At 39.8% G+C, this 243,793-nt stretch overlaps 1 protein-coding gene and 1 long non-coding RNA gene across 16 annotated transcripts; both read left to right on the plus strand.

Moving 5' to 3' along the window:
* Window positions 1–59,753: 59,753 nt before the first annotated feature.
* On the plus strand, window positions 59,754–205,157 carry DYRK1A (dual specificity tyrosine phosphorylation regulated kinase 1A). Of its 15 annotated transcripts, none has more exons than XM_049710611.1 (15): window positions 61,388–61,521; window positions 88,167–88,587; window positions 111,411–111,496; window positions 149,409–149,574; window positions 150,375–150,506; window positions 164,044–164,240; window positions 170,385–170,504; window positions 173,262–173,450; window positions 176,854–177,001; window positions 180,956–181,242; window positions 183,795–183,941; window positions 185,811–185,951; window positions 194,296–194,602; window positions 195,086–195,210; window positions 201,885–205,157. In XM_049710611.1, the coding sequence occupies exons 3-15, from the start codon at window positions 111,467–111,469 to the stop codon at window positions 202,503–202,505; spliced, it is 2,610 nt and encodes an 869-aa protein (XP_049566568.1). In that variant the 5' UTR covers window positions 61,388–61,521; window positions 88,167–88,587; window positions 111,411–111,466; the 3' UTR covers window positions 202,506–205,157. The 15 variants fall into 15 exon arrangements, with proteins under 15 accessions (XP_033274184.2, XP_033274189.2, XP_033274183.2 ...); XM_049710612.1 differs by lacking the exons at window positions 61,388–61,521; window positions 88,167–88,587 and adding exons at window positions 112,895–112,987; window positions 113,685–113,810; XM_033418293.2 differs by lacking the exons at window positions 61,388–61,521; window positions 88,167–88,587 and adding an exon at window positions 59,754–60,090.
* A 3,414-nt stretch (window positions 205,158–208,571) lies between these two features.
* Window positions 208,572–232,264, plus strand: LOC125964556 (uncharacterized). Its single transcript, XR_007477684.1, has 2 exons — window positions 208,572–225,304; window positions 228,427–232,264. It is a non-coding gene; the product is annotated as an uncharacterized LOC125964556 (long non-coding RNA).
* The last annotated feature ends 11,529 nt before the right edge of the window (window positions 232,265–243,793 follow it).

Consider the following 243,793-nt stretch of genomic DNA (forward strand, 5'->3'; position numbering starts at 1 on the left):
AAACATATCAGAAGCCTACTAAATGTGTGAGGGTATTCATTGTATTGTTAAGGAAACCGGAAACTGTCTTGCAAACGCAGGTGACTCAGCAATCCGTAAAGCAACTCCTAGGACCCCATATCTGTTCAGCTCCTGAGAAGTGTATTCCCTCTAATGCTTACTTCCAATGTGGTTTTTGAAGATAAGGGACAGGGAAGTCCTCCTGCCGGGCAGGGCCAGAAGGATAACAAGAAGAGACTTTGGTCCAGAGCAGAGGGTATTCAGATGCGCTGACCAAGGAATCTACTCTGCTGGCAGAGAAGGGGTTCTCACCACTCCTGCTCCCACAGGATTTGATCACTGCTATGGGCCAAGGATTTCCAGGTGTTCCCATGAACCCCTTTTCCAAATGGGAGGTTTTATTGTAACTAGCTTTTCCTACTGCACGACCGTATGTTGCTCATTTTGAAGCAGATAACTTTTCTTTTAGTTTGTGGGTCTCCAGACCACAAAGAGTCCCTTTGGACCAATGGAGAGCTCCGTATACCACCCACAGTGCAGGTCTCTGAGCTGGAGGGACTTTGGAATCGCTGCTCTTGGGAAAGGTATACATCTGTATACGTGTGGGAAGAAAGAAGTGTATAGATATATGGGCAAAAGGGCAAGTTTGCTTTTTTGGCAGCTTTCCTTCCTCTTCCAACATCCTCCCTTCTTCTGGAGCAGAATATCTTTTTGTGCAGCATGCTGGGATGTCACAACTAAGTTACAAGCTTATTCAGATATTGGTACCCTCACTTTCAGGGCGGATGAGTGAGTCTTGGAGCACATACAGCCTTTGGCCACAAACAGCCTGTCCTTTTGCTCCACTGGGCCGTCATCAGGAAATGGTTGGGATGCTATGAAATTAGAGATGGCATAGTCCACATAAAACCACTCTCACTTCTGAGACCAATTACAAGTTTGGGGGAGTCTCAAAAGCACCCTCAGATTCAATAATTCATTGGAAAGTCTCACAGAACTCGCTGAAAACTGTTCTACCCATGGCTATCGTCTTTTACAGCAAAAGGATACAGTTTAAAACCAGCCAAGGGAAGCAGCGCACAGGGCTGGGTCCAGGAAAGCACCCAACATGCAGCTTCCACTGTCCTCTCCCTGTGTAGTCATGGATAGTGTTACTCTCCGGGCATCAATGTGTGACAACACATAAGGAACATTGCCACCCAGGAAAGCCCACCCAAATTTTGAGTCCAGGGTTTTTATTGGGGCTTCTTCATGTAGTAATGCTGACTTATCAGATAGCTGATCTCAGTCCCAAGCCCCTCTTGAAGTTGAACTAATACCCAAAGCTCCCTCCCTAAATCACCCTGAGTTACATAGACTTTCTGCCATGGCCAGCCCCCAACCTAAACAAAGACACATCTATTGAGCATGGCGACCTATTAGAAGCGGAAGGCAAAGGTCAGACCTCTCTGTGGGCAAGGTTAAATTCTTTACTACACAGATACACTCTTCTACAATAATAGAACCCCAATTCTTTTTCTTCCTTTTCTTTTTCAGCCGCACCACGCGGCATGTGAGTTCTTAGTACCTGCAGTGGAAGTGTGAAGCCTTAATCACTGGACTGCCAGGGAAGTCCCAGAACCCCAATTCTTAACTGAGCACAAGGCACCCAGAATCCGGAATCCCAACCTCGACCAGAATCCCAACCTCGACCAGAATCCCAACCTCCTGTGTGTCTAGTTGTGACGATGTGACTAAATTCTAGGCAATGGGATATAAGTGGAGGTGGTATTTGTCACTTCTGAAAAGTGTCCTTAAATGGAGACCATTTCTCCGCCCCTCTCTTTCTTCTTGCTGCCTAGATGGGGCTTCAGGAGCTGTCTTGGCCCATAAGGTAAAGCCTCATGTTGAGGATGGTGAGCAACAAGGTGGAAGGAACCTGGGTTCCTGTTGACTGAGGCACCCTTCATACGGCTGTTAAGAGAAAACATTAAATCATGTTTAAGCCAGTGTTACTTTAGATTTTCTGTCATTTGCAGCAGGATCTAATTTCAACATTTACTTGAAACTTACTTTCATATCGCTTACATCCAGTTTTGCAAAACTCTTTGCTCATCACTCACTGGATTCCATCTTTAACCCAACTCACCCACAGGCTGTCAGATCCTCCCCGGTCATTTCCTCTCTGTGGTAACTCTTGCCTGTCTAGGACACTGGCCTTTATCCCAAGCCTTTATCACATCCAGGCATTTCACTTTCCATTTTCAGCTGAGGCATGAGGAAAGGAAAGGGATGTTTTCTGATTATATGATCATATTTTCCATGGCTAATTGATTGGTGACTGACTGACTTAACACCTAAACTTTATAGTTAAACTTACAGGTCAATTTTCTTGATACACCTCTTAAAAATTGAATAACAGATATTTGCTTAATCAGAATGAAGATTTATAAACCTTTCTAAAACTTAATATTTGAATTTTATCCACATTTTATCAAAATGTAGCAGTGTTCCCTATGCCCAGTTGCTTTGCATCATGTACACAGAAGGATACAGGAATATACAAGGATACAGCAGGATAAACACTAAGTTTTTAATTTTTATGATTTGGTGTTTTGTCATCCAAAACTTGTCCATCCATCCTTGTTCTTCATAAAGACTTCGTCCCAGCTTTTACAGGCATCTAAGAAGTTAATCATTGAAACATAAAGGATGGGAGTTCCCTAGTGGTTAGGATTCCAGGCTTTCACTGCTGTGGCCCGGGTTCAATCTCTCGTCGGGGAACTGAGATCCCAAAAGCTGTGTGGCGCGGCCAAAAGACAAACAAACCAACAGAACCAACCAAATAAAAGAAAATAAAGGATGCACTAATACTACTTCTTAGATTATGAAGACAGGGATTTTATCCTTCCCTTATTTAAGAACAGCAGGACACTGGGACATCGTGCAATCTCTGTCACCTTCTTCATGGTCTACCAGTCTTGAAACTGGAGGCGGGCAGAGGGTGGAAGAAATGACAGAAACCCAAAAGTCTCACTTCTCATTTGCCTACATTAATGACCTGACTTTCGCATTTTCATGGTAGAAAGAGATATGTGTATATCTGAAATATAAAAGTTAATTTTCTCATTACTGCCCAGTCAAAATCAATATTTAAAACTTCAATATGTATCAGTGATGTGATTCTTACTTTGCTCCATTACAAACTCAAGGAAAGAAAAGATGTATAACACCTGAAGAATGGAAAAGTCATAAAGCCTTAGGAAGGTTACCAAATAACTTCAGGAAGGTTGTCTAATCATAATTATTAGACAAGGACTTGACAGGGATTTGTTCCCTCAGTGAAAAAGGCCTCATGGAATCTTCTTGCTGAAAGGAACCTAAGGACTTAATGACATGAGTTTCCTCCAGATGAAATAACCAAGGCCCCAGCGAGATCAAAGTAGATGCCAAAGGTCACCTTGCTAATTAGCAGCAAAGCTGGAAGCAGCATCCGAGTTGTTCTCGACATCCCATGTGTCCTCTGTGATGGTTACAGAAGTTTCATATCATCAAGGTTAAGATGAAAGAGCTTCTCCTAAGCTGCAGACGTGTTTAGATGCAACCTCAGCAAACAATTGGATCCACTTCACCTGTGTTCTTCTGATTGGAAAGAAACTTGTATTCTGGTGAAGTAAAAGATTTCTGTCTCCAGAATAATACAAAAACTATTTTCCTGCCGAACCAAATCAAACCAAACCAAAGAGAGAACGTGTTGCTGTCCAAAGGTCCTCAGCAACACAGATCAGCTAAGGAATAACACTAACGTCATAGCTCCTCTTGTAACTTGTTCATTCCTTGAGGATGAGACTCACTCAGCTTTGTATCTCCTACCCCACTTAGCACATCGTTGGTGCTGAAATTTCTTTTTAATGAATGAAGTATATAAATCATTGCTTTGTTGCCCTAGCATTGTACCCCTTTCAAAAGAAGCACTCAGTAAATATGTGTCTAATTTCCTGTGCTGTCAGAAATATTGTTTAATCATACTGTTAAAAATAAAGACCTCCAGGGCCGACTGAACTAAATTCTCCAAACCACTAGATGCTCTTTCCTCTTTGGGCCACTCAGCTGTGCAGCCGGAAATGGATCATGGTGAGAGAGCTGCAGCTCTTCCTCAAATACCCCGGAATGTTGGCTATGTCAGAAAGTGTTTGGAGAATGCCTCGGAAGCTGAGAGAATATTTCCAAAGCAATATACACACAAAGATATTTGAACCAGAGAATATGCACTCGAAAATAGATGCATGGAGGGCGTCCATAGAATACCAAGTTTTTACCAGGTTTAGGAGCTGCAGCCCATTACCGTGAACCCAATAATTAAGGTAACTATAAAACATGCGTTTGCACTCAGGCATGTAGTTTTACATTGATCTTCTTACAGTAAAATATGTATAAAATTGTGATCAAACTCATAGGCATATTATAAGTGATAAGACCTGATAAAGGACACTAGCATGTTTCAGGAAAAAAACCTGTAGAAACAATTATATCTTTTTAAAAAGACATACAATGATTTTTCACTGAAAACTAGGTATCTTTAGTTGAAATCTGGGAATACAGCTAAGTGTTGGGCCCATACTAGGATAAACAACCTCTCATATTCTCTGCCAATTCACACAGTCAAAAGGATGTGCACGTTTCCTCAACTGACAACACAGACACAGGTAGGAATTGTCTAGGTTTGCAGTTTCTAGTCCTGAGAAGATTCCCACCATATCAATGTGAAAACGTGCTGCTTCAGAGAGTTGAGAGCAAATCAAGACATCGAAAGGATCGACCCAGTGGAATACTACTCAGCAATAAAAAGGAACAAACTACCCACACAACAGCCTGGATGGATCTCAGAAACTTTCCACTAAGTGAAAGTTCTCAGACACAAAGACTGCATACTTAAAGATTCCACTTATGTGAAATTTCTAGCAAACACAAAATTATAGAGACAGTGTAGAACGGCAGTTGCCCAAGGCTACGGGTGGCAGCAGGGAGCAGACAGGCAAAGGTAGCTTTCCAGATGGATGGAAGTGCTAGAAAAACTGGATTGCAGTGATGGTTCGTAAATGTATACATTCACTAAAACTCACCAACCATACCCTTATAAGAGTGATGTTTAAATTATACTTCAATAAAGCTGTTCTTGTAAAAAGGAGAAATTAAGAGATGATTCTTTCAGGGCCAGCCTGTTGCACAAACAGGTTGCCTCACCTGTAATATTCATGGTAGCCATTGTACTTTCCAAATGTGAGAGGATCTCTCCACAAGGGGTGCTTTGACATACACATCTAGATACTGTTATATCAAATCAGGTTTCCAAAATTAGAAGGTACAATTTCTAAGCATAATTTTTATTCTATTAGTGTACTCACAGTACCAATGCCGTGTTCAAGAATGTCAGTACGTTGAATTGAGGGAAACAAACAAAAAGCTTCCCTGATTTGGGGGAACGGTGGTGTGACTGGGAGCCCAGCTTCACGGGCTTTTCTTGAACCAGGCAGCTGTTTAGGGCAGCTCCCAGGGCAGGAGGAAAGGTATTTAGGGTGTAGACTTAAATGCCTTCACTAACAACTGTGGTATGCTGGCTACACTCATCCCTACCACCACAGAAATGTGGGGCAATTATATCAGGAAAATTCATCCTGTTCAAAGGGCAAAGAATGAATGGAACATTCTGGGGTCAACTTGACTGGTGTTTCTGTCCACAGCAAGTGGTTCTCATACTTGGGTGTGCATCAAAAATCTCCGGACTTGGGCTTCCCTGGTGGTGCAGTCGTTGAGAGTCTGCCTGCCGATGCAGGGGACACGGGTTCGAGCTCTGGTCCAGGAAGATCCCACATGCCACAGAGCAACTAGGCCCATGAGCCACAACTACTGAGCCTGCGCGTCTGGAGCCTGTGCTCCGCAACAAGAGAGGCCGCGACAGTGAGAGGCCCGCGAACCGCGATGAAGAGTGGCCCCCACTTGCTGCAACTAGAGAAAGCCCTCGCGCAGAAACGAAGACCCAACACAGCCAAAAATAAATTAAAAAAAAAAAAAAAAGATCTCCTGACTTGTTAAAAAGTCAGGTTCCCGGGCTGGGGCCTAAGGCTGACAAACTGGGTGTCTGGGAAGCAAGGCCAGAGTCTGAATCTTTAATGAGCCCCCGGGTGATTTTTATGCTGATGGTCTTCAAAACACAGGTTAAGGAACACTGAAGAAAGAGAAGAAAAGCAAAGAAAAAGAAGAGAAGAGAAGAGAAAAGAAAAGAAAAGAAAGGAGAAGAGAAGGGAAGAGAAGAGAAAAGGAAGGGAGGAAGGAAGGAAGGAAGGGAAAGGAAGAAAGAAGGAAAGAAAGAAAGGAAGGAAGGAAGGAGGGAGGGAGGGAAGGAGGAAAGAAAGAAGGGAGGGAGGGAGGGAGGGAAAAAGAAAGGAAAGAAGGAAGGCAGGAAGGAGGGAGGGAGGGGAATAAGGAGTGCCCCATGAAGGAGGTGAAGATGAAGATGAAGAAGGTAAAGGCCTTGCTGCCTGGTTACCTTCGCTGAGTTTAGCTTTAATCCCTTCTAAGCCACCAGCTGTGTTTCATCTCCACATCTTACACTGTGTCCTCTTTACCTGTCTCTTAGCCCTGCTTTCAGGCCGAGGAGTCTCACCTGTGTTGGACTGGAGACAAATAGTAGTTAAAGCATTTTCTCTTTCATGCCCCCCACCGACCCCCATGGGCCAAGACTGAGCTAGAGACAGATTAAGCCTTTGCTCACTGACCGGTAGGGTGGTCTTCACCTTGGGATCCCTGGAGAGGAACCTGCAGGGGATTCTTTGCTCTGAAACGTTGCTGAGGGGGAGGGAAGCAAGAGTCGACTGGATCTGACGGCCCAGCCCGGAACAGAATGCTTCCCCTGCTGGGGACACCTGTTGTCACGTGGGGAGAGAGGAACGCCCTCCTGCCTGCACACAGTGGTCCACGTGGATGCCTTAGCTCTAGAGATGCTTCTGCTTTCCATCCTCCTTGGCAACAACCCAGCCGGTGGATAGTGGCCCTTGGCTATCTCTGGGAGATTCTGCCCACCCACCAGATCACATGGGTACGCCATGTTTACAAACATGATAGCCATGTTTGTAACACACATGTGACCCACTGCCTCAGTCACTGGTGATTGGACCAAGAATGGACACTTTACCCAAACTGGCCCAATCGGAGCCCCTTTTCCTGGAAACTTGCAATTATAACTAAGATATTCCCATCTCATTGTGGACTGGTTTCTCATACAGAGAAGGAGGAAAACTCAAGAACTTTAGCATTGCTTTTTTCTACTCATGAGGAAGGAGCAGCCTAGAAATCTAGGAAGGAGAAAGGAGAGTTGTGTGATGAAGAGGACGCCCCTGGGGTGACTGCATTTATTTGCCAGTTCAGTCCCTTCTGGGGCCCAGCTGACCTCCCGAGCTGCATTCAGTCCCCTGAGACGCTCCAGTACTATTGGAATAAAGGGTCCTTCTATGGTTCTTTAATCCAGCTCTGCCCTGCATTCAGAGTCCTCACGAGTCCAGGTGCGATCATATTTCCCTTTGGCCATCCCTGTCTTTGTTTTAACTCTCATCCCTTCCTTCTGCAGACAGGAAGGCAGACCACATTGTCTTCCTGATGGTGCGAAATGAGAGCTTTCCTCAAAAACTGATTTGGTTTTAATTACTGACTATAATATAATATGCTGACTGTATTTGAAATTATGAAATAATAATTAATTTTTAGGTGCAAAAATGGAACTATGAATATGTTTCACTTAAAAAAGCATCCTTGTCTTTAGAGTTACATATTGAAATATTGATGCTTGAAACGATATGATGTCAGGATTTGCTTCTAAACAACCCCACAGGGCAGGAAGTGGGTGAGGCATAGATGAAACAAAGTTGACCTTGAGCTGATAATTGTTGAATCTGGGTGACTGGGGTTTATTGTACGAGTCTGTCTACTTTTCTATATGTTTAAAATTTTCCATTAAAAGAAATTCTAAAAACACCAATGGGAAGTTTTTCAGGGGATTACCTCTGAAATGACACGAAACTATCAACGTTCAAAAGTAGGAAGAAGCTTTTTAAATTAGAGATCTAAACGTGTCACTCCAAAGGCAGTCACCCCTAATGGGAGTGGGTCTCAAGCACCGTTCAGCTAGTGTGTGAATAAAAACACACGAGGTGTGTGTGTCCCCCCTTCCCTTGAATGGAAATAGCAACTTTGAGTTTGTGTTCAATTCATCTCTGATGATGCAATCCAAGATAAAATATCCAAAGATCTATAGATTTTTTATATTAAGAAAACTACACACTTGACTATATACTTAGTGGTTTTTATTTTATTAAAAATTATTTGGTAGATTTAAAAGAAACATTATCTCAAAGTAGAATATTTTCCAAATAGGTTGAAAGCATGTGTGCAAGAAAAGAAAGCATCTTGGATGTTCTCCAATAGCTCCAAAAGGCTTCATGTATCTATGCACACCTTCTTATTTAGAGCAGTGAGTAGGAGGTGGAGGTGGAGAATGCTTGTTGAGTATTCCAGAGCATCTGATTTCATTCTTTACATATTCACTATGGTTCAGAGTGGTCTTTTCTGGGGGTGTGGGTTTGCGGAGAAGTATTTAAAGTTTAAGTTGTGATTGTCCATTTCACCTCCATCCCTACTCATTTTCAAGGTGGCCAAAGTCAGTTCTCTGTAGGAAAACCCAAGGGGACCATCTGTTCCTTGTATGACCCATTGCTGTCCTGATTATATGGATGCTCTCACACTGTAGACACATTTTGGGGTGTCTTCCTGAGGCCAGGAGCCCCAACTGCCCTTTTAGTATCTGAATGTCCATTTCTTTTCATCGGTCCTTTCCTCCATCAGCTTTATTTGCTCCTTCTATCCATTCAGGTTTACTTTGATTGGACTTTGCAACACTCCACTCCTGACTGGTTTTTCTACTGTAGGCTTTTGCTCTTGTAACCCACGTGTACTCAAAGCAATTCATCCTGCTGCCTTAGTTATGGCTCCTTTGGTTCCAAGCACTGAAGACCCACTCTACTTCATGGAAATAGGAGTTCATTGCAAGGACAGTTTTGATCAAAACATACTGGGATCAAAAAAAGGAAAGAAAACCAACAAAAACCCCAACCAAACCCATTTCTACACTCAAGAGCGTGATGACTGCCTTCACTGCATCTCCAGGTGTTCATGAATTGAATGAGACTAAAGGTTTAGAATCACAAAGATAGCACCTAAAGATCTCCTTGTTAATATGAAATATTTATACCAAAAAAATAAAGCTAATAATAGAGCTGAGTCAATGAACCAATTAATAGCTGACATCAGTTTTCCATGGAGCCGGATTCGTTCACAGTGAGGGTGCTATTAACAGGAAATAAAAACATAGACGAGGCCTCACATCAATGCATCCCCAACCCAGGCTAAATTTTCATTACATTCCAAACTTCAGACCTTAAAATAATATTTAATTTAAAATATTTTAAAGAAAAATGCAAAGGTCTCTTAAACTACAATTTCTTCTATGGATTGTACCTCTATAGATGTGACTGACTATGAAATAAAGTATCCTATCATATCACATGATTGTTTAAGACTAACACGGTAAAATTGCTTACGCTTACGGTCAGACATAAGAAGAATTTTGTTCAACCTATTTAGTATGTTTGGACTATAACTTCGTATATTATATAAAGGACTTTTGAATATTTTTGTCCAGTACCCTTTTTCACCTTTTAGCTATTATGCATAATGCTGCTATCAATATCTGTGTAGAAGTCTTTATGTAGACATATTGTTTTCATTTCTCTTGGCTGCCTGCCTAGCAATACAGTAAACCCTGAATTCAAAGTTATCCAAAACAATATTTAACTTTTTCCCTAAATATTCTGATATTTTCTATCATGTTCTCTCTCTCTCTCTGTTTTGTTTCGTTTTGGCTGTACCTCATGGCACGTGGAACTTCCCCAACCGGCCTAGACCACCAGGGAAGTCCTCTCTCTTTTTTTGAAAAGGCGTTGTTATGAGTCACAAAGCTGATGTCACAAACTACTTATGCAAAGTGACCTGAAGTTTGGAAAACATCGCTTTATTAACAAATAATGACAAAGAGTATTTAGTGATAACAAACATCCAGGTAGTCATTGCATGGATTTGAAAAATCCTAACGTTTTCCTGTATCCACTTTAGATTATTTTTTAAATTAAAATATTGTAGCTGGAATCAAAGACCTCTTTGTACCCCTCTCGGGTCCAGTGCATCTTCTGCCTTCCCAGGAGCAAGAACTATTCTGAATTTGGTGGCTATTGTCCCCAGGACAGGTTTTCACGTAACTACTACCAATGTACGGATTCATAGCAATACATAATATCGATTCCCATGTTCATGAATTTAAAACAAATGTTATATTATGCTGCAACTTATTTTCTTTCCTATCATTGTTTTTAGGTTTTATCCATACTGATGGATTCCTTTCATTCATTCATTCATTCATTTCATTCATTCTAGTTCATTTAACTGTTATTATATTCTACTGTATGAATATCCTTCTGCCCTTTTGTCCCTCCCACCCTCCCAAAACTTTTTGAGACATTGATGAAGAGAGTGTAATTATCAAAGTAGAATCTGATTTACATAAACAGGTCAGAGAAACCACCTGCTTTTCCAAACCCCTGTCTCATATGTGTGAGGATCACCATCAGGGACACAGAATTACCAGGACTATATTTTCTTTTTTAAAAAATGTATTGACTGGGCTTCCCTGGTGGCGCAGTGGTTGGGAGTCCGCCTGCCGATGCGGGGGACACGGGTTCATGCCCCGGTCTGGGAAGATCCCACATGCCGCGGAGCGGCTGGGCCCAGGAGCCATGGCCGCTGAGCCTGCACGTCTGGAGCCTGTGCTCCGCAACGGGAGAGGCCACAACAGTGAGAGGCCCGCGTACCACAAAAAAAAAAAAAAAAAAGTATTGACATAACTCACATGCCATAAAATTCACCCTTTTAAAGTAAAAATAAAACAAAACAAAATAACATAAAATTTACTGTATGTTCATAAAGTTGTGTAAATGTTGCAACTATCAAATTCCAGAACATTTTTGTCATCCCCAAAGGGAAACTCTGCGTCCAATAGCTGTCAGCCCCAATCCATTCTCCTTCCAGCCCCTGGCAACCACAGATTGCTTTCTGTTTCTGTGGATTTGCCTATTCTGAACATTTCATATAAAAGGAATCATACAAATATGGCCTTTTTGACTGACCAGCTTTTCTCACTTAACCATAATGTTTTCAAGGTTCATCCATGCTGTAGCTTGTATTGGTACTCATTCCTTTTTATGGCTAATTAATATTCCACTGTATGGATATACCACATTTTGTTTATCCACTCATCAGGTGATGACATTTGGATTGTTTTCACCTTTTAGCTATTATGCATAATGCTGCTATCAATATTTGTGTAGAAGTCTTTATGTGGACATATTGTTTTCATTTCTCTTGGCTGCCTGCCTAGGAATGGAATTGCTAGGTCATACGGCAACTCTATGTTTGACTTTTTGAAGAAATGCCAGACTGTTTTACAAAGCAACTGCTGCATTTTACACTCCCAAGAGCAAAGTATGAGGGTTACAATTTCTCCAGACCCTTGCCAACACTTGTCATTACCTGCCTTTTTCTTATAACCATCCCAATGATGTATTTCATTGTGGTTGTGGTTTTGATTTGTATTGACCTAGTGACTAATGATACCATGCATCTTTTCATATGTTTACTGTGTATCTTCTTTGGAGAATGTCTATTCAAGTCCTTTTCTCATTTAAAAAAAGTGGATTATTTAATTTTTTATTATTGAGTTGTAAGATTTCTTTACATGTTCTATATACAAGTCACCTACTGGATATATGATTTGCAGGTATTTTTTTCCCATCCTGTGGGCTGTCTTTTGACTTTCTTGATAATGTTCTTGGAAGCACAAAAGTTTTTAATTTTGATGAAGTCCAATTTCTGTATTTTTTCTTCTGTTGCTGGTGCTCTTGGTATGGTATGTAAGAATCCATTGTCAAATCTAAGATCATAAATATTTACTCCTATGGTTTCTTCTAAATGTTTTATAATTTAGCTCTTACATTCAGGTCTTTGACCCATTTTGAGTTAATTTTTGTCTGTGGTGTGAGGTAGGGCTCTAACTTCATTCTTTTGCACGTGGCTACCTAGAGTACCAGCACTATTTGTTGAAAAGATTATTCTTTTCTCATGAAATTGTCTTGGCACTTTTCTCAAAAATCAATTGACTTTAAATGTATGCTCTATTTCCAAACCCACTATAGCCTACAGTTGTACCTTGGTATCTGCGGGAGATTGGTTCCGGGACTCCCCTGCAGATACCAAAGGCCAAGGATGTTCACAGCCCTTAGTGGGCCCTCCATATCCTCAGTTTCCAAAGTCGAGGATTCAACCAATCAGAGATCCTGCACTAAGCTTATGATCCTCAGGTTGGTTGAATTGGTGAATGTGGAACCCACGTATATGAAGGGTGGTCTGTATTTCAATGAGACTTGGGCCTCCTCTGGCTAATAAACCAGCTTATTAGGGGGAAGAGAAGACAATCAAAACCAGAGGCAACACACACTGCCCTGTGAACCACTAGGAGAAAAGTGCTATCAGTAAGACCATTTCACAGGGCGAATAAACAGTAGCTGTCGAGGGAGCGGCGCTTTGCACCCAGTGCTGCCTTCTTGCAAAGCTGGGGTTTGTGACTCCTTTCCCAGGCTGCTTTCCCTCTCGAGGTCTATTAAGGAGGACAGTAATAGAGAAAGCAGCTCACCTGGGTTGAACACTTTGTGCGCGCCATTCCTCACTTTGGGAGGCCCGTTGATTGGTAGGAAATGTTTCCGTACCCACTGTGCGAAGGAGGAAAACAGGCTCACAGCGCTGAGAGTTCTCCATCCCCAGCCCCTCGCCAGCCTCCACGCTCCATCTCTTTCTCCTCGCGCGCCCACACTCACCTTCTTGAGCGTTTGCTGCTGCACGATGTGGGCCTTCTTGGGTGCGATAAGGCGACCACCCTTCCTTAAGCTCAGTTCCCCCACCGCCAAGGTCCTGCTGTTTGTCTGCCTCTGTGCCTGGAATTTGCGCCGCCCCTGCGCCGAGTCCAGGCAGGCACCAGAAGAGGCGGGGCCGTTGATTTTTATTTGTCTTTTAAAGTCATACTTGGCAAAGCCAAAAAGATTCTTATTTTTTTATTGAACTATAGTTGATTTACAGTGTTGTGTAAATTTCTGCTGTACAGCAAAGTGATTCAGTTATACATATATACATTCCTTTTTTAATATTCTTTTCCATTATGGTTTATCATAGGATACTGAATATAGCTCTCTGTGCTATACAGTAGGACCTTGTTGTTTATCCATTCCACATACAATAGCTTCCATCTGCTAATCCCAGCCTCCCACTCCATCCCTCCCTCAACACCCTCCCCCTTGGCAATCGCAAGTCTGTTCTCTATGTCCATGAGTCTGTTTCTGCTTCCTAGATAGGTTCATTTGTGTCATAGTTTAGATTCCATATGTAAGTGATAGGCAAAGTAAAAACTTAATAGCCATATACCAATCCACACAATTTTGTCAGTATATTTTACTGGTCTCTGAAGCAAAAAAGTTTGGAAAATGCTAGTTTAATATCTCATGGTTATATGGGGTTTCTTATCGTGATGTTAGATATTACTTATCTGTTGCTTATATTTAATTTCAAAACTTAATGAACAGTCAGAAAAAAAGTGTGGATAGGTATCATGTACACATATAGATGAAAAATCTGAAACTACCACCAAATAGAATTCAGGACCACAATGACTACTTTACCTCGGAATGTGGTATGGTAAACTCCCACTTCCTCCATCCTTTGTGCTATTAGTGTTGTATATTTTACTTCCACATATATATATATATATTTTTTTTTTTTTTTCTTTTTTTTTTGCGGTATGCGGGCCTCTCACTGCTGTGGCCTCTCCCATTGCGGAGCACAGGCTCCAGACGCGCAGGCTCAGCGGCCATGGCTCACAGGCCCAGCCGCTCCGCGGCATGTGGGATCTTCCTGGACCGGGGCACGAACCCATGTCCCCTGCATCGGCAGGCGGACTCTCAACCACTGCGTCTACATATATTTTTAATTCCACACTACATTATTATTATTATTATTGTGCTACAGCATACATTCTTGTCATGTGGGGTAATTAGATAAAAATGCCTAAAAATGTTGCTTAGGAGGGTTATAATGAAAACCTTGAGAATCACTGCTCTCGGCAGTCAATTATCTTTTAATAAAAATTTAATTATAGAGGAAAATCATATTTAACACATAAACGCATATTTACCATTTCCAGTGCTTTTTATTCTTTTGTGTGGACCCAAGTTTCCATCTGGTATCATTTACCTTCAGCCTGAAGAACTTTCTTTCTTCAATATTTTAGTGCAGGTCTGCTGGTGACAAATTTGGTCAGCTTTTATTTATCTGAAAAAGTTTTATTTCACCCTCATGGGGGGGTGTGTGTATTTTTGCTGGACGTAGAATTCTGAGTTGACAGTTTCTTTTTATATTTAAAGATGTCTTCCAATTGCCTCTGGCTTTTCTAGTTTCTGACAAGAAGTCTACTGTAGTATTATCTTCTGACTTTTTCTTTTTTCCTCTGGCTACATTTAAGATATTCCCTCTATCAGCCAAGATATGGAAGTAATCTAAGTATCCATCAACAGATACATGAATAAAGAAGATATGTACAAACACACACACACACAGACACACACACACACAGACACACACACACACAATGGAATACTACTCAGCCATAAAAAAGTATGAAATAATGCCATTTGCAGCAACATGGATGGACTTAGAGATGATCATTATTAAGTGAAGTAAATCAGACAGAAAAAAACAAATATCACATGATATCACTTATAGGTGGAATCTAAAAAAAATGATACAAATGAACTTATTTACAGAACAGAAACAGACTCACAGACATAGAAAACAAACTTATGGTTACCAGGGGGGAAGGTGAGGGGGAAGGATAAATTAGGAATTTGGGAGTAACATATACACACTACCATATATAAAATAGATAAACAACAAGGACCTACTGTATAGCACAGGGAACTATACTTAATATTTTGTAAGACCTATATGGGAAAAGAATCTGCAAAAGAATATGTATATTCAGATACATATATATATTCAGATATACGTATATCTGAATCACTTTGCTGTACACCTGAAACTAACAAAACATTGTAAATCAACTATACTTCAATTAAAAAATAAAGATATTCCCTCTATCATTTATTTTTAGTTATTAGATTTTGATACATTTGAATTGGTTTGTGTGTGGGGGTGTGTGTGGGGGGGTGTGCATGTGTGTGTAAGTGAATTCTGTTTAGAGGTCATTGAACTTTTGTGGTCTATGTGTTTATAGTTTTCAAATTTGGAAAAATTTTCAGCCATTATCTTTTCAAATGTATTTTCTGCTTCCTACACACTCCTTGCTTTTTGGGTCTCCAATTAGATGTGTGTTAAATCAGTCTATATTTCCTGTAGATTATAAAACCTCTTTATTTTCCCCGCTTTTCTCTCTATGTATTTTATTTTAGAGGGATTCTATTTCTATGCCTTCAAGTTCTCTGATATTTTCTTATGCAGTGTCTAATTTTGTGTTAGTCCAAGCCAGTGAAAAGTTAATTTCATATATTGCATTTCCATCTCTAGAAGTTTCATTTGTTTCTTTTTTATTTCTCACTTCATTATACACATTTATTCATTAAATTCTTAAATATAGTTCTATTACTTGTTTTAATGTCCTTGTCTACTAGTTCCTTCATATCCCTCATTACTGAGTGCCTCCCACTGCCTGATTTTTCTCCTGGTTATAGTCACCCCTCCCTTGCATATCTGGCATTTTTCAGTTGAATGGTGGACATTGTGTGTGTTACAAAGCAGAGTGTCTGGATTGAGTTTTCATCTTTTAAAGACTGTTTCAGCTGGCAGCTAGTTTACTTGAGGCTCTCAGTTCGATACCTTCAAGGCCTGTCTTTAAATTTTGCTTGACCCACTAAGAGTAGCCTCATTCCAGGACTCCTTCAGACCCTACACTGACCATTACTCCTCTTGGGTCTCCACTGAATGTCACCCATATTTCTACTCTGGCTGGACAGATGGAAAGGTCTTCCTGCTGTGTGTGTGTTCTGGGTGTTACTTAGATTACAATTCTCCGGTCACTCTTCATGGAGCTTCATGGGGATTCGCTCTCCCCATGTGCAGACTCAGTGGCGCCTCCACACAGGTTGCAGGAGTTCTTTCCCTGCACAGTGCCTTCCTTTCCAGAACCCTTTCCTGGCTTCAGCCTTCCTGAACTATAATCTCTGTTTCCTTCAACTCAGCAAGGCTATCCTAACTTGCTCCCCACTTCTCTGCACCACAGTTCAGAACAAGTTTGTCTTCTTTCTCCAAGGGCTCACAGTTCTGCACTGTCTGTTGTGCGATATCTGACAGCATTTGGTTTATATATGTTTTAAAGTTTTCTAGTCATTTATGGGGGAATGGGAAAGCTAAACTGGCACCATTTACTCCATCATGACGGAAAGCAGAAGTCTTATAGATTTTGATATACCATTTAAAAAAATTGTAATTTATACAGCACAGGGGATAAATCCAATATTTTATAATAATTTTTATTTTATTTTTTGGCCACACCACCCAGCTTGTGGGATCTTAGTTCCCTGACCAGGGATTGAACCCGGGGCCCTCAGCAGTGAACGTGGACCCCCAGGGATTTCCCTACAATAACTTTAAATAGAGTATAATCTGTAAAATTTTGAATCACTATGTTGTAAACCGGAAACTAATATTTTATAAATCAACTATACTTCAATTAAAAAAATAAAAATAGTAATAAAATAAGAAGCATGATTTAAATAATCATTCAGGGACTTCCCTGGTGGCACACTGGTTAAGAATTCGCCTGCCAATGCAGAGGACATGGGTTCGAGCCCTGGTCTGGGAAGATCCCACATGCCACAGAGCAACTAAGCCCGTGTGCCACAACTACTGAGACTGCATACCACAACTACTGAAGCCCGTGCGCCTAGGGCCCGTGCTCCGCAACAAGAAGCCACTGCAATGAGAAGCCCGTGCACTGCAAAGAAGAGTAGCCCCTGTTCGCTGCAACTAGAGAAAGTCCACGTGCAGCAATGAAGACTCACACAGCCAAAAATAAATAAATAAATAAATTTTAAAAAATCATTCTGTTTACAAGATTCTCTAATTTCCCTTGGAATTTCTTTTTTGATCTATGAAATGTGTTGCTTAATTTCCAAAATATGGGGATGCTCTGTTTATCTTTTTGTTACTGATGTCTAGGTAAGTTTCACTAGGGCCAGGGCACATTCTCTTTATAATTACTATCCTTTGAAATTTGTTGAGATTTGCTTTATGCTCAGCATAGCGTCATTTTTGGTAAAGATATTGTGAACACTTCAGAAGAATGGATATTTTGTACTTAGTGTTATATATATATATATATGTATATATATATACACACACACATACGTGTATACGAATATATATGTATATACAAATCATGCAGATAAACTGATGTAATTAACTTATGTAGATCACTGTATATATATTTGCATCATTTGCATTGTTCAAATCATCTATATTGTCACTAATTTCTTATTTATGTCACACATTGTATTTTCCAAAGATAGCTACAAAAATATCTTCCATCCCACAAGGTTTTCAACAATATGTCCTGGCTACTCTTCCCATCCAGAGATGAGGTCTATCACTCCCTTTGAATCTAGTGGGTTTGGCATGACTTCAACAATAGAGTATGGGAAAAATTTAACTGTATGACTTCCAAGGCTAGGCCATAAGTGGTGATGTAGTTTCTATCTTGTTTGCTGGCACACTCATGCTAAGAGCCCTGAGCTGCTACTGAAGAAGGGCTGCGTCCCAGGCCACTGTGCCATGGGGACATCAAGCCAAGGGGAAAGACAACATGCAGATGTTCTGGTCAGCAGTCCTAGTCTTCTGAGCTTTACCAGATTTATAAGTGAGTGGGTCTTCAGATGACTCCAGCTCTCAGTCGCTGAATCCCTCTAGCCTTAACATCTTACCAGCAGAGGCCTCAGACATCATGAGGAAGACCCACAGCCATCGTTACTGTGCCCCATCTGAATTTCTGGCCCACAAAATCTATTAGCATAACAAGATTGTTGTTTTAAGCTGCCAAGTTTTGGGCTCATTTGTTAGGCAGCAACAGTAACTGGGATAGAAATGTAGGGTCTGGAATTGGGGTGTATCCACAACAAAAAAACCTAAAAAGCCAGCATGGGCCTTAGGACCAGCACTGGGCAGAAGCTGGAAAGGCCCACGAGGAGACCATTAGTATAAACTTGAAGTCCCTTGAGGAGATATTGTTGTAGGTGGGAGACCAGGGAGGACATTATTAGTGGAGGATTAAAAAAAGCAACCCTTTTTATGTTGCTATGCTGCAACCCTTTTTTTTTTGTTTTTTGCAGTATGCAGGCCTCTCACTGTTGTGGCCTCTCCCATTGCGGAGCACAGGCTCCGGACGCGCAGGCTCAGTGGCCATGGCTCACGGGCCCAGCTGCTCCGCGGCATGTGGGATCTTCCCGGACCGGGGCACGAACCTGTGTCCCCTGCATCAGCAGGCAGACTCTCAACCACTGCGCCACGAGGGAAGCCCTCAAGAAAATTTTTAAAAACTATAAAGGAGCAAGGATTATCAGAGCTTAAGAATAAAACTGTTTCTTATTCCAGTCTGAGCAAAAGATTCTCAAAGGCAGAAAGATAATTTAAAAAAGCACATACACCCTTATGTTCATAGCAGCACTAGTCATAATAGCCAAGACATGGAAACAACCATCGACAGATGAATGGATAAAGAAGATGTGGTACATATATGCAATGGAGTACTACTCAGCCATAAAACAGTACGAAATAATGTCATCTGTAGCAACATGAATGCAACTAGAGATTATCATACTAAGTGAAATAAGTCAGAAAGAGAAAGACAAATACCCTATGATATCACTTATATGTGGAATCTAAAATAGGACAGAAATGAACCTATCTAGGAAACAGAAACAGACTCACGGACATAGAGAACAGACTTGTGGTTGCCAAGGGGGAGGGGGGTGGGGGAGGGATGGACTGGGAGTTTGGGATGAGCAGACGCAAACTATTATATATAAAATGGATAAACAAGGTCCTACTGTATAGCACAGGGAACCACATTCAATATCCTGTGATAAACCATATGGAAAAAAATATGAAAAAGAATGTATATAGATGCATAACTGAGTCACTTTGCTGTACAGCAGTAATTAACACAACATTGTAATTCAACTATACTTCAATAAAAATAAATTTTAAAAAGAATGTATATACATAAAAAATTTTAAATTGAAATAAATTAAGAAAGAAAGAATCTCAGGGCAGGTATTAAATATACGATTTTGTCAGGAAAACATCTTAAAGTTTAGCAGTGATTTTATTAAATTCCCAATTGACCAGACTGCCTAAGGATTTAATCTTATGCCTAAATCAGTGTTTGTTTACAAATTAAAGCTCAATTTTAAAAATTAATGTTTTTTAAATCTAAGTTGTTAAATGTTTCCAAATTATGTTACTCATTTTTGTATATATATGCATAAAAAATTTCTAGAGGCATACACACTGACATGTAAACAAAGGATGCCTCTGGGATATAGGATGAAGAATATAGGAAGGGGAAATTTTCTTTTTATATTTCTGTATTTAAAAATTTTTTTCAGTGAGAATGCATTAATTTTATAAAGGTTAATTTAAAATCCTTAATGAATGTAGTAACATGTGTGGTTTTCTGTTCCTGCCTCACCTGAATCTACCAAGTATAGTTTAACCTTTATTTCATGAATTGCCACCTTATGCTCTTTATAGTTTCATTATTTGCTCAATAAATATATAGATATGTGACTGGACTGAATCTATTCTGATGTGGAACATAATTTCAGAGTATTTTTTGCAACCAAACCCTTTATATAATGTTTATTGATTTCCTATTTGTTTCTCTTCTAAACGTAGCATGAGTTGCTTTTTAAAAGAGAATGTAGGGACTTCCTTGGTGGCGCAGTGGTTAAGAATCCTCCTGCCAATGCAGAGGACACAGGTTCCAGCACTGGTCCTGGAAGATCCCACATGCCGTGGAGCAGCTAAGCCCATGTACCACAACTACTGAGCCTGCACTCTAGGGCCGGCATGCTGCAACTACTGAGCCCACATGCCACAACTACTGAAGCCCGAGCGCCTAGAGCCTGTGCTCTGCAAGAGAAGCCACTGCAATGAGAAGCCTGCACACCGCCTCGAAGAGTAGCCCCCGCTCGCAGCAACGAAGTCCCAATGCAGCCAAAAATAATAATAATAAATAAAATGAATAAATAGTAAGTTTAAAAAAAAATAAAAGAGAATGTAAAAATTTCCCAATAAAGTCATGAGAACATAAAGATGTCCCCTACTATGGGCATTATTTGAAATCATTTTGAAAGTTCCAACCAATGCAAAAGGAGAAAATATATAAGAGGAGAAAACAAATGGTTATTTGTGGGTCATAGTGTTATCTACTCAGAAAATTTGAAAGAATCAACTAAAAATCTATTGGAACCAGCAGTAGAGGTCATTAAGGTAACCAATCCCTAGATAAATACATCCCCATACCAACTACTAAGAGAAAAAAATGCTTTACTTCTTTAAAGATGTTTGTCTATACTAGCAGTAACTAACTAGAAAATATTATTAAAAGGAAAGAAAAAAATCCATTCTCAACAGCATCAAAAAGCTAAAATATAGTAAAAGTTCAACAACAAATGTTTGCAACCTCTATGAAGAAAACTGAACATTACCAAAAGACATTCAGAATATATAACCAAGGTATTTCTGTGCTTGAATACGAGGGTTACATTTATTGAACACTTATTATGTGGCAGGCACTGTGCTACTCACTTTATATGCGTTATCACATTTAATTCTCATAATAGCCCTATGACATGGGTACTATTATCATCTCTGCTTAAAAGATAAAGAAACTGAAGATTCACGAGATGAACTGACTTGCCAAAGCAGGAAAGCTGTCTTTGTCTAGTGCCTGTTTAACAATCGTTGCCTCATGTTCCCGTGTCATTTCTACCCAAATGGTCATAGAGTCAATGCAATTCCAAGCAAAATCTTAAGAAGTGTTTTTTTTTTTTTTTTTTTTTTTGGCTGCACTGTGCAGCTTGTGGGGTCTTAGCTCCCCAACCAGGGACTGAACCTGGGCCCTCCGCAGTGAGAGTGCAGAGCCCTAACCACTGGACTGCCAGGTAATTCCCAAGGGGAAGTTTTTTGAAACTTAAAACTTCATCTATAGGGAGGGTGGGAGGGAGGGAGACGCAAGAGGGAAGAGATATGGGAACATATGTATATGTATAACTGAGTCACTTTGTTATAAAGCAGAAACCAACACACCATTGTAAAGCAATTATACTTCAATAAAGATGTAAAAAAAACAAAACTTCATCTGGAAGAGTAAATGTTAAAAACTGCTAAGATGTCTTTGAAAAGAATACTAATGAGGAAGAAATTGCTCTAGTACTTCTCAAAATGGACTACCAAAATAATGTCATTAAAATAGTGTAAGAGAGGCAGAGAAACAAACTTATGTATTGACTTGACAATGTTGGTATTTCAACTTTGGGGTAAAGTAAATTCAATAAGTGGTATGGGGATAATTGGATATCCAGCTGGGAACTGTGTAGAATAGACAACTTCTTCAAAAATAATAAATAAAATGAAATTAAAATGAATTAAAATTCTAAACAAAGTAATAAGAGTACCAACAGAAAATATAGGAGAATACACATAGGGATAGTCTTTTTAAGTGAGACATTAAACCCAGAAACAAGAAAGAAAAGAATGTGACTGACTGGATTACATTATCATTTCTGGCTAAGAAAAAAAGCTCAACTTCCCTTCTGAACAGGAAAATGCAAATAAAAACAAGATACCACTTTCTCTCTTGTCAGGCTAACAATTTTTTTAATGGTACTATTTAGTATTAGAGATGGCATGGAGAAAACCCCTCTTTGTTGGTAGAAATGTTAACTGGCACAGCGCTTTTCGAGGACAAACTGACATTTCTATCCAAAAATTTTTTTATTTTTAATTTTTTTATCGACATATATTTGATGGACAATATTGCATTAGTTTCTGCTGTACAGCAAAGTGATTTGGTTATACATATGTATACATTCTTTTTCTATATTCTTTTCCATTATGATTTATCACAGGATATTAAATATGGTTCCCTGTGCTTATACAGTAAGACCTTGTTGTTTATTCAAATTTTAATACTCATTCCCTTTCACCAAACGAGCACACATTTAGGATGGTAGATTGACTATAGATATGAATATAATACTGATGTATAGGGCAAAAAGAGAAAACTCTCTCTTACCTCATTCCAGAAGAGTTTTAAAATAGATATATTTTGATAAGATGTGATAAGACTCACATCTATCACACCTTTGTGAGAGACTGACTCTTATCAATGTACAATATTCATTTATCTCTTTGTCTTAATGTGCTTTGCCATCAAATTATATTTTATCTTTTATTAATATTGCCACCTATATTTCTTTTTAGTTTGCATTTGCCTTTGATCACCCCTTATTTTCAATTTTTTTTGTAAGTATGTGTCTTATGAATATGATATTACTGCATTAAAAAAGTTTTTAATAGACTTTATTTTTTAGAACAGCAAAATTTAGCAGGAAGTAGAGAGAATTCCCACATACGTCCTGCCTCTGCACGTGCTTAGCCTCCCAGCCATCAACAACCTGCACCAGAGGGCTACATTTGTTACAACATGATGAACTTATACATGTTAATATCACTCACAGTCCAGAGTTTACCATAGGGTTCACTCTTGTGTTGCACATTCTGTGGGTTTTGACAAAAGTGTAATGCCATATACCATCATTACAGTAGCATACAGAAGAGTTTCACTGCCCTGAAAATCCTCTGTTCTCCATCTGTTTATCTTTCCCTCTCTCCTAACCCCTGAAAATCACGGAGTTTTTCTTTTTTAATGTCTCCATGGTTTTACCTTTTCCAGAATGTCATGTAGTTGGAATCATACAGTAAATAGCCTTTTCAGATTGGTTACTTTCATTTGGTCACTCAGTTTGAGAATACTCTTTTTTAAAAAAAATTTTAATTGTGGTAAAATACGCATAATGTAGAATCTACCATCATAACCATTTTTAATTGTACAATTCAGTAGTGTCAAGTACATTCACATTATATATATATATATATATATATATATTTTTTTTTTTTTTTGGCTGCATTGGGTCTTCATTGCTGCGCATGGGCTTTTCTCTAGTTGCAGTGTGTGGGCTTTCTCATTGTGGTGGCTTCTCTTGTTGCGGAGCACAGGCTCTAGGCACGTGGGCTTCAGTAGTTGCAGCATGCAGGCTCAGTAGTTGTGGCTCTCGGGCTTTAGAATGCAGGCTCAGTAGTTGTGGCACACGGGCCTAGTTGCTCCGTGGCATGTGGGATCTTCCCGCACCAGGGCTCGAACCCGTGTCCCCTGCATTGGCAGGCAGATTCTTAACCACTGTGCCACCAGGGAAGTCCCACATTCACATTATTGTACAAGCAATCTCCAGAACTTTATCATCCTACAAAACTGAAACTCTATATCCATGAAACAAGAATTCTTCATTTTCCCCTCCCCCCAGCTCCTGGCAGCCACCGCTCTACTCTCTGCTTCTATAAGTTTGACTTCTCTGGACACCTCATATGAGTGGAATCCTACAGTATCTTTTTTAAATGTCTGGATTATTTCACTTAGCATAGTATGTTTGAGGTTCATCCATGTCGTAGCCTGTGTCAGAATTTCTTTTTAAGGCTGAGTTATATTCCATTGTACATATAGACCATATTTTGCTTATCCATTCATCCACTGATGGACACTTGAGTTGCTTCCATCTTTTTGTTATTGTGAATAGTGCTGCTATGAACATGGGTGTGCAAATAACTCTTTGAGACCCTGTTTTCAATTCTTTAGGATATATATGTGAAATAAAATTCATATTTTATGGCACGACAAGAAAAATTTAAACAGGAAAAAAATTTCTCTGCCCTTTGGCCTCCTCTCTCCCCTCTACTGTGAATTGTGTATCTGCATCATGCTTTGACCCAACCTCCCTATCAGCAGAAATAGCTGCTCGGCCATAAAGAGCAACGTTCTCTTAGTACCAACAAGACAACACCTTAAAGGATAACGTTCCTTCTTAATCTTGTAAGGGGCCACTATGATCCATGACGGACTACTCGCTAGATTGTGTAAACTGTCAATAATATGTCATTTAATGTACAGCTGTCTGTCTCAGAAAACTTACGTAACTGTACATTGGCCCCTAACCGACAGAAAAGTTCTCAGAGCTTTCTGAGAGGCTGTTTCCAGGTTATAACCCTCAATTTGGCTCAAATAAAAATTTCCACTTCTTTCTTAGATCAACTGATTGATTTTTTTGTCAACAATACCCAGAAGTGGAATTGCTGGATCATATGATAATTCCATTTTTCATTTTTTAAGGAACCTCCATAATGTTTTACGTACTTGCTGCACCATTTTACATTCCCAGTAACACTGCACAAGTGTTCTAATTTCTCCACATCTTCACTGTGACATCGTAATTTATAAGAAATATATATTTGGTATTCGTCCACCTTTTCTGGCACAGAACGAAAATCTTTAGAACTTCCTAAGTGATGACAGCAGTAGAGGGGTCTTTTGTTAAGCTAATGAGGTGACATTTGGACTCCACCAAAGGATGGGGGCTGGTTGCCAGTGGAGTCAACCGGGTGATTAGAGGGTTGGAACTTTCAGTTTCACTGCCCCTAACCTCATCTCCACTGGGGAAGGGAGAAGGCCTGGAGGTTGGATAGATTGCCTATGGCCAATGATTCAATCAATCATGCTTGTATAATGAAGCTTCCATAAAAACCCAAATGGATGGAGTTTGGAGAGCTTCCAGGTTGGTGAACATGTGGAGATTTGGGGAGAGTGGCATACTCAGAGGGAACATGAATGCTCCGAGCCCTTTCCCCATATTTTGCCCTAAGCAACTCTCTTTCTTCTGGCTGTTCCCAAGTTATATCCTTTTACAATAAACAAGTGATCAAGTAAGTAAAATGTTTCTCTGAGTTCTGTGAGCTACTTTAGCAAATTAATGGAACCCAAGGAGGGGGGTGTTGGAACCTCCCATCTATAGCCGGGGGTCAGAAACAGAAGTGACAACCTGGACTTGCAATTGGTGTCTGAACTGGGGTGGCAATCAATCTTGTGAGACTGAACCCTTAACCTGTGGGAGTAATGCTGTCTCTGGGTAAATACTGTCAGAACTGAGTTAATTGCTTTGTGGTCATGGTGGAACCAAGTCCTCCCCTCCCCTGTTGGAATTGGATGCAGATCATTTCACTCACCAACACTTGTTATTTTCTTTTTCTTTCTTTTTTTTCTTAAATTTTAATGTGTGTGGAATCTTTCCCTTAGATAGTGAGTTTAACTCATTTGCATTTAATATAGTTAATGATTCCTTATATCTCATTTTATGTTTTTATGTAAATACATTTTAATGCTTTCTTTAACTTTTCTATTTTTTATTGGATAAATTAAATTAAAAAATATTTTAAAAACACATTTATTTATTTATTTATTTTTAGCTGCATTGGGTCTTCGTTGCTGCGCACAGGCTTTCTCTAGTTGCGGCGAGTGGGGGCTACTGTTTGTTGTGGTACGTGGGCTTCTCACTGCGGCGCCTTCTCTTGTTGCGGAGCACAGGCTCTCGGCGCGCGGGCTTCAGTAGTTGTGGCGCGCGGGCTTAGTTGCTCCATGGCATGTGGAGTTTTCCCAGACCAGGGCTCGAACTCGTGTCCCCTGCATTAGCAGGCGGATTCCTAACCACTGCGCCACCAGGGAAGTCCGGATAAATTAAATTTTCTTTTTTTATCTCTCCCCTCCCACCACCCATGGTTTGGGAAGTTATGCATGCTATCCCTATTCCTCTGTTGACAGCCCTTAATTTTTAAATCCTTATTAAAAGCTCATATTTACTGAATGCTTACTATATTCCAGTCCCTCCACAGATCTTTTTATATTGATTATTTCATTTAATTCTTATAATAACTCTATGAGGTTGTTTCTAAGTTTTAAACAAATTTTTTTATTTTAGAGTAATTTTGGATTTATAGAAAACTGGCAAAGGCAGTACAGAGAATTCCTGTATACTCCATACTCAGTTTCCCTTATTATTAATATTTTCCATTAATGTAGTACATTTGTCAAAATTAATGATCTAATATTGATACATTTTATTAAATTAAGTTCATAATTTTATTCATATTGTAAGCAGATAGAGTAGGGGGTCCCGGGGAAAGAGACCCAGGCAGGCATGGCTTTCATGACAGAAGAGAAGCCATTTTTGGCCTAAGCCATTTCGTGATCTAAGCCTGGCCACAGTGCTTTCCCTTGAACAGGATCAGTAATGAATGATCTTAAGACAAATGAGAGAAGGCAGGAACTATGGAAAAGCAGTCAATAAACCATAGTTCAGGGACTTCCCTGGTGGCCCAGTGGCTCAGACTCCATGGCGTGCTCCCAATGCAGGGGGCCCAGGTTCGATCCCTGGTCAGGGAACTGGATCCCACATGCCGCAACTAAAGATCCCGCACGTCGCAATGAAGATCCCGCGTGCCGCAACTAAGACCGGTGCAGCCAAATAAATAAATTTTTAAAAAACCAATAGTTCAGTGATTAGAACAGAGTCGTATTTCCTCCCCAAGGGATATACGTAACAATCTGACACATACCTTTGAGTTCTGTAGGAGCTCAGGCCTGCATCCAGGTGGAGGATGGAAGGTTGACGTTGACCTTTTCTGACTTCAAACTACTAAAACTTGGACTCTGTGGTCCTTTGCCCCAATTCTATGCTGGAGTCTCATCTGCTCAAGCGCCTTCATGAATATGCATGTGCCCTTAGCTTAAATCTTCCCCAACTCTGCTGTTTAGGGAGACACTGCTTTGGGGAAGATCCCCGGTGTGCTCCTTACTTGCTGCAAATAATAATAAATCCCTCCTTTTCCTGATCTTTGCCTTGGTTGTGTCTTTTGGCCCAACACCCACCAAGAGGCAAACCCAGGTTCTGGGTAACAATATTTCTTTAATTTTTGTCAAATGTCCTTTAACTGGTCCAGGATACATTATGTTTAGTTGTCATGTCTTCTTAGTCTCCTCTTGGCTGTGACAGTTTCTCAGCCTTTCCTTGTTTTTGATGACCTTGACCATTTTGAGGAGATGGCCCTTAAATTTAATAAAACCTTTTAAACATGCCTTTCTATAAGCATTTTGAATGAATCAGTATAACTTTTTCCTCTGGAGCAAGGTAAGACCTTAAGCATCTCATGTTTGTAGCAATACTATGAAATTTTAGTTCTAGTTTATCATTAACTTTCTTTTTACATTTTTCTGTTTTATTTCTTAAAAATCCCTTCTTAAATGTCTTAACATTAAGATTTAAGTATAAATTTTACTAGCATTTTTTTTCTACCACTTTTATATGTTTTGAATTTCCTTCTCTTTCTCGGACTCCTTGTTTTTGCCTGAAGGAAAATTTTTCAGGAAAAATGGATGGGTGATAAACTTGCTGAGTCCTACATATTCATGTTTTTTTAATCTGCAAAATGAAGATAATAATACCTGTCCTGTAAATTGTTGAAGATTAGGTGAGGCAAGAGTTAAGCTTTTAGCAACATGTCTGGCACCTTAGAAGCAAACAATTAATGTTAGCTTTTGCTACTATTACAGTGAGCATGGATTATTTTGTATTATAAAGAAAAATATACACAGACATATGCAAATGAGGAAGTTAGTGGCAAGGAAGGTTATAATAAAGAAAGAGATTTGATAGAGCAATAGAGTAGGTGACGCAACCCCTGTGATAAGCATGATAAGTATGGAAAAAGCCTGATCATTTTTGCCAACCACTTTAACCTGGGTTATGCTGTCAACTATAGTCCAGAAAGCCACGTGGGTGTTCAAAGCCACACAGCCCATCTGTCCCCTCAGAGGTCACTGGAGTTTATCAGCTGTCGTGTACCCTTAGCATAAGTCAGGAGGGTTCCAGGGAAATGTCTTTCTAGTTACAAGGACTGACAATTTAGTTCAAAGATTAATAAACACAAAATAACACTTGAGAAGCATGTGTCATGTCAAATGCAGAATGTGTCTTCCAGAGGGAGGAAAAAAGCATCAGAGTATTCTTTATACAAACCAAAATTTCTTCAATTGATTTTTTGTTATTCATGAGCAAGGAGAGGGAACAAATTGTTATGCCTGACACCAGATTTCAGGACTGGAATTTTGTAGTGAGATTCATGTAGCTATATTTAATATTTGCAGAGTCACAGAGTAACTTCTGTTGGAGCCCAGGGACGCCTTCACCCTGGGGATCCCTTCTCTTCCAGGGCTCTGCTTAGAGACCCTTATAGGATGGTCTTGGTACAGCATAGAAATTCATTGCCCCCTTCAGTGGCTGTCCAGTGATTCCATCAAGATCAATGCTTGTAAAACACATCTAGGTCTTTCGTTTTAACTTAAGAATGTGTTGCCCTTATAAAGATAAAGTGTTTACCTCTCTTGATCTTGTTAAAGGTCTGTGACCAGTCCGGAATTTTTAATACCAGGGCCTCTGGTAGTTTCCTGTGCTCAGTGGGTGGAATCCTGGAACGGGAGGTATACATAGAAAAAGAGAAAAGAAGTCAGATTTTTAAAAATGTGTGGGTTTGTGATCATTAGGGTAGGATATTGTGCTTAAATCTTCTTATGATGTACTTGTAAATGTTGATGGAATAATATTTAAATAACAAAAGACATGGCCTCATCAATTGGTACTTTAAAAGCTTTCACAGGAAAGAGATAAAGGATAATGTGACTAATAAAGGAAATGCTGATAAAGTATTAAAAATAACAGAACACTTTTGATGGCTTCACACTCCAAGTGGAAGCCTGGGAAATAAGTGAACACAAAATAAAACAGCTGGGTGGACTCAAAGAAAAAAAGAAAGTTTCCCCCCCACCACCACCACTCCATACGTTCCTCCAAATAGAAACTAAGAGGAAAAATAAAATTGCTCCAAATCATTACAGGGGAACATTTAAGAATTCTAATATTGTAAATAGACATTCAGGCTGAGTTTTCCATGCAAAGCTAGAACAAGAAATAAATCCTTAGGTATCAGCTAAGAGACTAATACAGCAATATTTTCACAGGTTTAAAGTAAATCACTAAAAAATAATTGCAAAAACAACGTAATGAAGACATTTTGTCAGATGTCACATATGACAACACATACACATACCTGGCATTTTCTGAGATTGAATGAGATATAAAGTACTTTGAAACTGTAAAACGTTATTCAAATGTATGGCAATATTAGGGTTATGTGGGAAAATAAAAGCATCAGAACTCTTCTTCCTGCTCCCATTTCCCATTCCTTACATTTACCTTAAAATGCAAGAGTTTATTTCTACCCGAGCAACTTGACGGGCTGCCTAATGTAAAATGGGACACACAAAAGCTGGCTTTTCCTTATTCTCTTATCGTTCAGTTGTGAAAAGATTTGTTTTCCCGGTTGTCATTTAAAAATTGTTTTGGACAAGTTCAAACAGATATAAAGTTAGAAAGAATCCTATCACGAAGCCCATGTACTCATCCATCAGCTTCAACGTTTATTAGCTTTTGCCCAGTCTTATTCTATATATAACCCCCCCAACTCCCACAACTCAAGACTATTTTGAAGCAAACACCAGACAGCGTTATCATTTCAGTCAGAATTCCTAAAAGATTAAAAACCTTTCAAAGAAAACGTGAACCTTAACATCATGATGGAGGCTTAAAATAAAAGCAATTCTTTAATTTCATCCCAAACCAGTCATTTCCTTCATTATCCTGTAATTTTTTTTTAACAAATTGTTTGGGTCAGGATCCAGAAAAGGCCCATTCCTTGTGGTTGATTGATGTATTTCTTAAGACTTAAAATCTATGGGTGCTACACAACATTGTAAATCAACTCTACCCCAATAAAAATGTTTTTTAAAAAATCTATGAGTGCTGCAATGATCTCCCCTGCCCCGCTTCCTATAGGTCTGACCTAGGACTCAGCATTCCACCCTCTGCCTGAAAAAAGCCTCTACCTCTGAGTACCATCCTCTTCCCTTCTCTCCAGAATCCAAAGACGTTGATGATCTAGCAAAGATGTTAGGATCTAGGAGTGGATGAGAAAACTGTTTCAAAAAACCCCTCCAACATTTACTTGTCCTTACTCCTTAACGAGAGCCTGTACTGATCACTGGTATAAGAAACGTGGGAGACATTCTAGGAGAAATTTCTGTGTAAATGTAAAGTGGTATTGTTGGTAATGTTATCATTGCAGAGTGTTTTAGAGAGGAGAGCTTTACACAGGAAGTACAAGCAAAATTGAACCATGAGCAAAGTATGTTATTACCTTCAGGGCATCCTTAACTTAAACCAGATAATTATTCACAGGCTCAGAAACCTCTGGGACAAGAAGCCATGGCTATAAGCCAAGAGAGAAAAAATTGGATATTTCCTTAATACCCACTGAAGAGAGGGAAACAATTAGAGAGTAGATCATTTAAGTAAAGGAAGGTGGGGAAACACCATCAAGTCGGTATCCAGCCAGTTATTCAATAGGATGATGGTACAAATCATCATGCAAAAAATATCTCTTGCTTACCCCAAAGGTTAAGGAATTGGCTCACTGTGTTTTTAGCAGTAATGAATTGGAGAGGCGAGTCAATCTACACCTCCCACCTCCGTCCTTCTCACAGATGAGAAAATGGCAGCCTAGGGGGGCTATGAGATTTGCCCCAAGTTGACCCACTTAACTGCAGAGTCGGAGGGAGAGACAGGCCACCTGATGCCTAGTCCAGGGCTCTCTCCATCTCTGCTGCCTTCCTTCCATCAGGTTTTGAGAGAGAATTTACAAAGTGTTTGCAGCAATTTGAAGGAAATAACACCAGCACTGTTGGCCTGAATCACCAACAGTCTTGAACCTGGAGGCTCCCCTGTAGGGGAGGAAGGACTTTCCCCCCACCTTCCTAGGTTCGATAGCTGGGTCTGTGAAATAAACAGATAGCAGGTAGACTGTAAGCAGCAAAGGTGTACACACGTTTATTTTTAATAGTATGTGCATGGGGCATCACAAGAAAAAAAGTGAATACTCAGTAAATTGGTGTGATTTGAGAGCTTAAATACCATCAACAGGAGAAGGGGAGGGAGGATGTAGCCAACTTAGGGAGAGCAAATGATTTTCAGGAGAGAGGAAGGGGCCCTTAGAGGAACAGATGGGAGATACGATAGTTTGTGAGGACGTTTGGGTGTGGTGTGGACTTCTGGTCTCTTCTCCTGGGATAACGGTCAGTCTTCTCTGCTGCTGACACTTCTGGGGGGGGGCACTTATGACATTTGAGTTTCTTTTGGAGAATCTGAGTTTAGGCAGGTAAGGGGAGTTCAGAGAAATCTTCTCACTGCTTGTGCTGTCTTTACAGTAGTTTCAGCTCAAAATAATCAATATCCCAAAGCAACATATTTTGGGGTGGCGTGTCCTGAACTTCACTATTTAGTAAATATTTGTTGAGTACTTCTATGTCACAAGGATACTTGGGAGTTTCTTCTGCTTTTAACATCAGGTTTGTTTCTCAAAGTTCATGCCCCACACCTTATCATCAGGTAGATTACTCTGGAAGGCAGGGGATTTCTGTCATCCACTTTAGCACTGGTATTTCTATCATTGCCCCTTATTTGCTCTTCTCTGCACCGTCCCCTACTGCCTCTTCTCCCCGTCACAACCAAGGACCAACTTGTTTTGTTTGTTTGTTTTGGTTTGGTTTTGCCTGAGCTACAGGCAGCATGCAGTATCTTAGTTCCCTGACCAGGGATGGAACCCATGCCCCTGCAGTGGAAGCGCAGAGTCCTAACCACTGGACTGCCGGGGAAGTCCCCAGGATCAACTTGTTTTGTACAGAGGATGGTCACGTCTGGCTGGCAGGAAGGTAAAAAGAGACACCCACTGGGTGTGCAGACAGCTATCTGCCCGTGAACTCTTTCTTTTCTGCTCACTTCAGAATCGTTGTTTGAAAGGTACCTTTCATTATCAACTTGGTCCAACCCCTTCTTTTTATAGATAAGAACACTGGAGCCTAGAGAGGCGGCCGTCTGGCTCAAGGTCACCTGAAGTGTCAATGGCAGATCCGGGCCCAGAAGCCAGGCCTCCGCATTTCTCTGTCTTTGCATCTTGCTTTATCACACAGGAGAATCAAATCTATTCAGCTACTAAGGGATTTGTGCAGAAACAACTTCCATTTGTGGTTGAGATAACCGACACAAGAATTTTCAGTAACAGAATTTCTTGGGTAGATGAGGGAAAAAATCCCCACTGGGACAAGTTTAAAATGAAAAGCTGTGAAAACGTATGCCTCTCTGAGAAAAGGTGTTTAACCTGCTTCCTGGAGTGACTTGTGTTGGGAACACTTAGTAAAGCACATGCTGACCCAATTAACACAGGGAAGGCATCAAACTCCAGCTGAAGGAGACCTAAGAGAGAAGGAGTTGTCTTTGTCGGAAAGGTACACAAGTACCATCTTCATTTTTTCCGTTTTACTTTGTATATTAAAGTAATATATGCCCATAGGAACAGTTTCAATAGGAACCTTAATCTAATCATGAGGAAACACCTAGATGTGAGCCATTTTATAAGACAACTAGAGTCCTATCTTCAAAAAAGACAGGAGCTTCCCTGGTGGCGCAGTGGTTGAGAGTCCGCCTGCCGATGCAGGGGACGCGGGTTCGTGCCCCAGTCCGGGAAGATCCCACATGCCGTGGAGCGCCTGGGCCCGTGAGCCATGGCCGCTGAGCCTGCGCGTCTGGAGCCTGTGCTCCGCAACGGGAGAGGCCACAACAGTCAGAGGCCCGCGTACCGCACAAAAAAAAAAAAGACAGTGTCATAAAGAACAGAAAAGTCCTAGTGGGGCAGGGATTATTCTATCATTTAAAAGTCCAAAGAGATAAACCATCCAAATGCAAACTCTGCAATCTGATTAAATCCTGGCTGGAAAAAAAAGATATACAAACAACACTTGGGGGACTATTGAGGAAATTTGACTGTGGCTTGTCTATCAATCCACAGAGGGGATCATTGTTAATTTCCTTAGATGTGATGATATTCTGTGTATGGAGGAGAATGTCCTTGTTCTCAAGAGACACCAGCTGGAGTATTTATGAATGAAGCTTTGTGATGTTTTCAACTCACTTCAAGTGGTACAGAAAAAAATGAGGGAGAGATAAAGTGAACGTGGAATCCAGGTTAAGAGTATATGGTTGCTACTTATTGTAGTATTCTTTAACTTTTATATAGATTTGAAAAATTTCAAGATAAAAGTCAGAGATAAAATTCTAGTGGGAAAAATCTCACTACAAAAAATGTGGTCTCCTGTTTCTGCCCACTTCCTGTTTCCCAGGATATCTGCTTTCAACATATTTAGTTGCTTATTCTGGTATGTACCTCCAAATGTAAAAATAAATGCAGATACTGCTATTTCTAAAATTGCTATACAATTTTAGATCTATCTAATAACTTTCTAGTGTAGTAGGTGACACTTTTAGCTCTTTTGTGGTGAGATCCATATTTGACCTTTTCACTCATGACTAAACGACATAAGGCCATATACTGATTAACAAGCGAGTATATAATGATGACAGTTCCTGATTTGTAAAAATGACCTTTTTTTAATTTGACTTAATCGCTTTATTTCTTCAGTTGCTTTGCTTTTTATGAACTATTGTTAAGTGTTTTCTCACCTAAAGGTAACAGCTCTGTAAGATCCCACTCAAAGCCATTTCCCCACAAATCGTCTGTATTAGTTCCATTTTCTTTCTGAGGACACTTGATGTGGAACTCTCCGAGCACCTGTTTGGCTCTGAACTGTGTGCTCTGCAGGTTTGCTGCTCTGCAGTTAAATGGGACTTTCCTTCACCACCACCCTGCGAATTCCCACAGCATCTCTCTTGCGTTGCCTCCCAGATTCCTGGATCCCATGTTTTCTTTGCTTCCTTATCTTATAGATATCTGTGTTTTGTTGAGAAGTTGAATTCCATTCCAACTCCTGACCCTTTGTAACCTTTTTCTCTCTAAAAATTCTTGGGATGTCTCCTTCCATCTGATGTCCTGACATTGCAGCATGGTGTTCTTTGATGTTAGTCTTTTTCTATTCATCATGCCGGACACTCAGTGGAATTTTTCATTTGGAGACTTGCGTTCTTCACCTCTGGGAAAATTTATTGAACTATTTATTTACTAATTTCCTTCCTTTCATTTTCTCTAGCCTATCTTTCTGGGACTCCTGTCAGCCAGATTGGAGCTTCCACATTGAGCTTCTAATTTTCTTACTTTTTTTCTCCTGTGGAACATATTCTTTTCCTTCTACTTTCAGAGAGATATCTTTCTGCTCTTTTACTATTTTTTCTTTTTTGCTATCATATGTGTTTATATCTATCGTATTTTCAGTTTTCAAGGACTTATTCTTTTTCTCCAATTAGTTCCCTTTTAAGCATCCTATTCTTAATTCATGGCTACAATATTTCTCTTATTTTTCTGATATATATTATTATTATTTTATTTTATTTATTTATTTTTTTTGCGGTATGTGGGCCTCTCACTGTTGTGGCCTCTCCCGTTGCGGAGCACAGGCTCTAGATGCGCAGGCTCAGCGGCCATGGCTCACGGGCCCAGCCGCTCCGCGGCATGCGGGATCTTCCCGGACCGGGGCACGAACCCGTGTCCCCTGCATCGGCAGGCAGACTCTCAACCACTGCGCCACCAGGGAAGCCTCTGATATATATTATTATTATATTGTTTTGGCTGCACCACATGGCCTGTGGGATCTTAGTTCCCTGACCAAGGATTGAACCTGGGCCTTCAGCAGTTAGAGCTCGGAGTCCTAACCTCTGGACTGCCAGGGAATTCCCCATCTGATGATAGATTTTAATTAAGATTTAAAAATTTTTTAAATTTTAATTTTTTATTGAAGCATGGTTGATTTGCAATATATAGCATTTCCCATCTTATACGATATATCCTTTTTGCTTATTTATTTTACACAGAGTAGTTTGTATATCTTAATGCCCTACTCTTGCTTTACCCCTCCCTCTTTCCCTCTCCCCACTGGTAACCACTAATTTGTTCTCTGTATCTGTGAGTCTGTTTCTGTTCTGTTATATTCAATTGTTTGTTGTATTTTTTAGGTTCCACATATAAGTGACACCATAGAGTATTTGTTGTTCTCTATCTGACTTATTTCACTTAGCACAATACCCTCCAGGTCCATCCACATTGTTGCAAATGGCAGAATTTCATTCTTCTTTATGGCTCAGATATATTTCACTGTATATATATGTACCACATCTTTATCCATCATCAACTGATGGACACTTAGGTTGATTCCATATCTTGGCTATTATAAATAAAGCTGCTATGAACACTGGGGTGCATGTATCTTCTCAAATTAATGTTTTCATTTTCTTCAGATATATACCCAGGAGTAGGATTGCTGGGGCGTATGGTAGTTCTATTTTTAGTTTTCTTGCAGAAACTCTATACTGTTTTCCATAGTGGCTGCTTCAGTTTACATTCCCACCAACAGTGTACTAGGCTTCCCTCTTCTACACATCCTCACCAACATTTGTTATTTGCAGATGTTTTGGTGACAGCCATTTTGACAGGTGTGACTGATAGCTCATTGTGGTTTTGATTTTCATTTCTCTGACGATTAGCAATGTCGATCATCTTCTCATGTGCCTGTTGGCCATCTGTATATCTGCTTTGGAAAATGTCCATTCATGTCTTCTGCCCATTTTTTAATTGAGCTGTTTGTTTGGTTTTTGATATTGAGTTGTATGAGCTGTTTATATATTTTGGATATTAACTCCTTAGCGGTCACATCATTTGCAAATATTTTCTCCCTTTCATTAATTTGTCTTTTTGTTTTGTCAGTGGTTTCCTTTGCTGTGCAAAAGCTTTTAAGTTAAATGAAGTCTCATATGTTTATTTTTGCTTTTGTTTCTTTTGCCTTAGGGGACAGATCCAAAAAATATTACTGTGATTTATGCCAAAGAGTGTTCTATGTTCTCTTCTAGGAATTTTATGATTTTAGGGCTTATATTTAGGTCTTTAATTCATTTTGAGTTTACTTTTGTATCTGGTGTGAGAAAATGTTCTCATTTCATTCATTCTTTTACATGTAGCTGTACAGTTTTCCCAGCCCCACTTATTGAAGAGGCTGTCTTTTCTCCATTGTATAGTCCTGCCTCCTTTGTTGTATTTTAACTGACCATTAGTGGGTTTATTTATGGACTGTCTACCCTGTTGCATTGATCTATGTGTTTGTTTTTGTGCCAGTATCATACTGTGTTTTTTTTGTTTTTTTTTTTGGCTGCGTTGGGTCTTCATTGCTGCATGTGGGCTTCCTCTAGTTGCGGTGAGCAGGGGCTACTCTTCGTCACAGTGCACAGGCTTCTCAATGCGGTGGCTTCTCTTGTTGCGGAGCACGGGCTCTAGGCACACGGGCTTCAGTAGCTGTGGCACACGGGCTCAGTAGTTGTGGCTCATGGGCTTGGTTGCTCCGCAGCATGTGGGGTCTTCCCAGACCAGGGCTCCAACCCGTGTCCCCTGAAATGGCAAACGGATTCTTTTTTTATAAATTTATTTATTTTATTTATTTCATTTATGGCTGTGTTGAGTCTTCACTGCTGCGTGCGGGCTTTCCCTAGTTGCTGTGAGTGGTGGCTACTTTTTGTTGCAGTGCATGGGCTTCTCACTGTAGTGGCTTCTCTTGTTGCAGAGCATGGGCTCTAGGTGCACAGGCTTCAGTAGCTGTGGCTCTTGGGTTCTAGAGTGCAGGCTCAGAAGTTGTGGCGCATGGGCTTAGTTGCTCCGTGGCATGTGGGATCTTCCTGGACCAGGGCTGGAACCCATGTCCCCTGCATTGGCAGGCGGATTCTTAACCACTGCAACACCAGGAAGCACCCATACTATTTTGATTACTGTTGTTTTGCAGTATAGTCTGAAGTCAGGGAGGGTGATACTCCCAGCTTCGTTCTTTTTTCTCAAGATTGCTTTGGCAGGGTGGGGAGGGATAAATTAGGAGTTTGGGATTAATAGACACACACTACTATATATAAAATAGATAACCAACAAGGATCTACTGTATAGCACAGGGGACCATACTCAATATTTTCAAATAACCTATAAGGGGAAAGAATCTGAAAAAAATAGATATAAATGTATGTATAATTGAATAACTTTGCTGTACATCTGAAACTAACACAACATTGTAAATCAGCTATACTTCTATAAAAATAAATTAATTAGTTAAAAAAAATTGATCTGGCAATTTGGGGTCATTTGTGGCACCATTGTTCTAGTTATGTAAAAAAATGTCACAGGTATTTTGACAGGGATTGCATTAAATCTGTAGATTGCTTTGCATATTATGGACATTTTAACAATATAAATTATTCCAATCCATGATCTTGGAATATCTTTCCAGTTCTTTGTATCATCTTCAGTTGTTTTCATCATTGTTTTATAGTTTTCAGAGTATAGGTCCTTCTCCTCCTTGTTACATTTATTCCTAGGTATTTTAGTCTTTTTAGTGTAATTTTAAACAGGATTGCTTTATTGCTTTCTCTTTCTTTTTTCTTTTTAAAAAATATTTATTTATTTGGCTGCACCTGGTCCTGGTGGCTGCAGGTGGGCTCCTTAGTTGCTGCTCCAGGGCTCCTTAGCTGTGACATGTTAGCTCCTTAGTTGCGGCATGCATGCGGGATCTAGTTCCCTGACCAGGGATCTAATCTGGGCCCCCTGCATTGGGAACACAGAGTCTTATCCACTATGCCACCAGGGAAGTCCTTGCTTTCTCTTTCTGATAGTTCATTATTAGTGTTTAGAAAAGCAACAGATTTATGTTTATTGATAAAGTACCCTGCAATCTTACTGAATTCATTTATTAGATCTAATAGTTTTTTGGTGGAGACTTTGGGATTTTCTATATACCGTATCACGTCGAGTCTTCTCTTGCGGCGCAGTGGTAAGAATCCGCCTGCCAATGCAGGCGACACGTGTTCAAGCCCTTGTCCAGGAAGATCCCACATGCCATGGAGCAACTAAACTTGTGCGCCACCACTACTGAGGCTGTGTTCTAGAGCCTGCAAGCCACAACTACTGAAGTCTGTGCTCCTAGAGCCCATGCTCTGCAACAAGAGAAGCCACCACAATGAGAAGCCTGCACAACACAACGAAGAGTAGCCCCCACTCACCACAACCAGAGAAAAGCCCATGTGCAGCAACAAAGACCCAACACAGCCAAAAATAAAATAAATAAATACATTATCATGTCATCTGCAAATAGTGACAATTTTACTTCTTCCCTTCCAATTTGGATGCTTTTATTTCGTTTTCTTTTCTGATTGCTGTGACTAGGACTTCCAATACTATGTTGAATAAAAGTGGCAAGAGTGGGCATCCTTGTCCTGTTCCTCATTTTAAAGGAAAGGCATTCAGATTTTCACCATTGAGTATCATGTTAGCTATGGGTTTGTTACAAATGGCCTTTATTATATTGAAATATATTCTTTCTATACCTCCTTTGATGAGAGTTCTTTATTATGAATGCATGTTGAATTTTGTCAAATGCCTTTTCTGCATCTATTAAGTTGATGGTTTGATTTTTATCCTTCCTTTTGTTAATGTGGTGTATCACATTGATTGATTTGAGTATGTTGAACCATCCTTGTGATGCTAGAATAAATTCAACTTAATCATGGTGTATGATCCTTTTTTTGTATATTGTTGAATTTGGTTTCCTAGTATTTTGTTGAGGATTTTTGCATCTATATTCATCAGAGATACTGGCTTGTAATTTTCCTTTTCTTGTAGTCTTTGTCTGGTTTTGGTATCAGGGTAATGGTGGCCGCATAGAATGAATTTGGGATTGTTCTCTCTTCTTCAATTTATTGGAATAGTTTGAGAAGGTTAGGTATTAGCTCTTCTTTATATGTTTAGTGGAATTCCCCTGTGAAGCCATCCAGTATTGGACTTTCGTTTGCTGAAAGTTTTTTTATTATTATTATTTTAAATTGCAAGTTCAATTTCAGTACAACTGATTGGTCTGTTCAGATTGTGTATTTCTTCCTCATTCAGCCTTGGAAAGTTACATGTTTCTAGAAATTCATCCATTTCTTTTAGCTTGTCCAATTTGTTGGCATATAACTGTTTGTAATATTCTTACGATCTTTTGTGTCTTTGTGATATCATTTGTTATTTCTCCTCTTTTATTTCTTATTTTGTTTACTTGGGTTCTCTCTCTTTTTTTCTTGATGAGTCTAGCTAAGGATTTATCAATTTTATTTATCTTTTCACAAAACTAGTTCTTGGTTTCATTGATTTTTTTCTTGGTTTCTTTTTTATTTATTTTCTCTCTGATCTTTATTATTTCTTTCTGCTGATTTTGGGCTTTGTTTTCCTTTTACTAATTCCTTTAGAGGATAGATTATGTTGTTTGTTTGAGATAGTTCTTATTTCTTGAGGTAGGCTTCTATTGCTATAAACTTCTCTCTTAGAACTGCTTTTGCTGAATCTCATAGATTATGAAAAGTTGTGTTTCCATTTTCATTTGCGTTGAGGTATTTTCTGATTTCCTCTTTGATTTCTTTATTAAACCATTGGGCTTTTAGTAACATGTTAATTAGTCTCCATATGTTTCAGTCTTTCCCATTTTTTAATAATTGACTTCTAGTTTCATACCACTGTGGTCAGAAAAATGCTTGATGTACTTTCTATCCTGTCTAAATTTGTTGAGACTTGTTTTGCAGCCTAGCATGTGATCTTTCCTGGAGAATGTTCCATGTGCACTTGAAAAGAATGTGTAGGACTTCCCTGGTGGTGCAGTGGTTAAGAATCTGCCTGCCAATGCAGGGGACATGGGTTCGCTCCCTGGTCCGGAAAGATCCCACATGCTGTGGAGCAATGAAGCCTGTGCACCACAACTACTGTGCCTGTCCTCTAGAGCCCATAAGCCACAACTACTGAGCCTGTGCACCCAGAGCCCATGCTCCACAACAAGAGAAGCTACCACAATGAGAAGCCTGCACAATGCAACAAAGAGTAGCCCCTGCTTGCCGCAACTAGAGAAAGCCCGTGCACAGCAACAAAGACCCAACACAGCCAAAAATAAATAAAATTAAATCTTAAAAAAAAAAAAAAGCTTAAAGTTAAAAAAAAATAAAAAAGAATGTGTATTCTTCTGTTTTGGGATGAAATGACCTGTAGTTATCTATTAAGTTCTTCTGGTCTAATGTGTCATTTAAGACTGCTATTTCCTTATTCATTTTCTGTCTGGCTGATCTGTCCACTGCTATAAGTGGGTGTTAAAGTCCCCTACTATTATTGTATTATTGTCAATTTCTCCTTTTATGTCTGTTAATATTTGCTTTATATATTTAGGTGCTCCTGTATTAGGTCCATATATGTTAATGAGTGTTATATTCTCTTGTATTGATCCCTTTATCATTATCTAATGCTCTTCTTTGTCTTATATTATAGACTTTGTTTTAAAGTCTATTTTGTCTGATATGAGTATTGCTACCCCCACTTTCTTATCATTTCCATTGGCATGAAATATCTTTTTCCATCCCCTCACTTTCACTCTGTGTGCGTCTTTAGCTCTGAAGTGAGTCTGTTGTTAGCAGTAAATAGATGGGTCTTATTTTTTTTATTCCATCAGCCATTCTATATCTTTTGATTGGAGCATTTAGTCCATTGACATTTAAAGTGATTATTGACAGGTATGTACTTATTGCCATATAGTTACTTGTTTTCTGGTTGTTTTTTGTAGTTTTCTCTGTTTTTTTCCTTCTTCTTTTAGTTTAGTCCCTTGTGGTTTGATGATTTTCTTTAGTGGTATACTTGTGTTCCTTTGTCTCTTGTTTTTATGTATCTACTGTAGATTTTTGTTTTGTGGTTACCATGGGGTTCATATATGTTGACCAAAAACTATATCAATTTGTTTTAAATCAGTAGTCATTTAAGATCAAACACATTCTAAAAAATATACATTTTTACCTGCTCCTCTACTTTTTGTGTTTTTGATGTCATATTTTACATCTTCATGTTTATCCCTTTATTAGTTATTGTAGTTATAGTTGATTTTACAGTTTTTTGTCTTTTAATTTTTGTCCTAGAATATTTAAGTGGTTAATCCTCTGCCTTTACTATATATTTGCCACTTTGATTTTTTAAAAAATACTCAATAAAAGTAGTAGATGGGTACTTCCACAACATGATGAACTTAAATCTCTACCTATATGCAGCATGAAGCTTATTGCCATCCAAATTGGGGCAAGATAAAGATGTCCTGTATCATAACTATTACTTGACAGTTTTCTGAGCGTTCTATTTATGCAAATTTTATTTGCAGATTATATGATTGTTTACAGAGGAAGCCCAAGAGAATCAAAAGAAAAAGTATCATGAAGAGTAAAAGAATTCTGTGAGGGCTTCCCTGGTGGCGCAGTGGTTGAGAGTCCGCCTGCCGATCCAGGGGACACGGGTTCATGCCCCGGGCTGGGAAGATCCCACGTGCCATGGAAAAGCTGGGCCATGAGCCATGGCCACTAAGCCTGCGCGTCCGGAGCCTGTGCTGTGCAATGGGAGAGGCCACAACAGTGAGAGGCCCGTGAACCACAAAAAAAAAAAAAAGCTAAGTTAGCTCAAAGTGGTTGCTATCAAATGCTTTTTCAAAAATCTATAGATATGGTCCATTATTTTTCTCTTTTAATATTTTAATACTGTGAATTATTTTAATAGATTTTAAAATGTTGACACACCATTTAATTCCTTGGTCATTGTAATAGTCATACAAGGTTTTATTTAGAATTCTTGTGTTGTCAGTCTAAGGTATTTCTTTGTAGTTTTCTTGTTTATGCTATCATAGTTGGGTTTTTGTTGTACATTAAGCTAATATCACACACACAAAAAAGGACTTGAGATTTCCTTCACTTTATAATCTAACAATTTGGATAGAATTGCAATTATCCATTCCTTTAGGGTTTATTTGATTGAATCTCATGGTTAAACCTCTTGGCATTTTTCCTGAGAGGATTTGTCTGTTTTGGTTTCCTGTCTCTTATTAATTAACAAATAAGCCTTTCTGAGTCACTGAGTTTTAGGTATGTCTCCTGTAGACAGTTTGGCTTAGTGATCCAAACAGAGAATACTTTTCCCGTAGATACCACATTGTTGACTCCATACTAAAAGCATACTATAAGAAATTAGTATATTTTCACTTCATTCATCTTCCCTGTCCCTTCCACCATGTAATTCTACTTAAGTACAAGATTTTTAAAACATGTTTACCTTTATATATTTAAATATGCTTATACCTCATTTAATAGCTTTAAATGATGTTATCTTTTTTGGGGGGGGTGGGGTGGGGAGCTTGTATCTTTACATTATCGAGTTGTCCCATCTAGCAATAGGTATTTCTCTACATTTACCATCTTTTTTTTAATGCCCCACAGTGGAATATTAGCATTTTCTTCAAAGAGATCCTGCACATTTCCTGTTCAGTTTACGACTATGTGTTTTATATTTTCTGTAGCTATCTTTTTTTTGCAGTACGCGGGCCTCTTACTGTTGTGGCCTCTCCCATTGCGGAGCACAGGCTCTGGACGCGCAGGCTCAGCAGCCGTGGCTCACGGGCCCAGCCGCTCCATGGCATGTGGAATCTTCCCGGACCGGGGCACGAACCCGTGTCCCCTGCATCGGCAGGCGGACTCTCAACCACTGCGCCACCAGGGAAGCCCAAATGATGTTATCTTTTTATCTCTGGTTATAAAAAAAAATTTTAAAACCTGTTTTCCATCTTCTTTCCACATTACCCACACTTAGTTTCTAAGTTATTTCACTTCTATAGTCTTAAGATTTTTAGTGTTATTATTCAGTTTGGTATATACAATCTCTCTGTTATATTCTTAAATGGATTTATGCTCATTAATGCTTTGTATGTCGTTCTGCTATCTCTTGGTTGGCTGAAGTTCATTCTGTGTAATTTCTTTAAACAGCATTCATGGAAACTACAGATCTAGATGTAAAATTCTTAGGTTATGCATACTTTCCTTGAGAATGCTAGGAATGTTCATGGAATGTTACCATGGAAAAGTCTGAGGTTAGGTAGATACAGATATATATATATATTTCCCCCCTGAGGACAACTCCAGTTTATGCTGTTGTACCAATATAATGATGAATAATGCCCACCCACTTTCACTCACAAGTGTCCCAGTTAGGACAACAAATTATATGGTCACTCTACATATAGATAACGTGATATTTTTACAGGATGTCTAAAGAATTATTTATCTTTGAAGACCAGCAACCTTAGACAATATGTCTTCATGATTATCTTTTTTTGTGAGATTTTTTCTGGAACAAGGTATTTCCTTATAACCTGCAGGTTGAAATTCTCTTTTATTTTTGGAAAGTTGTCTTGAATTATATCTTTAAATATTTTTCTACACTCCTTCCTCCCTTGCTTTTTTGTTTTTTCTAATGGTATGAAGGCTATGCAGGTTAGATCTTCTTTGTCTTCCATATGTAAAACATATTCTCTCTAATCCTTTTAAAATACTTATTCATTTTTTCTTGCTTTTCTCTTTCCTATTCTCTATATGCTTTATTATGTTTTTCATAGTGTTCATTCTCTTTTGTGTTGCTTTTAAGTGGACCTTCATTACTAGGATTACTTTTTCAATTTCTTTTCTAAGCTTTCCTTTCTTTGGCTTGTATGGACATTTCCCTGAGCTCTTACATGTCTATTTGTGCTTTTGTATTACAGAGGAAACAGCCTAACTAGGCTTTTGTAATTCAGTTTTATCTCTTCAGAACCAATTTCACCTACTCTGCCACAATTTTCACCTGCTCTATGGCAATATTTTTCTATTTAATATTTCTTATTTGCCTTTTTTTTCTTTTCATCATGTACTTATGGCACTCTAATTACATAGATTCTATTTTAATTCAGTTTTAAATTATGAATTTTGCTTAAATAAACAGAAGTTTTTATGGACAACAAATTTCAGAAGGTTTAGATGGAGAGGAGCCAGAGTTATGTTCCTGAATATTAGACAAAGTGCTGTGTGCCTGAGTGTACTCTTTCAGCCTTTACTTCTCCAAACCAAATCAAAGATCAGCTCTGCATTGCTGTTCACAATGCTGAGTGTCTCTGCTACACCATCTTCACCAACAAGATGGCTCCTACAAATTATATGACTTTTCCATGTGATTCTTTATTCAGTACCACACTCCTTGCTTATCAAGAATCTGTGTCCATTTAAACTATTAAAGTCACAAAATGATGACACTGGAAAAAAAATCGAGGAAATACAATGGAGTTATACATTTCTTTGGTTTACCCAAAAGAAATTAGTAAAAGGAAAAAGAGAAAAAGAAACAAAGGGACAAGGAACAGACTGCATAAGTAGCAAACAAATAGCAAGATGGAGGCATAAATTCAGTCATATCAGACATTAAATTAAAATGGATCAAATTATAATTCAAAGGCAAAGATCATCAGGCTCAATAAGAAAAGATCCAATTATATACTATTTCACAGAGTTACACTTTAAATATAAAGGCAGAGTTAGGCTGAAAGTGTAAAGATGGAAAATTACATACTCTGTAAACATTAGCTAAGTAAGGTTGGTCTGGCAAATTAACATCACAAAAAAAGATGGAAAGGCAAGAAGTTCTGGTGGTGATAAGAGGGACATTTCACAATATAAAAGGTGAATTCAGTAGGAAGACATAAGAATCATAAATGTATGTGTATCTAATAACATAGCTTCTAGATATAAAAAGCAAAATTTGACAGAAATTAAAGGGAGATAAACAAATCCACAATCACAGTAAAGACAAATCTACAATCACCTCTCTCAGTAACTAATAGAACAGGCAAAACAATCAGTAGGAACACAGATTTCAATGGCATTAATAGTCAAGGTGACCCAGTTGATGCTTATAAAACACTTCACCCAACAATTGCAGAATACACACTATTTTCAAGTGCACATGAAATATTCACCAAAATAGACTATACATTGAGTGACAAAGCAAGTCTTAAAAAATTTCAAAAGATTGAAATCACGCTGAGAATATTCCCTTACTATAGTGGAATTAAAGTTGAAATCAATAACAAAAACTACTAGTTATCTGTAAATATTAAGCCACACATTCTTAAATAACCCATGTGTTAAAGAAAAAGCACAATGGATTAGAAATATTTTGACTTGAAATGATAATTAAAATATAATCCATAAACATGTGTGGGGTATAGCCAAAGCAGGTCTTGACAGGGGAATATATTGTTCTAATGTGCAAACTAGAAGACAAGGTGAAAGCTAATTACCTAAACTTCAATCTGAAAAGGCTTAGAAAAATAAGAGCAAATTTAATCGAAAGTAAGTACCAGGAAATAAATACTTTTAAAAAGGCCCTAGGGCTTCCCTGGTGGCGCAGTGGTTGAGAGTCTGCCTGCCGATGCAGGGGACATGGGTTCGTGCCCCAGTCCAGGAAGATCCCACATGCTGCAGAACGGCTGGGCCCGTAAGCCGTGGCCGCTGAGCCTGCGCGTCCGGAGCCTGTGCTCTGCAACGGGAGAGGCCACAGCAGTGAGAGGCCCGCATACCGCAAAAAAAAAAAAAAAAGGCCCTAAATCAATGAAATGGAAAAACAGAACTGCAATAGACAAGAATCAACATGACCACAAATCAACATGACCAATCTTTTTTAAAAGATTAAAAAAATATATAATGTTTAGAAGACTGATGAATAAAAATGAGTGAAAACACAAGTTATCAATACCAGTCATGAAAACTTAGATTTCACCACAGATCCTACAGATAAGAAAAGGATAATAAGAGGAAATTAAGAGCAACTTTATATCAATAAATTCAACAGGTTAGATAAAATGGAGAAATTATTTGAAAAAATCAATTTATCAAAAACTGATACAAGAAGGAGTATAATATCTGAGTATTCTCATATTGTTTAATGAAATGGAATCTGTTATTAAAAACAGTCCCTCTACAAAAACTTCAGTCCCAACTGACTTCACTGTTAAATTTTTTTGAAAATTTAATGAAGAAATGATACTAATCTTATATAACTCTTTCACAGGAAGGAGAAAAGGGGAATATTTCCTCGCTCATTTTATGAGGCCAGCATAACGTTGAGAACAGAACCTGATGAGAACATTGTAAGAGAGTTGCAGACTGATATCTCTGATGAACACAGAAATCTTAAACAAAAAATTAGCTATTATTAACAAAAAATCACTGGCAAAATAAAGGAGGAAAGCCATATGATTCTCTCAATAGATTCAGAGAGTCACTCAGTGAAATTCAACACCTGTTCATCACAAAAACACTCAGTAAAGTAGAAATAGAAGGAAACTTCCTGCATTTGATAAAAGTATCTGAAAAGCTTATGGCTAATATATGAAATTCTGAATCATGAAATACTGAATGCTTTTCCCTCTAGGATCAGGCGAGACAAAAACGTTTGCTATCACCACTTATATTCAACATTATACTGAGGTTCAAGTATGTACAATCATGGGAAAAAAGAAATAAAAGCACACAGTTTGAAAATGAAGAAGTGAAATATTATTTACAGATAAGAAGTTGTGTACACAGAAGATCTAAAGGAATTTACAATCTATTAAAACTAATTAATGAATTAAGCAAAACTCTGGGATACATGGTCAATATACAAACATCAGTTCTTTCCATATGTTTGCCACAAATTAATTGGAAAATGAAATGGTAGGGTTAGAAAACTGTTTTAAGGAGCCACTCAAACATAACTGAGGACACTTACTTGACACTTACTTATTCCTTGCTAAAGCCTGTATTGATCACTGGTATAAGAAACATGAAAGATACTCTAGCAAAAATTTCTGTATAAATGTAAAGTGGTATTGTTGGTAATGTTATCATTGCAGATTGTTTTTGAGGGGAGAACTTTACACGGGAAGTACAAGCAAAATTGAACCATGAGCAAAGTATGTTATTACCTTCAGGGCATCCTTAACTTAAACCAGATAATTATTCACAGGCTCAGAAACCTCTGGGACAAGAAGCCATGGCTATAAGCCAAGAGAGAAAAAATTGGAAATTTCCTTAATACCCATTGAAGAGAGGAAAAGCAATTAGAGAGTAGATCATTTAAGTAAAGGAAGATGGGGAAACACCAAGTCGGTATCCAGCCAATTATTCAATCAGATGATAGTATAAATCATGCAACAAATATTCTCTTGCTTACCCCAAAGTTTCAGGAATTGGCTCCTTGAGTTTTTAGCAGTAGCGGATTGGAGAGGTGAGTCAATCTACGCCTCCCACCTCTGTTCTTCTCACAGATGAGAAAGTGGCAGCCTAGGGGGGCTATGAGATTTGCCCCAAATGACCCACTTAACTGCAGAGTTGGGGGAGAGACAGGTCACCACCCGATGCCTAGCCCAGGGCTCTCTCCATCTCTTCTGCCTTCCTTCCATCAGGTTTGAGAGAGAATTTACAAAGTGCTTGCAGCAATTTGAAGGAAATAACACCAGCACTAAAGGCGGCCCGAGATCACCAACAGTCTTGAACCTGGAGGCTCCTCTGTAGGGGTGGAAGGACTTTCCCCCCACCTTCCTAGGTTCCAGGTTCAAGACTGTTGGTGATTCAGGCCAACAGTGCTGGTGTTATTTCCTTCAAATTGCTGCAAACACTTTGTAAATTCTCTCTTAAAACCTGATGGAAGGAAGGCAGCAGAGATGGAGAGAGCCCTGGACTAGGCATCGGGTGGCCTGTCTCTCCCTCCGACTCTGCAGTTAAGTGGGTCAACTTGGGGCAAATCTCATAGCCCCCCTAGGCTGCCATTTTCTCATCTGTGAGAAGGACGGAGGTAGGAGGTGTAGATTGACTCGCCTCTCCAATTCGTTACTGCTAAAAACACAGTGAGCCAATTCCTTAACCTTTGGGGTAAGCAAGAGATGATATTTGTTGCATGATGATTTGTACCATCATCCTATTGAATAACTGGCTGGATACCGACTTGATGGTGTTTCCCCATCTTCCTTTACTTAAATGATCTACTCTCTAATTGCTTTCCCGCTCTTAAATGGGTATTAAAGAAATGTCCAATTGCTTCTTTCTTGTTGTTGGAGCTGGTGTCTTTCAGAGCCCCCTCCCCTGCCTGCCCCGCCACAAATCAATTGCTTGGACAGAGCTGGAGGTACGGAGAATGTCTTTTGTAACATGGAATCGAAATCCAGGCATAGGAAGCAGATGAAGGAAATTTTAATGAGAAGGGAGGATATGAGAATAGTTCTCAAGAACTTAGTGAAGTAAAGAAGGAAACAAATACTTGTTGGATGCCTGCTAGGCTCCTGGTATTCTGGGCTTACTGCCACATGTTTATTTCTGAAATGAGACGTGGGAAGAGGCCTATTTTATGATATTCCCAAGATTTAGAACCTGATTCATTAGGTTAAAAAATATAGGGACATAGGGTCTATTTTTTTCTCCTAATCGCCAGTAATTCATTGTAGAAAATTTGAAAAAAGGCACAAAAAAGGGAAATATCACCTATAATTGTACCACCCTGTGGTAAATATTACAAAAATTTATTTTAATATATATAATTTTCATTACAAAATTGAAGTCATACCAAATCTACTACTTTATTTATTCTTTTATTATGTGTTCTATTTTGACATGATTTAAAAAAAATATATCTATTTATTGGCTGCGCAGGATCTTTGTTGCGGCGTGTGGGCTCCTTTAGTTGCGGCGTGCGGGCTCATTTAGTTGCAGCATGTGGGCTCATTTAGTTGTGGCATGAGGGATCTAGTTCTCTGACCAGGAATCGAACCCGGGCTCCCTGCACTGGGAGTACAGAGTCTTAACCACTGGGCCACCAGGGAAGTCCCTATTTTGACATGATTTGCCACATTTTTTTTTTTTTTTTTTTTTTTTTTTTTTTTGCGATACGTGGGCCTCTCACTGTTGTGGCCTCTCCCGTTGCGGAGCACAGGCTCCAGATGCGCAGGCTCAGCGGCCATGGCTCACGGGCCCAGCGGCTCCGCGGCATGTGGGATCTTCCCAGACCGGGGCACGAACCCGTGTCCCCGCATCGGCAGGCGGACTCCCAATCACTACGCCACCAGGGAAGCCCGATTTGCCACATTTTTTAGTCAAGCCCCCACTGCTGGACATTTAGGTTGTTTCCAATGTTTCAACTTAAGGATGTCCTCGAGGGGAGTTGCTTGAAGGGTGGTGGGTTGGCCAGGGCAAGTGTTGAAAGAAAAGGAGACGTTTAGCCTGAGAAAAACTAGATTCAGGTGGGAAAATCACAGCTTTCTTCCAATATTTGAAGGTTGGTATTTGGAGGAGGAGTGACACTTGGTCTTTGTGGTCCCAAAAGAGTGGATGGAAAGTGTGAGGCGGTCAGTTCATGGTGTATACAGTTAAGGGCAGCTTCAGGAGGTAGTGAGTTTCCAGCTCATGAAGATGTTTATACGCAGACTAAAAATCACTTACGCTTACAGTAGAAAGACCGGAGAGTTTTGAAAACACAGAAGAAGTGATTTATTCATTATTTTTTGAAGGGGAAGATGTCATGGAAAAGACTTCAAAAGCAAAAATTTGGAGGCAAATCTCTTATTATTTATTATTATTTGTATCAGGGCCCAATATTTATATAATAATTTACAGTTCACAAAGTATTAGAAAGAATCCCCCTTTTAAAATGAGAGAACAAAGTTAGGGATGCAGGCTTTTTTGGGGGTATTAGTAGCTTTATTGAAGTATAAATGCATACAATAAACTACACATACCTAAAAATAAATAAATAAAATTAAATAAAATGAGAGAACAGATTCAGAGAGGTTACGTAAACCACCCAAGTTCCTACAGCTGGGAGGTAGTGGAGCTGGACCAGAGGCTCACGTTCACAGTCCCTACAACCACTCACTTTTCCAGTTGCTATTATTACTCTGTTAAGGTCAGCAGTCCCTTCTTGAAAGTCCAGACTCACAGGACTTTGCCTGTGCCCTGCTTCACTGCAAGGCAATGAAAATGTCCCCAATGACTAATGTGAACAGAATGTCGCAGTACAGCTAACAGGTAAGGTCTCCTGTGTGTCCTTTCTACGCCATAGCAGCGACTTCACGATTAGGGGTCTGACAGGTGAGGGCGGGGCTCCTTCCCACTCTAACATCCTAGGATTCCATGATGTCTCAGGTGCCTACTGCTCAGGACAGGGCCCCCGTCCCTGGCGGTCTGAATGACTATACCTGCCACATTATCCCTCTGTCTCATATATACCTTCGACCCTGTCAACTCAGACCCCCAGAACACTGGGTTTTGAGCTTCCGCTCTGTCTAGCTGGAAAGCACATAGCCCAGGAAATTATTCCTGTTTCTGGCATCCACCCTGAATCCTTGCCTAGTCTGTTTGGGCTTGGCGCACTGAAATGAAATGTCAGGTTCCCTTTTGGCTCCAAGAAGTTGCCCAGCATCATATTCCAGTGAGCGACTCCCAGCTGCACTCCTGGGGGACCCTCCCCACCTGGACTTTCTAGCAAAGCAAGTAAGCGGGTCCCATATATTGACCCACCTCCCTGAAAACACCTTTGGGTTTATAACTCTCCCACGCAGGCTCCCTCCCAATCTGCAGGAAGCCTGCATCCACCGTGGGACAGAGAGGAAGGCCGGAAGCAGATGGCCACCCCCTTTCAAGCCCAGAGTGAAGTGGGCTTCTCTTGTTTTTAACCATTTCCTGGTTTCAGCTGTTTTGCAATTCGATGGTGACTCCATTCTTACAAAAACATCTACTTGGTTGCCAGTATATTTCAAGCACTGGGGGTTAAAAAAAAGCCAAGTGAGCTAGGTCTCTGCCCTTGAAGAGCTTCCTTTCCTCCTGGCAGACGGAAAAGGAAACCTATAATGAAGATGCAGGAAGAGAAATGCTTTGATGAGGGAATGAGACCTTCCAAAAGAGAGAACAGTGTTATGGGGGCCTCAGTTGGGGGTGCCTCTACCAAGGAGGCCTGAGGGTCAGATCGTGAGAGGACTGGGTGACAAACTGAGGCGTAGGAGTGTTATCCCCAAAGCAATGAGAGCCCTTTAGGTGTTTACAGGTGATATTATACTGAATTTGAGAAAGAGTCCTCTGCAGCCCTGAGGAGGAGGGGGAAGGAGGAACAAGCTAAGAGGCTGGGACGGGGCTTTTACTCTTTATGTCATTCTTTTCTGTTCTGTTTGGGTTTTCAAACCATAAGCTTGCATTGTTTTTATTTTTAAAATAAACAGTCATTATAATGGGATTAGTGGTTCCTTTGGTCTTAGTCTTTATACTCTTCATGTTATAGATTTAAAAAGGAAACATAATAAATAATTTTTGCTTTTAAAATTCTGGAATTGGGCTCCTCTGGTGGCGCAGTGGTTGAGAGTCCACCTGCCGATGCAGGGGACACGGGTTCGTGCCCCGGTCCGGGAAGATCCCACATGCCACGGAGCGGCTAGGCCCGTGAGCCATGGCCGCTGAGCCTGCGCGTCCGGAGCCTGTGCTCCGCAACGGGAGAGGCCACAACAGTGAGAGGCCCGCGTACCGCAAAAAAAAAAAAAAAAAAAAAATTCTGGAATTGCTTTCAGACATAGGAAAGGACAGGCGTTTTTGCTGACCTTCACAAATGGTTTGGCTATTTGATTCTGCCCTTAAGCTGCTAATAGTACAAGCAGACAGAAGGCTGTTATTTTTGTGTTTGGGATATAGAAGCTAAAAGACTCAGCCACACAGAATCCTGCCTAAACCTCTGTCCAATGAGAATGCCCTAATCTATGGTTTCTCAGACTGGAGGTACTTGGGGTGAGCTGTGGACTGTGCAGGAACACTGGTTTGAGAAACACTGATGAAATAGAACTAGCTCCATGGTAATCGCTAACATTACTGTATCTCTTCAGTGGAATCTTCTTCTTCCAGCTTTGCCCTGCAACAATCTTTCCTCTGGCACTAGAGAAATTCTATCCATTTTAAGATCAGAAGAGAACGTTTCCCACTTCTATACAAATCAATGGACAGTTTCTCATAAAGTTTTACAATTGCCAAAAACCTCACGTAGGGAAATAGGAAGGAAATAGCAGTAGATCATCATTCATTTAACAATACAAAGCAAAACAGCATTTATGGTATGCCAGATATGGTATGCCAGATATGGTGATATAATGATGAAAATATAGGAACCTTGCCCTAAAAGCACTTATAGTTTAGACATGCAAATACAATGTAATAAAGTAATACCACTTCTATACCCACATAAATATCTTTTGCACTGAATTGAAGCAAACACTGGAAAATAGCAGGAAATGGACATACCAAAAAACACTGTAGGAATATTAAATGATGTCCACTAACACACCTACATTAAAGCGCCAAGAAAATAGCCAAACTTCTCCAAAACTGTTGAGCTAATGAACCATTGAAGTAGTGGCCTTTGTAGATTTCTGTGCCTCCTACTTAATTTTTAATTCCATGAACTTAATTGTTCTTCACGGTTTCACTAGGGTATTTTTCCTCAACCTGTTAATTTCAAGGAAGGTATTATATATATATATATATATATATATATATATATATATATATATATGAATCAATATATTAAATTGTAGTTCTTTTCAAGTCTTGCCAAAATGTTGCAAAATACTGTTTCAAGGTATTTCCAAACAGTGCAAATATCCAGTTTAATCCACAATTTCACATTTTCTATTCAACCTTTATCTTGATGTCACAGAAAAAGAAAATGTTAATGATAATTCATGAAATAATACTGGTAAACATTCTTACAGGTTAGGAAAGTAATGAATATTGTATTGTCCTCCTTCTAAAAAATGACAGCATTAGAACCCCACCTTGGGATAAAACAACCTTGTAGGCAACCTTATTGATGCTAGGATAATGGCAGCAGAGCACTTGGTCCCAGTGCCTGTTCAAGAGGAGGCAGGGATGCTGAGGGCAGTGAGGCTGAGAGCAGGAAAGAAGTCTGGGCTAGATCCAAGGAGAGATGGCCACAGGTAAATTGTGGTGATGAATGTCTGGTGTTGATATCATACACTAGCCTAACAACAGCATACGGCCTGCCAGTTTTCTTTTCTTCCTTTCTCCTCCCCCCTTTCTTCCCTCTCTCCTCTACCTGCTCCTTCATCCCCTCCTCCCTTCCTTCTTTCTTTTTCTCCTCCTCCTTATTCTTTGCAGTACCTAAAAAAAAAAGAAATCGATAAAAAATAAAATCAATATATATGACATTATATATTTCCTTTTCCCCCAAATAGGCATAGGATATACACAAGCAGTGCACAAATAGCTAATAAACATATATATACATATATACAAAGAAGATACTAAATGGTCAAAGAAATGCAAATTGGAAGTTTTAGCCACAGCAATCAGAGAAGAAAAGGAAATAAAAGGAATCCAAATCGGAAAAGAAGAAGTAAAACTGTCACTGTTTGCAGATGACGTGATACTATACATAGAGAATCCTAAAGATGCTACCAGAAAACTACTAGAGCTAATCAATGAATTTGGTAAAGTAGCAGGATACAAAATTAATGCACAGAAATCTCTGGCATTCCTATACACTAAGGATGAAAAATCTGAAAGTGAAATCAAGAAAACACTCCAATTTACCACTGCAACAAAAAGAATAAAATATCTAGGAATAAACCTACCTAAGGAGACAAAAGACCTGTATGCAGAAGATTATAAGACACTGATGAAAGAAATTAAAGATGATACAAATAGATGGAGAGATATACCATGTTCTTGGATTGGAAGAATCAACATTGTGAAAATGGCTCTACTACCCAATGCAATCCCTATCAAACTACCACTGGCATTTTTCACAGAACTAGAACAAAAAATTTCACAATTTGTATGGAAACACAAAAGACCCCGAACAGCCAAAGCAATCTTGAGAACGAAAAACGGAGCTGGAGGAAGCAGGCTCCCTGACTTCAGACTATACTACAAAGCTACAGAAATCAAGACAGTATGGTACTGGCACAAAAACAGAAATATAGATCAATGGAACAGGATAGAAAGCCCAGAGGTAAACCCACACACATATGGTCACCTTATCTTTGATAAAGGAGGCAGGAATGTACAGTGGAGAAAGGACAGCCTCTTCAATAAGTGGTGCTGGGAAAACTGTACAGCTACATGTAAAAGTATGAGATTGGGTCACTCCCTAACACCATGCACAAAGATAAGCTCAAGGTGGATTAAAGACCTAACTGTGAGGCCAGAAACTATCAAACTCTTAGAGGAAAACATAGGCAGGACACTCTATGACATAAATCACAGCAAGGTCCTTTTTGACCCACCTCCTAGAGAAATGGAAATAAAAACAAAAATAAACAAATGGGACCTAATGAAACTTAAAAGCTTTTGCGCAGCAAAGGAAACCATAAACAAGACCAAAAGACAACGCTCAGAATGGAAGAAAATATTTGCAAATGAAGCAACTGACAAAGGATTAATCTCCAAAATTTATAAGCAGCTCATGCAGCTTAATAACAAAAAAACAAACAACCCAATCCAAAAATGGGCAGAAGACCTAAATAGACATTTCTCCAAAGAAGATATACAGACTGCCAACAAACACATGAAAGAATGCTCAACATCACTAATCATTAGAGAAATGCAAATCAAAACTACAATGAGATATCATCTCACACCAGTCAGAATGGCCATCATCAAAAAATCTACAAACAATAAATGCTGGAGAGGGTGTGGAGAAAAGGGAACCCTCTTACACTGTTGGTGGGAATGTAAATTGATACAGCCACTGTGGAGAACAGTATGGAGGTTCCTTAAAAAACTACAAATAGAACTACCATATGACCCAGCAATCCCACTATTGGGTATGTACCCTGAGAAGACCATAATTCAAAAAGAGTCATGTACCAAAATGTTCATTGCAGCTCTATTTACAATAGCCCGGAGATGGAAACAACCTGAGTGTCCATCATCGGATGAATGCATAAAGAAGATGTGGCACATATATACAATGGAATATTACTCAGCCATAAAAAGAAACGAAATTGAGCTATTTTTAATGAGGTGGATAGACCTAGAGTCTGTCATACAGAGTGAAGTAAGTCAGAAAGAGAGAGACAAATACCGTATGCTAACACATATATACAGAATTTAAGAAAAAAAAGTGTCATGAAGAACCTAGGGGTGAAACAGGAATAAAGACACAGACTTACTAGAGAATGGACTTGAGGATATGGGGAGGGGGAAGGGTAAACTGTGACAAAGCGAGAGAGAGGCATGGACATATATACACTACCAAACGTAAGGTAGATAGCTAGTGGGAAGCAGCCGCATAGCACAGGGAGATCAGCTCGGTGCTTTGTGACCGCCTGGAGGGGTGGGATAGGGAGGGTGGGAGGGAGGGAGACACAAGCGGGAAGAGATATGGGAACATATGTATATATATAACTGATTCATTTTGTTGTGAAGCTGAAACTAACATACCGTTGTAAAGCAATTATACTCCAATAAAGATGTTAAAATGAAAAATAAATAAATAAATAAATAAATAAAACAAGAGGGTGTGGTAGAGTGTGGGAAAAAGCCATTCTCACATACTACTTTTAGGAGTGAAATCGGTGAAATCATTTCTGTGGGATATGTTCACAACATGAATCAAGCCTTTTAAGGATACATGCCCTTATACTAAGGAAATAAATGTAAAATGTATATATGGGCTGTTTATGCAGCTTTATTTGTAATAACAAACAAAGAAGAAAACTTCCTTAAAAAAAAACTAGAGGAGCAATTAAATTAATTATGGTTCGTTCACCTGATGGAATACTTGTAGCTTTTAAAATAATTATCTAAATTTCAATTGATTAACACAAAAATTTGGTCACAACATAACTAAGTAAAAAAGGCAAAAGGCATAAAAGGTACCTCTGTATGTTGTATATGTGTGTGTGAGCTCATGTCTCCCTAAGAAAATCTGGGAGGACTTATTCCAGTATGAAGCTAATAACAAGGTTTACCTCTGGGTGGTATCTATGAATAACCTTTACCTCTATTTTTTTCCATATTGTAAAACTGTCTGTAATGACCATATATTATTTTTATTTTTTGGCTTTGGACCTCCACTGTAGAGAACTGAGTGTTAACTTTTCGGTCCATTCAGCATACTACATTTGTCAGCTTAAATAAGGCCCCTCTCTTGTTTTATTTTTTTGCGGTACGCGGGCCTCTCACTGTTGTGGCCTCTCCCGTTGCGGAGCACAGGCTCCGGACGCGCAGGCTCAGCGGCCATGGCTTACGGGCCCAGCTGCTCCGCGGCATGTGGGATCTTCCCGGACCGGGGCACGAACCCATGTCCCCTGCATCGGCAGGCGGACTCTCAACTACTGCACCACCAGGGAAGCCCCCTCTCTTGTTTTAATTTATTTTGTTTTTTTAAAATCTGTTTGATATACACGAATTACTTATAAAATCAGAACAAACAATAAAGCTTGTATGAGGGAACAATCAAGAACTTTCACTCAGAAGTCTGTGAGAAGAGCAAGGGTGTCCTCACCACTGTCCAGGCATGAATTGTAAATTGTGCACCTTGTCACCTGGTATGAGGCGCAAAGATAGGATTTTTGGTTAGCTTGTTTATCCTTGGAATGTTTGGGTTATAACTCCCAGTGGGGTTCCAACTGCTGAACTTTTGGGCTTAGTATGGTACACCACCAAGAGTGGTCATGAGCAGATTCGGAAACCAGCAAGAAAACCCCCGGCATCTTGACTTAGATCGGTGAATCAGTCTGCCGGGACTGCCATAACAAAGTACCACCAACCAGGTGGCTTTGACAACAGAAATGTATTGTCTCACAGTTCTGGAGGCTAGAACTCCAAAACGGAATCTTGTTCCAAGCCTTTCTACCAGTTTCTCGCAGCCTCAGGTGTACGTGGAGTTCTCCCTGTGTCTTCACATCATCTTCCCTGTGTGTGTCTGTGTGTTCAAATTTTACCTTTTTATAAGGACATCAGTCATTGGATTAGGGCTCACTCCAATGACCTTATCTTGATTACCTCTGTAAAAACCCACTCTCCAAATAATCTTGCATCATTTTGGTGTGGTGGAAAGAACATAGGCTTTGCAATTACACGAGTTTAAATCTTGGCTTTACCACTTACTGGTGGTATGACCTTGGGAAAGTTATTTAATTATTTAGGACTTGATTTCTCACTGGTATAATGGGGAGGTAATGTTGCTGAGGTTTAGAGATACCCTAGAATGTGCTGGGTATGTGCAGGCTGTAACCATCTGTGATTTGGGGGTCTTTGCTTGTAGATGTTAATTTCTATGACTAGATATATTTGTAATACATCTGTCTGTGGACCTGATGGGAAGATTCTCAGATGAGAGCAAGGATTTAATCACTGAACCTGGTCAAGACTAAACTGGCATCTGTACCAGGGTCCTTCCTGCCTACATGTGTTCACGTGTTTGGGATCAGCATAATTCACAGGTTACTTTTTAGGTGAAGCCTGTATAAAACCATTTTACGGCATTCCAACCTGGACATGACAGCTTATTGATCAACGTTGTTTAAGGCTGTCATACTGGGAGGAGGGATGGTGGTGGCGGTGGGGTGGAGGGGAGAAAGGGTGCAGCCTTCTTGATATGAAGACCAGCAATGCCTGCTATTACTGCATGATTATAAGCTCAAGATTCTGCTTCACCCTGATAACCTTCTAGGTGGACTTGACTGAAGACAAGGGCACATTTCTTGAGACACTGTCATATTCTTTTCAGGTTATCTAGAAGACTACTTATGCAAGTTTCCTTCATTACCAGCAATAAATATTTTTTAAAAATAAATTTATTTGTTTTTATTTTTGGCTGCGTTGGGTCTTCATTGCTGCACAAAGGCTTTCTCTGGTTGCGGTGAGCGGGGGCTACTCTTCATTGCGGTGCACGGGCTTCTCATTGCGGTGGCTTCTCTTGTTGCAGAGCACGAGCTTCAGCAGTTGTGGCTCATGGGCTCAGTAGTTGTGGCTCATAGGCTTAGTTGCTCTGCAGCATGTGGGATCTTCCCGGATCAGGGCTCAAACCCATGTTCTCTGCATTGGCAGGCGGATTCTTAACCACTGTGCCACCAGGGAAGTCCCACCAGCAATAAAAAATGGAGTCAAATTTAATTTAGTGTTAAAGGTTGCAGATGCTTAAGTGTCCTGATAGAAGTGAAACTGTGGTGGATGGGGGTGGGTTTGGCGGTGGGAGCAGGGAGAAGAGAAGCAGGAGGGAGGAAGGAGTTGGTTGTATAGGTGGAAGTGTAAGTTTGGGCAGAGTCAAGATTGCAATCTCTCACCCTCAATAGGGACACTCTTCACCACTTCCTTCAAAACAATCAAGTTGAATGTGGACTTTAACTGCATTACTAATTTTGAAAAAGTCGGCACTCTAAAAGAACTTTTGATAGTCATGGCAACTTTTGATACCATGAGAATCAGTCTGAAGTAAGTTATTTGCCTACTTTTTGCCTAACTTATCTTAAGTTTAGTCTGGTTTCTTTCATGGCCGGTGCTAATTTGAATGGTTGCCTTAGTATATCAAGGTTCTGATAACTGTAGGAGGGAAACATTTGTTGGAAAAACTCAAGTGTCTTTTCTCCAGTCACACAGGATAGAGACCAGTATTTATAACGGGTTGTTTTTCCTTCTGATTTGTACTAAAAGATTAAAAACATTTTATTTACTGGAGTATAGTTGATTTACAATGTTGTGTTAGTTTCAGGTGTACAGCAAAGTGAATCGGTTAGATATACACATACATCCGCTCTTTTTTTAGATTGTTCTCCCATACAGGCCATGGGGTTGTTTTTCTTTACACCTGTAAGATTGTATCTGCAGCCACTGTACTTATGAACGGTTTAAGCTTCAGAAAAAATTGATACGAACATTATCATAAGATTGCAAAAACAAGCTTAGAAATAAATCCATAAACTGAATCTTATTCAACTGGTGAATAAGAGTAAAATAATATCTATAATATCCTTTTTACCATAATATTAAATGCCATTTTACTAGACTGGTACAAAATATAATTTCAGACAGTGGCTGTCTACTAATTACACAGTAGCCAGCACAGCAGGGCTACTAGCATGCCTAGGTTTTAATGCCTGGGGAGCACACCTCGCAATATTTAGTCAGGCAGAAGGTCTAGATAAAACAAAGATAAACCAAGGCCAGAATATTAATAAATTGTGGGCGGATCTAGAATCTGGAAACTGAGACGATACATGAAAAAGGAAATCAGGGAGTTGGACAAAGATACAGTAACAGCTTAAGACGATTAATTTTCGGGGAATTCCGACGGGGAAGGAAGGCTGTGCCCGGAAAGGCGGGAGGGGGGGTTGAAATCCGTGGGAATGCCTGGGAGAGCCTGCACAGCCTAAAGTTTTTATGATGGCTCCGTCCATAATTTCTGTACGCTTGCATTGGCCGCCTCAAAGACCGAGCGACAGGATTTAATCAAGGTGTCAGCCGCAGGGGCATCGTGAATACGGGCGAAGCGTCCGGAATTCCTGAGATGTCTGAAACGCGGAGGCGGCCTCTTCCCCACCCCCCGCCGCAGCCTCCGTGGGCATTTTCCGGCGAGGGGGGCACGCGAGCCCTTCGAAGAACAGCTTAAACCCGCGGACGTGCGCGGCTGGCGCGCTCCCCGGGGATGAAGGTGAGAACCCCCGGCCCGGGCGCGCGAGGGGTGGGTTCCCCGGGTCCCCGCGTGGCCTCAGAGTCCAGCCCCCCTCCCCCCGGAGCGGGCGGGGCTGCGGGCGCACGACGCGGAAGCGCTAGGCTGCGAGGGCGGTGGCGCAGGGCCCGCGCGCGCTCTGCGGGCCGCAGTCGGCGCGGGCGCGGCGGGCGCGGCGGGAGCGGGGCGGGGCGCGGCTGGGCGGCCGGGGAAGAGGCGGGCGCTCGCGCACAGGCCGGGCCGCCGCCTCGCCCCCCTTCCTCTTCCCCTTCCCTACCTCGGCCCGGCCATCCCCCTCTTCTCCCCTCCCCCGAGCGAATCACGCGCCCTCCTCTGACACTCGTAGCGGGCCCGAACTCCGAATTTATCCTTCACGTGACCTGAGGGGGTTGGGTGGTTGGTTGGGGACGGAGGGGGAGAGGGAAAGGAGGGAACGGAATCTGCCGTTGCCCGAGCAACAGGCCCCGCCCGCCGGCTTGGGGCCGGGGGGCGGGAGGAGGACGTCAGCACGTCAGCCGGGGTTTTGCGTTTTGATTGACAGTTGCTATAGCGACCGGGTCGGTCCGTCGCCATTTTGTTGGTTGGTTTTTTTTTAAACCCTTTCGCTTCCCGCCCGAATAATAATAAAAAGCCCCATTGGAGTGAGGCGGGGGTGGCGGCGGCAAGAGCGGCGGGGGGATCCGGGGAGACTGCAGCCGTCGCTGCTGCTGATCGCGGCCCGGGACGGGCTCAGGGAGCGGACACCCCGAGCGGGGGGTGCGGGCGCCGCCGCCGCCGCCGCTTCTGCTGCTGTTCCTGCTGCTGCTGTTGGTGCCGCTGCCGCCGCCGGCGAGCGGGCGGGACCGGTGTGAGTGTGAGAGAGTGTGTATGTGAGTGAGCGTGTGCGAGGACGAGTGTGCGTGCGTGTGTGTGTGAGTGTGTGTGAGTGTCTGTCTGTGCGGGGACTCGGGGGCGGGCGGTTCGGGCTCTCCTGGCGGAGGAGCCGCCGCCGCCGCTCGGGCCCCGGCGCTTCTCGCTGCGCAGGTTTGGAGCGCGCGCCATTTTGTGAGATTTACAAAATCCTCCTCGGGAAGAAGCCACCGGCAGCGGCCGCGACTCGGCGCCCGGCCTCGCCGCCGCCGCCCTCCGCGCCGGGCCGGGCCTCGCGGCCCCGCCGCCGGGAGTCGGGGTCCGGGGACTGCGGTATTTGCCGGGGAGGGTGCTGTCGCCTCCCCGGCCCCGGGCGCCGCTGGAACCGCGAGCCGGAGAGAGACTGAGGAGGCTGCGGCTCGGCCGCGGAGCCGGGAGCGCCGGGGGCGGAGAGAGGAGGCTGGGGCGGCGCTGGCTGCGGAGGCCGCGGCGAGAGCGCAGCGGCGAGAGCCCGAGGCAGAGACTCACCGGAGGGAACGGCGCGAGCGCCCCGCCATCGTCCCGGTGAGTGTCCGGCCCGGCCCGGCCGCGGCCCCGCCCGGCCCGGCGCCCGGCTCCCCCCGCGGCCTGCAACCGGGCCCGTGCCGAGGCCGGCCGGGCGGAGGGAGGGACCTGCCATTTTAGGAGGAGGCGCCGCGGCCCGGGGCCGGCCGCCGGGGGAGGGAGCCCGACAGGCCCGGTCCCGGAGGAGAGGCGGGTGCGAGCGGAGGGAAAGTTGCGGAGGGTGGGAGATGGGGCCGCGGCCTCCCGGGAGCTCCCGGGAGCCGGGGCCTGGGGGCCGGAGAAAGCGCCAGACCTTCACTGGTCGCCCGAGCGAAGGGGAGGAGGTTGTCTTCCTCCTCCTCCTCTTCCTCCTCATCCTCTTCCCCCAGCTCCTCCCTCGTCCCTCCTCTTGGTCCCCACCAGTGTGGGAACAGCCGGGGTTCTCCGCAAGGACAATGCGCGGGTTAAGAAAATGGGGCTGGCTGCCGGGCTAGGCGCCGGGGAAGGTCGCGAGTCCGGTCCCCGCGCGGCCCTTTTGGGGTGTGTGCTGGAGCCAGGGCACTCGGCATGCTCCGAAGTTGTGCAGTGAGTGCAAGTGAGCCCGGCCACTCGAGGTGGATTGATGACTTGTTTAGCAGCGGGAGGAATTGGTGGCTGAGGATGCGTAAATTATAATTGATACCTGGGTATTGCAACGGAACTTCACAAGTCTGTTAATAGGCACAGACCCACTCTGTTTAGAGACACTGGAGCTGCTGAATAGCTTCACACTTAGCGAAAGGCCCCTCCCGGGTCCGAAATAGTTAAAAAATGGCAGAATTAGTGAGTGAGTGACTCTGACCACTTCTCTGTGCCTGTCGTCCAACCCTTGGATGATGTGAATCTTGTAATCGAGGTGCAGTACTTGAATGCCAGCACCATTTGGTTCTTGAATTCCGCCCAAGTTGTTAGAAAATACATCTTATAACATTGTTTTCACACTGATTTAAAGATTAGGACGAATAGTGCCAGGCACTTTTCTTCAGGGCCTTATGTGTATTAAGTCGCTTATCCTCCCGGTAGGAACTGTTACCCATTTCACAGATGAGGAAACTGAGCGATGACTCATCCAAGGTCATACAGCTGGGACCAGGAGTCTGTAGCCAGCCTGGGCTCTTAATCACTAGGGTATAACTCATTATTGTAAATACTGGCAAATTTTGGAGCGATCTGTGTGTAATGACTCAGGATTCTAACCTAGAGCTTCTGTCCACGTATAGTGTTTTGCATGGAATTAACTTTGTGGTTTGCGGAAGCGGAAAGGAAAGGTTGAGGTGAGGGCCTCTGAATGAAACTAACTAGTCAGCTTCTGCCCCCCCGGCCCCCCCCACCGCTCCCAGTCAAACTACGTAGACAATTTTTGAATGGAAGGAATTAAAAAATATTCTTCAGTGCGTTTTGTTCACACTTAAATTTAATTATAGTCATGTAAGTATTGATGAGTCATAAGAAAGTTTTGTGCAAAGTTATTTTTAGTTACTTTTTATCTTTGAACACTTAAGATTTTCTCTGTGATCCCTTACACTTTACATATACAAAGTATTTAAGAATGGATATATTTAATATTTTGGGGGCGTTTTCATAATTCAGTGGAATTACCTTTAGCTTTTGTTTTGTAAACTTCTTATATCTTGATAAGTTACGAGAATTTTTTTTCAGCTAGAGTATAAATGTGGAAAGAGAATTAAAATTTCAGGTGCTAAGATTTTAAACGGAAGATCATTTCAAAGAGACTGCAGTTATGAAAAAAGTTCACTCCGTTAGATTAAGATTTTTAGTATACATATGACTTAGACTTAAAGTGTACACCCAGCGCTTTTGGAGGATTTGCCTTGGAGTAGCAGTGATGTTTATGGTGGCTGTCCAAATTCATTTAGACTTCAGACCTTGCCAAAAAGTTGAGTCCTGTCAATGTCTACAGCAAGTTGTAATGTAAAACTGAGTATAAAAAGTTCATAAGAAGCGTGAGCTCAGAAGTTAATTATCCTGAAAGGAAGGGTCACTCCTGTGTCTGTAAGGTGAAGACTCACTCCTTTGAAATATAAAAAAGATTATGGATTTGAATAGAATTAAGTGAGTGGATGGTCCTTATTGGTAGGGGTGGGAGATGGACTAAGTGATCTAGTGAGATCTTGTTTTTGTTTGGAATATGGAATTTAGGTTTAAGATCGTTTCTTACATTTCTTTTAAAGACTTTTTGGTGGAATTCAATGGAAACTTACAAACATACATAGTTACTGTGTCCTGGGGATTCAAAAATTGAGTTAATCCAGCCTCTTTTAAGGGCACTAACATTCAAAACAAATGAAGATGTTCCATTGTAATGCAGTGTCTTGTTTGGGAATGTAGATGTTAAAAAAACCCCTGCCTTAGAATTTTTTTTCTCTAGAATATTGTCTGATGTCTGCCCCTTAGTTTCATTTATGGAGATTTTTTTGTGTGTATGACTTAGAGATGTTGTGGTGGGGAGTGTGGTAAGTGCAACAACTGGTATTTAAAGAATTTACATAGGTTTTTGTAGAGCTACAAATCCCCATGAAACCAAATTTAAGATAACTTGTTATAATACGTGGTGAGAGTGACCTTTGGCATATGTTTTGTTTTGAAACTATGTAAAGAAAGAAGATGCTAATTTGTATTGAATCTTGGGTACTACTTGAAAACGAAACAAAAAAAAGGTTAGAAGTTTAGAATGCCCAGGGATGTTTTCACATGCATGTTTATGCTTGGCAACTATCTAGTCATGGGGAGAAAACTTGAATAGAAGTAACTTTATTATGAGTGAGAAGGGAATTAATTGCCTTCTACGTGATCTTAAAAATAAGCTTAATAGAAGAGGGGGCTTCATTTGTGACTTTATTTGTGGTAAGGTGTGTGCCAAATTTTCTTTTCTTTAACATTCACTTTTCCCTTGTCTCAAAGAACTTTCACATTTCCTACACACCCACCCCCACCCACAAGCAGTTTCTCTTTTTATCCCCCCCCAGAAAAACTTTATCTCAACCCAGCAGAACCCCAAAACTTCCAGAGTCTTTATAAAGAACTTGATTTTTCTCTCCCAAAATTTTAGTAGTCTTAGAATTTTGTTGTATTACTATCAGTAAATTTAAACTGTGAGTTAAGAATCACTATTTTCTGTTGAGTTTTTGGGTGGTTTTACCTCCAGATACTTCTGTGTATTTTCTGTTTAGAAGTAAAGATATTACTTGAAGCTATCAAACATGATCACCTGAAACTTGACACTATCATACTTTGCCCTGTAAGGTGAAATGCATGACTTTATTACTTTCGTGTGAGCACCTTACATGTATATATAGTGGTTATGCTTTTGGAAGGACTTCTTACCATATATCATTTTGACAATGGGCAACGTTTTGATGGCTAGAGAAATTATAGTAATTCATAACCCAAGGCGTGCACAGTTTTGGTTTAAAAATTTTGGGGGAAGGGGTTAAAATTTGTGGTTAATTACTTGGAAAAATCATCAAATTATTTTAAATTACTTAAAATTTCTCCCCAGTTGCCTCTAAATAAAGAAATCATTTGAAATCTTGCCTTATGTCAATGCTATAATGTTAAGCTAGAGCTGTAAAGTTTACCATTGGTTATGTGAAAGTGAAATGTTGACTTCACATGACTAAAGTAATTAATTTAAGGCTCTTATTAGGCAAGAGACAAGTCTTGTTTCCTAACGTAGTGGCTACAGGCAGCCTTAGTTTCATTTTTTGGTATATGAAAACAAAATGACTTGGAAATATTGCATTGTATAAACCAGCTAAATGTTTTTAAAAAGTTTTGGTTTTGCTTTGAAATCCTACTTCCAGAGTTGTATAACAATTTAAAATTCTTTATTGGAGATAACTTATGGTACATTGAACATCTAAGATAATGTGGTTCCTTGTAGGCATACTTTTTGCTAATACAGAACCATTTTGGCTTTTCAGCAATTGATTCTTCTCCCAGAGCTATGTATCCTCTCTTCTAGAAGGTGACTTTTAAAAGTTTGTAATACTGTTAAAGTTTTGTTTGTTTGATGGACGTGTGCCCATATCTGATACATAGTGCATAATAGTTTAAAATGTATCTTTACTCTTGATGAATTATTTTCAGTTTTATCTCCCCATAATTGGATTGCTTGTTCAAATTGATTTTGTGGAGAGGGGCTTAGTGAACTGGTTTAACATGGAATGAAACTGGTTTCAGCATCACCTCTATTTTAAGTAACATACCTGTTCATTAAATAATCCCCTTATTTCTCTAAGTATATAAAATTTCGACTGGAAAGAGTTTATTATTTTTTTAAGTTTTATGGGTATTTGTGGTTAAGGTTGGCAGTTTAGCACATGCATTTGGGTAAGAAGATGCTCAAATTGTGACATCTATCCAAAATCTGCTTGATAGCAAGTTAGAGATAGCAGCTGAGGAAGCATGATAACTGTGGAGAGAGTATTGGCCTGTGAGATGGTGCCAGGCAGAGCCTCCTGAGTCAGGCAGGTCTGGAATCTCAACAGGTCCTGCCACTCACTGGCAGTGAGGACTTAAGGCACAGTGATTTTGCTAAGTATCAGTTTTTTCATCTGTAAAATGGGGTTGATGATACTTACCATGGGGTTCTTGTGAAGACTGAGATAAAACACATACATTTCTTAATAGCTTTCTCCCTCTTTCCTCTTCTTCATTGATACTCATCTTTATGGTCTCAGCATAAATTCTACTTCTTCAGAGGCCTTCCCCCAAACTCCAGTCTAAGTGAGATTCCTTGGCCATGCATTCTTACAGACTCTGCTTTTTTTGACAGCCATCACTAAATGTTGCTATACAGTTATTCATATGTACGCGTAAGTACACGTACTCATTTATTGTATGTCTCTCCCTCTCTCCACTAAACTGTAAGGTCCATCTGGACAGGAATAATTCTGTAACCCCAATGCCTGGCACATAACAGGTGTAGCTAAATGTACATGTACATGGAATGATGGAATGAGGAACCTGTGTGCCACATTCTGCCTGAGCACCATTCCTTAGTTCTGCAACCTTGGGCAAAGTAGCTTCTGAGCTTTAGTGTCCTGTATCCAGATGTGCAGAGCACCCGCTGCCTTGCCCAGGATTTTGAGAATGTGAAATGAGATACTGTAATGAGGTGTTCCGCAAAAAGCGTAAAATGTAAGTTGGTACAGTAGCAATAATTTCAGTAGTGAGATTACCCAAGAATTTATAATTAGAGTTTCAGCTTTACTGAGCTGGTAAGTAGCTGTTATGTAATATTTATTAGTAACTTAATCTTTCTATATGCATTAGTTGGAACACAAGATTGGACCTATGTTCTGACTAAATACAGTGGCTTAAACAAGGAGTTTACTTCTCTCTCATATAAGTAGCCTAAGGCTGATTGTGGTGGCTCCAAGATACAGGGGACCTTGGTTCCTTCTGTCTTGTTTTTCTATGCTTAAGGGGACACCATTTCCTATATAGTTCAAGGCAGCTGCTCACCACATTCAGAGTCCAGGAACAGGATGTGGGGAGAGGACATCCCCTCTTTAAAGACAAACCTGGAAGTTGCATATGTGACTTTTGTTCACACCCATTGGTCAGAACTTAGGTGGCCACATGTAGCTGCAAAGGAGGCTGGGATATGTGGTCTTCAGTAGGTAGCTGTTTGGCTGAAAATCTGTTTCCACTGAAAGAAGAGAATCGGGGGGTGGGGGGATTATGAAACATTGCCTGTCACACTTTCAAATGTTTTGGAAGAAACTTACAGAAATGAACTTTGAAAAGACAACTTATTGCACTAATTAATAAGTTTATATTCCATATTTGCTCTTTTGAGCAAATTACTCTTTTGAACTATGGTGTACAAATTGAAATAGACTATCAGTACATAGTATATAGAGTATATACATATGTAGTCAGATTAGAAAAAATGTAACTAAACTTCTAGTAGTGAAGGAATTTTGGGTCACATTATTTTACTATGGTGTTTTCTGATAGAAACATGATTCTTGATTGCTTTGACTATTATATGTAAGCAGTATTTGAAATCTAAGCTCTTGGATTTAGTTTTAGCAGTCCCCTTGACCGTTTTGTATGTATTTGTGCGCATATCCTCAGCAAGCAATACTAGGATATTGTGATTCAGTATCGCAATATCTTGTTAGGTTTTCAGTAAATGTTTGAATCACTGAAGTTGCAAGGAGGATGATAGCAGTGATATTTAAACATTTACTGTCCAGTATCTTCCTCTTTATTTCATGGGTTTGACAAAAGAGGAAGGTCTAGGATTCTTTGAACTAGCGTATAATTAGGTCAAGTAGAGACCTGAGGAACTAATGGGTCTCAAACAGTTTTCAGGAGAACTTGTCAAAGTTGTGGGATTCCCAAGCTCCGATACTTCTCTTTCTGTAGGTATGGGTGACACTCTAGAATCCCCTTTCTTAATTTGGACTCCAGGTAATCCTGATGCAGTAGAAACATTTTGAGAAACATAGACGTAGTTCATTTCTCATTTTAGAGAAGGAAAGGGATGCAGAGAAAATAAATGACTTAACCAGTGCCTCAGAATAAGCAGGTCTGGGGGTTCTTTGTTCTTTCTACAGAAGAGGGGACAGAGAATAGAGTACAACTGCATTTTTTTTTTTTTTGGCGGTACGCGGGCCTCTCACTGTTGTGGCCTCTCCCGTTGCGGAGCACAGGCTCCGGACGCGCAGGCTCAGCGGCCATGGCTCACGGGCCCAGCTGCTCTGCGACATGTGGGATCTTCCAGGACCGGGGCACGAACCTATGTCCCCTACATCGGCAGGCGGACTCTCAACCACTGCGCCACCAGGGAAGCCCTGCATTTTTGATTTTATAGGAAGATCTGTTGTTTTCAAATATGTTGCTATTTATGTGTGAGCTCATTGGTAGTGAATGGTTGGCTCACTTACCTGTCTTCTTAGCCTCTTAGAAGAATAGCCTGAGTTGGTCAAATAGTATTTAAAGGTGGGAAACTGAGGTTTTAATTCAGGTGTAGTTAGTGTCGGTGCTGTAGTGAGTAGGGTAGTGTATCTCCAGCGTTAGGGTAGATGACAGGTAGGTTTTGACCTGGCATGTTTAGAAGGAACAAAGGGAGGTCATGTCCTCAAATTATTACTTTCCTTTTCTTCTGGTTTGCTTGCAGTTCTCACTGTTGAATTCATTCCTTTAGATTAAGGTAAGAGCTGGATTCCCTAATTTAAAGTGGAAATATTCCCAGAGGAATATCCTTTATCTGTTATCAGGCTAACACTTTATTTTTATCATTTAGCTGGCTGTCATTTTAAACATTGGAGAGTAGCACCTGCACTAATAAGAGAGCTTTTTGGGACGGGGAGGGAAGGATAGGGCACATGTGCCCTTGCCCAAGGAAACCAAAGGCATGTTTGAGAAATGTCTGCTTGTGGTGCAGTCCTGGAAGGGTTCACGGAGGCTTCTCTGGTGGCCGGAGGTTGGTAGCATTAGACTGGCACTTGCTGGCCTTCTGTTGCTAAGAGTGTCCGTAATGGGACTGTGGGTAATTTTGCTGAGGACCACTGGGCTTGATGGAATACGGAGTCATTGGAGTAGGAGTGTTCTCTTTTTCTTAGTGTTTTTTCATCGTTTTAGGGCTCCTATTTGAGCAGTCTTATATCAGACATAAAAGGTATCATTTTGATCTAGAGAATTTTAGTTCTTAACAATCAACAAGTTATGTATTCTCACGATTAAAAAAAAAAAAAGATCCAGCCCGGTAGAATGGTGTTACCTCCCCACCCCCTGTGCTCCATAAGTAATAGCTATTTAGTTTTTCCTACTAGAAATGTTCTATACATATAAATGTACAACTGTATATGTAAACATTTAGTATATACACGTCTGTTACAAAGCTGTATATTTAGTGCGATCCTGATTTTTTTTTAGTGTGACATTGTGTGTGTGTGTGTATCCACTCTGTGTACTTAAAATCAAAAGCAAATGGGATCATGCTGAACACACAGTTTTGCAACTTAAGCTTCTTGATCATCTTAGAACTATTCCCATATCAGGTGGTAGAGTTTCCCTGTTTTTTTAACGGATGGGAAGTATTCTATGTTATGGATGCAGCACAATTGAGTCAGTCTCCATTAAAAAGCATTTAAATTATTTTCCCCTATCTTTGCTATTTTTAAACAATGCTGCAGTGTACATCCTTGTACATGTAACTTTTCTGTGAGCATTAGCCAGAGAGTATATATTTATAAGGGAAATTGCTGGTTCACCAGGTATGTGCACATTTGAATATGTATTACCAAATTGTCTTCCAGAAAGTAGCACCAATTCGTACTTCATCAGCAGTGTCTGAGAGTGTATAGTTTCCCAAATCTCACCAACACTGGTGTTATCAAAGCTTTAAATCTTTGTCAATTTAATAGGTGAATAGTGAAGTCTAATTGTTTGAATTTGCATTTCTTTATGAGTGAATTTGAGCATCTTAGTTGTACTGTAAGTCTTGTACATTAAATAACAAAGTATTCATTCTTTGTTGTTTAGTTAAAATTGTTCTGTGATTTTCCTGTATTTATTCTGTTGAATGAAAAACTGTTTTGATAAATTGTAAATGCTTATAATTGTACCTGCTTTGATAAATTGTAAAAGGGGCTTCTTGTTCCTCTTCAGCTGAGGAAACATTTGCCTGTCCTCTGTATAAGATATGTGAATTACGGCGGTAGAAACTTTGACTACAAAAGTAAATAAGGTTTGGTGACCTGTGCTGTTAGTGTTGAGACAGTTGTGTGTATACAGGCAAAATTAGCACAGGTAAGACCATGGCTGCTAACAATTAGAGCTATTGCCATACAAAGAACTAATTAGAAGAACGTGGGGAAGGCAGACAGATTGGGCATCTGAGCAGGCCTTGTGGAGGAGGAGGGATGGGAGCTTGGTCTCGAAGAATGGATGGGCTTTTTACAGTAGAACCTGGGGAAGTGACAGTCGGCTGGAAGAAGTCATATGGGCACCTGTGGTGGTGTGCCTGGAGTTTAAGAGCGTGTGTGTGTGTTTATGTGTGTGTGTGTGTTATGTTGGGGGAGGGATAGGAACAATTGCAGTGAGAAATGAGAGTTATGGGTCTTAAAAGGAATTTGAATTTGGGGCAATTGAAGGTTTTTCAGCAGGGCGATGATGGCAGATCCATGGGTTAGGGAGATGACAGCCTAAGAAGGAAGGTTTTGAAAGGCTCATTCTAGGTGTACAGGCATGAGGAATAGGAGAGGGAAAAACAAGACAGAGGGAGAGCCAAGTTTGGAACATGTTGAGTTCCTAATTATTTAATTTTCAACAGAACAAAGTGAATATTTCTGGATTCAAATAGCAACGTGACCCAGGTTTTGGAGATAGAGAGGAGAGAATTCAGCTTTGGTGGCAGTATAGTAAAGGCCATGACGAGTTGAATGACTGGCTGCATGGGACAGTTGAGAATATTTCCTGGTAAGGTCCTGAAGGAACTGTGGAAGAACAGAAGATAGAATTATTATTGTAGCTCAAACCTTACATTAGTGACAGGTGGAAGTAATTTGTGGCACCATTAAAAATGAGCTAAAAAATGGGGCAGTGGGAGAAGGCAGTGTTAGAAGCTGTGATTCTGGAAAGGAACAGGTTGTATCATAGTTCACGGTTTGAAAAGTATAGAGTAGTTAAACATGTGAGAGTTTAATTTATTCTGAGTGTCTTAGGATTTTCCTGAAAAATACCATATTCTGTTTATTTTCACATATGTCGTTATTGGGAGACCAATCATCTAAAAAGCATTTATCTTGTGAGGCAGATAGAGCTATTTATTGAGTACCTACTAGTGCCAAACATGGCACTAGGGCCTGGGAATCAATGCTGAAATAAAGCCCTCGCCGTGTGTGCCATCACGGAAGTTAGTTGTAGCGGGGGATCTTTAATAGCCTGCTCCTAATCCAGAGTAGGCTTAAGGACTCAGTCTAGAGTATACATGAATTTTCATTAAAGGGAACACAGGCTATGAAATTGAGTAATGTTTGATGTTGCTTTTGAAGGTCAAAATTTTTGTCTCCTTTTAAGAGTCCCTTTGACAGTTAATTTTAGGTTAAAGTTTATTTGGATATAAGTAGGACTGCTGTCTTTAAGACAGATACTGTCTGCTGAAAAATTTGTTCTGATTTGATCGTTTCTCCTTGAAAAAGAACAGCTGTCATCACAGTGGTGTGTTTTACTTCACCTTTACATCAAACACATTTTATTTATTTATTTATTTATTTATTTATTTATTTATTTATTTATTTATGGCTGTGTTGCATCTTCGTTTCTGAGCGAGGGCTTTCTGTAGTTGCGGCGAGTGGGGGCCACTGTTCATCGCGGTGCGCGGGCCTCTCACTGTTGCGGCCTCTCTTGTTGCGGAGCACAAGCCAAACACATTTATTTTTGAGAGACCTTACTGTGGTACAAAAGACTGTTTCATTAAAGTTTTCCAAAAGAGCAATGGTGAGAAAATTATTAGGATCTCAACATATTTTGCAATCTAATTTCAATTTTTGAATTTCCTTATAGTGGTTCTGTGGTGCAGTTCAAAATGTCAGTAATGCTAGGTAAATTTACCTAAGAATTGGCCTGAAGGCCCACAGCTACTCAGCAGTACTGGAGTCAGCTATGCAAAGGGAAGAAATTGAAGACAGAAGTCTTAGGATTCATGGGAGATGTTTGGAAGAAGGCTGTTTGCTGAATAAGATAAAGATACAGACATCTGAAGTAAAGGATGTGGGCATATAGGGAAGGTCAAGGAATAAAATTCAATAGAATGGATAGAAATGGAGGAGAGATTTGAACAAATGGATGAACAAGAATTCTCAGTTCTTTAAAAAAAAAAAAAAACTCTTTAATGATTTATTGTGACTTCTAGGGGAAAGACTAGACTAGTCATAGGACCCCCTACCTGGATGATCTGGCTCCAGCTGACTTAAGCCGTCCTGCCTCCCATGTCTTTGCATGTCTGCTTCCTGGGCCAGCCATCATCCCTTCTTTGTTTTAGTTAACTTCTTTTCCTCCTTCATTTTCAGTTCAGATATTACTTTGTCAGGGAAAGCAGAGTCCTGTCCTAGTCACCTCTTCTTTTTTAATATCTCATGTCTCCCTGTACTTTTCTTTCACAGTGCTTATCACAGTTGGTAATTTTTTTAGTGCTTGTTTTATTAATACCCTCCAGAGAGCAGGCGCAGTGGTGTCTTGCTTCCCCTTGCATTCTAAGAGATTGGCAAGTGTTTGGCGTATGGTGAGTACCAAATAAACATTTGTTGAATGAATCAGTGAACTACGTTTTGGTCTTTACTAGTTGGTCTCAAGGACCAAATGATTACATAAGGGGAATGTACATTTGGAGTAAGAGTTGGACAGGGAGTATGGGAGCCTTGAAGAAGAAGAAGAAAGGTGAATCCTGTCTTTTTAAAAATAAGCTTGGAAAACTATGTAGCCAGTAAAAAGACCAAGTTATTTACTCATGGATTAATTTAATCAGTGCATATTGAAATACCTACTAGTTGTTAGAAGTTCAGTGTTGGTATTAACAGAGTTGAAAGATTGTGCCTTCTCTATTAAAGGAGTACATAATTTTACTAGTTTATTGAAATAGATACAGTTTTTAGTTTCATTTGGAATGGTTTTAAATTGTGGAGGGAATCAGGCTGGATGTTCTTTATGATTCTTAGCCAGCAAAGTGAGGTTCATTCAGCAATTATATCTGGAATGTCAATCCAGCATTTGCAGTAGCTCTCGGGTTCACATTTAAAATAAGCTCTAGCTTTGACGTCATTTAAAAAGTGATAGAAGGGACTTCCCTGGTGGTGCAGTGGTTAAGAATCCACCTGCCAGTGCAGGGGACATGGGTTTGATCCTTGATCCGGGAAGGTCCCTCTTGCCGCAGAGCACCTAAGCCTGTGCACCACAACTACTGAGCCTGTGCTCTAGAGCCCGCGAGCCACAACTGCTGAGCCCACGTGCCACAACTACTGAGGCTGCATGCTCCACAACAAGAGAAGCCGCCGCAATGAGAAGCCCGTGCGCCTCAATGAAGAGTAGCCCCCACTCGCCACAAGTAGAGAAAGCCCTTGCACAGCAACGAAGACCCAATGCAGCCAAAAAAAAAGTGATAGAAAAGTGAAGAAAGTGGTTTGGATGCGTTTTGGCTTTACTTTTTCTTCACATTTGGACAACAGAACAGGAAGAATGATTGAGGGAAAGTTCGTTGATGGATTTTCAAAAGAATTGAGTCTTGTAGTTAGAAAATTACTGAAGCTTTTGATCTTGTCAGGTGAATGATCTTTTTAAAAGCTTAAAAGGGACTTGTTTTAAAGTAGTTCTGAAACCTTTCTCGGGGACTAGTTTCTGTAGTAAATATTTAGAAAAGCAAATATTCAGATTTTATGTTTTGGCTCTTTGCCTGGCCCCTTGCCAGGCCCTTGGGACGTAGTTGTGAGTTAGATGGACATACATGGTCCCATTCATGGTCATGAAGCTCTTCAGTATGGTTAGAGTTCACTGTAGAGAACTCTAAAGGAAACTTGGCTTGATGCTTCCATCATCCAGCTATCCATTTGTCCATCTATTTATGTATTCCTTGAACTTAGTTCTGGTGGCAACATGTTAGACCATATTGTTGCTTCATTTCTGATAACAAAGGGGCTAAGGGGGATAACGTTTATAATACCAATGTAAAGTAGAAACTTGGATCTTCAGCTTGTTGGCACTGGCAGATTTTTTTTAAAAAAAGATGTTCATGTAAATCAGTGAGTTTCTCTTATTAAAAAATAAACTATTTAATAATGGTAACATTATTAAATAATGCTAGTATTGATTGCCTGCTATGGGCCAGACTCTACATATTCATTATTAGTTATTTTAATATTATCAGCAGCCCTAGAAGGTGGTGGATAGTATCTGTTTATAAGTTAGAAAACTGAGATGCAGGGAAGTAAATTTGCTTAAGGTTAATCATAGTAGATTGCTTATGCTGCTTCCAGGTAATAAAAAACCCAGTGAACAGTTATGGGCCCTAAAGTTAAACATTGAGATAGAAAAGAAAAAGGAGCATAGAGCTTCTATAACCCATTAATTGAAGAAATAGATAAAAGTTCTGGTATGCTGGGATTGATGCTTTGTGCTACTGGTTCATTAGTCTTTCAGATAATTAACCAGAACATCTAATCGCTTTCTATGTTTGGGGAATTCTTTCCCTTAAGAATCTTGGTGGGTGGTAGACGTCTTCCATTACGAAAGCCAGTTGCTCACTTTCTTTGCATTTTTGGGGGGTTAGGATGCAATCATATGACCTGGGACCTCCATTCCACTACCTCAGAAGCCAGTGATTTGCAGAAGCAGGCACTTTGCAGAGTCTGTGTTCTGCAGTGCAAGGGGGATGGCAGCTGCGGCTCTTCTGGAGGCAGTCAGTGACAGATCCAGTTGTAGCATTTAGTTCCGGGGTCAGTGGTATCTCTACAAATCACAGGGACCGAATCCTGTGTTGTCTCCACCGGACCAGATCTGTGGTTTGAATTTTCGGTGTTCTTGGTTATGTAGCCTTCCAGCCTGGCCCTCCTGGGGTTTTCTGTGAGTTGCCTAATACACTTTAATCACTTCCTTTACAGTTTCAACAAAGGTAGAGTTAGTTTCTTTTGTTTGCAACCAAGAACCTTTACTCAGATGATACTAATTATGACAATAGACAATTCTAAGGAACTCTGTGGTCAGGGTTACCTGTATCTAGATTAGAATTTACTAAGTAGAAGAGTTCACAATATATATTAAGTGAAATACTCGTAAAACAACTTTGCTTATTGATTTAATGAATTTGCTGAATTTGAGTGCCTGTTCTAGTCCAGGATATGTTCTAGGTGTTGGAGATACAGGAGTGACAATGCAGGTAAGATCCCTGTACTCACAGAGCTTACGTTCTATTGTGAAATGTAGAATAAGCAAGAAAGCAAATAACATAATTGACCAAGAGTGATACATATCATGATAAAAATAAAGACAGGATAATGTGATAATGATGTGTGTGTGTATGTTTAGGAGTTGTAGCTTATAAAAAAAAAAACATTTACTTTAAAATTGTTGTCAGGAGTCATGACTTCTGTTTTTGACTATGGGGCAGTAACATTCTGAATTTACCCTCCAGCTAGGAAACTGGACAAAATACATGGAACAACTGTTTTCAGATATTAAACAATAGGCAGTGCAGAACCAGGATCCCTAACAGATGGGAAACAAACGAGGAGGTCCTGTGATGGTGCACCTTTCTGCCTGGAGGCAGATCTCAGTGCAGGGAAGGAGATCCCCAAAAAAGCCAGTGAGTTGAGGAAAGAAAGATTGGAGTTGGGGGAGGCCAAAATGGTTCTGATTTGAGGAGCAGAGTTCTGGAAAGAAGGGAGTTATGCAGAGAAAGAGTTCCATAAATCTTCTTAGTGGTCCCCTTAAATGTTGACTGAATGCCAATGTGTGGTGCATGTGTAGGGTACAGTTTTATGAAGGAAACATTTCTGGGGAAGGAATCCACTGGGAAGCTGTAAGCAGAACAATTTTCTGAGCTCACCCAGGGCTGGAAAATATTTGAGTACTTGATAGCCAAAGTAGAAAGATCTCATTATATGCTGCGTTGATTGAGAATCCAAAAGGGTCATGTCTTAATGGGGCTAAACTAGTCCTAGAATAAAGGTTACTCTAGATCCGTTTGAAAAAAATCTTAGAAACAAGCCTTAAAAGGGGCAAACTACAATTGACCCTTGAACAACATGGCTTGAGCTGTGCAGGTCCACTTAACACGTGGATCTTTTCCAGTACTGCAGTACTACATGATTTGCAGTTGGCTGAGTCCATGGATGCAGAACTGCAGATATGGATGACTGGCTGTGAATTTATACTTGGAGATTTGACTGTGTGGGGCGGTCAGCATCTCTAACCCCTCTGTTGTTCAAGGGTCACCTGTAATTTGAAAGTAATGTAATTGCGAGTCATTGCAAAGACCAATACTCTTTAAAGAAACGTAAAGAAACCCAACACTCAACAGTGTAAAATGTCCAGCATCCAATCAAAAATTACTAGATGTGTGAAGACGTAGGTTAATGTGACTTACGATTAGAATATCAGTAAATTGAAACCAACCTAGAACTGACATGTTAGAACTAACAGGCAAGGACATGAAAGCAGTTACTGTATTCCATATGTTCAAAAAGTTAGAAATTATGAAAGGTATAAAAAGATCCAAATAAAACTTTTAGAGGTGAAAACTAATGTGTGGAATGAAAAATATATAGGATGGCATTAATGGCAGATTAGACATGGCAGAAGAGAAGATTAGTGAGCTTGAAGACAGAAGAGAAAACTCAGGAGAAACAGAAATGATAGAGAAAATGGAATTAGCAGACAAGGTTATTAAAAAATGGCTACAATATGCAGGGTCAAATGTCAGATCACTGTGTTGTACATCTAAAACTAATATTTTATGTCAAATGTATCTCAATAAAAAATACAAATAAAACACAGGGTCAGATTGTGGTTAATGTTGACATCTTGGTACATGAGTTTTGCTTAAAAAGAGCAATTGTGACTGCTACCTGAAGTTGGCTTGATGTGTAGTTAAGAGTAGTTGCAAATCATTATTTCAGCAAAGCACCAGGATATGGCGGAAGAACTTTATTGTGTAACAGGGTGTTATTTCTTGATATGTAACAATATTACCATAAAGTTAGAAACTTAAAAACAAGTACATTTATGGCCTCACAGTTTCTGTAGGTCAGATGTCTGAGCACAGCTTAGCTTAGCTGGGTCTCAGAGGGCTCTGGTCAAGTTATTGATGGGGCTTTGGTCTCATCTAAGGTGTAACTGGGGAAGAAGGTCTCCCCTAAGCTCATATGATTGTTGGTAGAATTCGGTACCCTGTGCAGTGTTGGATTGAGGGCCTCAGTTTCTTGCTACCTATTGGCAGACATCTGCCCTCAGTTCATTGCTGTGTGGTCCTTTCCAGCATGGCCACTACTTTCTCAAAGACAGTGAAGGAGCGAGTCTACGCACTAGACAGATACACAGTCTCATGTATCATAACCGCAGAAGTGACATCCCTTCATATTTCCTGTAGTCTCTTGGTTAAAAGCAAGTCATAGGTCTTGGTTCAAGGGAAGGGTCTGTGGAAGGGCATGAACAGCAGGAGGCTGTGTCGTGGGAGCCATCTTAGAGTCTGTCCATTACAGACAGTATAGTGGTAAAGAAGTGCTGTACATTTGATTGGATGCTGTACATTTTTGTACATTCCCTGGAGTCTGATCTAGATATCTGGCTTTGAATCCTAGCCCTGCCTTTTCCCAGCCATGAAAACTTCTCTGAGCCTCAGTTTCCCCGTGGGGATAATATATGCCTACTGTTCATAGCATTGTGAAGAGTAATAGAATGCTTGTAAAGCACTTAGGACTCCATCCTGCTAACTCCTAGTCATCTTCCCCATCTCAGTTTAGATGTCTGTGTTCAGGGAAACCTTCCCTGAGTCCTTCCAGTCTAGGTTAGGTTTCACAACACCTTGAACTTTTCCTTACCACGCCACCTGAATTTTATACCAGTTAGGTTTATTTATTTTTGTATCTGTTTTCTTTAGACTGAGCTGCTTAAGAGCAGGAGTTGCATCTGCTTTGTTCACTGCTGTCTCTTCAGGGCCTAGCATAGAATCATAGAAGGGCCTGTTGTATAGAAAACTCCACAAATGCTGAATAATTGAAAGAATGAGGTTAAACTGCATGCACTGTTTCTTTGAAATGGCATTTTTAGTGTTACCATACTGTGTTTTTTCCAAGTACTGGAGCAGTTAGTCTAAAAGATACTCCCTCTGTTTCTAGGATGGTCAGGATCTAGCATGGGAGACTGAGGCATAATAGTCTTAGAACTGTGATTAAAGACGTTTGCAGAGTGGATGCTAAAAAGTGGTAAAAAAGAAAAAAAAGAGGCTGACCGTATTGAGGATACAGTAGTAAAAATCAGTCCTATTGGATTAGAAGTAGGGTACACAGTAGAGAGTTTCTCTTGGCAGTAAATGTGCTCTGCAGATCACTCCATGGTGTGGTATGAAGGAAATAAGCTTGGAGAAAATTACCTTCTTGGAGATTCACAGTACACATTAGCATATTATAGGAAACCTGTTAACATGGTAAGGGCAATCTTTATTAAGCTTGCTCTGAATAGTTTATAAACACACACATATCACAACCTAGTAAGGTATTATTTTCAAATAACTGATGATAAAAATTAGGTTTAGAGGTGAAGTAATTTTCCCTAGTGGTTGGTGAGATAGAATTCAAACCAGGTTCAGCCCTCACTCTTAGTTATTATTTGTATTGCTTCTGTGGAATATGTTTTAGCAAATATTAATTTCATGAAAGCAGGAATCTTGCACCTTTTTGAAAAAAATTATTTTTTGGCTGCATTGGTCTTCGTTGCTGCGTGCGGGCTTTCTCTAGTTGTGGCGAGCAGGGGCTACTCTTCCTTGCAGTGCACGGGCTTCTCTTTGTTGTGGCTTCTCTTGTTGCGGAGCACGGGCTCTAGGCGTGTGGGCTTCAGTAGTTGTGGCACGCGGGCTCAGTAGTTGTGGCTCTCAGGCTCTAGAGCGCAGGCTCAGTAGTTGTGGCGCACGGGCTTAGGTGCTCTGCGGCACGTGGGATCTTCGCGGAACAGGGATTGAACTCGTGTCCCCTGCATTGGCAGGCGGATTGTTAACCACTGCACCACCAGGGAAGTCTGAGAACCTTGTACATTTTGTTCGTCATGTATCTAGGGCTAGAATCTTGCTTATCCCTTAATACATGGCTGAATGACGGGTTTCTGGTATTATTTTAAACTGTATCGGCTTCCCAAGTTGAATTCCATGTAAAACTTGAAGAGAGTTTTGTAGATAGCAGCTAGTATAATCCAATCAGTGGATTACAACAGAAAGTAATTTTGTGTTTTCACTTTGCAGTGATTGAGTAGTTATGTCCCTAAAGAAGAAACATCTATGTAGTCTCTGACTCCTTGTAACTTCCTCTCAGTTACTTCTGAATTTACTCTTTTACCCAGCTCTCTTGAGTTTTGTTTCTGAAATAGTCTTCAATTAAGTTCTCTCTTTACATTATTGTTAATGACCTCTCTACAGATCAGATCTTTAGTTTCTTTTTGCTTACTGCAATAATTTTTTTAAGAATTACTTTTTAGTTTTAATATGCATATAATCAAAATTGAATACTACTGAAAGGCTTGTGATGAAAACAGCCTGTCCCCAGGCACCCCCTTCATTACTCCAGCCGTGCTCTGTAGAGCAGTGCTTCCCGAACTTTTCCACCTCAGTTTCTGTGTGGACAAAATAGAAGAGGCTGTTTGGGTGTCCTGAGGTCTTTAGGGGATCTTGGCACTTCTGGAACGTTAGTGGCACTGTGTGCCATGCACACTAGCTGGCAAGCTCTGCCCCGTAGGTGGTCACTTTTTCCTCAACTCTTAGCTGTTTCTTCTGCTGTTTATCTATTTCTAAATAATTTGCTTATCAGTTAGGATGCTTTTGGATGGTAGTACTGAGACCAAGACCCAAACTGGCTTCAGTGTAAATCCCAGTTGGAAGTCCAGAGGTAGGGTGGGCTCTAGGGCTAATTGGTTTTGTGGCACAATAATGTCTTCAGGGCCCCAGTTTTCTGTCTCCCCTTTAGTCATTGGCCGGCTACATCCTCAGATTAATAAGATGGCTGCAGCAGTTTCAGGAGTTGTACCCAGATCCAGCAGTGTCCAGAGAAAGAAAATTATTTTTCTTGTAGCTGTATAAGAATATGGAAACTTTGCCTAGAAACTCCAGCAGACTTACCTCCTGGGTTGTATGCCTTTTTTTGAAAGACTCACTAGGAAGGGAAATGGAATTACACTTAGACCAATTAAGCACACGCCTGGAACTGAGCGCTTTCCCTGAGAACATGCCTAAAGGGATGGGTGTGCAAAGCGGTTCTGGACAAAATTAGCTTCTGTTAGAAAGGAAGAAGGGGAGAGTGGAGGCTGGGTAGGTAACTCTGACCCTAATTTGGTATTTGACTTAAAATTTAAGATATTATCTATTGACTTTCTGTTAAGGTAGATGAATATTTAACTTTAAACCACCTGTTTTACACTTCTTCTCCCATCTGTTCATTATAGTTTTATATATATATATTTTTTCTTTAAATGTATTATGTTTAATGATGATTATGTAAGTCTTGTTCACCATGGAGGAAAATTGTATACTATGATTACATTTCCCTCCTTGTATAATTTTGTTTTTCCTGTTTTGTTTTCCTCGTATAATTCTGTTGTGTTTTGTTTTCTAGGTACTAGTGACTGAGTTTTCCTGTACCTTCTAATAGCCTCTCCATATAGTTTTGCACAAATATCAGATAATTAGTTGTCCTGTTCCTCATTCTCACTCACCCCCACCCCCTCCCTTAAGAATGTTCTCAAGGGGCCGTCCATCAAACTACTCCTGTATGGAATTCTTTTTTTTTTTTTTAATTTTTATTGGAGTATAGTTGAGTTACAATGTTGTATTAGTTTCTGCTGTACAGCATAGTGAATCAGTTATACATATACACACATCTACTCTTTTAGATTCTTTTCCCATGTAGGTCATTACAGAGTATTGAGAAAAGTTCCCTGTGGTATACAGTTGGTCCTTATTAGTCTGTATGGAATTCTTGCTCTCTAGGTCTAATAGGGTTCCTTTGTGTATTTCCAACAGGTTTGGGTCTCCTGTTTCCTAGTTCTCTGAACTTTATCTTTCCTGCCTTTATCTTTCTTTTTGCCAGAGCACAACTTTCAGTACTTCCTGAGAAAGGGTGCAAGAGAGGTTAATTTTCTGAGACATCATCTGAAAATACCTTTAATCTGCTTTCTCTCACGAGTAAAAGTTTTGACTGGGTACAGAATTGCAGTTGGAATATAATTTTTACTGAGAACTCTGAATGGATTTCTTCATGGTTTTTTAGCTTCTATAGCAGATATAATTTGTATTCTGGGTTCCATTGGAAAAGTTAGAGAACATAATGCACTCCCATGTATCCATCACCCAACTTCAACATTGATCAACTCATGGCCATTTTTTAATTTATTTATTTTTGGCTGTGTTGGGTCTTTGTTGCTGTGCATGGGCTTTCTCTAGTTGCGGTGAGTGGGGGCTTCTCTTCATTGAGGTGCGCGGGCTTCTCATTGCAGGGGCTTCTCTTGTTGCAGAGCACGGGCTCTAGGCGCACGGGCTTCAGTAGTTGTGGCACGTGGGCTCAGTAGTTGTGGCACGTGGGCTCTAAAGTGCAGACTCAGTAGTTGTGGCACAAGGGCTTAGTTGCTCTGTGGCAAGAGGGATCTTCCCGGACCAGGGCTCTAACCTGTGTCCCCTGCATTGGCAGGCAGATTCTTAACCACTGCGCCATCAGGGAAGCCCTCATGGCCACTTTAAAAAAATTCATAATCCTATCTACCCCTCTTCCCTTTGATTTTATACAAGCAAACCCAGATATATAATTTCACTCTTGAATATTTCAGTATGTATCTCTAAAAGATAAGGACTAGTTTCTAAACCATAACCCCAGTAGCATTATCGTACCTTTAAAAGATTAACAGTAATTCTTCAAATATCCAGTTAAAGTTCAAGTTACCTCGATTGTCTCATAATTATATTTTTAAACAGTTCATTCAAATGAGGATGTAGGTAAGGTCCATAAATTGTCATTGATTGACAAATCTCTTAAGTCTCTTAATCTATTGGTGGTTTTTTTCCCCCTGAGTTTTATTTGTTAAAGAAAGTGTATCATCTGTCTTGTAGTGTTCTACAGCTTGGATGTTGTTGAATGAAACCCTGTGGTGTCATTGATGTGTTCCCCGTCCCTTGTAATGTATTTCCTGTACTTGGCAGTAAGATCTTGATAAAATTTTGGTTTTTTCTTCTTTTTCTCTGTTTTTTTTTTTTTTGAGAGGTGGTGAGTGGGGAGAATACTGCATGGGTGGTATGTGATCTTTAGGAGGCACAAAAATATCTGACTTTCTGTGATGTTAGTGGCTACTAAATATTAATATAGATCCATGAGTTTATTAGAAAATTTGATCCTTTTTATATGAACCCTCCCACTTCCTGGAAGTTTTAAGGATCTGATCTTCATCTGTGGTGTTCTGAAGTTTTGTAGTGTTACCTTGTCTATTTTCTATTTGTTTACTTTTTACGCTTATGGGGAGATATTTTTCAACTTTTACTTTCCATCAAGGTATTTTTTATGTTCTCTGCTCCTCCCCCCCCACTAGCATTTTGTTTTTACTTCATGGTTACATATATTCTTTTGCCTCTTCAAGCACGTTCATATTATGGTTAATTGCCTTTTTCCCCCTTTCATGGCACTGTCTCAGTTTCCTCTGTATTCCTGTTTTTCTGCTTGTTTTGATTTCTGCCTTTGAGTTTTGGCAGCTTTCCTCAAATACCTGGCCATCCCTGGGCTGGTGGCTTATATTTAGGAGTAAGTTACAGTAAAGCCGAAGGAAGCTCTTTGTGAGGTTGAGGCTTGTTCACTGAAGGCTTAGTGTGATGCTCGAGGGACCCATGAATATGAGTAACCCTAGGGCTTTTACTCCAGGGCTCTTGGTGTCTCCTGATTGAAACTGTAAATCGCATGCCTGGGGGAGAGGGGACGTGTATTCCTGTTGCTGATGTTCTGCAAGCAGAACTGGAGAAGGGGACTAGAGTCCACAGTTCCGTGTAGAGACTCTTACCCAGTTCTGTTTTTCGTCTTCTGCCTCAAACCAGTTCTCTGTTGTGCTTGATCTTTCAACGTGTGGAGCCTCTTTGCATTTCCCCAGAGAGCGTGCATGCCTCTGGTCTATTTGGGGACATGATAGTTGCCAGCCTGTATAGGGTTTGGGCTGCAATTTGGGGTTTTACTACATTTACTTTATATACTTAATTGTTAAAACGAACTTAGGAAAGTTGCTGGTAAAATACAGATAACTTTTATTTCCTGAATCTTTTGAGAGAGAGTTGTTGACATGATGTCTCTTTGTTGAATATTGTAGTGCATGTTTCCTACAAAGAGACATTCTCTTGCCTGACAACAATACAACCATCAAAGGCAAGAATGTAACATTGATATATTACAGCTGTCTGATCCTTAAGCCTCCATTCAGGTTTCAGCAGTTGCCCCAGTGGTGTTCTTTATAGGAGAAGGATACAGTCAATCTAGGATCACTTAACACATTTTGTTGTCACGTCTCTTCAACTCTTGATCTAGAATAGTCCCTCAGCTGTTTTTTTCTTTTATGATATTGATATTTTTGAAGAATACAGGCCAGTTATTTTATAGAATCACTCTCAATGTGAGTTTGTCTGATGTTTCTTTGTATTAGATGTAGGTTAAGTATCTTTGCCAGGAGTATCATAGAAGTGATGCTATATTAATTTCAGTGCATTTTGTTAGATGGTGTATTATTGTTTTTCTGTTTGTGCTGTAAAAAAATTACCACAAATTTAGTGGTTTAAAAAACATACATTTATTATTTTATAGTTCTGGAGTTCAGAAGTCCAAAATGCATCTCAACTGGGCTCAAATCAAGGTGTCAGTAGGGCTGCATTCCTTTTGGAGACTCTACAAAATAATGTTTTTCCTTGCCCTTTCCAGCTACTGGAGGCTGCCTGCATTTCTTGGCTTATGGCCCCCTTCTTCTCTTTTCAAAGCCAGCAGGTTTGGACCTCGTCCATCTCGTGCTGCCATCTCTCTCTCTCTCTTCTTCCCCCCCACCCTTTCACTCTTAAGGACCTTTGTGATTACATCGGGCCCACTGGGATAATTGAAGATAATCTCAATTTTAAAGTCATCTGATTGGCAACTTTAATTTCTTGTGCAAACATAATTCTCCTTTGCCATGTGTAAAGTAACACGTTCACAGGTTCTGAGGTTGAGGGTGTGGACCAGTCTTGGGGCAGGGGCATCGTTGTGCCTGTACTACAGGTGGCATATGATTTCAGTTTGTTCCTTATTGATGACGTTTACTTTGATCACTTGATTATGGTGGTGCCTTAAGGCTTCTCCATTTTAAAGTTACTTTTCCTCCCTCTTTGTAATAAATATTTTGTGTAGAGATACTTGGAGACTGTGTAAATATTCCATCAGTAATCAGGCTTCTAATTTATTCACTTGTTTTATATCACTATGAGTACCTGATTTTCTGTTTTATGCAGTGGGTTGTAATCCATTACTGTAATTATTTATTTTGATGCCTCACTTGTCCCAGATTTTGCTAGTAGAAGCCCCTTCAAGTTTGCTTCTATGTCCTTTTAGCATATCTCCATCATTTTTTGGAGCACTTTCCAGGCTCATCTTGAACTATTGTCTCAGTCTTGGAATTGGAATTGGCTATTTTTCCAAGGACCCCCACCCCCTTAAAAAATCCTTTATTTTGAAATAATTGTAGACTCACAGGAAGTTGCAAAAATAATATAAAGTCCCATGTACGCCCTTCATCCAGCTTCCTTCAGTGGAGTTTTGTGTAGCCCTACTACAGTATCAAAATCGGGAAATTTGATATATCTGGTACATTTCTGTTAACTGCACTACAGAACTACTCACTTCTCATTATTTTTTAAGCTTGCATTTGCGTGTGTGTATAGTCTTTTGTAACTTATCTATTCCATGTATAGAGTTGTGTAGGTAGCCCCACAATCAAGATAACAGAGCTGTTCCATCACTTTAGAAGAACTCTTTTGCTACCTCTTTGTATTCCCAACACCCCCCTCCACCATTCTGTTTATTCTCCATGTCTGTAGTTTTGTCACTTCAATATGAATGGAATTACACAGTATTAACCTTTTGAGATCAATCTTTTTCACAAAGCATAACGCCTTGAGGACCATTTGGTGTTGTGTATATCAATAGTTAATTCCTTCTTATTGCTGGGTAGTGTTCTATTGTATGGATGTACCAAGTTTGTTCAACCATTCACCTACTGAAGGACATTGGGATTGTTTCCAATATTTTGTATAATATTATGAATAAAACTGCTTTGAATGTTTGAGAACAGATTTTCATGTAAACATTGTTTTCTGTTTTTTTGGGGTAGAAGTTTAAGAGTGTGATTGCTGGGTCATGTGGTGAACATGTCTTTAGTTTTGTAAGCAATCACTGGACTATTTTCCATAGTGTCTGTACCACTTTATTGTTCTCACCAGCACTATGTGAGGGATCCACTTTCTCAGCATCCTCCCCACCATTTAGTGCTATCACTGTTTTTTATTTATAGCTGTTCTAATAGGTGTGGTGATACCCTGTTATGGTTTTAATTTGCATTTCTTTAATGACTAATGATGTTGAACATTTTTTCATTTGCTTGTTTGCCATCTGTATCTCCTCTTTGGTGATATATTTGTTCATGTCTTGCCCATTTTCTGATTGGATTTTTAAAGAAAAGTTTAACTGCTGAGTTTTGAGAGTTCTTTATGTATTCTAGATACAAGGTCTTTGTTGGATATGGTTCGAAAATACTTTCTCCCTGTCCATAGCTTGTTTTTTCATCCTCTTAAAAGAGTCTTTCAGAGCAAAAGGTTTGAATTTTGATGAAGTCCAGTTTGTTAAATCTTTCCTTTATGGATCATGCATATGGTGTCAAGTGTGAGAACTCTTTGCCTAGAGCTCTGGTTCTTTTTCATGGAGAATGGTATTAGAAACCAAAGCCTGAGCATTAGGTGTGCTTGTTGCTCTTAGGGTGTGGATCTTCTCCCGGTCTCAGTGGACATAGAGAATATGTGTGTGTCCTAAGCCTTTCCAGATTTCGGGGTACATTAACTATTTTCTTTGGTATCTCCAAGTGTAGACACTTATTCTGTGCCTTCCTTCATTCTCCTAAGTCTACTACCACTGTCTGTGTTTTATTTCATTATCTAAACATTGGTCCATTCTTTCTTTTATTATTATTATTTTTTGACTTCTATACTGATTTTATTTTCAGTGGAGCTTTGTGAGAGAATAATTGTAAATGCATGGACTATCCACTGTGTTGAATGTGTACTTGGTGAAGCTGTAGTGTTCCCTTTTCAGATCTTTTTTGTTGTCATTATTTTTCTTTTACACTTGTCAGCCTTACCTCCCTCCTACTATAGCTGCTTTCACCCTGATTGTGCTGTTTTGCCACAGCCTGTAATCATCCGTGATTCTCGTTTCCATGTAATGAAGACCAAGTTTATTAAAATATTCAGGTTCTCTTTATAGTTGGACCTCAGCTTACTTTTCCAGTCTTTTTATCTGCAACCCTACCGTATTTGCTCCACTCCAGAGCTATTCTAAGTAGCTTTCATTTCCCCACATGTGTTATGCTTTCTGCTCCTTTCCTCTCAGTTTTCCTTTGAGGCACATTGTCTGTGCTAGTTTTATAACATTTTCTATAGAGCACAGAGCTTGGCATATAGTGGGCACTTGATGCATTAAATACATAAACAAATGCTGCTTCCTCTAAAATAATAATACCACCCAAACATTTTATTGACCTATTATCATTTTCCAAATACTACCATACAGTATCTCATTTAATTCTCAAAGCAACTCTGTAAGCCATTATTCATCTTTTATAAATGATGCTGAGTGAAATGTCCAAGGTCATAACTGTAGGAGTTAAATTGCATTTAACAAATGTTTGTGTACGTATTTTGTGGCAGGCCCTGATTTAGATGCTCGAGACACTTGGGGAACAAAGCAGACAAATGTGCCCTTAATAGAACCAATATTAGAATGTTTTCCTTGTGGGGTGGGTTTTGGGTAAAGTCTTCCATAACCTTAGTTACTCATCTCAGATGTCATCTCTTTTAGTTTCTCCTAGCTCTTCTGGAAGGAGGCAGGAATTGGGTAGAAAGAATAGCTGTGTCTTCTGTGTTCTTGTTAGTTCCTTTTTGTGCACAGTTTTATTCTAAGTAGCATTTATAAAATCATTATTTGTATTTGGGGCCTTTGCTAGATTGAGCAGCTATGGGCAGGGATTGTTTTTTTTCTGGTATCCGGGATGCCTGGCCCATAGTATATCTAATATTCTCAATAAGTGTTTGAACCCATTAATATAAAGACTTATCCATGGTTGTCATTTACTGATAGCAGGTAACAATACTCTTCAGTACTCATTGATGCCTCTGTGTAAGGATACAAACCAGTTTAAAAAACTCCACTCTGTATCTTAGCCAGTAGGACATATTCTCAAAGAGATTATCTATAGGCAAGTTTTTTACTGAAGTTTAATAAACTATTTTGTTTGTGGTGGGTATGTATATGTCTCTAGTCTGGAGATGGAGTCTTGACCCCCTTTTCTCCTCAGTTTTGAGCATCTCATAGGAGTCCTGAGTTGTTTGTTAAAGAAGTGTGCTGATACAATATAAGGTGTCAGAATTTACCAGCCTTTTTCCAGTTCAAGAAGATAAATGATTTCAGATGTAGAGTGTTTACTTTCATTTTCCAAACACATACATTGTAACTTTTCTTCCATGTTTGCTTACATACAAAATGTTGAGGTTATCTATATTTATTTAATGAACCATGTCAAATCTCAGTGGCTTAAAACAACCAATACTCTTTTCTTCGCTCACAATTCTCCAATTTGGGCAGGCCTTGCCTCCATTGCACATGGTGTCTCCTGGGACTGGAAAGTCTGAGATGTTAGATTCCAGCACATGTGTGGTCTCTGAGACATCTTCTTCCTTGTGACTTTTTCATCTGGTTACTGTGGGCTTTCTCACAGCATCGTCTTGGGGTAGTTGAACTTCGTACGTGGTGGTGGATTCCAGAGGTGGTGACTGGATTCTGGAGGTGCCAACAGCGGAAGCCACTGGGCCATCTTAAGACTTATGCCTGGAACTGGCATAATGTCATCTTCACCAGATTCTTTAGGCCAAAAGCAAGTCACAGGCCTGTCCAGATTCAAGCAGAGGAGACTGTACAAGGTGTGGACACTGGCAAGAGTGGTTTATTGGGACCACCAAGGAACATCCCACTACATGAACGAAGTATTTTTCTGAAGGGGAAAAAGGTGACTTTTCTGTTTTGTTTTTTTATTATCTAATCTGACCAGTTTATGCATTTTATAATGCACTGATGTGATTGTATTCCTTTTTGCTGTAACTACATTCAGATAGCTGTATAATATTAACATAATTTGTCTTATTCAGTTAAACTGTGGTTTGATAATTTTGGTAGGGTTTATAAATATAGATTTGGAGATTGGGTAGAAGAGATAATGAGTACTTTATGGCCTTCTCAGCTCCAAATTACACCTAAGTTAAAGTACCAAAGTACTAGATAAAAACCCTGAATATGTACTTTGTGAAATAAGTGATGTAAACCTCCTTTTGGGTCACATGTTACAGTCCATAAAATATCTCAAGTATTTCTCCAGTAATCCTGTGATTGTCCTTTGTACAGGAGAAAGAAGAAATAGATAATCATATCTCCTGTAATTGTAGCTCAAGACTTTTCTTTTTTGCCCCTGAACAGATCTCCTTAATGCTGGGAATGTGACAGTGTTCAGTGTTTCATTTCATTTAAATAGTTCTCATATTGAGGTCATCCTGTTACTGGGCTTGGGTGTAACAATGGAAATTTGTCAGAAACATTGTGGCTCATTGACCATATACATTGGAGTCCTCTGGAAAGCTTAAAAGAAATGCAGATTTTTGGGTCTACCCCCAGACTTAGCATATCCAAATGTCTGAGAAGGGGTCTGGGTGACGTGTAAAGTTTGAGGATCACATTTTTAGGTCCTGTGACACGCATTCTCCATGGGGGAGGTGATATCACTCCCCAAGGGGGAGAACTTGTTCCTGGGCGTGGAGGAGTGAAAAAAATCTTAGATATTACAGTAAGTCAGCCTTACCTGACAGAATCTTATTCCATAATATTTAATTTCACTCATTAAGGAGAAATTTAATTTAACTAAAGTTTTCTTCCTGGTGATGGGAACGAAGGAGAAAAGGTTGAGAAACATTGTTCTGTAAGGATTACTCCTGCACAGTGCCTGCGCCACAGGACTTGAGCCACCTCCCCCATCCTGGAAAACCTTGGTATGTGATCTGGGTAATTTTTTTAATACTGAGGTTTTACCTGCACTAATAGATTTTCTTCTAAAAATCCATAGGGGGAAAGCATTTTACTCTATGGAGTTTTGCATCCAGGCAGATCGATCTTATCCTTATGGACAAAGCACTGTTAGAATGGACTCTGTTCTGGGATTTGGAAACCTTTTAGCTTTCTAGAAAAAGCTCTTCCTGTTCTTTAGCTTATTATCACATAGCTCACCAGGATCTCTTGTATGCCAGAGGAAAGGAGGCGTTCCTGTCTCTCCTGGGAGTGAGGCCTGTTCCCATGCCTCTGTCTCCTGTATGGTGCAGGCCCTGGGGGGGTCAGGGTGGGTGAGAAGGCAGGACCCCAGTGCCCCTGTTCTCTGGGAAGGAGTGTAGGCCGAATACTGTCACTTGGGTTTACTGACTTCTTTCTTTGCTTTGGACTGGGTACAAATGAAAATACTTTTTTGGGATGGGGGCTATTACAGGGCAGTAGCAGAAGTAGAAGAGATGTTTCTAATATATTACTTTCTATAAGGAAAAACTTCAGATTTTGATTTGAGTATTTCTGGGTCCTTCAGGGTAGTGTTAACGTCTTTGTACTTGTTTTCTGTGTAATTTATCCAGGCTCAGGAGGGTTAAAGGCATAGTACAGCCAGGAAACGAAAGGCCTCTGTAAATCTGCATTCACCTGAAAACACATTGCTTGGCAACTGGCAGATGCTGGGGTAGATTATTTGTTGAATCAATGAATAAAATTAATCCAAAGGTTATTTTAAAAAATGCGGTTCTTTTTTCTATGATTTTAGAATCCAGGCTTAACATAATGTTAAAGGGAGAGTGACCTGGGAAGTTAGGAGTCCCAGGGTCCAGTGTTCTTCCTGCCATGTCTTTTAATCTCTAGACTTTCATAGATGATCTTTTAAGAGCCTTTCAGCATCCAACATTTTATTATCAGACACCTTAGAAACGTCCTCAGCTGATGTATTAAATAGTTGTTAGAGGGGATTAGTTCTAGTTGTCACGTACACAGTAGTGTATTAGGGTCCACGGTTAAGCTGCTGTAAGTGGGAGCCAGCACTTTGATGGCTCTGAGAACACAGAATCATCTCGAGGAGGTGAATGGCCAGGTTGCTGGGGGTGCTGCCTCAGTGGGTCATCCAGAGACACGTTTCTTCCACCTTGATCATTCACAGTACCCTAGGGGACGGCCCTCATCTGTGTTGTCCTTGCCCTAACTCACAGGCAGGTGAAGAGACTGAAAAGTGTTCACTCCTTGTCTTAAAAGACCGTGTCACCCCACGCTGTTTTTTTCACATTCTGTCCATGAAAACTTAGTTGCATGGCCATACCTAGCTGCAAGGGAAGCTGGGAAGTGTAACCTAGCAGGGAAGTTGTGTGCTTGACTATATTTATGGAGGAAAGAGATGACTGTCTCTGCCACAGATAGTGTGGATGAAACCATTCAGCCTTCTTAGTAGCACCCTTTTGGGGGAAGCTTTTTACTTAATGTTTTTGTTTAGCAAAAATCTTACAATTAACACAAAGAGGAAGTAAATTATTTTGGCACTTGGATTAAAATGCTAAGTAGAGTATATCAAAAGGCAAGTTTTGAAATTAATTAGGAACATAAAACTAACCAGCTCTAACGGATTATACCTTTGTGTCCTCAGAGTACAAGCCAGGTAAAGAGTCGTTTAATCTTTGCTATATTTTGTGTTCCTAGAAACACCTAGGTGCACATTCAGTCACAAGTGACATCTCAGTTTTCCAGAGGAGTAGCCCATGGTTCACTTCGGTAAACTAGCCCAACAGAAGGAAGCTCCTTCTTAAATACCATCAGGCCTCTTGGGCTCTGAATTCTTGTTAATTTGTAAATTTGGCCATGTGTCATAATCGCCTGGGGCCCTTGTTCAAAATACAGGTTCAGGCCCTATCCTCTGGAGGTTCTGATGGTTATGTCTCTGAATCTGAATTTTTAACAAGCCCCTCAGGGTGACTCTGATGCAGCCGTCAGTGGTATGGGATGTCCACTGCTTTGGATAGTCTGCACCTCAGTTGCCTCACATGTAAAAGTGCAAAATTATACCTACCTGGTTTCACAGGGTTCAGGGAGCATGACATGAGTTGTACTTGAAATTGTTTCATAAATTAAAAAGTATCATAAAAAATGTTAGGTGGCATTATAAGTTAAGTCCGTGCCAGGTATTGTGCTAATTTATTTGGTAAATAAAGTTAAGTGCTCATATCTCCCTTTAGAAGTAAGCTGGGAAATTACTGTGAGATAGAAATCTAGACTTCTTGATCCTTGCCTAATTGAACAGGGATTCTGGAAAAGTTATCTGCTCAGCATAACTACCAATAGCAGAACAAGCCAGATAATTTACATACTTTTGTTTTAACATAGTGATAAGATACTGTATATCGACTTGATGACTTCCGTTAAATACATTTTCATTGTCATCTGTGTGGGAAACTGTGCTCTGTACTTTGGCCTTGAATATGATATAGTCTCTGCCCATAAGGAAGTTACAACCTGGTAGAGAAGACAAGACTTATAAACAGATCACAGTACCATTATTAAGAACATTTTCTTCTCAAGGGATGAATTCTACAACTGTTACAAGGCAGGTTCTGAATATGATATTCAGGTTCAGATGGGAGAGGTCACGTAAGGTGAAGAGCACAGCTTGAGACAGGAGGAGTGACTTCCCTTTTTCTTTCTACCCCAGAGGGACCAGCCTCTGTCAGGTACTAGGAGGACTCTTTTCTGTCCCCATTTGCAGTTGCCTGGACCTTGTAAGGCAAGTAACATGATAGAGAAGCTTGTGAAGGTTAAGGATACGTTTCCTTCTCTGAAGTAAAGGGAAGTGGAACTAAATGTGATAATGCAAACCATGTGCTAGGCACTAATGTATATCACCTTAATCAGTTCCAACAGTTCTGTGAGTTGAGAGAGGCCGTGTCCTTTAGTGGAAGGAGCCTGGGATTTTAAAGCCTAGAAGCAGTTGGTAATGTTGGCGCCAAATCTGGCTTATGCATCGATGTTCAAGTAAGTGGCTTCTTCCTGGTGAAGCAACTTGACAGGACATGTCAGACTGTTCCTTCCTTTCAGCATGTTAGGTTTGCCTTGGCTTTGACGAGGGCATGGCTGCTGCTTAACCCATTGAGATATTACGGATGGAGGTCTGGGGGTTCATTATTAAGCTGCAGAGTAAAGGAAGGGGAAGTGTGGTATAGCAAACATGCAGTGTATGGTAGTAGGGAATCTTGACAGGAAATACAAAGGCTGATTTATTTGATAATGTACCAAAAGTTGGGGATAAAGTAGTGAAAAACACAAATACAGTTTGTGCCCTCATGTCATTGACAGCCTAGGTTTGACATTTTAACATTTGCTGTTTGTGATAGAACATGTGAAAGCTTTCTTGAACTGTTACAGATTGGATAGCTCAGTATTGGGTTTCACTGAGCACGAAAGTGGTGGGGATTTTACACTGTATGTTTTCCAGTGGTTATGTCTTTTTAAATCTTGAAGGAACTCACAAAAAAGCAGTAAGATTGCAGATCATTCCAAATGAGATGTTGACATAAATCAAGCGTACTTTTCCACATCCTTCAAGAATACAAATACAGATTGGAGCGTTTTTCATAGGTGACATTTGTAAATGTACATATTTTAAGAAGATTTGAAAATGTCTTTCTTACCTCTTTGTATTAGTTTCTTGGGGCTGCTGTAAAAAAAGTACCACAGACTTAGTGACTTAAAGCAATAGAAATTTATTCTGTCCTTGTTCTGGAGGCCAGGAGTCTAAAATCAGTACCACTGAAACAAGATGAAAGTGTCATCAGGCCCAGGGGGTCTCTAAGAGACAGTCTCTTCTCTGCCTCGCCTAGCTTCTGGCGGCTGCCAGCATTCTTTGACTTGTGGCTGCATCTCTCCGACCTCTGCCTCCATGGTCGCTCTGCCTTCTCCTCTTCTGCCGGTGTGTCGCGTGTCCTTCTACCTCTCTCATAGCACACTTGTAAAGGCATGTAGGACCCACCTGGATAATCTCCTCATCTCAGGATTCTTAACTACATCATAATCACACCTGTAAAGACCTTTTTCTAACTGTGATAACATCCAGAGATTAGGATGTGCATATTTTTTGGAGGGTGACATTTTTTAGCTTACACTCCTATGCATTATTTGGAAGAGTAGGAAGTTTGCTTTTGAAATAGTAACTTTAAGATATTCGTAAGTATATTTCCAGTTACAGTAAACATTCATGATGTATCTTACATCTTTTCAACATTAGCTTGAGATTCAAATTTGGGATCCAAATTGGGAGGCATTGCCCCAAATTTTACCACCTCACATGTCATTTATAACAATGGTTTTGAGCTACTTGTCTCTAAATAGTGGAGGTTATTGTTCTTTTAGGACTAGCTCGAGTGAAAGTTGTAATTTTTATCAGGATTTATTAAAAATGAGTCTAAATTTAAGAAAATGATATAAATTATTGGTACTCATTTTATCAATTTAGGAATTTTAATGACTGTGAGAAGGTGCGATTGCAGGAGGATAATGAAAAATATACTATGATTATACTTTTCCTAAAATTGCTTGGTTCTATCAAACTTGAAAATGTGTTACAGTTGGACTTCTTGTTTTTTATTATGCTATACCTTATTTTAGCGAATTTTGGACTGATCATTTTGAATAAGGTATGAACACATAGTAAACAGTGTTGTTTTAAAAAGAAAAGATGGTTGTTACACTTAGAATGGAAGGTACCAATGGAGGGTTTTTGCAGTCCTGAGCCAGTCATGAACATAAATGTATGTGTGTGTATTAATTTTAATACCTGGTTCTTCCTTGAACGTGCCTAATTTTTTTTTGTCACCCTTAAAAAAAAAACAGACTCTTTTCTCTAATATCTTAAGATACATATTTGGAAGTTCTTTTCAGATAGTTCTATTATTTCTAGTTCCTTGGGTATGAAGTTTGGTTGTTTACCCACTGAGTTTCTCTTGTGATGGAGGGTTTCTTTGTGTGTTTGTAATTACTTTGTATGAGCTCTTCTTCACAGGAACTTCTGAAGGTGTTCTGTGTATCAACTTCGAGGGAAGTTCATATCTGTGTTTAAATATTTAGAGTCAGTGACACTTTGCACTTCCCATTCCCTATTTCCCAAGTGTAATAACGGTAAACACTATCAAGCTGTTTACCTGCTTGGTGCAGTTGTTGCCATATTTTTTCCTCCTACATGTGTTACTCCTATGTATGTTACAATTTTATGATTTTAGCTTTAAGCACATTTTAAGCTCCAATTTATGATTAATTTTTGTTTTAAACAATAATCTTTTAATTTAATTACAAGAAAATAATCATTTATGAAAATTTACCTACTTATTTACCATTTCTGGCACTCTTCATTCCTTGTATAGATTTGTGTGTCCATCCAGTATAATTTCCCCTCAGTCTGAAGAACATTCTTTAGTGGTTTTTGTAGTGCAGGTATGCTGGTAAAAAATTCTGTCTTTATTTCACCTTTGGGCTTGAAGGTTATTTTAACTGGGTATAGAATTCCAGATTGATAGTTGTTGTCATTGAGCATATTAATGGTGGTGTTCCACTGTCTTCTGGCTTCCTTGTGTCTGGTAAGATGTTAGCGATAGTTACTATTTTGTTCTTTTCTCTGTGTATACTGTCTTTTTTCTCTCTGACTCCTTTCAAGATTTCTCTCTTTATCTTTGGTTTTAAGCTGTTTGCCTATGATGTGTCTGGGTGTGGTTATAATTTGAGAGGTTTTTTTTAGCCATGATTTCTTCAAATATTTTTCTACTGTTTTCTCACTGTCTTCTGTGATTTTATAATTTCCTTTTTTTTTGTAGTTTCAATTTTTCTGCTGAGATACTCTGTTCATTCACACATTAAAGAGCAAATTGTTCCTTAAAGTTTTTGAATGCATTTTCTTCTAATACTTTGTATAAAATATCTGCTTTAAAGTTGTTGTCTTCTATATCTAACATCTTGTGCAACCTGGGGTTGGTGTTCTATTGACTCTTTTTTCCCCTTGACTGTGGATCACATTTTTCTGTTTCTTGTTTACTGAATTTTGATTGAATACTGTTTTTTCCTTCTTGAGAATGTTTGTTCTACAAAGCTGGTTGGTCACCTCGAATTTATTTATGTTTGGTTTTGTATTTTATTACTCAAGATTTATAGAAAGCTCAAGGTGACGCCTGGCCCCTCTAATATGGTGGGACATGACTTCCAAACTGGGTCTTCCTGTGGATCTTGCCTGGGTTTGGTTTTAGACATTATTCGTTTTGGTCTGCAGAAGGCTATACTCTAAAAGTGTGGTCCTTAGTCTTGAAAGGGGGAAAGGATGTTAAGGTGTGTATTAGTAAGGGTTCTCCAGAGAAACAGACCCAATAGGAGGTATATGATTTAGTGTAAGAAATTGGCTCGTGTGGTTATGGAGGCTGAGAAGTCCCCACATCTGCACTTTGCAAGTTGGAGACCCAGAGAGCTGATGGTGTAGTTCTGGTCGGAGTCTGAAGCCTGAGAACCGTAAGAGCTGATGGTTTAGGTTCTAGTCTGAAAACCAGCAGGCTCAAGATTCAAGAGCTGCTGTTTCAGTTTGAGTCCAAAGGCAGGGAAAAGGTTGAAGTCTCAGCTCAAAGCAGTCAGACAGGAGTTCTCTCTTACCTGTGGAAGGGTCAGCCTTTTTATTCTACTCCGGCCCTCAACCAACTGGATGAGGACCACCCGTATTAGGGAGGGCAGTCAGTCTATGGATTGGAATGTTAATCTCATCCAGAAACACCCTCACAGACACACCCAGAATAATGTTTGACCTATTGTCTGGGCAGCCCATGGCTCAGTCAAGTTGACACAGTAAACCTCTGTTAAAGAGATCTCTCCACTGTGGCTGGGCAAAGACTCCAAAATTTCCCATTCTCTTTCATTTCTGTTCTGCTCTCAACCTCTTAGCAGTCACTCTGCACTAAGCTTGTCTTATCCTTGCCCCAGGTACGTTCTGGTCTTCTTGGGACCCCTCTACAGACTTTTGGAGACCCCTTTCTGCATAGCTCTCCTCTCTCTGTTGCTCTGTCCCCCAAAGATTCCAGGTGCTTCAGCTGTTTGGAACTCTTAATCTTTACTTTCACATCTCAGTAGGACCCCCATGCTTTGCTTGGATTCTAGCTCCCTCCACCATGTTGGGAAGTTGTCCCCAGAGAACCTGGGCAAGAAAATAGGGTCAGTGGAGGAGACAATTTTCTTTAAAAATTTTGTTTCCCTGATTATATTTCATGGAGTAGGCAGACTTTTAAATAATGTTGTAGTGATGTGGACCTTTGGATGAAGGTCAGGCCAAAGGGGTGGACTCTAGAGTAAATTGTACCCCACTTCCCACTTAGTGTTGGAACCATAGCCAAGGCAGATGCCATGGGTCGCAAGCTCTGCAGATGCAATGACTAGGGGCTGTCGCTCATGAAACAGCTCTCCCATTAATGGATGCCTTCGTCTTTCCTTCATTTGCCACTTGTTCTCCTGTAACATTCTTCTTACTCTTAGTCCTATTTTCTTTAACTACAGGGAGCGAGTCAAAGTCAGTTCATTCCATCCTTGAGACTTGCTAAATTATTTGGAAATGTCTAGTCACTGGTCCTTTAATCTTTCATTGTCTTGGCCGAACGTCCTTGGTACTTCCAGATCCCCAACTCACCTAATTACTTTCTCAGAAGTTCTGAATTTTCACCGCCTCTCTTACGTAGATCTAGAAATTGAAAGAATTGTGAGCTTCAGAAGCCTTACCCATACTAAGACTACAAATCCAGATCTCACCTGTCAAATTCTTGGAAAGATTTTTCTGATACTCCCTCTTCCTCAAATCTAAATTGGTTCTTCTCGTTAATCTTCTCTTTTAGCAATGTGTACTTCCCCCTCATAATCGTGAGCATGGTTTGTAGTTATATATTAGTGTGATTTTGCCTGTCTCCCACGTTGGACTGTGAGTTCCCTGAGGGCAGACACAGTGGCAGTAAATCTCACCCGTGTGTCTCCAGTTCTCAGCACATATTTGTTGAAGAAATGAATGATAGATTTGAAACTCTAATCATGTCATGACATCATCTGATTTTTAGGATATTATTTGTGTGTATGCAGTTATTTAAAATTATTTTTCGGTTGTTTCAGTAGGCGTAAGTGATGGCACTTCTGAATTGTATACAGAAGTATGTATGGTTGTCCCTCTTGCGACTTTCTGTCCACTCCTGTCCATTCCTACCCAACCACCTTCTCAGTCCCATTGTCCTAACGACAGATACTGCTGTTCAAGGTTTGCAGTTATCTTTCTGGACATTCTCCTATGTATTTCCATTTATATGAAAAGAAACATAAGTATGCTTATGTTGTTGTTGTACAGATATATGTTTGCCCATATTTCTTTGTAGCAATGCAGCTCAATTAAAATGGCAATTAAGTATTATTTTGCTATTATCATTGGTTTGATAATCAGATCTTTTCTGATCTGTTTATTTTACTTTCACATACTCTTTAAGTAAGGCACATAACCTCTAGACCTGAGTTTCCACATCTACTAAAGGATTGATTTGAATTAAATGAAATTGAAGACCTCTTGCTCTCAATCTGATACTAAATTCAGTGTTATTGTATAATCCATATGTATTAGCTACCACAAAAAACATGTTACTCTTTGTAATATTGAAAAAACAGGAAGATCAAACATCAATTATGACTTTGGGTAGCAAGAGGAAATTTTGGGGCAAGTTGTTAAAATGTTCAATTTTTTTTTTCTCCAAGAGTGGCTAGAGAACGTTAGCTGCTAAAACTAGTAGTGGGATCTGTCTGTCTTGTGGACTTTGGCACTAGGAAGTTTGTGCTTTGTTGATCCCTCAGAGCTAACTGATGACACCCTAAAAGGAATTTCACCCCAATTCCCTGAATTTTCACATCACAGCTGTATATTTATTAACACAATAAATGTCCCTGTGAAAAATTTTATAGGAATCAAAGTTTACATAGGTAAATCTTGGTTAGTTATTTATATAAAGCATTTTATGTAAAATAGTTTCCCAAGCAATTTTAACCCCTATCTCCTCTCCCAAAAGAGAAACAAACAAAAGAATAAAAAAAAGCAAATTTTGCTTAGTCATGGTATGTTTTTAAGTTCTCTGTCATAGAATATCAAATCTTTAAATTTCTTTTAGTTAGCTGCTTTTGTCAAGTATCTCACTTATTTTATAGTTTAAAGAATTGTATTTCTAATACTTCTTTCATATATCACCACTTCTATTTAAAATTTTTTTTTAATTATGGAAAACTTGAAACATACATAAAAGTAGAGAATATAATGAACCCTCATGTCCCTGTCCTCCTGCTTCCACAGTTGTCACTATTTTGCGCACCTGGTTTGCTAACATTTTCAATATAAATAATACCACATTTAAAAATATTCTCTTTAGAAAAGAGGCTTGGTGTTTAAGAGGAAAAAAAAACAAACTCAAAACAAGAAACAAAAACTGTGCCCAAGCTTTATCTGATTATGGCTATTTATAGAGAATTGATAATTATATAAAATATTTTTTTAGTTCATATACCATTCTCTGAGTATCAGAAATACTCAGTTTTGTGCCTTTTGCATTGAAATGAATTAGCAAAGTCATTTGTTCCATCATTAGATTGCAGGTATGACTTAACTGTGCTTATAATCTTGTCTTAAATATTTAAAAAATTTAACTCATTTGTTTCAACAAAGCAACCAAAAGCAGATATTTTTTTGGAGATGATGTAGTTTGATGATACTGGTTTCCTCTCCCTCCTGTATTGAGAGTCAGCTATAGTTGAGGAAGCTGGCCATCTGGAGGGTGAGTTGAACAGGCTGTTCTCACTTTCTGGGGCTAGGTGCTGTCAAGCATATAGTTAGCTACAGTTGAAGGCAGAGTGGGGTTAGGGCCTTAATCTGGTATAAATACTGCTGTGGCAGGGTTGAGGGGAAGTGGTGTCTACTGTAGAGGTTGCTGGTGGGAGACTTTCTGGAGGAGAAGGCATTGGTGTTGACAGGCAGAAACGGAAGGAAGGCTCATGGAGTCTGAGCAAAAAAGTGATGTTGGGGGAATGATCTTTGTCCCTCGTGGATAGAGTGTAGATTTGGGGAAAGCATATAGTAGGAAATAAGACTGGAAAGGTGGAGATAATAATGACAGTATAAAATATGACAGTATGAAGAAGTGAACAGGTAATGAGCATTTACCGGGCAGTGCTTTAAATGCTTTACATGTGCTATGTCATCGATAGCAGCACTATTTTATGGGGTAATCTTCACTTTGTAAATGAGGGCACTTAGTCAACTAGGAGTTTAGAACTTTGCGTGAGGCCACCTAGTAAGTTGTGGAGCCAGGAGTTAAACTAGGGCAGGCTGACTCCGGAGCCTGACGGCTTTGGGCCTTGAACACCAGGTTAAGCAGCACAAAGCACTTTTTGGGGGTCCTACCATGGACAGTGACCTAGCAGTATATTAACTGAGTTTTAAAAGCAGAGATCTTTTTTTTTTTAGCTGTACGTGGGCCTCTCACTGTTGTGGCCTCTCCCGTTGCGGAGCACAGGCTCCGGACGCGCAGGCTCAGCGGCCATGGCTCACGGGCCCAGCCACTCTGCAGCATGTGGGATCTTCCCGGACCGGGGCACGAACCCATGTCCCCTGCATCGGCAGGCGGACTCTCAACCACTGGGCCACCAGGGAAGCCTGCAAATATCTTTAATAGTTTATTTTCATGAGCTTTTCACCTTTACTGGAGTTTTAAACATTGGAGGTACTTAAAGGTTGTTTCATAGTTGTGGCTTTAGCTAGATTCCGTGTCAACTTTTATGTTGGCTGAATTTCTTGGACCATTTTTTCCTGATTATAAAACATGTGCATAGGGCTTCCCTGGTGGTGCAGTGGTTGAGAGTCCGCCTGCCGATGCAGGGGACACGGGTTCGTGCCCTGATCCAGGAAGATCCCACATGCCGCAGAGCTGCTGGGGCCGTGAGCCATGGCCGCTGAGCCTGCGCGTCCGGAGCCTGTGCTCCGCAACGGGAGAGGCCACAACAGTGAGAGGCCTGCGTACCGCAAAAAACAAACAAACGTGCATATTTATAAAAGTTGTGATGCACTGAAAAGTGTAAAGAAGACAATAAAAACCGTCCAGTCTTTTATTAGCCAAAGACATTCAATATTAATAGTTTATGTATTTTCTTCCAGAGTTTTTTCTATTCTTTTTTTTTGTTTTTAACTTTCCTGAGACTGCGCTTTGATGAAGATTTTGAGTTCTTTCTGATAAAATATAATGCATGCCTTTTCCCCTCATGTAATATAATTGTTTTAAGAACTTAAATGATTACATAATATTTTATCATGTGAATGTACAATAATCTTTGTCCTCTTTTCTTTTGAAAGTGTTGTTGAACATTTTTATTGTTTCTGATTTTTTATTTTTGATGATGTACTTTTGTATATAAATTTTGTATTTTTCATCATGAAATGTATTTCTAAAAGAGGTTGAATGTGAAGCAAAATAGACTACAAGCAGAATGTGAATCAGTGTTACATGAAGAAAATTGTATGGGAATAATACTTACTTTTGCTGAAGCTCATGTTCAAGTATACCATGTATAGATTTGAAGATTATAAATTGAGAAATAAAGCATAAGATTCGAGCAAGAAAAATGGACTGGGACTGGCTAATTAAATTTGAGAAGAGAGGTTGAGTGTCTTGATGTTCAGCTGGAGAAGAAGCTGAGGAATAAGTCTCTGTGCATCTGAAGCGTGTTTTGTAGGCTTTGTATAGTTATTTTCTGTTTCTTCAGAGTGCATAAAAAAACATGAACGTAAGTTAGTATGGAGGAATTTAGCATACAGTTTGATTCAGGATTGAAAATTCTCTGTATAGTTTATCATGAGAATTATTCTTGGAGATGGGTAGATTTTCACTATAAATTTAGGATTTTATTCTGCATAAGGAGGAAGGGGTGCTTAAGATGGCGATTTAAAGGTATAACTAGACCTTTATTTCTAAGATTTATTTTAATATTAGTTCTAGTTTTCTTACCTGTTGTGTGTTTCTTTTTGGATATTTCCACATAAGAGCAGCATTACTATGTTAAAGTTTTCAGTTTTGATTGAAAGGACAAACCAGAACAAGAAACAAACAAATAAAACTCCACACAGGCAGCTAGCAAAATAGCATGCCCGTGTATGTAACTGATTTACATGACTGTGAATGAGAGGTCCCCAAAGTTGAACATCCAGTCTAGTGAGGCCAGCGGAATTTGAAATATAGGTTGGGAAATGTTGACATTAACACATCAGTCATATGTGTTAGGATTGTGACAGTATGGCTGCTGATACCCCATGCCAGTCATTTATACAGAATTGCCATTGATCAAGAAAATCCTAGTTTAAGATTTTAAGGTTTAAGATTCTAGGTTTAAGATTTCGTTTCATTACAAAATGCCCATTCATTTTAGAAACTTTAAAAAATACTGAAGATAAGAATAACAATTTCCTGCAGTTCCTCTCTCTGGAGATAACTATTTGCATTTTGTGTATAACCTGTCTTTTTTTTTTTTTCTCTGCACACAGTTACTCTCTCCTTTTTAAAAATGAATATATTTGCATACTGCTTTATAGCCCACTTTTTCTATATAAGACAGTATTTTCCATGTTGTTATTCTATCATTCTAACGTGCTTATTGAACATCTCCTAGGCTATAATAGAAATATGAGATTGAGATTCACCAAGCAGTAGATACTATCACTTGAGTAAGAATATAACATAAATAATTACTAAAATATAGTGGTCGATAAGTAAACGCAAGTTCAGAGGAGAGATTGGAGTGGCTTTAAGCTGGATGAGGGAGAATTAAGGTGGTCTTGAAGAGTGGATAGGATTTAGGTAAAGAAAGGGCAAGTTTTAGGAAGGGGGAATGATTTGAGCGTTGATGCAGAAGGAGGTTAAGTGGCATTTTATAGAATGCCATGCTGAGCTCTGAGTTCAGGGCGATAAGATTTGATCTAATGTTCCTAAATTACAGAGGGGTTAAATCCAGGTTGAAAGTCTGTGCTTCAGGGATGTATGCGTGGCAGCTAAAGGTGTGATGAAATGGGACAAGGGATGAGCTGTCTTTAAGTAAAACAGTTCCCAAATCGGCTGTGCTCAAGAATAACCTGGAAGTTCTTGTTTAAAAACAACCAGATTCTTGAGTCCTTCTCCACGCTTCCTGAATCAGGATCTTTTGGGGTGGAGTCTGCAGTCTAGTTTTGGCAACCTCCTGTACTGTTTCTGACATACTGTCTGGCCTAGGAGATGCTTAGTTTAGGAGGCCTCTGTAATATGTGTGAAATAGGGACTGATATAAGGACATGGACCAGGGTGATAACAGTAGGCGTGGACGAGAATGGAAAGGCATGAGGCATTTTGAAAATCGATAGAATTTAGTGAGACTGTTTAGAGTAGCTAAAGAAGTCAGCAGTTACTAGCATGGTTGTGGTGTCGGGGGCACGTGTAGAGATGGCAGTGTGAGCTGTGTAAGGAAGGGATGAGGATGCCTTTTAGGCATAGTGAGTTGAGGTAGTAATGTGGCACTGCACGCAGCATCCAGCAGCTGTTGGACTAGATACTGAGTGAGCGGTCAGGGTAGAGAAGAGAGTCTGGAATTATTAGTTCAGAGTAAATCTTTGAAGTACTTCTTTTAGAGGGAAAGATGTATAGAAGAATGAGTTGGAGGGGCCAGATGATGGAACTGGAGAGTAACACCTGAGTTTGGAGCCAAAGGTGAAAGAGACATGGAGGATGATTGGTACCCTGAAATACAAGGTCACACATTTTAAGAATTTTTTAGGAGGTAGCATTTCTCTAAGTTCCACAAAAGTCTAGCAGGGAAAATAAGTGCAACTAAACTCATTTTACTACTCTTAGTAATAGGCTTATTGGAAGAAAATGTAAGCTGTTAATAATAGTGTGTGTTTTTTTATTATTTCTGGATCTTGTTGTTTTTCTGTATTTTTGAAATTCAAGGATAATTAAAAAAGTGGTTCATAAGATTATATATAATTATATGTATTAAAGTACACATAATCAACTAAGTATATGTGTGCATGTACTTATGCAAATTAATTACATATAATGTATACTTTATAAATAAAATTGTGTGTATATAAAATACTTTAGAAACACACACATACATATAAATACTTTAGACCATTCTGTTTAGAAAAGTCGGTACTATCAGAAAGGAAAGAGTGAGCAGTTTTTTTATTGCATTTCTTAGAAACTAGTTATGAGAAGGGGTCGCAGACTATTATTGATTGAACATATTCTTCCTAAGTGTCTTCTGTCTGATAGATAGGCTTTGTTTCTGGAATACATGCATGCATGAGATCACCCCAGATGTCAGGTTAGGGAGGGAAATGTAACGGGGGATGACACTGAGCGCTGGGTCTCAACCTTGTTTGATTCTCAAAGCAGCTAGAGGTCGTTGGGCCACCCCTTTTTAATTCCTCTTATGAGCAGGATCGATTTGAGTAATAGAAAGTTTGAGTATGTTGTGTGTAGGTGATGTGAAGCAAGCGCATCAGCAGAAGCGATTGAAAAAATTTGTTTTGTTCATATTACTTTGCTTTTAATTCCTATTTACAAAGGATTCCTGTACCCAGTTCCAGCATGTGAGGGTGTGTGTGTGTGTGTGTGTGTGTGTGTGTGTGTGTGTGTGTGTGTGTTTTTCACGAGGGAGGGGCTTTTTCACACCAAGCAGTTCTCAGATGGCAGCGGGGTGTCTGAGAATTCAACGCAATTCTCACACTGTCTACCTGGTAAAGGGCTCAGTCCTGTAAGACCCTCCACTTCTGACACCAAGCACAAGCCCAGGTTGTTACCTGGGCGTCTGACTGGCTACAAACTGGAGGTTCCTGTGACCTCCTCCTTAGGTTTGATTCATTTCCTAGAATAGCTCACAGAACTCACTTTTCTTATTTTGGCCGCGCCTCGAAGCTTGTGAGATCTTAGTTCCCCAACCAGGGATCGAACCTGGGCCCTGGCAGTGAAAACGCCGAGTCCTGACCACTGGACCGCCAGGGAATTTCTCAACACAAGAATTTGTGTGGATTGGATGTGGGGTAAGCAATAGCAAAGAGGTCCTAGATGATATTAGGGTTTTAGTTTGGGAGATTGGGGTGTAGTGATACCCGTTAACCAAAACTGAGAGTACAGGAAGGAGAAGTGGATTTTTTTCCTGTCCTGCCTGGTCATTCCTCGTCTTTTTTGATCAAGAGAGAAGAGTGGGGAAATGACAAATTCAGTTTAATGTGGGACCTGAGATCAGCGGCTTTGGAGTCTGTTTGGTTAGATTTGAATCTTATCTCTCTACAATTCGTCCTGTGTGACTTGGGGCAACTTCACCTCTCTGGGTCTTAGTTTCCTCACCTGTAAAACGGGTAATAGTGCTACTTAACTTATGTAATTATTTATGAGAATTAAGTGAATTAAAGGAAAATGTTTATTTGTACATTAAATATAAGATACCTCATATGCAGTTATAAGTGGGAAACAAAATCAAGCTCGTTCACTGGACTCTCAGAAATGTGGGCCTGAACCTTAAAGGAGAGAGGTGGGCTAGAGGCAAGTTGGTATTTTCAGTCTGCTTAATTCCACATATAACTAAGATAGTACTTAATGTTGCCTTTCAACCAAATCTTAGAAGTGAGCCTTCTGGAACTTAGGTCTGCTTATGACAGGGATATGTCCTAGTATCTACTTTATATAGTAGTAGTCACTCTCCAGTAGTGGAAGTTAGGTTCCTGAAAAGTGCTGTGGTCTGAATATTAATGTTTGAGGAACTTGGAGTATAAGAGAATACATGCAGATAGGTTGATAGACTTGAAGGTTGAAATAAACCTGTGAAAATCATTGTTTTCACACTCACTAAAGGAGACAAAGGATGGCAAGCAAAATAAAGTATCACTGGTAGTTTATATGTTTTTTTAAAAAATAAATTATTTATTTATCTTGGTTGTGTTGGGTCTTCGTTGCTGTGCACGGGCTTTCTCTAGTTTTGGCGAGCGGGGGCTACTCTTCATTGCGGCGCGTGGGCTTCTTGTTGCGGTGGCTTCTCTTGTTGTGGAGCACGCGCTCTAGGCGTGTGGGCTCTAGAGCGCAGGCTCAGTAGTTGTGGCTCACGGGCTTAGTTGCTCCGTGGCATGTGGGATCTTCCCGGACCAGGGATCGAACCCGTGTCCCCTGCATTGGCAGGCGGAGTCTTAACCACTGCGCCACCAGGGAAGTCTCTGTATGTTTTGAATTAGTGGCAGGGTACCGTACTTTTATTTGGTCATAGCTTACTCCTAGAAACTTTTCAGTCTCTGCCCACCAGTCTTAAAAAAGATATTTGTCAATGCGTTATGTGTTGTAACAGGTAATATGCCTATGAGTTATTTCCCTCCTGTTTTCCTGTATTTATTGCCATATACGAATACTCAGTGCCTAATTTTGTCTCAGTTTAGCCCAGATATAGTCCGGGAGAGGCCAGGTAACTTGGTGCTTGAGGTAGCAAAAATTGGGACAATATTTATTTAATCCACTCAGCTCTGTCTTCTTGAACCTTTTCTCTGGTGCTCACTCAGGGTTGTGTTAGTTCTTTATGTACAGTTTCATGAGAAATCACATCCTTCTTCCCCTTAAACCCATGTATCAGCTACTTCCACTTCCACCGTGCCATTGGAGTCATATATTCCAAGACCCAGGTTTTCAGTCCTTCATGTTCTTTTTATCTTGCCTGAGGCTTTAGTGCAAAAATAACTTAACCTGCTGTTGGTTTTTACACTCTTTTCATCTTGTCTCCTTAATTCTTTTGTTTTTTTTTTTTTGGTAAAGGGAATATAGAACGAACTGTTACATGCTATAATCAGAATTTCTCTGCTAGGCTGACTTTGCAGGAGAGTTACTTTTCCATTCCCCTAAAGTGAAATACTTTATACAAATTAATTTACTGCTTATGAGCTTTATTTCATGTTTGGTATGGTTGAGGCAGAAGAGTGGTGAGTCTAAAATCAGACTAAGTCACCTAGATTCTTGCAGGTTTGCAATTTTCTCCTAACCATTTCAATGATCCCTAATGAGAGGCATCTTGGAGTGGTGGAAAGTAGTGAACTTTGGTGTGGGACCAGAGTTCTCAAGCTGTGCCCATAGGCCAGGCAGGTTAATCTCTCTGACCCTTGATTTCCCCACTGTTGAAATAACAGTGCCTACTTGTACGGTGTGTGGTGTGTGTCAACGTCTGTGAAGTGTCTCAGCTGATGGTGTATAGCAAATGGCTTTTTCCCTGCACTTTTACTTATAATTTCGATTTGATATCATCATAATGCTTTTTGCCTTTTTACTTTTTTTTTTTTTTTTTTTTTAAGACTGTGACTATTTCCTAGGGATCCTGGCGGAAATCATAAATGTTCTTGGTTTTTAGGATTTCTCTTGAAAGCCCCAGTTAGTGAAAGGACTTTTTTCTGTGTATGCCATTTGATCATCTTATTGGGAATTAGAGTTATAGATTTTTTATTTTCCTTGTGTGTTAGGTATCAGAACATTTCCCCCATGACTCCTTTGGCTATTATAATTCTTGAAAATCTATTTCTAAAATTATTATCTGGAAAAAAGACATTTTCTTCTATCACTTCCTTGCTCTGTTAGTGTAAATGAGCAGAAGTTTATAAGGAAAGCTAATCACAGGGTATAATTTTAAGATAATCACATTGTAATTTGATCCATGGAATCAAATTTTAGGTCTTCCAAATTCGTTTTCATTTTTTTTTTAACATCTTCATTGGAGTATAATTGCTTTACAATGGTGTGTTAGTTTCTGCTTTATAACAAAGTGAATCAGCTGTACATATACATATATCCCCATATCTCCTCCCTCTTGCGCCTCCCTTCCATGCTCCCTATCCCACCCCTCTAGGTGGTCACAAAGCACGGAGCTGATCTCCCTGTGCTATGCGGCTGCTTCCCACTAGCTATCTATTTTACATTTGGGAGTACATATAAGTCCATGCCACTCTCTCAACTTTGTTTTCAGTTTTGTAGCTTGTTATTTTTTTATTTTTTTGTAGCTTATTCTTAATTGGCATCTTCTGAACTATCAGAATTGTCCTTTTAAATCTTTGTGCATTATATTTTATTTTTTCATGTGGGTTAAATTTTTAAAATTGTGAATATATGAGAATATATATTGATATAACACATAAAATTAAAAGGTCATAAAAAAAACAACTGTATACTTGTACCCAGCTTAAGAAATAAAATAGTACCTACCAGTACTTCTGAAGCTTGTATCAGACTGAGTTTTTTCACTGGCTGCTTATGATACTTCCCTACTACTTTAGTTATTTTGGAACTAGATATAGGGCTTCCCTGTTAGCTCAGTTGTTAAGAAACCGCCAGCCAATGCAGGGGACATGGGTTCAAGCCCAGGTCCGGGAAGATCCCACATGCTGCGGAGCAGATAGGCCCGAGCGCCACAAATACTGAGCCTGAGCTCTAGAACCTGCAAGCCACAACTACTGAGCCCGCGTGCTACAACTACTGAAGCCCGCACGCCTAGAGCCTGGGCTCCGCAATAAGAGAAGCCACCACAACGAGAAGCCCGCGCACCACAGCGAAGAGTAGCCCCCGCTCGCCGCAAATAGAGAAAGCCCACGCACAGCAACAAAGACCCATCACAGTCAAAAATAAATAAATAAAATTATTTTAAAAAAAAACAAAACTAGATACAGTTTTTAGTTTTGCCTCAGTACAAAACATTGTGTCATTAGAGAATACATTAATACCTGCCATTTAGTTTAACTCTTCAGTTAATCTGGATTTGCCGTATCATGCTAATGCATTCATTTCAATCATAGTTTTGCCACTCTAGTTTTTTTCAGATTTGTAGTAATTTTATAAATCTCAGCATGACAGTGCTTTTGATTAGGTGTCTCGATATCCTCCCACCCTCTCTCCCCTCCTCTCATCTCCCCCACCCCTCTTGAGAAAGAGAGACAGACGCAAAGAGACCGAGTCTGATACCTTCCTGAGCATACCATGCACGTAAACTCAGCTTGTTGAAATTCTGTTATCCCTGCAGATGTGCTGTAGGTTAATTTTATGCAGTGATTTTCAGACAACTAAAAATTGGTTTGTAAGTTAACTTCAGAAACCACTTAAGCTCAGTTTCTAGATCGTTCATAGACCATTGTATTGCCTTGGGCAAAATGTGAGCTAAAACATACTGTAAAAGATTTTGAGGACTATGGGAGGTTCCTATGGTAAGGATAGTAGATGCTTTTTGTTGGCATCTAATTTTGCTCCATAATTTGTGAATGGCTCCATTTGTGGGAGGAAAGATAAAAAAATCACTGTAGGTTTTTCTCAGAAAAAAAGAAAAATATGACTGTCTGGATTTGTAAGCTTCTTTAGAAAGAAAATTGTATCTATAATTGCAAAGTACATTTGTTGTTCGCTGTTACTTACTTATTGTCATTAAAACTCACATCTATTTTTTGAAAAGTGACCAGCCTGAAGGATATATTGGAATAATCACTAGAATCTTTATTTAAAGTAATCTAAGGTCAAGACTTGAGGAGTTTATCATTTCTCAGTATATGATGGTTTAGTTGCTGCATATGTCAGCAGCAGATTTTGTAACTTACAGAAATTCTTTACCCTTTGCTAAAGGCTGCTCTTCAAATGAGTGTGATTAAATGGTTGATTTTTTTTCTAAAAGATGTCAGTTTTAGGGTGAGACCATTTTGATAATCCAGAGTCAGATGCATTATCCATTGTGCCACTGGCCGACTCATCTTTTCCTATTGAAACCATTGAAGTTGGCAGGGTATAGGTAGCATTGTGACATCTTACAGGTGAAGAATGTGATGTCAAGAGCCTGAAGGATTTGAAAATGTGCAGTTCAGGCAAGAGATTTAAAAATTCACATTTTCCTTTACCATGGTTTATGCTAGAATTGTAAAGACTGACCATTTATGAGGGAAAAATATTAGAAAACTATGTCTTTGAAGTAAAAAATCTTGAATCTTGATGATTCAAATATTATTTTTGCAAATAAAACTATTTTGATGCACTACTTTAATGTTCATCCATTTATCTGTCCATATCGCCTTTCCCCCAAGTTGGGTACTAATTGGTCACATGCCTAGGGTTTTCCTTGATACCACAGCAGCATCTAAGCTGGAAAAGTGGTTCTTTAGGAATGGAATCTGGAATCCAGGGAATGATTTCAGACACAGGTAGTTCCTAATTTACAAGTAATTCATACATGTAAACCCCTTCCCTGAGCTGCTCTTTCAGTTGCTGCTATTTGGAGTACAGAATTTGAGCTTTTAAAGAACTTCTGGGGTTCAAAAGTAAGTAGAAGCAGAAATAAGTGAAAAGCAGAAATATTTGGTGGCAATAAATAGTCAAATCCATATTATGACCCACTTGCATAAAAATGTTTTTCCTCAAACTATCTCAGTAGTTTTTAACATTATTTTGCAACACTGTTAGAATTCTATCATTTAGGGGTTTATTTGGGCTAACTAGCTAGCATCCTTGTTGAAAACTGCAAATATTAAAGTGAATTATTTCAGCCCTGTTGATTTCTTCCTATCACATACCTGAAATGAACTACACTGAGGCAGTAGGAGCTTTGGGTGGTAATTTAGGAACATACTTAGGGGAAAGCGTTGTTATTAGCAGGATGATTGGAATGTCATAATGTAAAATTTAGGGAATTACAGGCATCAGGAGTTGAGAGAGTGCTAACAAAGGAAAACAACCTATTTCAGAATTTGTCCGGATAAAGAGAGGATCTAGAATTGGTTAAGTTTCTATGTTTCTTCTGCAGGGTCCCCAGTGCCCATGGCTGGTGTAATTATCTTTTGGGTTCAATAGATGTCTTTTGGCTAGTCTGGGAACTTGGCCAACATAAGCAACATTGTTTCATTAGGAATAATACTTACTTCCACAGCATCAATTTGAAAAATAGATCTTTAGACCAGACTCATTTATAAGTTAGGTTTCAGCCTGTGCTTGTCTTTGTCTTGTCTGTCATCACGTGCTCTCAGTTGACAATAGCTACCAGGTTGCTTTTCTTTCCCATCAGTCATGGAATTTGCTGGCCAATCATAAAATAGCAGTGGAAGTAATAAGTAGGAAGTAAAGTGAAAGAATTACAATAAGTACAAGAAGCCACTCCTAGAGCAAAAGAGGGCTTGTGGGCTTAGGGGAACAGTTGGTGAGCAGTGTCTCAGAACTTAATTTACCAGTAACATTGGTAGATTGATGTGATCGTTCCTATAGAGTAAGTTTCATTACCTCTGATAGTAAGCCATGGTGAAAAGTGAATTCACATTTACTGATTTGTGAATTGATGTAGATTACAAAATGTAGATGTTTTTTATTCAGATAAAATTACATAGAATAGTGTAATATTGACAGTTTATTTCATCCCTAGAAATGTGTGAAATTTTTGTTGGTAGTAGTCAGATTTTAAAACTGTTTTTCTCCCTGACAATTAAATATTTTATATTTTATATATAATTGCTTTTCATTAATGAAAATTATTTTCGAGTAAGCTTATATAAATGTGAGGAAATGAATTTGCAGTAATTTTATCTCTATGTTTTGGGGATTGTATTTACATTAGATGTTCCTCAATTAGGGGTAATTGTCTTGCATCCTTATCTCTTATCATAATCTGTTTTTCTTCACACAGTGTTATAGTTTTGCTGCTGGACTCTTCCCTCCCTTCCCCCACCCCATCAGGATGATATGAGACTTGAAAGAAGACGATGCATACAGGTGACTCAAGTTTTGAAATACAGTAAAACTGTGGCTGTCTGAGAGAATGTGGGAACTGGTGGTATATTTTGAATGCGGGAGCTTTCTGATAAACAGCATTAGTGGGGAGAATTATTTAGATCAATAAATGCAAAGATAGTTGGGATATTTATTAAACTTGACTTTGGGAATCAGTTTGATAATCAGTGACAGATAGTGTTATTAATACAAATACAGCATAGTGATTGCTAGTACTTGACCTTTTCAAAAGGGGTGTTGGCTAATACTTTGGCGAGAATTGAAGTATTTCTGTTAAAAATAAATAAAATATTCACCTTTATGGTTGAATGCATGTTCCCCCAGACCCCTGTTAGAAGAGAGCAGATTTTTTAAAGGCATAGGGAGTAGATGTTAGTAGTGTGTCTTAAGTCTCTGATAATTCAGTTAAGGATATTATACCCATATGTATGATTCCTTAAAAAATATGGTCTGGGATTTTGTTTTTTCTTTCCTGCCTCTCCATCCCTTCCTTCATTCCTCTCTTTCTCCTTTCTTTCTTCCTTTTCTCCTTCCCGTTTATCCTTTTGTCATTTGTATTTATACAAGAGAAGCAGTATAGAAGGCATTTTTGAAAGAATATTTTTGATTGCTTTATAATTATTTGAGGTGATCTTATACATGGAAAAATGGAGGCTTGTTCCATCTGTGGCTGCGTTTGGGCTCTTGAAAATGTAGTGTAGCTAATGGATGAAGTGTTAACTAACTTTTAAACTTGAATGTTCTTAAATCAGGCCGATTAGGAGGTATTTTGTTGAACCAAGTGGCTTGTATTTGCAGGCCTGGTCAGAGATAGTCTTATTTGATTTATAAACTGTTTAAAAGAGTGATCTTTAACTGGAAAAGAAGTAACCACATAAATCTTGGATAGATGCTTAATTACGTTATTGGTGAAGGTGTTAAGGATTTTGTGATTGCTTTTTATTTGGGTGATCTTTGTTTTCTAAAAAGAAAAAAAATTATCATTTTTTGACTTCAGCTCGGGATTTTAAAAAACAATGTCTCAGGTGTGCCATTTTGTATGAAGAAATGTGCTTGAATATATATTAAATTTAATTATAGATCAAATCATACTTTACATTCATGAGGGACTCAAAGAATCTGATGATAATTCTTTTTTGAGTAAAAGGTGTTTGAGTAATTATCTCTGTAATCTGTCTCTCGGGTACACATGTATATTTGCCTGTACGTATTAGAGGTACACCATGTACACATGCTGGCTGAGTGGCTGACAAAAGCAACATGATGCTGAGGCTGAATGTCAGTGTCATAGAGGAATAAATAGGAATATTTACAGAAAAAATTATAGAATTTTATGAAAATTTTGTTGTCAGATTTTATACGTTTGACCTTTTGGTGCAGGAACAGTTGCTCAGCACTGTCAGCTCCCGGATTGCTCCTTGGGCACTATACTGCACATTGGCTATACCAAGTAGATGCTCACTTTCGCCTGAGGTCAGTAGAGGAACAAAGTATTTTGGGGGTATCTCATAGATTTATCCATGAATATTAATGATTTTGGAGATTTTCCCTTAAGAAATTTTGAGGTGGCAAAGTTGCTATTTTATTTCTAGTTTACCTTCATAAGATATGAAGAGTTTCTAAATAACTCTTTTTCTTGAAAGGCTTATGGATGAAATGAAATATCTAAAGAGTAAATCCAGTTTTTAAAGGTTATCTAGTTAATTTTATGAATGCTAGAACACAAAAAAATTACAAATACTAGATTTATGATAAAATCTAGTCTCTTACTCAGCCTCATAGTCTTTAAAAATTACCAACATTTACTGGCTTATAAAGGAAAAAACTCAAGAAGAAAGATCTGACTCTCTCTAATATACATATTAGCTGTTGGCGTATTTCCCTTTCAACAGTTTGAAAGTTAATAATTGTTTTTGAATGTAAAATTAACAGCTTTCACAATCATCATTAATTAATGAAGTTTGCTCTTGTTTTACTGTGCACACATTTATTCTTCAACGGATAGAATTTTAACACATAAAAGCTCGTAAGGAGTTTTTTCATTGAAAGTTATTTCTAGAATGCTTTTGCCTACTTGAAAGTGAATATTGTTTCCCCAGGCATTCATGGTCCTGACTTTATGTTGGTTAGCTGTGATGATACCTTACTCTCTCATACCATTTCATTTTAGGTGCAGGTTCAGGGATGCTAGAAAGGACATTGAAGTATGCTTTGACTGACTGTCTTTCAAAAGCCACAGCTTAATAATCGATTTTTACTGAACAGCAAACCAAAGTTAAACTTCAATATATCTCTGGTACGTGTGTATATAGGTGTTCCTGTACTTAACTTAATTTGAGGGAATTTTTGCATATTTTAAAATATAGTTAGAATGTAAATTAGGTAAAATTAGATTATTTTTTGATTTTTGGGAAAAAAAATCATTTATGACCAAACATTTTATTTGGCTAACATTTGCTTTGTACCAGGTACTGTAATAGTGTTCTGCTCGTAAGGATCCCTGTACTTAGAATCAAGGAGCACATAGGAACACATTTCAATTGGAAGAGGGGGCAGATATATAACAAATTTTGCAGTGGATGTTTATGATAAATCTTAAACACTTGTCTGTTGAATTCAAGCCATCTAGAGTAAAAACAGAAAGCACTCTCTGGTTAATAGCATTTGCAGTAATGGCTTCACCTGATACCTTCATGCCGATGTTGTCAAAATCTACCTTTGTGTCCCACTCTTCTCTTCTGAGCTCCAGACTCATGTAACTGCCTCCTACATGTCTCTCCTGCACACGCTCCCTCCTCTCCTATTTATCCCTGTTAGCGATGAGTGACACCGTTCTACCCAAGCACACTGTCATCTTGGGAACCTAGGAGCTACTTTTTACCGCTTTGAATTAAGTGATAACCAAATTCAGTTTATTTAGAATGTAGAAATCACTTAGGAGATTAAATTTGGAAAATGCACTGCCTCAGAGATCACTGTGGACATTAACATAAAGGTGTTTGCATTTTTCCAGTTTATTTGATAAAAGGACCTCACCTTCCTTTTATTTCTTATTTATACCTGTTAACATCCAAGGGAACACTAGTGGGAAAAGCTGTTGGATACAGCAGTTGATACTGTTCTTTATTTGTTGGGCTTCTTTAACAACTGAAATTGTTTTTTAACAATAGTGATAGGCTAGTTGTTTTAAAACTTGAAATAGTTCTAGAACATACAGAACTGAAACTCTTTGAGGATGAATAACATTGGAAATTTGTTTATTTATTTTGAAAATCAATTCTTTTTTTATATAAATTTATTTATTTATTTTTGGCTGCGTTGGGTTTTTGTTGCTGCGTGCGGGGTTTCTCTAGTTGCGGCGAGCGGGGGCTACTCTTTGTTGCGGCGTGTGGGCTTCTCATTGCGGTGGCTTCTCTTGTTGCAGAGCATGGGCTCTAGGTGCGTGGGCTTCAGCAGTTGTGGCACGTGGGCTCAGTAGTTTTGGCTGGTGGGCTGTAGAATGCAGTCTCAGTAGTTGTGGGCTTAGTTGCTCCACAGCATGTGGGATCTTCCCGGACCAGGGCTCGAACCCATGTGCCCTGCATTGGCAGGTGGATTCTTAACAACTGCGCCACCAGGGAAGTCCCGGAAATTTATTTTAAATTCCGCTCATTTGTTCATATTGTCTGCCGTATTTCTATGAATTTAAGTGCTTAAAACCATTTGATATGGCAGAGTTTTAATTCTAGATTAAAATGTGGGTTTTGTAGGGCAAAGTTTATATACTTCAGTGGTCACAAGAGTATGGCATACTATTGCAGAACAATTAGAAATCAGATCTGTATATTTAAATAAAACCAACTTCTGTAATTCCATTCATGTACAGGGTGCACTGGGGGAAATAAAAGGATATGTACATTTTGATATTTGGGAGTGTATTGCCCATTTTCTTCCTTTTGGACTTGTTCTTCATGTGGTCCTGCGTACCTGGTCTTTTTCTGTAAGTGTTTTCCCTCCTTTAGCTGTCATTCATTTCTTAACCCCGAGCGGTCTGATTTTGTGCTTAATAATTCAATGAATTGATGGGTTTTGGTGAATGGTAAATCTAGTGGATTTATTTTTGCTCTCAGATTTTAATTTTTTCTCCCAAGAAAAAATTGATAAATACTTGTATTTACCAAGTAATACAGCGTCAGTGAAAAAATTTGGAAATTTATGAGAATATAGGTAAGTGGAAGGAAACATACCCAGAGTTCTACTGCCCGTCGCACTATGGCACTTCCCCTTCTAGTGTTTTGTTTGCAATGCCATTTTTGATTAATTAATATCATCTGAATATCTGTTCAGGTTTGTGTGCTTGGGTAGAATCTATTTTTATGTTGTTTATATTTTCTCTTTTATTGCCTAGCATTATATTGTGAACATTTCCCTGTGTCATCAGAAACTTACTAACTATAGTGATCTGCTGTTCCTTTGAACTTGGAGCAAATTCAGAGCATTCAGAACTATAACTTTTTGCAGGTGAATTATTTTAGAAATTTATTTTAAAGTATGCTGAGTTGAAACCATTTCTTTGTATGCTCATTTCCTAGTTAAGTTAGGTTTCTCTCTTATTAGACATTTTTTTTTTAACTTTTCCTTTTCACTTTTTTTTAAAGTACTGACATCTGTGCATGAGTGTTGGGTTGTATGTTAAATTATTTCCTTGTAATTTATTCCTATGAGCGTAAGTATTAGGTCATAGGGCTTGGAAAATTTTAAGGCCCTTCATACAGACTTTTAGAATGGTGTTTGGTGATATGTACCAGTTTATACTCACTAGCATTAGATGAATGTTGGTCTTTTAATATACATTTGTGAGCATTGAGTATTATAATTAAAAACAAGTTTCTAATTCAGCTGGCAAAAAGAAGAATCTTCTGTTTTAGAAAATATAAAAGTGATAGTGTGTACTCAATGGAGGAAAAAGTTCAGTTGCTTCAGAAATGTATAAAGTGACAAAACTAATATAGTTCAGTAAATATTCTCCTCCCAGGATTCTTTCTAGCAAATGGTTGTATTTAATGCTTTTATGGCATTTGCACATGTTTGCTTACCAGTTTTTTTGGTCCCAGCTAGTCTGATTCTCAAAGTCAGAGGACCATGGCTTATCCTGTTTGTCTTTGCTGTGTGTGTCTCGCAGGGTTCCTGTGACATACAAAGTGCTCAACGAACACTTAGAAAAAAACCACTTTTTGTCATTCTACTAATGCCTAAAAATATTTTACTCTGAATGTCTGCTTTAATAAATTTCTTCAGTTTTAAGAGTTCTGCATTATTTTCCATTTCCTTATCCTTTTATGTTTCATATTTTATTAAGTTTCTGATTTCCAAGTGAAAGCAATTAATAATGATTATATCATATATATATCTCATAAGAAAACATACGATATTTATAGAGAAGATGATGGGAAACCTGAGGTTAGCCATGTTGTAAAGTTGAATTTCTTAGACCCTAGTGCCTTTATTCAAGGCCTAGGCGAAAGCAAATAGATTCATATTCATTATTTTAGATTTTAGGGACTTACTAAATGTACCTCCAAAAGAACGTTTGAGTTCTGGGAAGATGACAGCAGGGCATAGTTTTTTGAATCTTCGTAGTTTTCCCTAAAAACAGAGTAACCAGCACAGCAAAACCAAAAATTCATGGACACTTTCTATAAGACTAGGTGAACAGTATCACTACAAACCCTAATAGAAGTAGGTGGGGACAAATCTCCAATAACTACAAGACCTGCCTGGTGTCAGCATTTGTACAGAAAGATGCAGAAGGGAGCAGCAGGAATCTGATGGACCTGAGAACAGGAGAAGCCCAGGCTAGCTAACAAAAAGTCCCTGGAAAGTGTGGCAGGCAAGTTGGAGAACAGAAGCTAAAATTAAGAGATGTTTTTGAGTTCTCAGGATACCAGGGGCCCACAGTGAATTCTGTGGGTTAGGTCCATCTGGTCCCTATGAATTTTCAAAACTTACCAGTTGAAGTTCCCTTGCTGGTCAAAGTCCTGCACTAAGGAGACGCTGCTGGTAATAGAATCCAAATTAAGGAGGATGAAGACAGTGGGGAAAAGGGAAAAAAGGACATATAAAGTTGGGGGAAGGTGAAAGTACAGGAGACCTCATTCATGAAACTATATTTCAGTGTCCTTCATTTCTTCTTCATGAAAACAGAAAAGGGCTCTTATTGAAACCGGAAAAGCTATTCCAGTTTCCTAAAAGTTTTTTATTTTACATGAAATAGAGCAACTGACTAGGATCACAGTCAAATTCCCCACAGAGCTTTTGTAAGAAGAAAGGAATAAGGAGAGAATAATATTGCTGCAGACAGTGAAAACATATTACTAGAAAGAAATGTTAATGAAACAAATGAAAAATATAATGTTTCTAAATGAACTCAGAGAAATTTAGGAAATGGTACAAATATGGAAGAGCAACATAAATCTGAATAAGGAAATGTTAGAAATGTGGTGATAGCTAAGGAAAGAGAAATAAAAGAAAAAATCATTTAAAAAATGAAGTCTAAACTAGAAGGACACAAGAGTGAAAAAATAGTAGAAAATTTCTTTGGAGAAACAGAAGATAAATAGAAGAAAAAAATTTCTGATAAAAAAGAATTAAAGAAAAATAAAGAATCATTCTGGAGAAAGTGACATTTACTAAAGAGAGGCAAGAAGTTTCAACATACAAATAATAAGAGTCTCTGAAGAGGAACCAAAGCAATGAAACTTAATAAGTTTTAATAATAATAACTCAAGTAAATTTCCTGAAATTAAAAAAAAGTGTTGCCACTACATTTGAAAAGGGTATGTTGTATACTTGGATAAATCGATACAGAAACAACCAACATGTAGACATATTCTTTAAACATTATTGAAAATTCTTCGGGGTGTCTAGGTAAAGACCCAGTTCTTTAAAGGAAGAATATTAGATCATCTGATTTTGATAGCATTGCTTTATTCTGGAAGCAATGGAGTAGCATCTCATATTCACAAGGAAAGGAGATAAGAGCCACGAGTTTTATACCTAGCTAAATTGACTGAAGTATAAAGACAGCAGAGAAAATATTATGAACGTGAGTATGAATTTGGAGGCTGTTCTTTCTTTGAGCACTTCTTAAGGAATCTACCAGAGACTAAACTTTGGCACCCAGAGAGATTGCAGGGACGTTGATATAAGGGGAGCTTTAAATAGGTACTTGTGGAACTTAAAGGATGCTTATGAGTGAGTGTAATATGTAATGGCTAGATTCTCTGCAATGAAGATACAGTACAAACAACAACAAAAAAAGGTAGAATAAAGTTTCTGATTGCTTCATTGTTACTAACGGGAAATAAAAGAATATTACTTCAAGTTGGAGAAGAGGGAGGGGAGGGGGGAAAAGTTACTAATTAAGTTTCAGTGGTATTCTAAGTAGGGGAATCAGTAGGTCATACTCTTTCACCCCTAGACACATAGTGAAAAGAAAGGAAAATAGAAGGGATTTGGGTAACCATGAGAACAAAATACAAAGTTCCAAATCTCACTTTCTTCATCTGGGGAATAGGAGGCATAATAATGGTAATAAAACCTCACAATGTAGTCCGAGCACATGCCTGATAGATGTGCTCTATTTTAATTATTATTATTCTCTCTCCTCTCAGTTGTTATTACCATACTATTTATGAGTATTTAGGTTTTGCGTTTTCTTAAATTTCCCCCTTATTTGAGAATTTGGCCTGTCTTCTCAAATTACATGTTTAATGTCTCAAATTTTACCAGACTTACAGTTAATTCAAATTCATCTCATTTACATAATTTAAAATTTGTGTTGAAGGACTGTTTTATTAGGCATTGGAATTAATGCTGATTTTTTTCCTACTTATTGGAATTATTCAGAAAGGATTTATTTGCAGGAGCAGGGTAGATAGGGAAAAAATGTAATAGGGGCAAAGGGTTTTTTCTGGGAACCAAGTTACCTGAAAAGCTAATAACATTTTGTTTTTTCATAGTGATATACTTGACATGATTATCTAACATCCATTTTTACATGAATCTAGTAGAAAAAGATTTTGTTATAACGAAAATTTATTGTCGAAAGAGATCTGAAATACTTTAGTTTTCCCTCTTCCCCATTCAGTAAAACACAAAATGTAGTTTTTTTCTCTCTTTGAGGGCAAGGACTTTTTTCCTATCCCTCACGTTTTATAGAAGTAAAGTATGTGTGTATTTGTGTGTGTAAATATTCTCTGACACAAATTACATATCATAAAATTCATCTTAGGAGTAAGTTTGAGTTTTGAGTGAATTTATACAGTTGTGCAGCTATTACCACCACAGTCCAGTTTGTGTGTGTATATATATATAATTCATTAATTAATTTTTTAATTTTTGGCTGCATTGGGTCTTTGTTGCTGCGTGCGGGCTTTTCTCTGGTTGCGGCAAGCAGGGGCTACTCTTTGTCTTGGTGCATGGGCTTCTCATTGCGGTGGCTTCTCTTGTTGCGGAGTGTGGGCTCTAGGCACGCCGGCTTCAGTAGTTGTGGCACGCGGGCTTAGTTGCTCTGTGGCACGTGGGACCTTCCCAGACCGGGGCTCGAACCTGTGTCCCCTGCATTGGCAGGCAGATTCTTAACTACTGAGCTACCAGGGAAGCCCAAGTTTGTATATTTTTAATTAAAAATAATTCAAGTTCAAATAGAACTTCTGTAAAGAAGAAAATAAAAATCAGCAGTAATCCAAATAATCAGAATATCACTGTATTTTTTTAGTTGATATATTTTTGCCTGTTATACCTTATGTACATGTGGCTCCTTCAAACAGTATTGAAGAAACAAAATGGGGTCACATTTTACTTACTTTTTTTAGTCTTCTTTTAAAATTTAAACATTTCTCCATCAATATTCTTTTATAGCATCATTTTTAATGAGTAATTAGTATTTTACAAATCAGATAACTATTCCCCATTGTTGCTAATTAGTTCATGTTTAAGTGAATGTTACTGTGGTAGTCCTTGTGTTCATGTTTGATTTCTTGCCTTAGGTCCAGTTCCTAGAACTTGCATTTATTGAGTTAAAGGATATGTACTTTTAAAAACAATTTTTGTTTATTTTTGGCTGTGTTGGGTGTTCATTGCTGTGCGCCAGCTATCTCTAGTTGCGGTGAGCAGGGGCTACTCTTCATTGTGGTGCGTGGGCTTCTCATTGCGGTGGCTTCTCTTGTGGAGCATGGGCTCTAGGCGTGCGGGCTTCAGTAGTTGCAGCACGCGGGCTCAGTAGTTGTGGCTCGCCGGCTCTAGAGCGCAGGCTCAGTAGTGGCACAAGGGCTTAGTTGCTCCGCGGCATGTGGGATCATCCCAGACCAGGGCTCAAACCCGTGTCCCCTGCATTGGCAGTCAGATTCTTAACCACTGCGCCACCGGGGAAGCCCCAAGGATATGTTCATTTTTAAGATACATATTTTCAAATGTCCTTTTAAGGGACAGTTTATGCTTTCCCCAGCTACACAGCAGAATTTTACCACATTCTAGAATTCTGAGTATTTAAAAATATTCCAATTTAATAGACAAAACATAACTTAATATTTTACTTTGCATTTATTTGAATATAGTGAGATTGAATATGTTTTTATATGTTCTGTGAATTTCCTTTTAATATTTTTTGCTGATATTTCTCTTGAGTATTTTTTTTTTAAATTTCATTTTCTAAGAGTTCCTCACTGACTCTGATGATATATATGCCAGGAACCATTCTAAATGATTTACATTTATTAACTCATTTTTTTCTTGATGATTACTCTCAGATAGGTATGATGATTAACCCAGCCAGAAGTTAGGTAGCCTGCCCCAGGTCACACAGCTAGTCAGGGATGGAGCTTGGATGCAAACCCAGGAGCTTGACTCCCAACTCTTAACCAGTATATTTCTGCTTTGTTACTTACTTCTCATAATTTTGCAGTTCATATTTGTGTTTTAATTTAATTCATAGTATTATTTTATCCAGGAGCTCTAAGTTTTTGTATGGAGGGACTAGGTCTTATTTATTAGTGTCAATGCCTGGAACATAATCGATTCTCAAATATTTGTTGAACAAATGAGAATAAACCCATTAACAATCTGTTGGTGGTGGTGACCTTTTATTTTGTGTATTGTATATCCTCTTTTACAGGGATTCCCAAGGGCTTCATAAATAATTTACTCTTTGGTTTTGATAAGATACAATAAGCTTATCTGTATTAGCTTTTCTGGAAAGTCTGTGGAAGTAATTACTGCTTTAAAAAGGAACATGTGTTCTTACACAAGCAAATATGAGGGGTGAAGAATGTATGTTATCGACAGGGATTTGAATTGTAGATTCAAGTGAAATGAAATATTTGTTTTGAGTGTAGGAATAATTTGATGGAGTTTGGTTTTTGTAGTTTTAGAAAATGGATAGACTTGGCCATTATTTAAAAGGCTTTTTGAATAAATTTTGGTTTATTTTGAGCAGTAAAATCCTTTAAAAGGAAAACCCAAAGTAAAAAAGCTGATGTAAAAAGTTAATGCTAAAGGTTTTGACAATGTAGATCAGCTACTCCAAAGGTATAATTTAAGATTGCACTTCTAAGTGCTTTTTCTCCCTTTTCGTTTGACATCAGGCTACTATTTACTGGTCCCTCCTTAGTTTGGTTGAGGCCTGGGGTGTCCTTTAAACACTAGTCTAATTAAAAAGTGTAGAGGTCCATATTATTAAATGGATCTATGTTAGAGATTAGAGAGATGCACATATAAGTTTACTTCCATTTTTACACACTGTCCACAAAATATACATGGGATCAAGTACTCAAAAAGCAGACACTTGAAAATGTAAATATTTATCTTGTTAATAGAAACCTAGGTCTGCTTTGTATAAAGTTATAAAAGCTAAAAAAAATTTGTTGAATGCTTGCCTTTTCTATAACCTCCTGGTTACAACCAACCTTTTTTTCCCCTACTAGTAGTAGTATCTTTCAGCCCATGCTTAACTGACATGTTAAAATCATATTTGTACTTTTCTTCTATATTAAGCATTAATTACTCATTAATTACTAAATTTATGGGCTTATGTTAATAAACCTTAATCAATTCTGGAAGTAAAAAATGAAATATCAGTTTTCCTTTTCCTCATTCTCATTCCTTAGTGGTAAAATGCCTTTTAATCTTCAGTTTTTAAATTCTTCCTTTGGTTACTTAACATCACTTTAAATAGAGTAATAGACCTATTTTATTATTTAAGAAACTAATGGCTGTCGTCCCAGAAAGAGGAAATCAAATAGCTCTCTATGCTACCTTTCTTTCTGCCAATTTCTATTACTATTTTAAAGTTTTTCTGTTATTAGTAAAATTTTATAAAATTGATTTAAACCTCTCTTTCTTGACCTGTCAGTTTTAGACAGTTTCTCTTGTTTTCCCAAGATATAAAATGAGGGCTTTAGTACCCTTTCTTTTTACCTCACAGACAATGACTTTTACATTGTATATAAGAATATACACTTAGATATCTTTCTTTAACTGCAATTGAGTTCCATGATTTTGTCTTGAGATTCTGTTGAAAATTAAAAACAGAAAAAGCTATACTGGAAAAACCACATAGTGTATTAGAACCTATAGAGAGGGAGATGTAATACGATGTCACTGAGCTCCTTCCACTCACAGAAGAAATGTTAACAAAGATTGGAGGTGTAGTGCAATGTCATGATGATTTTTAAAAATGATTTAATTGTATGATGTGCATTCAGTTTTCACTAGGAAAAAAATTTAAAAAAATCTCAGATGCAGAGTAATTGTAATTTTTATTTTAATAAAAAATATTTGTAACCCCTATTGCCCAACTCAAGAACCTGAACTCCCTCTGCCATTATCTTTTCTCCCAAGTGGCAGGACGAGTGCAGATTTGGCGTTTGTAGTGAGACACTGGACGGATGACCTCAGTTCAGTGGCTGTGAATTGGGGTCCTGGCAAGAGGTTTCTCATACTTTCATTTCCAGGGTGGGGGACCACAGTGAGCAGTACGGAGTTGTGCTGCTCCTGTCTAGCCCTTCCTAGGCAGGTGGCTTAGTGTCTTCTGGGGCATTTCTTTGGCCTCAGCCTGGGGGTGACTGTTCATCTGTGTTTGAGTGTCTGAGTCTCAGTGTGTTGACTGTGTGGTAGACACTTCCTTGGAGCTGTTGGGACAGGCTGACCACGCAGCAGGTAGTTGTCTGGTAATCAAGCCCACTTCTGCCCATCCTTCTCCTCCAGTTTTCCTTTTCCACTCAGAATGGCACCTGCCACTTTTGCTGTGGTTCTTGGTGTCAGCTTTCAGCTCTGGGTCTTTCTGATACTCTTTGGATATTGGTATGATCCTGTTGGCCTTTTATCTTGAAGAAGTCTGTCAGAACCTTTGGCTCACTGGTATTTCTCCATCCCATGCTTCAATGAATTGATTTTATTTTTGTGACTCTTGACTGCTGTGTTGGTGGATATCATGGAGCATATGAACCGGTATGCTTATTAGTCTATCTAGTGCTGTAGATTTTCTTTTTAAAAGCACCTTCCACCCTCAATTTAGGAAACTGAGCTTCTGGGTGTGGCGTCGGTTCCTTCTCTTGCTGGTAGTCTTCAAGGATTTTTCAAGCATTACTCCAATTCTCGCTGTTCTTGGTTCTCTATTTACTAGTGAGTTCTGGTAGTAAATATTAAGAACTAGGTGGCATTCGTGGTCTCAGTAAAACTTTCCTTCTACTACCCACCTGTAGTATAGCAATTAAAGTTGCCCATGTGAGAAATAGCTCTCTTGAGAGTCAATACCTGTACTTCAGTTTCTGCCTTTGTGACTTTTGGTTTGGGTTCTGTTTGGAAGCACTGTTTTCTTTGTCCATGTTTTGTCCATTACCTCCACGTGGCCTCTCCTTGTTACCGCTGCTTGGGAGGATGTCTGCTTATCTCAGGTGCTTCGAACACAACCATCTTGAAAGTGAAATTTTCATACTGTTCATTTTTAAAGTCAAACTGAATATAACCCCTAAATGTATTAAATCTGTCCACCTGTTTTCATATGACATGGGAATTGATAAGAAAATACTTAATGTATAGGTGAAGATGGTTAAGAAAGATGAAACTTACTATATTTTATTGTCTTGATAAGCACAATACAAAGAAAGATTTTAACCCCAAAGTTAATTTGCAAGAATCTTTTTTTGTTGTTGTTGTTTGTTTTGGCAATGTGCATTGATTATGATAACATTTAGCTAAATAAAGGCTTGATCAGATTTTTATATTTCCATGATACCTGATGAGGGAGTAAAAGTATATTTAATATACAACAGTGAGTATTCATAATGTTTTGGTGCCTTTTTTGGTTTGGGAGGGGAAGGAGGATGAAGATGGGGCCATTTCCAAAATGTGAATTAGTTGATCCACAAGAGTAGAGAATAGTCCAAGATTTAAAAATTTATGTCTATAATCCAGATTTAAATAACAGTTTACCTTCTTTTTTTTTTTTTTTTTTTTTTTTTTTCCCTGTACGCGGGCCTCTCCTGTTGTGGAGCACAGGCTCCGGACGCGCAGGCTCAGCGGCCATGGCTCACGAGCCTAGTCACTCCGCGGCATGTGGGATCTTCCCGGACCGGGGCACGAACCCGTGTCCCCTGCATCGGCAGGCGGACTCTCAACCACTGCGCCACCAGGGAAGCCCTACCTTCTATTTTTACAAGCAGACTCGTGAGAAGGAGGGGAAAAAAGCATCAGGATTGCTCTTAAGTTGGAGAGAATCTACTGGACTTAATTTTTTTTTTTTTTTTTTGCAGTATGCGGGGCTCTCACTGTTGTGGCCTCTCCCGTTGCGGAGCACAGGCTCCGGACGCGCAGGCTCAGCGGCCATGGCTCACGGGCCTAGCCGCTCCGCGGCATGTGGGATCTTCCTGGACCGGGGCATGAACCCGTGTCCCCTGCATCGGCAGGTGGACTCTCAACCACTGCGCCACCAGGGAAGCCCTGGACTTAATCTTTTGTAAAGGATGTCCAGCTAAACAATATGGTGGCAGCCTCACTTTATAGAATGAGGCATTACAAACTTGACCACAGTAGTTGCTCAAAAATTTTTGAATATTTTTCCAGATTAGATGGCTTCAAATTAAAAAAGGAAAATACTTGCCATTTTTCAAAACTATAAAGCTACATTGTATTTCTCCCTAAAATGCAAAATTGTTGGTATGGTGTGATTTGTCATTTGAGATAATCTTGGATGATTTGTTACGTGGCATAATAATGGTCTCTTACACATTGAGAGGATATATGTCTTGAACATCATTAATTGCAGATGAGAAGTTACTAGTTATATATTCTAAATATGTTTCTTCTTAGAATATAGGGGAGAAAACATAATTGGAATACTATATTTTTAAAAAGTTAATGATTAATTGTATACTTAGAAAACTTACCATTTTCTTTACTAGGAATTTTAAAATACATATTTTATATAATGAAGATTCTAATTTAGTGAGTTAACTAATTTTAAACATTTTAAATGTTTAATTTCTGATTCTAAAAGTAGTAGTCATTGACGTTTTCCTAAACTCCACAATTTAAGTAACTTTTAAAAGAACTGCTGATAACTAAACAACATTTAAATTCAGGATGTTTTATCCTAGAGCATCTGTCACCAGACAGATGATATTTCCTTGTGTCTCTAGGCCCCAAAGGAAAATAAGAATCCAAGGTTTTAATTTTTTTTTCTTCTTCAAGGATGGGAAAATTTTGTCCTATGAAAAGTGTTTAAGAGGTGGGCCAAAAAAGAGGTGGGCCAGGAAACAGCCTTTGTTTATATGGAAAATGCTTTTTTTTTTTTAACTGCTGTAGATTGGAAGACAGGCTGGATTAAGATCACTTAATCAATGTGATGGAAGTAAGAAAAACTTGAACCTGGGAGAAATGACCAAGATATTAAAGATTCATGGGCAAGAGCAAGAGTATGAATGAAATTGGCTTAAAAATCTTCTTTGCCCTTGTCTTTAGGAATTAAAGGAGGCTTGTAAAGGGTTCCAAGTGTTTAAAAAACACATAAATGATATCTAAAGTTTGAAGTGAAATGAGATTGCATCTTTCAGGAATGGATTAAATGCTTTGGGTTAGTGATTTTCAACCCTTTCTTAAGTAAGCCTTGGTTAATAGATGCTTTTATCATATGATGGCATGGAGAATGATTCTGAGCCAATCTTTTTTGAACATTTATATTTAAATATATTTTCATATGAACAGCAAACCATGAGACTTACTGGTACCCCACGGATATATTGATTATTTATAGATACTGTTAGAAGATTATTTGGGAGGGCTTTGATTTTCATCTGTAGGATCTTTTGCACTATTTTTCTAAAAGTATAGTTTGTTTATGGAACAAGGGGTTAGTGTTAGTCTTTCAGGTCTCTTCCAGCTTTAAAGTTCCTCCCTCTAACAAGCTGACTCTGGTTTGTGGTTTTATTGGACTTTTTAAATGATTTTCATCCAGAACTGCTAAGTAGAGAGAACATGAGAAGAAATTAGGAGACAGGTATGGGTGACGGATGCTTGGAGATGGTGGAAAAGTGGCTTCGGTTTTCTTAAGGGGGAAGATAGTTTGCAGTGGTAGAGATAGGAGCAACATGCTGTTTTCTTTAAATCTGGTGCTTGAAATCTGCTCTTTGTCTTAATTCAATGTATTTTACAAATGCTAGCAGTCTTTCTGGAGACATTTACAGACATTCTGTGGGAAAATATATTTGAAAATCACTGACTTCTTGGTGTGGGATGAATCTGTACTCCCGTTTAGAAGGAGATAATTGCTAGGATAGGTGGGACAAGTTGATCTATTTTAAAATAAAACTGTATCTTTTATAAAGATACAGTTACAAGGCACAAATGGGAACTGTGTCTCCTTGACATGTTTCAAAGCATTTCTCTGAATATGTGAGATTAAAGAAATGTTCTCAACCACTAAGAATTGTCAGGACACTGATGCTTTTTAAGGCTATATTTGTAGCTGTTAGTATGTACTGACAGAGTAGAAGTTTTTTTTTTTTTAATGTTTTATTCATTATTAGAAATTTTACATATGAATATAATGTGTTTATATTTTGCTCATATCTTGATCTTGGTTCCAAGATATGAGTATTATTTTCTTGGTCCCAATTTGTGTATTCTGAGCCCTATAGGTTAACAATTAATGTGGGTTTTATTATTTTAAAATTATTTTGAAACTATATATTAACACATATCATAACCAAAACCAAAATGTTATTTCTCTTCAGTCTGATAAAGCTTGTTTCAGACTTCCACTGAGCCATGTGTTCTGTTATGCCGACCTTTTGTTCAGGCTTTCCGTAATAGAATAAAAATGCTTTATAGGATTTCTCTAAAATGAGAATCTGTTTGAATGTATAGAAAGACATTTACATAATGCCTGCCTTTGAGTAGGTGGGGGAAAAAGTTAAAATGTTGATGGCAGCTTCTGATAGAAAAACTCATAGCTATATAGTAAAAAGTTAAAATTACAATACATACACTACATTAACTGTATTCTGTGTGTATTGCCATTGGATTTCATTTGGAGTGAAAAATAAAATATGATTCTAATCCTTTACAGTTGCTGTTAATTTTGCTCTAAACCTGAAAGTGTTAACAGCAACTTGAAAATGTGACAAAGCTCAATTTCATTTCTTGTTTATTGCTTGTTTTCCTATTGGACAATTGGAAGTAGCTCTGCCCTGGCAACTAAAATAGGCTGTTTGCATAACCTAGTTTGATTGGCTAGCATTCCGACTAACAGTTCCAATCATATGGCGTCGGTTTAGTGGTAGGCTATGCTAATTAGCCGCTGTTGCTGGGGTTCAGGATGGTTTCTATGTGCTGTTCTGCTGCGTTGTGTTGCCTGGTGAGAGACATTGATAAATAAGCGTTTAATGATCTGCAGCAGTTCCCACTCACTGCGGGCAGGCGGATTTTAGAACAGAAGTGGAAATAAGGATTTAATTGCTTTGTTAAATACCTGTAACCAAAATATGTGTATTAAATTATAGAAGTTAAATTGTATAAAATCTTTATCTAATTAAATACTTTATAACAGAAAGGGAATAGCATTGCCAAAATATAACCCAGGGAGCAGCGCTGTGCACAGGTTTTCTAAGACTCTATTCAGTAAAATTGATCTCTTTCTTTTCAGATTAGAAATAGTACCATTGCAAAAAGTAGCATATTTGATACTTCTCATGATTTTGACCTTTTATAAAGGTACATGTTTGTTTTTAATAAATTGGTGCAAGCTCTGGGGCAGAATTTATCTTGTACTGCTCATGTAATCTTAGCAGATAGGAGCATAACTGGAACCCCCTGTTCATGCTCTTCTGTTCACTTGGAAGATCAGGTTGTTATTCACCACCTCTTATTATTATCTTTCTGATTTAAGTCAGATGCTTTAATTATTGCTTGTATTATACTATCGTAGGTTTACATTAAGTTTTTATTGAGTAGTTAGGTGAGAGATTCTGTAGGAAATAAAAAACTCAGTGCTTTGTTCAAAGAACTTAAGAGGTGAAGAGTAAACACATGCAAAGTTAGATGAAAATATAAGACAGTCATACTTAGAACGTGCCATAAGTATTTATCTGGAAGAGTACAGGTAAAAAGAAATCACCAAGCGTTTTGAGGATAGGGACATGGGAAATGGGTTGAGTGGTCTGGGAAAGGCTTTTGAGAAAGCCCACAGAACTTTGTTAAGGTTTTAAGTATGACTTAATTCAAATAGCTGGAGAATAATAGGAAGGAAGAACATTTTAGTATGAAGAACAGATAACAATTGAACAAAAGTAACATTCTGATATTATTGTTATCCAGTATAGGTGGTCACAGTGATTAAGGCTTCAGCGTCTTAGATGTTTCAGTGCCTGAGTTTCTAAGCCAGCTGGTGTTATTCCCTTAAAATAAGAACTGCTGTTATACTGTTCTAGCTCTAATTTTCTTTGGCTTTTCTTCACTTGGTTTTGTGGCAACCAGTGCTCTTCACCTTTTGTGTCTGTTGCTTAAAGCATAGGGCTTTTAAACTTTCTTTCCTCCCTTTTCCTTGGCCCTAAAGCATTGAAACACAAGATGGCACCAGAAATAATCCATTTGAGTTTTAGATGTCTATATCAAATTTTCTGAGAAGTTTACCCCTTTAATTGTTATATCTTTTATTTAAGGGCCTGGTTAAATTAGACAGGCTAATTGGACAATCTTACAGCCTTGCAAAGAATGTAAACAAAAATTAAACCTTAATAGCTGATTATTGTTTTTCCTAGGCATATTTACTGAAGATGTATTCTAAAACAAATGTACACATTGCTCTGTGTTAATTATATCTCAGTAAAGCTGGAAGAAAAATAAATAAATAAAATAAAACAAATGAATAGAAATGCTTTATTCGTCCCCATAGTCAGAGAGATATAGGCTCCTGCACTCAGGGAGTTTATAATTTAATGGAGGTGGATGAGGTATGTCTTTATATAACTGTATGGTATAGTTATGCAAAGTGGTGAAATATCCGTGCTACAAGAGAGGTGGAGATTCAGAAGAGGGGTGATCCTTTTTCGATTGGGACAAGGAAAAGATTCTTGGTGGAAGTGGTGTTTCACATGGTCTTAGGAATGCTTATTTGCTCTCCGTATGTCATCTTTGGTGAAGTGTTCAAATCCTTGTCCAACCTTTTTTTTTCCTTCTTCTCCTTTTTATTGAGTTTTGAGAATTACCTATTTTGGATTCAAGTCCTTTAGCAGATACATGATTTGCAAATAATGTATCCTAGTCCATGGCTTACTTTTTCATGCTCTTAAACGTGTCTTGAAGAACAGATGTTTTTAATTTTTATGACGTCTAATTCATTGATTTGGTCTTCTGTGGATCATGCTTTTGGAAAACTTTTGCCTGATTGTCCCAAGGTCTAAAAAGTTTCCTATGTTTTTTTCTCCCCCTCCAGATTTTATAGTTTTGGGTTTTACATTTAAGTCTGTGATCCATTTGGAGTTAATATTTTAAATGGTGCTGCAAGGTGTAGCTAAAAAATCACTTTTTCTGCAAGTGGGCCGTTTGAAGAAAGGACTGTCCTTTCTCCAGCGAATTACTTTTGTATCTTTGTTGAAAATCAGTCTTCCATATGTGTGTGGGTCTGTTTATGGACTTTCTGTTCCATTAATCTGTTTGTCTGTCTTGACACCAATACCATATTGCCTTTATTACTGTAGCCGTATAATAAGTATTGAAATCTGGTAGTAGTAGTGTTAGTCCTGCGACTTTCTTCTTTTTCAGAATTGCCATGGTCACTCCAGGTCCTTTGAGCTTCCATGTGAATCGTCACATCATTTTGTCAGTTTCTGCAAACAAGCCTACTAGGTTGTGGGTTGGAATTGTGTTGAATCTGTAGATAGTTTTGGAGGAAGGATTGACTTCTTAAACAATATTGATTCTTCAGATTCATGCTCACTGTATATCAAGAAAACAGAAGCCATTGATTTCAGAACTTCTTTTTAAAAAATATTTTATATTTAGTTCAAATTATATTTTCTATTTCCATTTATATGGAAATTTAATTCACACAACAGAGGTACTACTGGACATTATTTGCTATATTAGAAACAGTACTGTGTTTTTGTCCATTCCATTATCCAATGTCGTCTTTTTTAATAGAGGTGTTTAGTGCTATAATTTTCTACCTAAGTGTTGCTTTAGCTGTTTCCCCCAAGTTTTGATATAATGTATTTCATTTTCTTTCAGTTCAAAAAAAATACTTTTAATTTGCTCTTTGATTTCTTCTTTGAGCCACAGGTGTCATTTAGTTTCTAAGTATTTGGGGATTTTCCATACATCTATTACTGCTTTCAGATTTCATTGCCGTCAGAAAACATATTTTGTGTGACTTGATTCCCTTTAATTTGTTGAGATTTGTTTTATGACCCATATTATGGTCTGTCTTGGTAAATGTGCTGTGTTGCTAGAAAAGAGTGTGTGTTCAGCTGTTCTTTGGTGGAGTATTGTCTAAGTGTCGGTTACGTCAAGTTTGTGTATAGTGTTGTTGCTATATCCCTACTGATTTTCTGTCTACTTGTACTATCAGTTATTGAGAGAAGGATATGAAATTTTCTAATATAATTGTGCCTATTTATTCTTGCAATTCTATCTTTTTTTGCTCCGTGTATTTTAAAACTCTTTTAATAGGTGCATACGTATTCAGAATGAATATATCCTCTTGATGATTTGGCATCTTTATCATTATAAAATGACCTTCATTCCTAGTCATATATTCCTTGGGTTACAGAATACTTTGTTTCATATTAATATAGCTGTTCTGTCTTAATTTTGATTAGTGTTAGTATGATATATCTTTTTCAGCCTTTTACTTTTAATGTGTTAATGTCTGTATTTGAAATGTGTTTTTATAGGCAGCATATAGTTGTCTTGCTCCCCCTGCCCCAGGTCTGCAAATCTCTGCCTCTTGATTATTGATATGTTTCAGTTTAAATCAGGCTGCTATTTATTTTCTATTTGTCCCCTCTGTTCTTTGTTCCCCCATTTCTCTTTTTTTTCTGTCTTCTTTGGATTAAATGAATATATTTTATTTGATTTTTTTTCTCCTTTGTTGGCTTATTCATTTTAACCCTTTGTTTTTTAATTCAGTGATTGCTTTTTATCTCATAGCAGTCTACTTTCAAATACTACTACTTATATCACATCACATTTGGCATATTGACTGTACCATAGAATACTTTCATTTATCTTTTACTGGTCTTTTTACTGCTTTTTCACAGATTCTATTTGTATGTATGTTAAAACCCCACACTACATTATTATTTTTGTTTAAACAGTTAATAATCTTTTAATGAGACTTAACTAATTAGAAAAATTCTTATACATTTGCCCATGTGATTACCTTTTCTGATGCTTTTCATTTCTTTGTCTAGGTCCTGTTTCCATCTGGTCACATTTTCCTCCATCCTCAGTACTTCCTTTAATATTTTTTGTAGTGCAGGTCTACTAGTGACACATTTTCTCACCTTTTGTATATCTGAAAATTTTTGCATTTTATTTCGTTTTTGAGAGATACTTTCATTGGGTATAGAAATTCTAGGTGATACTTTTTTCTTGCAAAACAATTTTAAGATGTTACTCCACTCTCTACTCACTTGCATTGTTTCTTCTAAGAAATCTTCTTTAATCCTTATCCTTGTTCCTTTATGTATAATATGTCCTTTTTCTCTCCTGGCTGCTTTTAAGAATTTTTTTCTGTCATTAGTTTTGAGCAGGTTGATTATGATGTGCCTTGGTGTGGTTTTCTATATGTTTCTTGCGCTTGGGGCTTGTTGAACTTCTGGATCTGTGAGTTTGTGGTTTTTTAATCAAATTTGGAAAATTTCTGACTTATTTTTACAAAATTGTTTCTGTTCATTCTCTCCTCCCTATCAGGAACTTTAGTTGCATGTATATTATGATATTTGAGGTTGTCCCAGAACTCAGTGAATGTCTGTTAATTTTATTTTCTCTCTTTTTAAAAATCTGTTTTATTTTTTTCTGTTTTGACAGCTGGTTTCAGGTGTTGAATAGTCAGTTGGAATTCTGAAATACTTTTTATTGCTGTGTCTTCAAGTTCACTCATCTTTTTTTTCTACAATGTCTAATGTGTTTTTTTAAAAAATTTATTTATTACTTTATATTTATTTTTGGTTGTGTTTGGTCTTCGTTGCTGCGCTGGGGCTTTCTCTAGTTGCGGTGAGCGGGGGCGACTCTTTGTTGTGGTGCGTGGACTTCTCATTGCAGTGGCTTCTCTTGTTGCGGAGCGCAGCCTTCAGTAGTTGTGGTGTACAGGCTCAGTAGTTGTGACTTGCAGACTCCAGAGCACAGGCTCAGTAGCTGTGGCGCATGGGCTTAGTTGCTCCGCGGCATGTGGGATCTTCCCGGACCAGGGCTCGAACCCATGTCTCCTGCATTGGCAGGCGGATTCTTAACCACTGCGCCACCAGGGAAGTCCCTTTAATGTTTTTTTAATCTTACACATTGTAGTTTTATTTATACAAGTTCAATTTGTGTCTTTTAAAAAATATTTTCCACAACCTTCCTTAACTATTTGAATATGTGGAATGTAGTTATAATAATACCTCTTTTATTGTCCTTACCTGCTAACTTTAACAGCTGTGTCAATTCTGGATCAGTTTCCATTGATTGATTTTTTTTTTTTTCATAGGTTATGATTTCCTGCTTCTTTGCATGCTTGGTAATTTTGATTGTGTGCCAGACATTCGTGAATATTTACTTTGTTGAGTGCTGGGTAGTTTTACATACCTATAAATTTCTGTGATCTTTTTTCTGGGACAGTTAGATTTCTTAGAAATAATTTGATCTTTTGAGTTGTACTTAAGGTTTTGTGTGTGAGACCAGCAGAGTGTTTAGTCTGATTGTTCCTCACTACTGAGAAGATAGTACCCTGTGTAATTTATTTAATGCTCTGTGAATCTTGATGTTTCCCAGTCTGATTGGTGTGTATGTTGCCTAGCTTCTGGTGGTTTGCTGTCAGTCTTTGGCATGCCTTGACCTCTGCTGCGTCACCCTGATCTCTGTCTTCATCTTCACATGGTGTTCTCCCTGTGTGCCTGTCTCTTTGTCCAAATTTTCTCCTCTTATAAGGACATCAGCCATACTGGATTAGGGCCCAACCTAATGACCTTATCTTTAGTAACTACATCTGCAGTGACCCTATTTTCAAATAAGGTCAGTTCCAAATAAAGTCATATTCTCTGGTGCTTGGGGTTAGACTTTAACATGAATTTTGAGGGGACACAGTTAAGCCTGTAACTGCCCCCCTCCCCTAGTGGTGTTTCCTTGAATGTACCCCCTTTAAAAATTTTTTTCTTTTTAATTTTTTAAAAAATATTTATTTATTTGGCTGTGCTGGGTCTTAGTTGCGACACGTGGGACCTTTTTTGTGGCACGCGAGATCTTTTAGTTGCAACATGTGAGATCTTCCTGGTGGCACGTGGGATCTTTTAGTTGCAGCATGTGGGATCTTTTGTTGTGGCACTTGGCATCTAGTTCCCTGACCAGGGATCCAACCTGGGCCCCCTTCATTGGGAGCGCAGAGTCTTAGCCACTGGAACACCAGGGAAGTCCCTGAACATACCACTTTTATGCTCTTACGTTTTTATCTATGTTCTTTCCTCATTGGAATGTCTCCTTTTCCTTTCCTTTGCTTATCTTAATTAAAAACTACCTACTAATCAGAATTAATGTCTATTTACCCTTTGTTATAAGCGTTTACATGGCTGTTTCTTGCACATACTTGCAACATTTTTGAAGAACTGGAGAGGACTCATTTTTGGAATTGTGCCCCAGTTCTTTCTTTCCTCCCCAGTACCGCCTGTAGTACCTTATAATTAGTGGTTACTTGAATTGAGTATATTAATGAGTGTGTCTGAGCAGACAAATTGTAGGTACGAGGCATTTTACGAAAGATTAATAACTTTAGGAAGGATTGGAGTCTGGACTCATGGAAGCCATTTAGGAGGTGGTTATAGTAAGCCAGCCATGCATTAGTTTATTAAACAAATACTTACGGAGCCTACTAGGTACAGAACCCTTTACTAGGTGTTAGGAATTGATAGACCTGTGAAAATTACAGAATCTGCCACTATTCTCATGGAACTTACTGTCTATGAACAGTTACGAGGTAAAAGAACAGTTACGAGGTAAAAGAACAGAGAAGATGGATATGAAGGAATTTCCTAAGGAACCCTAGACAGAACTTAAAGAATGATTAGTCACGAAGGTGGAGGATGAAGAAGAGTTAGAGCAGCATGATGTGAAGCCTGGATGAGTGGGAGAGGGGAGAGTATTGTTAGTGGAAATTTCAAGTCAGGCAAGGACATTCTTTTCTCGGGGGAAAAGATAAGTTAGTTTGCTTCTGGTTAAATAGAACTTCTAAGTAGAAATTGCAGATTGCAGAAAATTCAGAAATGAATAGTGAATTCATAGATGTTGGTCCTGCTTTACCATGAAAAGGAGAGAGAGCATGAGTAGCTAGTTAAGGGAGGGGCTGACGGGGTCAACAGCGGGGCTTTCCTGGGTAGGTGATACTCTGAAAATGTTTGGAGGAAGAGTGGAAGGGCTGGAGAACTGGGACGTGATAATGTGATGATCATTTCTCCTTTACTAATGAGGAAGCTGGGGCACAGGAAGTTGAAAGGTGCTCAAGGACACAACTAGTAAGTGGTGGAGCTGGAATTCAAACTGAGTGTCGCGGCTCAAGGGTCTGTGCTTCTAGGCACTCCTCCATGCTGCCTCTAATATTTTTCTTTAAATGTACTCACTTATTTAACACGTTAAAGTTTTTCGTAAGGAAACTATAATACTATTACAAAGTTAGAACATCAGCCTCATTTGTCACTTAATGAAGGTGGGAGTAAAAATAAATATAGGGAAACCAAAGCAATTCTGTTTTTTTTTTTAAGATTTATTTATTATTTATTTATTAAAAAAATTTTTTTTTTGGCTGCGTTGGGTCGTAGTTGTGCTGCACGGGCTCTTCGTTGAGGCGTGCGGGCTCTTTCATTATGGTGCCCGGGCTCTTCATTGTGGTGCATAGCCTTCTTTCTAGTTGTGGCGTGCAGGCTCCAGGGCACATAGGCTCTGTAGTTGCGGCGCACGGGCTCCAGAGTGCGTGGGCTCTGTAGTTTGCGGCACGCGGGCTCTCTGGTTGAGGTGCGCAAGCTCAGTAGTTGTGGCGTGCGGGCTTAGTTGCCCCGCGGGATGTGGGATCTTAGTTCCCTGACCTGGGGTCAAACCCTCGTCCCCTGCATTGTAAGGCGGATTCTTTACCACTGGACCACCAGGGAAGTCCCAGCAATTCTGTTAAATTTATACAACTTACAGAATGCATACCTGAAAATAATGGAACTATTTATGATCAGTTAGTAGGTAAGGGATATTCTGCTGGATGTCAGGTAGTTTAAGAAAACAGTGAGGTAAGCAACATACGTTTTTGGGCATTTATTGTGCCAAACATTTCCTCTTGGTGTTGAATATATACTAGTGGATAAGACAGAGTCCTTGCTGTCATGGAGCTTATGTTCTAATGGCTAGAGATACACAGTAAACATCTAAACAAGTAGATGGTTGGGGGAGGTAGTTTTTGCTAGAAAGGCCAGGGATGGTCTCTCCAAGGGAGTGCTTTACTTCAGTTTCATTTGACTTGTTTCAAATGAACATGTGCCTGTGGGATAGTCTAGTTTATAGTTCCAGCCACAGTCCTCCATAAGATCTTGCAAACGTATTCTTGTATCTAGAACAACTTAATATTTTTTCCCAGTTGGAGTAGAGGAATGATAGTTGTCCATATGAAAGCCCAGGAAGCTCTGTGTAAAGGAGTGGTCATTCGTAATCACAGTCTATCTCCTTATGGAGCCGGGGAAAGGGAGGGAACTTAGCATCCTGCTCGTGTCAGTATTAGCAGTCGTAACATCATTCATTTGGGGGTAAGGACTTCCCTGCTTGGAAAACAGTGAGTAGACTCTGCTACCACAAATGTCTTCAGCATTAAGAAAATAATGTAGCACTGTGCAGGAAAATCCTTGCTAGTGCCCGTACATACCATCGATATTTCTTGATAGTTAATGTGAAAGAACATTTTATAACTGAAAGTTTGAAAGTGTTTTCCTGAGCACTAGGCCTCTCAATTCACTCATTTTGCATAAAATGGATTATACTGCACTTATTTTAACCATCTACTAAGTATTGTAATATCTCTGAAAACGTAGGCATAATAACTCTTTTTCTAAAACATGTTGAACTAAGTGCATTACTATTAAATACTCACTGTAGCGGGTGCAACTCAGGGAACAAAGCAGACAGGTTGCATTTTTCAAAAATTCGAAATGAAAATAGCCTATTCAGGTCCATGGGGGACTTTTAAAAAACATTTTAATTGACATTAGTTTTCTTTTCAATAAAGTAGTTAATAGGAAAATTGATACTATTTTCTAGCTATTAAAAATATTAGTATCCTGGAGTTTGAGAATTCATAGCATGAAGGCAGCTTTCAAATCCTTCATCTTTGAATTTGGGTGGTGTTTTAGAGTTTACAAAGTGTGTGTTCATATGTGTTAGCTCACATGACCCTCTCATAGGTGTTGGAATGACTTATCATCCCCACTTGAAGGAAGGGCAGCCGAGCCTTGAAGACGGCCAGGGTCACACTGAGAGATAGTAGAGCTGAGGCTAGAATCCACTTACTCTTTTTAGTGCAGTGTTTGCTCAGTGCCTGTCGTATGGAACAGGCACTGTAGACGTCACAACTAGGAAGGCCTGGCTGGCTCTCCTCCTTCTCCCTGTTGAAGCACCGTGCCCAGGATGGGCAGAGGGAGTTGTCCCTCGGTGCCCCCTTGATAACTCTGCTGCATGGAGTTCTTGATACAAGTCACTGCTCCTCTGGTTGATACTAGTCTTATGACTGTCCCTCTTTGTTAGCACTTGTCCTCCTTGTCGGTGACAGTGACAGCTTGGGAGGGGACCAGAGGGCACTTACCATTTCTCTACTCTCCTAGTAGGAGAAACTGGTTCTTTTGTATCCCCTTCCTTCCTGTTAATCTGTGTTTGAGTCTCATGAGGTGAGTTAGTTGAGCCAGGCAGTGATGTTTTTTGAGTGCCATTATGTACCCATTCACTGAAGATATGTCAGTGAATGAAGTAGCAGCAGTTCCATCCTTCAGGGACTTGTGTTATAGTTGGGGTAAAACAGATAATAACACAAACACATGTACTATATAAATAAATACATAAATACACAATATTTTATATTATACATGTAGATACATAACATACAGATATATAAGCATGTGTGTGTGTATAATTTTAGGGTGCCTCACTAACATTGCTGCCTCTGAAGTCGCAAGACCCCAAATCCAGCCTATTGCCTCTTTCTTATAAATACACAGCCACACTCATGGGTTTATGTATTGTCTGTGGCTGCTTTTGTGCTGTGAGGGCAGAGTTGATTAATTGCAGCAGAGATTGTGTGCTTGATAAAGCCTAAAATATTCACACTCTGGCTTGAAGAAAAAGTTGGCTCACTGCTTGCTCAAGATCTTGCCAGCCATTGTGCTTGAAGGTACTGGTTCAGCTTCAGAGCTAGAAAATAAAGCTTGATTGGGAAGCCGACAGAGATGATAGATGGTTGGAACTTTGGGGCCGAGAGGGTAGTTTCCATTCTCTAGGTGCGGGATCACTGTGGTAGCTCCAAAGATGGAGGTGACTGAATAATTTGTTTTGAAGTAGGGAACCTATTATGCTTGCAGAAGAGCATTTATTGTTGTTTTCTAGTAAGTGTGAATGGTATGTGGTGATTTTAAAAATGTGTATTAAAATGATGTAATAAGGGCTTCCCTGGTGGCACAGGGGTTAAGAATCCGCCTGCCAGTGAAGGGGACGTGGGTTCGAGCCCTGGTCCGGGAAGATCCCACGTGCCGCGGAGCAGCTGAGCCCGTGTGCCGCAGCTACTGAGCCTGCACTCTAGAGCCCGCGAGTCACAACTACTGAGCCCACGTGCTGCAACTACTGAAGCCTGTGTGCCTAGAGCCCATGCTCCACGACAAGAGAAGCCACCGCAGTGAGAAGCCCGCTAACCGCAATGAAGAGTAGCCCCCGGTTGCTGCAACTAGAGAAAGCCTGCACGCAGCAACGAAGACCCAATGCAGCCAAAAATAAATAAATTAATTAATGAATAAATAAAAATGACGTAATGAAAGTATATATAAATTAGATGATGGGAGTTGTTCCTGTTACCCTAGAGTGCCATTCTTCAGAAATATTCATTATTAAGGGCTGGTTTTTTTTAAGATCTATTTTGATGTGGACCATTTTTAAAGTCTTTATTGAATTTGTTATAATACTGCTTCTGTCTCATGTTTTGGTTTTCTGGCCGTGAGGGATGGTGGGGTCTTACCTCTCGGACCAGGGATCAAACCCACACCCCCTGCATTGGAAGGTGAAGCCTTAACCACTGGACCACCAGGGAAGTCCCTTAAGGGCTGTTAAGACATGGATTTTAACCTCTGTCTAAATATTCCCTTCTACCCAAGAGTTTTAAAAAAATTGATTTTCTGATTATCTTCTTGTACATTGTGACCCCTTAGTTGACTTGGCACCTCAAAATGCAAAGAATTAGGAAGGATTTTAATAGAAGCCTCCCCATCAGTTGATGAGTTGACATTGTAGATTTTTAAAATTATGCTTTCATGTCAAATATTAAAGTACTTTGTACTATATCATCACTGTTCTAAATCTCACAAATTTTAATGAAAATTCTCGTTCTAGTAGAGGGGCCCCATAATCTGATCACCTGGGAAATCTTTGAAAAATATTGATGTCTGGTCCCCATTTCAGACCTAAATGACTCCAGATCTTTAGAGGTTGAGATGTCCCCCGAGCGAGCTATTGAGTAGGTAGCACTTTGTATAATACAACTTTGTTTTCATGATGAAAATTTATAGGAAAATGGTAAGGTTTTACATGCTTCTGGTATATATAGTTCATGGTTTATCCTGGAAAAAAAATCTGTATACTGAGTTTCTTTGAATTCAAATATTGAACAAAGGAGGGAAATACATATAAGACAGGGGTTATTTCATTTGATTTGAAGATTCACATAAATTCACTCCCTCCCACCCTCTGCTTTTGTACTTATTCATCAAGAAAAAGTCTACCTTCTCAAAACCAAAAACACATTTCTTAACCTTTGGGTGGTAGCTTTGTATTAGTCCAGATCCTTACTAATGGGAGGTGGCATACATCTGATCACTGTTTTCAAACTGGGGAATAACATTTCTTTAAGTATTTACTAACCTTTCTGGGTAGATATTACTTTCTGTATTCATTATGGTAGGCTAACTGGTATAACAAACATACCCAACATTTCAGTGATTTTATTTTTTTTTATATATATATATATATATTTTTTTTTTTTTTGCGGTACGCGGGCCTCTCACTGTTGTGTCCTCTCCTGTTATGGAGCACAGGCTCCGGACACGCAGGCTCAGCGGCCATGGCTTATGGGCCTAGCCGCTCCGCGGCATGTGGGATCTTCCCGGACCGGGGCACGAACCCGTGTCCCCTGCATCGGCAGGCAGACTCTCAACCACTGTGCCACCAGGGAAGCCCCATTTTTTTTTATAATTAAAAAAATATATATTTTTATTTATTTCAGGCTGCATTGGGTCTTCGTTGCTGCACACGGGCTTTCTCTAGTGGCAGGCAGGGGCTACTCTTTGTTGCGGTGCGTGGGCTTCTCATTGCGGTGGCTTTTCTTGTTGCGGAGCACGGGCTGTAGGCGCGTGGGCTTCAGTAGTTGTGGCACGCGGACTCAGTAGCTGTGGCTCTTGGGCTCTAGAGCACAGGTTCAGTAGTTGTGGTGAGCGGGCTTAGATGCTCTGCGGCATGTGGGATCTTCCCGGACTAGGGCTCGAACCCGTGTTCTCTGCATTGGCAGGCGGATTCTTAACCACTCAGCCACCAGGGAAGCCCTCAGTGATTTTAAATTAGAAGTTTATTTCTTGTTCATGTAGTAGCCTACTGACTGTTGAATCAGGAGATAACTGTTCTGCTCTGTACAGTTATTCAGGGACCAAACTGTGGACATTTTCCTATCTTACATGTGGTGTCTAAAGGTCACCCTGGGCTTTGGCATTCAGTCATTGGATTGGGAAAGAGCATGGAGGTTTACATGGGAGATTTTTATGGGTCAGACCTGGTAGTACCACACATCACTTCTGTTGACATTCCATTGGTCAGAGGTTAGTTACAGGGCCATGCTTGCTGCAAGAGAAGCTGGGAAATGACTAGTTGCCTCAGTAAGGAAAAAAAAAAGTACCTTTAGTTACCGATTAGTAGTCTTGTCCACATGGCAAATGCAGCCACCATAAATATGACCAGCAAGACCTTGATTTAGTCTATGTAATTTTTTCTTTCATTGTTCCTTTTCTCATCCCCCCATGATTCTGCTAAATTACTTCCCCCACGTGCCCCCCCCCCATTTTGGGTGATTGTCCTTCATTGTTCCTTTATGTATGACAGGGTTCTTGGATGCGGAAAAACTCATCCTTTCCTAATTTGGGAAGAAAATGAATTTAATGGAAGGCTATAAGTTAGCTCGCAGAATTGATTGGAAAGCTGGAGACTGTGCTGGAAAAATAAGTAGGAACCAAAGTGGCCGGCAGCAGAGGACACAGCCAGGTCAGGCCACAGGATGCCTCTCCTGGCACCTTGCAGTCAGTCGCCGCGTGAGCTTTGTCTGTCCCGTCCCCACAGTGAGTGTGCTCTCACTGTTGGTGCATCTTCAGAAGTGACTCCTCAAGATGCTCGCTCTGACTGTTCAAACTTGGGTTGCTAGCGAAGCCCTAGTTACCAAGGAGTGAGGAAGAGCAAAGTTTTGCTACTGTTCAGCTTTTATAGTAGGAGGCATGGCTTTCTTTGTCTTCTGTGATTCCCACAAACCATGGTGGGTGTCCAGAGACCAAGTGACCAAAAAGTGACAAACCCCTACTTTAGCACCTTTTCATCAGGAGAAAATGTCCCATATTTTGGTGTAAGATAGGAGACTGTTCCAGTCTTGATTTTGCCACTGACCTTTTTGGACAAGTCGTTAAAACTCTGGATTGCAGGTGCCCCCTTTATAAATTGAGGTTGGGAACTTGATGCCTGATAATATTGGTTCATCCACTCACTCACTGAATAAAATATTTATTGAGTACCTTTATGTGCTGGCTTAAAAGAGGTGAGTGAGAGAGACATCCTGGCCTTCTCGTAGTTCAGTGGATGAGCACAGAAATCATTCCAATGCAGTTAGGGTGGGATGGCAGCTCGTGAGGAGTCCCTTATCCAGATTAGAGGGTTGTGGGCAGGGGTTTCCTGTATCTCTCTTTGCTTCATTCACTCATTGATTTATTAAAGTGTCTGCTTTAAGCCTTTGCATTGTTGTAGTTTTGAGAATACCTGAACAAATAAGACCAGTCCTTCCCTCAAGGGTGCTAACTGTGAGGGCATGCTGATTACTCCCGCACAGAACATGCTTGCTGTGCTAACCGCAGAATAGTAGGAAAAGAAATGGAGCAGGGAGCAGCTCACTGTAAGATTCTGGGAAGGTTTCTAAGAGAAGATGACATTACATCTGGGTTTTGAAGTTTGAGTTCAAGATTTCTAGGAGCGGAAAAAAGAAAAGGGAGTATTCTAGATAGAGGGAAAACTTCTGCTCAGACACTGTCAATGCAGCTGAGAGAAAGGATGTGTGATGGGGGGACAGGATGGAGGGAATGGTGGGCAATGAGATGAGAGCTGTAAACACTTAAACCTGGAAGCTCTGAATGTCTCAAGGTGTTGGAGATCTTGAAACTTTTTTAAGGAAGCAAACTTTGACAGCAGTGGGGAGAAGGTGCAGGTACTGTAGAATCCTCAACCCTTTCTTCTGAATTGAGATCTTGATGAAGAGTACAGAAATAAGCAGATGGATTTGTGAGACATTCCTAGGCCAGAGTCATAGAATGTAGTTGGATTGTGTGAGAGTGTGTGTGTGTGTGTGTGTGTGTGTGCGCGCGCGCGCGCGCGCGCATGTGCGTGCACAGGGAGGGGGGGAAATGAGACAGTGAATAAGGCTCTGCCGTCTCTAGCTTGAGTGGATGGATAGGGGGGATGCAGTTTATAGAAGTGGGTTGCACTTGGCATTCCTCTCTGCTCCAGCCTGGGCAGACACAGCATGCCGTGCTTTCTAAACCGAGGTTCAAGTTAGCCTTGGAATCTGTAACAGTATGCGCTCCAGACGGCCACTGCCAGTCTGTTTGAGTTTGTACTAGAGGGGAAACCTGCTGCCTTTTTTCTCTGTTGTGAGGGATGGGAAGTGAAGAGAAGACACAGCTCCCCTCCACACCCAGTTTCTCTTTTCCTTGTCTTATTTTCTTCAGAACACTAATCGGACATTTTTTCTGGTATTATCAAGTTCACTTATTGTCTCAGGGATCCTGCCCTCCCCCCACCAGCAATAAAATACAAACTCCAGGAAGACAGAGACTTTGCCCTTCATCTTCACATTTTTGGCCTTAATGCTGAGAACTTTATCTAGAACAGCACTGTCCAACAGAATATAATGTAAGCCACCTATGTAATTTAAGTTTCTAGGAGTCACAGTTTAGAAAATAGAAAAAAGAATCAACATTAATTTTGGTAATATATTTTATTTTACCCAATATTATTATTATTTACCCAATATATATTATTTATTTAAAAATATTATTTTAAAGTTAAAAACTATTGAGAGAGTTTACATTCTGTTATTTTGTACTAAGTCCTTGAAATCTTGTATGTTTTACATTTGTTGTACATTTACAGCCCATCTCAGTTCCAGCCAGATGCATTTCAAGCACTGAGTAGCCCTACCTGTGATTAGTGGCTGCCATATTGGACAGCTTAGGTCTAGAGCATAGTAGGGGCTCAGTAAATTTTTTTTTTTTTTTTGCGGTATGCGGGCCTCTCACTGTTGTGGCCTCTCCCATTGCGGAGCACAGGCTCTGGACGTGCAGGCTCAGCGGCCATGGCTCACGGGCCCAGCCGCTCCGTGGCATGTGGGATCCTCCTGGACTGGGGCACGAACCCGCGTCCCCTGCATCGGCAGGCGGACTCTAAACCACTGCGCCACCAGGGAAGCCCGCTCAGTAAATATTTGTTGAATGAATGAATTAGAAGATAGATTGGTTGTTAAGGGGGCATGTAGAATCCAGGAAGGATTTGGTTTTAACAGTAAGGAAATAGAGCATATTAATACGTTTGACAGAACTGGAAGGGAGAGGTAGATGATAATAAAGGGGCAGTTTGATGGAGGAAGTTCCCTGGAGGAAGGCCCCTGAGGAGGTAGTTGGAAATGGGGTCTGGCAGCCCAGGTAGGAAGGATGAGAGATGTTCTGCTATCTTACCTCTTTTGAAGAGGTATGTTCTTCAGTTATATTTTAGGAAACCCAAATCCAGTTTGTTTAGCATAAATTTCTAATTGGAATTGTGTTATAACTATTTGTTCCCCTCATTTTAGATATTAGATAGTTGAGAGTTACTTTAAAAAATCTTAAAAGTGGTTTCCCTAATGACTTAAAAAAATTGAATCATTATGTTGTACGCCTGAAACTAATGTAATGCTGTATGTCAATTATACCTCAATTAAAAATTTTTTTAATTAAAAAAAGAAAGAAGGGCTTCCCTGGTGGCGCAGTGGTTGAGAGTCCGCCTGCCGATGCAGGGGACGCGGGTTCGTGCCCCGGTCTGGGAGGATCCCACATGCCGTGGAGCAGCTGGTTCCGTGAGCCATGGCTGCTGAGCCTGCGCATCCGGAGCCTGTGCTCCGCAACGGGAGAGGCTGCAACAGTGAGAGGCCCGCGTACCACAAAACAAACAAACAAACAAACAAAAAAAGAAAGGAAAAGAAAAACATCTTTTCACTTGGGAAGTGGGAAGAAGTGTTATTGACATGTATCAACATTCTTTCTTTGATGTCATTCGACTAGAAAAAGAAGTATTTTCTGTGTTAAAATTAACTTAATCAAATCTAGTTTTTAGCATTGTGATTATATTTATCTGCATTGTACATGTCTGAATATAAAATAAGGTTATTTCCCCAAAATTATTCCTCAGTCCCTACATACTTGAGTTCTTAAACAGTCTTTTATATTGTCTCTTCTGTTATGGGGTATACTACTACTGTTCATTACTTTATCTGAATAATAGAGGTCTGTTTGAGGATGACATGTAAGCATGGGGAACTGCTTTCAGTAGTAGTTTGGGTTGCTTATGGAGATCGTTTGATGTAACGAATCTGTTCAAAGTGAGGCAGAGAAATTTAACACAGATTTTTAAGGTCATGATCTCATGTTTTCAGGTGTTGATGTTGTAAATAAAACTTTTGAAGACCATTTTTTAAAGTATTGTAATAAGTAGAAATCGTGAATATACCCGTAGAATTAATGGAAAACATCAACTCTTCTAATTTAAAAAGTTTTTAATCTTACTTGGGATAATATATCCAGTTATAGTGTCATACGGTCATTCAAAAAATGTTGCCTTTAAAACAGTTTAGAAGTTAAGATTGTGTGCTCTGGGAAACCTAGGTGACTTTAGAGGAAATCTAATGAGGACAAGAAACTGGTATTGAAGATTGGAAGTAGGCTTTTGACTATATCGTGATGGACACCTCCCATATATATAGATAGATATGCACAGGCACACCTCAGAGATACTGTGGGTTCGATTCCAGGCCACCACAATAAAGTGAATCACATGAAGTTTTTGGTTTCTCAGTGCATATAAAAGTTATGTTTACACTATACCGTCGTCTGTTAAGTGTTCAGTAATAGCATTATGTCTTTTAAAAAAGTACATACCTTGATTTAAAAAATTCCAAAAAAACCCCAATTACAATAGTAACATCAGAGATCACTGATCACACATCACCATAACAAACGTAGTAATAATGAAAAAGTTCGGAATATTGCAAGAATTACGAAAATGTGACACAGAGACATGAAGTGAGCAAATGCTGTTGGAAAAATGGTGCCGATAGACTTGCTTGACTCGGGGTTGCCACAAACCTTCAATTTGTAAAAATCACAATATTTGCGAAGTTCAGTAAAGTGAAGCGCAGTAGAACAAGGCACACCTGTAGTCGTGGTCTGATTGGGAAATGTGAACTCATCTTGCTTTGGGGACAGTCGTATATTCCTGACTGAGGTATGCTCAGGCAAATATGATGATGTCAAGGCTGGAAGTGACTGGGGAGATGGTTATTCATGGGTGTTCAACCTTTTATCTGCCCAAGCATCCAGAGCAGGTTAAGTTAACACCTGTCAAAACAGAGGCTTTCTAGGAAAATGCTTCCGAGATGGGGAAGAAAGGAGGGTGATGTGTATATTTTGAAGAAGCCCCAAATAGGTGGTGATACTTCCTCTGCATGTGACGCAGTAGGGTATGTGATGGGGTAGGGCTGTTGGTACAGGTGGCATGTTTTTCCCAGTGTCACGTAGTTAACCTCTGAATTTGGACCGGAACTGTGGGCTTCTCCTCCCCAGGCCAATTTTTGTTTTTCTCTGCCACACTCTTTTCCTTCTCCTTTTATTGTTTTTGTACCTTTTCTCCTTTCTATTCTCAATAAAGGTTTAACTGTCTTGTGCTTGATAGCATGAAAACTGCTGAGATGTACTAGGAAGCAGTCTTTGACCAAGTCATTACATTTAAGAACATGTGTTCATTCAACCTAGTGCCCTTTTCAGACTTTCTCATTGTCACCACTGTTTCCTAAGTCTCCTAGGCTCAAAACCACTGAGCCATTTTTGAAACCAGCTTGTCTCTCTCTCATCTTCCATCTTGAAACAAGTTTTTAAGTCCTGTCATTTCTATCCCGTGGTGTCTCTTCATACATCTTCCTTTTTTTTTTCAACATTAATCTCCTAAAGCCTCTCACAGTCCTTTGCTCGGACTGTTGAAATAAGCCCCTAATTGATCTCTGCTTGAGGTTTCTCTCTGTTTCAATCCGTATTACACATCAATTATGATAAGCTTAAATAATAGAACATCTATTGAGCACTTACCATGTGCCAGATATTGTTTAAAACAGTGGTCCCCAACCTTTTTGGCACTAGGGACCGATTTCGTGGAAGACAGTTTTTCCACGGATGGGGGGGTGGGTGGGACATGGTTCAGGTGGTAATGCAGCGATGGGGAGAGGCAGATGAAGCTTCGCTCGCTGGCCTGCCGCTCACCCCTGGCCGTGCGGCCCTGTTCCTAACAGGCTGCGGACCGATAATGGTCCGTGGCCTGGCGGTTAGGGACCCCTGGTTTAAAACATTGTCTTTAACTTTCATAATAGTCTTGAGGTTCAAGCACTGTTATTAACCCATTCTGCAGATGGAAAGGGAGGCAGAGATTGAATTATCCAGTCACTCAGTAGCTAGGTAGTAAGTGGCAAAATTGAATCCAGACACTCCAGAGTGTGTGTTTCTATAGTTGAAAACACAGCTGGAGTGGTGTCACTCCTGGCACCCTTTCTCTGGCACCCTCTTACCTATTTTACAAAATCCAAATCTCTTATCCTGGCAGAAAGACTCTTTGGTCCAGCCTGCCTTTCTATCTGTAACCTACTCCTCTATGTTCTCCAGCCAAACTTGAAGTGACGTTTGAACCGCTGTCTGGAAGAGAAGTGGGAGTTGGTCGGGCAAAGTAGCGGAGTAAGGAGGGAGCGGAGGGTGCGCCTGGGAGAGCTGGGGCTGGAGCCTGAGGGAGGGCCTGCACAGGGTGAGGCTGCAGGTGAAGGTCGGTCTGGACCGTGGCCCCCTTCCCGGTCTTGTCTTTTTCCACAGGACATTTTCGTGAGCTCTTCACAAGATTCATGGAGACTGAGAACTGGCTTTTTTAGGAAGGTACTTTTGTAAAGCTTGATGTGAAGTTTATCTGTTTTTCCTAGATTCCTTTTTAAATTCCCCTCTCTTCTGGCCACAGCCATCCATTTGTATGCATCCGTGCTGCATTTATTTTCACTTGAATTCAAGCAGGTTGTACTTGGGAAGGACATTCTCAAGCAGGGTGCTCTTTCTCAGCCTCGATCTCTTTTCCCTGCTAGTTCAGTTTATCTTCACTCCTTTGCAAGGGAGGACCTAGCAGTCTCGTCTTGTAGGAGGTGTTTCTCGTGTCTCTTGAGCACTTTCCCACTCTTTCTATCTTTGAGGCGTTCCCTGGTGAGGAGAGTGGACTCTGCAGAGCCTGGGTTGTGTTACCACTGACCAGCCATGAGCATGGGGCCACCACATTCAGGGCCCCTGTGCAGCTGCTGGACTTCAGTTTCTTTCTATGTAAAGTGCAACAGATGCTGTAATGATGCCACCTAATTCTTGGAGCTTTCATGGATATGAGGCATACTGGAACAAAACTTGGCATGGAAGAAGGGTTTAATGAATGTTGTTACTATTTTTTACTTTTATTACTTTTTCTTTAGTTGTGAAAAACTATTGACAGAGCATTCTGGTAAAGGGTCATACAAACCTGCTTTATTCTTACTATTACTACTGAGGGTATTCTCTTTGGTTTAGAAAAATGTGCTTGTTTGAGAGGTAAATAATGAAATCTCATTGTTATTTACCTGTCGACCTACTTTTTGACTTCCAGTGAGTTTGAAAGTTTTCCCATATGCTTATTATTGGTTTGTGAGAATTGCATCTTTTGCCTTTTTTCGGGATGTGGGGGCAGATCTTAGTGTTTTTAATTGTATCGTTAGAGAGCTTTATATATTTAAGGATATTGTATAACACTTTGGACAGTAACATTTTCCAGACTGTTTTCATTTGGCATGGAACTCAGATGCAAATTTTAAACACTTTTGCACAGTAGAAATGGAAGAGGGAAAACTAATGATGAACTCTAAAATGATGTATTTATTTGCTACATAAATATAGTTTTAATGAAGTGTTCCTTTTAAAAATATTATTACATCTTAAAACCTCTGTGAACAGTTAACAGTTTGCTCAGTACTTAACTTTTAAAGTGTCTCTGGTCAGATAAATATCTTGCCTTTGGGGCATTTTGTAATGGAAAATCCCTGTAAATATACAGTGTTCTAATTGGAATCACAAAGCCAAATGATTGCCTCATTGGATAATTTTAAGTATTATGCTGCAATTCAATATAGGTACCCAACTAAGCACTTAACTAGATTTAAAAATATCTTGTATGTTTAACAGCTGTCTAGCTAGAACGAAAAAAGACTGAGGAGAGGAGTTATGTGTATGTTCTCCTCTTTTCCGCCTGGGATCAGAGAGGGAGAGAGTTTTAAAAGTGTTTTTTTCTTTCTCAGCTGCTGTTGCTGTGCCTGCTTTGGGAGAAGGCAGAGGCAAAGATGAGGGAACGTATGGGGCAGCTTTCTTTCCAAAGAAACTTTATGTGCCTGAAACTTAGTAGCATCTCCAGACACTTGTTAAAGTGGCATGGTTGTGGCATAGCTGAAGTGATGGCAGCCTGTGGTAGGTGACATTTCCACCTGTGTTGTATTCCTAGCGGCCTCTCTCTGTGTTCTGATTCTTCTTCCTGGAGGGGAAGGCAGCTAAGCAGGCAGTGTTCAGCTTTTTAATAGCTTCATAATATTTTAGCTTTTAGTTGTGTTGTAATATGTGGTTTCTCTTCCTTTTGTACTTCCAGGTTTCTGGAAGGCAACTGTAGTGTTTATGGGCCCTAGCAAAGTCGTGGTCAAGAGATCTGAAGAAAAATCCTGGAATGGGGTTGGGGAGGGAGCATCTTTGGGTAATTCAGGTTTATATGTATGAACATATTCATACATTATGTGTGTGTATGTATATACGTGTATATACTTTATGTGTGTATATATATATAAAACATTTAAAGTTTTTTTTAGATAAATAGTATTTTACTATGTATTTGTATAGATTTTTTTAAAAAGGAAATAAATTAGAATCTAACCACCATTTATTAAAATGTGTCATTTAAGCTCTAAACAGAGACTTTTGAGCACAACCTTTCCTTTCCTCTGGCAATGATCTGTGTAACATTTCAAATCCATGGCATTTTACAAAGGAAGGAATACTTTGCGTTTACGTGACTGGACAAGATGATGAACCATCTCATTTCATGTATGAGGAAACTGACTTATTTGTTACCATGCTGCATTTATGCGGGTGTTACAGCAAGCGAGAGGAAGTCTTAAATCCTAGTTCAGTGTATTTCTATGTAGCAAGCTTGAACTTTCCTGGTGTATTTCTCATTTTACCTGTTTTGTAAATGAATATGCTAAATTTGCCTGTTACAGAGGAATCTGAGATACGGAAAGCAGAGCTTCACAAAGGTGGTTATGAGCAGCTTGAGATCTACAATTATCCCATCTGGATGGTTCCAGTGCTTTTCCTTAACTGTCCCACAGATGACTCTGACCTGAGAGGAGGTGAATGAAAACCCCATCTTCTGACTGAAAATAGGAAGTGGCGTTCGTTGAATGCACATGTCACGTTACTGCTGGTTAGGCTGACTTTAACTGTTTCATGCGTTGTCAACTACCGCTAACCCTGTCTCAGGTGATTGTATTTGCTAAACCATAAATAAGGGTATGTGTCATCTGACAAATTCTAGTATGAGGGACAGCTGTCTGATAGCCTTGAGCTACACGATCACTGTCGTCCCTTCTCGTTGAAAGGCACGCTAGACTCTCAGATCTGGCTTACCGTCTAATTGAATGATGATAGTTCCTTAGCTTGCTTGAAAGAATTGTTTCTTGATTTTAACCAGTATAGTTTGTCAGTTTGAATGACTTACATCATTTTTGTAATACTTTCAGTATCTTTATTTATTTATGAAAGTTAAACTTACTGAAGGCCAGATGACTGCAGTGAACATGTGAATCCTTCAGTTAAACAAGTGTTTAGCATTTATACAAGCATTCTAGTCAGGACCCCAGTTATTTGCTCATTTTCTTTGGTATTAACCCGGATGCCTGATAGAGCAACCAGCACTGTCCTGTGTAGATCTTCTAGATTCTACTTTTATTCTCACAGTGGTAGTAGATTTTTTTCTTTTTTTCGAATCTTGGTCTCCTTTAGCCTGATTAGTTACCTGTTGAATAAATCATGTTATTCTCATACTGTGGCTAGAAAGAAATTTATGTAAATTAGGTCCTATATTTATAGGTGACACTGTTTTTGTACTGAGACAGCCAGAAAAGGCTGCTGCAGCAGCTGTTGTCTCCTTGCTGTTCCCTTGTGCTGAGAGCTGGATTTTGCTCGTTCAGAAGGCATCTTTTTTCTGTCCCTCTGCAGGGCTGTCCGGTGAAACAGCATCTAAAATTAAACTATCAGAAACAAGTTTGCTTTTTGTTTCCCAAAAGGACTGGAGTAGGGTGGGGTGGATGGGTTAGAGGCTATATAACTTTGAAACAGTTATGAGCCAGCAAGGATCATGCAGCTGCCATCATGAAGATAAACCTTTTTTTTTATCGTATTTCCCTCAAACTTAATTTGCCTCAAAAGCATGTTTGTGAACATTTTGTTCAAGTGGCCATTATTTTGGTTTCTGTGTTAAGTATGTTGCTTTCTTTAGCATGTAATGTTTCCAGTAAAATTTTAGTTTTAAGTTTTAGAAAAGTTTTGTTGAAGTCATTTACAATCAGTTACCAGTTAATCACACCTAAAATTCAGCAGCTTGTATGCTTAATTTATTGTAACATAATAATCTTTTGTGTTGGCATTTCTAAATCTTCTCCTAATGGCAGATTCATATTTATAAATTTGTAAATGTCTGTGCTCTTTCTGTACTGCACAGTGAGTTGGTTAGGCAGCAGTTACTTACAGCATGTCTACTGCATGTTGAGCACTGTTCTAAGTCCTAGGGATTCAGTAGTGAACAAAGCTGGAGGAGGGCAGGGGGAGTGTCCGTTTCAGTAACATTATTGCACTGGGAGGTGGACTGGGAGGTGGACTCCATATCAGTCACTAAGTAGCTACCAGGCCAAGGAAGAAAATCACTGATCTTCATTTTCTTCAAGTGGTTGGAATTGATCTCTTGAAAGGTTTAATCTCGCTTCTAAAATTTCTCTACGGAAATTGTGTATGTTTACTTGTCTTTTGTTTCAGCCCCACCCCCCATTCCTAAAAATTAAGGGCTCAAAGGCTGCTTGGCACCTTGTTTCCTACTAAAGGGGGAAATTTTTTATTTAGATGGGCTTATTACTGATTAAACATTTTAATTTAATGGACAGTATAAGAAAAAAGGGATTTCTTTTTTTCCACTTGGAATTTTTTCATAGCTGCTGATAACCCATAAAATAACCAGGTAGTATTATCTGTTTCATTTATTTTTTTCTATTTAAACATATTTTATAATTTTAGAATATTGGGAGAAATATAAATTACCCATATTATGTATTATATATACTATGTACAGTATAATAATTATAGAGTCTGGCAGCTGTATCTTGAGTGATCATTTTAATCCTTTTTGTGTTCCAGATGCTATTATTTATTTATTTATTTATTTATTTTTTTGCGGTACACGGGCCTCTCACTGTTGTGGCCTCTCCCGTTGCGGAGCACGGGCTCCGGATGCGCAGGCTCAGCGGCCATGGCTCACGGGCCCAGCCGCTCCACGGCACGTGGGATCTTCCCGGACCGGGGCACGAACCCATGTCCCCTGCATCGGCAGGCGGACTCTCAACCACTGCGCCACCAGGGAAGCCCCCAGATGCTATTATTAAAAAGTGCTTGACATTTTACTTCAGCTATAAGAATTTGGTTTGCCGTTAGTAACTGAAAGGGTAAAGGACCGTTTACTGTCTTACTTAGGGCTAAGTAAGATTTTCTGTGATCTAGTTGAGGGTAATCTGTCCATCTGTCCATCCATCCATCCATCCATCCAGTCTTTCTCAGTGGTTGCTTGAGGGCTTACCACATGCATCCTTAAGTTATAGTGTCTTGTACGCTAGGCACGTGGGCTTCAGTAGTTGTGGCACGCGAGCTCTGTAGTTGTGGCTCGCGGGCTCTAGAGCACAGGCTCAGCAGTTGTGGCGTACCGGCTTAGTTGCTCCGCGGCATGTGGGATCTTCCCGGACCAGGGCTCGAACCCGTGTCGCCTGCATTGGCAGGTGGATTCTTAACCACTGCGCCACCAGGGAAGGCCTGTTTCTTTGTTTTTAAATTGACTGATTTTTTCCCCCCTTCCACAGTGTCTAGTCTCCTATTAGGTCCATTTAGTGAATTTTTCACTTCAATTATTTTTCATTTCTAGAATTTCTTTTTGGTTCCTATTTATATTTTCCATTTATCTGTTAAGATTTGCTGTTTGTTCTTTTATTTTGTCCGTAATTTCCTTTATATTTTAAAAGATTTGTAATCTATTTTTTGTCTGCTAATTTCACTATTTCTGTCATTTCTGGGTCTATTAATGAGGTATTTTCTTCCTGAATACAGATCTCCTTTTCCTGCTTCTTTGTGTGCCTAGTGATTTTTGACTGGATATGGGCGTTAAGAATGCTAGGCTGTTGAGCATCTGGGTTTTGTTGCCCTCCTTTTAAGAAGTGTTGAATTTTGTCCTGGTGGGCTGTTAGCTTACTTGTTGGTCATCTTGATCCTTTGAGGTTTGTTTCAGTCTCTGTTACAAGTGGAAGGCTGCCTTTTATAGGGCCAGTATAGCTTTCCTCCTAAAGTGTGGATTTTCTGGGGTCTCTGTTGAATGTCTGTGGTGTTTGTCACGATTTCTCCACCCTAAGTGATTAGAACACTTACTGTCTCTCAGTCCGGGGCAAGTTCTAGTAGTTGTTCAGCTTTCAGCTCCCTGCCTGTTGCTCTTTGTGTGGCCTCATGGACCTTCACCTGACGATTGTGCAGCTTAGTATTTGGCCACACAGTCAAGGGCATCCCCAGGTATAGATGAATGGAGCTCCTTCTCTGCATAACTCCCTTATTTCTACTGCCTGCCCCACAGATTCCAGCTAACTCAGTAGCCTTGAACTCTCATCTCTGTCTCCTCAGTTCAGTAAGACCACTGTGTTCTGTTTGGGCCCCCCTCCCTGCACTGTACTCTGGAAGTTGTCTCCAGATAGAAAGCCAAGGTGGTTGTGGGGCTCACCAAGTTTGTTTCCCTTTTCTCGGTGATCACTAGGCACACAAAGAAGTTGTTTTGTGCGGCCTGTTGTCCAGTGTCTGAAAACAGTCATTTCATCTGTTTTGACTAGTTTCGTAGTGGTTTGTTGTGAGTGAGGTAGTTCGGTACCAGGTGCTCTAAAATGGTCAGAAGTGGAAGTCTGATATTATAGGCTTTAAAGAGAAATATTTTTATCCCTATACCATTGTTACTTTTAACAATTTAATGCACAGATTTACTTAACATCTCATATTGATAAACCGAACATTTGTTTAGGTGTTATATGAGCAACTTCATCCTGTTTATAGACAATTGAATATGCTGTTTTGGCTATTAGGTTAAAGTGTGTGTGTGTGTGTGTGTGTGTGTGTACATGTACACATGCATTCTGTGGTGATACATATTGGCCACTAACTAGAGGGTAATAAGAAATCAGTTCATTTGTTTTTAAAATTAGATAATTTATAGAATCATAACATAGTTTCACCTTAATGTATATTTATTTAACACCTGTGGAGGCAGGCACTGTCATGTGTTTGGGATATAAAAGTGAGTAAGAGAAATTGACTGTCAGCAATAGATGTAGCCTGTGCTGTGATTAGACTGTTCTTTACTTCTGGTTCATGAGCCCCCATTTTATTTATTTATTTATTTATATTTATATTTATTTTTATTTTTGGCTGTGTTGAGTCTTTGTTGCTGCGTGCAGGCTTTCTCTAGTTGCAGTGAGCGGGGGCTACTCTTCGTTGTGGTGCGCGGGCTTCTCACTGTGGTGGCTTCTCTTGTTACAGAGCACGGGCTCTAGGCGCACGGGCTTCAGTAGTTGCGGCACGCGGGCTCTAGAGCACAGGCTCAGTAGTTGTGGTGCACGGGCTTAGCCGCTCTGCGGCATGTGGGATCTTCCTGGACCAGGGCTCAAACCCATGTCCCCTGCATTGGCAGGCGGATTCTTAACCACTTTGCCATTTTAAAAATACTTCTTTCATCCTTACCCCCTTCAGCTTTCTCCCTCCCTTTTTGAACCATTTCTTCATGTTCTAAATATTCCTGATGGATTCAGTTCATTCTTTCACCGAACAGATATTTACTGAATGCAGGGCACGTCCCAGGCACTGTTCTTAGTACTAATGATATCTTACTCGTGGACTTCCATTCAGTTACCCTCTTAATTTGTATTTTTCTTGCCAGCCATCATTAAAAGTGCAACTGGCTACTCCTTTAACGTTTTTCTTCTCTTTTGCTATGGGTATATCTTGTTGCTAGGGACCTTGGAGGTTTCTTCCCACTTAAGCTTGGTTGCCTTTCTGTCATTTCTTAGGGGATTCTGTCTCAGAAACTTGGCCTCGTAAAAGTTTCTGCATTTGAATGTCTTAGTTTTAATTAACTTGAATTATTTTCATTTTTTTTTGTTCTTTAACATTATTCTGTCTCTTTAAAATCTAATGTGGATTAATACTGTCACAAGGATGGTCTCCTATCAGTATATTAATAAAAAAAAATTCAAGTTAGCTACAAGTGATGCTACATGTGGGTCTTATATCAGAGATAAATGATTGGTATTTTCACTCAGGGTCTTCTCCCAGGCTTTTCTGTTTGGTATTTCCTCTGTGTCTACTTCTGCCTCTGTCTTGCCGTCTCTCAGTCTCTGAGATCTGTTCATGGAATGTTTCTCTCTAGAATCAGTGCTAATCTCTACTAGTGTTATGGTCTCTAGTTGTTAAAGTTTAGAACATAGTGAGGAAACTGCTTCATTTTTAAAAATTTATTTATTTATTTATTATTTAGTTATTTTTGGCTGTGTTGGGTCTTCGTTTCTGCGCGAGGGCTTTCTCCAGTTGCAGCAAGCGGGGACCACTCTTCATTGCGGTGCGCGGGCCTCTCACTGTCGCAGCCTCTCTTGTTGCAGAGCGCAGGCTCCAGATGCACAGGCTCAGTAGTAGTGGCACAGGCTCAGTAGTAGTGGCTCACGGGCCCAGTTGCTCCGCGGCATGTGGGATCTTCCCAGACCAGTGCTCGAACCCGTGTCCCCTGCATTGGCAGGCAGATTCTCAACCACTGCGCCACCAAGGAAGCCCGCTGCTTCATTTTTAAATAAACTATTTACCAACATTTTTATGAACTTTTAAAATTTATGAAGATATGCTTATGGTTAAAAAGATTCATAGAGTTCAGAAGGATATAAAAAATGAAGATAGAACCTTACATGCATCCTTTTCTCCAGCTTGCCTTTTATACTATTTGGCAGCAATTTAAAATATTACCTTGGAGTTGAGCTCCAAGGCATGATTTTGAAGCAGAAGCTAACGCACCATTGTAAAGCAATTGTACTCCAGTAAAGATATTTAAAAAAAATACTTTTGAATTAAGTTTTGTAAGTTTATCATTAAATTAAAATATCTGCTATTGCAATATGTATTTATGATACATTCTTGGGCTAAAATATTATTTTTAATTTAGTTGAATAAGGGTTATATATAATATGGCAGATACAGGTTAAACCATATGAAATTGCTGTTTTGTAGGCCAAAGGAGGTCTAATGTCAGCAATTTCATATAGTTCAGCCTAATTCTTTATCATCGTCTCTGTTATAGGATGAACTGAGTCTATTTCCTCATTAACATTTAGATTTAAAAAGGAAGATGGGAGCTTCCCTGGTGGCGCAGTGGTTGAGAGTCTGCCTGCCGATGCAGGGGGCATGGGTTCGTGCCCTGGTCTGGGAAGATCCCACATGCCGCGGAGCGGCTGGGCCCGTGAGCCATGGCCGCTGAGCCTGCGCGTCCGGAGCCTGTGCTCCGCAATGGGAGAGGCCACAACAGTGAGAGGCCCTCGTACCGCAAAAAAAAAAAGGAAGATGGAAACTTTAGAAAGAATAAAAACCATGGTGATTTGCTTAATTATAGAATCAAGTTGACAAGAAATTCCCATATTAGTTTGTCTTCTTGGAGTCTTATTATAGGAGAGGAATGAATGAGTGAATACCTTAAATACTTTCTGGCATTGTGGGAGGAAACTAAACTTGAGTCTCTTTCTGGATTTCACATGCAGCAGTTGAGCTAAGAAAGGAGACAGTGAGCATGTGGCAGACACCACCTATATACCAGGCCTTAGTGCTAGAAGCTTAATCTTTCTTTCACTTCGCTAAGTAACTGGTAATGTTACTAAGTAGTTATAATAGATTTTATAGTAAACAGATGGTATTGTAAATAGCTTTATAAAAAAAAATCCCACAGGGACTTCCCTGGTGGCGCAGTGGTTAAGAATCTGCCTGCCCACGCAGGGGACACAGGTTCGAGCCCTGGTCCTGGAAGATCCTACAGGCCACGGAGCAACTAAGCCCCTGCACCGCAACTACTGAACCTCTGTGTCTGGACTACTGAAGCCCACGCGCCTAGAGCCCGTTCTTCGCAACAAAAGAAGCCACCGCAATGAGAAGCCCGTGCACCGCAACAAAGAGTAGCCCCCGCTCGCCACAACTAGAGAAAGCCCACGCTCAGCAACGAAGACCCAATGCAGCCAAAAAAAAATCCCACAAGTGAAAAACATAGTTGTTTCTTGTTGACCCACATTTAGATTACCTACAGCAAATTTTAAAGGAAAATCAGATTCTTTGTCACCTACCATACCACTCTTAGGACGGAAATGTGTTTTAGTCTTTAAAAAAAAAACAACCTACAAACCCCAAATTGTGGGGGGAAAAGCCTTACGGTGTATTGTGTAGTCAGAATATAGCCTGTTTTTGGACTCTCTGCTACTTGCATTAGTTGGAAGATAGCTTTCTTAAGATGAGCAGTTAAATTTTTTTAGATGTTATTCAAAGCAGCATTGGCATCATTTGGTGGCTTGTTAGACTCTCAAGCCCTACTCTAGATCTACTGAGTCAGTCTGCAGTTTTAACAAGATTCAAAGGCAATTTGTAAGCACGTTAAAGTTTGAGACTCACTGTTATAGATCGTGGGTGGCATTGTCACCCCCACAAACCAATGCCTTAGTTACCCCTCAGTGAGTGCTTGTTGAATTTAGTGCATGTAATTGACTAGATCTAGATTCAGAAAATGAAACAAGTATTTTAGGAGGATAGTTGTAACAGTAATAATCAAGCAGCAGCTATCCAGTTCATTGTATTTCTTTCATGGCTGTCTGGATATCAAAAAGTTATTGATCCGTCACCCAAAATGTATTCTTGAGTCTGATTCTACTCATGCTGGATGATTAGTCACTGTCTTGTGATTGTGTGTTTGTGGTGTGTGTGTGTGTGTACATACGCAAGTCAACAATAGTATACAAATTAAAGGAGTAATTAGATTTTGGTGAGTCAAGGATATATAATCCATATTGTAATGTATAAGATAACTTAAAAAAAATAATCTGCGTGCAAGGAGGGCATATAAAGTTTAATCCAGCAGAAGGTAAGAAAGGAACATAAAACAGTTGGAATAAGTATAGAAAGGTTATTAGTGTTCATACATGAATTAAACCCAACTACATACTGTTTAACAAGAAACAAACCTAAAATATAAGGGAACAAAGGTTGAAAGTAAAAGGATGAACAAAAGACATACCATGCGAAGATTAAGAGGTGGGCTTGGTGTAGTCATGCTAATGTCAGACAAGGTGAAAAGCATTATTGGAAACAAACAGGGGCAGTTTTTAATGATAAAGGGCCTTATTCATCAGGAAGGTATAAAAACTTTCAATTTATGTAATGCAGTACATGACCTAAATGGGAGATTTTTAATATACCTCTCTGGCTAACCGATGGAATAAGATAAGTACAGAAATAGAAAATACAAGTAAAAGAGAAATACTTAATAAAATTAATAAACCTTTGATTAGACTGATCACAAAGAAGAAAAGAGAAGGACTTTTTAACCAATCTTGGGTGAAGGGGCTGTCACTACAGTTATGTCTACATTGATTGAAAAGCTTAGAAGAGAGGGTATTATGAAGAAGTTGATAACGATGCATTTGAAATTTAGACAAAGTAAACATAGTATTGGAAACATATAGCCTACCAAAACAGACACACCAGAAAATGTAAAATCTGAATAGTCATATTTAAGAAATTTAATTGAAAAACCTACCCACAAAGAAAGCTGCACGTCCAGGTGATGTCACCAGTGAATTTACTACAAAAGGATAATCATGACCAAATTGTATTCCAGGAATGCCGCAGTTGATTTAACATTCATAAACCAATCAGTGTATTTCACCACATTAACTAAATAAATAAGAAAACGCATGTCATTTCAGTGGAGTTCAGAAAAAGCATTTAATAAAATTCAGCATCAGTTCATGAGAAAAAGGTTTTAGCACACTGGGGCTAGAAGGGAACTTCGTTAACCTGGTAGTGGTTATCAGTTAAATACCTAGAGCAACCACAATACTGGAGAAATACAGAAAGCTTTCCTTCTGAGATTGGGTGTGAGACAGCAGAACCTGTACCTCCTCCTCTAATCACCGCTGTACTGAAGGTGGCAGCAAGTAGAATAAGGCAAAGTGAAGAATAAAGATTAGGAAGGGGGAAAAAGAAGACTGTTCAAGTGCCCAGTTGTGCTAGTAGCTACTTACTAGACAGTGCAGATAAATCCATCATTGCAGAACTTTCTGTTGGACAGCGCTGTTCCAGACAATGCAGTTTCAACCAAAATCCCAGCATGCGTTTATTTGTCTTGGTGAATTTGATGAGCTAATTCTAAAACATAGACACAAAGAGGGCTAAGAATAGCCAAAACATTCTTGTAGAAGAAAAAAATTCTTTACTACATATTACAACTTCTGAAGCTATCATAATTTAGACAATATTTGGTTCTTACACAAAGATATAAGAAATCTAGGTAAGTCTTTATCCAGCATAAGAGAATAAAGAATCCGAAAACAGATCCAAGTATGTATGAGTATGTGATTTTTGATAAAGTTGACATTACAGGGCATTGGGGAAACTTTCCTTTTAATAATTGGTTCTGGGTTAACTGGATGTCCATTTTGGGGGGAAATGAAACTTGATTGCTATCGGAAACACAGAAATCAGATCCAAGAGCACTGCCCATCTTTAGATGTGAGTGGTAAAACCCAACTTCTGGAAGATAACATAGAATTTCTTCATGACTTTGGTATAAAGGAAAGATTTCTTAAACAGACACCAAAAGTACTAATTTTAAACCAAAAGTTGGTAACATTAAGAGATAGTGTTCGTCAAAAAATACCATTAAGGGACTTCCCTGGTGGTGCAGTGGTTAAGAATCCACCTGCCAATGCAGAGGACATGGGTTTGAGCCCTGGTCAGGGAAGATCCCACATGCCACAGAGCAGCTAAGCCCACAAGCCACAACTACTGAGCCCGTGAGCCACAACTGCTGAAGCCCGTGCTCTGCAACAAGAGGAGCCACCGCAATGAGAAGCCCGTGCACCGCAATGAAGAATAGCCCCCGCTTGCTGCAACTAGAGAAAGCCCGTGCACAGCAACAAAGACCCAACACAGCCAAAAAATAAATAAAATAAATTAGTTAATTTAAGAAATACCATTAAGAGAGTGACAGTGTAAACCATCTATAACCGATAAGGGGCTTATATCCAAAATATGTTAAAAAATCTAATTTTTTGGCTTTAGATATTTGTAAGAAAAAGACTCTCTTGATAGAAAAATTGAAAAACAATCTGAATGGGCATTTCACCTAAGTGGATACCCAAGTGGCTGATAAATGAAAAGATGCTCATAGTCACGAGGAAAATACACATTAAAATCACAGTGGAGTACACACCTACTGCAGTGGCTGAAATTAGAAATACTGATGGTTCCAAGTGTCAGTGAAGGAATGGAGCACAGGGAATTTTCATAAACTACTAGGGAAGAAATAGGTTGATTAAACAAAAAACTGGAAAAAAAACAACAGAACAGCATCTCTGTATATACCGAAAATCACTTAAGAATCTTTCTAGTGGCAGTATGCTTAATAGCTCTGAACTGGAAGTAATCCCATGTCAATCAAAAGTAGGGTGGATAAAGTAATGATAATGAACAAGCTACAGTTCATAAGCCTAACATTAAGCAAACAAATTCATTTATATAAAGTTAAAACTAATCTGTTTTTGGAGGTCAAGATACTAGTGACTTTTAGGGATGAGGGAGTTAGGTATTGATTGGGAGGCGTCATAGAGTAGTGGTGCGGGGTTTCTGGAATGATGGCAAGTTTTATTTTTCTTGTCCCACAGGTTCAATTGATGATAATTATTTAAGCTATATACTAATGACTTTTTTCTGTGTATTATAACAAATAAGTTTAAGCACAATATGTAATAATGACATTGATGTTAGAAACAGAAGCTTGTATGTTTTAAAAAGTGCATGTTGGGCTTCCCTGGTGGCGCAGTGGTTGAGAATCCGCCTGCCGATGCAGGGGACACGGGTTCGTGCCCTGGACCAGGAAGATCCCACATGCCGCGGAGCAGCTGGGCCCGTGAGCCATGCCCGCTGGGCCTGAGCGTCCGGAGCCTGTGCTCCTTAATGGAAGAGGCCACAGCAGTGAGAGGCCCGTGTACCACAAAAAAAAAAAAAAAAAAGTGCATGTTATGTACCAGGTTCTATTCTGCATGTCAACTTGTGGTATCTCGTTTAAACTTTATAACAATCCGAAAGGAAAAGGGTTAGTGTAATAATACCTCGGCTATAGGTAGGGAAACTAAGACCCAGAATGGTTAAGTCGTTTGCCATTCAGAGCCTTAGTCTTTTTACTATTTATTTATAAGAGTTATTTATAGATCAAGGACCCCAATTCTTTTCATATACATTTATATTCCTTCCCAGTCTTTTGTGTTTTTAACATGCAGATTTCACACACACACACACACACACACACACACACACAGTTATTTGACAGTTAGGTTTCCAATTTTTTGCTGTTGTAAACAATACCAAAATAAACATTCTTCCCTTACTATTTTTGTGCACATCATCTATTATTTCCTTAGGATAAATTTTTTTTTTCACCGAACAAAGTCGCTCTATGGAATTGGATTAACTGAATGTATTTTTAAATTATGAATAATGAAATGTTTAGAGAAGTTATCCCATCTGTCATCGCAGGAACATTGTACTTATCCAGCAGATATTTATGAATCATATACTCTGGGTCAGTAAGGACTGCACGCTGTAATGGAGGGAGATAGAAGCTAAGGTCTAAAAACAACACTAAGTAGGGGGTGAAGACTTGAGATTTGCGCCTTAGAAAGGTCACTCTAGCCATCTTATTGAAGAAATGCGGAGTTGCACATGGGCAAAGTAAAGAGAGAGAGATCTATTAGGAATCTATTTTAGTCATCTAAGTGAGGCATGGGGTAATGGAAATGAAAAGAGGAGACTGAGCGTTCTGTGGGAAGTAGAATCAGTGAGATTGGGCTTCCATTTGCACAACGCCGTCTGTGGAGGAAACGAACTCGAACGTGACTCTCAGAGCTTTGATTCTGGTTGACTGGGTAGAAGGCAGTGGCGTAGTGGCGTTTGCTGTGTAGGATATAGAAGTGGAACTTATATTTTTTGGGGGGAATTGAGCTTTGTTCTCTTTAGTTTGCAGAATCTGTGCAACATTCAGGTAGAGATTGTATGCTCCAGAAGAAGGGTACTCGCCCCATCTTCCTTCCCATCTACTGTACCGTGCATTACAGTACAGTAATTGCAGTTGATATTAAGCCATCTACTAATTGCCGGAGCCGTTCTGAGTACTTTACATGTATTAAAGCACTTAACCTTCACCACAGCTGTTTGAGGTAGATATTATTATCATTATCAGGAAATTAGGTGTGCAAGGCCACACAGCTGGTAAGCGTGAAGCTGAAATTTCAAACTACAGCAGCCTGGCTAAGAATCTGTGGTCTTCACTTTGGGGCCAGCGCCGTTGTGTGTTTCAAAACAAGCTGACTTTAGAAAAATTACTCTGGTGCTGAACAGTGTAGTGTGTTGTGTGGTGAGAGTTTGCTGGTTTACTCAGGAAGACAGGCACATGTATGCTGGGCCAGTGTTGGTTGACCAGGGTTTTGTGCTTTGTTTTCTGGCTTTAGTCTGTGATTGCAAATTTGCAGATTTGGTTGAATATAAGAAGAAAAGTCTTTTTCTTTTCCTAAAGAAAAATTAACTTTTATTAGCTAGCTACCAAATACTTTTAGGACCAAAATGTTAATTTTCCATTTCTACTATGAAAATTATGACCATGGTCCCAGCCTACCTGTGGGATAATAATTGATTGTTGGTTTTTGTGGCAAGCTTGCCTGGTCTAGGCTCTCTTAGGACTGTGTCAGAAGAGTCCAGAGGAATACAGCAGCCTGTGAATTTGTTTCCATGTATTGTGCGCTCAACTTTTAATTACCTGTGTCAGTGGTGAGCACCATTAGGACACATTTTTCACCTGGTTTGGGGGATGCTAGGGCTGTTGATTGCCATACACCTGACAAAGCGGCATCTCAGCAGTTTTCCTTTGAATTGATTTTTGAAGAGCTGATCCATTGGACAGGCCCTTTGCAGGAATTCAGAGATTACTTTTGCAACTTGTGGTTCTCAATTGATGCAAATCTCATGTAAAAATAAGTATGAAAGGTTGTTTCCATTGCTTTACAAAAAGATTTACTTACGATTTTCTCTTAAAACAGACTTGTAGATATTCATTTTAATCACTATTATATTTTATACCGTTTATTGTACAACAGTTGTGTTTAGTGTCATACCCTTGTTTGCAGTTTTAAAGGTTTTTAATATTATTGAACATCCTAAAGTCCTTATTTAAAGAACTATCAGATAAGTCAAAAGATACAAACATTGGGATATGAATGCATCCTTTAAACCTCACTTATTATCTTCTCGTAGGAGGAGAGACTTCAGCATGCAAACCTTCATCTGTTCGGCTTGCACCGTCATTTTCATTCCATGCTGCTGGCCTTCAGATGGCTGGACAGATGCCCCATTCACATCAGTACAGTGACCGTCGCCAGCCAAACATAAGTGACCAACAGGTTTCTGCCTTATCTTATTCTGACCAGATTCAGCAGCCTCTAACTAACCAGGTAAGTTTATGACGTATCAGAAATGATTTGTTGGGATGGTAATTTATTCATTAAAATGGTAAAATAGTAAATAGGCAGAATGCCTTAATGGTTTTCAGTTTACATGTCACATGGGATTCCGGGTTGACAGAATATGATATTAAGGAGTTTGTGTTTAAAAGTTTGTTGGTTTTTTTGGTTGGTTTTTTTCTATGTATTTCACTTTAATTAGAAAAACACTTATAAACATAACCACATTCTCTCATTCTGCGATGGGGGAAAAGTTACTTCTAAAGAATATTAGTTAAAATAAAAAAACTTAAACCTTATTTTTATGGGAAGGCGGTTAAGTAGAAAAATGTAAGTTATAGGAAAACAAGTCGGATTCCATTATAGGAAACTTAAAGAGGTGATTTTACACTGTCATAAACTACTTTAGTACACATTTATAAAAATAAATATGAAACTCCTTAAAATTAAAAAGAAAAATTATAAATTAATCATGCTGCTCATTCTAATATTCAGACTAGAGATTCAGCAATTTTCCATAAGACGGATAGTGTAAAGTGAATAAATGCTGAAATCTCTTGATATACATACACATATGCATGTGTGTATGAATCTTCCTGAATTAACTGCGTCCACCATGTTGATTTTTGATTTCGGGAGTTTTTTTTTTTTTTTACTAGCTATAGTTGTGGTAAAGTTTCTTTCTCCACTGAGACTGTGTGTGATGAGTGCAGAAAATGGCTGTTTTTCCATGTACTCAGGAATTTGGTTTGTCACTGTTTAGGTCTTTCGATATGAACAAAACCAGAAAATTTCGAAGTATTTCTTATACTGGATTATTTGAAGGAAATGTGTTTTCTCTAATTCAATAATACCTGGTTTTAATGAGCTATTGGCTACAGTTAAGTAACATCATTATTTGAGGACACCCTTGTATGTATTATAATAAGATCTTGTGAATAGTTGAACTGACTTTACATTTATAAAATTATATAACGTGAATAACATTCACAGTTAAATAGTAAGATAAATTATGACAGGACATAAGAATTTGTTTTATGCAGTAAATGGAGAAGTTGTATGTTTGAGAATTGGAGCAGTTGGTCAGAATTGGAAAGTGTTCAATTGTGTACCAGAAGAAAATTCTCTGGACGTCCAAAAAGTAGTAATAGCACAGTCTTTGCACTGTACTTTCAAGAAACAAAGTATGTTTGGATTCATTTTCCCGCTTGTTCAAAAGTAGCCTATCAGGTAGGGTGTCTGTTTTTAGTCTGTTTTTACAGCTGAAGGGATTGAGCTCCCATTTGTGACTTCTCCAAGTATGTAGGCAGTAGACTCTGGGGCCCAGCCCAGGCTTCTTTCTTCTTAGATACAGTGCTTTTTCAGTTGTAACACCTGGCATCTAAGGAGGGCTAGGAAAAAAATCCAGTCCTTTCAAGTTATTTTATGTTTGTATTATTGTAGTAGGTAATTTAGTTAACAAAGTACCTATTTTTAGATACAGCTAACATCTTATTTGAGGGTTATTTTCAAATAAGAGATAAGTTACTTAGTATTTCCATTGTAAGCTGTAAAATATTTTAAAAGATTCATATGATGTAAAAAGACTGTCTTTTAAGTAATAGTATTCAGCCAGATACTTCTGCCAAACTCCAGAAATTTTGGAACCTTAATAAGGCAGTCAGATTAAAAGCTTACTTATAACTGAAGTGTAAAGCACTGAAACTGTGCACTGATGTGGCGTGGTCTGCTGGTCATAAGACATGGGCTCCAGGTCTTGACTCATGATCTGGTTGTGTGACTTGAGTCAGGTCACATGGACTCTTCTCTCTGTTCCTTGAATGTAAGATTGAGACCTTAGACTAGACCCTCCAGAAGAGTACTCTCTAGCTCTAAACTTCTGTAATTTCATTATTCAGTTTCCATAATCATCCTATCCAGTGCCTTTTAAGTAAGGTTTATTGTACAAGTAAATTGAAAGAAGATAACGTTTTATTTCTGGTAGTTAATCTTTCTTGTGTGAGTGTGTTTCATGTGAATTTAAATACAGTTTTGTTCAAAAGATAAATGAAGTAAAAGTAAAAGTAGAAAAGTATGATTGATGTTCAGAATGCTGAGTCTCTCTGGGCTGTTAACAGTTTTCACAGTACCTTTCATGGTCCTTAAGCTATGTACTCTGGATATGTGTTACATATGCTATTCAACTTTATTAATAGCTCTCAAAATAGCAAGAATGGCAGGACATGGTGTTTCTCATTCTCCACTGTATATATGAAAATATGAGGTAAACATAAATAAAATGGGTGGAATAGGTATTATTAAACTAGAAAACAATTTTTAAATAAAGTCCTGGTACTTAACACTGTGGAATCTTTTCAAGAAAAAAAGATTGTTTTAGCTCTTGTAGCTTCTCTAAGCAGGAGGTGTGAACTACTGCCTTTTTTTTTTTTTTTTTTTTTTTTTTTGGCTTTGTGATCTGTGTCATCATCACACAGAAAGGTCAAGAGATAGGAGCGCTGGGGTTGTGACATTTTCTGGCTCCCGGAGCCTTAAGGCTGAGGTGGCAGGAGAATAGCTCAACAACTTTGCCTTTTCAGCGAGGGCGGTGTGGAGGCCGTGGTGGGACTGGGCTACCTGCAGTGGCTCAGGGAGCCCCTGGGTCCTCTGAACGCTGTGGGACTTCTGCCCGGCTGCGGAAGGGAAGGAGGGAGCTTGCTATGTTACATTCTCCTGACTGTGTGACCATAAGAAGTTGGAAGTGGACAAAGTGTCAAATGCTTAGGGCTGGCTTGAGTCTTAGTATATAGATTTGTCACTGAGTGTGTATTTGGACAAGTTAATTTTCTAATTCTGGATTGGTGCTTATGGCACCACAGTAATGAGAAACAGAAAGTTTGGTTGCCTAACAGGAAATCACAATGAAAGTTTGTGAAGGAAGAGTTGTTTAGTTTGTCGAAATTAATTTGTTCTTTCCATATATTTTGAGTGCCTAGCCTGCACAAGGCACTGTTTGAAGCACTGAAATACAGCCTGATCTAAAGGCCAGTTTTTTGTGGGTGGAATTCATCTGGTTTATATATACAGATGCCCCTGAAATAGTAACTTCTGTTGCCAGAAGAATATAAGAAAAGTAATGTATTTAGAATTAGCTAATTGATTTGGCCTTTTAGGTAGCTTGGCTAATTGTGGAAGAGGTTAGCAATATTGTGTGACATGCCAAGGCCATAGCACACACTCATATATTGAGTGCAGGAAAGATTGTTAGGCAAAATTACATTCATATCCAATTTCATGCATGTCCTATGTACATTAAATATTTTTTTTTTGATTGTGGGATTTTGGTGTTTTAAGCGAGCATAATTACTCATGGAAAGATGTAGGCACTAGTCACATTTTTTCCAATGTTTGAAATACCAGTGGAATTGTAAGTGGGCAAGTTAAAAAAGCATATTTACAGTTTTGAACATAATTAATTGTAATAAATGCATATGTTTATTTTATTGGTGTTTATTATGCATGACTCAATTATTTTGTCCAACAAATAGACTAAAAATGATTCAACAAGAGGATAGACAAGAGACCTAAAATTAACAGGGAGCTCCTGGCCCAGTGCTGTGGTTCAGATCATAGGCTTAGGTGGGAGACTGCCTCACTTCTCATCTCTGTTATTTACTGGCTCTAAGACCTTGGTCAAGTAACTTTACATCAGAGACTCAGATTTCTCATTTGTAAAATAGTGACAGGAACTTACGTTACTTATTCTCATGAGATTGTTGAGAGGATTACATGAGAGAGTAAAAATCTACATACTCAAAGCATAGTGTATAGCAAGTATTTGCTGCTATAATTATTATTTTATTAACTACTTAAGTAATTCAGTTGTTTCTAGCAGTAGTTATACCTTCTATCAACTCTTGTGGCAAAGGTAAACAAGTATTTCACTGGTTCAGATTTCGTGAAACCTCACAGTGAGGCTACACTCCAGTAGTCCAAGAATGGTCTTGCCAAGTACGTTACCTGCTTGAAAACGGTCAGGGTCTTAAAAAATAAAAAAAGGAAATACCTTAAGAGAAACCTCTTTCATTACCTTAAATGCTTATAGCATTCATTCACATAAAAGTATTTGACATGCTTATTACTGATATTGTCTATTCATTAAATTAAGTCTCCAAGGACAGGTATAAGAACCAAATATTCTGTGAACCTAACTGTACCTGTTCATATTTAGAAAAATAAAACTATATATATTTAATAAATTAATTCAGGTGATATTATTAAGTCTTACTATATTTTCAGACAAATAGTTACAATCATTGAAGGTTTTTTTTCCCTTAAACCTTATTTGGAACTTTGAGAAGGAGAGGATCATGGGAAGAGGTAATAATTATTAACTTAATTCAGTAGTTCAGTGAATTTGCCATCCGGATAACAACTTTTTAGAGTTTGAGTATAGATTCAGAAGAAACTAATGTTAATACCAGTTTAAGAGAAAGTGCAGGGTCGGAACAGTTCTCGGAGCTGAGTTGCTATTCCCAGGTTATAATCCTCAAATTTGGCTCAAATTTCCACTTCTTTCATAGAATAAAGAGAGGGAGAGAGAGTACAGCTAGGTAACTGTAACTAGGTAACACCATCTTTTCATACCACAGGGATGGGGATTCTTTTCTGTTCTGTCCTTACAACCCTTCTGTCTTCTTTTTTTGTTACTGTGGGTTAACTTGGTTAATTTTCCCAAGACTCCAGACATTTCTGTGAGGCCTTAGTATGATGTCTTTTCTGTCTCTCTGCCCCTCAGATTGACTGACCACAGTGCCTTTGGAAGGGGCTGCATCAGGGGCTTCTGGCTCAGTTGTTTTGCTGGTGTAAATGTCTGCAGGAGAGCTAGACAGGAGCCCAAGGATGACTAGCGTAGTGACTGAAGGTACCTTGATGTCATTAATTGGTTTTGAGGATCTGTTGCTTGCAAGAAGCCCCTCTGGGAACTCCTTTGCTGAGGCTTGAGGAGTGGGGCGAGAGCAGCCATCCAGGATCATTAGTGTGCTAGTTGCAGCATTCCTGGGCGTATTTATGTTTGGAGGACGTTTGTGTTTCCTGCTTTATCCCCCGTCTAGCAGGAAGCTCACAGTTGAACCCTGACTGCTTATTGGACGATGAAGGAGACATGGGTTAGTTTTGGGGTGGGAGTATGGTTGAAATGAGTTTTTTAAAAGAAAGTTTCATTAGCTTTAAGGTGTTCTCTGGAACTTATTTGTGGTCAGCTCCTAGTGTAATCATAGGTAGGGATATTGGTATTATGGCTTCACTTGTTTATTCAACAAATACTTATTAAGTACCTACTGTGTTTCAGGCACTATGCCTGCTATGTTTTAGGCAAAGGGAATACAACATTGAAGAAAAGAATCCCTGCCCCATATGGAGTTTTCCTTGTAGTGGAAGGAGAAGGAGAAAAAACTAGAACCAGTAAATGAGTAAATGTATACCAGTACGTCAGGTGCCGAAAAGTGCTGCTGGCTGGGGGCACAGGGAATGTGGAGGGTGAGGTCGGATGTGTTAAGGTAGAGGGCATGTTTTACTCAGTCATGTTAAAGAAGTGAGTGAAGATTTCAGCCTCGCTTACAGGTGCTGGTCAGAGGGCAGGGTCTGGGGTTGTTAGGAGCTGCAGTTCTGCAGCACCAAGCTCCATCTCTGCTCCACGAACAGCTTGCTTCGTGGTGCCAACTGGGTCTTAGACTCCCGTGTTAGGAAGCTGAAAGGTGGGTTAGTCTTCATCTGCCTGTTGTGAACCAGGTCAGGCTTTAGGAATAATTTAGAAGAAATTTTTCCTTAGGCTAATTGTATGGTGGAGAAGCCCTCTTGGGCAGCATCATGCATGTCTCCTGGACCAGGGGTATATCTGTATTCCTCTTGTTGAATTTGGGGAACAAAATTGAAGCCTTGGTAACTGGGCATATTATCTTCTAATTCCGTTTATTTGTTCCAGTGGTTGTCTTCAGTGGATTCCGGATGAAAGAGATATGACCAAGAGAGCATGTATACTATTCTAACGTAGATGTCTTTTTTTTTTTTCTTTTTTAAATACGTATACACAGGTTACAGAAGAGGGAATTCATACCAGTACAGTATAGTTAAAGTGCTAGTCTTTTCTGTCTATTTAAGGTGATGCCTGATATTGTCATGTTACAGAGGCGGATGCCCCAAACCTTCCGTGATCCAGCTACTGCTCCCCTGAGAAAACTTTCTGTTGACTTGATCAAAACATATAAGCATATTAATGAGGTAAGACTATTGATTTGTTATAACAGCATCTATTTTGCAATAGAGCAAGGGAAAAAAGTTATTTTGTAGCATATTTAAGCATACTAAAATTATTTTTAACTCCCAAAGAGTGTCATATTGATGATTATCATGAAGACTGGTAAGTTAGTGATTTATAGATAATAAAATTATAATTGTGTAAAACAAATAAGATATATTAACAAGGACTGCAAAAAGTTAAGATAATTGTGGATAACTTCCCTTCTTTTTAAAGTTATATTTAATATATGCTGAGTTGTCATTTTTATAATAATCTCGTCTCCAAAACTTCAGGGGAAAGGAAGGTAATAATGATAATATAAAAGTATGAAAATGTTACGGAATTTTGCTTAAATTTTTACATATCTGTTTCTACTTTTACCATGGATGTCAGGAAGCTCTGAGATGTATTTAATGCCCAGTTAACAGGCATTTGCTCTAGTCTGTCTGATCTATCTATATTTATGTAGTTTAAAGTTTTCTTTTTAAATTAATGTGTGTTCTTTTATCTGTATCTTTTTCATTGTAAGATATCTGAAAGCCTTTTTGGTGGAAGTAAGTAGGATAAAAAACATGGACAGCCCTTTGAATTACTCACCTTTCAACTTGACTCTTGGCTTTCAAAACTTATTTTTCTGGTGTTTTAGACCTTTGGCTTGGTTGTTACTTGCTTCTAATCCCAACTCTAGCTCTGTAATGAATTATTAAATGAGCTTTTTTGGAGAAGGGTGGACACCCTATGCTTTCTTTCCTCTTCCAATGGGGCCTTACATCCTTTCACGTTAAAGACTTATCTTCTACCAGCTTTAGAGCCATTTAACTAAAAAGATGTTCTTATGTGTGTATAAATTTTATAGCAGTTTGATGCTGTTTTAATGCCAGTATTATATTATTGTGGCAATGTGGCAGGATAAAATTGAAGTGAACTCAATGAGGAGCATTTCTAAGTTGGATTTTGTATACAATTTATATGTTATAAAAGATGTTCCAAACTAGCTTTTGGTCATCTGAAAATATCTGATAAATTGTTGTTAACAATTGATTAATGTCAGTTTGCTAATATCTGATAAATTGTTAAACTGTTAACAGTAGCTTTGTTAAAGCTTGTTTTTAACTGTTTTGCCACCTCGTAAACTAGTTTTTCTGATGTTGCTCTGTGCAATGTAATTTATAATTTCCTGAAAGTTAGTTACCAGTTACCTGGACTGTTGCCTAGTCCACCTATTATTTTTTACTAGTCTTAGAAACTACTTTATAAGAAAAACAGATACAAGGAAAATAACTGAATCTGTGACCAACCATAAGGTTTACGGCCTTTAGTGGGGGGGGAGGGGCATGGCTGTTTTTCATTAATATGTTATTACAGGCTTAAGAACTAGGCATGTCTCAGAGGCCCTTTTTATATTAGCAAAACATCAGTTCATATATTATACATTTAAACTTTCATTTTTAAAATCTTTTGCTCTAGGATCAAATATAAAATTGGGATTGACTAGAAAGGGGCATGAGGGAACTCGAATATAAGGAGGATGAAAATGTTCTTTATTTTGTTTAGCATATGTTGATTACATCAGCGTATACATTTTCCCCAAAGTCCTTCATATTATACACTCTTTTTTTTTTTGAATTTTATTTATTTTTTTATACAGCAGGTTCTTTTTAGTCATCCATTTTATACACATCAGTGTATACATTGTCAGTCCCAATAGCCCAATTCATCCCACCACCCCCACCCCCACCCCTCGCCGCTTTCCCCCCTTGGTGTCCATACGTTTGTTCTCTACATCTGTGTCTGTTTCTGCCCTGCAAACTGGTTCATCTGTACCATTTTTCTAGGTTCCACAAATATGCGTTAATATACAGTATTTGTTTTTCTCTTTCTGACTTTCTTCACTCTGCGTGACAGTCTCTAGGTCCATCCACGTCCCTACAAATGACCCAACTTCGTTCCTTTTTATGGCTGAGTAATATTCCATTGTATATATGTGCCACGTCATCTTTATCCATTTGTCTGTCGATGGGCATTTAGGTTGCTTCCATGACCTGGCTGTTGTAAATAGTGCTGCAGTGAACATTGGGGTGCATGTGTCTTTTTGAATTATGGTTTTCTCTGGGTATATGCCCAGTAGTGGGATTGCTGGGTCATATGGTAGTTCTGTTTTTAGTTTTTTAAGGAACCTACATACTGTCCTCCATAGTGGCTGTATCAGTTTACATTCCCAACCAACAGTGCAAGAGGGTTCCCTTTTCTCCACACCCACTCCAGCATTTGCTGTTTGTAGATTTTCTGATGATGGCCATTTTGATGATGGTGGGAGGTGATACCTCATTGTGGTTTTGATTTGCATTTCTCTAAGACCTATACCATCTCACTGTATATAAATTATACCTTAGTTTAGAAAATAAATATGAATCAGGTCCTGTTACTCTTCTTGAGTGGGAGACTTTGGCGTGGTCACGTAACATCTCCTATTTAAAAAATGTATAAACAGTATAATTCTAAAGTGAATTTTACTGTAGATATTTTTCATTTGTTATATATCAGTGTTATTCTGTAATTCCAGTAGCAACTATAGAAAATTATTTATTTTATTTTTGTGTGTGTTATAAAGAATAAAAATTCATCAGTTTCCTACTGATAGCAGATGTGTCTTGTATGTACTCGACATATGGTGCCCTCACTGCTCCCCGTCCCCAATAATTTTTCATTGCACAGCTAACACTATTTTCTCATTTCAGGTTTACTATGCAAAAAAGAAGCGAAGACACCAGCAGGGCCAGGGAGACGATTCTAGTCATAAGAAGGAGCGGAAGGTTTACAATGATGGTTATGATGATGATAACTATGATTATATTGTAAAAAACGGAGAAAAGTGGATGGATCGTTACGAAATTGACTCCTTGATAGGCAAAGGTTCCTTTGGACAGGTAATTTAATGGAAGATGCTGAATTTCATAAATTAGAAAGAACTCCTTAGTGAATCATGTTACTATAGCCTTTTCTCAGTAGTACACTTTTAATATTTGCAAATAGATCTAAACAACGGATATGTAAGTATTTGGGTTATTATAGTTTTCTGTAAAGGTAAGAAAACTGCATCAGCTATAAAAACGCCATTAGACTTTTTAAAAAAAAACTTTCTATAGCTATCAAGTAGTTATTTTACTAATACTAAGTGGTTGATTTTAATCACTAATAGACAGTATTGCCTCTTTCATGTGGGGTTTTTAGTCTCTGGATGGTTCGTCGTTATGTATGAGAGAGATAATTACCTTCCTGTCGGATACTCCTCCTCACAGAGAACAAAATTACCATTTTCAGCTGGCACAGCACATGTCCTCTCGCTTCTTTGGAGACTTGGGACACCAGGGGCTGTGCCCTAAGTTTTTCCTCAGCTCCTCTTCTAGCTCCGTCAGGCCTCTAAATGGGCAGAGGGTCTCCAGGGTCTCCTCTTAAGTCCTCATGGCATCAGCGTTGCTAATATTGTGATTGGCATTGTTCCGATGGGTGGGGTCGTTCAGGCCGCTTCTACCCGGAAGAGTGAGGGAGGAACTCCAGTGGACCTGGTTTTTTGTTCGTTCCTAGTCTCTTCTCTCCACCCACAGCTCTCTTCTCCTCACGTGCCCACCCTATCCCAATACAAAGCACAAACCCTAACTACATTAGCCTCTTACATCAGCTGTGCCCAGACTAAGAGCTGTCAGACCTTCTTCCTTGCACTTTTAAAAAGCTTTTCTCTGGCAGTGGATCCCCCAGCTGTTCCCATGTGTAAATCTCCCTATCTTATCTCATCAAGTCACAGAGCCTTTTTGTTTGAGGTATGATTTACTGTTAATCCCAGCCTCCTTTGCCTCGTAGCTTTTGTGCAGCAAGTCAGTTACTATAATTTCTAATCCAAATACTTCTTTTGACTTGGACAATATTTTGGATTTTGGAGGTTGTTTTTGGTTTGTCTAAAACTATGGAACCTGCATACACTCTTACTTACCTGTTCCTGCCCTGAGTGAAAGCAAAGCATGCCTCTTTTCAACCTGTGAGGAAAAATTCATCATGTGTCAGTCTGATCATGCTTAGGACAAAAAGTATACTACAGGCCAGTAGCAGCTACAGCTCTAGACCCAGACAGATCAAGCTATTAAACCTATAGGGAAATATGAACAAGCTTCTTAGAAGACCCCTGACTCTGGTGTGGCTCTACCAGGCCCTGGTGTCCCATGTATAATACATTTGCCCCTGTCCATGATTTCACAGAATTTTTGTAATTATACGTAATTCAGGGCCTTTCCCCTTGATTTGTAACCTCTTTTTCTCCTGAGTCAGGGGATTCTCAGTGTGTGGGGAGTCCCTCTTTAAGAAAGGATTACTTTTTGTCAGAAGCAGCTTCTGCTTCTCTTTGAGAGCTTTTTAAGGAAAGGCATTTCTGAGGCCTCTACCTTTTAAGTAAGGCCGTGAACACCCTGGATAGAGTGATTGTCATGTCCACCTTCAAAATTACACCAGCGTTTAGGCAGTTGCTCTCAACAGGACGCTTTTCAAACTTCTGTGATGTCCACCATGAAAACTGTGGCTGTACGGCCTGTTCTCTAAACTTAGTTTTCCTTAAATACTCAGTCTTTGAGCTCACCGTGATCTTTCCCCTCCCCTTTAATTTTCTCATACTCTGATTCCTAAGAGCAAGTCAGCATAGTAAACCTGTGAAAACATAGGCCTATTTGACATCAAAATCCATTTTACCAGATCAGACTGACTGATGCCTTTCTCCTAGGCTGAGGTGTGTTCAGGGTCAGGACCTGTCACTCACCAGATAAAGTCTTCCTTACCGACTTGGTCAGACGTCCTCTAAATCCTCTGCCAGATCCTTGTCAGAGAAGCAGCTTCTTCATTTCTTAAGCCAGTGGTCATCAATCCTGATTGCACTTTGAAAGTCTCCAGGGAGCTTTGGGGATTGGGGGTGGGGTGGGGAGGGGAGGATGGATACTTAGGCTCCAAGCAGTTAAATCAGAGTCTCTGTGACTGGATTCTGGGCATGGGTATTTTTGAAAACACCCTACTGAATGTGTGATATTCGGGGTTGCAGATCATTGCTTTAGCATTGAGCAAGTTAACTATTTGCTAAGTCAGTAAATAGTTGAGTCCATGTTAGTGGCCTTTGTCCTGGAGACCGTTAGGATCTGGGCACTGAACTGCAACTCTTGGTACAGTCAATATGGTCAGTGAAACAGAAGAATATCAGAAGCACTTGGTCAGATGTTTACATGGGTCGCCTCTGATTTAAAAGACAATAGATAGTATTTTTTTAGAATTGGGTGAAACCAGAGATACTGCACGTTTCATTCCAAGTTTGATTTCAGCTGAATGATTTATGATCTATGATTGACAGTAACCTTGACTGATGTGATCTTGGACCATGCATTCCATTCTCTTCCTCTAATCCAGTGGTACTCAGCCAACACATTGGAATCACTTGGAGTTCTACCTGCATCTCTGTACTTTCTGAATATGCTAGAAAATGTATCTAAAACTATTATCTATTCAGACTATTTGTAATATTATAAATATAATATTTAATCACTTATAGCAGTTTCTGATTTGTAGAGATATAGTTTTATCTGTGTATTTCCTGATTTTTGTATAAATTTATTAATAGTGTGAAACTTGTTTTAAATGAGTAAAATTTTAAATGAGAGGTATGCATGGTGATTTGCACATGAATGTTTCAGTTTCCTTCTCATTTTAAAACTCAGAATCCCCTAATTATGGCATTTTAAACTTTTTTCCTGGTTATTTGTTTTTGATATTTTTTAAATTGAATAACTGTAAACTAATTCTTCTGGTATGCCTAAGTTTTTATCTGTGAAAATCTAAGTCACATTTAGAAAGTTATCTACATTTTTCAGATGACTTAGAACCTTTTAAGTATCTCACACATATGCTTGGGATTTAAACCAGGTTTTTCTCTTACTAAAAGAATAGTTAGAAGAATTGTTTTATAATGTTATTTAGTAAGAAAGGTAAAAAACCCCAAAGCACTTGTCAAGATTCATAATTTATTTCTGAAGGAGGAAAATAGTTAATCTGATTTTAAGAAAGTTATCTATTTTGTGGATGTTTAGAAATACTGTAAGGATGCAGAAGAAATCCATTTGAAAAATGACTTAAAGTGACAATAAAATAGTAAATGGATGCTGTTGAATGGAAACGAATAGGATCTCTTTTAATTAGGAAGGTCAGAAAAAGGGGAATTAGATAAATGTACAATTAAGCTGAACTGTAAACTTGTTAAATTGTTCATTAATGAAATAGGTATCATCTGTCTTTTTTCTCTTTTAGGTTGTAAAGGCGTATGATCGTGTGGAGCAAGAATGGGTCGCCATTAAAATAATAAAGAACAAGAAGGCTTTTCTGAATCAAGCCCAGATAGAAGTGCGACTTCTTGAGCTCATGAACAAACATGACACTGAAATGAAATACTACATAGGTAAACAAACAAACAGGCAAAGAAAGCAGTGCGCCCTAACCCAGACCACAAATTTGAGTTATTTTTGTATGAATATATGTTGATTTTATCTTAGTGATTGGGTAAAAATTCAGTTATTTCTGTTGGAGGGCATAGATTTATACACGTTACTTGATCTGGCAGTAATATTTTACATCTTCGGGTACGTGCATTCTAGGTGGTATATAGTATAAAAACAAATGAGAATAGTGTCTTTTTTTGTTGTTTTTTTTTTGTTTTTCAAACTTACAAGTGTCATTTGTTTGCTTTAATGGTGCATGTTTATATAGAGAGGCCACTTTGTGTTAACTTTAACCATTTCTAACATAGCTCAGAAATTAGAAGTGAGCTAATATGTTGTTAATGGTTACAGAACCATTTTTGGAATGTCTGAGCCAAGATCTCAGGTTCTTCCTCAAGAAATAGTAGCCAACATTTCTTGAACTACTACCATATTCCTTGTGGTTTTCTTCCATCATCTGTAACCATAGCAGTCCTGAAAGGAAGGTGGTAAATCCTTATATTACAGGTAGTTTGTACAAAGAGTAACATACCCAAGGTCCCAGGGCTCTTGGAGCTAGGGTCTGAACCTACCTCTGCCTAACTCCAGAGCTTGTGTTTATTTCATTGTCGTATGGTGTTTCTTCTGAATACAAAAAGAGGAGACAGAAGAATTATGAAAATAGTTAAGTCTAGGGCCAATTGATATATGGATAAAACATCTTCTGATTATACATTCTTTAATACTATTCTTAATCAAATCTAAGACACCATAATTTTATGTGCCACCAGGAAACAAATTGCTGCCAACTGTAAACACAAAATGATGTCAATTTTAAGATAGAGACCTTAGGGTCAATTAATTACAGACTGTTTTATAGGCATGTATTAGCAGCTCACCTTCAGAAATGCTAACTTTACCTGAAAAACATATGAGGTTAAGTTTTATTAGCAAACTCCTTTTTAAGAAATGAGGAGAGGGCTTCCCTGATGGCACAGTGGTTGAGAATCTGCCTGCTGATGCAGGGGACCCGGGTTCAAGCCCTGGTCCGGGAAGATCCCACATGCCGCGGAGCAACTAAGCCCGTGCGCCAAAACTACTGATCCTGTGCTCTAGAGCCCGTGAGTCACAACTACTGAGCCCGCATGCTGCAACTGCTGAAGCATGTGTGCCTAGGGCCCGTGCTCCGCAGCAAGGAAAGCCACAGTAATGAGAAGCCCATGCATCGCAACAAAGGGTGGCCCCTGCTCTCCACAACTAGAGAAAAATCCGGCGTGCAGCAACGAAGAACCCAGCACAGCCAAAAATAAATAAATTTATTTTTTAAAAAAAAAGAAATGAAGGGAGGGCATTATGGTTCTTTAGTCCCCCCAAAATAACAGAAACAAAAAAATTGATGTTTAAAGGTGTAAGGTTCACATATTCAGATTAAATTTCATTTATGAAACACCCTTCATTCCTCATTGTTGCAATAAAATGAGCTTATACTATTAATTTTTCTTCCTTAGTGCCTTCTCTGTAGATGTCTGATAAAACCCACAGTAATAACATTTGTATTTCAAGTCTTTTCACACTTACTGCATGTTTGCTGTTCACTTTCAGTTACAGCTTAGTGTAAGGTGAGCACATTTCCGTTCAAGGGGCTTAGGAGGCCAAGAAGGACATTCTAAGGATGCAGTCCTTAGACTTACAGTCTCTAAACATACCTCCCTTTTTCTTCTTTCTCACTCTTGTTTTATTTTGAATTTTTGCTTAAGTAGTAGAGAAAACGTTGATAGCATTACTACAACAATTTATTTCTGCCTTGTTGAAAGAAAACACGAAATGTTAGCTACTTGGTTATGTTATAATAATGGCTGTCATTTTTGTTTCTAATAAACTGACTTTAATGATCATTAATTGCATCAGTTATTACAGATATTCTTTTGGATGAGTTTTTTTTGTTTTTAAAGGTTCTTATTTAGGAAGAAGGTGAATTCATGCACAGTGTCTTAAGAAACTGAGTTTCTATATTGGAAAACAAGCAAAAAGAACTTTAGATTTAGACACAGCCATGGCAGTAGAGTTGGTACATTAAATTTAAGGTGTCTGGAAGTTGTATTGCTCTTTTATAACGTAAATAACTTAATTTTGAAGTGATTTGATCAATATAATTTAGTCTCATGAGTTGTATAGTCTTTAAGTCTTTGAACTTCTAAAAACTCTTACTTTTTTTACCACATAGCATAATTTCTTATCTGGATTATTTGGTACCTGCCACGGTCTAGTTAAAAGAACATTCAGTTTAAGTGTAGAACAAAGTCTTGCCAACCGTCTGTTCTCCCCAAAGTTCAGTTTAAAAAAACTTAATGTATATACTTGTGTTTGAGCTTTCTTTGACAGTGTCTTTAGTGCTCAGCACATTATAGATACTTAGTAAATGAATGATGAATTAGTGGAATTGAGTGGATTGATCTTCCATTGGAAGAATATTCTAATCACAGCTTCTTAGAGGGATTGTCATAATCACGTTTGAATTCTGACATCAGTTACCTTTTGCATTCCTTTTGCGGCTGCTGCTTAACCAGGTCAGAACTCTTGTTTGGACCATGTCTCTGGGGTGTCTTATGTCACATGGAGCTATGTTCTTAATTTTAAACCTATGAACTCAGTGATTAAGAACAGATGTTATACATTCTTATGTAACTGTTGGTGAGAGTTGAGTTGTACTATGGACTCCTATAGAGCCATGTAGTAGTTGTGTTATTTATCCTAATTTTAGATCACGTGTATCAGGAATGATCTAAAAGCTATATTGACATGCAGTGCTTCCAGGGAGACAGTTCAGGGCTCCTACCAGGACAACACAATGTATCCCCTTTCTCAGGGACCAGACATTGAATACTGTCCTAGTTATTCCAGATAAATCTGTAGAGAAACCTCTGTTTTAAATGATACTAAAAGACCAAAATGAAGGTAGCCTTGACAAATGGTTGTTTTTATGTCGTTCCAGTTGAGTTATAGGTGCTCAGTTTGGTGTGTGTAAGAATTTTTATAGTGAAGGGCAGTTCTTTACTTTATTGAATGACTTCATCTGATGTGAAGTCAGTGTTAATACTTAAAGCACAACTTTTCGAAGCAGTTTGTCGACGATTAAGCCTTTTTAGAGGATCAGTAGTGATACCAAGTAATGTATTCTATTAGACTTTCCCCATTCATAAGCCTACTCACAATTTCTTGTGATTGAGCTTTATTTTGAAGTTTTCCCAAACCTTCAGTCTTGGACAGGATGTCCTATGTACCAGTTTGATGAACATAATCAGATGCCTTGATTATGAACTCTAGTACCTTGCAATGTGATTTTCGAGCCTTTGCTGTATTTGCCCAAAAGAAAAAAAAACCTGTCTTCCTTTGACAATTGTTTCAGAAAATCACTAGTGAAATCTAAGGCTCAGCAAAGCAGATTGTGTATGTGTATCAAAGCCTTCCCAGAGAGGGCTGCCAAGTACAGCATCGTCACAAGCTGGACATCCCAGTGGATGGAGCTTAGATGAAGTTGTGAGGTAGGGCTTTCAGGGAGTACAACGTGTTTTCTCTTACCAGTGATGATAAAATTATCAAAGTATTCTCAGTACTCTTTGTCAGTTTGCTACTTGCGTTTTCATACCTGACTTAATTTTTTTTTAAGCAAGGCATTTTGGTGGTACTTCTTGCATTATATTGCATATTGGCAGACACTATACACTAATATATTAATTCAGCAGATGAACAATTTAGATATTCTTAACTGATTAAAGAATGTGCTGTTTAGTGCAGAATGCTGATCTCCAGATTTTAACTTGATTTTCACTCTGCATTTGACATTGTCATGTTACAGATTGTTGGAGAGTTCATGTGCATGTTATTCTCATTTTATTGGTATGTATAATTTAAAATGAAACTTTTTTCTCTTTCAGTGCATTTAAAACGCCACTTTATGTTTCGAAACCACCTCTGTTTAGTTTTTGAAATGCTGTCCTACAACCTCTATGACTTGTTGAGGAACACCAATTTTCGAGGTGTCTCTTTGAACCTAACACGAAAGTTTGCACAGCAAATGTGCACTGCACTGCTTTTCCTTGCGACTCCAGAACTTAGTATCATTCACTGTGACCTAAAACCTGAGAATATCCTTCTTTGTAACCCCAAACGCAGTGCAATCAAGATTGTTGACTTTGGCAGTTCTTGTCAGCTGGGGCAGAGGGTAAGTATATTTCAGGACTTGTGAATTAAAATTAGAATTAGGTTAAAAGACTGTAAGTAGATACTTGAAATGTTATTAATCTGTATACAATTTGGAGGTAATTACAGGATGGTTATCTTTAAAATGCAGCACTTGAATCACCTTGTGTTGATACCTATTTTGGGAAATACCTTTTAAAATGCAAATAGTAAACTTTGAATTAGAAGGTATTAGTTTTTTAAAGTTTAACTTAAAAAATTATGTGTATACTAAAAGTCTAAGAGAAAAGAGGGGATGGATATATTAAATATTAGGTGATTTGTTGTAACTATATTTCCCAAATAGAGGTCCTTAGTATAAATTTGGGGAAATTCCAATAATAGAACATTGACTCCTTGCTGTAAAATATTTCTCTAAATATAGGTCGAGATAAATGTTTTTCCTCAAAAGCTGATGGGTAAAAAAAAATGCAGGTAATTTTACATTACACACAGTGATACAGTGTAAATTACTAGGTTGATAGACATACTTGTTTTGATAAATAAGTTTAAATCTTTTTTTTGTTTTATAAATTATGACACCGAACTAGTTTTCTTTAGAGTGCTAAAAACAGACATGTCCATAGCAGTAAATAGATTTAGGTTTAGCTGATTTTAGGAAAGCAAATTTTTCCTACGGATCTTTCTAGCATTATGAAAGCTACTCTAACAGTGTTTTGCATATAAAATAGAAGTTATAGGATGGTCTCTTCTTGAAACCAACTAGGGTCACCATTTGATAATACTTTATTCATTTAAAATGTTGTTCCTATTTACTTGTAAGTATTGAAACTGCATTTCTTAAAAAAAAAAGGTAAAAACATAACTAACATGGAGATATTCCTATTTCATATTGGCTTTCCATTTCTTGTTTTTCCAAATTAGTGAAATTTCCTATCCAACTTTATTCCAGCTTTTAAATACAGTAGGTTAATTTAATCATGAAGGTTTATGGTCAGTTAACAAGATTGTCTTTTTGTTATTTTCTGAAAATTATCTTATGGTAGCAATGCTACATTGAAATACTTTTTAAAAATGGAAGGAATAGGAAGCAAAGTTTCAGATGCCTCTGAAAATCAAAAGATGCTCATAGTTGTTAATAGGGATCAAGTATATTGTAAATGGAAAATATGTGCCCATCTTGAGAGTCATTTGAATAGATTTTAGACTTGTAAAATTTTTTCCTATTTAAACCAAATCATATATGCCGCCATGATATCAAGCACTACTATCTCTCTCCAGCCAAAGTGAAACAGCTATACCTCTAGCTCAGTGAGTTTTTTAACTATGTGAGTGTATCAGAATCCCATGGGAAGTCATTTCCAAAACAGACGTGCAGTGGCCCTATTCTAGGTCTGCTGGCTCAGTGTTAGAAGGTGGCAGGGCAAGTATGTTTCAAAAAAAGTTTCTCAGACGATCCTGGCACACACAGGCTTGTAGATAACCCAACTACTGCTTTAAGCAGCTGGATAGGTAGGTGACAAACTTCCTTTCCTAAGCTGGGAAATAAGTCTCAGTAGTAGGGAGTCTTTGGGCTTCACGATGCCATTGGCTTATAAAAACTTGGAAATGTAATACTTCTTCCTGGTCCCTTTCAGTTAGGCTTTCTTCACTCTGAGCAGGCCTTAAGGTTGAGCTGACCTGCTAGTGGAGGCATGGGATGGTTCTCAGATTTGGCTGGAGTTGTGGAGGTCACAGAAGCTTTCGTGAGAAGCGGCTCCATGCTGCTGGCTGCCTTGTTTGAGTGTTAAGTTAGGGAGTTTGGGTAGGAGGATTTTGTTTGTTTCTCTCCCCTTTTTAAGTAAAACTATCTTTGCTTTTGTAGTATTTTCTAGATATAAATTTTAAATGGCCAGGTGAAGATGAATTGGTCTCTGAAGACATCTCAGATTACTTCATCGAAAATAATCCATTTCAAGATTTCTTTTTCTAAGAAGTCTTAGAATGAGATGGAGGAGGACAGGGTAGAGAAGTGATCAGTCAGAAAGGACACCCAATTGAATCTTTATGTGGCAGTGTTTCTAGATTTATCTGTGAGACTAGTACAGTACAGATGTCTGAAATTTCAATTACATTGTACTGAGTTTGAGTCTTTCTTAATGCTTTGAATTAACCTGAAAAAAGTCTTTCAGGTTAATTTAGATACAATTTAGCTATTAAATTAATGGTAAACCAAGTACCAGCCATAGCAGGAAAGAATAATAGGGAGATAAATTGTTCTCAATAATATTTTCTTCTAATAAGGCATAATTGTTTAAGCTATATCTTGGTTACCGGTTAGGATTGAACTAAATGAAAGGGCTTGAATTATATATATATATATATATTTTTTTTTCATTTCACAGATTTACCACTCCCTTGAAACGTTTAGTTCTTTAAACAGTATTCATAGTCTAATGTTGAAATCAGTAAATGGAACTCTAATAACCCAGTTATTTTTTGCTGTTAATATTAGACTTGTGTTCTTAATTCATTGTTGACCACAGTTAAACAAAACTTGTTTTGGAATTAATACTATTTTGAAATATATTTCAGATATACCAATATATTCAGAGTCGCTTTTATCGGTCTCCAGAGGTGCTACTGGGAATGCCTTATGACCTTGCTATTGACATGTGGTCCCTTGGGTGTATTTTGGTTGAAATGCACACTGGAGAACCTCTGTTCAGTGGAGCCAATGAGGTATATGATGGATCGCTTTAAAAATTCTGTTTTTGTTTTCAGTCTCTGACAGTATAATCTGAAAGTTGTTTTTAGGAAAAGATGTCTATTTACCAACTTTAATCATTCAAGTGTTAGGTCAGTTCTGAACTTATTTTATCCATTTAAAATTTTTTTTCAATTATGTAACGGTGAGTTTAGAATTGTGAGACGGGAAGCGAGATCTTTCAATCTGCCAGTGGAGGAGAGCAATAAATTAGATTAGAAAATGTTAAGTATTTTGGTATAAATTTTACAGATTTTAAGTATAAGAACAGAAAAAGATGATAATGAAGAAATGAGGACCACCCTAAAAACAGTGTAAACGTGACTGTAAATTTTGAGAGTATGATTTGAAATTAAAGTAAATGATGACTAGTAAGGTTGATGAATATTTGGTCTGAATAATTCAGGGTAAATTAGGACTATAGAATTTCAGAGCGAGTCCACAGGTGTTTATTCTGTGTTCTTAGAAGATTTTTGAAGGTCAGAGGCGGTGCCTGGGAGGAGGGAGGGCAAGGGAGAGGGAGGCCAAGCTCCCTTACAGTCAGAGGAATGGGCTTTCATTGGTTTTAAAACTGTTTGCTTGTGGGATCCTGTTGTGTTTTGTTTTTTAAAGAAAAGTTAACCATTGCAGATTGTGATCAGTCCATTCATTTATACGTGAGAAAAGAAAGACTAATGAAATTTCATGACTTGAACTGGGTTATACAACTGTCAGTAAATAGTGCCAGAAACGTGTCCCTTCCTCCTTCCTTTTAATTCACTTCACTCTAGCCAGTGAGCTACTTTTTGGCAGAGCTGCCATAAGTGTGTCTTTGGTTTTCTTTTAATAATAAATAATATAAAGGTAATAGTACCTTTTTCATGGGCTTAAACAATATTAGGAGCATCTGAAACTTCAGTGGCTTCCATCTCACTCATGGTGAAAGCCAGTCCTTTTGAGTAGCTTGAAAATCCCTTACTCCCTCTGTCTCCTGTTCTCTCTCCACCTCTCCCTGCTGTCCTGCCCCGCCCCGCCCCGCCCCGCCCCGCCCCTGCCGTCTCCCGGCCCGGCACACACAGCTCTCTCTCAGAGCTCTCTCTCTCTCTCCCTACGAACGAACCACAGGCTTGTACCAGGGCCCTTACGTTCATTCTTTGCTCCGTGCCTGGAGTGCTCTTGCTCCTGCCCTTGCGGCCTTCATGTTTTTGCTCTCACGTCACCTTCTCGGGGAAGCCTTTCGTGACACCCTATTTTAAGTTGCAGTGCCCTTCTCACTCTCCATCCCCTTTTAATTTTCTCCATGGTTCTTAGTGGTCACCTGATATGTATTTGCTTCTTGGTGATCTCTTCCTCTACAACACAGACTTTGGGGCAGGGATTTTTGTTTTGTTTATTGCTGTGTTCTAGTGGGCATGGTTTCCAGCATATAGTAGACGCTCAGTATTTGAGTGAATTAATCTGCACTTAAAAAAAATACTTTTATTGGGTCCACACTTTTAAGCCTTTGGGTTTTTTTTTTTCTCTGTGTGATTATTTAACTAAAATTCTCCCAAAACTTAAACTTTAAAACTCCCTCCAGTCATTTCCTTACTCTCCATTGTATCCGTGACCACCTGCCATCCCATGGATGTACGTGTTTGCTTCATTGTGTGCCCTCCCCTCTGTGGAGTGTGGGGCTCAAGGAGGGCAGGGACTTTATCTCTTTTGTTCATTATTCTATGCTTACTGCCCTGAGGAGTGCCCAGCACACAGGAGATCCTCGATTTATTTATTTCTAATTTATGAATGAATGAATGGATGGATGAGCACAGATAGGATGTCCTACAGTAGAAATTACAGGTGTTTTGTTTTTATTTTTAATACAGGTAGATCAGATGAATAAAATAGTGGAAGTTCTGGGTATTCCACCTGCTCATATTCTTGACCAAGCACCAAAAGCAAGAAAGTTCTTTGAGAAGTTGCCAGATGGCACTTGGAACTTAAAGAAGACCAAAGATGGAAAACGGGTAAAATAGGGAAATAATTTTTTTGAGCCTTTGTTATTTCTTTTACTGAGCTGTCTTTATATAGCGCATTTTGTATTTACTTGAAATCAGTGTTGCTGAAGTCAGTTATTAACAGTAGTTCCATTGATAACTTAGGTATGTATATTTTCTTCGTAAGTTGGTTATAGAGTTTGACCTGAACTATCTGTATGGACCAGTGTTTGCTTAGTGATCTTTAAGGCTTCATTTTGAAACTGTATGTCTGCCTTTTGAGGTAGCTGATCAAATCACCGTGCCTTGTTTCCACAGTAGAATTAGTAAGTTTGACCTTTGTTTCTCATAGTTTGAGTACGTAGTGAAGTCACAGTAAACAATACTGCAGCTGTGAACAGTGGAAGTCATAATTGCAGTAAATGGCTTTTTTTTTTTTTTTTTTTTTAAGTTCAGATGAGAGAAAAGGATTCTTAAGCAGTTTGTGACAAGAATATGAACTGACTAAATGGTGCTTTGATAGATTTCAGATTCCTAGCTTGGGTAACAGGAGTTTCACATCTCCAAAATCTTTAAAATTTAAGTGAGGTTTTTAAACACGTTAGGTACGTTTTAGTAATTTTCTTTTATCTGAGAACTTTTTTCAGAGACCTAAACTGTGTCAGTTTAATAGTAAATGATAACAGTTTTGCATCTTGATTTACATCTTTGTTTTATATATCTGAAAATAATCATATGTTTTGTAATCTAGCTTGTTTCTAGTATAAGATGAAAATAATCTATAAATCTGTGATTGTATATGATACATATACCAGACACCTTGTGATTGTAGTTTTTGCGTTTCAACACTTAGATTTTATTTTTGCTACACTTTTAATTTTGCCCTTGCGTTTTAGCGATGCTGCCACCAGGTGTCATTTCCAGTGAATTGAAGATGATGCTTATGTGCTGTAATTCACCTTCAGCTATGGAGTCTTAACTTTTAATATCAAATGGGTTTTTTTTTAAGAATATTAAAAAAAATAATATATATATATATAACTATCTTTCACAACTGATTTGTAACTTACTGCATTTTGCCTTATTCTCTGAAGTTCCAGGCATTGTAATATCTGGCAGCTAAATTATGCCTACTCCCCATAAGGAAGGGATGGAAAATACCAAGCAGACATCCTGAATCCTTTTGCCTTTGTCCACATAGCTTTATCAGTCATGGCCCCTTTTCCCATTGAACCAAAACACAGCCTAGGAATCCTTAGCTTCTGCAGCATTCAAGGTTGCTCCTACCAGTTGATTTTAATTAGCATGGAGGATGTGAAGCCTTCTTTATGTTTTTATCTCTCTGCAGTACAGGCTACCACTTCTTTTTCCACTTTGAAGTTTTTTTTTTTCTTCTGCTGCTGCTGTTTTTTTTTCCTTTTTCTAAATGAAACATTCATCTCATTCCATTTCCCTAATCTCTGCCTTATAAAACCACAGTTAAGTCACAATGAGTTGTAACCTATCATTTCTCCAAAATTCAGGTATAATTATTTTAAATTGTTTAGGGGGGACATTTCAGAAAAGAGTAGTTAAATCTTTTCCCTTAAAATTGAAAGTGAGTATCTTGACCCACATTTAATACATATTAATTAACCATAGATTATTTGAGGTTTTCTTTAGCTGCAATTAAGCAGCTGACTTAAGAAACTTTATTTTTTAAAGTGTAAGATAATTACTTCTCTTTGAATAGAAATAAATTTTCAGCAACAAAAAAATCAAATCCATAACCAAATGGTTACATTGTAACGATGCACTAGGGATTTTAACCATAAGTATAAACAGGTGTGCATGCACCATCATTGGGTATATTTGTTTGCTTTATTTCCTTAGTGATTTTATTTTTAATTTCTCATTTTATGTTTCAAGGGCCCATTTTAGCTTCCTAGTAATGAAATCCATACCTACTATCTATTTTTTTCCTTTGGTGGGGAAGGGGGATGAAGAATTAAGAGTATAAACGATACCATTTTGTTGAAGTATAATTTATACACAGTAAGATGAGTATCTTAAGTGTTCTAACTTTTTAACTTTTAAATACAACAGTATATATCCACTACCTAAAACAAGGCATAGAGTAAGTACTTCCACCACCTCTTATATCCTTTTCTGTCATCTCACCCTCAGTTTCTGATTTCTGTCATCATAGGTTAGTTTTGACTATTCATAGGAAAAATTCATGTAAATGGGATCTGTATAGTATTTATTACTTTGTTTCTTTCACTTAACAGACATTGTTTTTGGAGATTCATCCATATTGTGTCTCAGAAGTTACTCCATCTTATTGCTTCATAGTATTTCATTGAATGGAAATACTGTATTTATATTTACCTGTCAGTGGATGTTTGGGTTGTTTCCAGTTTAGGACTATTATGAATAAGGCTACTGGGAACATTCTTGTATCAACTTTTGTACACTTAAATTTTCATTTCTCTGGGTTCACTACTTAGAAGTAGAATTACCAGATCATAGGGTGTATGTGTGTTTACGTTCATAAGAAAAGAGCAAACAGTTTCCCACAGTTTTATCATTTTGCATCCCCACAGGTATGAGAGTTGCAGTTGCATGACATCCTCACCATTTGATGTGGTTGGTCTTCTTGATTTTAGCCATTCTAATGGGTATATATAGTGGTTTTCATTTGCATTTCCCCATGACTGATGATAGTGACCACCTTTTCATGTGCTCATTAGCCATTCGTGTATCTTCTTTTTTGTGATAGTCTTTCCAGTCTTTTGCCTGTTTGTTATTGGGATGTTTAATTGTTGAGCTGTAGGAATTCCTTTTTTTTTTAACACGTAATGGATATAAGTCCTTTGTCACATATATGTCAGTATTCTCAGACTGCACCTCGCCTATTTCTTTCCTTAGTAGTAGTTTTTAATGAGCAGGAAATTTAATCTCTTTTTTTTTAATGAATAGTGTTTTTTGTATTCTAAGAAATCTTTACCTTCCTCAAGTTTATGAAGATACTCTCCTTTAAAAGTTTTTTTTAAATTGAAGTATATGTAGTTGATTTACAATGTTGTATTAGTTTCAGATGTACAGCATAGTAATTCAGTTACACATACATATATATATTCTTTTTCAGATTCTTTTCCCTTCTAGGTTATTGCAAAATATCTAGTATGTCCCTGTTGGTTATCTGTTTTATATATACTAGTGTGTATATGTTAATCCCAAACTCCTAATTTATCCCTCCCATCCCTTTCCCCTTTGGTAACCATAAATTTGTTTTCTATGTCTGTAGGTCTGTTTCTGTTCTGAAAGTAAGTTCATTTGCATCTTTCTTTTCTTTTCCTTTTTTTTTTAGATTCCACATATAAGTGATCTATTTTTCTTTGTCTGGCTTATTTCACTTAGTATGATAATCTCTAGGTCCATCCATGTTGCTGCAGATGGCATTATTTCATTCTTTTCTATGGCTGAGTAATATTTCGCTATATATATACACATACACCCCACATCTTCTTTATCCACTCATCTGTCGATGGACATTTAGGTTGCTTCCATGTCTTGGCTATTGTATTGGGTTGGCCAAAAAGTTCGGGTTTTTCTGCAAGATGTTACAGGAAAACACGAACGAACTTTTTGGCCAACCCAATAAATAGTCCTGCAGTGAACATCGGGGTGCTTGTATCTTTCCGAATTAGTTTTCTCTGGATATATGTCCAGGAGTCAGATTGCAGGATCATATGGTAACTCTATTTTTAGTTTTTAAGAAACCTCCATACTGTTCTCCATAGTGGTTGTACCGATTTACATTCCCACTAACAGTGCAGGAGGGTTCCCTTTTCACCACACCCTCTCCAGCATTTATTATTTATAGACTTTTCCATAATGGCCATTCTGACTGGTGTGAGGTGATACCTCATTGTAGTTTTGATTTGCGTTTCTCTAATAATCAGCAATGTTGAGCATCTTTTCATGGGCCTGTTGGCCTTATCTTTCTTCGAGAATCTTTACATCCTTACTTTGTGTCTGTCTGTGTGTATTTGTTTTATCAATAACTGAGAGGAGTGTTCATTTTTAGTGATGATACTGAATTTGTCTTCATCTCCTTCAGTTGCTTTATGTTTTTTGAAGCTCTCTTAATAGGTATACTTATTTAGTATTTTTAGGACTTGGTGATAAATTCAGTCTTTCATTACCAAGAAATATTCCTCTTTATCTCTAATAATATTTTTGTCTTTGAGTCTACTTTGTCTAATATTACTCTAGCTATACCACCTTTTAATTCTTAACATTTTTATAGTGGTTTTTTTACCCTTTTACTGTAGTAAACCTGTTCATACTTTTGTATGTGAAGTATGACTTCTGTATACAAAATGTAGTTGAGTCATCCTTTTTAATCTAGTCAAATAGTATCTTCCTTTCACAATGAATATTTAACCTATTTAATTATTCAGGGGTTTGGGTTTTAGACTTTTGCCTTATTTGTATTCTATTTGTTTTATCTGTTCTTTGTTCCCTGTTCCTTCTTTACTGCCTTCTTTTGAGTTGAGTACTTTTTGGTATTTTATTTCACCTTTTCTTAAGTGACTGTTTAGCTGTTCTTCGGTGTGTAATTTTTAGTGTTGCTTTTACTGTATGCATCTTTAACTTACCAGTTGAACTTAACAAAATGTTATATCACTTTATAAACCGTGTGATAACCACATGCTTTTATCTAAGTCCTTCTGTCTCTTGTCATCATATATCACTTACACATATGTTATAACCCTCACAACACATTGACTACTTAAATTAAAAATGATTTTTTAAAGAGATTTAAAAGTACATAAAAAATAAAGAAAATAAAAAGTTCTTTTTGGGAATTCCCTGGTGGTCCAGTGGTTAGGACTTGGAGCTTTCACTACTGCAGCCCCGAGTTCAGTCCCTGGTTGGGGAACTAAGATCCTGCAAGCCCCAAAGAAAAAAAAAGTTCTTTTCTTTTTACCCATAGAATTTTTCATTTCTTTTTGCAGTTCCCAACTTCAGTCTTGTATTATGTTCCTTCAGCTTGAAGAACTTCCTTTAACTTTTTATTTTATAGTGAATAACTTCTGCTGATGAATTCTCTCAGCAGTTGTTTATCTGAAAATATCTTTATTCACCTTCGTTTTTGGGAAGATATTTTCCATGGATATGGAAATTACAAATTGATATAGAATTTTAGGTTTACGTAAACCTAAACAAATTTAGTTGTTTAAATATATTAATGACATTGTTTTCTGTATTACATTGTTTCTGAAGAAAAGTCAATGGTTTTTCTAAGCATTGTTTTCTTTATGAAATATTTCTCTGTCTTCCCCCTGGCTGATTTTGATGCTTTTTTTTAATTATTATAACTTAAGATGTTTTTATTTGATTCTCACAATAAGAAGATGACGATAGATAGTAATAATAGATATTCTCAGTTCCATTTTTACACATCAGAAAACTGAGATTCAAGAGTGTTAAATAAATTCTTTGGCGACCACAGCAAGGAATGGTAGGGCTAGAAAGCAAGCTCAGGTCTTCTCAAGCTGCGCTTAGCACGCTCTCACGCTGAGAAAGAGAACTTGGGGATATAACAAAGAAGGAAAATGCCTTTAGCACAGGGATCTTCTGTGGAAGAGAAAAGAAGCAAGCAATTTGGGTGACACGCTCAAACATGACATATAAAAGCTGGTATGAATTTTGTAGATCTTTTTGTTCAACCTCTTTTTTTTTTTGCTTTTTTTTTATGTTTGATTTTTCAGCAGTTTGACTATTAGGTTCTTATGTATAGTTTTCCTTGTATTTATTCTCCATGGAGTTTGCTGAGTTTGTTAGATCTGTGGATTAATCTCTTTCATCAGTTTTTGAAAGTGCTCAGACATCATCCTTTCAAATATTTGTTCTGCTTCACTCTCTCTTCTCCTGCTAATTATTCAATTAAATATATGTTATAGTGCTTACTATTAGAGGTCTCTGGTTTATTCATTTTGTTTTCTTTTTGTGTGTTAGTTTAGATAATTTCTTTGCTCTGTCTTTCTAGTTCACTGATTGCTTTTCTTCTCTTGAGCCCAGTCTGCTGTTAAAACCATTAAATGGATTCTCTGCATTTCTTTTAGTTCTAGTGTTTTCACTTAATTTATCTTTTTTTAAAAAAAATACTTTTGGGCTTCCCTGGTGGCACAGTGGTTGAGAGTCCGCCTGCCGATGCAGGGGACACGGGTTCGTGCCCCGGTCCGGGAAGATCCCACGTGCTGCGGAGCGGCTGGGCCCATGAGTCATGGCCGCTGAGCCTGTGCATCTGGAGCCTGTGCTCCGCAATGCGAGAGGCCACAACAGTGAGAGGCCTGCATACCGCAAAAAAAAAAAGAAAAGAAAAAAAGAAAAAAAACTAGTTTTAAATAACACCCCCCCAGTCTATCCACACGTTACCTAACTTTTGAACTAAATTCTTTTTATCATAGTTATTTTAAAAAAATTAATTTATTTTGACTGCGTTGGGTCTTTGTTGCTGTGTGCAGGCTTTCTCTGGTCGTGGCAAGCGGGAGCTACTCCTTGTCGTGGTGTGCGGGTTTCTCGTTGCAGTGGCTTCTCTTGTTGCGGAGCACAGGCTCTAGGCACACGGGCTTCAGTAGCTGTGGCACATGGGCTCAGTAGTTGTGGCTCATGGGCTCTAGAGCACAGGCTCAGTAGTTGTGGCGCACGGGCTTAGTTGCTCTGTGGCACGTGGGATCGTCCTGGACCAGGGCCCGAACCCATGTCCCCTGCGTTGGCAGGCGGTTTCTTAACCACTGCGCTACCAGGGAAGCCCCATAGTTATTTTAAAATACCTGTCTGTCAGTTTCAACATTTGGGTCATTTATATATGTGAGTTTTCTACTATTTTTTTCACTTGATTATGGACCCTTTTTGTTTGTTTGTTTCATGTGTCTATAATTTTTTATATGTATGTTGGACTTGCTGTATTTAAGAACAGTTGAGATGGAAGTAAATCTTATTTCCCTTTAGAAAGAGGCATGCTGCTTACTCTGTCAGGCTGCTAGTGTGATGAGACTGAGTCAGTTTCATTTGTAGTTTAGCTGAATCTGGGCTGTGTTTTGTTTGTTTGCTTGACTTAGATTCTATTCTCCACTGTCTTCATAGGTTTTAAGCGGTGTTTGGAAACTGCAGAGATCTTTTATGCATTGTTGCCCAGCCAGCAACCCGCTGCTAACTCTTGGTGCCTCGGGGTGATCTGTGTCCATAATGCTGCTCTGGACCCAGCTCTGCAGCGCCCTGGGGGACCCTCCCTGGGTCGTCTGCCTGTCCCGTCCTGTGGCCCAGCCACACGTGGCTGTTAGAAGTTGGTTGGGAGTTGGGCTGGACTCTTCTTAGTCACATCTGTGGCATTTGCTCCTTCTCCCACCATAAGTCTCTTCTTTCCTAGGAAAGACTCTTCATTTTCTAGAATTTAGTTAATCTGGTTTCTTTAGTCCTCAGCTCTCTGATAGGTTTTTAAAAAGCAGTGATTTTGTTGTGTGCCTGCCTGGCTTGTTCTTGATTTTAGAGTAAGAGCGATGGTCTCTTGCGAATTTCTACATTGTACCTAGAAGCAAAAATCCAATGATACTATTCTGAATAAATTCAGTATTCATAGGGATTTTAAACATTATACTGTTATCTGTTAAAATGAGTTCCCAGAAAATCTCAGCACATGTTAAGGCAATTTATTATTAACCATATTTTCTATCAATAAAATGAGGCATAAATAATTTACTTCTGATTCTTTTATCTGCATATGAGCAGGTAGGGTTAGACCCATGATTCTTTATTAGGAGTGATCTTTAAAGCTTTAATGAGCCACTGTTACTGAGTAAGTGCCCCTGAGTTCACAGGTGTATTGGGCAGAAAAGAGGTTCACAACCACTGGTTGGCACACTTCCTTTGTAAAGGACCCCATAGTAAAGGTTTTGGCTTTGTGGGCTTCTGTTGAGTATTCTTGCTTGGTTTTGTTTGTTTTTACAATCTTTAAAAATATGAAAACAATTCATAGTGGAGGCTATATAAAAACAGGCTCTGAGCCAGCCCATAGTTTGCTGATCTCTGGGCTAGATGATCTTTATAGTCATTTCTGGTCTCAAAAGTGAATTTCTCCTAAGTACAGTGTGTTCGGAATAGTATGTGAATAGTATTGTGAATAGTATTTTAATCGGAATAGTATGTGAATAGTATTGTGAATATTTCACATTAGTGTGAAAATATAGAGGCTCTAACTATAAAGCATTCTTTTTAATAAAGGCCTCAACATTATCATACATGTAAGCATATTTGACATTATGTAGGCTTTTACATATTCCATCAGATTTAGAGAAAGCCTTTTTATCTTTTTTCTCTTTAGGAGTATAAACCACCAGGAACCCGCAAACTTCATAATATTCTCGGAGTAGAAACAGGAGGACCTGGTGGGCGTCGTGCTGGGGAATCGGGTCATACAGTAGCTGACTACTTGAAGTTCAAAGACCTCATTTTAAGGATGCTTGATTATGACCCCAAAACTCGAATTCAACCTTACTATGCCCTGCAGCACAGTTTTTTCAAGAAAACAGCTGATGAAGGTACAAACACAAGTAATAGTGTATCCACGAGTCCTGCCATGGAGCAGTCACAGTCTTCGGGCACCACCTCCAGTACATCTTCAAGCTCAGGTCTGTTCTTTTGATATTATATTAGGCTTTGAAATGTTTCCTCTTTTCTTTACAAAGTGGGGGTTATTTTAAAGTTTTTTAAAGTTTGTTAATGGGTGGGAGGAATTATTTTTCCCGAACCTGTTCTTTGTGGCTAGTAAAAAAATTCACCTCCCCCAAAGCTCTAATACTTAATTATGCGTATAATAAATTCTGCTTGGAAACAATACTCCTTATTAGCCAAATTTTAAAATTGTTTTTAAAATGGAAATACTTGGTTCACATGCTTGAGTCTTCCCCTGACTTAACCAAACTTGGTCATATTTTAGTTCAGTGGTTGATGTGAAAGAACATAGAGGATTGGAAGCCTTCCTGGTATACTTCAGGTTAATACAGATTGTTTTTTGGTGACTCACTTCCCGTTTTAATGTTATAGTTTTAGGATATATACTTGAACAGAATTAACTTTACACTCACAAGCTGTACCGTGTTGTGATGCTTCAGGTGGGTCATCGGGGACGAGCAACAGTGGGAGAGCCAGGTCGGACCCAACGCACCAGCATCGGCACAGCGGCGGGCACTTCACAGCTGCTGTCCAGGCCATGGACTGTGAGACACACAGTCCCCAGGTGAGCAGTCACACAGCCCTTCATTCACGCCCTCCACTGTGCCCAGGCGTACCAGTGTTGGATGCCAAGTGGTTTTAGAATGATAACGTCATTTACTCTAAAAGGTTCATATCTTCCTTGGTTGTAAGGAATTCTAACTTACACATCCTTGCAACATTTTCCCTCCGTGTTTAGAAATAGCTCCCGTTTATTGAGTGCGTACCAGCAGCTGCTCCAGGTGTTTGTTTATCTTGTTTACTCCGGCAGCATTTTGAGCCTTGCCCTGTTTGGATTTTCATTTTACTTTGGGAACTGTGACTTCAAGGTTTAGGGAACTTTCCGAGGTGCGTGATCTTAATTACTGCACTCCACTGCCTCTTGTGATCTGCTATCACTGATAGTCCTAGATTCTGAATCAGTTTGTGGTTTGATTTTCACCTCCATTTTTTGTTTTGAAGGTTTTTTGTTAAAGAGGATCTAATTAAGTAAATTTTTTTAAGGGGTGAAGCAGATGATGGTAGAATATTTATTAAATACTCTTTGTAAAATAATAAGTTAATTCATACTGAGTACTGCATTATGATGTTTACAGTGAGAGGCAAGTATATTATCTAATGAGAAATAAAATGGAAGTTGATGAATATCACTGCCCATTCTTGGGACTGGGGCAGCTGAGTGCTGGTGGAGAAAGGCATACGTGTAGATGCATTGTTACCCCTGTGAATTCGTAGTCACCAGCATCTACTTGGGCAAGCTTGCATGTTTCTCAGGTCATCTCATCGTGCTCCCATTCTCTTTAATAATTGCTTCAGACTCTCCTACTCTTGCTAGAAACCTTTGCCTCCCCTTCTCTGCTCTCCCTCACTCCTCACTGTGTAAGGAACAGTCCTCAGAAAGGAGCGCTTCACTGCGTGTCGCCAGCCACCTCGCCCCACCGCCATGTGTGCTTGTCCCCTTTCTCCGGCCCCTTGTCAGCAGGGGCAGCAGCTCCTGCCTGGGGTCAGCCACCTCGGGCCCTGCCCCTCTCCTCCCACCTGCACAGGACTTGGCCCTGCTCAGCCACTGGCCCCTGTGTCCTCTGCTCGCCTTCTTCCCGTCAGCACCTGATCATCCCCAGCTGTCTCCCATCTGAAGCAAAACCTTTCCCTGGCCCTTGTCTTCCTCGCCCCACATTTCTGCTACTATTACTTCACCCTTTAAGAAGTCTTCAGCTGCTCCAGTTGGGCTGCTTCCCAACTCAGGAAACTGTTCCTGTGGAGTCACAGTGGTCATTACTGAGGAGCCCGGCAGACACTCAGTCACTTGTCACTCTCTGGTCCTCACTCACGTTGACACAGCCCTGGCCTCTCTGTGCTTTTTTTTTTTGCGGTACGCGGGCCTCTCATTGCTGTGGCCTCTCCCGTTGCAGAGCACAAGCTCCGGACGCGCAGGCTCAGCGGCCATGGCTCACGGGCCCAGCCGCTCCGCGGCATGTGGGATCCTCCCGGACTGGGGCACGAACCCGCGTCCCCTGCATCGGCAGGGGGACTCTCAACCACTGTGCCACCAGGGAAGCCCCTCTCCATGCTTTTTGTAGCACTCTCCTCTGCCTTCCCGGACAGGATGGCCCTCATCCCAGCCCACCTCCTTCCTTCACTGTCTCCTTTTCGGATTCTCTGCTCCCCCGCGGCCACGTAAACGTGGGTGGTCTGTGTCCTGTCTCTCACCTTAAACACTTCCTGGTGACCTCACCTGCTCTTACCAATGACTGCAGCTACCATCTCGATGTCGGTCACTTTATGTCTTTATTTCTGATCTAGACTTCACTCCTGAGCCCCACACCTTTATTTCTAATCATTTACTATAAATACCGTTTTGGAAGTCCCTACAGCATAACACTGCAGATGCATCCTATAAACTGATGTCATCATTTTCTCCTCCGCCAAAGCTCATCTCCTTTTATCTGTATCAATACAAGTGGCCCTGAATTTACCCATTTGCTCAGGTCGTACACCTGGCACCTGGGGGAGTTCATTCTTGACTCCTCTCTCCCTCACCCCCCACCTTGAATCCAATGGTAAATAGTATGGATTCTGAATATCCTACATATGTGTCTGTTCTCTCTACTTCACCCGCTTGGTACAATCATCTCTAGCTTATCTTGCTGTAAAGATTATTCCAACTGGACTTCCAGCATCCAGTTTCATTCACCAGTTCGCCTCTGTTCTATTCTCTGCAGCCTAGTGAATGTTCAGTAGAGCAGTCTGATCCAGCTCTTTCCCTTGCTTTCAACCAGTTTCTGGCTTTCTCTTGTACTTAAAAAAAAAATTGCGACTTCTTACACAGGATTCAGTGATTTCTGTCATCTGGCTCCTACCCAGGCATCCTTCCTCCTCTTCATTCATTCTGGTCTTCCTGGAATTTTTTTTTTTTTCATTTTTCAGACTGTATACCATGTTCCCTTTCACATTTCTCACATTGACCGTGCTCAGCCTGGAATAAGCTTTTCCTCTGTCTTTGCTTTGGTGACTACTATATATCCTTCAGGTCTCAAATATCACGGCCAGAGGCTTTCCCTAATTCTTTAGAACGACCTTCCTTCTTCCATCCCTTTCTCCCAGTTTCTAAATTAATGTTATTAGTTTTATGTAGTCTTTCTGCGATGTTTTATACATATGCAAGCAAATACAAATGTATATCCTTCACCTAACCTTTGTACACAAATGGTAGCATACCGTGCACACATCTTGTTTTTTTTATTTTAACGTGTTTTACATATATTTTTATTTATTTATTTATTTATTTATTTATTTATTTTTGCCGTACGCGGGCCTCTCACTGTTGTGGCCTCTCCCGTTGCGGAGCACAGGCTCCGGACACGCAGGCTCAGCGGCCATGGCTCACGGGCCCAGCCGCTGTGCGGCATGTGGGATCTTCCCGGACCGGGGCACGAACCTGCATCCCCTGCATCGGCAGGCAGACTGTCAACCACTGCGCCACCAGGGAAGCCCTACATATATTTTAAAATATATATTATGGAGCTCTTTCTGTATCATATAGGGAGCTTTTTCATTCTTTTTGTTGTGTTTTTAACAGTCACACAGTATTCCATTGTTTAGATATTCCAAGTCATTGCAGTAGTTCCCTATTAATGGACATTTAGCTTATTTCCAATCTTTTTTACTACTGCAAATAATGCTGTAATAAATAACCCTACATATAAATCATCCACACACATGCAGTTTATATGTGATATGAGTTCCTGGATGTGAAATTGCTGGGTCAAAGAGTAACGTGGTTTGTCATTTTGATAGCTGTTGCCAGATTGCTCTCCATATAGTTTTACCAGTTTAGCCTCCCACTAACAGAGTTTGGAGAAGCAGTCAGTGTGATCACCTTTGGATCAGTCTGAACTGAAAAACCTGGTATTGGACAGAGTATAGTTGCATTTCACTTATTTCTTCTTTCCATGAATTTAAGTAGCTTCATAGTTTAAGAACCATTAATATTTTCTGAGAACTTTCTGCCTATTTTTCTACTGGATTATTTTCAATAGTTTTTCTTGAATTTTGATTCTGAGACCACCTTTGTTGAGTGGTCTTAATGATCTGTGCTAGCCACTGGTGATAAAGACACAGGCTTTGCCTTCCTAGAGCTTACCGTGACACAGAAAATAAATAAAATGAATCAAATGAATAGAAATTGCAAGTACTATTAACTGTTAAAAAGAGAATAAGACAGGATAATGTAATAGAGAGTAGTGATTTGTTGGGTGGGAGGTATTAATTCAGATAGGCCGAACTGATAACAGGGAGACCCCCCAAAATATGGTAGCTTAAAAAATGTGAAGTTTCTTTTTTATGTAATAGTCCAGAGTGGGTATTCAGGTTAGTGGCGTGGCTCTCTCCCACATCCTGGGTTCCTACCATCTTATGACTGCCCCATCCCCAAGGGCCTAGTTGTCTGCTGCATCTGGCAGGCAGAAGGACTTGGGATGTATTTTGTGGGACAGATCTGGCTGTAACATAGGAACCTTCATTCATATTCCTTTGACTAAAACAGTCATATGGCCATGTCTAAGTACAGGGGAGGCTGGGGAGTAAGCGTAGTGCAGCCTTATGCTCAGGAAGAAGAGTATGTTTTTTGAGGACAATTTGGAACCTCTGCCACAGAAATTGGGGGAGCATTAGCCAGAGTGGTGAGGGAAGACTCTGGAACTGAAATGATGAGAAAGAATCATCCAAGCAGAAATTAGAAATCAGAGCATTCTAGGCAGAAGGAACAGTAAGTACAAACACCCTGAGGCTTCTGAAAGATGTTGACTAGGTAGAGGAATAGAAGGAAGATCCTGTGTAGTAGGAACTTAGGCAGCAAGAGGAAGGATGGCTAGAGGAAAAGTTTGGAGAAATGAGCATTGGCCAGATTGTTTATGGATTTTGGATTATTTTGTTTATCCATTCATCCATCAGTGGGCACTTACTTGGGTTGTTTCCATATTTTGGCTATTGTAAATAATGCTGAAGTGAATGAACATGGGGGTACACATATCTTTTCAAGATACTGTTGTTGTTTTCTTCATATAAATACCCAGAAGTGGAATTGCAGGATCATATGGTAGTTCTGTTTTTAATTTTTTGAAGAACCTCCTCCATACTGTTTTCCATAGTGGCTGCACTAATTTATATTCCCACCAAGCAGTGCATGAGGGTTCCCTTTTTTCCACATCCTCACCAACACTTGCTATTTGTTGTCTTTTTGATAATAGCCATTCTCATGGGTGTGAAGTGATATCTCGTTGTGGTTTTGATTTGAATTTCCCTGATGGTTCATGATGTTGAGCTTCTTTTCCTGTACCTGTTGGCCATCTGTATGTCTTCTTTGGAAACATGTCTAGTCAGATCTTCTGCCCATTTTTCAATCAGATTGTTTGGATTTTTGCTGTTGAGTTTTATCAGTTCTTTATATATTTTGGATATTAGCCTGTTATCAGATAATATGATTGACAAATATTTTCTCCCATTCAGTAAGTTGCCTTTTCATTTTGTTGATGGTTTCTTTTACTGGGCAGTAGCTTTTTAGTATGTTGTCATCCCATTTGTTTATTTTTGCTTTTGTTGCTTTTGCTTTGGTGTCAGATTCAAAAAATCATCACCAAGACCTATGTCAAGGAGCTTATTACTGCCTATGTTTTCTTCTAGGAGTTTTATGGTTTCAGGTCTTACATTCAAGTCTTTAATCCATTTTGAGTTAATTTTTGTGTTTGGTGTAAGATAGTGTGGTTGAGTTTCATTCTTTGGTATGTGGCTGTCTAGTTTTCCCAACACCATTTATTGAAGAGACTGTCCTTTCTCCATTGTATATTCTTCGTTCCTTTGTCATAAATTAGTTGACCATATATGCGTAGATTTATTTCTGGGCTCTCTGTTCCGTTCCATTGATCTATGTGCCTTTTTTTATGTCAGTACCATACTGTTTTAATTGCTATAGCTTTGTAGTATAGTTAGATACCAGGGAGCATGATGCCTCCATCTTTGTTCTTCTTTCTCAAGATTGCTTTTGCTATTTGGGTTTCTTTGTGGATTACAAATTTTAGGATTATTCTTTTTTTTTTTTTTGAAAAATGACGTTGGAATTTTGTGGGGGATTGCATTGAATCTGTAAGTTGCTTTGGGTAGTTGGGACATTTTAACAACATTGATTCTTACACTCTTCCAGTCTGTGAGCATGGACTATCCTTCCATTTATTTTTTCTTCTTCTTCCAGACCTTCTTCTTCTACAGGTCTTTTACTTCCTTGGTTAAAGTTATTTCTTGATATTTTATTCTTTTTGATACAGTTGTACATGGGATTGTTTTCTTTTTCTGTTTCATTATTAGTGTATAGAAATGCAGTCGATTTTTGTGTATTGATTTTATATTCTGCAACCTTATTGAGTTCATTTATTAGTTCTAACAGTTTTCTAACGGAGTCTTCAGGGTTTTCCATATAATGTAATGTTAACGTCATCTGCAGGTAGTGACCATTTTACTTCTTTATTCCCAATGTGGATGACTTTTCTTTTTCTTGCCTGATTTGGATTTGTGTTTTAAAAAGACTGTTCTTGCTACTCTTTGGAGAATGGTTTGGAAAAAGGCAAAGATGGAAGATGGGAGTTGATTTAGGAGGCTGTTATATTAGTCTAGGCAAGAGATGATAGTGACCTAGGATAGAGTAGTCGTGGTGGAGATGGAGAAAAGAGGCCAGATTTGGGTTCTATTTTGGAGGTAGCTTTAGTAGTACTTGCTGATTGTTTGGATGGAGGAATGGTTGAGCAGCTAGATGGGTACTAGTGGTTCTATTAAAACAGGAAAGATTGGAGAGAGGAGGAGCTTTAGGGGGAAAGTAAAGAATGCCTTTTGGACCTGTCAGAAATATTTACTATCTGGCCCTTCCCAGAAGTTTGCTGACCCCTGGCATAAACAGTGCTCCCAAGGAAAGAAAGTGGCGAGTAAAATATATGAGTATGGGTGTAACTTGCTAAAAATTGAAGCTTTCATAATAAAATATTTTTCACTCTTGAACACATTTGGAAGTTTGTGTTATAGAACTGTCTAACACATTAAGGTTTCAAAACCCTCTCTCTAACTAATGTAAATGCTAGTGTTGTAGCTTTTTATCGAAGATTAAAGCTTGGAAACGGTACTCTTAATAAATCGTTTTAAAATCTGTTTTTACAGGTGCGTCAGCAATTTCCTGCTCCCATTGGTTGGTCAGGCACTGAAGCTCCTACACAAGTCACTGTTGAAACTCATCCTGTTCAAGAAACAACCTTTCATGTAGCCCCTCAACAGAATGCATTGCATCATCACCATGGAAACAGTTCCCATCATCATCACCACCACCACCATCACCACCACCACCATGGACAACAAGCCTTGGGCAACCGGACCAGGCCAAGGGTCTACAATTCTCCAACAAATAGCTCCTCTACCCAGGATTCTATGGAGGTTGGCCATAGTCACCACTCCATGACATCCCTGTCTTCCTCAACTACTTCTTCCTCTACATCTTCCTCCTCTACTGGTAATCAAGGCAATCAAGCCTACCAGAATCGCCCAGTGGCTGCTAATACCTTGGACTTTGGACAGAATGGAGCTATGGACGTTAATTTAACCGTCTACTCCAATCCCCGCCAAGAGACTGGCATAGCTGGACATCCAACATACCAATTTTCTGCTAATACAGGTCCTGCACATTACATGACTGAAGGACATCTGACAATGAGGCAAGGGGCTGATAGAGAAGAGTCCCCCATGACAGGAGTTTGTGTGCAACAGAGTCCTGTAGCTAGCTCGTGACTAAATTGAAACTTGAGTTTGTTTCTTGTGTGTTTTTATAGAAGTGGTGTTTTTTTCCAAAAAACAAAGTGCAAAGCTGCTTGAATCAGAAGGAGATTAACACACTGAACCGCTACAAGAGGGCAAAGCTGACTTTTTTTTTTTTTTAACTTGAAAAGATTGCAAAGGGACAATGAAGTTTTTAAAAGAGCCATGTCCAAACCCATCTTCACGGATAGCTCAGAGGTGTCCTCTTTTTGCCTCCCCCATTTTAACTCGCCACATCCCAGTCATAGTGGGGTTTTTGTCTTTCTATTCCACAGAAGTTGTTGTTCAGATGTTGGTCTTAATCATTTGCCAACTAATTTTAAAATAAAAGGCACTGCACATAATTTGCATTTTAAAGGGCCCCATGAGGGTGTTTTTCCTTCCATTTTTGTTTTTCCTTTTTTCCTTCCCGTTTTTGTTTTGTTTTCATTTTGTTTAGGGTGGGGGGTGGGAAATTTGGGGTTTTAAGTCCTCTAAACACACTTGGGCACGGAAATGCAGTACTGTAAGGAAGAGGGACCTCCAGCTCACACAAACATCACCTTCAGCTGTATGGAAGGGACGGTTGTATTGGAGTTTGTAAGGCACAGTAAGCATGCTAAGTGGCGGGATCAGAACTCTCCTGTCTGAACCTACTGAGGAGCAAAGCAGCAATTGCCTGGGATCCTGTGGGTCTCCCGTTGTTGAGGCCACAGTGAGATAGTAATGGAACGTGACTGGTCTCCTAACCAAGGTGCACTGAGAAGCAATCAACGGGTCAGTTGTGGCCAGTCCTGGGGAGGTCTGAGTGGTGGTCTTTGGGATAACCTTTGGCCTTATGGATTTGGACTCGAAGTTAGAAGAGCCTACCATTTCAGATGCAATCACTTTTGGACATGCTTTTGCAGACAGTCCTTAATGCTGAAAACACAGAGAATGGGTAATTCAAGAGGCCTTTCTTTTAAAATAGACTTTCGTGACCCACTAATTGTAAGGTATTGCAAGGTCACTTTGCGTGTGTCATAAAGTTGACTTCCTTATTGGTTGAAGGTCACAGAAGTAGTGGTTTGCTTTGATGGAAATAGCTACAGCTGTGTCCCTTCCTGCTTTTTACTTTTTCTTTTGCTTTTTCTCGGCACGTGGTATCTCCACCATTTCTTCTGCACAAAGATGTCTTCTGTTCATCCTGAACATTTTTAAAAAAATGCAGAATTTTATGTGACTGCTTTTTTGCCTCACAATTATGCTGTGAATTTTACAAAAATTTATTTTCTTTTTTGATAATTTATTGTACCAAAGCTGTTTTTATAGCACATAGATGTCTGTAACCAATAATGTAGCAGTTCTGCACTTTGACACAAGGTGTAACTAGACCATTTTTAAATGTCAGTTGAAAATTATGGCTGTACTATTGCTTAAACAAAACTGGAACTGTTGTTGAATCCATAGCCAATACATTTACAGCAATCTGTGTACTGAACATAATAGATTGACATCTAACTCAAGATTACAACAGCTGTTACATCCTAAATGTGTTCAGGCTTCTGAAGGTAAAGGGACACTGGATCCAGAAGCTGTGGAACCAGCAGTTGATTCTTGTATTCCTGATTAACCTACTTGTAAACTTGAAAGCAAGACCTTGATTGCACCAACAGGTCCAAACTATGAGCACGAGTAAAGCAAAACTTCCATGCATGACCCGGAAGGGAACAGGCTGGTGTCTAACAGGTGCCTAGTTTTGAGATTGTGCTGCCTTAATGTAACACAGTCTGGCAGTTGCTAAATTTGTGTTCCCATTTTAAATTGACCAATTTTATGGTGTTAAACTTTTGAGCGGTTGAGTTGGGAGAATGAAGATTAAGGAATTTACCTGTCCGGGATCAAAGAAGCCTAGAAAAGAAGCAGTAATCTACCTCTGCCGATAACCCTGTTCAAAACAACTCAGCAGAAACACCACATTAGTTTTTATTGGTCAATTCCATGTGGCTGACTAGATCAATTTTTTCTGAACAAGAGCAGGTTTTTATATGTAATCAGTCAGTGACAAAAGAAAAAAGGCTTAAAATCATGTGAATGGAAACTTGGGAATATCAGTTTTTATAAACCACAAAAATTTTTTTTGTTGTTAATCAGGAAATCCATATTTATTTTGTAATTAAATGTCAAGCCTGTGGATGGATTTTTGAACTCGGTAGTTCATAAAGTTTACAGTGAATAAAAGGACATCATCTTGAGTCTAGCAATATCAAAAGGAATTCAGTAGTTACTGCTGTTTAGGAATATAAGGTGAAGATAACATGGGTCAGGTCATTTTCTGTGCTGGTTGCCACATCTTAGCAAGCACCAAAAAACGAAAGCAGTTTTTAAACCGCTATTTACATAAAGGAAGTCATAAAATCCAATGCTTCTGCATACTGTGTTATGTTACAGTCCAGTTTTGTGTGCTTTACTACACGGTTTGGTTACAGGACTTCTGTGCATTGTAAACATAAACAGCATGGAAAAGGTTAAATACCTGTGTGCAGATTGTAAGATCTGGTCCGGACTTGCTGTGTATATTGTAACGTTAAATGAAAAAGAACTCCCCTTTGTATTATAGTCATGCGGTCTTATGTATGATAAACAGTTGAATAATTTGTCCTCAGACTCTTTACTATGCTTTTTTAAAATTAATTTAAGAAAAATGTAAACATAGTCGAAATCTTTCTATGCAATTAACCTGGTCCAGGTAATGAATGGTCTGGTAGGTATACTGACTATAAGTTTAGTCAGACGTGTAGAAAGGAAAACAGTAGTTACATCAATGTAGGCTTCAAAAATCTTGGAAAGTAAACATTGGAGGTTTAACAGACCATTTTGATTTTTTAAAATTGTTTCTTTACTTGATATTCACAGTTTCTCTTTGATTCAAAGTGCTCATAGGCCGTAATGTTTAGGATGGATGTGAGAGTTAGATGATTTTCTCTAGGATTTGACCTGCTTGGAAGCAAGAGGAAATACAAATAATATCGTTCCTCTTTCCCCAGATCCTTGATGGGGGCCTATCAGGGACTTTATACAAGAAAGTAGAGAATTCCTGCCACAGTGAATTAATCCTAACCTAAAGTCTCCTGTTTTTTATAAGTTAGCCTGCATAAGTATACATTAAGGTGGCTTTCAGAAGGCAAAAAACTTACTGTAAATTTAAATGTGATTTTGTAAAGTTCAGATTGTCTACATAAAGTGCACTTACCACATGTATGAAAGAAACTTCCTTTAGTGTTTTTCTTAGGGTAATGAGCATTTTATAGGTAAGTGGCACATTTTGTATATCAGAATCAGTATCCAAAAAACTTAGGCTTATTTTTATTTAATGAATATTAGAACTGTTGATACATGTGAAAAATCATTAAGGCTACAATAATTATATAAGGCCCACAAGATGACTACTCTGTTTGCTACTGTATCGTCTTTCCCAGCTCCTATGTTGTTAAACTTATTGTTGTAATAAGTCTTATAATAAGGCAATACAATGATGCGATAGTAAATGCTAAATTTCTTCTAGATTAGTTCCCCAGTTTCCTTTTGGCCTGCCTTTACTCTGTTAGCTCTCAGAATACAAGTTCAGTACTCATTTTTATATCCATTTTTGTAGTGGTGACCAAAGCTAACAGATCAGATGGTTCATTCCAGATACAGAACTTGGTCTTTGTGCCATATATGAAAAAAAGTTTGAAATTTTAAGATTAGGGTTAGGAGAAAAACCGATCGGTATACTGAGTCTGTTCAGATTTCTTAGAATCCTTGGGATTGCTCGACATTGGGAAGCCTTTGGTGTCAGGAAGTGCAGAGTAGAAGGTCTCATTTTCTTAACCATGGATCTCCTTCCCTAGACTTGTTTCCTAGGGTGAAAACATACATCAAGTAATTTTTAGTACAAAGAAGAAGAAAACCCTAAGAACATAGCTTATCATATTCTTCTTCATCCCTCATAATGCATAGCAGTAACCTGTCTCCCTGTCCCCTGAGAACCATCTTGTGGGTATCACCTGGGCTTTCACACTCTAGTATTAATTCCTACATATCCCTGTGTTTAAAGCACTTGTTATTTTTTTGTGGAAGACTCATTTAGGATGGTAAGTGGTCTTGTCGGTTTGTGCGTTTTTCTTTCTCTTTGGCATTATGTACAGCCAAGGTCCCTGGTTTCAGCTGCTCACAGGAAAACATGATAAAAGAGCTAAGGTGTTCTTGCATCGTAATTTTTGGGGATACCATTCACCTTAACACAGAGAGGGCCCGAGGTATTTGTCATCAGTTTTCTTACCTTAGATCTTCAAAGATGAAAGTATTTCTCCAACTAAAACACAATGATTTAAATGTGTACCAGATAACTAGGTAGAGCCCCACAGGTTTCAATATCAGCTTCTTTACATGAAAACACGGGGTTTATTTATTTTATTTTATTTTTTTTGCAGTACGCGGGCCTCTCACTGTTGTGGCCTCTCCCGTTGCGGAGCACAGGCTCCGGATGTGCAGGCTCAGAGGCCGTGGCTCACGGGCCCACCCGCTCCGCGGCATGTGAGATCTTCCCGGACTGGGGCATGAACCCATGTCCCCTGCATCGGCAGGCGGACTCTCAACCACTGCGCCACCAGGGAAGCCCAAAACACAGGGTTTTTGTTTTTTTACATAATTTCACACCTTGAGGGTATGACCTTTTATTAAAGAGAGCGGTGGGAATGACTTAAGTTTCAGGCTTGGCATGTCATGAATTCCCTGCCACCTGCAGCAGGACTTGGGGACGCTGCTTCAGAGCAGCGAGGAGGGAAGATGAATCTCCAGTTCGCTTCCTTGTGCCTTAACTGGATGTCAGTGTCCAGTCTCAGCTGGGTTCTGAAGGAACAGAGGCACTGCGGTAGGAATCTTGTTGGCTGGTAAAACGCAGTTTAAATGTGCGGCAGCAAAAATGGGTGACAAAGCTCCTGGTGAAGGATGGAGGAGGTGGGCGTAAGTGAGCGCACACCCGTTCCGGGTGAAGGTGGCGCCCTTGGCTGATGCAGGCTCAGGTGTGGTCAACCGTGTGCTCTCAGATCTAGAAAGATACTGGAGGACTTCTCAGGTTGCAACATGTAGAAAGGCCATGTAGGAATTATATTCATTTGTTTTAAAGACCACAGTTTATTTAAAATACTTCTGTAAAATTTTATTTTATTCTTGTAAATTTTACTCCCAATATTTCCTCATTAATCACTATAGTTGCCTCAGGTCTTTAGCTGAAGCTGCAGTCAAAGGGGGAGGATTCCGAGCCAAAGGTAAGATAGAGGGGCAAGCCCTGGGTGTATGGCGGTTCTTCCTCAGGCAGGGCCATTGCCACCAGCCGAGCAGCTGGGCCCAGGGCTGGGGCCCAGGGAGGTCTGTCAAGAAGGAGGAGCTTTGCCAGGAGAGTGTTGAATTGGTTAAAATAGAGCCCAGGGTGGTGAGTTTGTGAGTCACCCTTGACTCACTGTTGCATAGAAATGCAATAGCAGGCTGGGTGAGGATGGGGGTTGTCAACTCCCTGGACACTAAGATGACTGCTGATGGTGTCAAAGGATTATTTATGTTTTTAAAGGTCTAAAGCACGATATAGTGAAATAGTGACCCTAAGGAGAAAGTCTTCACGTACATCGCAGGCAAGCCCCCGTCTGTTGAAGAGGTGACATGACACACGGGATCCTGAGCTGGGTGAAGTAGTTGACTTCAGGCGCTGCTCCATTAATTGCCCAGCAAATCCGTAAGCAAGATCTGGGGAAAAGAAACGGTGTGTTTGGTGAACCCTAGGTGATCTTACCAAACTGTTAAATCAGTGCTCATCAATTTAAAACGAGTTTTTAACCCTGCCACACATCTGACTCACCCGTAGGATTTTATAAAATCACAGATGTGCTCATCACCCTCCCAGAATTTTTGATTCAGAGAGTTGGGAGTGGGGCCTGGGTCTCTGCTTTTTAAGTGGCTTTACCGGTGACTGTGCCCTTGCATAGGATGACTTGGAGGTCCCAGAGATTGGCTTGGCTAACCGGACAGGAGTCTGAACTGAAGAACGTTTTAAAATAGTTTCATTATTGAAGTGTATATAATTAAATATATATCAATGGGTAATTAAAATTCACAACTTAGCCTGCATTATAAAATATTATAAACAAGCCTCCAAGAAAGGCAAAAATAGCAGATGTAAGTGTGTAAACCTTTCACAGTTTGTTTCTTGTCATCTTCCCTTTTGGAAGGGGTTGGTGTGACAACCTATCAGTAGCTCTCAGATGTCCCATGAGAATGGCACGTGTTAAGTTTATTTCCCAGAGATGGGGCTGGGCCGTGCTGCTTCACACCTCAGTCTCGCGTGGTCTTTGTTGGCCCAGCGGCAGATTCTCCAGGGCATGAGCCACCTGGTCTGAGCGTGCAGACATTCCGGAGGGCTCCGCAGTGCAGTGGCCGCAATTTTCAATCTAGAATCGGGTTCAAGTCCGTGCTATCCGTGCTCTTATCCTGGGCAAGTTGTTTTACTTCTCTAAGCCTCACTTTCCTTTTTTTTTTTTTGGTAAAATGGGAATGACTGTAGTATCCACTCTGGGATTTTATGCAGCTTCACTGAGATAATGTACATAAGAATCTTAGCACAACGTAGGAGGTGCTCAATAAATATAATTTGTAACTAGAGAGCTTGGGTCCACAGTATGAATGGATCTACTTCTGTATCAATTTAACAAGCATCCTGTGGGAAACCGAGTAGTGTTCTCTGTGAAGGATTAAATAGGCTTACTTTCCAGTTTACTTTTATTTCTGGAGTCTGTAACTGGACGTTATTCCCTTCCTACTTGATTTTGCTACTGCACAGTACCTACATCTATTTTAGAATTTTGAGGTGGTGTGTTTTGTAGTTGGCTTTGATATAATGTGTGATACTTAAATGTTTTATAAAGGATTTTTCTCTGTAACTTAAAGGAAGCTGTTTGGAGGCCTAACTATGGAAAGGGCCCATTTTTTAACAAGCACTGTCATTCAACCTGGCCGTCATGTGTCCGGTGGCCTCTCCCCACGTCCCTTTTCCCACTTGAAGGCATATGTTACATTTTTAGCCTTCAGAGATTTGACTTAGGGAGAAAGGAGGATAAGTAAAAAATCAGTTCCCAAGTTCGTAAACAGCGACATAATTGGGGAAGCTTTCAGAACTTAGTTACAACCCACACGTTAAAAGCTTTAAGGAGCTAGCTTGGTTTTTTTTGTTTTTATTCTTTATTTTGTTCATATGTTAGAGGACTCTGTACCTCCACCAGCTTGGGGGCCTGTAATTTGACTCCCTTTTCATTCCTAAGGCATCCTCCTTTCCTCAGAGCAAGCATAAGGACAAAAATGCCTTAAGACAGAAAGTTTGTTCCTTCGAGTTAGAACATATGTGTGTGGTTGACGTTACCGCACAGGAGCACGTGCATGACATGGCCTGTGGCTGCAGCTGGATGGAGCTCACAATGGATCTAATAATGGATTTAAATGTTTCCCTGAGGTAGATAAAATGCTTTGGGGAGACAAGAGTTCCCCACGATCCTAAATTTCACATACAATGGACGGCCTCCTTCTTGTAAACCAAACTGGGCTGCTTTTGTGCCTCTTAATAGCTCTCCGTCTTTCCCTGACCTGCGGGCACATCTCTGCCCTCTGGACATGCCTTTGGCGTGAGGGCCTGGCCAGCAGGAGCCCTAGTGCTGACTGCACACCTCGGATCAGAGTAGGATGGGGGTGAATCTAAGACTGCTGTCAGACCTGAGAGATGCTCTGCCGTTTGCAGGGGGGCTCACACGGTCTTCATCACCGCCACTCTCTGACTCAGTACAACTGTCGCCCAGGTCCTGCCCCCGGCGTGGGGAGGTGGGCGCTGCTGAGACCGTGGACACTTTTCTGAAGGTGCCTCCTGCCCACGTGTAAGGGCAATGATTTCACATCTGTACTGGTCCAGGAGGAGTCAAGTTAGGGCTCGTCCCGTGCGGCTTCCCCCGTAGTCACCAGCTGCGGTCCTTCTCCGCAGCTCAGCTTGCTCTGTGGGTGAGGGCCCTGCCTGGCTTTCACTAGGAGCGGGGCGCTAGCGGTGACTCCCCTCACTGGTCGGATAAAACCGGAGTGAACTAGAAACATCTCCCCTGCTGCCTGCAGAAGACACTCCGAATCGAAGGAAGCAATCAGTACTAACCCTGGAAGTAGAATTTATAAATGGAAAGCCCTACTCTGAAGTAAAATGTCTTACTAGCTGGAGGGAGGGGGTGTGTCTTGAGGCAGGTGACATGAGGACTACCTGAGAGAAAAGTATCATGACCACCTGTCATGTGCAAGGCACTTGGCTACATCCTAGGGCTGATGCCAAGTCCATCACTGTTCCTGGGGGTGGGGCTCAACTCCAGCTGAGCCGAGTGTTATTAGGGTCAGGGTGTGAACAGGGACCCTCTTCTGGTCCAGGGACTGGAGGGGGTTTCCCTGAGGAATTGAGGGTTAGGCTGCTAACCTAGTGGGTGAATGGGAGTTAGCCAGATGGCGGTGGGAATGTTCTAGAATCTCGAAGAAAGAGTATGTTCAGAGCCTGATGAAATGAGGAAGTGAGAGGCCTTGCAGGTATCTGTTCCTAAGCAGATGGAGTCCAGAGCCGCTTAGGAAGGAGAGCTGGCAGGCCTGGGGTGTGGATCGGACCGAGTGAGTGGTGGGGCGGGGGGGGGGCAGGAGTGGAGGCGTTGGCCTGAGCAGCTTGGTGGCGGCCGTGCTGTCAATGGTATCGGGAGCGTTTGAGGTAGAGCAGGTCTCCTACACCATCTCCCTGCAGTTCAGGACTTTTGAGTGCTAAGGGCTTCCAGGACATTTAAGTGGGCGTGTCAAGTGGATCGTTAGATATAAAAGGACAGGTTGAAGGGGTGAAGGTGAGGCCTGGGGTGGTAGATTTTGGTCCTTCTGTAAGCAGGTGATGGGGACTGAGATGACGTAAAGGGAGGTGGGAGGAGAGCCCGGGCACTTTCACCAGAGAAACCTGTACAGTCGGAAAAGTAAGAGCCCACGCCTGCCTTGGGCCTTCAGATGATTTAGGACTAGCGAGGGCAGAGAGGTCACCTAGGCCCTCGCCACCCGGCGTAGTCGGGACTTGCAGCATCAGCATCGCCCATTCTGCCTGTTAGAAACGCAGATCCTCAGGCCCGGCCCAGACCTACTCAGAACCTGCGTATTAACAACGGCTGTGGGTAATTGATATGCACGTGCAAGGGTGAGAATCACTTGCTTGGCACCTCACTGGGTGAGGTGAAAACCTAAGAGAAACCTTGGAGAAAACCTAAGAGTTGAAGCGGCTTGTTCAAGATGCCACACCTGACCAGTGACAGCCTCCAACTTCCAGGCCAGGCTCTGGCCGCCACGATGACCTCGACTTTTGGGATCACATACCACAACCTGCAGCCGGACGATCCCTCCAGCTGCTGTGACCACCCGAAGTGGAGTTACGGGTGAGACTAACATCAGTTCATGTAGACTCTTGGCATATGGGCTGACTAAGCTTAGTGATTCTGGAAGGACTGCATTGTTCTCATGAACCACGATAGACATGGCTTTCCTGAACCTGGAAATGTTGAACAGGTTTATCTCTGACTGTCTTTTCATTTAACTATGTAACTAAAATAGCTCCCGGGAGACTCTGAAGAGTGAACACGGAGACTCTGCTGCTTCCCCTTCTCCTCCTCTAAATGCTGTCCCTTGTCCCCCTTCCTTTCTCCCAAGGTCATTTTTGTTCCTTCTGGTTTCCAGGGTCCAGCATTCTTCTTCCGGCTTCACCTCTTCCCTGGCGGTGTTTCAGGCTGGTGTCTGGGGTGTCGTGTGACAAAGTCGGGAGCCCTTCACCGAGACTGTTTCTGCTACGTGGCAGCCATAGGCCCCTTTTGTCTCTCCCGCCTGTCCGCCAAGTCCAGACAAATCGTGCAAATCCAGATTGTTAATTCAGGCCCCCAGCCCATGCCTCTGGATTAAGTGAGGCTCTTGAGGACTCTCTGAACAAAGGTAAAAATAGAGTTGTAAATGGAAGAAAAAGTAAGGGGATTCATTCTGTTTTAGTGATTATCAGGGAAGCCTTCCCTTTTTCCTTCTCTCTGAAGCATTTCAGCTTGCTCGCTCCTTGCTGCCGTTACTCACATTTGCCCACATGCGGCTGGCAGCAAGCCCTCAGCACGTCTTTCCAGGGCGGTGGGCCCCTCAGGAACAGGAGACTCCGGAAAAGCAGGGATGACTTTGGCCTCTGCTTCCTGTCTGTCGCCAAAGGTTAGGTGTTGGCAAATTACAGCCACCCTCCTGCTTTGGTATGGCCTGCCCAGCTAAGAATGGTTTTTATATTTTAAATGGTTGAAAAACATCAAATGAATAACATTTCATGTTGTGAAAATTATATGAAATTTAGATTTCAGTACCCATAAATGAAGTCTTAGTGGAACACCACCACATTTTAAAATTTGCATATTGCCTGTGGTTGCTTTTTGCTACACTGGCAGCGTTGAGGAGTTGCCACAGAGAGCATGCGTGGCGCACTCATTTTGCCCTGCTGTTTGGTGCCCTACACGTGGCAGTGATGGTTATAAATCAACAGTATTTTCAGTGCTGCACATTTTACCATGCCACGCATTTATTTTTTATTACCAGTGTGGTCATTATGTCAAAACAAGAGAAGGGGAAAGTGGATTTCAAATATCACAGTTTTGATGGAGTATGGGTTATTTTGTTCCTGAATTAAGTGGCAACATGCAATGATATGGTAGCTGTCACATTACAAAGAATACAATATGTGTTGGCATTACCCTAAACATCCAACAAATGACTTCTAACTCACAAGAAAGCAATGGTCAGGAAAATTAGAAAATTTAAAATTGAACATCTCATCACAGAATTCCTTCACAGAAATAAAAATGGAAAAGGAGGCTGCAACCAAAGTCAGTTTCTGATTGGCTCATTTATTAGGCAAGCAAGGAAAGCCACTTACCTATGGTGGGTTAATTCAATCGTGTGTGATGCAGCAGCTGAAGAAACACCACCAGAGAAAGTAAGCCTGTTTAGAACTACCAGCCTTTCGATGGTAAGAGTTGCTCCAAAATTTTGCAGACAACAGGAGTGACATCAATAGTCAATTAAAAAACAAAGCAAATGATTTTGAGTGTTTTTCTGTGACTCTTTTTTACAAGAGTTGATGTATGTTAGCTTACTTGAGGAACCTGTGCTAAGTTGGAAATTAGCCTTTGTGCACACCCTGTGGTGTAACAACTACAGACAAAAATATTTTCAAAGTTGAGAAACTGAGTACAACCTGAAGTGGAATCTGCTAAGATGTGCTACAACTGATGGTGGAAAAAATATGTGAAGAGTAGAAAAAGGATTAACAGGACAAACTTACAATGCTTGTGATAATATAACGTGTTAAAGTGTAGGGTTATTTGTTGTATTATTTAAATCACTGGGTATGTTGTGGAAAATATTTGAATCATGTGTTATTGAACCAATATTGTCAACAGTGAACTTCAGTTGCTGTTGTGGACTTACCTGGCAACAGTTCCATGAATTCTTGTCAGAAATAGTAGCTGAAAGTCCTGACCTGGTCTATAACACAACAGTTCAGTGGTTTAGTAGTCGTAAAGTTTATTTCAATTTTGACCTCAGGACCAAGACTGAAACTTTTCTGAATAAGAAGAACTGCCCTCAACCACTATTGTCAAACACTGAACAGCTTTGGAAATTAGCTTTTGCTGCAGATTGGTAATGTTTCCTAATGAATTCTATCTAAAATCACAAGGGAAAACTGTTTATACATGGAATTCACACTACGGTAAAGTCATTTCAACAAGAACTAACGTTGTTGGGATCGCAACTAATGTTAACATGTTGTCAAAAGTTGAAACAAGAAGGAAGAGTTCCATTATTCCCACACACGTTTGCGGCAGGTATATTATCTGAGCTCATACTGCAGTTCCAGGAGCCATTTTTAGACCTTAATGTAAACCCAAAAGAAATGTGCACATTTCAAAATCCATTAGCTGCAATTGAGGAGCTTCCACGTAACCTTCAATTGAAGTGATTAATCTGCTAAAAAGCAAACATCAAGAGAAAAATCTAATAGAATTCTATAAATGTCTTTCTTTCTTTTCTTTTCTTTTTTTTTTTTTTTTTGCCACTCTGCACAGCATGTTGGATCTTAGTTCCCCAACCAGGGATCCAACCCATGTCCCCTGCAGTGGAAACGTGGAGTCCTAACCACAGGACCACCAGGGAATTCCCTATAAATGTCTTTCAAGCGATAAATATGTGCAGTTAAAAACCTTGTGCTCATCGACTGATATCAGTATTGGGAAGTACCTATCCGTGGGAAGACATTTTCAACCATGATATATGTAAAATCTCATTACAAATCAGCATTAGCATATGAAGGTGTGCAATTAATTTTGATACTAATCACTAGCTTTGAACTTCAATTAAGTGAAATGTTATCTCCCCCAAAGAATTCAAATTATTCTTATTACTAGACCTGTATTACACAAAAATTATACTCAATTATTATTATAGTTGGCTTTCACCAATTAAATTTTTTTTATTAATTATATAAATTCCTACACAATATCCTAGAGTTTTGCTTCTTGGCCCAGAAAACCTAAGACATTTAATATCTGGCCTCTTAAAAAGTCTGCCTTTGGGACTTCCCTGGTGGTGCAGTGCTAAAGAATCCACCTGCCAATGCAGGGGACATGGGTTCGAGCCCTGGTCCGGGAAGATCCCACATGCTGCAGAGCAGCTAAGCCCATGCACCACAACTACTGAGCCTGTGCTCTAGAGCCCACGAGCCACAACTACTGAGCCCTCACGCCTAGAGCTCATGCTCTGCAACGAGAGAAGCCACCACAATGAGAAGCCCGCGCACCACAATGAAGAGTATACCCCACTCGCCGCAACTAGAGAAAGCCCGCACGCAGCAACAAAGACCAATGCAGCCAAAAATAAATAAATAAATAAAAATCTGCCTTCTCCTACAATAGATGGAGCAAAGAAAGAGTAAGTGAATTCAGTCTCCAGATGAGTACACCAAAAGGCAAGTTTGGGACAGAGGTCCAGGACCCTCTGGCCGTACTCCCAGAAACAATCTCTGCTCCCCAAAGAGTCTTTGGGCCATGGTCTGTTGGTATAGGACCAGGCCATGATGCAGAGAACCACCAACGGGACAGCCCCATGTCCAGCAGCAGGGAGTGATAGACCAGTTTGTGGCTCAAAGCTTGTCTACTGACAAGGTCTGTCCTCGGATGCCTGACCTCCACTCATCAGTTTGCCCGTACAAAGGCGTTGAAAGGTTTACCTTTTCCTCCTGATGCAGACTTCAGCCGGGTGTCCAACAATTCAATTCAATTCTGACACTATCTACCTGGAGTTAGCATCAGATTCTGCATGTAAAAGGGTTCAGTCCCGCAAGACTGCCGCCACTTCAGATGCCAACCACAAGTTCTCAGACTCCTGTGCTTCTGATCGACCAGGGTACTCAACTTCTCTGGGTCTTAGTTTCTTCATCTGTAAAATGGGGATGAGACTATTACCCACCCTGTAGGTTATTGTGGGATTAAATACATTTATATTATAAATAATCTTAGAACGGTGCCTGGCACATAGCAGAGCTTAGTAACTGTCAGTTCTTATTAGTTGTTCTAGCTTCCCAGAAGGTAAGGACTGTTACCTGCAGCTCAGTAACTGGCCTAAGGTCACAGAGCTGTTAATTTTGGAGTCAGTTTTCAAGCCTAGGTTTTCAGACTGAGCGAGTTCACTCACCATTACCCCAAACGGCCTCCCATCCAAGCCTCCACCCCGACTCCAGCTCTGTCTCTTGCCTCCTAGGCCCCCGGTCCATCACTTACCTGATAGCATTCTCACAGACAAACATTGACCTCCTCCATTTAAAATCCTACCCCATCACTGCCAGGATATAATTTAAGGTTCTAGAAAATTCATTCAAGAGCTGACACCCACCTGCCCCACTGAGCCGCAGCCTCCTGTGTTCCAGCTTCACCAGCCTCTCAAATGTGCCTGCATCAGCCTTTGCTCCCAGCCTGATCTTCTGTGATGCCTTCCTGGTCCTTGCCAGTGCCCCCTCCCTCCATGACCCAGGGTCCTGCCTGTGTTCCACGGCTCCTGTGTGCACCCGCAAACGTCGACCAATGTGTCAAAGTTAACAATGTCTCTCTGGCCAGCACCTGGAGGGCAGGGCCTGCTTCTCCTTCCTCCTCTCTCTCCAGTGCTTGGGGTAAAGTCAATACAGGATGCCGGACGCCTGTGGAGTAAAAGAATGAATGGGAGCATGTGCTTCCTGGAAAGGAAGAGAATTTGGCCGGACCCGTTAAGTCTCTTTCCAAAAGCTTTTTGAAGTTTGTGTGTTTGGGACTCCCTGAAGCAGGAAGTTGCTCACAGAATCATGGATGGAGAGACACCATGTCTCACTCTTGTACCTGGCAGAATATTCTCAGGCCAGAGAGAGGAATCAGCTACCTCTACCCCTCTGGCTTTAGGGAAACAGAGGGGTGCTACACCTCCATTCATGGTGTTGACTGAAGGAAAAACACACAATGTAAGAATTATGAGTTAAGTTTTATTCAAGGATCTGACTGAGGACTATATAGCCCAGGAAACAGCCTCTCAGTAGCTCTGAGGGGACTGCTCCAAAGAGGTGGGGGGAGAACCAGAATATACATGAGTTTTGGCTCAGGAATACGTGCAGTCAAGCACACATCTTGGTAAAACACTACTGCTAGTCACAAGGAGTAGGTATCTCAGTTAATGATTTTAGTGCTTTTCTATGTAGGGGAAGATGCAAGAATCTGGGTTCATTAAAGTTCTTTCTGAGATATACATCCAACTATCTGAGGGGTATGTTTTTTCCAAAGCACAGAGTGCCTCTTCCTGTTTTCTGTCCTGAATTTCTTTCAGGGTGAACTAGGACTTAATCCTTGTAGAACTGAATGGTGGGTAACATTCTTTGTTTTTACAGTGGATACCACCCTGGGGCAGATTCTTTTTGTTTTGTTTGCACAGATCGGAAGCTTGGGGCTGGGGGCCATCGAAGGTGACCTTTGTGCACCCAGCATCCAGGCTGAGCAGGCCTGGGTGGGGCTGGAGTGAGGGTGACATGCCCGCTATCAAGAGGCCAGGGTAGGGGTGCAGGTGGTTTGAAGGAGGCTGGAACAGGCATTGGACCACAACCAAAGACCGGGAAACGGGTGAAGGAAAACAAAAAAAAAACAGGTAAGAATTGCACCAAGGGAATTTTGTTTTTTGAACCTGAAGACAATTTTTTAAAAATAGACAAGTTTCTTTGGGTCTCTGAGTATTTAATAAATGGTTATATGTTTTATAAGTCTAAATTGCAAAAAATCTGTGGTGATGAAAAGTCTGGGCTTGAGAAGTGTGCCCATCTGGGTCCCAGGTGATACTCCTCCGTTGAGAGACATGGGACAGAAGCCCAATGTCACCACATAGACCAGAGTCACAAGAGTAGCATCAGGGTTTTATAAGGTGAAAATAAACCCTATTCAAGATTAGATATGTAAACCTCGGGTTGGGAGGTGACAGCAAGTGTTAACATACTGTCAAAGGAAACTTCTTGGACCTTAAAACTACCTCTAGAGCATTGACGGCTCAGTCTTTCTAGAAAGGCCCACGGCTGCAGGGGACCAGCTAACTGCCCATCTGTGATGCTTCCGGTCAAGCAGAGTGGTGACTTTTGCCCTGGAAAGGGTGAGTCTGCATCTCCTCTCCTTTCTCTGACTAACTTTCAACACAGAGAAAGGGTTTTTGTTTTTGTTTTTGTTTTTTGCGGTACGCGGGCCTCTCACTGTTGTGGCCTCTCCCGTTGCAGAGCACAGGCTCCGAACGCGCAGGCTCAGTGGCCATGGCTCACGGGCCCACCCGCTCTGCGATATGTGGGATCTTCCCGGACCGGGGCACGAACCCGCGTCCCCTGCATTGGCAGGCATTGGCAGGCGGACTCCCAACCACTTCGCCACCAGGGAAGCCCAAGGGTTTGTTCTTGTGTGACCAAGTTCTCCCAAGACACAGCAGCCTTGGGATGAAAGAGGAACTGTGATGAGAAGACAGAATCTCCCTAGCTCCGCCCCCGCCCCGCCCTTACCTGTCCACGCCCAGCCCTAGCTCTCCCCAAAACCTGTGGAGCGTGATGTCACAGTCCTCCTGCTGCTGGAATGACCCGTCTCCAGGCATCCTGGGCTAATCTCCAGCGGGCCCTGAAAACACTGTCTGCCCATCACTTCCCTGGCGGCCTGGTCTCAGATCTGCAGAGCTGAGAAAGTGGGGCAGCCCCTTCACCCCAGCGCTCATTTTCCCAGGGCTGCCCTGGGCCCCCAGTGCTGGGGGGCTGGGAAAGCTCTGGGCACGCCCCACTGCAGGACTCCTTCCAGACAATTCCACTGGTTTGCTGTCCTCAGCTCTGGCTTCTGGGCCTCTATGTCCTTGGGAGGAATTATTTCCTCTTTCCCTTTTGCAACCGCCCCGGCAGCTGCCCTGGCTGGCCTTCGGGGCCGCGGCAATCCTTAGGTACTAAGCCACATCAGGCACAGCTGAATGTGAACGTCCACTGCTCAGAGTTTGATTTGGGTGCCATTTGGGGCATTTTCTAGAATGATATTTTTTGTGACAAAATTCCAGCTATAGTTTCTAACTGCAGTAAGGACAAAAGGGCAATGAGTTTCCCAAACTAGAAGCATTCAGAGACTTTTTGAGTTTCTATGATAATACGCCAAAAATCTCTTCAACTTACCTTTTTTTTTGTTTTGCTGAAAATGTGATATTTCACCCAAATTACTTCAGTAATTTGCATCTCTAAAAAAAATGACAATTTCCTGCTTAACCAAGCAAAATTAACAGTAATTCCTTACTGTCACATCCAATACCAGGTCCACAGTCAACTTTCCCCATTGTCCCCCCAATATATTTCACTGCTGATTTGTTCAAACTAGGATTCAGTCAAGGTCCAGACATTGCATTTAGTTGTTGTGTTTCTTAAATCTCCTTAGATCCAGAAGTTTGTTCTCTATATTTTGGGTGATAGAACAGTTTTCCCCACTCTAATATGTTTAATAGTTTCATTTTTTACATTTAAATCTTTGATCCATTTGTAATTTATTCTATTGTTATCTTGTGAGGCAAGGATCCGATTTTGTATTTCCCCAAATGGCTATGTGGGTGTTTCAACACCTTTTATTAAAAAGTCCATCTTTCTCCCATTAATTAAAGATTTCACATGTATCCTTTGTCATATGTTAACTGTCATAATTGCTTGGGTCTTTCGTACCTTCTAACATGTTGCATGGTGTGTAAGCCTACCCATATGCCACAAACACACTGTTTTCACTGCAGAGGTTCTGTGGCACGTTTTAGTATCTGGCAGGCCAGTACCCCCAATTTATCACTCTTTTCCTCACAGTTTTCCCGGTTATTCTTGCTGGTTTATTTTTTTCCATATGACTTTTCAAATAAATATATCTAATTTCAGAAGAAAATTCTGTGAATGATGAATTGACTTGGGAAGAATTGATTCTCTTTGATGTTGAGTCATCTCATCCAAGAACATGGTCTGTCTTTTCATTGGTTAAATCCACTTTTGTGTCTTTCAGGAGTGTTGTAAAATTTTCTCATAAAAGTTTTACACAATTCTTTTAAATTTTACGCTGAGGTATTTTTCCTTTTTTGTTTGTACTGTAAGTGGGATTTTTCTCTTCCCTTATATCTTCTAATTGGTTATTATATGAATATAGGAAGGCTATTTATTTTATGGTATTTTAATGTTAATTTTATATCCTTACTAAATTCTCTCATTTTTTTTTTTTAGTATATTGTCCATGGACTCTTGTGCTTTTCTAGTATGCAATAAAATCATCTGCAAACAGGGATGTTTTATATTTTCCTTCCAGTGGCTGTCATTTTGTTGTTCTCTCATCTAGCGACATTAGCTAATAATTCCAGTGCAGTTATTGGAGTGGTAGAAAACATAGTGGGTCTCCTTGTCTTACTCCTGACTTTCTTTATAATTTGTACAGTTGTACCAGTTATCTTTTGATTAGTGTTTGCATAATATATCTTTTACTATCCTTTTACTTTCAGGCTTTCTGTATCCTTTTGTTTTCTATCTGTCTTTTGTCAACAGCATAGAGTCAGACTGGACATATTTTTATCCACTCTGAAAGTCTTTTTGTTTTTAATTGGACTTTTAATCCACTTAGATTTAATATAATTGCTGATGTATTTGGAATTGTACATTGATTCCATATTAATTATATGTTAGATTTAATATAAGTAAGAATATATTTGGAATTATACATTATTTAGAATTATATTACCTACTCTTTTTGTCCCCAGTGATTTCTATTTCTATGTAATTTTCTTCTTCTTTTGGGTTGATAGTATATTTTTCAATTATCATTCTATTTTCCCCATTAGTCTGGAAATTATCCAACACTCCACTTGTCTTTTAGTGGTAACCATAGAGATTAAAAAGTGTGACACTCATTTATCTAAGGTTACTATTATTAAAGCACTTCACCCTCTTTCTAGACAATGCAAGGATCTTAGAATATTTTTAACTGTACATACTTCTCAATTTACATGATATGATTATTATATCTGAACTCTATTTTTAGCCCACAGTAGATTTTATTGCTTTCTATGAAGTCAGCAGTCGGTAGGATTTACCCACAGTAAGATTCACCCTTTTTCATACTCTTCATTCCTTCCTGCATCTCTGAGCTTCCAACTAGGATTGTTTTCATTCTGCTTGAAGGACACCTTTTAAGTTTTTTATTGTTTGTTTTTTGTTTTTTCTGGTATGCGGGCCTCTCACTGTTGTGGCCTCTCCCGTTGCGGAGCACAGGCTCCGGACACGCAGGCTCAGCGGCCATGGCTCATGGGCCCAGCCGCCCCGCGGCATGTGGGATCCTCCCGGACCGGGGCACGAACTCATGTCCCTTGCATCGGCAGGCAGACTCTCAACCACTGCGCCACCAGGGAAGCCCAAGTTTTTGTTCTTTTAAAATTGCAGTCTACTGGTAGTGAATTACTTTAGTTTTTGATATTTGAAACTATTCCTTACGTTCATTTTTTTAAAAATAAATTTATTTATTTATTTTTGCTGTGTTGGGTCTTCGTTTCTGTGCGAGGGCTTTCTCCAGTTATGGCAAGTGGAGGCCACTCTTCATCGCGGTGCGCGGGCCTCTCACTGTCACGGCCGCTCCCGTTGTGGAGCACAGGCTCCAGAGGCGCAGGCTCCAAAGGTGCAGGCTCAGTAGTTGTGGCGCATGGGCTTAGTTGCTCTGCCGCATGTGGGATCTTCCCGGACCAGGGCTCGAACCCGTGTCCCCTGCATTGGCAGGCAGATTCTTAACCACTGCACCACCAGGAAAGCCCTCCTTACCTTCATTTTTAAGGAATTTTAGTTCTAACGTTTAATTTTTAAATAATTTCAGGATTATTAAAAAGTTTAAAACATAGTGCAGAGGGTTCCCGGATACTTTGCATCCAGTTTCCTCTAAAGTAACCATGTTCTGTAGCCACAATACAATTATGAAAGTCAGGAGGTTAACACTGATACTATACTAGTCACTGATCTACAGTCCTTATGCAGATTTCATCAGCTGTCCCACTAACGTCGTTTTTCTGGACCAGAATCACGCGTCGCATTTAGTTGTCATGTCTCTTCTGTCTCCTATACTCTAGGACAATTCCCCAGTCTTTGTCTTTCAGGACCTTCACACTTTTGAAGAGTTCCATCCCGGTATTTTATAGAATTTCCGTTGGATTTGTCTTTTCTGATTTTTTTGTGATTAAATTAGGGTTATACATTTTTGGTAAGAATACCAACAAGTGATATTGTGCTCTTCTCATTACATCACACCAGGAGGCATAGGCTTTTGTTATATCTTATTACTGGTGATGTTAACTTTGATCCCTTGGTTAAAGTGGTATTTTTCAGTTTTCTCCACTGTAAAGTTATCAGCTTTCCCTTTGTAAGTCATTAGCATTTGATGGGAGATACTTTGAGACTATGTGTATACATTATTTAATACTGTATAACAAGTTACCCCCAAAGTTAGTGGCTTTAAAGTAATAACCATTTATTATCTCACAGTCTCCTTGGGTGAGGAATCTGGGAGAAGCTCAATGGGATAGTTTCGCTTGGGGTCACTAGGGCTGAGGTTGTAGTCAAGATGTCCATCAGGGCTGCAGTCATCTGAAGGTTTGACTGGGCCTGGAGGGTCTCCTGCCAAGATATCTCCCTTCCAGACTGTTGGTAAGAGGCTTTAGGTAGTCACTGAATTCATGCAGAAGCTTCATGTCCTCACCATGGGGATCTCTGCGTATGACCCCTATAGCATCCTCACATAGCACCTAGCTTCCACCAAGTCCAGTATGCCAAGAGCTTTAGGTAGAAGCTACAAAGTCTCTATGACTTATCTCCTCACTCTGTCATTTCCTCAGTATCTTATTGGTCGTCCCTAAATGAGGAGGGGTCTACATAGCAGCAGGAGTACTGGGACCTGGGGATCATCGTTGGCCATCTCCATGGACCTCGGTTCCTCTGGGCTTTTGACCCCACCTTTTCAGGCATCCTTCCTTCTCCATGAAAGGCAGCTGACGTTTGCTGCAGAATTGTTTGCTTAGCCTGTGTGTCAGTCAGGGTCCATCCAGAAGACAGAAACCACACAGAAATTTGTACAGGGAAAGCTTAGTATAAAGAAGTATGAACAGGAGTACCGGGGAATGGCTAATAAGAGGCCGCTAGAGAATACAGGCACAGAGACTTCCCTGGAGGACCAGTGGTTAAGACTCCACCCTCCCAATGCAGGGGTCGTGGGTTCAGGCCCTGGTCGGGGAGCTAAGATCCTGCATGCCGTGCACTGGGGCCACATATAGAAAAAAAAGAAATAAAATAAGAACAGGCACAGGGAGCCGACACCACACCTGGGACTGAGACAGGCCCCTGCCAGGGCTGAGATCCAGACCCTGCCGTGCGGGCACAGTTCAGGGGATTACAGGGACTTCCCCAGGCAGGATTTGCTTGCATTCCACCCTGCAAAAGGAGGTACCACGTCTCGGAACCCTAGCGGCTGCCTCAGGAGGTGCTGCAGAGGCCCCGCAAGAAGAGGGTCTGGCTGGCCGCCATCCTGAGCGAAGGCACCTCTGCGAAGCGCTGAGCGGTGTGTCCAGGGCACGGGCTTCCGGCGGTCTCACCTGCCGGCACTCTGCCCTGAGCCACCCGCGGAAGCCATCCGTGGGCGACTTGCTGCCAGCCATCCAAGGAGACGTGACTAGCCAGCAGCACTAATTCATACCGACGGAACTAAATGACTAATACGAGGTCAAGCGTTTATTTCCTTTTGTAAGGAGCGAAAACATAGCTTCTTAGTTCCAATCTAACCGCCCCCTCATTTGCCAAGTTGCCAAGGTCCTAGCTGCGTTCAGCATAAACTCTCAGCAACAGCCCCGGGGTATGGATGGATACAGTTAAAGGGTTTGGGACCTCCCTGGTGGTCCAGCGGTAAAGACTCCGTGCTCCCAATGCAGGGGGCGTGGGTTCTACCCCTGGTCGGAGAACTAAGATGCTGCATGCCTCACAGCGTGGCCAAAGATTAAAAAAAAATAAGTGTACAGTTTGATTAGTTTCAATGTATGTATACACGTGTGTAACCACCACCGTTGTCGGATAACAGTTCCATCTCCTCCAAAACCCCAATTCCCAGTGCGATCCCTCCTTTCATCTGCCTCAACCGCTGATTTGCCCAGAGCGTTTAATCGGTTAAAACAACCTTAAGATGTATATAGGAGAATCATTTCCTGAGAGGACAGACAAGAAAGACACAATGAGGAAGAGTGATAGGGGCTGCAGGGACTTGCTTTACCAGATGTCAGAAGGTTCTGTAAAGCCACTGCAACCAAATCAGGGTCTAGGAACAGACCACGAGATCCGAGGAAGAGCAGACAAGCCTGAAATACGGCCCACCGTCTATGGATGGAATTTAAGACGTGACAAAGGCAGTTCTCTTCAGTGGAAAACGTTTCCTGGCGCGTGCGTGTTCTCAGTCTCAGGGGCTGACATACGTAGTTATTTTAACACAACATGGACACGCTTCAAGGATTTACAGGATCAGAGGAGGAACAAAGTGGGTAACAGAGGATATAACACTTAAGAAGGATTTTGAATGAGAAACGAGTTTGTTCCAGGGACAAGGAAGTCTCGTTTTGGACTTCTGACCTCCAGAACCGTAAGACGATCCACCTGTGTTTGTTAAAGCCAGTGAAGTTGTGGTCATATGTTACAGTAGCCACAGGGGCCCATGCAGGCCAAGTAGATCAGGTTGGTGGTGCCTCAAGTCTGAGGGGAAGATGGAGGCGGAAGGGCAGATTGGGGTTTGGGGCAAGACCAAGGGGCTTACGTGACAGGGTGGCAGTGACTCCCGTTTTCGGACCATCACACTGGCAGGAGGGTTTGGAGGCACGCAGCGAGGGGATGTACTCTCTGTTCTGCACAGATGACGTTTTCATCTTGGTGACCTCACTCTTGAGAACAGCCTCTCAGGGGACGTGTTAGTGGGTATCGCTGTCACGGTGCGCGAAAGGTCACGTGTGTTTTTCTGTTTCAGGGTTTCTGCCAAGTTTCTCTTGACCTCCCCCTTTGACAGGCTGGTTGATTCATTCAGGCGTCACGAGGCAGAAGAGCTGTGGACAAGAGGGAGCTCCAGGTGAGTCAGGCCGCCAGGTGGAGAGGAGGATTCAGGTGGAGGGTGACACCGGGAAGAGCAGAGGCCATGCAGGAGGGACTGAGGGGCCCCTAGACACATCATCTGTGACACTTGCTGCCCATCTTGGTCGGAAGGCCACGCCTGGCTCCTCTGGGGGCTGTTCTTTGGCCGTCACCTCTGCTGTCGTCCAGGGTTTCTGTGCATGGAAACCCCTTTACTGAGGCAACCCACGGGGTCTTGTGACCAAAAGAGCTGAAAACATTCTGATTATCATTAGTTATTATTGTTATAATAATCATTATATGTAAATCTCTCATCTAAAGTTCATCTGACCCAGTTTAATTAATTCCAGGATTCAGGTCAATGCGTGGTTATTTTTGTGTTTGCTCAAAAGGGTGTATCTTGCAGATGGCAAGCAACATGAGTGTTTGCTATTTGGTGACAAATGGAGCTCAATTAAAAGCCCTGTCACTTTCAGGAGTGGCTGTTTTGCACAAGGGTCATTCGCTCAGTCGTGCTGGTCAAGGAACCACGCTTGTTAAGAGGTTGCCGTCTTTAAGCGAAGCCAAATTCCCACTACGCTCCCCTGTGCATGGTGAGATCTGAGTCCACAGGACACGAGGCGCTCCCACCCCGCCCCTCCTGACGCCCTCCAGGCAGCCTTGGTGACAGCCGGGCACTGAGACGGGCGCAGCGGTGTCCTTGTAGGTTCTGAAGCACGTGGTGGGGAAACTGAGCCTGTGCCGCCCAGACCTTCAGATTCTCTTGATAGATGAGAAGGGAAAAGCATTTATAAGATAACAAATTAGGATTTCTGTGTTGCCATCTGTGATCTGGTAGATGATCAAGAATGTACATTTCCCTTCCTCCCAATGCGTTTCTGGGTGTCTTTTGAGAAAATGCAAGAACTGAGGATTTTGTGTCAACCTCTGCGGCCTGTGAGTCATTCCCGTCAAGAGTAGTTAGAACTGGGGGGTGGAGGTGAAAAGGGGGGAGAAACTGAAGGCACAGGAAGGGGCTGTAGGTGGGGACGGTTTGCTCATGCGTACGGGCTGAGGGTCCCCGTGCGGGCAGGATGTTTTCACGGGCAGCCTGAGGCTCTGTCCTGTCATCCTGAGTACCTGGGAGGGAAGCTGAGAAATAAACAGGCAAAACAAGGTTAACAAAGCTCTTCCATGTCAGTGGACAAGTGGACCTCATTTTTGCTAAGTGTTACTGTCCTCAGTGTTGTCCTGGGTACACTGTGAACACAGAGGTGTGTATAAAGGCCTCCTCTCTGGTCCTCTAAACCGTCCTCTCCTGTCGAGCCTGTAGTCCATCACCTCCCCACCCTGTTCTCAGGGTGCTGGGGGGACCGAGCATCCTTCCCAAAGACTCATTGACTTGTTGCCTTTGGTTCAACACAGACCAGACTTGCAGCCAGTTTGCCTTTGAAGGGAAGGTGAAGACGTGGCTTCGGGAGTTTGGTGAGCAATGACAAGGCTGTTAGAAAGGGGACACTGAGAAACTGAGTTCATTGGGATTGGCTTTTTATTTGCTTCCTTACTCAGAAGTATTAGCTGTTTATGATTTCAGGGTAGTGCTCTTGTTTAGTACAGCAAACAATGATTTAGTGCCTACTGCCATATGTCTCTGAGTGTCAGATGTTGTCAGTGATAAGATGGATGGTTCATTTATAAGAGCCATGCGGGAAGAATGGGAGGAAACACCATGACATAAAGGGACCCACTGATTGTGGGATTTGTTCTAATATTTGAATCGTTGTAATGCAAATAAATAGTGTGCTTGTTTCAAACTGAGGGAATAAGTCAAGTGTGACGGGGGAGAAAAAACATTAAGACGAGCAATAAAAATAAGGATCCTTGGTATTAAGAACCCTTCCTTCATTTGATGTTATGTGTTAGGTAGACTAGGGTAGGTTACAAATCAATGTAAACCTAAGATGGTTTGGAGTTTCCTTCAGGCATTGGCGTTTCTTGTAGGGGAAGGGGGCCCAGGTGCCTGAAATGCACAGCTAGGCGTGGGAGCTAAAACATGCATAATATTAATTAGAGTTCAATATTTATTTATAGTCTTTATTTTTAGGTAAAATTTATATAGAGTGAAATGCACAAATATTAAATGCGTATTTAATGAGTTTTGACAAATGCATACAACTGTGTAACCAAACATCTGTCGAGTTATGGAACTCACCATCACTCCAGAAAGGTCCCTGATTACCCCTTCTAATCAATCCCCACCTACAATACTCAGAGGTAACTATTGTTGTGATATTTCACTACAGATTAACTTTACTTCTTCTGAAACCGCATATAATAGAATAATACAGTTTATATTGAATACTTTCTTTTAATTAAATTTTCTTTCACTCAACATAATACATTTTAATCGCTTTTTTTAGGTGTAATTTGGCTTTACCATGAATTTCACTGATTTTAAGTGCCTAGTTTGATGAGTCCGTAAATTCAGAATCCAGCTTCTAGAACACTTCCATTACCCTCAAAAGTTCCCTCTTGCCCATTTGCGATCCATCCCTACTTTCATTCCAGGCAACCGTTGGTCTTCCTTCTGTCTCTATAGTTGTATAGATGTATGTGTCTGGATTCTTCCACTTAAGTTTTTTTTTTAAGATCGATGTATCTCTTTTTTTAACGTGATTTCAAATGTGTATACATAGCTGTTTTTTATTTTGGTATATGTCTTTTATTTATCTATTTTTTATGGAAGTATAGTTGATTTATAATATTGTGTAATTTCAGGTGTACAGCATAGTGATTCAGTATTTTTGCAGATTATACTCCACTTTAGGTTATTACAAGATAATGGGTATAATTCCTTGTGCTATACAGTATACCTTTGTTGTTTAACGTCTTAAGTGGTTTTAATGTCCATTTATGTTGTTACACATATCAGTAGTTAATTCTTTTTTATTACTAAGTTGTATTCTGTTTATAGATATACCAAATTTTATTTGTTGCTTCATCAGTTGATGGATTTGGCCATCGTGAATGCTGCCGTGACTGTTTATGTGCAAGTCTTTGTGTGGACATATATTTTCATTTCTCATAGGAAATGGAGTACAATTACTAGGTCATATGATAAATGTTTGTTTAACATTTCAGGAAATTGCCAGGTGGTTTTCGAAAGTGGCAGTACCATTTTACATTCCCACCAGCAATATATGAGTGTTCCAGTTTCTTCACATCCTCACTAATGTTTGGAATTTTCAGTCCTTTGATTTTTTTTTTTTTGGCGGTACATGGGCCTCTCACTGTTGTGGCCTCTCCCGTTGCGGAGCACAGGCTCTGGACGCGCAGGCTCAGAGGCCATGGCTCACGGGCCCAGCCGCTCCGCGGCATGCGGGATCCTCCCGGACCGGGGCACGAACCCGTGTCCCCTGCATCGGCAGGCGGACTCTCAACCACTGCGTCACCGGGGAAGCCCCAGTCCTTTGATTTTAGCTATTCTACGAGGCATATAATAGTATTTCATTGTTTTTTTTGTTTGTTTGTTTGTTTTTGGCTGTGCCATGTGGCATGTGGGATCTTAGTTCCCTGACCAGGGATTGAACCCATTCCCCCTGAAGTGGAAGCATGGAGTCTTAACCACTGGACTGCCAGAGAAGTCCCTCATTGTGGTTTTAATTTTCACTTCCCTGATGGCTAATGATGTGGAACAACTTTTCAAGTGCTTACTTGTTATTTGTATACCTTCTTTAGTGCAGTGTCTATTAAAATATATATTTTTTTATTGGGTTGTTTGTTTTCTCATTACTGAGCTGTAAGAGTTAGTTGTGTGTTCTAGATATGTCTTATTGGTTCCACCAGGTGGATATATGATTCACCAGTAATTAACTGCTAAGTCAGACAAAGTACAACACATTCTAAAGAGAGACAATAAAACTCAGAGTCTCAATAACAACATGAACAATATCCAGCAAACAATAAAAAATTACGAGGCATCCAAAAAAGGCAGGAGGGACTTCCCTGGTGGTCCAGTGGCTAAGACGCTCCATGCTCCCAGTGCAGGGGGCCCAGGTTCTATCCCTAGTCAGGGAACTAGATCCCGCATACCACAACTAAGAGTTTGCATGCCTGAACTAAGAGATCCTGCATGCCGCAACTAAAAAAGATCCTGCATGCCGCAACTAAAAAAAGATCCCACATGCTGCAACTAAAAAAGATCCCACGTGCCACAACTAAAGATCCCATGTGTTGCAACTAAGACCCAGTGTAGCCAAATAAATAAGTAAATATTAACAAAAGCCCAAATACAAATATTTTTTAAAAACCAGGAAAATATGATCCATACCTAAGAGGAAAAATTGTGCAAGAGAAATAGAAGGTGAAAGGTTTATTTTGGCCATGCCACACGGCTTGTGGTATCTTAGTTTCTTGACCGGAAATTGAACCTGTGCCTCCTGCAATAGAAGCTCAGAGTCCTAACCACTGGACCTCCAGGGAAGTCCCCACATTTTCCAGTCTTGATGAGAAATATCCTCCCAAAAAGTTCAACAAAACCTAAGTAGAATAAACACAAAGAAAAACCACATCTAGGTGTACCATATTTAAATTGCTAAAACTCAAAGATGGAGAGAAAAAGATTAAAAGTAGCTAGAAAAACTCCTCATATTACATACACAGGAACAATAGGAATGATTCTGACTTCTCATTAGAAACAATGTGAGGCAGCATAATGGCACATTTTTTATAAGTGCTAAAAGGCAAAATTGTGAATCTAGAGTCCCATTTTCAGAGAAAATAGCCTTTAAAAATAAAAATGGGGCTTCCCTCATGGCGCAGTGGTTGAGAATCTGCCTGCCAATGCAGGGGACACGGGTTCAAGCCCTGGTCTGGGAAGATCGCACATGCCGTGGAGCAACTGGGCCCGTGAGCCACAGCTACTGAGCCTGCGCATCTGGAGCCTGTGCTCCGCAACAAGAGAGGCAGCGATAGTGAGAGGCCTACACACCGTGATGAAGAGTGGCACCCGCTCACCGCAACTAGAGAAAGCCCTCGCACAGAAATGAAGACCCAACACAGCCAAAAATAAATAAATAAAATTTTTTTAAAAAATGAAATGATTCATATTCAGAAACAAAAAAGTTAGGAAAATTTGAAGACAGCATGCTTGCTCTACAAGAAATGTTAAGAAAATTCTTTAGGCTCAAGGGAAATTGTACTGAAGGAAATTTGAATTAACACACAAAAATGAAAAGTACAAGAATGGTGAATATGGGAAAAGTATAAAATATTTTCCCCATTTCCTAATTTCTTTGAAAGCCAATTTGATTAAAAGTAACAATATTAACATCTTGTAGGGCTTATAACAAATGTGGATGTAAAACTTCTGAAACAGTATGACACGAAGGGAAGGAGAAAATGTAAAATGTCCGGGAAGATCCCACATGCCGCGGAGCAGCTGGGCCCGTGAGCCATGGCCGCTGAGCCTGCGCGTCCGGAGCCTGTGCTCCACAACGGGAGAGGCCACAACAGTGAGAGGCCCGTGTACCGCAAGAAAAAAAAATTTTAGTAAAGGTAAAAAAGATTTAAATAATCCTTTTGATCCACTTAACCTGTTTATCATTAACAAAATTCTACACCTAACAAAAGCAAAACACTTCTTATTTTTAAATACATATTGAACAGTCACTAGAATAGATCACAGAATAAAACTCAACACTTTAAAAAGTATTGAAATAATACTTTCTGGTCTCAATAGGATTAATTAAGAAATACTTAGAAAGTCCCCAAATATTTGAAAGTTAAGCAACATACTTTTAAATAACTCATGGATTAAAGAAGAAATCAAAATAAAATTAGAAAGTATTTTAAAAATACTTTAAATAGGATTTTAAAATTTGTGAAATTCAGGTAAAGTAGTGCATAGAAGGAAACTTATGGCTTTAAGTACATATATTAGATAAGAAGAAAAAGTTTAGCATCAATGATCCATAAAGCTAAACGTGAAGAAAGAAATTAAATCCAAAAATGTAGAAAGAAGGCAATGTGAGCAGAAATTGGTGAAATGAAAGATGGAGACTGTGCAGAAAATCAATAAAACAAAAAGATGAATAAAATTCATAAATGCCTCAAAAGACTGAAGAAAAAACCACAAATTATTAATATCAGGAATAAAAGAGAGGCATCACTACAGATCTGAAAGGCATGAAAAGGATAAGGAAATATGAACAGCTTTCTGCTAATAAATTCAGTAACTTAATTAACATGGCCAAATTCTTGAATGAAGCAAATTTATAATAGTCAAAGAAAAATAGAAAGTCTGAATCACTCTATATCTGTTGAAGAAATTGAATTTGTAATTATAAACTTTCCCACAAAGAAACTCAGGGCCCAGATTGCTCACTTGTCAATTCTACCAAGTATTTAAGAAATAATAATGTACATCTTATGCAAATTGTTTGGAAAATGGACAAGGCATCCCCTGACATCAAACCAGGCAAGAACATTTCAAGAAAAGAAAATTACAGAAGGTTGTCCTTTAAAACACAGATGTAAAAATTCTTACCAAAATATTGGCTATTAGAATCCAACAACATATAAAAAGGGTAATCATGACCAACTAAGATTTATTCTAGGAATTCAAGGTCATTAAAACATTCCAATCAGGGACTTCCCTGGTGGTGCAGTGGTTAAGAATCCGCCTGCCAGTGCAGGGGACGCAGGTTCAAGCCCTGGTCGGGGAAGATCCCACATGCCGCGGAGCAACTAAACCCATGTGCCACAACTACTGAGCTTGCACTCTAGAGCCCGCGAGCCACAACTACTGAAGCCTGTGAGTCTAGAGCCCGTGCTCTGCAACAAGAGAAGCCACCGCAATGAGAAGCCTGCGCACCACAATGAAGAGTAGCCTCTGCTCACCACAACTAGAGAAAGCCTGCACGCAGCAACAAAGACCCAACGCAGCCAAAAATAAAAAGAAAAAAAAAAAGAAAGAAAAGGGGGCAAGATATTTGAACATATACTTCACAAAGGACACATTAATTGCCAATAAGCTCATAAGAAAGTGTTCAGTATTCATCAGTAATATGCAAATTAAAATCATAATGAGATACTCCTACGCCCCAGGAGAATGGCTAAAATTAAAGACCCAAAACACCAAATGCTCGTTCAGGACATGAAGTCACCACAACTCTCATATGTTGTCATGAGCGTATAAAACGGTACAATCACTTTGGGAAAATGGAAGTTTCTTGTCAAGTGAAGCATTCACCTCCCCTATGACTAAGCATTTCCACTTGTTTACCCAGAAGAAATAAAAACGTACGTCCACTAAAACAGTCGTGCAAGGATCTTCATAACAGCTTTATTTCTAATAGTTAAAAACTGCAAACAACCTACATTTCCATCCCCAGGAGAGTGGATTGTGATGTATTTATATGATGGAATACTACTCAACTACAGAAAAGAACAAACTACTGATATATGAAACCGTATGCATTTAAGAACATTATGTTGAGTAAAGCAAGCCAGATGGAAAAGAATACACACTATTTGATCCTATATATGATGTTCTAGGACATGACAGGCTAGTCTATGCTGATAGAAACCACAACAGTGGTTTTCTCTGGGGCAGAAAGATTAATAGGAAGGACGTGAGTAAACTTTCCGTGGTGCTGGAAATGCTCTGTATTACTACTGGGGCTAGAGTCACACGGGTTTATCCATTTGTCAAAACTTGTTGAATGGTATACTTAGGATCTGTTCATTCCACGTTACGTGAATTTTGCCTTAACAAAACAAAAAGAAAAGGAATAAAAGCTAAAGGAACAGACCTAACACATTTAAAAGAAGATGAAGGGTTAATTCCCAAATGTACAATCCTTGACAAGGCCACCTTTGAGATGCAAGGGGCACCAAAAATGCTTTTCAAAAAGCATTACCACTGAATTATACAGTGATTATGGGAGGAAGCAGGAGTTAATTTGAGAAAAGATATAGGGCTATGAGTAGTTTCCAAGAAAGATTTGCGGAAGTCAAAGGTCTACAGCCAACCACATTACGTTCACACTACTGACTTCAGACATGTAATAAAGTGAAGGGAGTCTTCACATTACTTATATTTATTATAGAATTATCTAACACAACAAATGTAAAACATAAAATGAATCTACCTAAACTAAACTTTTTTTTTTAACCACACACCCTTTTCTTTGAGGCAGGGTTAAGAATCCAAATTACCTTAACCTTCAGATGGGCGTTTATGGAGTCTCTTTCCAGGATGACTTTGTATCAGATTGGATGCTGGGGGTCGGATCCTGTCCCAGGACTCTCCTCAGAGATCCAGAGCTTCCGGCCAAAGACTAGACCTACAAATGTCCAGAGAGTACAGGGACCACCACAGCCTTCCTGCAGGGAAGCAAGTTCTGGGGGGCTCTGAAAGCACAGACATTATACATTCAGTGAACCCCAATCTGTCGGCTGCGGGCATGATGCCTGCTGATTCTGGCCCTGCTTTCCCCAGCCATCTACTTGTAGAACAGCCAATTACACGTCCTGATAGATGTGACTGCCTTCCCTGGAAGAAGGCAGCTCTTGTAGTTGGTTACCCATCAGGAGCTGTGGCTGGGACTGAGATTTCAAGTCTCAACTCATACACACTCTACATCTGGAGTGACATCCTTGTGTTACTATTTCACAATCAAACGGAGCAAAGATGCCGCAGCCATGGACGACTCACCCTGAGAAGTGCCCCAGAAGGAGAAACCCTGGGCTGTGGCCAAAATTAAGGGAGGAAAAGCATTATAAAAGGAAAACCAGTGGCCCCAGGCTGTGAGGATGGCCTGGAGCTCCTGCAGGAAGGTGCCCTAAGAAACCAGGACCCGGCCTCTCACGCTGGGGTTTGCAACTTGGATGGCAACTTGGATGAGTGGTGTGTGTCCTGCCTGTTTTGCATTTCAGAGAGAAAGGAAGAGAATGAAATAGGCTTGGTCCACAGCAAATTCCAGGCCTATTTCTTCCGCTATTGCAGTGCAGGGGCTCCCGGTCCAGCAGTATTTTGAATGACAAGGGTGGGAAGTTGTGGGTAGTTGGTGGGATAAGAAAGGAGGGGCTTCTCCCATGGAGCTGGACCCAAGAGTAAGGAGTCTTTGGGGGAAGCCTGTGCTATGTTCCAGGATATTCTATTGTTATTTTCTAATCTTTTAATCTCATAGCCTCTGGTTCACACACTTAATCTCATTAACCTTCAAAACAATCCGGGAGTTAAGTCAGATGATTCCCGATTTACAGATGAGGAGCCCAGAGCGATGAAGTGGTTGATGCTAGATCACACAGCCAAGGAGGACCGAGGCTCAACCCAGGTTGGGGAACTCCTCAGGAGTGCATTCTGGGGCTGCCCTGTGTTCTCTTAGAGCACACGGGGGCCCTGGTCCGACAAGGCCATTGATCTGGCGGGAGCTTCACGAACTACTCCAGCATGAACATCTTCCAGGAGGATTCTTCGCTGGGCAATGAAGCAAGAAATTTGTGGCTCTGCCTGATTAATGGGCCAGGCAGTTAAGAGTGCTTTGCCAAGCTATGAGCATAATTTAAAGGAACCATGGCAGGAGGAAAGGCCTCATAACTCACATCCTTTAAGGGCTCTTAGAACAAGAGACACGTTGGATCATTGAAAACATCTCTGCTCCTCGGGCCAAAAAAGATGGGTGTGTTTCTGGGTATTTCGCTCAAAGAACAGGGAGTCTGGATGAATATACATGGTGGAAAAAAGTAAGGAAAATACGTGCAGGTCGTAAATTTCTGGCTGATATTTCCTTTGTTATTTTCTGACCAGCTTGGTATTTATTCAACCACGTGCTCGCTCTTCATGCCTCTCCCCACACCTTGTAAATGCCACCCTCTGAGCCGAATAATTTTTCATTGAATAGAATTGAAGTGCTGCCAGGAAAATGGGTTTGGGGATTGCGGAAGCAGAGCTACAGAAGACAGAGTGGAAGAGTCCCGGTGGGTCCTGGCCCTTTTACATCTCTCTGGGCCTCAGTTTCCTTTTCTGTAAAACAAAGAGTCTGGACCCATCATTTTCCCTAGTTTGAAAGTTCTGTGAATTTCTTGCAATCATGACCACCCACAGTATTATCATTCAGCATCTGGAATTAACACGCCCCCTCTGCTAAACCCCCGGAACCATTTTCTCTAAGTGTTTATCACTTTTCATCTCAAGTTCTAATTATTTATGGGTATTTTTCCTTTTTCCCCTCCCCTCCTGGACTCTGAGTGCCTTGGGCGAGCTGTCTTTTTCCCCCTTGGACCCCTCCCAGCCCCCGAGTGGCACACTGTCACCCAGTAACCCTCTGGTGGGAATGAAAATGAATGAATAATTGAAGATGGCCTCTACTCACTATTTGTCCTGAGGTCGGATGACTTTGAAACCGACAGAACGCATCTCGGTACGTAGTAGAGTGTAGGTTCCCCTGTCTCGGCACAGAAAGAATTCAGTGAGAGGCAGAGTGACAGGTAAGGAAAGAGTTTATTAGTATAGGACACTTGTGACAAATACAAGCGGCGGGCAAGAGGATGCCGTGCCCGGGACAAAGTGGGCTACAGTTTTATAATCCAAGGAAAAGTGGGGAGGAGGATAAGACCAACTTCTTCCTCATTCTGTTTTTTCTTTGCGGTACGCGGGCCTCTCACTGTTGTGGCCTCTCCCGTTGCGGACGGATGCGCAGGCTCAGCGGCCATGGCTCACGGGCCCAGCCGCTCCGCGGCATGTGGGATCTTCCCGGACCGGGGCACGAACCCGCGTCCCCTGAATCGGCAGGCGGACTCTCAACCACTGCGCCACCAGGGAAGCCCCTTCCTCATTCTTGAGTAGACGTCACGCTTCCATCATCAGCTCCTCCTCCACGTTGGGTGGGGGAGTTTTCTTGTCCCTACGTGGTCACACTGGGCCTATCATGGTACTATTCAAATTAGCAGAAGGGTGGTATATGCTAAAAATGGTAAATCATCTCAGGTTTTAGTGTAATGTCACTCTTTCCTTATATTTTTATTTTTAGTGTGCACAGAGGACCATGTGCTGGGAATCGTTGACTTACTGAGCTCACCAGGCAGGATGTGGGTCTCACGCCACCATTGTTTTATTGTTTGGGGGCATGTCTCATGCTTCTGTTGCATGGTTTCGTTGCTAAGTGAGCCTGCTTGTTTTTGTGGTTAAAGAAACCTGCTTTCTTGAGTGATCATTAACTTACAGGGGTCTCCCATACTTTTTTCTCTATTTACAATCCCGTAGTGGGATTGACTATTTCACCACCTACTTTGTCCCTTTACTCTGTCCCTATCAACTTGATTTAGAGTTTTTCTTATAAAAAGTACATTATTTCTATTTGATAAATTTTAATATCTGTGTTTCAAAATGCAGAGTTAGAAATACATTTCATTTTTGTAAGATACTATTATTTTAGAAGACTCATTAAAATGAGTCTTTTCTATTGCAGACTTTAAATCAAAGCACCACGTTTTTCGTGTTTTCTGGAAGATGCTGCTCCACACATTTCATGGTGGCCACTGTCCCCTCTCCGCCCCAAATTGATCACGTGAATTATTGTTGAGCAAGAATTCCCCCTGTCACTGTGGACATGATATACCCATTGATATTGGCTCTGACCAGGTTGGCTGGCTTTGGCAATGGAATGTTAGCAAACGTGGTACAAGCAGAGGTCTTTTTTTTTTTTTAATACACCTTTATTGGAGTGTAATTGCTTCACAATGCTGTGTTAGTTTCTGTGGTACACCAAAGTGAATCAGCCATATGTATACATATATCACCATATCCCCTCCCCCTTGAGCCTCCCTCCCACCCTCCCTATCCCACCCCTCTAGGTCATTGCAAAGCACCGAGCTGATCTCCCTGTGCTATGCGGCTGCTTCCCACTAGCTGTCTATTTTACATTTGGTAGTATATATAAGTCCATGCCACTCTCTCTCAAGTCCATTCTCTATGTCTTCGTTTATTCCTGCCCTGCCACTAGATTCATCAGTACCATTTATTTTTTCAGATTCCATATGTATGTGTTAGCATATGGTATTTGTTTTTCTCTTTCTGACTTACCTCATTCAGACCTAGGTCCATCCACCTCACTACAAATAACTCAATTGCATTTCTTTTTATGGCTGAGTAATATTCCATTGTATATATGTGCCACATCTTCTTTATCCATTCATCTGTCAATGGACATTTAGGTTGCTTCCGTGTCCTGGCTATTGTAGCTAGAGGTGCAATGAACATTGTGGTACATGACTCTTTTTGAATTACGGTTTTCTCAGGGTGTATGCCCAGTAGTGGGATTGCTGGGTCGTGTGGTAATTCTATTCTTAGTTTTTTAAGGAACCTCCATACGGTTCTCCATAGTGGCTGTACCAATTTACATTCCCACCAACAGTGCAGGAGGGTTCCCTTTTCACCACACCCTCTCCAGCATTTATTGTTTCTAGATTTTTTGATGATGGCCATTCTGACCGGTGTGAGGTGATACCTCATTGTAGTTTTTATTTTTTTATTTATTTTATTTTTGAATTTTATTTATTTTTTTTATACAGCAGGTTCTTATTAGTCATCAATTTTATACACATCAGTGTATACATGTCAATCCCAATCGCCCAATTCAGCACACCACCATCCCCACCCCCTTGTGGTTTTCCCCCCTTGGTGTCCATACGTTTGTCCTCTACATCTGTGTCTCAACTTCTGCCCTGCAAACAGGTTCATCTGTACCATTTTTCTAGGTTCCACATACATGTGTTAATATACGATATTTGTTTTTCTCTTTCTGACTTACTTCATTCTGTATGACAGTCTCTAGGTCCCTCCACGTCTCAACAAATGACTCAATTTCGTTCCTTTTTGTGGCTGAGTAATATTCCATTGTATATATGTACCACATCTTCTTTATCCATTCTTCTGTCAATGGGCATTTAGTTTGCTTCCATGACCAGGCTTTTGTAAATACTGCTGCAATGAACATTGTGGTGCATGTATCTTTTTGACTTATGGTTTTCTCTGGGTATATGCCCAGTAGTGGGATTGCTGGATCATATGGTAATTCTATTCTTAGTTTTTTAAGGAACCTCCATACTGTTCTCCATAGTGGCTGTATCAATTTACATTCCCACCAACAGTGCAAGAGGGTTCCCTTTTCTCCACTATGTTGAATAATAGTGGTGAGAGTGGACATCCTTGTCTTGTTCCTGATTTTAGAGGAAATGCTTTCAGTTTTTCACCATTGAGAATGATGTTTGCTGTGGGTTTGTCGTATATGGCCTTTATTATGTTGAGGTAGGTTCTTTCTCTGCCCGCTTTCTGGAGAGTTTATGTCGTAAATTGGTGTTGAATTTTGTCAAAAGCTTTTTCTGCATCTATTGAGATGATCATATGGTTTTTATTCTTCAATTTGTTAATATGGTGTAACACATTGATTGATTTGCATATATTGAAGAATCCTTGCATCCCTGGGATAAATCCCCCTTGATCATGGTGTATGATCCTTTTAATATGTTGTTGGATTCTGTTTGCTAGTATTTTGTTCAGGATTTTTGCATTTATATTAATCAGCGATATTGGTCTGTAATTTTCTTTTTTTGTAGTATCTTTGTCTGGTTTTGGTATCAGGGTGATGATGGCCTCATAGAATGAGTTTGGGAGTGCAATTTTTTGGAAGAGTTTGAGAAGGATGGGTGTTAGCTCTTCTCTAAATGTTTGATAGAATTCACCTGTGAAGCCATCTGGTCCTGGGCTTTTGCTTGTTGGAAGATTTTTAATCACAGTTTCAATTTCATTACTTGTGATTGGTCTGTCCATATTTTCTATTTCTTCCTGGTTCAGTCTTGGAAGGTTATACCTTTCTAAGAATTTGTCCATTTCGTCCAGATTGTCCATTTTATTGGCATAGAGTTGCTTGTAGTAGTCTCTTGGGATGCTTTGTATTTCTGTGGTGTCTGTTATAACTTCTCCTTTTTCACTTCTAATTTTATTGATTTGAGTCCTCTCCCTCTTTTTCTTGATGAGTCTGGCTAATGGTTTATCAATTTTGTTTATCTTCTCAAAGAACCAGCTTTTAGTTTTATTGATCTTTGCTATTGTATTCTTTGTTTCTATTTCATTTATTTCTGCTCTGGTCTTTATGATTTCTTTCCTTCTGCTAACTTTGGGTTTTGTTTGTTCTTCTTTCTCTAGTCCCTTTAGGTGTAAGGTTAGATTGTTTATTTGAGATTTTTCTTGTTTCTTGAGGTAGGCTTGTATAGCTATTAACTTCCCTCTTCGAACTGCTTTTGCTTCAGCCCATAGGTTTTGGATCGTCCTGTTTTCATTGTCATTTGTCTGTAGGTATTTTTTGATTTCCTCTTTGATTTCTTCAGTGATCTCTTGGTTATTTACTAACGTATTGTTTAGCCTCCATGTGCTTGTGTTTTTTATGTTTTGTTCCCTGTAATTCATTTCTAATCTCATAGCGTTGTGGTCAGAAATGATGCTTGATATGATTTCAATTTTCTTAAGTTTACTGAGGCTTGATTTGTGACCCAAGATGTAATCTATCCTGGAGAATGTTCCATGCACACTTGAGAAGAAAGTGTAATCTGCTGTTTTTGGATGGAATGTCCTATAAATATTAATTAAATCTATCTGGTCTACTGTGTTATTTAAAGCTTATGTTTCCTTATTTATTTTCATTTTGGATGATCTGTCCATTGGTGTAAGTGAGGTGTTAAAGTCCCCCACTATTATTGTGCTACTGTTGATTTCCTCTTTTATAGCTGTTAGCAGTTGCCTTATGTATTGAGGTGCTCCTATGTTGGGTGCATATATATTTATAATTGTTATATCTTCTTCTTGGATTGATCCCTTGATCATTATGTAGTGTCCTTCCTTGTCTCTTGTAACATTCTTTATTTTAAAGTCTATTTAATCTGACATGAGTATTGCTACTGCAGCTTTCTTTTGATTTCCATTTGCATGGAATATCTTTTTCCATCCCCTCACTTTCAGTCTGAATGTGTCCCTAGGTCTGAAGTGGGTCTCCTGTAGACAGCATATATGGGTCTTGTTTTTGTATCCATTCAGCAAGCCTGTGTCTTTTGGTTGGAGCATTTAATCCATTCACGTTTAAGGTAATTATCGATATGTATGTTCCTATGACCATTTTCTTAATTGTTTTGGGTTTGTTTTTGTAGGTCCTTTTCTTCTCTTGTGTTTCCTGCCTAGAGAAGTTCCTTTAGCATTTGTTGTAAAGCTGGTTTGGTGGTGCTGCATTCTCTTAGCTTTTGCTTGTCTGTAAAGCTTTTGATTTCTCCATCATATCTGAATGGGATCCTTGCCGGGTAGAGTTATCTTGGTTGCAGGTTCTTCCCTTTCATCACTTTAAGTATTTCATGCCACTCCCTTCTGGCTTGTAGAGTTTCTGCTGAGAAATCAGCTGTTAACCTTATGTGAGTTCCCTTGTATGTTATTTTTCGTTTTTCCCTTGCTGCTTTCAATACTTTTTCTTTGTCTTTAATTTTTGCCAATTTGATTACGATGTGTCTCGGCGTGTTTCTCCTTGGGTTTATCCTATATGGGACTCGCTGTGCTTCCTGGACTTGGGTGGCTATTTCCTTTCCCATGTTAGGGAAGTTTTCCACTATAATCTCTTCAACTATTTTCTCTGGTCCTTTCTCTCTCTCTTCTCTTTCTGGGATCCCTATAATGCGAATGTTGTTGTGTTTAATGTTGTCCCAGAGGTCTCTTAGGCTGTCTTCATTTCTTTTCATTGTCTTTTCTTTATTCTGTTCTGCGTCAATGAATTCCACTATTCTGTCTTCCAGGTCACTTATCCGTTCTTCTGCCTCAGTTATTCTGCTACTGATTCCTTCTAGTGTAGTTTTCATTTCAGTTACTGTATTGTTCATCTCTGTTTGTTTGTTCTTTAATTCTTCTAGGTCTTTGTTAAAGATTTATTGCATCTTCTCGATCTTTACCTCCATTGTTTTTCCCAGGTCCTGGATCATATTCACTATGATTATTCTGAATTCTTTTTCTGGAAGGTTGCTTGTCTCCACTTCATTTAGTTGTTTTTCTGTGGTTTTATCTTGTTCCTTCATCTGGTACATAGCCCTCTGGCTTTTCATCTTGTCTATCTTTCTGTGAATGTGGTTCTTGTTCCACAGGCTGCAGGATTGTAGTCTTCTTGCTTCTGCTGTCTGCCCTCTGGTGGATGAGGCTATCTAAGAGGCTTGTGCAAGTTTCCTGATGGGAGGGACTGGTGGTGAGTAGAGGTGGCTGTTGCTCTGGTGGGCAGAGCTCAGTAAAACTTTAATCCACTTGACTGCTGATGGGTGGGGCTGGGTTCCCTCCCTGTTGGTTCCCTACCTGAGACAACCCAACACTGGAGTCTACCTGGGCTCTTTGGTGGGGCTAATGACAGACTCTGGGAGGGCTCATGCCAAGGAGTACTTCCCAGAACTTATGCTGCCAGTGTCCTTGTCCCAACGGTGAGCCACAGCCACCCCCCACCTCTGCAGGAGACCCTCCAACGCTAGCAGGTAGGTCTGGTTCAGTCTCCCCTGGTGTCACTGCTCCTTCCCCTGGGTCCTGATCCACACACTACTTTGTGAGTGCCCTTCAAGATTGGAGTCTCTGTTTTCCCCAGTCCTGTCGAAGTCCTGCAATCAATTCCCACTAGGCTTCAAAGTCTGATTCTCTAGGAATTCCTCCTCCCGATGCCAGACCCCCAGGTTGGGAAGCCTGACGTGGGGCTCAGAACCTTCACTCCAGTGGGTGGACTTCTGTGGTATAAGTGTTCTCCAGTCTATGAGTCACCCATCCAGCAGTTATGGGATTTGATTTTACTGTGATTGCGCCCCTCCTGCTGTCTCATTGTGGCTTCTCCTTTGTCTTTGGATGTGGGATATCTTTTTTGGTGAGTTCCAGTGTCTTCCTGTCTATGATTGTCCAGCAGCTAGTTGTGATTCTGGTGTTCTTGCAAGAGGGAGTGAGAGCACGTCCTTCTACTCCACCATCTTGGTTCCTCCTCCCTCATTGTAGTTTTAATTTGTATTTCTCTAATAATTAGTGATGCTGAGCATCTTTTCATGTGCTTCTTGGCCACCTGTAAGTCTTCTTCGATGAAATGTCTATTTAGGTCTTCTGCCCATTTATTCATTTTTTTATTTGCAGTACGCGGGCCTCTCACCGTTGTGGCCTCTCCCGTTGTGGAGCACAGGCTCCGGATGCGCAGGCTCTGAGGCCATGGCTCATGGGCCTAGCCACTCCACGGCATGTGGGATCTTCCTGGACCGGGGCATGAACCCGTGTCCCCTGCATCGGCAGGCAGACTCTCAAGCACTGCACCACCAGGGAAACCCCCACCCATTTTTTAATTGGGTTGTTTGTTTTTTTGATATTGAGCTCCATGAGCTGTTTTGTATATTTTGGAGATTAATCCTTGGTCAGTTGTTTCATTTGCAAATATTTTCTCCCATCCTGAGGGTTGTCTTTTGGTCTTGTTTATGGTTTCCTTTGTTGTGCAAAAGCTTTGAAGTTTAATTAGGTCCCATTTGTGTATTTTTGTTTTTATTTCTGTTACTCTAGGAGGTCGGTCAAAAAAGATCTTGCTGTGGTTTATGTCAAAGGGTGTTTTTCCTATGTTTTCCTCTAAGAGTTTTATAGTGTCTGGTCTTACATTTAGGTCTTTAATCCATTTGGAGTTTATTTTTGTGTATGGTAGTAGGTAGTGTTCAAATTTCATTCTTTCACATGTTGCTGTCCAGTTTTCCCAGCACCACTTATTGAAGAGGCTGCCTTTTCTCCATTGTATGTTTTTTCCTCCTTTGTTGTAAATTAGGTGCTCATATGTGCATGAGTTTATCTCTGGGCTTTCTATCCTGTACCATTGATCTATATTCCTATTTTTGTGCCAGTGCCATACTCTCTTGATTACTGTAGCTTTGTAGTATAGTTTGAAGTTAGGGAGCCTGATTCCTCCAGCTCCATTTTTCTTTCTCAAGATTGCTTTGGCTATTCAGGGTCTTTTGTGTTTCTATATAAATTGTAAAATTTTTTGTTCTAATTCTTTGAAGAATGCCATTAGTAGTTTGATAGGGATTGCATTGAATCTGTAGATTGCTTTGGGTAGTATAGTCATTTTTACAATATTGATTCTTCCAATCCAAGAACATGGTATATTTCTCCATCTGTTTATGTCATCTTTGATTTCTTTCATCAGTGTTTTATAGTTTTCTGAGTACAAGTCTTTCACCTCCTTAGGTAGGTTTATTCCTAGGTATTTTATTCTTTTTGTTGCAATGGTAAATGGGATTGTTTCCTTAAATTCTCTTTTTGATTTTTTGTTGTTAGTGTATAGGGATGCCAGAGATTTCTGTGCATTAACTTTGTGTCCTGCAACCTTACCAAATTCATTGATTAGTTCTAGTTGTTTTCTGGCGGCATCTTTAGGGCTTTCTATGTATAGTATCATGTCATCTGCAAACAGTGACAGTT

This window comes from Orcinus orca, chromosome 5 (genome assembly GCF_937001465.1).
Source record: "Orcinus orca chromosome 5, mOrcOrc1.1, whole genome shotgun sequence".
NCBI lineage: Eukaryota > Metazoa > Chordata > Mammalia > Artiodactyla > Delphinidae > Orcinus > Orcinus orca.

Excerpts from the sequence above, each read along its gene's own strand:
- DYRK1A (XM_033418293.2), top strand. The coding sequence starts at position 111,467 with ATGAGACTTGAAAGAAGACGATGCATACAG. Across the intron at positions 111,497-149,408 it reads AAAGAAGACGATGCATACAG|CTGCTGTTGCTGTGCCTGCT; the intron begins GTGACTCAAGTT and ends TTTCTTTCTCAG. Across the intron at positions 185,952-194,295 it reads AGACCAAAGATGGAAAACGG|GAGTATAAACCACCAGGAAC; the intron begins GTAAAATAGGGA and ends TTTTCTCTTTAG.